The sequence below is a fragment of the Vipera berus genome (genome assembly GCF_964194415.1).
Source record: "Vipera berus genome assembly, chromosome: 2".
Classification (NCBI taxonomy): Eukaryota; Metazoa; Chordata; class Lepidosauria; order Squamata; family Viperidae; genus Vipera; species Vipera berus.
The window spans coordinates 165,364,443-165,651,907 of record NC_138203.1 but is presented as its reverse complement, the minus strand read 5'-3'; the positions used below and the strand labels follow the sequence as shown (position 1 = coordinate 165,651,907).

At 41.0% G+C, this 287,465-nt stretch overlaps 11 protein-coding genes and 1 long non-coding RNA gene across 26 annotated transcripts; 8 read left to right on the top strand and 4 right to left on the bottom strand.

Moving 5' to 3' along the window:
- The first annotated feature begins 8,555 nt into the window (after window positions 1-8,555).
- On the top strand, window positions 8,556-22,144 carry MAFG (MAF bZIP transcription factor G). Of its 3 annotated transcripts, none has more exons than XM_081318570.1 (3): window positions 8,556-8,644; window positions 15,299-15,360; window positions 15,441-22,144. In XM_081318570.1, the coding sequence occupies exons 2-3, from the start codon at window positions 15,325-15,327 to the stop codon at window positions 15,891-15,893; spliced, it is 489 nt and encodes a 162-aa protein (XP_081174696.1). In that variant the 5' UTR covers window positions 8,556-8,644; window positions 15,299-15,324; the 3' UTR covers window positions 15,894-22,144. The 3 variants fall into 3 exon arrangements, with proteins under 3 accessions (XP_081174696.1, XP_081174697.1, XP_081174698.1); XM_081318571.1 differs by lacking the exon at window positions 8,556-8,644 and adding an exon at window positions 9,316-9,426; XM_081318572.1 differs by lacking the exon at window positions 8,556-8,644 and adding an exon at window positions 13,859-13,918.
- A 2,783-nt stretch (window positions 22,145-24,927) lies between these two features.
- SIRT7 (sirtuin 7) lies at window positions 24,928-49,868 on the top strand. The gene is made up of 10 exons (XM_081317986.1): window positions 24,928-25,164; window positions 25,269-25,406; window positions 34,178-34,282; window positions 35,519-35,589; window positions 35,674-35,746; window positions 43,210-43,308; window positions 43,396-43,632; window positions 46,620-46,700; window positions 49,029-49,135; window positions 49,403-49,868. Exons 1-10 carry the CDS (start codon window positions 25,069-25,071, stop codon window positions 49,602-49,604), a joined length of 1,209 nt encoding a protein of 402 aa, XP_081174112.1. The 5' UTR covers window positions 24,928-25,068; the 3' UTR covers window positions 49,605-49,868.
- A 1,087-nt stretch (window positions 49,869-50,955) lies between these two features.
- On the top strand, window positions 50,956-95,335 carry PCYT2 (phosphate cytidylyltransferase 2, ethanolamine). Of its 3 annotated transcripts, XR_014025383.1 has the most exons (14): window positions 50,956-51,084; window positions 60,642-60,730; window positions 74,399-74,560; window positions 75,043-75,109; window positions 75,583-75,667; window positions 76,869-76,913; window positions 82,202-82,340; window positions 83,191-83,273; window positions 83,381-83,458; window positions 85,140-85,205; window positions 87,907-87,972; window positions 88,681-88,769; window positions 89,668-92,911; window positions 94,140-95,335. XR_014025383.1 is itself a non-coding variant. In XM_081319709.1 (13 exons), exons 1-13 carry the CDS (start codon window positions 51,005-51,007, stop codon window positions 89,786-89,788), a joined length of 1,170 nt encoding a protein of 389 aa, XP_081175835.1. In that variant the 5' UTR covers window positions 50,956-51,004; the 3' UTR covers window positions 89,789-93,088. The 3 variants fall into 3 exon arrangements, 2 of the variants coding, with proteins under 2 accessions (XP_081175835.1, XP_081175836.1); XM_081319709.1 differs by lacking the exon at window positions 94,140-95,335 and having other exon boundaries at window positions 89,668-93,088; XM_081319710.1 differs by lacking the exons at window positions 89,668-92,911; window positions 94,140-95,335 and adding an exon at window positions 89,382-89,584.
- Window positions 95,336-106,217: 10,882 nt separating this feature from the next.
- Window positions 106,218-194,177, bottom strand: LOC308661986. Its single transcript, XR_014025067.1, has 3 exons — window positions 193,496-194,177; window positions 106,907-107,050; window positions 106,218-106,584 (listed from the first exon to the last, which is right to left on the bottom strand). It is a non-coding gene; the product is annotated as an uncharacterized lncRNA (long non-coding RNA).
- On the bottom strand, window positions 109,189-112,494 carry NPB (neuropeptide B). Its single transcript, XM_081316222.1, has 3 exons — window positions 111,725-112,494; window positions 110,153-110,217; window positions 109,189-109,695 (listed from the first exon to the last, which is right to left on the bottom strand). Exons 1-3 carry the CDS (start codon window positions 111,995-111,997, stop codon window positions 109,362-109,364), a joined length of 672 nt encoding a protein of 223 aa, XP_081172348.1. The 5' UTR covers window positions 111,998-112,494; the 3' UTR covers window positions 109,189-109,361.
- On the bottom strand, window positions 116,844-120,064 carry ANAPC11 (anaphase promoting complex subunit 11). Of its 7 annotated transcripts, none has more exons than XM_081315847.1 (3): window positions 120,025-120,064; window positions 117,518-117,657; window positions 116,844-117,436 (listed from the first exon to the last, which is right to left on the bottom strand). In XM_081315847.1, exons 2-3 carry the CDS (start codon window positions 117,624-117,626, stop codon window positions 117,291-117,293), a joined length of 255 nt encoding a protein of 84 aa, XP_081171973.1. In that variant the 5' UTR covers window positions 117,627-117,657; window positions 120,025-120,064; the 3' UTR covers window positions 116,844-117,290. The 7 variants fall into 7 exon arrangements, with proteins under 7 accessions (XP_081171973.1, XP_081171972.1, XP_081171970.1 ...); XM_081315846.1 differs by having other exon boundaries at window positions 119,968-120,055; XM_081315844.1 differs by having other exon boundaries at window positions 119,905-120,041.
- ALYREF (Aly/REF export factor) lies at window positions 120,053-124,758 on the top strand. Its single transcript, XM_081315843.1, has 6 exons — window positions 120,053-120,358; window positions 120,632-120,763; window positions 122,000-122,147; window positions 122,495-122,558; window positions 123,462-123,633; window positions 124,454-124,758. Exons 1-6 carry the CDS (start codon window positions 120,128-120,130, stop codon window positions 124,466-124,468), a joined length of 762 nt encoding a protein of 253 aa, XP_081171969.1. The 5' UTR covers window positions 120,053-120,127; the 3' UTR covers window positions 124,469-124,758.
- ARHGDIA (Rho GDP dissociation inhibitor alpha) lies at window positions 127,636-145,905 on the top strand. 3 transcript variants are annotated; one of them, XM_081319935.1, is made up of 6 exons: window positions 127,636-127,750; window positions 141,469-141,679; window positions 142,597-142,680; window positions 143,446-143,522; window positions 143,655-143,718; window positions 144,326-145,905. In XM_081319935.1, exons 2-6 carry the CDS (start codon window positions 141,490-141,492, stop codon window positions 144,523-144,525), a joined length of 615 nt encoding a protein of 204 aa, XP_081176061.1. In that variant the 5' UTR covers window positions 127,636-127,750; window positions 141,469-141,489; the 3' UTR covers window positions 144,526-145,905. The 3 variants fall into 3 exon arrangements, with proteins under 3 accessions (XP_081176061.1, XP_081176062.1, XP_081176063.1); XM_081319936.1 differs by having other exon boundaries at window positions 127,657-127,739; XM_081319937.1 differs by lacking the exon at window positions 127,636-127,750 and adding an exon at window positions 139,058-139,290.
- P4HB (prolyl 4-hydroxylase subunit beta) lies at window positions 178,598-195,205 on the top strand. The gene is made up of 11 exons (XM_081317312.1): window positions 178,598-178,861; window positions 180,270-180,476; window positions 183,900-184,033; window positions 184,409-184,546; window positions 187,622-187,726; window positions 187,912-188,037; window positions 188,843-189,043; window positions 190,824-190,944; window positions 191,112-191,293; window positions 191,598-191,684; window positions 194,184-195,205. Exons 1-11 carry the CDS (start codon window positions 178,702-178,704, stop codon window positions 194,268-194,270), a joined length of 1,548 nt encoding a protein of 515 aa, XP_081173438.1. The 5' UTR covers window positions 178,598-178,701; the 3' UTR covers window positions 194,271-195,205.
- A 3,047-nt stretch (window positions 195,206-198,252) lies between these two features.
- PPP1R27 (protein phosphatase 1 regulatory subunit 27) lies at window positions 198,253-203,630 on the top strand. Its single transcript, XM_081320403.1, has 3 exons — window positions 198,253-201,363; window positions 202,401-202,551; window positions 203,289-203,630. Exons 1-3 carry the CDS (start codon window positions 201,186-201,188, stop codon window positions 203,410-203,412), a joined length of 453 nt encoding a protein of 150 aa, XP_081176529.1. The 5' UTR covers window positions 198,253-201,185; the 3' UTR covers window positions 203,413-203,630.
- A 5,593-nt stretch (window positions 203,631-209,223) lies between these two features.
- On the top strand, window positions 209,224-228,961 carry MCRIP1 (MAPK regulated corepressor interacting protein 1). 3 transcript variants are annotated; one of them, XM_081318298.1, is made up of 6 exons: window positions 209,224-209,433; window positions 209,994-210,054; window positions 210,552-210,670; window positions 211,102-211,203; window positions 213,299-213,408; window positions 223,967-228,961. In XM_081318298.1, the coding sequence occupies exons 2-5, from the start codon at window positions 210,047-210,049 to the stop codon at window positions 213,361-213,363; spliced, it is 294 nt and encodes a 97-aa protein (XP_081174424.1). In that variant the 5' UTR covers window positions 209,224-209,433; window positions 209,994-210,046; the 3' UTR covers window positions 213,364-213,408; window positions 223,967-228,961. The 3 variants fall into 3 exon arrangements, with proteins under 3 accessions (XP_081174424.1, XP_081174423.1, XP_081174425.1); XM_081318297.1 differs by lacking the exon at window positions 223,967-228,961 and having other exon boundaries at window positions 209,230-209,433; window positions 213,299-214,292; XM_081318299.1 differs by lacking the exon at window positions 223,967-228,961 and having other exon boundaries at window positions 209,266-209,311; window positions 213,299-214,292.
- Window positions 228,962-250,372: 21,411 nt separating this feature from the next.
- Window positions 250,373-263,778, bottom strand: GCGR (glucagon receptor). The gene is made up of 13 exons (XM_081317063.1): window positions 263,395-263,778; window positions 263,187-263,295; window positions 262,322-262,429; window positions 261,307-261,422; window positions 261,078-261,184; window positions 260,014-260,167; window positions 258,532-258,691; window positions 256,798-256,858; window positions 256,529-256,598; window positions 253,836-253,924; window positions 253,197-253,335; window positions 253,029-253,070; window positions 250,373-252,521 (listed from the first exon to the last, which is right to left on the bottom strand). The coding sequence occupies exons 1-13, from the start codon at window positions 263,446-263,448 to the stop codon at window positions 252,222-252,224; spliced, it is 1,509 nt and encodes a 502-aa protein (XP_081173189.1). The 5' UTR covers window positions 263,449-263,778; the 3' UTR covers window positions 250,373-252,221.
- Between the last annotated feature and the right edge of the window lie 23,687 nt (window positions 263,779-287,465).

The following is a 287,465-nucleotide window of genomic DNA, read 5'->3' as shown; positions in this document are numbered from 1 at the left end:
AGGGGGAGAGAACCGACCCCTCAGGCATCCCACGTGAGGGGCCTCAGGGTAGATCTCTGTCCCCCTGCCAATACAAACTGCGAGCGGCCCGAGAGGTAGGAGGAGAACCACCGTAAAACAGTGCCTCCCACTCCCAACCCCTCGAGCCGTTGCAGCAGGATACCATGGTCGATGGTATCAAAAGCCGCTGAGAGGTCAAGTAGAACCAGGACAGAGGAACAGCCCCTGTCCCGGGCCTGCCAGAGATCATCCACCAGTGCGACCAATGCCGTTTCCGTGCTGTAGCCGGGTCTGAAACCAGACTGGTACGGGTCCAGATAGTCCACTTCATCCAGGAATTGCGGGAGCTGACGCACCACAACACTCTCAACAACATTCACTACAAAGCGAAGGTTGGAGACAGGATGGTAGTTATTCAATGTGGCCAGGTCCAAAGAAAAACTTATAGCACACTTTATGTGCTTTATTAGGTCTTAATAACCAGCAACTGCTAACATATAATTATCAGAAATGGAAAACAAAATTGTTTCCTATCACATTTTCACTAGAGGAAGGGTTTATGTTAATTTCTAGATTTTATATAAATTTGCTGGTGACTGAAGAAAATCACAATATAATCCTATTTATCAGATTAGCCTCTGTTAATAATGGAAGCAGGATAGCAATTCATATTCCCACTCTACTTTCTTAAAACTCCTCTAGTAGCATGGAAGAAAATATAACATTAAAGATCAACAGTATAGAAACCTGTTTTTACAATAGACATTTACCCTTACTAAACTACATAAAAATCATTGTCAAATGAAATGATTGTAAGACTGAGATCTATGATTAAAGCTTACTTAGAGCTTAGAGCTGTCCTTACTGATCAGACTGTCACCAATGATGTTGATATAAAACTTGTAGCGAGGGAATGGACAAATAAAGAATTGTGTATTTTTGCTAAAGCTTTATTCCAAAACTTGTCACTTCTAAATAAAATCAGGGAACAATTTTAATCAACTGTATTTTGGAGTGCTTAACCTTGCAGCCTTGAATAATGCTGACAGTGAAAGTCAGGTGTCTGAAACCTGCACAAATTTTTCAACAGATTTCTTTATATTATCTGAAACTGCAAAAACTTTCCCCTGACTTAGGACGTCTTGCTGAACTTTCATGTCCTCATTCTGAACTATGAATTGATATATGACTCTTGCATATGGAGCAGTATGAGAACAGAATATTTTCTAACAGTACTTGTTGGTTACCTTGGTTATAGAACAATTTTCATGTGATTTGTGTAACTGTAAAATGTACACAATAATTTTATGCACATAAAATATGAGTAGTTGTTTTCATCCTAGGACCCTCCAGATATGGATTACTATTTTCATAGTCCATAGTACACGAAAAGAAAATTATTGATACAAAGAAAAATGTGTGTCTGTCTCTCTGTGTGTTTATCTTTGTGTATAACTAAAGAAAAATTGAAGTGTGTGTATAGGTCTCCAGTATGAGAAAGAATGGAAAATAATATTGTTCAAAATTTTCTTTAAAAATACTTTAAATATTTTTAAAATATTAAATAGTAGAAGTAATAGGGCTGTGCAACTACCTGAATTTGAGGGGAAAATGTGATTTGGACATTTAACCTACCAGGAATGTCTTAGACCAGGGATGGCAAACTGCCAGACGTGGACCGGTTGCATCATACAGAGGCCCCGGGTCCAGCAATGCAAAAAAAGTCACAATACGTTGCAACACATCACGTGACGTGGTGAGTTTGACAGCCGTGTCTTAGACTAAATATCTTTTTCTGGGATGGTATGCCAGTAGAGGGCAGTCATATAAAACCTGGAAAAGACACAGCTGCTTTGAAGATGTTCTCAACAGAGGCTCTGCATATAGCCATTATACTGTGACTTTTTATGCTTTGAATCCAGGTTTCTACACAACCATATAAAAGAACAAAATTTAGCATATTTAGCTTCTTAAGACATAGGATACAGATTGCACTAAATAGAATTAGCAACACGGCATATATTCACCGAATGCAGCCTATAAGCAATTTTTTTTAAAAAAATCCCATTTATATCCTGCCCTTCTCCGAAGACTCAGGGCAGCTTACAATTTTAAGCACAAACCAATGTGCTTAGCAAATTACTTCGCTAAACTTTAATCAAGGAACCCAGTATTTTCTGATATAGTTTTCCCATTCACATATTTTTGGCACAGTGTGTATTCTCCAGAATGCCATTCAGCTTCTAACCAATAGCTCAGAGCATTTACCCCTTTGACAGGCTAACAAATTCTTCCCATACATATTTTTAGATATGGCTTTCAAAAGAGAAATTACTAAGAGTGATTTGCAAAGAAAATGTATTCATGTTGGACCAGTTTGTCTTGACTGCTACAATATTTGTTTCTCCAGAGAATGCACTTTATTGTAAATACAAGACTGAGTGCTAACTGAACTCCATGTCATAGTTAAAGATTTTGCATTAGGAACATATGGTGCTTTCTGTCATTCTTTCCAGTTACTTTTCTGCCTGCAGTGTATGTGTCTATTTTACTTCCTATTGCCCTTTCCATGGTTTTTATAGATTGCAAGTTCTAAGAGACAGAAATTCTGACCCATCCCATTCTAGCCACATGCTATTCCAATTATGGATAAATATGTAATTTGTCTGTAGATGCTTTCCATCAGACATGTCAAACACAAGGCCCGGGGGCCGGATCCGGCCCGCGAAGTGGTTTCATGTGGCCCACGAAGCCATCCTGGAAACAGTGAGGGAACGGCCCCCACTGCCTTGGCCCTGGCCCAGAGACCCTCCCTCTGCCAGAGACCCTCAGATCTCTCCCACTCCTGCCCAGGCCCCCATAGGCACCCTTGATGCGAACGATGTAGAGCTGGCCACGCCCACCCGGTAGGCCATTCACACTCTAGCCATGCCCACGCAGTAGGCCACGCCCACCCTGGTCATATCCACCCGGCCCCGAGGGCAACCACAATGCTGATGCGGCCCTCAATGAAATTGAGTTTGACACCCCTGCTTTCCATTGTTGGTTTCCTGCTTGCTTTATATGTTTCTAATATTGTTTTGAACATATTATATATTTAACATTTTGTAAACATGTTTGGGAAATGTTTTTTTTTATAAAAACTAGTAAAAATATATCCAACAAAGAATTTCTTTTTGTTTCAAAAAGGAACAAGTAGGTCAAGTTGATACAGCAATAATAGAATAACATTAACTTTCTATTAGAGGACTAATCTACCGTATGCACATACGGTATATAATAAATCACAAAATGTATATCAATTCCAGGTATTGGCTTTCTGATTGAAGTATTTATGTAACATTTAATTATATTATTGAAAAAGGCAAGAGATATATCTCTGTCTTCATAACTTTAAATTTGATAAAATAAATTTGATAAGGAAAAATTATCCATCTTGATGAAGAATTGAGATTATAATTAAAATAAATTAAACCATTTCTTTATCACCCTGTATTTAGAAAAAACAGGTTAAGCAACTAAGATTAGCTATTCTAGGAATGCTTTCGGACAAAACTATAGGAACAGATAGTTCTTGACTCTTAAATTTTTAAATGAAAGAGAAGCCCATCAAGAGGTGAGTTTCTTTACTTTTTCCCTTTCTGCTAATTGGAGAAATTTTATTATGACAAGAGTTACCTGTTCTTCCAGAAAAAAAGAAGCAGTTTGGAATTAAAGGGTTTACCAGTCTCTGGTTTCTCCAACTCCCACCTGTTACTTCATCTGATGGCTGCTTTTGGTATAAAATACAAACTACAAGGAAAGCAGACACAGATACCTGTATATCTAATGTGACCTTTAGTGGTAAGCTTCAATCATAATACAGATTCTGGTTTCATTTTTTTAATTGCATAAAGGTTATTAGCATTTTTCAAGAGGCTTTTAATCTACAACCCATTGAAATACTGTCCTTCACCATTATGTAGAAAAGGAAAAAATGAAAAACAATGCAGAACAATAGAGACAAAAAGGCCCATTTTTCAGGGGTTGTGTATTCAGAACTCGTTCGTGATTGGAGCATGATAAAGACTAAGCAAAACCTGTGTACCAGAGACAATTCAGTTTTGAGCTAACATACATTTAGAATGATAAAATGGGACATGGGCTACCATAATATGGTTCTTGAGGAGGGATGACAAAAGGACAAACCCATTTTTTTTCCAAAAGGCAAACTGGTGCACTTGTTCTGCCCCCACTTCCCAAGGCTTTCTATTATCATTCCTGCCTTCACCCCCAGCCCTGAAGGAGGTGGGCACATTTCCAGATGAAGCACTGTCTCTCTCTACTCCTATTCTATCCTCTAAGAATTCCTATGAACTTCATGTAGATACAACTGCATATTTGGAAATAAAGATGGTGATGAGTGTTGGTACTTTGCTTTGCAGCAATCATCAACCAATTGTATTATTATAAATAAAATAATAATTTTGAAAGATGAGGTAAGACACTAAGCAAACATTAAGAGAGTACCTGCAGGCACATTGGTGTCCACTTCAATGTTATCATAATGTGTCTGTGTATCCAAAACATTCGAGAAAAACAGGCCACATTTATAAAAAGAAATGAATTCTTATCTAGAAAATTACAATCTATTCATACTTTGCTAGATCTAAAAAATGTGGTATCAGAGAAACTGGCTATATCAGATATTAATACTAGAACATTATATTTAATGCTGGAATCAATGGTGACCCAGAAACACTATATGAATTGTTTCCTCACATTGAAAGTTAAATTAGCATCTTTGGTAGGCTTCATAGTTTCAGCAAGGAAGCAGGTCTGTTGTTTTTCCCCATTTATTGTACTCTGGATGTATTAGACCCTGTTTCTCCATTGTTGACAAACATTGGTAATCTTGACACATCTGGAGGTAACAACTTGTGATGGAACCTGTCTCAAAGCTACAGTCCTACAGTAGCTTTGTTTAACATGGGCCAGTGTTTCATATATTCAGCCAATACCTTTTTTACACCTGATCATCAGTTCTTTCCGACTTTTCAACCTGAATAGCCATAATTTTTTATTTTTTTATTTTAATTCCATTTATATCCCGCCCTTCTCCGAAGACTCAGGGCGACTTACAAGCTTAGCAGTAGCCTTCATTCTATGTATATGCCTGCTTATTAGGGCTTTCACACACACCCCAAGCGGCATTATTACAAAGTCAGCTTAATTGCCCCCAACAATCTGGGTCCTCATTTTACCTACCTCGGAAGGATGGAAGGCTGAGTCAACCTTGAGCCTGGTGGGATGCGAACCTGCACTAATTGCAGGCAGCTGGTGTTACTTAAGGAGGCATTAGCCCACTGCTCCACCAAGGCTTTCAGTTCTCCTGATTTTGCTACACTAACCATTAACAGCTTAGTGTATTTATGCAGAAGCAATTTTGGAGGATAAAGCTTATCAAGTTACAGATTGTATCACCACAATTTTGTTCTCGATCTACTTAAATTTGGCTTCTACTAACTTTTGCAAGAGATTATTTTTACAGGGACGCGGTGGCTCAGTGGGTTAGGACGCTGAGCTTGTTGATCAGAAGGTCGGCAGTTTGGCGGGTCAAATCCCGAGTGCCGCGTAACAGTGAGCGCCTGTTACTCGTCCCAGCTTCTGCCAACCTAGCAGTTCGAAAGCACGTAAAAAATGCAAGTAGAAAAATAGGGACCACTACGGTGGGAAGGTAACAGAGTTCCGTGTGCCTTTGGCGTCTAGTCATGCCGGCCACATGACCACGGAGACGTCCTCGGACAAGCGCTGGCTCTTCGGCTTTGAAACGGAGATGAGCACCGGCCCCTAGAGTCGGAAACGACTAGCACGCATGTGCGGGGGAACCTTTACCTTTTATTTTTACAGTATGTATGAAACTCAAAGGAAACAAGTTTCTTTTCCACTGCAGGTTTGGAAGATGAAATCAATCTGATCCAGGGTCTATTGAGACTTTTTACTAAATACCGTAGTTTATACTAACTATGCCTTATCTTTAGCTTTGAACTGTGCTGCAGTATTCCTCTTCCCAGGCACCTAAGCAAGAAACAGCTGTGAGTGCAACTTTCCTGCATCAGCATTTTCAGCCCAGACCTCACTGCTCTTTACAATTTCCGCAGTTTTGAGAAAGTGTAGAGACAGCAAAGACTTAACACAAATGTGGGGAGGGGAGGGAGGTATTTCTTAAAGGGGAGGGACAGCACCAGAAGATGGGCATCAAGAAATACTGGCTCGTTGTTAATGAAACAAAAAAGAGACTTATACTGTATCTGCAATTCCCATATTATGTATAAACTAGGTAAATTAGTGATTCAACTATGACCAGTTCCATTTTCTGGGTGGTTGGCAGGTACCTAAAGGCATTTCACCCACATAATAGTTTTTGTTTTATTAATGAAGAGAAATTAAAAGCTGTTAGAATTTATGTTGCTTGAGCATACCTGACTCTCTGGGGGATGCAGATAAATGGCAAAGGCTATTCTTAGATATTTATTTTATTTTATTTATTTTAATCCCATTTATATCCCGCCCTTCTCCGAAGACTCAGGGCGGCTTACAATCTAAGCACAAATCAAATGTGCTTAGCAATAGCCTTCATTCTATGTATATGCCTGCTTAGTAGGGCTTTCGCCCCCCCCCCAAGCGGCATTATTACAAAGTCAGCTTATTGCCCCCAACAATCTGGGTCCTCATTTTACCTACCTCGGAAGGATGGAAGGCTGAGTCAACCTTGAGCCTGGTGGGATGCGAACCTGCAATATGCCTGATCCTAAGCCATAGTAAGTTCTAGGAATAATATATTGTCCAAAGTCTGTATGTGACTGAATATCTATGTGAGATATGAGGAACTGTCTGACATGTTAGGAATTGGAGTATGGATAGGAAGCAAAAGCATCTTGACAGTTTAGGTAAACACCTACAGACTAAAAAGACACAATACACAAATACGGCTGCATGCTAATTTTTTCTCTCTCTTGCTTCTCTTTTAACACCACAAGACTGGATCTATAAATCTCTGATACGTGGGGACAGCTGCAGAACTATTAATTGATTGATTTCTTTGCTGATGATAAAGCAAGCACTATTGAGGAAAATATGTGAGGGAAAGGTCTGAAAACTTTCTAGTAAGCAAGTCTTGTCTAGAAAAAATGAAAGTGCTGGCTTAGACAGCTTATTTACAATGAAATTGTGGATCAGATGCCACATTTTACTATTATTGGCTAGATAATAAAAACGGTGACATTCCATACAGTATCTAAAAGGATATTATAAGGCCATTTTCTCTCAAGTCATTTATAGTATCTTATAGCCTCATTCAAACCTTGCTGTGCTAATAACAGTAATGAAGCTTTATATTGCCACAACATTGGCTGATGTTGCTATAAAATGCTATAAAACACTAATGAAGAAATGGTCTAAGTCTTGCAAATTTGGATGCATCAGCTAGAAGACTTGCTCTCTGGAACCTTCCAGGACTCTTGGCACCAAAGTATCCCGTTGGATCTCTCTCCCTAATGACTTTATAAGCAACCAGCACTTGTCTTTCCCCCCTTTTCTAAGGATCTAGTTGAGAAATAGCGGACCCTGAACCTGCGGGAAAACGCTAGGATAATGATGAGCGTAGTAGAGAAATACTGAAGCCGCCCTGAGTCTTCGGAGAAGGGCGGGATATAAATGGAATTTAAATAAATACTCTGGAATATGCAGACTAACATTAGACAGCAGTTACCTCCGCGCGTAGACAATATTTTTTTTGCCCTAGCTGCGGGGAAATCAATCTCAAAGAGGAAAGCATTCGTGCCGCTTTTTTTTTTTAAAAGAGATTTATTCTTCAGCAGGGATATTGTAATAGCTGAATTTAGTACCGTGTAATTCTTTTCCACCAACTGGGTGATCATGTTTTTAAAATCAAAAAGTTTTCAAATATATTTTTCCTTCAGTCTCGTTTTGGTTGCGCTCGGGAAAACGGAAGGGTCAGGGATACGTAACTAGACTTTTTTTAAAAAAAACTACAGACCGCACCAGGGGCACTTTCTGCTTTCTCCAGCTATCCTTTCGCCAAACCGGCTTCTTTCAGGAAACAGCTGTTTGTAGCTTCCCCCACCACCACCAAAAAAAAAAAAAAAGGAAACCCTGAGTTGTAAAGCCCGGCTAGTCGAGGACGACTGAATCACAGTCCCCCCCCCCCCACAGTACCAAAAGCCTCACAATAAGGGCCTACGCGTGGAACGCGGCTCCGTCTCGCACCACCTCGGCCCTTCAAGGTTCAGCCTCGACGTTCTAGATCCGCCCCGGGCGCGCGCGGGCGGGCGGGCGCGCGGGCGGGCGCGCGCTCCTGGGCACGTGAGCCACTTGTTTTTCCCACCAGCGGCGCTCCCGCCCCGCTATTATTGTTCTGAGGAGGAGGGAGAGCCGGGCGAGAGAGAACCTTTGGGCGCCGCCCCTTTAAGGCTCGGGGCGGCTGCACCGAAACGGCTTCATGAATGGAGGCACGTGACCCAAACATCACGTGACGCGTCCGCGAGCGGCGGCAGCGGCGGAACCCGGGCTCTCAGTCCCTGTGTGCGTGGCGGCCTCCCCCTCCCCGCCCCGGACCCCCCCCTCCGGAGGCAGCGAGCGGAGGGTGAGAGATTGCACGGGCAGTCCAGGGGCCCGGTTCCCTTTGGAGGGTGGGTAGGAAGGCTAGTGACACCCCCCCCCGCCTTCCCGCAAGAGCGGGAAGAAGAAAGAAAGGAAGGGGAGGTGGAGAGCGAGGAGGAGAAGGAAAAGGAATTAAGGGGGGGGCTGGGGAGGGGGTTCCTTAAGGAAAACCGCTCCTTTCCCGGACGATCGGGGATTCTGGAGTTGCATTTCTCCCCGCGGTGTTTTATTTTTTGGAAAAAGCGCCTCTGGACGCGGGGACACAGGCTGCCTGCCGGGAGCGCGATCCGCGGTTCTCCCCCCCCCCCTCCCGGCTGTTTCCACCCGGGAATGTTCTGGCGGGCTCGGAGGAGGGTGCGCGTGTCAGAGTGGGGAGGCTGAGAGGGCGAGGTGAGCCTGGTCTTTCACCCGTCGAGATTCGTTTCTCCCGTGTCTTTTCCTCCGCTCGCCGACTTCCTTTTCCGTGGCTGACAGGTGGGTGGGTTTCCCTCCTCCTCCTCCTCCTCCTCCTCCTCCTCTCCCTGCCCGTTTCCTTTCGAGTGGGTCTGCGGCGTGGGTGGCCGTCCTGATCGCCCGCGGCTGCAGGTCGCGGGAGAGAAATGCCGTCGCTCCCCGGCTCCTCTCTCTTTCCGAGATCGCCGTGATGGTTTGAGTTTTTTCTTCGCAAGAGGTGGGGTTGAAAGAAGAAGTCGGGGCCCTTCCCCGCTTGTTCTCGGGCTGCCTAGCTTGAGTGCGCTCTCACGATCTGAGAAAGTAAGCAGGGAGGTAAGCTGTTTCCCCGCACGCGGAAGTCTCTGTGCGCGGCTCCGACGACGTGCAGCCATGTCTGCGAGTGGGAAAAGGGCTTGCCGTGCTGACTCATCAGGTGTCTGGGAACGGAGGAAAGGGCCGAATGTTTTTGGGGTGGGGCTCAGGACGGGGTGGGGGTGGGGGTGTTTCACAGAGTATACGGATGAGGTGGACTAAATTACCCTGTTGTATCTCCTGGCACAGCCTTCTGTGTGTAGAGTCCAGACACTGCTGACTCATCAACATGAGGTCACCCATAAGTATATGCTGCACAAAAAGGGATGGGGTCTAACTAGGGTTAAGGGGGCAAAAGAAAGGGGGAACCCAAATAGATAATCTGCTGATTCATCATTTTGAAGGGTAGTCAGACTTGACCTCAGATTCCCCTTTCTTTCAGCTACTTGTCTATATTTAAGTCCTTGTGACAGTTGCTGATCCTTAGCGTTACTGTAGTGCTGTATTCATTTGTAGCGAACAAGAAGGTAGGAGAGTGTGTGAATATGAACTTGGTAAATATGGTTTATGGAGCTACTGGGAATCCTTTGGGGAATGAATGAGAGGTGCTGGGATGTCCTTATACTCTCGGTGCATACAGCTACTGACTCGATTTTGTTTTGGATAGTAAAATTGTAGGTCCTGAAAACCATAGCTTTATGTATGGGAACGTTCCTTCTGTTGTAGTTCATGTTGCCTCTTAGACAAACGATGTTTTCAAGAGCTCTGGGAAAAGAATCTTGGCATATTATTTTCGCAGAAATGCAAAGGACATAGAAATGCAGTTCTGGATGGCTCATTTGTATACCAAATTACACATGTGCAACAAGTGCATCGGTTCTCTGTTGAGTCCCTTCTGGGAAATTCTCACAGCAGAGCTCTTCCATTATCACCTACAGAGGGCAGTTTGTCCTCTGTCAGTTTGATAGTGCTTCAGTATTAATGGGAGTATAAATAAATTTGAATAGTGAAGGCATACTAATTATCTGTAAACATATTGCAGGTAAAAGAGCTAGCCACTTTAGCCTGATGTCTTTTCAATTGAGATTTTTTTTCTGGTGATTCTAAAATAAAAATTTAAAAAATATGTGATGTATCTATTTTGAGAAAAATGAATAGTTACGATGTTATAAACCAGTCATATCTGATATAGAGCAAAGATAATTAGGTGAACATAATTTAAAAACTGAAATGCCTCTTACTATTTCTCTATTATCTCAAATTGGAGATAGATAGGCCAGTAAACATAAGTGCTGAAATTATTTGACTAACTCAATGTGCATTGACTATTTACAGAATTACAATTCCTTGTGTGACTTGTGGCTCACAGAAAGCAAACTAAGAATGTTTTATTCAGAAAAAGAAATCCATAGATATGAAGGGAGCTTTGTTTTTGTTATAAAGAAAAGTTTCAATTATAGGAATGGTATGAGGCTGACGGTCTTCTAGATATTTAGGAAAAGTGGAATTTTGATTTCCATTCTGCTGAGTAAGAGGTACAGTGGTAGAAAGCAAGCTGAAACATTAGGTACATTTGGGAGACTGCCTGAGGCCAGTCATGTTGATTTGGAGGAGGCAATATTCCCTAGTCATGATGTCTTTTGAAAATTTTACAGGACAAGCATTTCCTTCTACATTCTTTTGCCCAGTTAAGAGCACTAAAAGTCAATTTAAGTTTAGGAAGCTAATTGGGAAGTTATTTGTAGGCAAGTTTCTGTAAATGTATGAACAGCAGAGCCATATATGTATAAATGAGAACAAGATGATGTCAACAAAGCTTTTTACACGACACTTGTGGAAAAAGCTCCCACATGGGTATACCCTTCAGCTTCTGATTCTCCCCTTGTAGCCTGTTTTCTTTTCATCTCTTAAAGCTTTTTTCCCCTTCTTCCTGTGATGGTGCTGCCTTTACTGCTGGAATGGGTGATGTCATCGTGTTTACACTAGTTTGATGGCATAGCTTGCTGAACCAGGAATGTTGAGAATGGGGCCTGTGTTGAATCATGCACTCTGCTGTCAACTCTGTTGTAAGCAAAGAATTGGCGGCACTTGTGCTGAGTGCAGGCCTTTTGGACTTCTGGCAAAATGTGTTGAGGTTGCACTTTTTCCCTTTACAGCCATCGCACTTGGCACTTTTCAGTGTGATCTTTCTTCGGGAAGCTGTCAAAAAGCTGAGAAATCAGCAGTCTAGGGAGTTAGACCAAGTTTGTCTCTGTCTGGATGCCAATTCTCTCTGGCTGTCCTTCTTGCAAGATATTCACAAGTGCAGCTTCTGTGCTGGGCTGTAGAAAGTCCTTGTATATATCCTAATTCAGGCATAATACAGAATGTGAAAATTTTCATACGGTTTTTCCACTTAGTCATCACTTTCCTTAGTGGTTTTTTTTTATGAATGATGAATGGAAGTGAATCCTTCTAGAATTGAATCTGTATGATATCTGATATTAATAACATGTTATAACACTAATAACATTAGTATAACTAATTAATGTTATACATCTTTTACTAAAAGATTCTTAATCTTTAGAAGTTTAGGATAAATGAAGTTTTTGTGTGTTTGACTCTCAGCACTACTGGACAGCAATCTTTGCTGATCACTTTTAACAATGAAGGTCAGCTCCAGTCAATTTTCAGTCCTTTTGTGTAATCTTCTCACTTCCCAAATGTTAGCTGCTTTCATAAGCATTAATCCTGATATATACTAGAAGTGCAATACTTGCCCTATGAAGAGCCTCACTAAATTATCCAGGCAGTTAATCTTGTATATTCTTCTACTAGGAAATATTTCCTTGGGATTTTTTTATTGATTGTCACTAATACTAGCATAGTGATTTTTAAGGTTCTGACCTGTATTGGATTTACTGTGTGATACCAAATCTGTTTTTGGTCATGCAGTTTTGTTGCATTGCCTATGTTCCTATTCCTCTCACACGAGCATTAGCAATGGTACTTAATATGGATATGTCATAGCGTACATAGGAAAGAAGTCTAGGATAGACTGGACTTTTCAATGAATAGGTGACTTCCTTTGCTTTGTTCACAGTTTTGTTCCTGGTTCCTATGGCTGTTTGTGGTTTTTAGATAAAGCTGGGAAATTAAAAATATAAATACATTGGTGAATATAGTTGTGTCTGCCCCAGTGTTTACTTAACCAATATTTCAAGCAGTGTTACAGTAATGGAAACATTCTTCCTCTTGTATTTTTTTTTCTAATCAGAAAACATGGCTTCTGGTTACTGACTATGTTACCCACATACTTGAGGTACTGATTCCCAAATAGTGGGTCTAAAACGTTTTGATAGTAAAAGCACAGTAAACTGTACAGTACAGTATGTGTCTTACTGTACAATTAATAACTGTTTTAAACTTGCTTCTTAGTTGCAAACGCAAAAATAAGGCAGTGGGTTCCATTAAGATAGTTGCGGCCCACTATATTAAGTATGTTAGAGGTTTAATCAGTGACTGTAGCCATGTCTTTTGGGCACAAGAATTTGGCTTGTCAGCAATTTTCAGTGCTCTAGGAGTATCTGAGTTGTTTGGCTGGCTTATTAGTGATCTTGGAAAGCGCTGAAGCCATCCCTTCTGGGGTGCTGCTGGGGGATCGTTTTTTGCTTTTGCTGACACTAGCTTGTCTTGGTTCTTTGCTATAAATGTGAACTGATGTTTTATACATTCAGCAAACAAGAACCTGATCGGTGTGGAAGAGGCATTTATTATGTAAATACTGATAATATGGTTGGGCGAGTAAAAGGTAAACTGCATCCATGCAGTTTTGGAGATATTGTTATAGAAGTGGTTTATCATTGCCTTTTTCTGAGATGTCTTTTGGCTTGATGTCTACCCCCAGATCCCTGAAATATTCTGATGGTCTCCCACATGAGCCCAGACCCTGAATAGTTTATGAGCATAAATATGGTCAGCCAGGTGCTGCCATTTGTTGAGGCACATGAGTGAGAGATAAACGTAAAAATCCTTATCCATGGTGACTTCTCTATGCTTGAGATACCTCTGGCCATTTTTTTCTTCCTTAAGAAGCGTTTTTTTTTGAGGGGTGTGGGGAGCAATTATTGAGACTTCTGAGCTGTTCCAGAGGAGTAATTAAAGGTGGTAAAGGTAATTTACAATGTCAGCTACAATGGATTGAGGGAGCTATCAGGCCTTCTTTAAGAGAAAGTAACTATTCTTGCACATAGTTGCAGGTTGAATGTTTATTTTATTTTTTATTTTAATTCCATTTATATCCCGCCCTTCTCCGAAGACTCAGGGCGGCTTACAAGCTTAGCAGTAGCCTTCATTCTATGTATATGCCTGCTTATTAGGGCTTTCATACACCCCCCAAGCGGCATTATTACAAAGTCAGCTTAATTGCCCCCAACAATCTGGGTCCTCATTTTGTTGAGAACAAAATGGAAGTATTTGATTTCCTCTGTTTAGGAAACTGGCGGGTAGTTTTGGTTTACTCAAGACAACCACAGTGAGTGACAAAATTTCTCTATGTGTGATTGTGCGTGTCTAAGATCTCTTGTGAATTCTGTTTTGAAACTGTAAGTAGTGGTTTCAGTAATGTTTCATAAATGAAAGTTATTAATACAGATTAGTTTGTATTCAAGTAATGTAAAGCTGCTAGCAAACGTCTGTGTTATATCAGAGAAGCTTTATTTCTTGTGAATATTGATATTAAAATTTCAATTCCCTCCATCCAAAACCTATACAATACATGATAAAAGCATGAATGAGGAAGCATCTTCTCATAACTTTAAAACTTCTTTAAATTTTCCACTTTTGGAAGAATTTCTGAAATAATAATAAGTTAGCAGCACACATTTCCTAAATAATGAATTATCGGGAAATTTAGAACAATGCAACATGAATACAATTGGGAATTTCATAAAAATGGGAATGATTTTTATCTGCATTTCTAAAAAAATGCTCTATCTCAGGGTTTTTTTTAGTCCTAATGTCTTGTTGGTAAAATGGCAGTGTGAGAGGAAGCAACTGGACAGGGAAATTAATGGAAATATTTAATTTCTGTATTGCTGGTCAGAATCCCACCCAGATGAATTTGTGTTTCCCCCCTCGACTTTGTGTGCCTACCACTGTTTTTCTATTAACATGCATGGGAAAAGCTAGTCAAAAGAAGACAGGTTATCAGAACCACAATAGTAGATTGTTCAGTAATGACTATTCAATTATAGTATAACCCGGAGACAGGTAATTCTCTAAGTTTCTGCATGTTTCCCATTATTCCCTTGTCTATCCTTTCCTTCCATCCTCTAATCTTGCTGTTCTGTTTTCAAGATAAAGAAACGCTTCAGGCAGAATGGATTAATTAATTAATAGACTTTTTTTTAATAGAGAGTATTCTTGAATACTTCTTCCTTCCAACTATGGGAATATAGTGTTGCTTTGAACCTTATAAAGAGAAGTCTATAAGGGTAATTCCTTGGCAACTCTCTTAGACTGCAGCTTTCTTGTTAGGCTGTACTCTATAAGGTGTGCACTGTGAGCAAGGCTGCTAATATGCTGAGTCAGCATGACTGGCTCAGCACAGCCATGCAGGACCGTGGCTGCCAGGCTATTTTTAAGTGTGGTTTCATCCTACTCCAGCTCCTCCCAAACTTCCAAATCTTCCTTTTCGTGAGCATTTGCCCTTAAGATTTATAAAAAGCTGTGGGGTTGGCAGAGACTAGGCAGAATTTGTCAAGAGCTCATGTAAATCCCACAGCTGGTTCATGCTGTATAGAGAATACCTGTATTTGGTGCTTACTTTCCTGCCTAGTCTGAGTATATATAGCTGTCTTTGAATGATGTAGAACTTGACTTTGATAACATCTATTCATTTTCTATCCTACAGAATCTGATTGTGAAGGCTTGCGTGTTATGACGACCCCCAACAAAGGAAACAAAGCCTTGAAGGTAATAAGGCAAGACATGGGGTTAGCTGAGCATGCATGCAACCAGAATTCCACTAAAACATGTTTCTATTGTCTCTGCAGGTGAAGCGAGAGCCAGGGGAGAATGGGACCAGCTTGACAGATGAAGAGCTGGTGACCATGTCTGTACGGGAGTTGAACCAGCATCTGCGGGGCTTATCTAAGGAAGAGATAATCCAACTCAAGCAACGCCGGCGGACCCTGAAGAACAGAGGCTATGCTGCCAGCTGCCGGGTCAAGAGGGTAACACAGAAGGAAGAGTTGGAGAAACAGAAGGCAGAACTTCAGCAGGAAGTAGAGAAGCTGGCTTCAGAGAATGCCAGCATGAAAATGGAACTTGATGCCCTGCGTTCCAAGTATGAGGCACTGCAGAACTTCGCCCGGACCGTTGCCCGGAGCCCTGTCACCCCTGCCCGGGGCCCACTTGCTTCCAGCATGGGGCCCCTTGTTCCTGGCAAAGTTGCCACCACCAGCGTTATCACAATAGTTAAATCCAAAACGGACGCCCGGTCTTAGTGAAACGAGCACTGCCTGGGCTTGTCTGTGCAGGGCAGTTAGGCACAAAGCTCATCCGGAATCCCCAAAGCACAACCCTCTCCCAGATGGCCTAGCCCACACAGGCACATACTGGCCTGCTTGTCACTGCAGTTGCTTTGTTTTTAGCTTGTTCTGGTTGGTGTGACTGATGGTAACGCAACCTTTCCATTGTGAACAGAACCGTCCATCTAGTGTGTTCTGAAAATGGAAGCTGAAGGACCTCAGTACTCTTGCCAAAGAGATTTTCAGCAGCATGGAATTCATTCTTGGGGAGGAATAACCCAAAGGGGAGGGAAGAGGTCATAGAGAGTTGGAAGACCTACTGTCAGTGATGACTTCAATACCGTTCTTCCAGGGTTGAGTCAGCTGTCCAGTCTGCTGCTTGTAAATTGCTTGGTATCAGGGGGATAGTTTGTGTAACCATTTTTATATTACCATCTAGTTGCACCTTTTAGGTTTGAAGATGGGATTCCTTAGGACTTTTCCTGAAGGAGAGGCAAGTGGGGAAACAGCTATTTCCTGGTGTCTGTGCTACAGAGGAAGGAAAGTAGCCAGGAATGAGCACTGTTGTATCTACCTACCAGACAAAGTGGGTTACATTGCAGTGACCACAGGCCAGTTTTGTGCCTAATGTGTTGCACTGAACAAGACCAAAATCACTAGTTGTTTTCTGTGTTTGGAGAGTATCCAGTGTCTCTAGTGTGATGGTTTACACAACTAGTTTATGTAGTTTAAATAGCCCTTTATTTAAAAGAGAAGCATTCGTTTTAAAGAGTTATTAAATGATCTAAGTTTCAAATCTACAATTCGGTGAAGCACTTCTATTTAAAAGTCTCCTTTTAGCCTGAGAAGGTGAGAGAATATTTGATTGTCATATTCTTGGAGACAGAAATGCAAATTTTAAAAGTTTCTCGTTAAGTCTTGTGGCTCTGAGGTTGGTTTTTATAAAGAGTTATTAGACTTTTATTTATAAATAACATAGGAAAAAAAACAAAAAAAGAGGCTAGTCCTGTTTGATATCTTTTTGCAATTGTACCAAAAGTGACTTATTCTTGAATTCCCCATCTGCTTCTTTTGTATTCCTGTTGTATTTAGTTGTCTGTGCTCTGAGGTCTTTTGTGGCGCTGTGATGTGATGGTGCCAGTGGCCACTTTGCTATGTGGGTGTCCTGTGAGCATTCGTACAGCTTTCCCAGGGCTGAGTGCAGGTTTTCTGGGGCATTTGCCAGTAGACCTTCTCAAAGGTTCTGTCTCATGAAAAAATTACCTGAATCTGAAGCCTGAAAAGAATGAGTTCTTTTAAGATGTTAACAAAACTGCTTAATGATAGCAGGCAGACAGTGTTGCATTATATCATGTCACTTGTATTACAATTGCCAAAATTTGGGTTTTTTGGCTGGGTGTTCCTAAAGGTTGAATCCAGAGTTGCAATGGTAATGGGATAGAAGGGATCACTCCTGTTAATGTAGGAATATGAAACAATTTACAGCATATCATACAAAGGGTCCACAAAATATATTTTCTAGGGTTGTGAAGCATTTGTGAAGATCCATTATTGCGGCAGGATTCCTTTGCTGGTAATACTACAGAGACCTCTTTGAATCTCTTGCCTGTCTCCTCCTATGTTTTAGCATGTTGAGCATTACATAGGGATCTAAGCCAGAAACTCAATAAGGTCTAAAGAGCATGTGATGGTCAACATGACCTAGGGAAGTTCAAATTGTTTTATCTTCTGGATACATAGTCATACGGGAAGCCTAGTCTAGTTTCTCTGACAGAGCCAGTCGTTACAAAAAAAGAAAGTTGATTTACCTTCTCTGTTGCTTGCCTTGTAATTAGCCTACAGGGAAAGAGTGGTGGGTGCATTACCAAGAGGAACATGTGAGTTTGTACCTTTGTATCTAGGTGGGCACTTGATCTTTTGCCCAGAAAACTGGCCATCAGAATAAGCACAATTACTAACAGCTGGTAAGCATTGAGTACTGGCATATTCAGAATACCTGAGACCACCATATTTGGCCATTTTCTAGTTAACATATACTACAACCTGTTTTAATCACACAGCTAGTGAATTCTGGAAATTTCCAAAGCTGAGACTGGGCTCAAAAACCTCTTGCATCTTTTCAAAAACTTCCAGCTACATTCTAGGCCTCGTGATTAAAAGAAAAAGCTTTAATAACTTTTAAAGCAGGGCTAATAAATTCGGATGAGCTCTAAGGCAAGTTTGTATCCAGAAACAACTATCCACAACAATCAGCTGAGAATCCATTCTCTGAAAACGATCTTCCTGATATCTATTAACTGGCAAGGTTTTGCTGCCTAGAGTATGTTGAAGGGAAAAAAGGCTTTTAATGAGGACTAGCCTTCAAAATATCTTCATCATATCTGCTGGAGCTCCCTTTTTTCTCACTATAAGACCACTGTCCTCTGCAGATTATTCACCTGAAATGGAGGGAATGGCACTAGTTCTTTACTCTCAGCTGCCCACACAGTGGATTGGAGATCTTTTTAATTATTGTTTTTTGTGCTATTCTTGGCATATGCTAAGCTTGTAAGCCGCCCTGAGTCTTCGGAGAAGGGCGGGATATAAATGGAATTAAAATAAAAATAAAAATAATAAAAAAATATATGAATGACAGAATATGGCTGAGAGGTGCACAGGCACTAAGAACAGCAAACTGCAGAGAAACAGAAAAATAAGTTGCTTTAATGTGAATATTCACTTGCCCTGGCTCCAGATTCTACCCGAAATCACCATTGCCACATTAGTGGCTACTCTTTATTTTGGATTTAGAAGGAGTGGATCACAGGTTGCTGCATACAGTAGCAGTTATTACTAAGCCTTGCCTTACTAAGGCGTTTAGGTTTCTGATCTTAAAAGCTATACCAGTGTGAAATAAATTGCTCTGAGCTGTGTTGAGGTTAGTAAAATTTGATAATTCCCCTTGGGATATGTTTTATCATTGCTGATTTGAAAGAGTTAGAAACCAATGCAGATCTATGCGGAATTACCAGAGCCAGAAACGTTCAATGTTTACTTGTACCATATCACTCTACCTCCTTGCCTCTTTCTCTCCACCCTTGAGCTGTAGATATTTTTTTCCCTTCATTGCCTTCCACTTTCTAGTCCTTGCCAAAGAAATCCAAATTCTGTAAAAACCAAACAGTTGTAACCAAAATAAGCAATATTTATGCTTTGATGTCAAACATGCAAATAAAAATATGTAATTGGGATTTTCTGACCATCAAATTTATAAACAAGAGGTGGGTTCTGGATTGAACTTTTAGGTCTCCTGGTCATAGCTTCCTTTGAGAGTTCCGTGAGAGGCATTTAGGTCACCTGGATGGATGGTTGAGGAAACAACTCTTATATCTGAGGTGCCTGCTGTTTTAACTCAAGAATTTGCCTCTCCATTGTTTGGCATGCTTCTCTGTGCCATATTTACTCATTGCCCCAAGGAAAGCAAGGTGAAGACATTGTTGATAGTTCCATACTGTTAAAATGCAGTTCTATTGGGCTGCATTTCTGAAATAGGAATTTGTTTTCAGCCAGATGAATAGTTTGAGATCTCTTCAATTCCATGGCCATATCATCCTACCCATTTCTTGATTGGCAGTCTTTATTTCTTAGAATTGGCTACATAAATTTCTTTTGATGCTTCCTCTTCCTGAATTGCTTGTTTTATGATCAAGACCTTAGATCCCAACAGAAGCCTCTGATAAAGAAGGTCTGTCCTCTAGGATTTTGCAAGGGTGGCTGGATCGGTTTTTGTAGCAAAACTAGTAGTGTCCTGGGCACTTTAAAGACTATTACATCATCTTTCATGGATTAGAAGTTACTTCATCAGATCCATGAGATGATATTAAATTGGCTCTGATATATGTGTATAAATACAACTACTCAGACACATTTTAGATATAAAAAAAGAACAGACTAATAATTTTATTAAAGCTTATACATGCACACATACATTAATACTATAGTTTCCATTTTCTGCAAAGTTGGTTACAAACATTACAAGATATCTATATTATCTGCATTAGTCTGCGGTCACTAAAAATGTTAAAATATATTTGAGCTGTAATATTGCAATCTATATTTCTTGCAGTTAGATTTTGTCTATTCTCCCTACAGTAAGTTTCCTCCATAGACAACCTGTATATGGTATTAATTGCTTAATTTGGAATAATACTTCATCCATTGAAGTTGACTTGCCCACATAAATCTATGCCATAATATGTTTGCTTGTCTTTAAGGTGCCGTAAGACTCAATCTTTCCTCTAAAGATGCCTTTCACCCTTTTCAAGGCTAGATAAGTGAAATGGTATCTTCATCTGAGTGGTTGCAAGACATTCTTATAAGCAAATGCAGTGCTTTTTTTGTAAAAGAAAAAGGTGCCGGAACTCACATGTCATACAACCCACCTTGCCTACCTTACAAGGTTCCATCCAAAAAAGGTGCCGGAACTCCGTTCTGAGTGTTCTATGAGAAAAAAAGCCCTGAGCAAATGAATATTTATTGAGCAAATCTTGCTCCAGAACTCAGTAGTATATCTTCCAACTGGAGGTGGGGGAGAAAACAAGTAACCTTTCATACTTCCTAGCTTCCTTCACTCTCAGTCTGTCTCCTAGTGTTCATGAGTTGTTTTTTTCCTGTCCTAGATTCCCCTCTCAAGCCCTTGACCCTCATTTTTTTCCTGGTATATGGCAGCCAGAGTGTGATGGTTCTTGTTTTATAGGTGACTGTTTGGTTTTCCTGCTGTGAAGGGTGGTTTTGTTTTGTTGTTTTTAATGGGGCGTTTTGCTCGATGCAACAGGTGGGCAAGTGTGCTGCTTTCTATCTGGATGCAGAACAGCTCCGTGAAGTATAATTCCACCGTCATGTGGGCTGGCTTTGGGTGGGTGGGAAAGGTAGGGTTGTTTATGTCGTGAATTATGTAAAAGTGATATTTTGGATAATGAAACAATTTTTTTTCTTTCCAGAAAAATGCAAGAAAAACTGCAGGCTAAGAGTTGAGGAATGTGACGGTCAGCAATGGGTAGAGGCTATTCAGATGTTAGGTCCTGTAGAATAGATGCAGGAGCAGGAGCAGAAGAGAATGTACTACTGTGCATAGAAGACGTTAAATATTTGTTGTTCCTTGTGTCATTGATCATGCTGTACATTGACACATCCCAAAAAAGTAGGATAGCATTTCACTATAATCCAGCAGTAAGCAGAGCTGGCATATCTGTATATTATTTTCACTCGGGCTGGTAGTGTGCTCCAGTGGTAACCCTTGTCTTCTGTGCCAGTGAAGATAGAAGCACTTTTTGACAACTTGCCTTTCACCTCTTTCTGAACTGTATTTTGTTAGTAAAATAATTAACGTGCAGGAATTTTCCTTTCTGGTTTAATAGCACTGCTGCTGTTCCCTGTAATGTAACAGTGAATAACTGTGACTGCTCATACAGAGGATTGCTCCTCCCTATGCAGAAAGGATCACACAGTGGTCTGGCTGTGAGCTTCAGGCAGGTTCTTCCAAGTAGTGAGAACTTACTTTCCTTTCCGGATCTGATATACGATATATGTGAGCTCTACATGCTTGCAGCTGACACTTGCATGAATGAGAGGCACTGCACAGTTGAGTGAGGAGTCTCCTGATTCCCAATAAAGATGTGTCACTATCTGGCTATGCAAAGATGTTTGGGATTCCCATGCAGTTTCAAGTGCTACTTGCCTTTGTCCTCACCTGCGGTTTGCTCTGAATTTATTACATCCTTTTGTCAAACTGGAATATGGAGAAACAAATATTTGGTGTACTTAATGAACTGAACTGATAACTGCTCCTCCCCACCCTCCAAATGTTGAAGATAGTCCTTAAAAATATGAATTGAAATGATTTCACTACTGCTTTAAAATATTTGTTTAAATGGTCGGGGAGGAACATTTTGATAATAAGAAATTCAGTCTCCAAAGCTGATACAGATGAATGGAGATGAATTCTATATGTTAGGGGTGTAAAAGCATACTGTCATGTCCTGGGTCTTTCCTGTACAACAGTCGAACCCAAGTAATTAATCAGTATTTATTGCTAAATTATTGTCCTTTTTCAATCTGTAGATAACTGTTGGGGATTTGTTGCCACAGCCCCAGTGGAGGTGTTGTTAATTTATTTATGTATATAGTGTATGTTTGTTGATATGAAGCATTCTTTATTTTGTATATGACCAATAAACATCTTTAAAGAGGCTGGCCCCTATGATATCACTGAGCAGGTTCGGGTTGCTAAACTTGTTCTCTGTTGCTGACAGGAACTTTTAAAATTTAACTGTTTGCATGCATTTACACAATCTGCTCCCTGCTGCTTGAAAAATCAAGTTCCTGTTTGGATTTAGAAATTTCCCAGGAATCCTATCCAGCTCAAAACATTGGTGTGATTGTTTTATTATAAACCGTCCAGATTATTTCCCTCAGGGTTGTATTTCAATTAGACATCTTCCTCCAAGAATGAATAAGTTATATTCAATATTTCATGATGGATAAATATGATTCAAATAGCATTTTCATTGGTCTTTATCTACTCTAGTACAGAAAAACACATATTGCTTTCTATTGAAATCAGGTTACTGTCCTTTGCATAAATCTCCCTGTCTTTGCATTATTTCTGTACTTTAAAATTTTTAAAGCTTGAAATTATGCATTTAAATATGCAAATCTCTGGAGTTGTGCTCTTTAGCTAGGACTGACATATCTGGGCTGCAATAATCCAAATGACCACTAGGGACCACCACATGTTTTCCTTGTTGCCTTCTGGGAAGAGGCTTCATGGTATCCGAAGCAGAACATCCAGATTCAGTCAGTTTTGTTCCATACAGTATTAAAATTGTGAACTCTCCACTTCCACTTTCCGCTTTGTATTCAAGATGGAAAGTGATTAATATTTATATGTAAGGTGTAGGTATATACATATGTTGCATATATCATGTTAATATGTGTGTTATGTATGTGTACACTTGAGAGCAGGCAACAGAATTTCATTTTTAATGTGTGCCAATGTGCCCACAGTAAAAAAAATGACAATAAAGGTTATCATCATCAAATGCCACTAAACAACGAGGTAGCTATTTGCTGCCATCTAATGATTATCTAGTTTTCTGCAACTGAAATAAGGTAGCCAGGTTAGATTTTATATAGCATATTTTAAAAATATTCAGCTTTATTAAAACAAGACTATTATTCAGGTTATTGTGGTATGTTTTGGAGCTGGACTAATACATACTGTGTAGAACTTAAGAATAAAGTGAACAAGTTTGTATTTATCGATAATAGCATAGTTAATTATAGGTATTTTTATTTATTTATTTTAATCCCATTTATATCCCGCCCTTCTCCGAAGACTCAGGGCGGCTTACAATTTAAGCACAAACCAATGTGCTTAGCAGTAGCCTTCATTCTCAACATTATTTATGTTCCTGTTTGAAAGAAACCTATAATTCCAAAAACAAACTATTAATACAAGAAAACGTTTCTGCTGAAGTTTCAGATTTCTCTTTCACCTCTGAAATAGGCAAGGTCTAAGTTTAAGATAGTGTGGCAAATAGCACTGTTCCATTTTACATCAAAATGCATAATAAGGGCATCTGAAGCAATATAAAAACAAAGTTATAAGAACCGTTGTCCATTTCTGGTAGTAAGAATGCAACATTTTTGTTCTCTACAGATCAGAAATATTTAGCCTAGTATGATGAAGAAAGAAAAAGGAATTTGGATATTATCTGGATCTATGTAGTATGGGAAGGACACACCTCTAACAAAAGAGGAAGAACTAGTAGACAGCATTTAAAAATGGATGCATTTACATGACATTTAGGCATGGTTCACTCAACCTAATTTGCTGGATTCACATGACATTGAACACAATTAACCCAAACCAACACCCTAAAGCTAAAAGTGCTGAGATAAAGCTAAAATGTAGTTGACTAACTTGTGGTTCAGTAAATTGTGCAAACATGACCACTGGCAAGCTTACTTCAAAAAATGCACTTTTTTGCCTAATACAACCAATGGAAGGTTAGCTTGTTGCTGCAAAAGCTTTAAGTTTTCATGTAACAAATCCAAGAGAACGACAATATGCAGCAATAAAACAAGCAAAATCTCCAGGTCCTTTAAACATTAAATTACAAGCTTTTGCACATTAATTCACAACACCCAAAATGGAGTAGTTGATGAAAGCTTATGCAGAACTTAAGAGGCCCAAGAGTAGTTTAAATCTTTCCCCTAATATGAGGCCTTTTTCTCACTGTGCCAATTTTTCCTTTGGTATTTTTAATACATTAAATAAGATGATATGGTTGACTTTGGCCTTTGGGTTTTGAAAGGAAAAACAAGTCTTCCACTTTTTCTTACTCAAGACCAACAAAATGTTTAATTCGCATTCTCCAATAGTTAATGCTGCGAGCAATCTGTTTCCCGTTATATTCCTATGTAACGTTCAGCAGCAGTAGAGTAGACAATAGTTTCTAGTTACGGAAATAGGCTAACCAAAATAAGTATCGTTACAGAAGACCCTGAGTGTGAAAGGACTGGATTGCCCATAATGGAATTTGGTTTGATGCGGAAAAACAGCATTAGAGTTCACGCAATAGCATTTCACACGCGGCCACCACATTCCGGCTCAGGGTAGGCAACCTTGGCTCTTTTATGACTCGTGGACTTCAACTCCCAGAATTCCTGAGCCAGCACATCTGGCTCAGGAATTCTGGGAGTTGAAGTCCACGAGTCATAAAAGAGCCAAGGTTGCCTACCTCTGGGAGAAGGAGGGACCGGAGCAGCGCAATTATCCTACGGTACACACCAGCATCGTTTTTAAACCCCCAATCCGAAAGAGAGCGCACTTTCCCAAACGAGGAGGGAGCAGGAATTCGACCCTAGTTCTCTATGGAGGTAATAAAAACGGCAGGTTTATCTACAATGGAAGACAAGTCCAACCGGAAGTAGCAGAACTGTGTCCTAAGCTTCTATCTTGAAATAGCCTGGCAACAGCAGCGAACATCATTTGCGTCCCCAGGGCAGCAAGCAGTTGCCGCCGAGCGTCGTCTGTTGCGAGCGGCCGGAAACGGAAGTAGTCGAACCCTCCGCTTCGGAAGATAGGAACCCGGAAATTAGTCAGGGAATGGCGGCCGGTCGAAGTTTAAGTCGCTCGGAGCGGAAAGCGGCGGCTCGCGCCGAATTCCTCCGCCAAGAAGAGCAGCGAGAGCGACGGAGGCAGGTACGGCGAGGTTGCCGGAAATCCAGGCGGGCGGTGCTTCTCGAGGCGTCGGCTTGGCAACACGCCCTCCCCTTCTCTTACGCTCTTTTCCTCGTTCGACCCAGGTGTCCCGAATCCTGCGCAAACCAGCGGCTGACCGGAGCGCCGACGAGGCGATGCTTCTGTCTGGATGTCAAGAGATGGTGCGAGATCTGGAGCGACTTCGCAAGAAGCGTGAAAGGCTGCGGCGCCGGCTAGAGGAGGTGGGTAGGTTCTTCGCTGTGCTGTCATTGCCCTGATCGACGTGAGGGCTTCTTCCAACTTGCCCCACGGCTCAAGCAAGCTCTAGCGTGTATTTTTTCTAAATATCCTCAGTTGACAAGTTCTATAGTGGCCTTAGCTAGACAGGAGTTAAATTGTTTTGCCAGATCTAAAATCAGCTTCAAGGTCTGTAAAATTAGCTATGCTTTATCATCTATTTAAGGATGAAAAAAAGCTAGATGTTTGGCAATGACTGGAAATATATGCCCAATTGATTATATGCCCTCAGGTTGCTATCAACTCTTAGTGACCACATAGATAGATTTTCTCCAGGAGGATCTGATCCCTGTGTGGTGCTTCAGGTTGTCCAACGGGTTCACCCATCACTGCTGTAAGTGAATCCATCTGACTTGTGGTTGGTTAACATCTTCATTTCCCCCTCCCCCCTTTCTCAGCATTATAGGGTTCTGTAGAAAAGTAGATCTTTGCATAATGTGTCCAAAGTATGATAATTTCAGCCTGGCCATTTGTGCTTCAAATTAAAATTCTGGATTGAGTTGCTTGATGATCCATTTGTTTGTTTGTTTGGCTGTCCACAGTATTCTCACAAATCTTTTCCAGTGTCAAAGTTGAAAGGTGTCAAATTTGACTTTGAAAAAACAGAATTTCCATTCTATTCCTTCAAAGTCAAATTTCCACTTCATACAGTGTCATGAAGAAAGCTATTGCCTGCACAATTCTGGTCTCTAGATGCAGGATAAGGATTGGCAATGGGGACAGTAAATTTCATGCAAGCTTAATTTTTCACCAAACAATAAATGACCCCCGGGTCATCCTTTCATAGATATTTCCTTACCAGATTCTTCAATACTTCCAACAGTGAGAATATTTATAGCTCGACTTTAAACTGTGGGGTCCTTGGTGCTCTCTGAGCTTGGTGGTTTTTTTGCAAATGTTTCATTACTAAGCTAACATCATCAGGGCTAAACAGTGCATTAGTGCTTGCACTGATGATATTACTCAGTTTGGTAATGAAATGTCTGCAAGAAGACCACCGAGCTCATGGAGCACTAAGGACCCCCATGCTTTCAGCAGTGACAGAGCTTCTAATGGCTTCTAAAGTACAGTCTTCACTGAAAAAGCCAGGATACATCCAGAGATGTATCTGCCTTGAAACTAGCCCATGCTAAACTGTATAGCACAGTCAAACATTAGCACAAGGAATGTTTTGTGACATAATACAAAATCATTTTGTTTTACATCATAAACTGTTTTATGATCATTTTATGTCATAAAATGTTTTATAAAATTTGCCAAATTTCAATTCCACAGGAGTCATGGGTCCTTGATTTTGGATGCATGTTAGCCCACTTGAGGTACCTTGGTTACCTCAACCAGTTAAAAGTTACAAGAATCAGAATTTTAAGTAGTATACAGTAATATATTCAAGAATTGCTGGAGAGTATTTTAATTAGCAGGAAAAAAGCATGTAACACAATAAATCTGTCACATCTGTAAGACTTCTGTGTTTGGAAGGTAAGATAAATAACAGCACATCTATATTTTTATATAAATTAAAGTTAACTACTACTGGAAAGTAGTAGTAATGTATTTATATTCCACTAGTACGTATTCGGTTGAATTTAAAAAGTAGGAGTATTTAACTATCTAATTTTTTTGTAAATAAATATGCACAGCTTTTTATACTGTCCAAAATTTGTGATAAAATTTTTATCATTCAACTGATTTTCTGCATCTTAAAAACTTCTGATTGCATTTTTATTTTTGTTAAAGGTCTGCTTGGAAACCTTTTCCATTATTACAATTTTTAGATGTTTGGCTTTTTAATGATCAACAAGTTTATGTATATATGGATATACAAAAAACTTCAAATATAAATTGATCTTTACATGTTTAGTATAAACATCACCTGCCACAGAGAATGAATCACTGCGTGATGTTTGCACTCATGGTTAAAGAGAATACAATTTGTTCCATTTCCCTGAACGATTTTCCTGAAGTTTTGTTTAGCATTTAAAAGCTATTCATGAGGTAAGTGTCAGCGAGGAAAACTATTGTAAATTAAGAAACTGTCAGAATCCATTTATATCACATTTCATAATTGTATAGGTAGAACAACGTGCTATTTCTGGGGATTCTGCCATCTCTCCGAGGGGGGGGAGAGGATGGTTACTAAAGCGATTTTCAAACAACAGGGGATGTTTTACTGGGGAAGGGAGGGGGGACAGACAGGTCTGGATTGTATCTTCATTTACAACTGAAAAGGAAAGCAATAACCATAAAACCAAGGAGAGTTCCCTTTCCCATGGAAGGACCTGACACCTAGCAACTGACGACAGCCTGACCAAATGGATGAGGGGAGGGGCTGGAATGGGAATGGTTTATATAGGATTGAAATGTAACTTTTCTCAGATTCCGTCTTGTATTCCCACAATCGATTCCATCCTAGTAAACATTTTCCTTTTGGACTAAACTTGCATCCAAGAGTTCTTATTTCCTAAGATGTGGATTGAGGTGGGTCCTGACAGTAGACGGAATCTGCTTTAAGAGTCAACCTAGAAGGGAAAACCTTACTGGGGGACTTTGCAACAAATAAAATGTCTGGCGACGAAGCAAGAGAGGAGGGAAGCCCCATGGAGGGGGAGTCTTCCCCCCAAATGGAATCCCAGAGACAATGGGAAGCTGAAGCAGCATATTCCCCCGGGGAAGAAGTGGTGGAGCAGTACGACCGAAAACCCCGGTGGTCGATGGGCGTTGGAAGGAGAAGTGAGTGGGAAAAGGCTTTGGGAGAAACGACCCTGAGGCGTAGTAACCACCAACCGGAATGGAGGCAAGAGATGGAGAGTTCCCTGCACGCCAGCGAGGAGGAGCGGATCCTGGAAAAGGCCATTGATCTGATGAAAGCAACCCTGAGTTCACTGAGGGAGGAGAGAGCTGAAAATCGCAACCGAGGCAGCGCCTGGGGACGCAACTGGAAAGGTAACGGAGGGGATCCAACACCTGAAACCCCGGGGCCATCCAATGGAACAGGAATTGCTGCCTCAGCAGTACCCACCCCCCCCAGAACCACAGATGGGGACCAGGATGAGGAGCGATACCGGCCACGGCGCAGACAACGCTCCAGCCAAAGACTCCCGCCCCTGGAAGTCAAATTCAAGGGGGAGCCATCACGACTGGGATTTTTCCTAACCCAAGTCCTCAGCTACATGGAAGAGTACAGACGGGACATCCCCAGTGACAAAACACGCATCCGAATTGTGCAATCTGCCCTGGACGGGACGGCTGCAGACTGGGTGGTGAACTTGCATGACTCCAACGCCCCAGAACTCAACGACTTCAACCGATTCATGTCATCTTTGAGGCGACGGTTCGAGGATCCTTTGGCTGACCGTAAGGCCCGGGAGAGAATCAAAACGGTGAGGCAGGGCAGGCGAGCAGTGGCTGATTATACCCAAGAATTCCGAGCCATTGCCAGCAAGCTGAACTGGCCAGAAGACATCCTCCTTAGCCACTTCAAAGACGGTCTGAACTACGACCTGTATGATGCTTGCCTGCCTCGAGGAGACCCACCCCACCTCGACGACTGGTACATCCTGGCGGAGGAAGTGGAAATAGACCTACTGAAGAGACACCGCAGTGGAAAACCATGGGGCCGCCTGCCACCCGAGCAAACGCGAGGGGGAAAAACCACCAGCCACAGCCAAAAAATCAACAAGTTGCTTCAACTGCGGGAGAGAGGGCCACCGTGCTGCAGAATGTCGTTCAAAAGCCCCCCCACGAAAACCAGAGGCATCATCCTCCAAGAAGCCAGGGAAGCCCCAAGGCAACACAAAAGAATCTTCCATGAAGGGGACAGAGGCTGTAGAGTCCACAATTCCTGCCAGGAACTGGGACTGGACTCCGGCCTGCACCGCAGGGACGGTGGACAACTCGGAAGACAGCTCAGAGGGAGAACCATTGGCAAGTGGACCCCTTCCACCCATACTTAAGACAGTGACTATATTAGCTTCCCCTATGCCTGAAGCAGCCAAAATAAAAGCTCTGATAGACTCTGGGTGCATCCGCTGCCTTATCAGCCCAACGCTGGTGGAGAGATTGAGCATCCCAGTGAGGAGGCTAAAACAACCAATCTCTTTTAGTCAATTAGATGGGACAATAGCAGGGGGAGGACCAGCCACCCTAGCCACTTTACCAATCCACCTATCACTGGGGCCCCATGAGGAGGACATAACGTTTATAGTGGCCCCAGGCATGGAATGCCCAATGATCCTAGGACTGGAATGGCTGAAGAAATGGAACCCTGGGATAAACTGGAGGACAGCAGAACTCAATTTCCCAAAGGGGGGGCAGAAGAACTTAGACTCCAAAAGCACCCCCCCAACCCAGAGGGAGGAGACAGCAGCAGTGGGGAAAGAGAAGGGATTACCAGAGATACCGGAGGAATACAGGGACCTGACTGAGGTTTTCAGTGAGGAAAGAGCAGATGAGCTTCCCCCCCACCGCCCCACAGACTGCACCATAGAATTCAAACCTGGGGCAAAACTCCCAAAACCCAGGATGTATGCCATGAGCCCAAGGGAAATGGCAGAAATGGAGAGATTCATAAAGAAAAACTTAGAAAGAGGATTTATTGAGCCTGCCAAACCCAAAGTGGCCGCCCCGGTTCTGTTCAGGGAGAAGAAGGATGGGTCCTTTCGTTTGGTTGTGGACTATAGAAATTTGAACACAATTAGTGAATGTAATCTGTACCCCCTTCCCCTAATGAAGGATATGTTATCCCACCTATCGAAAGGAAAGATTTTTACCAAACTAGACCTGAGGGAAGCATACTACCGTATTAGGATTAAGGAAGGAGACGAATGGAAGACTGCATTCAACTGCCCAATGGGGTGCTATCAATTCAAAGTATTGCCATTCGGACTGCAAGGGGCCCCCGCAGTCTTTATGCAATTAATTAATGACGTGCTGAGAGAGCACCTATATAAGGGGGTCCTGGTTTACCTCGATGACATCCTTATCTTCACAGAAACCAAAGAGGAACATATCAAACTAGTCAGAGCAGTCCTGAAGAAGTTGCGAGCTGCCCACTTATATGCTAAATTATCGAAGTGTGAATTCCATCAGGAAAAAATTGACTACCTGGGATATCGCATATCTCCAGAGGGCATCGAAATGGACCCTGAGAAGGTCAGGGCAGTACTAGAGTGGGCACCCCCCCCGCACACGGAAGCAATTGCAAAGTTTCCTGGGGTTTGCAAACTTCTACCGCCAATTCATCCCCGCATTTGGCCAAATAGCCATGCCCCTCACAAATTTGTTGAAAACGAAGGGGGGGTCACCCGTGAAACCCAGCCAGCCTCTGAAATGGTCAATGGAATGTCAAGCAGCATTTGAGAGGCTAAAGAGACTTTTTTCTGCTGAACCTGTCCTAAAACACCCAGATCCCGACAAACCTTTTGTAATACAGGCAGATGCGAGTGATGTAGCGGTAGGAGCCGTACTATTACAAGAAAATGATGGGGGGACATTGCAACCATGCGCATACACATCCAGAAAACTCACAGAAACAGAACAACGCTGGCCAATATGGGAAAAAGAGGCATTCTCGTTGAGGTGGGCATTACTAACATGGCGCCAATTTTTAGAAGGAAATAAAATACCTTTCCAGGTCTGGACAGACCACAAAAATTTGGAAGCACTAAAAACGCCCAGGAAGCTCACTCCTAAGCAAGCCCGCTGGTCCCAACATTTTCACCGATTCAATTTCACTCTCAAACACTTACCGGGGGGAAAAAACTTCCTGGCAGATGCATTATCCCGCATGCCCCAATATAACAGCACAAGAGTTACTGACTTTAAACCACTTGTACCGGAACAACAACTGGCAGCACCAGTCACCACCAGGGCACAAGAAAAAATGAAGCCGAAGGTAGATAGCCAAACTGGAATAGAATTCAGGAAATCTTTGGAAAGTGATGAATGGTTCCAGAAAAATAAACATGTGTGCACAATTAAAGATGGACTGCCGTGGGTGGGGGAGAAGCTATATATACCTGCCACACAGAGAATCAATTTCATGCAACTGTGCCATGATACAAAATCAGCAGGACACTTTGGCTTTGTAAAAACCTTACACTTAACTAAAAGGCAATTTTGGTGGCCATCTATGAAAAAGGACATAGAAAGCTATGTGGGTAGCTGTCAAATTTGCGCGATGGCCAAAAGACTGCAAGGGAAACCGCCAGGTCTGTTACAACCAGTGGCAAACCCCTCAGCCCCATGGAAAGAAATAGCCATGGATTTTATCGTAGAACTGCCAGAAAGTAATGGAAACACCGTAGTCTGGACTGTCACAGATCTGTTCTCTAAGCAAGTACATTTCATACCTTGCCAAAAAATCCCGACTGCAAAAGCATTAGCAAAACTTTTTGTACAGCATATTTACAGATTGCACGGGGTACCACAACGCATCATATCTGACAGAGGGGTGCAATTTACGTCGGCATTTTGGAAAGAATTTTTATCCCTCTTAGGAACCACCCAAGGACTGTCATCTAGTCACCATCCTCAGACAGATGGAGCTTCTGAAAGACTTAATAATATACTTGAACAATATCTGAGATGCTATATTAATTTTCAGCAGTCCGACTGGACGGACCTACTGCCTTTTGCAGAAGTAGCATATAATAATGCAGTCCACTCAAGCACAGGTTACACTCCTTTTCAAGTAGCTACAGGCCAGAGTTTCAACCCAATACCAGAACTAACCCCAAAAGAACCGGTTATCCCTGATCTGAAGGAATGGATTGCTCAATTACAAAATACATGGCCAATCGTTAGGAAAGCGTTGGAAGATGCCAGAAAAGCATACAAGACACAGGCAGACAAAAAAAGAACCGATCCCACACCATTTAGGGTAGGAGAGATGGTATATTTATCCACAAAATACCTGAAATCACTCCAACCCTGTAAAAAACTAGGACCAAAATATATTGGACCTTTTCCAATTAAAAGAATCATAAACCCAGTAACAGTTGAATTAGAACTACCCAAAAATCTTAGACGAATACACCCAACCTTCCACTGCAGTCTATTAAAGAGAGAACAACAATCACCACTACGAGAAAAAATCCCACCACCACCACCCCCCATCATGGTGGAAGGAGAACAACATTTTGAAGTGAAAGAAATCTTAGATTCCAGAAAACACCATGGAACGATACAATATTTAGAAAATGAGTGGGTTAACAAACTCCATGTTAAAGCACCTAAGTTGCTTAAGAGGTTTCATACAGAATATCCAAACAAACCAGGCTAACATTTATATGTTTTCTTTCCCCACAGATGGACTCATCTTTTTTCTGAAAGGAGAGCCGAATGTCAGAATCCATTTATATCACATTTCATAATTGTATAGGTAGAACAACGTGCTATTTCTGGGGATTCTGCCATCTCTCCGAGGGGGGGGGAGAGAGGATGGTTACTAAAGCGATTTTCAAACAACAGGGGATGTTTTACTGGGGAAGGGGGGGGGACAGACAGGTCTGGATTGTATCTTCATTTACAACTGAAAAGGAAAGCAATAACCATAAAACCAAGGAGAGTTCCCTTTCCCATGGAAGGACCTGACACCTAGCAACTGACGACAGCCTGACCAAATGGATGAGGGGAGGGGCTGGAATGGGAATGGTTTATATAGGATTGAAATGTAACTTTTCTCAGATTCCGTCTTGTATTCCCACAATCGATTCCATCCTAGTAAACATTTTCCTTTTGGACTAAACTTGCATCCAAGAGTTCTTATTTCCTAAGATGTGGATTGAGGTGGGTCCTGACAGAAACAAACAAACAATGGAAGTTTCTTCTATAGTTTTTTTCAGGAATGTTTTTCACTGAATTTCATTTCCAGCTGTGAACTGAAGGCCTTTTGTTTCTGGAAAGGCAGATCTGGATCTAACCCTCTGTAATTAAGCTGGTTGCCCTTCATAGGCTTAAAGTTAAACAACCTAATTGTCTTTTGAACTGGCTTTGCTTGTCGAGAATTTTGTGGTTTTCCTTGCTGACAGACAAAACTAAATAATGATTTCTGCTAAATTTACAGAAAAGGAACCAGTTAGTTTATCTGTATCTCTTTTTGGGAAATTATTTTTTTTCTTCTACTTTGAAGAAGAAATATAATAGTTAAAGGCAGAGATAATAGTGATAAATATACTGTATTAATGAACAGTTCCTGCATGTTTCATTGAGGCTCCAAGTAGATTTATAAGTACATGGTAGGAGAGCCAGTGCTTATTCAGAACAGTATGTAATTTCTACTTCGGCTTCTTGATATTGTAAAATTCAGTATCTGCTTGAAATAATATAAATTATTTTTAAAAGCTTTCCAAATAAATTAGTTATGGTGATGGAATGCATAGGAGACCTCGAGGAAAGAGGACAAGAGATCCTGCCTAGGAAACAATGAGGCGAGAGGGGCAGGAGCCCTCAGTCACTTAATAATTGTAGAAGAAAACTAAGGAAGGATTCATCCTAATGGAACAAGCAGTTAAAAGTGGAGGGCAGGAAGTTTCTGCTTTTCGACTTGCAAGGTTAATGTGGCCTCCCCTGATGAACCAGGCACGAAACACAACTAGATGAGCTAAGTCTGTTTTATTGTAAAGGGTACAATTACAGGATGGACAAAAGCAAGAAAAGAAATGTGTGGATTTTATCATTTTGGAAAATATGGGATTTTTATTCTTTTTTTTTTTAGGTGTGTGATGAGCCTGACGAATTGAAGAGAAAAGTCAGCAAGCTATCTGCTGTTGTCCGAGGAGCTAAACATCTTATTGTGTATACCGGAGCTGGCATAAGTACGGTAAGGTTGTATCAGTGTTCCTTCTTTTGTATCAGCAACAAAAGATTCTTGTAACTGAATTACCTGCCTTGCTTATCATGTGAGAGCAGCATTGTTTTGGGGTTTGAAAATTCTTAAGGCTCCCAAGTCATACAACATAAGAAGTAATTCAACAACTTCTGTAAAAACACAACTTGAGAGCATTTTGGCATATGAAATTTTGACTTTTATGTTGTATATTAACACTCGCACTGTGAAAGTCTGGAAAAATTGGGGAAAAAATCAGAAAAACTTCATTTTTCTTCCCAATTTCTTTAGGAAAAAAGCTACATTTTTTGCAACATCTTTCCTAAAAAAGGTCAGAAAAGTGGGTGTTCATTGTACTCCTGATAGGTAGCATTCCAAAGTAGTGCATTGTAAACTGTTTAGGTATTCTTCAAGACTGGTAGAAACAAACAGGATTCTGTATACCAATCTTCATCTAAATTGTGAGTAAAAAGCTGTATATTGAGCTGCTCAAGGAGCCAACTCCTGTTTAGAATGCAAAATGTATCTCTGGAAGTAATCCTCTGTGAGAAAGAATGCTGGAGAGGTGTAAAATATGTGAAGATTTCACACTTTTTGTGCTTTGGGAAAGAAAAGAACTGTGACAAATAGCTAAATACTCATTGAAAGTGGAATTGAGTTCCCTGGCTAGCTGATAAATTTCTTATCCTAGTATTTTACATAACTATTTTATTTAAAAAAATTGGGATGTGGAAGAGAAAGATAAACTATATCCTTACCATGTAAAACTTGCTTTGAGTCAAGCTCATTGTGAAGGTCATATCTATACAGTTTCCTTGGCAACAGTATCAAAGTGTTTTGTCAAAACTGGCACAACACAACAGTGCCTGCCCTTGCTGGGCTTAAGCAGCATGTTATATAGCTGTAACTTTAGAATAAACTAGAAATTGTTTTGATTAGGGTAAACATTTAAGGGATTGAGATTGAGCTGATGGATAGATACACTATGAATGGCTTTGATCTTTGGGTGATGGCAGCATGTTTGGTACAAAAATGTAATTTAGGATTTTTATTTTTATTAATCAAATTTGTAGAGCCACCTAACTCACAAAAAGTGACTCTGGGGTGTTTATAACAATCCAGTAATTTCATGGCATGGAAGTAATAGGTAGAGATGCTTATAAATACAGGCAAGACTGTATTCTTGAAATGAAACCAGTAGAGTTTCTTTTTCTTTGTGACTCCTTACAGGCAGCTTCAATTCCTGACTACAGAGGACCAAATGGGGTGTGGACAATGCTGCAAAAAGGGAGAAGTATCAGGTAATCGGTTCAAAAGCATTTCTTGTGTTACACTGGAGTCCTGGGTGTCGCTTTTCACACTTCTTTTTCCCCCCCCTGTATCAGGGCTACCGATCTGAGTGAAGCAGAGCCTACACTCACCCACATGAGCATTGCTTGTTTGCACAAGAACAAACTGGTAAGCTCTTTGATTTTCAGTCCTGCACTTCTGAGGCCATATTCTTACAGTGACTTTTAGGCTTGCTGCATGTTGATACCACTGTCTAAATCAGACATGTCAAACACAAGGCCCGGGGGCCAGATCCGGCCCGCAAAGTGGTTTCATGCGGCCCGCGAAACCATCCTGGAAACAGTGAGGGAACGGCCCCCTCTGCCTTGGCCCTGGCCCAGAGACCCTCCTTCTGCCAGAGACCTTCAGATCTGTCCCACTCCTGCCCAGGCCCCCATAGGCACCCTTGATGGCGATGTAGAGCTGGCTATGCCCACCCAGTAGGCCATACGCACTCCATCTGCGCCCACCCAGTAGGCCGCGCCCACCCTGGCCATACCCACCCGGCCCCCTGAGGGCAACCGCAGTGCTAATGCGGCCCTCAATGAAATTGAGTTTGACACCCCTGGACAATTTTAAAATGTATGGACTTCCACACCCAGAATTCACCAGGTTGTAATGCTTGCTGGGGAATTATAGAGGTTGATATCCGTACATCTTAAGGTCACTAAGGTTGAGAAACACTGGTCTAAATCATAAATGTGCAGACTGACATGCAGAGAGGATCTGGCATTCCCAGCATTTTACACTGCTTTTCTTGTTTTCTTTCCCTGCTTCATCCCTCTTCTGTTTCCACTTCTACATGCCTGCTCTTTCTGCTGTTGGCCTTCCTTTTTTCTGGTTCCAAAATTTAATTAGTTTATAGTATACGATACAAAGAAAATACAAAAGTAAATAATGGGAAGGATAGGGAAGGGGAAAGGGAATGGAAAAGTGGGGGAAGGGAAGGGGAAAAAAGAAAAAAAAAGGCATTGACTTCCAACTTCCTTTGGTGCAGTAAAATAGAATATCAACATCCAACCTCAATTTTTTACTTTTACAAAATAGTATAAACTAGCCATTTCGATAACAACAAATCTATCGGTAAAGCCCAAAATCAAAATTTCATTTTTTTCCACCTCAAGCACAAAGTCCAGAAGCGGTTTCCATGTAACAGTAAAGGTATTTGTATTTTTTTCTTTAATCAAAACAGTCGATTTAACCATCTCTGCTAGCTCCATCAGTTTTTGCAACCATTCCTCCGTTGTGGGGATCGATGTGATCTTCCATTTCTGAGCATAGAGTAATCTTGCTGCTGTCAACATATACTGCATAACATCAAGTTTCCAATTTCCCCCCCCCCCCATCTTTGTCCATTAGCCTCAAGATAAAAGTATCTGGTTTTCTTTCTATATCCACTTGTAAGAATTTTCTGTATTAACATATGAATCCTACTCACTATTTTTTTGCTTTAATCACATGTCCACCATAAATGATAAAAGGTCCCTTCTTTACCTTTACATTTCCAGCATTCATTTAAAATGCCTTTATACATTCTTGATAACTTATCTGGTGTTAAATAGCAATGATACATCATCTTGTAAAAATTTTCTTTTAACTTATAGTTTAATGTAAATTTTAATCCTTTATTCTGCATATTCTCCCATTGTTTAAGCATTACATTATACCCAAAGTTCCTTGCCCACTGAATCATGCAGTGCTTTACTTGTTCATTTTCCAGATTTAAATTCAATAAGATTTTATAAACTTTAGCAATAATATGTTCATCACTGCCACGCAGTAGGATTTCCAATTCATTCTTAACAAAGCTAAACTCTTGTTGATTCTTGTTGTCTAATTTAAATATTTCAGTTGTATATATGTAAACCAATGGCAGACATGACCTCCTGACTTTAACTCCTCCTTGGAATTGAAGTAGGCTCATTCATTTTAAAATATTTTGCCATAGGTCCACCAGTTCGGCCTCATCACTATCTTTTTTCTAACAAAAGGAGTCTTGTTGGGAAACCCAAAGCGGCACCTTTGTGGAGAACCATGTTTTACATTTGTTCCAAACTTTCAAAATGGCATGTCTAATAAAATGATTGTTAAAATCAACATTTACTTTAACTTTATCACACCACAAGTAACTGTGCCAGCCAAACCTTAATTCATGACCTTCTAGATCCAATAACCTCTTATTCTGAAAGTTCACCCATTCTTTTAGCCAAACCAAACAACAAGCATTAAAGTACCGTTTCAAATCAGGTAGGCCCAACCCCCCTCGTTCCTTACCATCTTGCAATAAACTATATCTTATTCTCGAGTTTGAAATATCCCTCTGCCATTGTTTAAATGGAATATCGGTTGTGAATATTGGTAGTATTTGAAACAGGAAAAGCATCTTTGGTAAAACATTCATCTTTTTTTCTTTTAAAACAAGTTTATTGGTTTTCCAATTTAAAGACTATATATTTAGAAAGCATCATGGTACCTGGGTAATCATCAATTAAATAACAGAGTTTTCAATACATAGTTCGGGTTACATTGTCATAGCATCCTTCTCTATTTCCCTTAACATTCAATGCAACGTATTTAAACTAACAAATTTTTAAGAATAGCATGGTCAATTAAAGAAAAATTATCAGTCCAGTTTCAATAAAATATATCTGTGTCCTGTTATTAAATTTTATCTAGTTTTGATATTAATTATAGTATTCAAATTTAACCTTTAACATCCCAAATGGTATTCACAACCCAAATTTCCCTTATTTTATTACACCAAAGATTGTAACGTCTAACATACACAGGATAGTTAAGTGGCTAAACTATACCTAATAAACATTGTCTATTTCATATCCTAATACATCACAAGTTACCAATAGGAGAACCTATATTTATCAATCTACTTCTACTTATACATAACCAAAATTTTAACCTCACCGTAGGATCCATAAGCCAAATTTCCATTATGTCAATGTATAAATTATAATGTTTAAAATAAGCCTAATAAGTACTTAACCACATTCTAATTCTATCTCATAAACATTTTCTATTTCAGATCCTAATAGGTCACTAATTACTAACAAAATGGCCTATAATAATTCTCTAGGCACTCATTTTTTAAATCTAACTCTAGGTTTCTTTTTTTGCCAATCGGGTTTCCAGACCAAAGCCTTTAGATTGCCAAATAGGTCTTCCTTCGCTCTCATGCATATTATTTGCACCAGAGGAGGCCATCCAACCATCAGTAATGCACAAAAATTAAACCATTTATAGTCATTATATTGTTGCCCTGTTGATTCGACTCTCTTTATTTGCTCTAATATCTCTGCAATTCGGTCTGGATTCTTCTTCCATCTAGGTTTGTCTGTTTTGAGTAGAAAGTCTTATCCAATTTTATAGTTAGTAGTTGACGGCCCAGGGTTTCCACAGGCTGTCTTTGTTGGACTTTGGCGTCCTCTATGTTGGCATCGCTGTCTTGCGTGTAGTATACTTCTGAAATTGTAAGCACTTTAGAAAAGGTCAGAAGTTGAGTATTAAGTTTTTCCATAGTTTGTTGTTGGTCTTTAGGGTTGTCTGTCTTAGTAATAGTTCCTTGTACTTTTAAGATTGTAGGTTCTTTGAGTGGAGCCAATTTTTGGATATTAATTTTTCCAGTACCTTGTTGTTGTTGCTTATATTCCTCTGTCTCAATAGTGGTTCCTCTGTCTCCAATTTTGTTATATCCTGAATTGTGAATTCTTTGGTTGGAGTCTGGGTTTCAGTTTGTGAATTAGAGTTGGCACTTAAACTTTTGAGTTTGGAGATAGACATCTCAGTGACTTTGTAGATTGTTTCGAGTATAAGCTTATAATCAAGCGAGGTTTGTGGCTGATCAGTCTCCATTTTGTAGTAATTAAAGATAGTCCCTAGTGGAGGCTAATTTTCAAACAAAAGTCAGTAAGTGTCCACCTCCACAGGTCTAGGCTAAATTCATCTCCAGCTGTTTCAGGTTTTTATCTTAATGCCAAGGTCAGTTCCAAGATATAATAAACAAGTTTGTTTGCCAACAATATTCACTTGCTGTATCAGGCCTGGCCACTAGATGTCCCCAGAGTACTTAAAATACTTTTCAGACAGAGTAGATATTATCAATTTTGAATCTTTTTTATTTATTTTTTCTTTTTTGTCCCCTTTTTTAATCAAATAGGTAGAATAGTCCATTTCTGTGAGTTTAGGAATTTTGGGCCAAAAATAGAAAAGCAGTAAGTTCAATTAATTAGTATTATTTAATTCAAAGCTTTTTTTTCTCTCCCGATGTAGACAGACGCTGCTATTAAGGAGGGTGGGAGAAAAAAGATCCCTTCCCTCTCTCCTCGCAAGGGGAAACAAATTCAAGAAGCTTTTAGCAGGAAAAGGTAGACAGGAAAGGAAGAAGGCAATTCTCACCCAGTTTTCAAGTGCTTTGTTGTAATTTTGGCTTCGGCAGGAAACGGCTGAAACGATGCGCCATGGGAGTGGCCGATCCTTTCTTCGTTGGTTTGGAGAGTTGCTCCAAGCCGGCGGGAGGGCCTCCACCCTTCTACTGCCGACCAGAGAGTCCTCTCTCCCGCTCTCCCCCAGGGTGACTTTCAACCCCTATACAGGGGCCCCCCGGCGAAGAAATCCAGACGATGTGGGGAGCATTTCCCACATGCGTCTGGCCATGCCGTGATCCGGAACCGGAACCCTGGTAAAACATTCATCTTGATTACAGAGATTCTACCCAGTAATGATAAATGCAATTTGTCCCATATTGGTAATTTTTTAATGCCATTCCAGAGAGGCACATAATTATTTTTGAACAATTTTGTGCTTGTGTTTGTTAACATAACCCCCAAATATTTCACCTTTTTCTCAACCCTAAAATCAGACTTTTTAGTCAGTATATCACCATCCTGTGAAGTCCTATTCTTAATTAACGTCGTTGTTTTCTGTTTCTTTATTTTAAAACCAGCCAAAGACCCAAACTGGTTTAATTTCCTCATCAAATGTTCTACATTATTTTTTGGGTCTTATAGAAATATCGCCAAATCATCAGCAAAGTCCCTCAATTTATAAACTTCCTTCTTAACATTTATACCTCTTATTTTCCCATCTTCTCTGATATCTCTATTCAAAACTTCCAGCACCAGGATAAAGAGCAATGGATACAACGGACATCCTTGTCTTGTATGCTTTCAAATTTCACGTGACTTAGTTAGATCACCGTTAATAACAATTTTTGCTTGCTGTGATGTACTGTATAAACAGCTTTGACCCCTTGAATACAATTCCCACCAAAGTCCATTTCTTCCAGGATTTTAAACATAAAGACCCAATTTAAGTTGTCAAAGGCCTTCTCAGCATCTAAGAATATTAAAGCTGCCTGTTGTTCATTATGATATTGTAAATATTCAATAATATACAAAACAGTTCTCACGTTATTTCTTAACTGTCTTTTTGGCAGAAAGCCAGCTTGATTGTCATAGGTATGTAAAACTTTAGTCTTTCTGCCAAAACTGCAGCAAATAATTTATAATCCTCATTTAATAATGAGATTGGTCTACAATTCTTTATTATCATAGCATCCTGATGCTCCTTCATAAGTAACAAGAGTATTAGCTTCTGTCTAAGTTGAGGGTATCTTTCCCCCTGTAATAGATCATTCATTACATCCTTTAATGGCTGAAGAAGTTCACCTTCAAAACATTTATAATATTGACTTGTAAATCCGTCTGGGCTAGGGGCTTTGTCTGATTTCATTTTTCTTATAGCTTCTGATATTTCAAAGGTAGTTATTGGGTCATTCATAAATTGTCTCTGAATTTGTGAGTTTCAACAAGTTTTGTCTTAGCAAGTATTCATCTATTTTGACCTATCTAGCTCCTACATCTTATACAAATTAGAATGAAAATTGTGAAAAGATTTTTTAATCTGTTCGTTATCAGTTATTACTTTCCTTTTGAATCTTATTTTTTATATCAATCTTCTCCTGACAGAAAGTATGATTTTTCTTCATTTTTTTCCATGCATAGGAATCTCAGCACTTAAAGATTGTGTGCTTAGCTCAGAATCTCAGTGCCAAAGCAATTTCTGTTAACAGTGAAGTAAGCTACACTGTAATTTTTCATATACTTCACACATACAATTTTAAAATGCTTTTTAAACTTGAATAGAAGTGAAATGAAAGCTTTCAAGATGTGGAAGAGAAGTACATTAAACTTTGTAACTATAGAATTTAAAATTCAGTAGCCTTATCCACTTTTGGAGGGCAGTCCATGGCCCAGCAGTACTTGCATTCCCTGTAATGCATACTATCTTTGTTTAAGACAGGGGTCTTCAAACTTGGCCCTTTTATGACTTGTGGAGTTCAACTCCCAGACTTCCTCAGCTGGCGTGCCTGGCTGAGGAATTCTGGGAGTTGAAGTCCACAAGTCATTAAAAAGCCACGTTTGAAGACCCCTGCTTTAAGACATGCTAATAGCTTTATCTATTTTCAGAAAATTAGTTTCTAGTCCTTGGAATTCTTCAGGAGGCAACATTCTGCATCTCATATTCTTGCACAGGGAGTCCAAATAGCATAGTCACTAAATCTTCCATTTCTCTTGTCTCAGACCGGAAATGGGCTTAAGGCCCTGATGCTGAAACTTGATCAGGGAGGATTGATTAGCCATCGGGCAGCCATCTTTACCATTGTCTGCAAGCTACTTCCAAACTGGTAGTTAGTGAGTTTAAAACAATTTTACTGTCTCTGCCAATCAACAGAACACATAAAGGCCATCCTTGACCTACGATCATTCATTCAGCGATCATTTGCAATTATGATTGTACTGAATGAATGGAGATTACAACCAGTTCTTGACTTCACAGTCATGATATCATGACCTGTGTGCTTGGCAATCCATTCACAATTACAACTGGTTGCCAACTTCCCTTTGATCACATAATTGCCATTTGCAGTCTTCCCTGCTGACTTCCCCCAGAAAATCAGTGAGTTCTATTTTTTGAAAATTAAGGTTGCAGGTCACGGGTAAATCTCCCCAATCGGGACATCCTTCTCCAGCCTCTCTGCACTTGTGCAACCCCTCTCACACACTCAACCCACATGGTTCCTCTCATGCACACATTTCTGCACTGTCCCTGACTCACTCTCACACACCTCCTTGTGCACCCTTCCTGTGCACACCCTCCTCTGCATGCCTGTGCCTCCTTTTTCCTCCATCTAATAGCAACAACTTACCTGTCTGTGGGTTTGAGATTTGCTAATTTCTGCTGGCTTCCCCATTGACTTTGGTCATGAGAAGCTGGCAGGAAGTTGCCTTGCCTAATGACCATGGAATTCAGTTAATGACAACCAGGACTGAAGGGATTGCTGTCACTAAGTGATGTGGTCACAGTTTACAACTGTACTGCTTAGCAATGAAAATTTCAGTCCTAGTTGCTGTCATGTCAAGGACTACTGTAGTGAGAAAAAGAGGATATTTTTTGTGTACATTATAAGAATTTTGTTACTGTATCTTGAATGTGATTGGGCAAGGAAAAGAGGAAAACAACTTCTCTTACTGTCTATGATACTATTTCTGTTTCACCCCATTTTTTTTTCTTTTTAGGTGAAGCATGTTGTGTCTCAAAACTGTGATGGGCTTCACTTGCGCAGTGGACTTCCTCGAGAAGCCCTGTCTGAGCTGCATGGAAACATGTATATAGAGGTGAGTGCTTGGAGAGAGTGAGATTTGGTGCATTGTGCTAGATAGAAGAAAAATGCTAATAAATTCTGTGATTCCATCCCAAACTAGGTTTGCACATCTTGCACACCCAATCGTGAATATGTACGGATATTTGATGTGACAGAGCGCACAGCCTTGCATAGGCACCAGACTGGGAGATTATGCCATAAATGTGGAGCACAGCTGAGAGATACAATTGTACACTTTGGAGAGAAGGGTATTTTACAGCAGCCCTTGAACTGGGAGGCAGCAACAGAAGCTGCTAGCAAAGCAGATGTGATCCTTTGCTTGGGGTCTAGCTTGAAGGTAGAAATATCTTCTTTGCACATTAGTGTTAATGGTTTAAGATGTATTATTTGCACTATGTATAGGAAGCTTTTGGAAAAATACTGAAAATTAATGATGAACTAATTGAGATTTTAGTTTGTAGTTTTCAAAATTTAGCTTGCGAAAATAGAAGTTGCTGAAACCACATACATACCAGTAGTCCTCGACTTACGACCACAACTGAGCTCAAAATTTCTGCTGCTAAGCAAGGCAGTTAAGTAAGTTTTGCCCCATTTTACAACCTCTCTTGGCACAGTTGTTAAGTGAAACACTGCAGGTGTTACGTTAGTAACACGGTTGTTAAGTGAATCTGCTTCCCCATTGGCTTTGCTTGTCAGAAGGTGGCAAAAGGGGATCACATGACACTGGGACACTGAAACTGTCATAAATATGAGCCAGCAGCCAAGCATCTGAATTTTGATCACATTACCGTGGGGATGCTGCAGCGGTCGTCAGTGTGTGTAAAACAATCATAAGGGTTTTTTTGCCGTTGTAACTTTGAACGGTCACTGAGCAAACTGTTGTAAGTCAAGGACTACCTGCATTTGCCTTCCTATTATCCCATCAATATAATCTTGCAGATTCTTTTTAGTACAGTAGCAATCAGTTCATGTGCGAAGCTTTTTCCTTTTATAAGTGATAACATATTTCTGTAGATATGCTGAAAGTTAATGAATACAGGTTTGTGAAATAGCTGGACTGGGCAAGAAATGAAGCTCCTAAAATTATATCTGAAAAGGAAAAGATAGTATTTTCCCTGATAATTAAAAAAAAATCAGTAATTTAGTACAGGTAGTCCTCAACTTACAACAGTTTGTTTAGTGACCATTCAAAGTTACATAAAAGTGTAGTAAAGTGAATTAAGATGACTTTTCACACTTAACAACCTTTGCAGCATCCCCATGTTTATGTGATCAAAATTCAGGTGCTTGGCAACTGGCTCATATTTATGACATATTGCCGTGTCCTGGGGTCACCTGATCACCTTTTGCCACCTTCCCCACCTGGATTCAGTGGGGAAGCCAGATCCACTTAACAACTGTGTTAGTAACTTAACAACTGCAGGGATTCATTTGCCAAATGGGGCAAAATACTTAACTAAATGCCTCGCTTAGCAATAGAAATTTTGGACTCAATTGTGGTCGTAGGTCAAAGACTACCTGTAGTTTCCAAGTAAAATAATATGCCTTAACTGCTGGTTTGTTATTTATTATTCCGGGAAATAAAATGTCAGGCAATGGGTACTGCTAAAAAGAAATCAAGAAAAGGGATTCTCAAATTGTTCCCTTATAAGTGTTGAGAAAGCAGATTTGATTAAAACCAGTAGAAAAGGACAGGTTTGGTTTTTTTCTTGTCTTAGTACAATACTATTCTGAGATCACTTGCTCCCTTTTTCACAAAGAAAGTAGCCAAGAGCATCAAGTAAATATGCTCTTTGTGAAACATTCTGAGCAGACTGTATAGTTCATTACAAGACCAGAAAGGTCTTTAAGAATTGCCTACTCTTGTAGTTAAAATTCCTATTAAAGTAGGTATAGTCTACTTCAATAAATGCCCAATTGGACACTAATTTATTACTTTTTTCAAAGCTAAAGTGCATGTTTAGAAGCTTCTACACATAAGGTTTGATTTATAAATTATAGACTTTAAGAATATTTCTGTGTTTAAGAACATAAAAGCGATACTGAATCACCCTAAGATCACTTTCCTCCAACCCAATACTTTCCCAAGATAACTCTCAAAATATGTGGGGATTCTTATCTCCAGAATTTTAATATATTAAATATGAATCCAAAGTTCTTCATAAGAATCTCAATAACTGTGATCTGTTCCTTCTCTCAGTTTCTTTGTCACCTTTAAACATGATGCACCTTGGTATATCATATTTAAAGAGAAGAGTCCCTGATACCTTGGGCAGCATTTTAGTTTTCCATTAACTGAGGCTGTAGTTCTACACATATTTTCCTACCAGTAATCTCTGTTAAACATTAGCAGATATCTTTTAAAATAAACTTATATAGACTTACCTTTGTTAGCTATAGTTGTAATGGTAGGAACTGGAATTAGTAAGAACATTTCTTTCAGGTATTCTGATTTTAAAATTTTCCCCTTGAATCTGAGATAATAACATTTGGGTTCTAGCATAAGATTGTACGTTGTCCACCTGTTCTTGGAATATTGCACGGGTGCACGTTACTTAGTCCAGAAGTAATTTTTTCTAGAAAAAAGAAAAAAGTCCTATGGATGTCTTAGTAACCCCGAATCCCAAAATAAGAGGCTAATTAAGGTACTAGATTCAAGGTACTAGTAATGGTGTTTAAAGCCCTACATGGCAGGGGTCCGGAGTACCTTAGGGAACACCTGCTGCCGGCATCAACTTCCCTCCGCCCTGTGCGTTCCCACAGAGAGGGCCTCCTCAGGGTGCCACCGGTCAGAGAATGTAGATTGGTGGCCCCCAGGGGGAGATCTTTCTCTGTGGGCGCCCCAGAATTATGGAACCAGCTACCAGTTGAGCTCCGGACGGCGCCCGATCTCCGCTCCTTCCGCCGCGACCTAAAAACATACTTGTTCGAACAAGCCGGCCTGGCCTGAGGGGGGATTGGGGGGGTTATTATTATTTTATTGGGGTTATTTATTATGTATTAATTGTTCTTTTAATGGGCATATATTTAATTACTTTTAACTTTTGTAATTTTGTATTTTACTCTTGCCCTGTACACCGCCCTGAGTCCTTCGGGAGAAGGGCGGTATAGAAATATTAATAAATTAAATTAAATTAAATTAATTAGCAGGTGATTGTTCTTATTGCCCCACTTTCCTTTTGCTTTCTGAGAAATCTGCAAATATGCATTGCAGGCAGTCTCCTATAAATTTAGATATATCATAGTGTCATGTATCTGAAAACTAGGAGGTACGTTCACCTTTTAGCAGTAACATATGCTGTGTTATTGTCCTTTTTCCAACAGGTTTTGAAAAAGTATCCACATTTATGGTGCATGAGTAAACCACCCAGACATCGCCCTAAACTCTATATTGTAAATCTCCAGGTGAGTTCAGTTTTATCATTTTTGGGTAGAGCATAATATACAGGTGCATATGCTTACATCATTTGCTTTTATATACTTTTGAAAGGACCAATATATGCAGAAGGTCATAGAGTGTTCCCACTACTGTATACCAAGAATAAATAAATTGTTCTTGAGCAAAAAGCATGTGTGGACCTTTGGAGTTTTGTCAATTAAAATAAATGGAATATATTGGAGCAATTGTTTGAATATGTGGAGCAAATGTTTGCTTAGTTTTGTCTTTTCTTGGGCTAAGATTTCCATGATAATGACACTTAACATAATGTGAATAGAATCTAAATGGCATTCAGCTATACTCAGAAATTTATTTATTTATTTATTTGATTGATTGATTGATTTATAAACCGCCCTTCTCCCGAGGGACTCAGGGCGGTGTACAGGGCAATTAAAATATACAAAAGTTAAAAATAGATTAAATTAAATTTAGCCCCAAACAAAATAAATTAAATTATGAAATTTAAAACCCCAATCCCTCAGTCCAGGCCGGCAAGCTCGAATAACCAGGTTTTCAGGTCATGGCGAAAAGAGCGAAGGTCGGGAGCCATCCGGAGCTCCACAGGCAGCTGATTCCAGAGGGCAGGCGCGCCCACAGAAAATGCTCTCCCCCTGGGGGCCGCCAGCCGGCACTCCCTGACCGACAGCACCCTGAGGAGACCCTCTCTGTGGGAGCACACGGGGCGATGGGAAGTTGACGCCGGCAGTAGGTGCTCCCGTAAATAATCCGGACCCATGCTATTTAGGGCTTTATAGGTCATCACCAGCTCCTTGAATCTCACCCGGGGGACAACTGGGAGCCAATGCAGCTCACGGAGAAGAGGTGTTACATGGGAGTATTGGGAGACCCCCATCACAACTCGCGCGGCCGCATTCTGCACCAGTTGAAGCCTCAGAATGGTCCTCAAGGGCAGCCCCATGTAGAGAGCATTGCAGTAGTCTATTCGAGAGGTCACAAGCATATGAGTGACTGTACGTAGGGCATCTCGGTCCAGATAGGGCCGCAACTGGCGCACCAGGCGAACCTGGGCAAAAGCCCCCCTGGCCACACCTCCTATGTGATCTTCCAAACTCAGCTGTGAGTCAAGGAGGACACCCAAGTTGCGAGCCCTATCTACGGGGGGTAACACCTCACCCCCCATAGTTAAAAATGGAATAGGCTAGATTGCCTGAGATGCCGGTATGTACAACCACTCAGTCTTGTCGGGATTAAGTCGAAGCCTTAATGTATGTCCTAGCTCAGGGGTCGGCAACCTAAAAAAGGAAAAGAGCCACCGGGAACCGGTTCCATCACAAATTAAAAGAACTGGGAGCCGCGTGCGTGTGTCCATGCACGCGCATGCGCAAAAAAAAGTTTTTGCGCATGCACAAAATGGTTTTTTGCGCATGCGCGGACGCATGCGGTTGCCATTTTTTTAAAAAGTGAGATGGAACCGGTTCCCAGTTGCCCGACGGCGACGGCCCGTATGCAAAGCTGCCGCTTTCGGCAGCTTTGCAGACGGGCCGCGGCAGCTTCCTCAAAGAGCAGCACCGCTGCCCGTTCGCCCGGAGGTATGCGCGCACCTCTCCAAAGGTTTGGGGAGGTGCGCGCGCAGCTCCGCCCATTCGGGGAGGTGCACGCGCACCTCTCGGAATGGGCCGCGGCGTCGCTCTTTGAGGAAGCTGCCGTGGCCCATCTGCAAAGCTGCCGCTTTCGGCAGCTTTGCAGACGGGCCGCGGCAGCTTCTTCAAAGAGCGACGCCGCGGCCCGTTCGCACGGAGGTACGCGCGCACCTCTCCAAAGGTTTGGGGAGGTGCGCGCGCAGCTCCGCCCATTCGGGGAGGTGCGCGCGCACCTCTCGGAACGGGCCGCGGCGTCGCTCTTTGAGGAAGCTGCCGTGGCCCATCTGGCGGCTGGGAGCCGCGGGTTGCCGACCCGTGTCCTAGCTTGATAACCTTCAAACACTTGTTTCCTCTTAAATGCTGGGTTGGCTTCTCTATTTCTATCCAGTGATAATGCAGTGATGGTTGGAATGTGAGCTAATTATGCCTCTTAGTATTCCAAAAGTTTCCCATTGTATTACACTTTGAAAGATAATTTTATTAGATGCCACATATTCAAACTAAAGAGAAAGTATTTTTTTCTTATCTAACTATTGGAATGTCATTTCTTTATAAGGGCTGAAAGTATTTTACCAGCCCTACAATAAAAAAATAAAACTTATGTCTGTCTGAATCTGAAGAGTAGCAATGTTATATGACTCCCAAACTGTTTGTCTTTGAGGAAACTAATCCAACCTTAATCTGTATTTGCAGTGGACACCAAAGGATGATCTCGCAGTCCTAAAACTTCATGGAAGATGTGATGATGTGATGAAGTTGTTGATGGATGAGTTGGGACTTCCCATTCTTTCCTATGATAGGTTAGTGAGAACCAAACTTGTTCAGTGTCACTTTTGTTCAGTGTCAGACTTGGTTAGTGTCATGAACTGTCAAATGCCCTTAATAATATGACTTACTTTTGATTTTTTTGGAGGCAGAATTTGTCATCCGAAGTTGTAAGGAAGATGGTGTGGTCCAAATCCTACTGCAGTTGAATATATTTGGCATAGTAGTTCAAAATGTAAGCTGCTACTTTGGTTCAAGTAGCTGTGTAAATTAACATTACATATTATCATGTTTGTTTGTAGAATTAAAGATCCCATCTTTTCTCTGGCTGTTCCTTTGCAACCTGAAGAAGAAAGCAGTCATAGCCGAAAACCCGTGGCTCCACCAGCAAGTCTTCATGAAGTACAACTGGGAGAGGAACAACAGATGCATCCAGATCCTCCCTCTGGTGGCTGGTTTGGCAGAGGCTGTGCAAAAGGCACAAAGAGGAAAAAGAACTCTTGATAACAATTAAAAATAATAATCTTGAGGACCAACTATAGTTGCTAAAATCAGGGCAAGAAATGACATCTGCACTAGAATTCATCAGGATTACTGGGCTAACTGGAAAAAACACAGCTGCTATTTTCATAGAGATTTTTTTATAATTACCTGACAAGGACCAAAGCCTAGCTTGGGTTTCTGCTGTCTAAGGGGAGGTTGGCATTTAATACTCAGGGCTGCCCAATTAACAATTATTAATAAAATTATTATAAATGGCTGCTGGCAGTTATTTGAACATGGCTCTTTTGGTTTTGCTGTAGATACCGTACAGGTAGTCCTTGAGTTATGACCACAATTGAGCCCAAACTTTATGTTGCTAAGTGAAACATTTGTTAAGTGAGTTTTGCCCCATTTTATGAATTTTCTTACCACAGTTGTTAAGTGAACCATTGATTTAAGTTAGTAACGTGGTTGTTTTATCTGGACTCCCCATTGACTTTGCTTGTCAGAAAGCCACAAAAGCTGATCACATGATCCCAGCACACTGCAACCGTCATAAATATGAACCAGTTGCCAAGCATCTGAATGTTGATCATGTGACCACAGGGATGCCGCAACAGTCATAAGTGAAAAGTGATTGTTAAGTCACTCTTTTCAGTGGTGTTGTAACTTTGACCGGTGACTAAATGAACTTGTTTTAAGTTGAGAACTACCCATATTCCAGCACTCATTTAGGTCAGCAATTTCTATGTTTAAAAGCTGCCTTGAGCAGCACTCTTATTACTAAATTAGAACCGGAAATAACACATCAGTTGTAGATCTGCAACCCTGCTGACTTTTTCATTTTAGAATGTGTTATGCACCGTATGGAAAGGTTTCAACTATCACCGAAACACGAATGGTTGCTAGGTGTAATAACTGTGCCAAAAAAAAGAAAGAAGTTACGTGTCTTCAAAAGGCCACATGCAGAAAAGAAGAGTGAAATAGGGTTGACGGAAACCCCCCATCCTCCAATAAGTTGCGGCCCGGACGGCAGAAACGCGCGAATTTCTCCAGGCCGGCCGATCGCTCCAGCCCAGAGGTCTTCAAACTTGGCCCTTTTATGACTTGTGGACTTCAACTCCCAGAATTCCTCAGCCAGGCATGCTGGCTGAGGAATTCTGGGAGTTGAAGTCCACAAGTCATAAAAGGGCCAAGTTTGAAGACCCCCTGCTCCAGCCAATCGCCTCCTTTCAACCCGAGCGGCTTTTCCAAGGGGCGGTCCTTCGAGGGTGGGTGGGGGGGGAACGTAAGGAGCGCGCCGATACTTTCGGCAGCTCCGGCTCCTCCTTCCCTGGTCACGTGGCGGGGGAGGTCTTTTGACTTCGTGACAGCGGCGGGGGCTGGACGGCCGCTGACGGCCCGGCACTCGCCTGCTCGAGATGCTGCGGAACGGAGCTGCCGGAGGCGTCTCCCCTTTCAGCGCCACCGGCCGGCCTGTGCGCGTCTGGTGCGACGGATGGTGAGTGTCGGTCCGGAGAGATGGACTTTGTGGTCGGGAAGCTTGTCTCGGCATTCCTATGGCAACCGCTGCCCAGGCGTCTCTCCTCCACGGCGTCGACTTCACTGCTGCGCCGAAATGGGTCCCCATGGCAACACCCCTCAACGCTTCCGCTTCTGTTGAGCGGCTGCTCTTCGAAGGTTTCTCCTCAGCCCCGTGCCCGGCTACTGGGCTTACTCCCCGCCAGCCTCGCTGGTCTGGAGCATTTCCTTTCCGTCTAAGCGCTGGTTTATGCACCCCTGGGTTTCTTTCGCTCTCAGGATTCATCTGGGGCAGGGGTAGGCAACCTCGGCTCTTTTATGACTCGTGGACTTCAACTCCCAGAATTCCTGAGCCAGCCGTGCTGGCTCAGGAATTCTGGGAGTTGAAGTCCACGAGTCATAAAAGAGCCGAGGTTGCCTACCCCTGATCTGGGGCTATGGTCAAAATTGGTGCGTCTAGATTTTTTGGAGACTCGTTGTTGTTGTTGTTAGTTGCGAAGTCGTGTCCGACCCATCGCGACCCTATGGACAATGTTCCTCCAGGCCTTCCTGTCCTCTACCATCTTCTGGAGTCCATTTAAGTTCACTCCTACTGCTTCAGTGACTCCATCCAGCCACCTCATTCTCTGTCGTCCCCTTCTTCTCTTGCCCTCGATCTTTCCCAGCATTAGGCTCTTCTCCAGTGAGTCCTTCCTTCTCATTAGGTGGCCAAAGTATTTGAGTTTGAGCTTCAGGATCTGGCCTTCTAAAGAGCAGTCAGGGTTGATCTCCTCTAGGACTGACCGGTTTGATCGCCTTGCAGTCCAAGGGACTCGCAGGAGTCTTCTCCAGCACCATAGTTCAAAGGCTTCAATTCTTTGGCGCTCAGCCTTTCTTATGGTCCAACTTTCACTGCCATACATTGCAACTGGGAAGACCATAGCCTTGACTATACGCACTTTTGTTGACAGGGTGATGTCTCTGCTTTTTAGTGTGCTGTCTAGATTTGGAAACTCAACCAGAGCTAAATTTACTGTAAAGCTATGATGGGAGGGGGGGAGGGGGTTGTGAAGTATACTGTTGAATCACGGAAGCGTTTGCTGTAGTGTAGCTCATCTGAAATTGTGTCTTTTGGCAAGAGTCCCTTGACGTCTTCAGCATTTTTGGTGGAGTCTTTTGGCACCACTTCATTTGGGGGGGGGAATGCTTGAAGTTTTTATCTGCCAGGTGTGATTAGGACAGAATTTGTAATGTGCCTGAGCATGTGTATACAAGCAATAGAAATTAATAGGCAGGCCATTTGCATCAACTGAATTTTTGAGATGAGCTGACTTCAAGGCTACCAATCCCATGCCAAGCATTTGGCAGGAGCTTCAGTAGTAGGTTGGTAGCTGTGTTTAATATCTTTGTGCGGATATCTCTTTATCTTCTGATTGTCTTGTTTCTGAAACAGTCAGGTTTTAATAAACAAATTAACCCATGTGAAAGGACTGGGTGTACTCTTCTCTGTACTGTCAAAAGGACTTTGGAGTTTAGATAGGCTTATAAACACAAAAGCTTACTTTGAGATTATTAAACATTCTGGGAAGGTACCATGTTTAGCCACACAAGTATTTGGTTTTATCTACTCATGATTTTTATCACTGGCCTAAATTAACTTTTATTGGCATGGGTAAAATTGGCCTAAATTGTATTTGTAAATGGGTAGGGATGTTATTTTCTGTCAACATATATAAAATCAACTACATGACTCTTGGAATTCAACATTTTATATTATTGCAGTTTCTATGGCTATCTTTATAACATGAAGACTGTGAGCCAGTTTCAAAATGATTCTCTTTTATTTCTGTTGTCTTCCCAATTGATATTTAAATTCTAAATCAACAGACAAAATCTAGCTTAGTTAAATACTGTTGGAATAGAATTATTTGCATTTGTACAGCAATTGTTTAAACAAACTATTCGTTGTAGTCTTCAGTTACTGATCATATTTGTAGTCTGCTTTATGACCAGATAATTCAGCAGTTTCACCAGTTTAGTGCCATATAAAGTGGTACATAAGTTCTATTATACTAAAGTGATAATTCAGTGTGGAGACTACCTCATGGAATTATTCTGTAGTTACCTACAGTTAACTAGAGAAATGGTTTTTTGTGTTAAGTTCACCCATTCAATTTTATCTCCATAATCACATTGGATTCTAGAACTGCTTCCACCATAATTGTTATCTCTGAAAGTAATATTTTAATATACATTATTACTTTTTTATATACATTATTACTACAAAAAATCTGGCATAAACAAATTTACTCCTCATTATACCACTTTTTGAAGTTATGGTAATTTATGCAGTTTTTTTTCCCTTTGTAATAGTTTATAATACAATCCTAGCAATGTAAGATCAGTTTACATTCCAATTCCAAAGAAAGGCAGTGCCAAAGAATGTTCAAACTATCGCACCATTGCACTCATTTCTCATGCTAGTAAAGTTATGCTTAAAATTCTACAAGCTAGACTCCAGCAGTATGTGGATCGAGAACTACCAGAAGTACAGGCAGGATTTCGAAGAGGAAGAGGAACTAGAGATCAAATTGCTAACATACGCTGGATCATGGAGAAAGCTAGAGAGTTCCAGAAAAACATCTACTTCTGCTTCATTGACTATGCTAAAGCCTTTGATTGTGTGGATCATAACAAACTCTGCCAAATCCTTAAAGAGATGGGCATACCAGACCATCTTATTTGTCTCTTGAGAAACCTATATGCAGGCCAAGAAGCAACAGTGAGAACTGGACACGGAACCACTGATTGGTTCAAAATTGGGAAAGGAGTCCGGCAAGGCTGTATACTGTCGCCTTGCCTATTTAACTTATATGCAGAGCACATCATGAGAAAGGCAGGGCTAGATGAATCAAAAGTTGGAATTAAGATTGCCGGAAGAAACATCAACAACCTAAGATATGCAGATGATACCACTCTAATGGCAGAAAGTGAAGAGGAACTAAAGAGCCTCTTGTTGCGAGTGAAGAAGGAGAGTGCAAAACTTGGGTTGAAACTAAACATTAAGAAAACCAAGATCATGGCATCTGGCCCTCTCAATTCCTGGCAAATCGATGGGGAAGAAATGGAGGTAGTGACAGATTTTATTTTCCTGGGCTCCAAGATCACTGCAGATGGGGACTGTAGCCAAGAAATTAAAAGACGCTTGCTCCTTGGGAGGAAAGCCATGGCAAATCTAGACAGCACACTAAAAAGCAGAGACATCACCCTGTCAACAAAAGTGCGTATAGTCAAGGCTATGGTCTTCCCAGTTGCAATGTATGGCAGTGAAAGCTGGACCATAAGAAAGGCTGAGCGCCAAAGAATTGAAGCCTTTGAACTATGGTGCTGGAGAAGACTCCTGCGAGTCCCTTGGACTGCAAGGCGATCAAACCGGTCAGTCCTAGAGGAGATCAACCCTGACTGCTCTTTAGAAGGCCAGATCCTGAAGCTAAAACTCAAATACTTTGGCCATCTAATGAGAAGGAAGGACTCACTGGAGAAGAGCCTAATGCTGGGAAAGATTGAGGGCAATAGAAGAAGGGGACGACAGAGAATGAGGTGGCTGGATGGAGTCACTGAAGCAGTAGGCGTGAGCTTAAATGGACTCCAGAAGATGGTAGAGGACAGGAAGGCCTGGAGGAACATTGTCCATAGGGTCGCGATGGGTCGGACACGACTTCGCAACTAACAACAACAAGCAATGTAGACTTCTTGGCATCTTTATAAACTCCTTGGTGGAAAAGCATTCAATGTTCCCTAAAGCTATTAACAACCGTGGAATTTCTTAACAGCAGCATCATGACAATTTCCTGTTTGTTTTTTTAAAGGAATAATATAAACCATTCAGTATTTATTGCCTGAATACATCATAAAGGAAATATTGAAAATTATAAAGTCAAGAGTAGAGTGCCATTAGAAAAAAAAGATATACTAGATCTACTAACAAGTTGAAATCATAATGGTAAATGTAGGGATATTCAGGCAGGTTACCTATGTTTCAGTGAAGTATTCTATGGAGTTTCCAGATGAAGTGAAAATCTATAGCAAAAAATTATTGAGCTAGACAAATGTCTAAGGGACCTTTTAGTATTGGTAAAAAAAAGTTAGAAAGGAAACTACCTGGAAGAATGTCACACGGTGAACAAAATGGAATCAAACAATGGGAAGTAATCAACATATTCATGGTATCAAGAACATGAAAGAATATATATTTGGCAATGAGGTCATCATAGAAAATGTATTATAAACATGTGCAAGTATTAACATCCTGTAATACTTGTCTTGGTAGATTTTTAAATTGCAAATGCTGCCAATATCAGCAATATTCCAGTTGAGTTACAGAGGAAGGGGACAAATGGACATGGAATTGTTCCAGAAGTTGTTATGGAAACTGGATTTAAAGTCATATGACTCCTGGAAGATAACTCATGGGAATGCTGGCACTAATTTTGAATTGTTATATGATAGGTGTGGGCCCCATTAGAAACTGCTTGGCATTTGCTAACATCTGGGTTACAGCCAAATTAAACGTGAAGGATTGAAGTTCTCCTGAAACTATTCTTATTTTATTAATATGTAATCCATCTTTCCACTCATACACTTTTGTTTTTAGTTTGGAAAAAAATAATCTGTTATCTTAGCAAAATAAGCTGCGCTAAATGAGAAATGTAATTATGGAAACTCAGATTTTATTTGAGCTGAATTTTAAGCTAACCGAAAGTGTGAGCAAACCTAATTTCAATAACTTTCATTAGCGAAGTTTTAAAAACAACAGAAAAATGTATAGGGGATATAAATGTGACAGGATTCAAGATGCATTGTAGAAAGAAAAATCAGGTCCACTTCCAAGCTGGGAATAAAATGGAGGTTGTTTGGAAAGGATTTTAGTGGAAAAATAGAACCAACAGCAGCATGAGATTCTGGGAGAGCTGACAAAATGGAGTTCGGAGTTTTTATGCCTTCTTTTTTGCTTTGTATTTGAGGTTGTTCCTGTTTCTGTGCAATGTTTTTTGACCTGACCTTGAGTGTGCCCTTTTGGTATTCTAAGGATGATGGGTTAATCCTATTATGTCCTAAAGGTCATGTTCCTTGCAGTCTTTGTTTTTCTAATCCCCTCAGCTCCAGCTTTCCTGCACCAGTTTCCCTGGATGAATTACCAGATCTGCATTTCTAAAAGCTGGTCTGCTTGGGGGAAGGAGATGGGGGGTTGGTTTCTGCCTAAGATTTTTTTTCCATTATTCCTTTGGGGACATATAATATTCTGCCTTTTTTAAAATTCCCCAAAATATTTCCTTCTCTAGGAGGGTGGGTGGGTGCTGACTTCCAACAATCCCCCCTTTGTGCCATATAGGTGTGGGTGACACACTTTTACTGGCACAAGATTAAGAATTGATCTGATCAGGGAGACTTGATGAGTGCTTCTATAGTGGAGGGTTTCCAGGATGCGGGGAAACAAGCTTTTAAACTATTAATGTAAAGGGGAAGACACTGATACAAGCAGCAGAAAAGGATCCCTGCAGTGGCTCCCAAAAGGGGAGCCTTCATCCCATGAAGTTCTAGAAGCCAGGGCAAAAGTTATGTTAGGTGGGAAAGAAATTTATGGCGTCCAGTATTCTGTGCCAATCCTTTTTAGCTGATTAATGTCACTTCCTGTGAGCTTCCAATCAGGGTTTTGAAGCACATGCCTCCAAAATTCTTCACAGCCATGTTTTGCCTTAGTAAATAATTACTGGCTGCCCATTTCCAAGGGTTGTTTCCTGCCTTAGCTCTTAGTTTAGTGCAGGGGTCAGCAACCTGAAACAGTGAAAGAGCCACTCGGAACCGGTTCCCTCACAAAAGGAAAAACTGGGAGCCGCAAAAAATGTGTGCGCATGTGCGTACATGCGCGCATGCGCAGAACAGGGTTTGACTGAAGAGTGGAGCCAAGGCGAGATATGCACCTACCCTGCATATTTGAATTGATTGGTTGAACTTTTTTAGTCCCACTTTTTTTTTTTTTGGACTGCACATGGCAGAGGACTGGGAGCCGCAGGAGTCGGCTGATAGAGCCGCATGCGGCTCCGGAGCCGCGGGTTGCAGACCTGTGGTTTAGTGCATCCAAGTTTGTGATGTCAAGTTGAGGTTAGCCAGTGTGCAAGCCAGGCTATTAATATTTCTTAAATTGCACATAGTGATCCCTAGGACTCACACTATGAGTCCACCAGTGCAACATATTCAGATCTTGGGTTTGGAGATCTCTTTCCTGCTACCTCCTCAGTAAGAGCATAGAATTGTAAATCTCCTGTGGGGCATGGTTTCCCCCTCCCATGGAATTTGCAGGAAGGTATGCATTCAAAGGCCTAAGTGCCACAGAGCAAGAACCAGCCTGGGGAACCTTACATGGGGATAACCTCAGTGTGATTATGAATGGTGTGTGTGTGTGTGTGTGTGTGTTTGTGCAGCTACTAATACAAAACAGGTAATACAAACATCTTGGACAAATTTCCTTCCCACCAGGCAGAAGTCCAAGGTGTTCAGTACTTGCTATGCCAACCATTCCCAAATACCATCCCTCCATAAATCCATTCAACTGGCTTATTACAACATAAAGGGGGCAAGAAAGAAAACCTTACAATGAGTTTCTGCCCTCTCCCATAGTCTTTCCAGTTCTCTTCTGAGGCTTTATGTGGGGGCCAATGGATCCAGGAGTCCTTCTTTACTCTGCAGCTTTCACTGGCATCTGGGTGATGTAGGACCTGGGAAGATCTGTTCCACTCTGCTTGCATGGTGACTTTCTAGTGGATGGCTGGATCCAAAACCGATTCTCTGACTCAAATGAATGGAGGGTCTCCTCTGGAGGCAGTGTCTGGGTCAGTGTGCTCTGCTTCCAAAGATTGTGGGAATCATCTGTGCAGGGCTGAAAGATAAGAGAACAGGGCCCCTTCCCCACTTTGTGAGTGACTCTCCCAGAAGGGGCATTGCTGGTCACACATGAGGAATGGAGAACAGAGGATAAGAAATGGAGATGTGGAATGGGGTGGGTGGGGGGTGGATAGCTTGCTGACAGGGTTTGAAAAGACATTAAGGTTAAGATTGCAGATGTTAAGTAGACAGATGAAACCCATTTAAAAACATACAATAAATGCAAGAGTGAAACATTTCCTGCAAATTAATCTAAAAGATTCTCTCCTGATAACTTTGGGCTATTCTTAAAACCATACAGAGGGAAGGAGGAAAAAAAGGAAACACAGTTCTCTTCACCCTCATTTGCTGGTCAGGCAGACTAAAGTGAAGGTATTTTTCTTTGCTTTGCTTATTTTAACATTATTTTCTCACAATTTTAAATTCTCTTTGAATTAGAGACATTTAACAGTTATATTTAGCTAGCACACAAAGACTTGACACGCATACATACACAAAGACAAGGGAAAGAGAACAAAGGGAAACAGAACTCTTAGATTTTCATATCCTGGTCATTCCCACTGTAAATCTCAAATTAGAGAGGGCAAAAATCTTAACATATCACATGGTTACATAGAAGACAGACAGGAGAAAAAAAGCCACCAATGTTCTTTTCTTTTAAGTACCTTTATTTAGCAAAAAAAAAATGTCCTGCTTCATCCCTGAGAAGAATCCATTTCCTATATAACTTCTGCATGTGCCTCTTACTCATTCCTGCCTGGACAGGCAATTACGTAGTCCTGGCTCCAGGCATCCATTCGCCTCCCTAAAGGAGACCTCGGTGGGATCCTTGATCTTGAGCCTCCCATGCTTTTTCCCACTGTCTGCAATAAGACTTCAAGGCTTTCTCTTGGGTTCCTCGCAATCTGCAGTACTTGCACCGCCCTGTGGTACTACACCACCCCCAACAGTGGAGATACCTTCCAACCTGTGGTCTGCCATCTTACAGTTTTCAGGCAAATGGCCTGTGAGGACTCTGTCTGCCAAAATTAATCAGAATATGGGCACCTCTTCCCAGGATAGGGCTCTCCTCAGCAATCCTTAGCTAGTTGCCCATGAGTGAATCTGTTGTGTAGTGGGTTCTGGAGAGCAGGAAGGACGCCGAGACGATGAGTACAGCATAGCAGCTCTTTATTAGGTGGAAGGAACTGTACTGGGGAATAGGGGCTACCTGCACTCTTATATATACCTGGCCAGCACCTGGCCAGATACTCAACCAACCAATCAGTTTGAACCTCTGTTTCCCGCCGAAATGCTTCCCGCCAAAACAGTTACAGTTCAACGCCTCCTGGTGGTGATTCTTATACACAGCTTTAGGTGTTGCAATAAAGCTTAATACATAACAGAATCTCTTATTTCCCTTCAATCACTTCCTACACACTTTCTCTTCTCTTTCTCAAAAGCTCCTGTACTCTGGCCAAACCCCCTTGCTTTCCAGGGTTTGTTGGTTGAATTGATCCTTTTTGTGGTTAGGAAAGGAGAGTGAGAGCAGGATCCAGTTGTGGCAGAGAGAGATTCCACCTACACATGTACACACACACACACACACTCGTACACACAGCATCTTTTATCTCCTGCACTTTTAAAGTTAAATCAAGGTAGAATTGCCAGAATGTTATGAACATACAATTACCAGTACAAGGAATGAGTCCAATGTGTATTGAGTTTGAAAAGTTCTTCTCAAAGAAATACATTTAATATATTAAGTACTTTGTGAATACAAAATATGAAGTATTTTGAGTTTTTTTTTTATTTTATTTTCTCAGAGTTCCTGATAGCTAAAAAGATGATTGGCCATTCCCCATTCACTCTACTCTTTCTTTACTAATCTTTTATCCTGGAATAAGAAGACAAACACCCCCTCTCTAATGCCTCTAATGCTTCAGTTCAATATATTACTGATGCAGCAGAGATAATGAGAATTTTTGCATTTATCACACTTTTAATTTTCCTTTCCCGTCAGAAAAATATTTTCAAATTCTAAATATATTCAGATTTTTGCTTGTGGCTCTTTGGGAATACTGTAAAAGTGTATCTAAATTTATTGATAATATACATACTTTCCATTTATTAGAAGTCTAGAAATAATAATAATAATAATAATAATAATAATAATAATAATAATAATAATAATAATAATAATAATAATAATAATAATAATTGATGTTATGGATACCTGAAGTCAAAATTTGAAGTGCAGAGGAATGAAAATAACAGGGAAAAAACAGTAATAATGGATAAATGTCCAGTAACATAATTGGAAACATATTTACAATTTGCTGCTTGTGAGTAGTCATGTGAAGTAAAGGAACAAAAGAAGGGAATGATGAAAGAGCTTCACTATTGCAATGCAAGCTCCACTCTTCTTGATACTGTACAAAAGGGGCAGATACTAAAAGCTTCCAATTCTGTAGGCACCACTAAAAAGCAATATTGATGGTACAGCTGAGTAAATTCTTTGTTTGGTGGGACTGCGATGTTCTATGTATGCTAATGATGGAATCTTATGAAAACAAGCATTAACATGCCTTTATAGAAGTTCCTTTGTAACTTTTTCTTTTGTTTGTTTCTTTGTAGCTATGACATGGTACATTATGGACACTCCAACCAGTTGCGACAAGCTCGTGCAATGGGAGATTATCTGATTGTGGGAGTCCACACAGATGGTACGAAAACTGCATTACTATGCTTTCTAAAATTATGATTTGTTTGTTTATTCCAGTTTTATTGTTTTTATAAATAACTCAAGGTGGTGGACATGCACAATACTCCTTCCTCCTCCTATTTTCCCCACAATAACAACCTTTTGAAGTGACTTGAGCTGAGAGAGAGGTCTGGGCCAAAGTCATCCAGACAAATTTCATGACTAAGGTGGTACTAGAACGTACAATCTCTTGGCTTCTAGCCTGGTGCCCTACCCTTTAGGCCTAACTGGCTCTTATATTCACTTCAGGCAGTTTGGACTCTAGACCAGGGGTAGGCAACCTCGGCTCTTTTATGACTCATGGACTTCAACTCTGTGAAACATAAACACAAAGCTTTTGCTGTGTCCCTGCACAACAGATACAGTGCCCTTTCTGACCTTAATAGGGACATTAAGGAGACAGGTAAAGGTATCTGTGATAATAACTCAAATAAGCAGGGGATCGTGGTCCAAGATGAAAAACTTGTTTTCGACAGGGAGAAGTGTGAATCTGGTATTACACACCAGTCGTGCAAGAACAGAAAGGCATGCAAAAAGAGAAGCCACCTTCTGGTTGGTGATTCAATTATAAGGGATGTAAATTTAGGAAAGGACACAGAGGTTTTGAAAGAGGTCAGGTGTCTTCCAGGTGCTACTGCCAGTAGGGACAAGAAGCGTATTTCTAAAATAATCAAGAATGCCAGCAAGGACTGTGATGTGGAGGCTACTGTACATCTTGGCACTAATGATCTGTCCCAAAAAGATGTACTCTCTGTGCAGAATGATTTCCAGAGCTTGGGGCAGGAACTTAGCAGAATAGGCTGTAGGCTTACTTTTTCAGAGGTTTTACCAGTGTATAAGGAGCAAAATGGAAAAGGCCAGCGTATAGCAGAATTTAATATGTGGCTAAAGGAGTGGTGTAAAGGAGAAGGCTTTGGTTATATTAGTCACAATGTCTGTAGCTGGTCCAATGAAAAAATGTATAAAAGAGATGGTCTGCATCCATCCAAGAAAGGGACTGAGTTACTTGGCAATAAAATCACAGCTTTTTTAGAGGAACATTTAAACTAAATAATGGGGATAGTGAGATAATTGATACAGAACATCACTGTCCCCGGCAATCTAAGAAAATAGGGGAAGCCAGGCACCACACAAGTTATGCAGCAAGTGAACACAGGGTCAGTCATAAAGGACTCAAATGTCTATACACTAATGCACAGAGTATGAACAGTAAGCAGGGTGAACTAGAAATTCAGGTACATGAGGGCAGATATGATATTGTTGCCATTACAGAAACATGGTGGGACGAAACCTACAAATGGAACACACAGCTAGAGGGATTTAAACTATTTAAAAGAAACAGACTAAACAAAAGAGGAGGTGGAGTTGCTCTATATATAAGAAATAACTTTATCTCTACAGAAATAGAGCACAACAATGACGAAAACTGTAAACTTGAATGCATTTGGGTCAATATAAAAGGGGGGAAAATGACATTGCCATAGGTGTATACTATAGGCCGCCCAACCAAGCAGAGGAAATAGATGAACTTTTTGCTAGTCAGCTAACTAAGGTATGTAAGAAGCACATCACAATAGTAATGGGGGACTTTAATTACCCTGATATCAACTGGGAGACAAACTCTGCACCAAGTGGAATATCAAACAGATTCCTGTCAAACCTAGCAGACAACTTTCTCTCTCAAAAAGTAGAGAAGGGAACTAGGGGATTAGCCATATTGGATTTAATTCTCACAAACAGAGATGAAATGATAGAAGGTGTCGAAGCCACAGGAACCTTGGGGGGAAGTGATCATGCAATATTGGAATTCAACATTCTGGAGGCACAAGCAATAGAACACAGCCAAACAAGAGTCTTGGACTTTAAAGGAGCTAATTTCAATAAACTTAGAGAGACCATGGGAAGAATTCCATGGATGAGAATCCTAAAGGGGAAAACAACTCAAGAAGCTTGGGAAATTTTGAAAAGTGAGATAATAAAGGCCCAGTCTAGTACAATACCAACAAAGAAGAAAAATAACAGCTCTCAAAAGAAACCAGCATGGCTGCATAAAGAACTCTCTGATAAATTGAAAGATAAAAAGGACAAGTATAAGAATTGGAAAAAGGGGCACATAACTAAGTCAGAATATCAGCAAATAGCCCGTGCCTGCAAAGATGAAGTGAGGAAAGCTAAGGCTCAAAATGAACTAAGGCTTGCGACAAAAGTCAAAAATAACAAAAAAAATGCTTCTTTCGACATATAAAAAACAAGAAAAAAGTTAAGGAAATGATTGGTCTATTAGTGGGGGAAAGTGGCAGGAAGGTGACAAGCAATAGGGAGAAAGCAGAACTATTTAACTCTTTTTTGCATCTGTCTTTACACAAAGGGAAAAAACAGTCCAACCTACCAAAACCAGTGCCATAAAAAACAGAATAGAAACGCAAGTTAAGATAGGCAAAAAAATGGTAAGTGAACACCTGTCCAGCCTAGACGAGTTCAAATCACCAGGACCAGATGGATTACATCCAAAAGTTCTCAAGGAACTGGCAGACGTGATCTCAGAACCACTGAACTATATTTTTCATAGATCCTGGAGCACTGGGGAACTACCAGAGGACTGGAAGAGAGCTGATGTAGTTCCCATATTCAAAAAAGGGGAAAAAATAGATCCAGGAAACTACAGACCTATCAGCCTGACCTCAATACCTGGGAAGATTCTGGAAAAGATAATCAAACAACAAATCAGCGAACACCTTGATGCAAACAAAGTCATCACTAAAAGTCAACATGGGTTTGTCAAAAACAGATCATGCCAGACAAATCTTATTACATTCTTTGACCAAGTGACAAAACTAGTGGACCAGAGGAATGCTGTAGATATAATTTACTTGAACTTCAGTAAGGCATTTGATAAAGTAGATCACAACCTACTACTTGATAAGATAGAAAAATGTGGGTTAGACAGCATCACCACCAGATGGATTCGTAGCTGGCTGACAGGCCATACTCAGTGTGTGGTCCTCAATGGAACTGCATCTACATGGAAGGAAGTGTGTAGTGGGGTGCCCCAGGGCTCTGTTCTGGGCCCAGTGCTCTTCAATATCTTCATTAATGACTTGGATGAGGGGATAGATGGGGAACTCATCAAATTTGCAGACGACACCAAGCTGGCAGGAATAGCCAATACTCCAGAAGATAGGCTTAAGATACAGAAGGATCTGGACAGACTCGAACACGGCACTAACAAAATGAAATTCAATGGTGAAAAAAGTAAGGTTCTACATTTAGGCAGGAAAAATCAAATGCACAGGTATAGTATAGGTGGGACCTTGCTCAATAGTAGTAACTGTGAGAGGGATCTCGGAGTCCTAGTAGACAATCACTTAAATATGAGCCAGCAGTGTGCTGCAGCTGCCAAAAAAGCCAACACAGTGCTAGGCTGCATTAACAGAGGGATAGAATCAAGATCAAGTGAAGTACTAATACCACTTTACAATGCTTTGGTAAGGCCACACCTGGAATACTGCATCCAGTTTTGGTCACCACGATGTAAAAAAGATGTCGAGATTCTAGAAAGAGTACAGAGAAGAGCAACAAAGATGATAAGGGGGCTGGAGGCCAAAACATATAGGGAACGGTTGCTGGAATTGGGTATGTGTAGTTTAATGAAGAGAAGGGTGAGGGGTGACATGATAGCAGTGTTCCAATATCTCAGGGGCTGCCACAAAGAAGAGGGAGTCAAGCTATTCTCCAAAGCACCTGAAAGCAGGACAAGAAGCAACGGATGGAAACTAGTCAAGGAGAGAAGCAACCTAGAACTAAGGAGAAACTTCCTGACAGTTAGAACAACTAACCAGTGGAACAACCTGCCTCCAGAAGTGGTGAATGCTCCAACACTGGAAGTTTTTAAGAAGAGACTGGACAGCCATTTGTCTGAAATGGTATAGGGTTTCCTGCCTTAGCAGGGGGTTGGACTAGATGACCTCCAAGGTCCCTTCCAACTTATTATTATTATTATTACTTCGAATTCCTGAGTCAGCATAGCTGACTCAGGAATTCTGGGAGTTGAAGTCCATGAGTCATAAAAGAGCCGAGGTTGCCTACCCCTGGTCTAGTGGGTAAGGCACCAGGCATAGAAATCAGGTGGGGTGACTTTGAGTCAGTCATTCACTCTCTTTTAGCCCATGATACGAGGCTTAGGAGGCAAGCTGGTTGGTCATATCCTGTCCTGTCTTTTTAAAAAAAGAAAAGGGGGGGAAAACAGACTCTGCACTTGTGGGAAAATGCTAGGAAGAAAAAAAAATCCCTTCAACCAACATATTTATTAATCTAACCTCAAACTGTCATCTGTGATCTACAAGACTCTATCAATTCTGGGGCTTTATTTAGATTTTGGCCTATATTACAAGAATTCAAGTGGCATGGTCAAACTTCAGTTTGAGATAAGTTGATGGTGTAAAACCTGCAGTCTTCATAAAATCTTGGGTACATCCCCAAAGATCTCTCCAAAATTTTGAGATGGATTATATTTTTAATATGGTGGAAATAAAAAATATTAAACACACCAAGACTAATCATAATAACCAGTTTAGTTTAAATTAATTTTTAAAATTGTCATATTATTTTTTTCTATTTTTTGTCCACTTTTCAGAAATTGGTTATGGTAGATCAGTCAAAGATCATGTGCAATCCTTGGTCTGCCAGAGTTGTTCTTTCATGTTCTTAATATTTGTTTTCTTTACTTTTTTATTAGAACTTATAAGGACTTTACAATTGATAGCATGTGATAACCAATCAGAATAGGGCTGGAAGGTACCTTCGAGGTCATCTAGTCCAACACCCTGCTCAAGCAGGAGACCCTATACCATTTCAGACAAGTGACTGTCCAGTCTCTTCTTAAAAACCTCCAGTGATGGAGCAGCTACAACTTCTGAAGGCAAGCTGTTCCATTGGTTAATTGTTCTCACTGTTAGGAAGCTTTTCCTTAATTCTAGGTTGCTTCTCTCCTTGATTAGTTTCCATCCATTGTTACTTGTCCTGCCCGCTGATGCTTTGGAAAATAAATTGATCCCCTCCTCCTTACATATAAACTATAATTCTGTATAACACTATTATAGGAAATCCTTCATAAATGAAAGAAAAAGACTAATGAACTAAGTGGGTGAAAAAAGGAGATTAAAAAAAGCAAAAGAAGAAATATATAGAAGAAATCAAATGTTAAAAGCAGAGTGAAAAGAACTCCAAAATTTTGAGGTTCTACTTCTTTTCTACTCAAGAGTCTTAATAATGCGTTGATGCAAATCAGTAAAATTTAAAGGTAAGCATAGACCATATAGAATCATCTGATCTGATCTTGTCTCTGTTGAAACAAAACTAGTTCAAGGGCTGAGTTTGACATATTACAGGCCAACCAACCAACCAGAAGAAATACATGAACTCTCCCAACCAGTTAACAAATGTATGTAGGAAGCATACCACAATAGTAATGGGAGACTTCAACTATCCAGATATCAACTGGGAGACAAACTCTGCAGTGAGTGAAAGATCAAACAGATTCTTAGCTGCCAACTTTATCATCCAAAAGGTGGAGGAGGGAATTAGAAGTAAAGCTATACTAGACCTAATCCTTACTAATCAAGAAGAAGTGATAGAGGGAGTTGAAGTTGCCGGCACCTTGGGTGAAAGTGACCATGTAATGCTGAAATTCAATATAATGCAAACACAAGCAATAGAAAACAATCCAACCAGAGGCTTAAACTTCAAAAGAGCTAATTTTAACAAACTCAGAGAGAACCTAGGAAAGATTCCATAGATGAAAATCCTAAAGGGGAAAACAACGCAAGAAGTGTGGGAAACTGAAAAATATGATCCTAAAAGCTCAGTCCAGCACAATACCACTGAAAAAGAAAAACAAGAAATTCAGGAAGAAACCAGCATGGTTGCACAAAGCTCTCTTTCTCTCTGCACAAAGCTCTCTCTGAAAGACAAAAAGGACAAGTACAAAAAATGGAAAGAGGGACACATAACTAAGGCTGATTATCAGCAGACAGCCATGCAAAGATGAAGTCAGGAAAGAAAGGCTCAGAATGAATGAAGACTTGCAACAGAAATCAAGGACAATAAAAAAAGTTTCAACATATTAATAATAAGAAAAAAGTCAAGGAAACTGTAGGTCCACTAAAGGGGGAAGATGACAAGGAAGTAACAGGCAGTAGGGAGAAAGCAGAACTGCTTAACTCATTCTTTGCATCAGTCTTCACACAAGAAGAAATTATAGACCAACATATCAAAAAAAAACTACTGCAAAAGACAAACTAGAAACAAAAATTAAAGTAAGCAAGAAAATGGTAAGAGAACACCTATCCGACCTTGATGAATATAAATCACCGGGTCTGACAGATTACATCCCAGAGTTCTGAAGGAGCTGGCAGATGTTATCTCAGAACCATTGCACCATATCTTTCAAAAATTCTGGAGCACCGGGGAAGTACCTGAGGATTGGAAAAGGGCTGATGTGGTTCCCATCTTCAAGAAAGGGGGGAAAAAACAGACCTAGAAAACTACAGATTAAACAGTCTAACATCAATACCTGGGAAGATCCTGGAAAAGATAATGAAAAAACAGATCTGCAAACAACAAGAAGCAAACAAAGTTGTAACTAGTAGCCAATAAGGGTTTGTTAAAAATAGATCATGCCAAACCAATCTTATTTCATTATTTGATAAAGTGACTAAATTAGTAGACCAGTGAAACGCTGTGGACATAGTACACTTAGATTTCAGTAAGGCATTTGACAAAGTAGACCACAACCTGCTGCTTAATAAGTTAAAAAAGGCGGGATAGACAACACCACCATCAGATGGATCTGTAGCTGGCTGACAAACCGTACTCGGCAAGAAGTCCTCAATGGCACTACATCCACATGGAGAGAAGTAAGCAGTGGGGGTACCACAAGGCTCCGTCTTAGTCCCAGTACTCTTCAATATCTTTATTAATGACTTAGATGAGGGAATATAAGGGGAATTCATCAAATTTACAGATGACACTAAAGCCCTACATGGCCTAGGCCCGGGATATTTGCAGGACCGTCTGCTGCCGGGGACGACTTCCCATCGCCCAGTGCGCTCCCACAGAGAAGGCCCTCCCCCTGGGGGTCGCCAGCCGACATTGTCTAGCCAACGGCACCCTGAGGAGGCCCTCTCTGTGTGAGCGCACTGGGCGATGGGAAGTCGTCCCCGGCAGCAGACGGTCCTGCAAATATCCCGGGCCTAGGCCATGTAGGGCTTTAAAGGTAAGTACCAGCACCTTAAATTTGAAATTACAACGGCCCTAAAAAAAATGACTTATTTCCATTTTTCACACTTATGACCGTTGTAGCATCCCCATGATCACATTATCAAATTTCAGGTGTTTGGCAACTGGCATGTATTTATGAAAGTTGCAATTTCCTGGGACCATCATTTGTAACCTTCCCAGCCATCTTCTGACAAGCAAAATCAATGGAGAAGCTGGATTCACTTAACACTGCTGTGATTTACTTAACAACTGTGTCAAAGAAGGTCATAAAATGGGACAAAACTCACTTTACAACTTCCTTGTTTAACAGTGGACATGATGGTTGTAAGTTGAGGACTACATATAGCGGACATGAATACAATGTATGTATTAAAATAACTTCAAAGGTATTGCATCTCTAGTATAAAATGGATAACAGCTAAGCTTTTTTAGCAACTTTTGGGGAGTCCAATAAGCCTGACATATTATTTTTGCAGAATTAAATTAATTTTTAAATTGTGTATAACATATTTAAAACTATTGCAACTCTCTGCCATATTTCTTGCATGTTATCCAAATGCATTTTTATTAACATTTGCTAATAATAAATTGTTGATTAAATCTCTATAAATGCTTTTTTCCAATATATATTGGAATTTTAGAATCTGCTGAGGCATCAGGGTCAAACAATGAAACCAAAAGTGTTTGTGTATACAGCTGCTCTTCACTTAACCACCTGTTCAATGACCATTCAGATTTGAGATGGCTTGAATGAGTAGTACTTACTAGCAGTGGTGGAATTTAAATATATGAACAACCGGTTCTCTGTGTAGATGCCGCTTCCAGAAATCCATTCTGGGCCTGGGCAGCTACTGGTTCTGCCGAAGTGGTGCGAACCGGCTGAATCCCACCACTGCTTACTGGTCCTTGGAGCTTTGACCAGTGCAGTGTCCTTGCAGTCAAATGATTGAGGTCTGGGTGCTTGGCACCTGGCTCACAATTACAATATTGCAGCATCCTACAGCCTCGTGGTCCCCATCTACAGTCTTCTTTGCCAGCTTTTGACAAGCAAAATCAGTGGGGAAGCAGCAGGAGGTTGCAGATAGTCACCACACAACATCCTCACTTAATGACCTATAGTGATTCACTTAATTATGAGAATAATTATGGGAATGCTGGAATTGCCATCACTAAGCAGTGTAGTCATGTGACACTTCATGCTTTACTGCATCATTTAATGGTAATTCGGGTCCCAATTGCCATCACTAACCAAGATCTACCTGCATTGTTTTTTGGCCGTATTAGGTAAGTTACATTCCTTTTGTAATTTGTCATGTTTTTATCATATGCTAGATAATAAATAATACATTTCTTTTGTAAAACTTCAAGGGTTTTTTTAATCGTTTACTTGCTTGCTAGTAATCTTATTCTCAGCCCAAGCTCTTACACACACACACACACACACACACCCAAAAAAATCTTTTCCCAGAATTTTTAAATAGGGATAATAATAATTGGAATCAGACTTTATTTTTTCCCCAGCAGAACCCAAATATTTTTAATCACCTTATGAACTGGAAAAAATAAAATCAATAGCAAACTCATATAATACAATAGCTGGAACAGAATTGTAAGAAGACCAAATAATAGCTTCCACGTTCAGTCCATTCTTTTCATCCCAATGTGTTACTGAAGTATGCCCAATTATATTATTTAAAATCAGGTAGGAAAAGCGGAAAAACTGGCTACAGCTAAAATTAAAAAAAAAAAGCCTTCATTAACTCCCAGCTGAAGGATGACAAGGACACAGAGATCCCATTTTAAGAGGAAAGAGAAAAAAGAACAAAGGTGCATTAAAAAGATGATGGGGTGGCGGGAGAGATATATTTTCCCTACCTTAAATGTATTTAAACCAACATACTCAGTATATAAATTCAATAAAGTTAAACTTAAACTTAAGCATACTCAGTAATGCTCCAAACCAATTCCTATTGTGGGAGATGGCTGGATTCATATATCTAGTTAAGCTATGAATTTTGACTACTGTTTATTGAGTTGATTGGGTTCACACATTGTACTAATTTGAAGCAGGAATAGTCATCCTGTTTGGATCCAAGAGCCATGCTTTCCTTTTCATTTTTCTTTGCAGCTGCTGAGGGTCATGGACCTTGATACTGACATGGTGGCATCATCAGAGGGTTAGGGTTAGTAATTTTCAATCCTTTTTGTTTTTAAAATTTTTTGGCAGTTTGGCATTTTTTAAGTGAAACTGATATGTTAAAAACTATTTTCCAATGTAGAAAATCACATTACTGATTGTCTTCAACGTGCCACCAAATTTTAGTGGCATGTTTTTTGGGGTGTTCTGTGAACCTGCAAAAGATTGCCATCAACTATACTTTTCAAATTATGGAGCATTGTAGTGCATACCCAATACACTGAACAAAATCAAAACAAACTACATTATATCCTAGAACAACATGGTTACATATTGGATTGATTTTGCTTTAGTGTGATTCATCTCTCTTGTAATTATTTAATTTAATACCCTAGGAACCTTAGTTCTTAGTAACCCTCTAGTTCAGACATGTCAAACACAAGGCCCAGGGGCCGGATCCGGCCCGTGAAGTGGTTTCATGTGGCCCGCGAAGCCATCCTGGAAACAGTGAGGGAACGGCCCCCACTGCCTTGGCCCTGGCCCAGAGACTCTCCTTCTGCCAGAGACCCTCAGATCTCTCCCACTCCTGCCCAGGCTCCCATAGGCACCCTTGATGCGAACGATGTAGAGCTGGCCACGCCCACCCAGTAGGCCATACGCACTCTAGCCACGCCCACCCAGTAGGCCACGCTCACCCTGGCCATACCCACCTGGCCCCCTGAGGGCAACTGCAATGCTGATGCGGCCCTCAATGAAATTGAGTTTGACACCCCTGTTCATTCTTAATATTATTAAACTTAAATAATAGATAGCACAACAGCTGACCCTGTAAGACAGATACTGGAGATCTCAACACTTCTTTTCTTGAAGCTGTATAGGTCTTCATATCCTGGCCCTATGTTTAGCTTTCAGGTGGAAACTTGGTAATTCCCAGTGCCACAGCCTACTTTCCGGAGGCACCTCACTAGCATTCACCCCCTCATCTCAGTGTGTGACATAGGGCTCTGACAGCATGTGCTCTCTTTCATGTTCATGAAACATGAATAATTCTTAAATACAAAAAAATTGAATAATTTGAGTATTGCATTTCCTTTCCATGTAGCTTAAAGACGTGTGACAAGAAAATTCACCCCTTGATCTCTCTCACCCTTAGGAGATGGACCAATCTTATAAAATATAAACAAAATCAAACTTTATTAAAGAAAGGAAAGATATGTTATAATAGCTATAACAAGCTATTCAAATTTAAATGTCCCAAAACACCAGAGTTTAGTAATGAAGAGATCAGTTATAAAGCTGTTCACATTATGGAAAAATAGCAGTCTTATTAAAAAGAACATTTACATAAGAATTCTAATACTCCCAGCAGATCATAGGATTTACAAACAAGCATTTTACTACAATTACAAGCATGCTGCTGGAAGCTGCAAATTAATCATTAACAATCAGAAAAGATTCTAAAATTATTGTCTCATGCACAAACTGAGGATATTCATGAAGGCTTCAGTACACATAATTAACAAACTTGTACAAAGTAAAATTAAAAACCAGGACACTAAAGTTACATCTTAACTCTCTTCCGTCTATAATCTATCCTAGCTAATAATAAAAGCCTAAATCATAGGGGTTTTTTTTTCTTTTTCTTTTGGCAAAAAGTCCATAAGGGATTTCCAGGCACCAATAAATATAAATATTGTCTTTTCTGTAATCAAACAAGTCAACTTAGCCCTTTCAACAAGTTCTGTCGTCTTCATCAATTATTTCCTCCATTTACAGGTATTGCCAGAGCTTTCAGTCTTTGTGCATACAATAAACTCACTGCAAAACAGTGTTCCATGGCTCTTTTCCATCAGTCAGGGAGGAAAAATTTAGTCTTTAAAATCCTTTGAATCGCTATATATATTTGAGCCCAAGGTTTTCTAGCTTTTTTGCACGTCCATTAAGCATGATAAAAACAAATTGTTCACATTTCCAGCATAAATTTGAAGAATGTTTGTACATTCTGAATATTTTTTCTGGTGCGATATACCAACAATACATCATTTAATACAGTTTCTTAAATTGTAACACAATGTAAATTTCAGTCCTTTAAACCAGGGGTCCCCCAACTCCCGGTCAGTCAACCAGCACCGGTCCACAGCATGCCAGTAACTAGGCCACGCAAACAAGTGAAGCCTCATCCACCGGATGCAGGCAGCACACAAAACCACACCCCCTCTGGTCCGCAGAAAAACCTCTCCCCATGGAACCGGTCCCTGGTGCTCAAACGTTGGTGGCCGCTGCTTTAGACCACATATTTCCCCACTATTAGATCTGTATATTATAACCAAATTTTATCCTAAGTTCTTTGAGAGTCTTCTGTTGCAAATTTCATTAAAAGTTTATACATTTTAGCTAAATGATGATATTCATCATTTATACACAATTCCCTTTTAATTTCTGTCTTACATTTTTCAATACCATTAATTATGTTATCTACTTTAAATCTGATAACTATAAATAAGAAAACCATTGACAACTTTGTCCCTCTGTCATTAGTTGTTCTTGAATGGACTTCCTTGCTTCCTAAGTACTTCAGTAAGTTAATTCTGAGGCTGCTTGAGGAGTTAGACAGAATCCCAGCTTCCCGTCTTGGTCTATAACTTTTTCCCGCCTCCAGTTCTTTCTTTGTGTTTTAAAAGAATTCAGAATTTGTATCCCCAGAATATAAGAAAAGGCTGGGATATTTCTGCATCTCTATGTCAGAAAACCGTGACACCTTATTGAAATATGGATTGACAGTCTGACATATACATTGGCATTCAGAACGTGTTTGAAATATTTTGCATTTTTGGATGGTATTTCTAATAAATAAATAAATAAATAAATAAATAAATAAATAAATAAATAAATAAATAAATAAATAATTTATTTTATTTGTATACCGCCCTTCTCCCGAAGGACTCAGGGCGGTGAACAGGGCAAACATATAAAAATAAAAAATACAAAAATTAAAAAGGAATTAAACAAGATGCCCAAGTTAACAATAGATTAAAATACATTTAAAACAACAATAAAATCCAAACCCCATCCCCCATCAGGCCAGGCCGGCTTGTTCGAACAAATAAGTCTTCAGATCGCGCCAGAAGGAGCGAAGGTCGGGCGCCATCCGGAGCTCAACTGGCAAACGGTTCCACAATTCCGGCGCGCCCACAGAGAAGGACCTCCCCCTGGGGGCCACCAGGTGACATTCTCTGACCGGTGGCACCCTGAGGAGGCCCCCTCCCCCCACAGGGCGGAGGGAAGTTGACGCCGGCAGCAAGTGATCCCTAAGGTACTCTGGACCCATGCCATGTAGGGCCTTGAAAACCATTACCAGAACCTTGAATCTTACCCGGAAGACAACTGGTAACCAATGCAGCTCACGGAGCAGAAGTGTAACATGGGAGTATCGGGAGAATCCCAACACAACTCTCGCGGCTGCATTCTGTACCAGTTGGAGCCTCTGAGTGGTCCTCAAGGGCAGCCCCATGTAGAGAGCGTTGCAGTAGTCTAAACGAGAGGTCACGAGCGCATGAGTGACCGTAGGGCATCCCGGTCTACATAGGGCCACAACTGGCGCACCAGGCGAACCTGGGCGAAGGCCCCCCTAGTCACAGCTACTATGTGATCTTCTAAAGAGAGCTGTGAATCTAGGAGGACTCCCAAGTTGCGAGCCCTACTAATAGTAAGCTATTAGTAAGTTATTTTTCCCAGAATAATCAATATTTAAGTTCTGTACTTGAAATATTCATATTCATTGTCAAGAAAATTGATTCTGTAGCCTACTCAAGCTTCTTTCTGAATGAGCAATATAATTAAACCAGCATGAATATATATGTGCCTCATAAAATAGTATTTTTTTAAAAAAAATAAACTAAATTATTATAAATAAGGTGTCATGGCACTCTTTCCAGCAATTGGCAATTAGAAGTATCCTGTCTAATCAGGAGAAGAACAATCCAGCTACAAAGTCTTTACTATCTTGTAGTATTGTAGAGTCAGAGATTGCTTCCTGGGGCAAGCTAAATGTGAGCCTTAATTGAAGCTCAATATTGAATATTTAAAGGCTACACAGTTTTTTTTAAAATCTTTTTCCTTCTGTAAGAGTTTTTGGGAAATTAACAGAGGCATGGGATATATACACAGGCCTGATAATCACCTCTTTTTCTCTCCCTTTTTTATACTGAACCATAGATGAAATATCCAAACATAAAGGCCCCCCTGTCTTTACTCAAGAAGAAAGATACAAAATAGTGAAGGCCATCAAGTGGGTAGATGAAATTGTTCAAGGAGCTCCTTATGTCACAACATTGGAAACTCTGGATAAATACAACTGTGACTTCTGTGTACATGGGGGTGAGTACTGGAGCTTGATGCACTCTCATCTCTCTCTTGCTATGTACCTACCTACCTACCTACTAGAAGTCTGCTTTACTGGTTAAAATAAATGGTAAATTTATTTTGCTATCTTTGCTAATATTCTTCATCCTCATTTTCTGTACTACTTTCTATCAGTTGTGCAACTGCTATAACGTAGTAAAGCTATACAAGTACGGACTGATTAACAGTAAAATGTGTCTTGTTTTTGAGAACAGAAAATGGAGATCAGTACTGCTTCAATTCTGCAAGTCTGGTTGTGCAGTCTTCCTACAGCATTGCCTGATTGTAATGATTATCTTCAAGACTGAGAAAGATAACTAGCAAAAATCTTTCTTCGTTATTAGAGAAAACAGCTTGCATACCTGTTTACTATAAGTCAAATGCTTACTGCAGGAATTTGCTGATTAGACTACCTAAGCAGCTCCTCCAATTTATCAGCAGTGTTTTTTTTTAAATAGATGACATCACACTTACTGCAGATGGCAAGGATACTTATGAGGAAGTGAAGAAAGCTGGGAGATATAGGTAAAGACCTATTTATGTTATTCTGCTCAGAGGTCCTGAAATGCTCTGTTAATTTTTTTCCATCCCTAGCTTGCTTCTCCTCTAAAAGTTTTGAATGTTATATTAGATTAATATTTTATTGATCTGGTTTTGTCCTTAGCTCTTATTCAGCTATGAATGTATCAGATGAATAAGTGAAGATTGCAGATCCCTTTAATCCAAAAGCCATGGAACTTATTAGTATCCCCAGAAAGAGTTGAGGAAGGAAACGTGGGAAATAGTGGTTTAGTGTTCTGTATCATTAATCCCACAATTAGGAATGAAAGAAGGGTTATTTTCTTGTTAAAAACTCAAAGCATTTTTTTAAAAAGTAAAGAAAAGGGTATGCCAAGATACTCTCAGACAATCAAAAAGATTTAGAGGGAAGACTTCGCTAACACTGTGAAGAGGGGATGGCAAAATTCCCATCTTATCTGAATCTTGTCTTGTTGCAGGGAATGTAAACGCACCCAGGGAGTGTCCACTACAGATCTGGTTGGCCGGATGCTGCTTATGACCAAGGCCCATCACAGCAACATTGTAAGTGAAAAATAGCTTAGCAAGTTCCACGATGCTCTGCTTCCTTCAGTACTTTGAACCACTGATGTAAGAATGCTTTTGGAGCAGAGGGCAGTAATACTTTTGAGTTTCTCAAATCAATCTTGGGGAAATTTGTAAGCTCTCTGATTATTCTTTAATGTGATTCCAGGATTATTGCTGTTTGATACAGCCTTGCAGGCAGCAGACGCCTAAACTAAGTAAAAGTATATGTTTAAGGAAGTGCTATTTAAAGTGGATACGATGCACCTCAGATGTGCTGCCAAGAAGGAAAGAAAATAACTTAACCAACGAAAGGTTATTACGTATGTGGGTCATCAGATAAGGGTGGGATTTGGAAAGAGGAGGTCAGGTTGCCTTACTTGGCAAAGGGATCAAGATTTAATTTAGGTCAGGGGCATTTATGTACATTTATAAAATAGTTATGGGAATGTACTAAATGGGCAACTGGGCTAAGAATATATTTAGTTTGTGTGTCTCTGGCTGAAGCTGGAAGGCCATACTGTGCTTCTGAGCTATTGCTGAGCTAGTTTCTAGAAGTATGTAAGGCATCTGTCCTTTACACAGCCAGACACTTCATGCTATGAGGTCAACACATTTCACCTCATTGAAGCACGGAGGCAACATAATTCACTTTGCTGAGGCACTCTGTGTCTCCTCAGGCTTCATTTGGCAGTTCTAGTAGCCCTAAGAGGGCTTGGAGTAATATGGATAAAAGTAACATGGCAGTTTTGCTTTCTTTTAGGCATGGGGACAAAGGACACATTGTCTCGTAAAGCTCAAGGTGTGTTAGAACAAAGCATGTTTTTAAAGCTTTGCATAACTGTACCTTTTTCAGTTGAGCAATTTTCTTTACATGGGTATAAAATGTTTAATGAGAACTGGTTTAGTGTAGATCCTGGGTAACTAAGTTCTAGTCCTGCCTCAAATACAGAAACCAGCTGGGTGTCTTTCTCTCTCAGCCTTCAGAAAGAAGGCAGTGGCAACACACATCTAAAAAAATGCTGCCAAGAAAACTTCATGGACTTGTCCAGGTAGTCACCAAGAATCAGCACTGATCTCAAGCAGGAAAAAGTGAGCAAAGTTGAGGAATGGCAGGCCTTCTGTACTAATTTAGAGTTCCATATGTTCTTTTCATTTGTTGAAATTTCTTTACCATTAATATGTTTCTTTTCTCTTTTAGGCTGAAGATACAGATTATCGGAAGCATGCAGATAACCTAGGAAAGGTAAGAATTGGCACCAGAGGCACATCACAAATGTCCTGCACTCTATGTAGTTTATGCGTAATCAAATATAATATTCCAGCGGAACTATTCCAAATGTGAAAGATTGGAGTTATCTGAAATTGATGATTTATTCATTTAAACTACTTCTATTTCCCCATTTTTTATACTGTAAAACTGACATCAGAGATTGTCTGATTATTATTATTATGGTTGATTGCACAGTCGGCCAGATGTTTAGACTGGATTTGGCATTTTTACCCACCTGTTAATTCCTTCCCAAGGTTCTGGAAACTGCAGATGTTATTTGTTTGGTGGTGTTGAGGGTATCATCGCAGGATGTAAGGTGTTCCAAGAAAAGCTGTTTTTTGCAGTTGACTGATGGTGATTTTGTGAATGATGATGGTGTTCAAATAGTGCTCCAGATGATTTAGGATTGCACTCAAGGAACAATTCTAAAGGTGTTGATGGTACTATCTTTACTTTCTTTTGCCACAGTCATTCTACTTCTATTTGCAAGTCATTGTATTTTGTGATTTCTTCTTCTCTCCTCTCTTTCATGCAAAAAAGGTTCAATCTGAAAAAAGTGGAATTTGCACAGCAGTGATGCAACACTTGTTTTGTCCTTTGCTCTTCTGCAGATGCTAATCTATGGAAATATTTTTATGGTATCAGTATGTGGAAATATATTTGCAGAAATATCTGAATCAAACAAAAATCACTTTATTTTCCACTTTTATTTAGGGGTGTCAAACTCAATTTCATTGAGGGCCGCATCAGCATTGCGGTTGCCCTCAGGGGGCCAGGTGGGTATGGCCTGGGTGGGCGTGGCCTACTGGGTGGGCGTGGCTAGAGTGCGTACGGCCTACTGGGTGGGCGTGGCCAGCTCTACATCGTTTGCATCGAGGGTGCCTATGGGGACCTGGGCAGGAGTGGGACAGATCTGGGGGTCTCTGGAGGAAGGAGGGTCTCTGGGCCAGAGCCAAGGCAGTGGGGGCCGTTCCCTCACTGTTTCCAGGATGGCGTCGCGGGCCGCATGAAACCACTTTGCGGGCCGCATCCGGCCCCCGGGCCTTGTGTTTGACATGTCTGATTTAGAGGCTCATAAAAAATTTTAGAATAGTTTTGTAATCAAGGAGTTTGTTTGGAGGTCATTATAGCTAGTTTCAAGCTTTGCAAAGGTCTCAAGAAATAATATGCCCCAGGGCTCTGTTCTGGGCCCAGTGCTCTTCAACATCTTCATCAACAATTTGGATGGGATAGATGGGGAACTCATCAAATTTGCAGACGACACCAAGCTGGCAGGAATAGCCAATACTCCAGAAGATAGGCTTAAGATACAGAAGGATCTGGACAGACTCGAACACTGGGCACTATCTAACAAAATGAAATTCAATGGTGAAAAAAGTAAGGTTCTACATTTAGGCAGGAAAAATCAAATGCACAGGTATAGTATAGGTGGTACCTTGCTCAGTAGTATTAACTGTGAGAGAGATCTCGGAGCCCTAGTGGACAATCACTTAAATATGAGCCAGCAGTGTGCTGCAGCTGCCAGAAAAGCCAACACAGTACTAGGCTGCATTAACAGAGGAATAGAATCAAGATCACGTGAAGTACTAATACCACTTTACAATGCCTTGGTAAGGCCACACCTGGAATACTGAGACTAGAAAGAGTACAGAGAAGAGCAACAAAGATGATTTGGGGACTGGAGGCTAAAACATATAGGGAACGGTTGCTGGAATTGGGTATGTCTAGTTTAATGAAGAGAAGGGTGAGGGGTTACATGATAGCAGTGTTCCAATATCTCAGGGGCTGCCACAAAGAAGAGGGAGTCAAGCTATTCTCCAAAGCACCTGAAAGCAGGACAAGAAGCAACGGATGGAAACTAGTCAAGGAGAGAAGCAACCTAGAAGTAAGGAGAAACTTCCTGAGAGTTAGAACAACTAACCAGTGGAACAACCTGCCTACAGAAGTGGTGAATGCTCCAGCCATTTGTCTGAAATTTATTTATTTATTTATTTATTTGATTTGTATACCGCCCTTCTCCCTTCTCCCTAAGGACTCAGGGCGGTGAACAGTGACATAAATGTCAAAATGCACAAATACAGAAAATTGAGAATAAATTAAGCCCTACTGCCCAAATGTAGAAGGTAAGTTAAAACCACAATTAAAATTAAACCCGTCAGACCAGACCGGATTGCTTAAATAGATATGTTTTTAGATCGCGTCGGAAGGATGGTATGGGGTTTCCTGCCTTAGCAGGGGGTTGGACTAGATGACCTCCAAGGTCCCTTCCAACTTATTATTATTATTTATTATTTAATATATCCAGGGCTTTTTTTCTCATTGAACACTCAGAACGGAGTTCCGGCACTTTTTTTGGATGGAACCTTGTAGGGTAGGCAAGGCGGGTTGTGTGACGTGTGATTTCCAGCACCTTTTTCTTTTACAAAAAAAGCACTGAATATATCTATATAGGACATCTGGATATACTTGAAAACACTTTTATACTTGGCTGCTTCTTTATGATGCAGACCTGCTACAGTATGTAAGAAATTTATTTTTATTTATTTTATTTTATTTATTTATTTGTTTTTTTATACCGCCCTTCTCCCGAGGGACTCGGGGCGGTGTACAGAGCAAGGTAGGTATACAGTTAAACAATAGTAAAAAACAATAGTAAAAATAAATGAAACCCCTATTAAGAGCTATCAGGCCAGGCCGGACTGCTGGAACAGGTAAGTTTTTAAGTCGCGCCGGAAGGTGCGAAGGTCGGGGGCCATCCGGATTTCGGTAGGCAAGCAGTTCCAGAGGGTTGGCGCACCCACTGAGAATGCCCTCCCCCTGGGGGCCACCAGCCGGCATTCTTTGAGCGGTGGCACCCTGAGGAGGCCCTCTCTGTGGGAGCGCACAGGACGGAGGGGTGTTGACGTTGGCAGAAGGTGCTCCCGTAGGTAATCCGGACCCATGCCATGTAGGGCTTTATATGTCATTGTTAGCACCTTGAATTTTACTCGGAAGGCAACCGGAAGCCAGTGCAGCTCACGGAGGAGAGGTGTGATATGGGAGTATCGGGAGGCCCCCAAAAGTGTTCGTGCAGCTGCACTCTGCACCAGCTGAAGCTTCCGAGTGGCTCTCAAGGGCAGCCCCATGTAGAGAGCGTTACAATAGTCAAGGCGAGAGGTCACAAGTGCATGGGTGACTGTACGTAAGGCATCCAGGTCCAGATAAGGTCGTAGTTGGCGCACCAGTCGAACCCGAGTGAAGGCCCCCTTGGTCACAGCTCCTATGTGATCTTCCAAGGATAGCTGTGAGTCTAGGAGGACACCCAGGTTGCGGGCCCTATCAACAGGGGGTAATAACTCACCCCCGATGTTAAGGGATGGAATGTTCTGAGTATCCTGGCATGCCGGTATGTACAGCCATTCAGTCTTGTCCGGGTTAAGTTGAAGCCTGTTCCTCCCCATCCATTCCCAAACCGCTTCCAGGCAACGGGACATCACGTCGAGGGTATCACTGATGTTGTTTGGAGTTGAGATGAAAAGCTGGGTGTCATCAGCATACTGATGGTACCCTACTCCAAAACCACGAATGATCTCACCTAGCGGTTTCATGTAGATGTTGAACAGGAGAGGCGAGAGGACCGACCCCTGAGGGACTCCACAAACGAGAGGCCTCGGAGTCGATCTCTGTCCTCCTGCCAACACCGACTGCGAGCGTCCCAGGAGAAAGGAGGAGAACCACCGCAGAACCGTGCCTCCCACTCCCAATCCCCTGAGGCGCCGTAGCAAGATACCATGGTCGATGGTATCGAAAGCCGCCGAAAGGTCTAATAAGACTAGGACAGAGGAATGGCCCCTGTCCCGGGCCCTCCAGAGATCATTCATCAGAGCGACCAATGCCGTCTCCGTGCTGTAGCCCGGCCTGAAGCCCGATTGGCACGGGTCTAGATAAATTACTACTATGCCTTGAAGAATTGTACAGCTTTATATGTCCTACAGCAAATAAGTTCTAATACAACAACTTATTTACAAAACAAATAAGTTTGGCATTAGAGTTGTAATATGCATACAGTACATGAAATCATTCTACTGAGTTGTAGAAGCAGTCCCAAAGAATGCCACCTGGAGGAGCTAATCTTCCTTTCCATTCTGAACAGTTTCTAGCACTTATACATATGTTAAATATATAAGTTAGAACAAAAGAAGAGAGAAGTATAGATGGGTGTCTAAAATCTTCTAAAATTTAGGCTATAAAATAATAAATATTAAAATAACAAAACAAAATGCAGAATCAGAGACATGGGGATTCTCCCAAGCTGAGTTCTTTTATTGTTTCGTCTTTGTAAACAAAATCTTGCCAGACTGAGCAATCCACTATCTGCATTTAAATATGCTCTGTGAACTATTAGGAAGGGGATGTCTTCCCTCTCTTTCTCTCTCACATAATATTTGGGCTAAGTTGCCTCTTACCTCTCTGGAATGCACCCTTGTGATCAGTCCTTTTGCACAATATTTCCGTCAATAAGCATAATTCTGATTCTATGAAATTCTCTCCCTTCTCCCAGTACTGAATAATGTTATTGTCATGCTTGAAGAGGATAATCATGGTACAGAAGTAGAGAGATTAGCAGCTAACTCCTTTTTACATCTTCTATAGGGTTAAAGTATCAATGCAGCAATACATATTGATCTCTTTGTGTCAAAAATAAATGATATTCCCATAGTGATAAGTGCTTGTCCAGTTTGAATTCATAGTTTCAACTGCAAAGCATAAAAATGGACAATGGAATTTGAAATAAAAGTAGAAATGTAGGGAAAAACTGTCATATTGACTATATTTATTTTTTGGTGATAATAAAAAATATCATGATTTCAGGTTTATCGTAATCTTGCTGTAAAGAGTATTTATATTCCTTTAACTCAGACATGTCAAACTCACGACGTCATGTATTGGGACAATTTTGCCATTGCCGGCAATGAGGTGGGCATGGCTTCCGGATGATGCGTCCAGCCCGGGGGCCGGCAGTTTGACACCCCTGCTTCAACTGGTGTCAGTTCTTTGTGATTATGACCTCTATCTACATTTATGTATCTACTTGGACTGCTCTGTTAACATTTTGTAGCAATTACTTGGCCTTTATCAGTGTTGGCCGATATACAGTATATGTCGATTTATTAGAATTAATTTTTTAACGCTACTATTTAATTCAAATTCCATTCATTATGTTGGAAGAGAACTAATTCCAATAGCTGCAAAAATATTAAAGTTGTTCTTTTTTTCTCCAGTGCCCTAAAGGTCACAGTCCCTGGACTGGAGTTTCTCAGTTTCTGCAAACATCTCAGAAGATCATCCAGTTTGCATCTGGCAAGGAGCCGCAACCTGGAGATACCATAATCTATGTGGCTGGCGCCTTTGATCTCTTTCGTATCCTAGATTTGTTTTCTTTGGGGAAGAATGAAATTAAGAGTTTCTTGCAGCAAATTAGGAAGTCCTGATACCTGTTTTTGGAACTGCTTATACTTCACATCTTAATCAGTTGTTCAGGTTGTTTTGACTTAGAAATGCTAAATCAAGTTCTTCCAGTTAGGAACTTAGGCTAATGTAACTTTATCTAATAGTAAAGTGTACTTTTAGCTAAGAATTCTTAGTGGTTTGTCCAAACTTCAAAAGAATTGTAATACAAGCATGTTCACTATCTCTGTAAAAACCTTGTGTGATGAGGGATTTTATTTTAATCTAGGAAAGTAATGTGAAAAAAGGTGATACATATATAGCAGTTTACTTTAAGAAAATGGAATGCTCTTTTTTCAAGCTGTATTATGTCCTCATCCCAAATAATATCCTCTTAATCTGAATTTGCCACATCTCCCCTGCCCGCCCACCCCCCAGTATAAATCTGGCTCTCTCTCTCTGACTTAACTATTTTGTAATAGTTATTTTACTCAGCCACTATTTTGTGTCTTACCAATCAAGCTTTAGAGCATGCTGGATGAATGGCCATTAATTTTAAATATAAGCATAGCTTTAAAAAAAACACTAGGATGTAGATGCTAAAGGTCGCAGTACAACAAGCACTTGCCAATAGTTCCTGTAATCAATTTCAGAACTTTTTCTGAGCATGAGCCTTGACTAGTTGTTGTAAGACTTGTAGTCTACAACTATTGTGAGCTACTAGGAAAAGAAATAAGAGGGCTTGTGAAAAGGACAAAAACCTATCTATGACTCATTAGCTTCATTCGGTGACCGAGGTTTGCTTTCTTAATGAATATATTAGATGTGGGTCATGTGGATTTTCTGGAGAGAGCACACCAAATAGCAAAGCGTCCTTATATAATTGTTGGGCTGCACTTTGACCAAGTGAGTATCAGTTCTGTAGTGGCTTGGTTGGGAGACTACTTAATCATTTTCACGTACTGGGGAGATGAATGTGGTACCTGATGCTAATTGCTATAATTTAATTACAGGAAGTGAATCTCTATAAGGGCAAGAACTATCCCATAATGAATGTGCATGAACGAACTCTCAGTGTTTTGGCCTGCAGAGTGAGTATTTGGCTAGAATCAATCTTTTCTGATTAGGACATAAAGTGAAAATAAAGCAAATAAAACCAACCATTCTGAAGTGAAACAGGTCTGGCTTAGTTGATGATCTAGTGAGCCAAGAATATTGCCTTAAATTCCATGGAATAACTGTAGAGTAAAAACAAATACATTTTTAAAAACTGTGTTTCTCCAGAAAAGAAATTACACAGTCCTCGACTTACAACAATACATTTAGTGATTGTTCAAAGTTACAGTGGCATTGAAAAAAGTGACTTATGGCCATTTTTCACACTTACGACTTTAGTAGAATGCCCATGATCATGTGATCGAAATTCAGATGCTTGGTAACTGAGTCCTACTTATGACCATTGCTGTGTTCCAAGGTCTTGTTATCAGCTTTTGCAAGCAAAATCAGTGGGGAAGCCAAATTCACTTAACAATCATGTTACTAACTTATCAAGTGGCGATTCACTTAACAATTGTGGGAAGAAGGGTCACGAAATGAGGAAAAACTCACTTAACAAATGTCTCATTTAGCAACAGAAATTTTGGGATCATTTGTGGTCGTAAGTCGAGGATTACTTGTATGTTCTTCAAAGTTTTCCACATTCACTAATTTTTTTTAAAACAAGTTATGAATTAATAATAAGGGATTCATGATATTAAGATAGCTATTACTTAAGACAGGGTAATGGGGATTAGAATGGTATACAGGTCGTCCTTGACTTATGACCACAATTGAGCCCACAATTTCTGTTGCTAAGCGAGACAGTTGTTAAGTGAATTTTGCCCCATTTTACAACCTTTCTTGCCACAATTGTTACAGTGTTACTAACTTAACAACGGCAGTGATTTACTTATCACTGCAGTTGTTAAGTTAGTAACTCTGTTGTTAAGTGAATCTGGCTTCCCCATTGACTTTGCTTGTCACAAAAGGTGATCACTGCAACCGTCATAAATACGGGTCAGTTGCCAAGGGTCTGAATTTTGATCATGTGACCATGGGGATGCTGTAACACAGACATATCAAACTGAAGGCCCGCAGGCCAGATGCAGCCCGCAACGTGGTTAGACCTGGCCCGCTGGGCCTCCCTAGGAATTTTGTAAAAGAGAGACTATTTTTCTTTCATGGAACTTCTAGAACAGGGATCCCCAATCCCTGGCCTGAGGCCCAACCCATTGGGAACCAGGCCGCACAAGCAGCAGGCGAGTGCACAAGCATGCGAAGCTGCATCTGCAAGTGGCTCAGGTGCATAAAACTGTGTCCTCTCCCCTCCACCACCTCCCCCACTGGTCCACAGAGCTGGAAAGACTGGGGACCGCTGTTATAGGAAATACAGATTTCAATTACTACTTCTCTGAACTATAGCCCTATTAGCACATGCCACAAAAGTAAGCCTCATCTAATGCAGGGGTGTCAAACTGCTGGCCTGCGGGCCGGATGCATCATGCCGAAACTGCGCCCACCCCATTGCCGGCAATGGAAAAAAAGTTGTGATACCTCGCAACACATCACATGACATTGCGAGTTTGACACCCCTGATCTAATGGAATCTCTCAATGCTCTATTTGCCTCCTAAAACCTTGCTTTTCAAAATTCACTAATTAAAACAAAAATTGATAAATACGTGAACTGTGTAGTTACGGCTGGCTTTCCCCCCCCCCTTTCCTCTCTTTTTAGTATGTTTCTGAAGTAGTGATTGGAGCTCCCTATTCAGTCACTGCCGATCTGCTCGATCATTTCAAGGTGAGGATGTCTGCCTTCTTTCTTTCTCTCTGTCTCTCTATATTATTAAAATTCTTAAGTCTGACTGATTGTAAACCTTCAAACTGGGCAAAATGATGCATCATAGGGCAACAATTTTTGAATCAACGTACAGTCAACGGGCTTATAGAGTGCATCTGGGAACCATGACTCCCATGGAATCGAAATTTAGCAAAGTTATGACTGCTTCAGTGCTGCTACAGTCAACAGCAATCACATGACTGTCACTCCAGCACTCCTTGCCAGCCTCCTGCTAGGAAAGTCAGTGGGGAAGCTGGCAGCAGGTCGGAAATCACTCCTGCTCCCACAGTTTTTGCCCACCCACAGTCCTTCTGTTTCTCTGTTTAGGTGAGGAAATATCTCTGAAACGACCTAATGGTAATCCTCAACTTACGACCACAATTGAGCCCAGAATTTTGGTCGTAAGTCATTGTAGTAATCAGTCAAGTCACCACAGGTTTGGATTTGATTTTACAACAGTCATTAAGCAAATCGTTAAAGAGATGTGGTTGCTAAGCAAATCGTGTGATTATAAATCCAAATCCAACTTATCTCCTGGCTGGTTTTTTGTTTTTGCTGGAAAATGGCAAAAAAAAGTCACAAAATATAATCACATAACCAGGGGAGTGGGGCAGCAGCCATAACTTTGAGGATGGGTGATAAATAACTTCTTTCAAGTCTATCATAACTTTGAACTATATATACACAGGTATGCACAAAGTTTTAGAAACAGAGATCATAACGTTGGTGAAATGAAAATGGAATTTCGGGTGCTGTTAGGCAGAACGAGGAAATAATCTTTTCGTTTTCAGTGTCTTATTTACTTGTAATTTTGTTCTACCAACAAGAGCTGTGAGGTGTGCAGCAGTGGTGCAGTGATATCATAAGAGGGTGCAAGGCAGAATTTCTGAGTGTACTTTTTCCCATTGTTTTAAGGTTCAGTTAAAAAAATGGTATTTTGTTGCTCATTTTTCTTTCAAATGTGAAAAATAAACAGCTGTTATTTAATTGTCTACCATCAGATTTGGGTGACATATGACTGGGGACTCAAGGGAATACTATCAAGAAAAAGAACTAAGAGTTTGTCCTCTGACAACAATAACTTGTATTTTATCTTATCTTTTTTTTTGAGACTTTACCCCTAACCTCAGATTAGTAATTTTGCAAAGCACAAGTACAAGGAAGAGGTAAAATCATAAACCATGTACCTTTCTGTATACTCCAAAATAAAGCTTTGTGATTTATAAATATGAAAATTAGGAATATTTAGGAACAGTATACAACCATTCATAACCTGCTTGTAGAACAGAGAGGTAAGTGTTCAGAGTAACAGAATAACAGAGTTAAAAGGAACCTTGGAGGTCTTCTAGTCCAGCTCCCTGCTCAGGCAAGAAGCCCCATACCAGGGGTAGGCAACCTCGGCTCTTTTATGACTCATGGACTTCAACTCCCAGAATTCCTGAGAATTCCCTATGCTGGCTCAGGAATTCTGGGAGTTGAAGTCCATGAGTCATAAAAGAGCTGAGGCTGCCTACCCCTGCCCTATACCATTTCAGACAAATGGTTGTCCAATCTCTTTTTAAAAACTTCCAATGCTGGAGCATCCACAACTTCTGGAGGCAGGTTGTTCCACTGGTTAATTGTTCTAACTGTCAGGAAATGTTTCCTTAATTCTAGGCAGTGGCGTAGCGTGGGGGGTGCAGGGGGGGCCGGCCGCACCGGGTGCAACATCTGGGGGGGCGCGCTCGCACTCGCAGCTCTCTGCCCCTGCCTGGCTCACTCACTCTCTCTCACTGCAGTGCTGGCTGTGCGAATCCGATCCGAGCCGCCGGGTCGCCGCCCACTGTGGAGGGGGGGTGCAAATTACTTGCCTTGCCCCGGGTGCTGACAACCCACGCTACGCCACTGATTCTAGGTTGTTTCTCTCCTTGATCAGTTTCCATCTATTGCTTCTTGTCCTGCTTTCAAGTGCTTTGGAGAATAGGTTGACTCCTTCTTTGTGGCAGCCCCTGAGATATTGGAACACTGCTATCATGTCACTCCTAGTCCTTTTCTTCATTAAACTAGACATACCCAATTCCAGCAGCCTTATCATCAGTTCCTTATCACGTATATCATGCTAGCTTTTCCAATCATCACATCAACAATCTTAGACATGTGTATCATAGCAGTTCCAATTGAGATTTTGGCATCCAGTTTTCACTTAGCTTGGAAACTAAAGAAACATATTAATTAATTTAACAATTGATTTCCTGGACAGAATCAAAAATAAAAACATGGCAACCACTGATAGTTCTACAGTATCTTTTCCCAACCTTGTAGTCTCTATATGTGCTGGTCTACAGAAATAGCAGCTAATTGTAGATCAAGCCACCTGGTTATTCTGTTAATCCAACATCTGGAGGGCAGCAAATTGGAGAAGGCTATCTGAAGCATTTCCTCCAATGCTCTGAAAATTGATAACCTGAACATAGCTTGAAGTGGATATGAGGTGAGGCTACAGTATCTGGAAGACGGTTGGGAAGATACACACTTACGAGCATTTGCCAATAGATAGGGACTTCAGTAAGGGACATATTGCCTATATATCATATAGGTGAGTTGTGCCTGCTATATTGTGATGAATCAGCCTCCAGACAAAGAAAGACTAAAGGAGATGGACACAGTTTTTCTTTTTGTGTAGGTGGATCTTGTGTGCCATGGGATGACCGAGGTGGTACCTGACAAGGATGGATCAAATCCATATGAGGTAAGAATGATGAAAACCTTTTTTTTCTTAACTCTGTGTCCAAATGAACAGTAAGAATATAGCTTATAGTCTATGAACTTTGAGTTATCAGCTTTGGGGCCAGTTGTGAATTGTCTCATTGCTGTGTTAAATTGCAGAGTTCCTTTTTTTCTCCAATTCTAGTTGTTTTGTTGACTCTTTCTTTCTGCACTGCCATATACAGGTATGCATTCATGGAATTTTTCCAGCCTACTGTATTTAATAAGAATTAATGCTGCCTTCCTGAGAATGTCTGAAAAGCAGGGGTGGTACCAAAAAGTATTAAGATTATACTTGGCTCTTAAACATCCTTGATTTGGATGGGGTTTTCTGGAATAATGCCTTATCGCTGTTCCTGAAAATTGATGGGATAATTTCCTCCATGTTTAGATAGCATAACACAAGTCCTATAAAGTATTTAAGTAGTTGGGAAAGAAAAAAAAGACAAGAAAAGAAGACACCCCCACCAAACCAAGAGAATTCTCCTAAACCCACCACTGAACAATATTGCTCTATCAAATTTGGCCCCATTGCCTATGTTGAGTGGGACCCTGACCATCACTTCTGCTGTAAGAGATTTTGTTTTCTCTTCTCTTCTCTTCTCTTCTCTTCTCTTCTCTTCTCTTCTCTTCTCTTCTCTTCTCTTCTCTTCTCTTCTCTTCTCTTCTCTTCTCTTCTCTGTATCTATAGGAACCCAAGAGACGTGGTATATTTCGGCTGATAGACAGCGGCAACAATCTCACCACTGACCTGATAGTGAAAAGAATAATTAAGAACAGGTTAGCTGCTTGTAACTGAGTAATTTTGTATGTTGCATGATAGGACTTTGATTCTGCTGTTATAAACTCTTCATTCATTGAACTTATTTTTTAATGACCCGCACTAAGCTGGTTATCTTTCCCACAAAATGATAATTTACATAAGAAAGAAGGAAGAACCTACACAGAATTATTCTGTATGGTTTGGGGGTATATTTTGATTTCTCAGTACTCAGAGCTGCAGTGAAGGTTGTTACATTGTTCTAGTTGTCCTTGCACTTAGGGTCAGATTGTGGGCATCTTTAAACAGTTACCTAAAACATTAAAGTGTATTAAATTAATCCTTATACAGTAGAACATCATGCAGCTACCTCTGAATATTTTGCAACTGCAATTTGGCAGCTTAATTCTGAGGGCTGCAAAAATGTTTTGGAGGTCATATGTAGTCCACAAACCATAAATTGCCCAGCCCATGTATAGTTAGATAATTGTGGTTCTGAAGTTACATTTTTTACAATACCATGATTGCTCAAAATATTCTGAGTTTCTTAAAAATAACCAATATTGCAACTAATTAGGAAAAAGACATGGTAATTTTCTTGACTTAATTGCTCGGTGTCTGGATTTAAACAGAAAAGGGTCTTTTGGATCAGCATGAGCACTCACTCTCCTTGTACCGATGATCACTGCTTCTTAAAGAACCACACTTTTCCTGGGGCCGCTGTCCCACCCAGGACTTTGCTGGATCCGAAACACCCTTGCCTGCTCTCTGAATACTGTACCCCTGATTTGTAGAAGAAAATGCTCAGAAACAGCTCAGAGCACACATAAGAAAAACAGAGTTCCCAGCCATTTGAAAAAAGTGCAGTGGGGAAAAAAAGTTGTCCTTGCACAACTATGGATCTCTTGGTTGTTGTAGGCTGGAATTCGAAGCTCGGAATCAGAAGAAAGAAGCAAAGGAACTGGCTGTCCTGGAGGTCATGAAAAGAAAGGAGGAAGCGGCCCAACAGGAGACAGGTTTAAGGGACCAAGAGAGTTAGCACGGTGGGGAAGAGTGCTGCAGAATCCTCTTCCTCTGGACCTGCAAACTGCCCTGGAGAATAGGACGCCGCTGAATTAGGCTCGCGGCCACAATTTTCCTGCTTTAAGAACATCGGTTGTCCATAGGGAAGAACCAGGTGGATGCTGCTATCTAATTGATCGAGAAGTTTTAAGCAATGCCTTTCCAATAACCAGTTTTAATTCGGATGAAAATTAGCACACTTCTGCGGGTTTTGTCTTCTGGCATTTTTGACCTATTGGAACTAGGGGAATTGGGAATTCTGTCAGATCATCTTCTGAAATTTGAACATCTCACAGCAACTCTTTAATCTGTGCCTGCCAGGTATACTTGTCAGATCTATCAAACCATCCTTTCTGGATTCAGAGTCCTTTCTGAACAGCAGTGGTTGCTGAATGCCATTAGAGGTTGTTCCTTTTTCAGGAAACAAGATGCAGCAAAACCTGCCAGTATATTTCCCAGCTAAGCACACCTGGAAAGAAAGAATAGTAATTGCATACACTGCCTTACATCTGGTACATTCAGAATCTTTCCATATTGTTATTGTGGAAGGAGTTCAGTGGAGTTCTATCATTTCAGATAACGGTCTCCTTACTTGCTGTACAGATAAGTCTGTTAAGGCCCATTGCTAAGCAGGAGAGCTGCATGCTAATTGCGACCATAGCACAAAAGTACAGTGTAATTGTTAGAAATCTCACTGTGGCCAAAGTTAATTTTCAGAAGCTCCATATTGACCACAAATTACATCCTGGGGAGGCATATTGTCCCTTATATATAAATGCTTTGTACTGCTAATGTTGGATGCTTAGTGATGAAGCTTACTACTTAAAGTTTCTTTCTTACACGTGATGGGGAACACAGGAGGGCCACATAAGAGGCTGGGCTTCATTCTCACCCAAACAAGCTCTTTTCACTCTTTACCTTGTATATTTTCAGCCATGGTTATTAATAAAATCTTAATGACTTGCATTTACAGTTGAAGTCTGAAATTAAGGCTAAAAGGACTGGAAAAAACAGTGGAAACTTAACCAAGCATAGGTTTATTACCTACTAAGCAAGTCAGTGCTTGAGGAACTTATTTCATTTGCAGTGTAAGATATTTCTGTATAATGATTAGGAAACACATGATCATTTATCCCTATCCTGCCTTTTCATACATTCTCTAGAGCACTAGATGACCCCTCCATACAATGTTAGCGGTTAACTGATAACAGTAAAATTTACACATCAAAATTCAGAATATTAACATATAAAGTGAAGACGGGAATTTCCAAGGGCAACCTTTTATTACCGTATATTAATAATGATTACGCAAAAATAGCTAGAATTTGTTCTACTATGGGAACAGGGTACGAGATAAACTTCACAGCTGCAGTTGCTGTGAACTACATAGAATGAGGCAAACGTATCCTGCAAAAGATTTTTTTTCTTTTACTGAAATGCAGGTTGAGGGACTACATTTGATCACAGCAGGAACAGAGACATGTAATTCCTTCTTAACTATTTCTCCATTCCTTTACATGTGAGGGGAAACTCAAATGTAAAATCTTTTGATTAGACAAGTTCTGCAATTATCCTTGAGTTTATGTGCAGATTTGCCAAGGTAACCTCTATCTGCTATGAAAACATCTTTAATTAAATAGGATCTTATTTTTGTTGTGCTGGGCACTGTGTATTAATAGAGTTTCACAACTGACATTTTGAAGGAGACATGATGCAGGACTTCCTATATTAAATTATCCCTAAAATCTAGAGCTCCAGTAAAAGCAATAAAAGATTGCATAGCATAACAGGATGTTTGTGTCCTGTTTTACACATAGGAACATATAGAGGTAAATAATTAGTATAATTTAAATAGAAATATTTCTATTTCCCCATAGTAAGAAAAAATTGACAAGAGATTTGGGTGCTCGTTTAATCTGTTCTCCAGATAACATTGATAGATAACTTCAAAATCTTTGTTCTTTTGCTTCTTTATCATGTTGTCTAGCAGTTCTTCAGCATGACATGCTTTTAAATGGATTTTTTTCCTTTGTGAAATAAGACACTAGGCCATCTATTTAATATCAGACTCTTGCTGTCCATCTGTACAAGAGAATTGACCCAATCCAGACTCCTGTTCGCCTTTCCTGTACCAATATCCTGCTTTCCTGTACCAATATCCATTGGCTGCTTTCTTTTAGACCAGGCATGTCCAACCCGTGGGCCACCTGTGGCCCTGGACAATAAGTAATGCAGTCCCACAAGATTATAATAAAAAATAGAAAAAAATTAAGGAAGTTTGTTATTTGTATACATTCACTATATTATATATTTTATCTATGGCCCAAGACAATTCCTCTTCATTCAATGTGGCCCAGGCATGCCAAAATATTGGACACCTTTCTTCAGACCCTTCTTTCCCTTTAAATTAGCAAAATAGCTTGTCTGCCCAGAAACTTCTGTCCTTCTGTCTCATATTTGTTTTTAATCTTGAGCTTGTTACCATTTTTGAATTAATTTTTGTGAAATATGAGTCTCCTTGAGGCTTTTGCCATAGTGAGAATTTTTGAAAGGATTTGTCATTAAATGCAAATAGTGTAATGCAAAAATGTTAAATCTACCTCAGGCTGCACATTTCCATGGGAAGAAGTTGCCCCTGGCAGCCAGTTGCTTGAAATTATTAAAAATGTCAAACTTATTTAATTTCTGTCTTCTCTGCTGCTCAGAGTCTGAATCTGGAATTTCAGTTTAGCTCAATCAGAGGCAATGAGCAGTGGCTGGCAGAGCTAGAGTTATTCACAACACCTTATTGCTGTTTTATAGCCCAGAATCTTTTGCATTTTACATTTCGTTGCTCTCAAAGTGCCAGGAGTCCCTTCTTTTTATGTTGATGTTTGCTGATAGGTTGTTTCTGCCCTGGGGAATGAGAACAGAGGGTAATAAATTATGGGAATGCTTTATGAATTTCAAATTTCAAGGCTGTTTACTGCTTCCTGACTCAATAAACTTTTGGAACCTGACACCCCTTGCTCAGTTTTAGGAGCAATCTTCTTCCATTGTAGCTAGAAATATGGGGATTTGCTGGCCCCTTCTCATCTGGTCTGTAGGTGCCCTTTTTGAGGTTTCTCCCTTGTCCCAAGGCTGCACCCTTTCAGAGACTTGTCCCGTGTCTGTCCCCTTGAACTGACAAGTAGCAGCTTCATTCCACTCTCTGTTCATGTTTTCTAAGATGAGAAGGGCAAGTGAGGCTCACTCAGCTTCAGAATACGAATAGAACATGGGTGTTGTGTACCTTGAGGGCCAGGAAAATAGTTGAGGAATGGGAGGAACATGTTACTCTTACCATGCTTCCGGGAAACAATATTACTATCAGACATAAGGAATATGAATATATATATATATTCCTTGATACAATTAAGATTAAAAATGTGAATCCCAGGCATATTAAAATTAACAAGAAAAACTAAAACAGTTTTAGTTTTTCTTATTCCATCCCAGTGTTCGCTTAGTTTATTTATATATGTGTCTGTGTGTGTCTGTGTCTGTGTCTGTGTGTGTGTATGCTCCAACATAGCTTCAGTTCATTCTTAAGCTTTCAGTGGTCTGTGAAATGTTCTGGGATCCGCATTAAAATTGTCCATAATCCCACATATCAGTAAAGAACACATAATTCTGTTAAGCTTTTTGACATGGCACAAATCTAAACTCATCTTTCCAAAGCTGTGCCGTTTGGGAACTGTGGAAGTCAAATCCAGTGCACCAGGCAGAAATTTAAAGAAAACTGGTCTAAATTACTGAAGATTTCCAATTCATTATTTTATCCCTCTAATTGTAGAGAAACAGATCATCCCTTTAAGTATTGTTATACCAAGGGGTGAAAAGTTGAGCAATAGAGTTCAGTTTTCTGCACTACCATTCTTGTATCACAAGCTTTAGATTAGCTCAAAAATGTCCAAGGAATCAAAATGTGCAGGATGGTGGCATATAAAATGGATATAAAATGGGTGGGGTTGGATCACAATGCTGCACTCGCCACCATCTTGTAAACTTTGGTTCCCTCATAGAAGCTACTGGGTTAGGATTACTAGGAATATCCCTTAGCCACATATTAAGAAGTGTTAGGAAAAAATGTGTTCCTTCTTCTCATCACACACAAAAAGCACATACAGTTCTAACTATTTTCAATATCAGTAGCCAAATCTTCATAAAGACATCTTGACAAACTGATCTCTCTTCTTTATAAAATGACCTGAGACTTTCATCTAAACATCAATAACTTTGTAACAAAATTATATAAACTTTGAAATACTGGCGAATATCTGTAGCTCAGGTGAAGGATGAGGGTGGAGGTTCGTTCTCAGAGCTTAGGGAATGTCAGTGTTGGTGTTCTGCTTATAAGTGCTTCGTGTGGTCAGTAGATCTTGTGATAGGGAGGTTACGTCAGGTAAGGGTCACTTCAGATCAGGGTCTTGTGATGGGTCAGGTGTGGGTCATGTCAGGTGAGGGTCTTGTAATGGGTCTTGTGAAAGGAAGATCATGTCAGGTGAGAGACATTGGGAGGTAAAATGCTGGTTGCGGGTGTTGAATGAGTTGGTTGAGGGTCAGTGCCGTTGCTGGTTGGCTGTGCAGTTGATTTGAATTCTGAGAGGTTTGTAGATTGGTTGTAGGTCGATATGTCTTGATGGAATTGCTTGTGGAGTGACATAAGAGCCAGGACACATTGCAGCACCACAGCACTAAGAAAAGCGAAAGAGAAATGGCTGCTTGATGTCTTTCTCCACAACAGCTATCTGAAAAACTGAAACACAGCACCCAAACCACAACGCACCACACAGCCAACCACCAGGCAAAAACTAACCTTACCATACACAAAAGGGGTGTCAGAAATGACAGCCAGATTTCTCCAATCTTTAGGAATAGCAGTAGCCCACAAACCCACAGCCACACTCCGCCAAGAATTATCCAGAACCAAAGACAACATACAGAAAGATGAAAGAAACAATGTAATGGGACAAACATCAGTTGGAAACCAGAATCCATGAACACCAGCCGGCAATCAAACACCACAATCCCAAATCCCTAAACTTTACCCACAGTGACAGACCAAGGCAGGCTAATGGCCTTATTGTTGCTTCTTTTGGACAAGGAGAAAACGACCTTCCAAGGAGGCATTGATTTCCTTAACCATGTCCTATTCTGAGAAATTTAATCAACCAGAAGGGACAAAGCATGAGAAAGCAGATGGCAGTGTTCATTTCCGCACAAGTTACCCACATTCTGAGTTTCTACATTCCCTTTTACAAGGCAAAACATAATGAACAATGTAATGCTTGTTTATTGTTTTAATTATTAAACTGGGAATGTTGCTGTTCTTGTAACAAAGCAGAAGTTTTATTACAGAGAATCCAAGAATCCAGAATTATTGCAGTACTGCGCTGAGAGCAAATGGGATTATTAGTACAATGGCAATGTCTGAGCAAGTGCTTTTTGAAAGGAGTTCCACAGTTATGATATACTGTCATCTTGGAAGATTTGTTGGGAATAAATTTATGAGCATTGTCTCCCTGACTCAGTTTTTATGTGCATCTAATGTTATATGGGTTGAAAGGTTTAAACATGATTCAAATAAATGATTTTTGTCAGATAGAATGGGAGTTATACAAAATAAGAGCAGGGGAAGGTAACTGTGATGCATTAAAGAAGAGACTATATGGGAAATGATAGCTTCCAAATGCAGAATTACAACCTCAGTAAGTTAATACCAAAAGTATCTGGAACTTTTTATCCTGCTCCTTCTGCTTTGATTATTTTTTATTAAATCAGTTTGAAATTCTCAGTGTTAGACGCAAAAGATTTATAACTTTCAGGCTAAGAGTTCTCTCTGAATAAGGTGGAGGCAGAGAGCACTGTGACATGGGGTAAATAAATTGAACACTCCATCCCATTGAACAGTGTCCAGCTGAAAGCATGCATAGCAGAGGGTTTCTTCCTCTTCTCTTACTTACTGATGACCTTTGATAGTCTAGAAGTGGGAACTGACACCTCTCTTCTACTTTCTTTTAGAAACAGGTTACTTGTTAAAAGTCCCACCATATCATCAAATAATGAAAAAGCAGATGATTTAAACAAACAATCTGTACTGTAAATAGTTCATACTGTAAGCTGGATGTATGTGTCTGGTCCTGTGTTTCGTTTCTTTCTTGTTCATGTGAAAAGAGTGTAAACATATTGCCAAAATAGTCCCATCATTAGGGACTAGCTGGTATACTATAATTGCATCTGCATGACATCTTGAATGCAAACGAGTGAATCGTATTTTATTCTAATATGTTAGGTAAGTCTATGAGATTAATTTACTGGTGTGTCATGATTCCCTAAACATTGGATTAGTTGAATAATTCATACGCTCCACATAGCTGGCAAAATCATAGAAACAACCCGACATTGATTTAAGGAAGGTATCTTTAATGCTAGTCGGTGGTAAAAATAGACTCTTGAAAATGGCAAGAACAGAATTGCAGCCTTAATGCTTCAAAGTGCATTTTTCCCATGCCCCTCACATTTGAACTGAATTGCCCTTCCTGAGATAAACCTTTAAACATCTCATGTCTCATTCTCACAACCTCTTACAGTAACCATGGTTCGGTTAATTGAACCATGTATCATGTGAAGTTAAGAATATCATGTGAAGGTGGCCTGTGGGTGATATAGAGGCCTGCCCTCTTCCTCTCCACAAACTAGGTCATTGCCCTCAGAATCAGCACAAGATGCTATCCCCATCATTGTTGAAATAAGATTCAACTGCCACCTAGTTACTTCTGTAGGTGGAAATAAAGAGGATTATATCATGACTTCATCTCAGGAGGAAAATATCTTCAATAAATCAGCAAAGCTCATAGCTGCCTATTTCAGGCTCAAAAGGTCCTCAAAGTCATTTGAAACTGTCTACTGCTTTTTAACCATTTATAATTTTAATTCTTGGATAAATGATTGATAATTATAATTCTCTTTGCCCAAGCTATCTCTGAGGAAAGCTGTGCAGATGTAATTTTACTTCTTAATTAATGAGATGGTGATTGACTTGGAGAAAGAGTGGAAAAGCAATCAGGGATATGTAAATTGCTTAATCTAGTGTTATTTATGGCAGTTTATAGTTAGGGACAAAATGTGGGATTCAGAAGCAATTTACATATGGCTACCGATGGAACCTCCTCTACATTTATCCACAAAGCAACAACTGTGTGAAATAAACTGAGCTCAGAGAGAGAATTGACCCAGTGAACTTTGCATCCTGGTGGATAATTGAACGTGGATCTCCCTAATCCAAGGACTCTTCAAAATCCCTTCAAGAGGACCACAAATTAAGTAAACTGCTGTTCAGTCTCTTTCCTCCTCCTGATCCCCCTTTTGCTTGCTGGATAGATGAAGAGGTCTGCATAGCTGAAGAGATCTGCATAGTTTTTAGAAAGCTGCCTTCTATCAAGACTGACCATTAATCAATTTAGCCCAGTAGCCTCTACCAAGGTTGTAAGTAGAGGATTTGTCCCAGCTTTCCTAGACATGTTGGTAACTAAATCTCTGATCTTTCTATTTATTGGGCCTTTCTGGCAATTTTAACAGTTGATGGAATATATGGTAAGTACACCTTAGTAGCTTCATTGTTGCACTATAGCCTGGATAAACACGTCCACTCCCTGCAGTGTCACTCTTCAATCCTTGGGCAGACAGGTGGTCAGGACTTGTGTATGTGTGTGTGTGGGGGATGTTTGGCATGGAAATGGGAGCACACATAAAGGAAGCCCGTTATTGCTTCCCAAGGTCTCCTGGTGTGCCAGGCAGTCTGCAGAAAGCAAAGAATGCAAAAGCCATTAAAAATGGACAGTAACCGGGTACTGATGAGATAGCAGTAAAGTAACAGAAAGAACAAACAGTAGGACTAGCATCAGCCTGGTGACTATTTTCATACCCGGTGAAGACTTCTTTGTTTCCCTAGCCATTTTTTTAAAGAGGTAAAAACATTTAGGGTTGAACTGTGAGGTTCTCTTGACAACAGAACAAAAGTGGTTTGCAGTTGATTTTTTTTTCCTCAGATACTTTTTGATTTCTTGCTTAGAACTATCTGTCTGTGATGGAGAAAACAGATGTAAAAAAAATAACTGGAGACTGCAGCCCTTTCCTCCCTCTCTTTCAGATGTGACTAGGGTTACCCCTAGCTCCTCTCTTTGCCTAATCCTATCAACTGACCCTGCTTGCCTACAGATAAAGCCCCCTGCAATCCCAAAGAATAGAAACCAAAGACTAGAAACCTCATTTACCTGTTCCCAATGCAGCCTGAGTACAGTCCTAATAATGGAATTGCAACATAATAAGGCGAGAAACCACAAGATTCCACTCTTAACTGAGAACAACTCACCTGATTACCTCAACATTCCCTCTCCTTAGCAATGGATTTTCCCCAGCTCGGTTATCCCTCGTGAAATGGCAGTTTTGACTAGCAAAATAATCTCATGTACATGAGCAAGGACTTGCCTAGCTTTTCCCCACATTTCTAATAAATCAGGTCCCTAGAGTTTCTCCCCCTGCAGCTCTCAACTTCTACAAAAATATTTCTTTTCCCATTGTTCTGGATTCCTCATTCTTGTAAAACTGGAACCTAATTATTGTTGAATAAATGGTTCTTTTTCCCCCTCTGGTATTATGCTCAGTTCTTCTGAATTTTCCATACAAGACTGAAAAGGCTCTCACTGAAGTAGTAACTAGAACTAATTAAGCTTGTTTTTTAAGCCTAGAGTCCAGAGTCAAGTGATCCTGGCTTTAAACTGGCTAGTTTTACCTGTTTTTATTGCCTTTTCATTAAAAAAATATAGTTATTTTACTGAATACAATATAGTTATTTTACTGAATACTGTGTCAGTGTAAAATAACAATTTTGGGTTATGTTATTATTCAACCTAGTGAAAGATTTTTTTTGTAATAACTATACTAAATAGAGAACAAAAGTGGGCTCTTTATACTTTTAATTTCTTCTAGCAAGGATAGGCCATGAACTTTAAAATGAGGTGCCGGGGTCACCCTCCAAAAAAGAACAGGTGGACTTGAGAAGGTCATAAATGTGAGAATTTCTCAAAATGTTACTTTTTCATCACCACCATAACTGTAAATGGTCACTAAATGAGGCAGTTGTGAAACAAGGATTACCTGTTCTGAAAGCCTTAGCTATTTGTCTTGAGGATATGGATTTTTACACAGGTAGTCCTCAACTTATGACAATTGAGCTCAAAATTTCTGTTGAGAAGCGAGGCAGTTGTTAAGTGAGTCTTGTCCCATTTATAACCTTCCTTGCTGTTAATTGAATCACTGTAGTTGATGAGTTAGTAACCTGATTATTCTGGCAGTCATGTCACTTTTTCCAGTGCCGTTGTAACTTTGAACAGTCACTAAATGAACTGTTGTAAGTTGAGAACTACCTGTATTATCTTTTACATTTATATTTATATGCAGGTTAAATGTAAGATATGGAATTTATTAATACTCCAGTAGAAGTGGCTGCTCCATTAATGGGTATTGACAGTTTTTCTTCCAGTTCTCAGCTGAACTGCTGCACATAAAGCTCCCCAAAACTGCTTACATTTTTCTTAGAAACTCATTACAAAAATTATGAGGACCAGATAATTAATACTGAAAAAGCTTCTGTACTTTTCTTTTTGTAGACGGTGATTTCCTCAGCTCCATTGCTATAGCAAACTGTGTAGCTCCTATTGTTTTTCACATCAGTAGTAATAAAATCTTAGAATAACACACTGGTTCAAATTGAGAAACAAGTGTGCAAAGGTTGTATACTGACATCCTTTCCATTTAACTTATATGCAAAACATATAAATGAAACATATTGGATTGGAAGAAGTTGGGATTAACATTACAGCAAGAAATGTTAACTTCATCTATGCTGAAAAAATCACTTTGGTGACTGGAAGCAAGGAAGGCTTTGGAAAATATCTTGCCCAAAGTGACAGAGGACATGGCAGAAGCCCTTTTGCTCAATTTTTTTAAAGTAGTCTGCTAGTGAGAGTTCATCATGGAAGAAACAGTAGTGGAAGAATAGCAAACTTTGTCTTCCTGAGCACAAAAATCCACAGGGATAAATAAAATCCCTGCTTTTTGCAAGAGAGCTATGGCAAATTAGATAAAACATTGAAGTATAGACATCACGCTGTCAAGGAAAGTATATCTTGTCAAGGTCATGGTTTCTTTAGCCATAACATAGCTGTAAAAGCTGGACCATCAGATAGGCTGAACAAAGAAAAATTGGTGCGTCTGAGTAGTAGTGCTGGAGAAATCCTATAGAGTATCATGGACAGCAAGAACAAATCTCGATGAAGTAACTTTTAGATGAAGTCAAACTAGCTTACTTGAAGCACTAATCATGAATTTAAACCTTAAAGATATTGGACACAGAATGCACAAGCAAGAACGTCTGGGGAAGTCTGTGCTTGTAAAAAACCAAAGTGTCAAGATGGCTTGACACTAGCACCAATAGCTAGCATGATCTACAACAGGGGTGTCAAACTCAATTTCTTTGAGGGCCCCATCAGCATTGCAGTTGCCCTCAGGGGGCCGGGTGGGTATGGCCTGGGTGGGCGTGGCCTACTGGGTGGGCGTGGCTAGAGTGCGTATGGCCTACTGGGTGGGCGTGGCCAGCTCTACATTGTTCGCATCAAGGGTGCCTATGGGGGCCTGGGCAGGAGTGGGACAGATTTGAGGGTCTCTGGCAGAAGGAGGGTCTCGGCCAGGGCCAAGGCAGTGGGGGCCGTTCCCTCACTGTTTCCAGGATGGCTTCGCGGGCCACATGAAACCACTTCGCGGGCCGGATCTGGCCCCCCGGGCCTTGTGTTTGACACGTCTGATCTACAAAATCTGAAAGCAGCAATTACTGAGAGTCAGAAGAGACTCTGGAGACACCTGGAGAGTCAGAAGCAGCTGAACAAGAGACCGATTATCAACACCAAACCAGTTTGCAACTGAACAATGGGAGGAGATGGTTGTAAGGAGGAAAAGTGTGAAACTTTTTTCCCTCTTTCATACATTTTTTTAGGTAAGGCTGCTTTTCTGCTGCTTTTTACTGGCAGCAAGGAAAGAATAGTTTCCTTGGTGTGCATTATTATCTTATCTAAATTCTCTTATCTACTGGGCAGTGATGTGAATAGAGATTTCTATGAACTGTGGAAGTGGATTCAATTATAAATGAAGATGTTCCTCTTGGGGATTGTGTTGAAGACTCTTCAAAGCTAGGGCAAGCTGTTAATTTCAATCTCTGCTTGTCTTCTCCCTAATAGTTTTAAAAGCCTCTCCATACAAGGATCTTGGGCCAGTTCAAAAGCAACGCTAGATCCACATGGTTTGTCAGAGAAGGGAACTAATATGTGGTATATTCAAAACTAATCCTTCTTTTAACTACCCGGATACTTCAATCTTTGAGGTCCTTTTCCCATTTGAAAGAATTCTGATCTCACACATCTCCTGACTTCTGAGTTGCAACTGCCTCAAAGAAAAGATAGCTTAACCTCTCTCTTTTAATCTCCCCCGCATAGGAACTGCTGGGATTTTGAATTTGCATACCAGACAAATGCATGCAACATGAAGCCAGGACTTAGGGTGGGATGCAGATTTTTTATTGGGAACGTATTTTTATAATTATGGGACCTGTGGCAATTTGAGCTAGAACAATTACTTTTGCTGCTTGTTCCTGGTATTGTGAGATCTATAGGACTGAATTCAATCAAGGGTCTTCAGCTGTTTTTGAGGGTGTTTTTTTTCTCTTGTGCCTTCAAATCAGTCTTAATTCCTGATGACTGCCTGGGCAGCTCTTTATAGTTTTGTTGACAAGATTTTTTTTCCCGTTTGTTATACCCTTTCTAGGGTTGAGAGGGAATAACTGACCCAAGGTCACTCAGCTGGCTTTTATGCCTAAGGTAGGAATAGAACTCCTGGTTTCTAGACTAGTGTCTTAATCATTATATCAACCTAACATTTTTTGAGGCTTTAATGAATGGAATCTATGGAGGTATGGAAATACCTTAAATATTTTTTTTCCTCTTATTTTTTGAGTCCATTTTAATCAATGGGTAAAAGAATGGGAGTGTATGGAGAAATCCAAAATACTACAAATAACTATGGAAGTTATACTTATTAATTAGTTTTATTGGGTCAAATACAAAGTATCCACCTGAGCATTTCAAGTACTGAATTATATTTTAGATGGGGCTCCCTTCATGAGTGGAGTCAGAACACCTCCTGCTAAAAAGACCCTGTTCTCTCTTTCATATCGGTCTCTACATTTTATTTATTTATTTATTTATTTATTTATTTATTTATTTATTTATTTATTTATTTATTTATTTATTAATGGGATTTATATCCCGCCCTATCTCCCTAGGGACTCAGGGCGGCTAACATCAAAACTTAAAGGTACAGTAAATTAAAAAATAAAATTTGAAATAAATTAAAATAAATTAAAGAGTAAAGTTAGAATTGTAAATATAATTAAAATCCCTGTCAGTCTAGGTCAGCCAGGTGGAAAAGGAGTGTTTTGAGGCCGCGGCGAAAGGACTGGAGATCTTGGGCCATCCGAAGCTCAGGGGGGAGCTGGTTCCATAGGGCTGGCGCTCCCACAGAGAAGGCTCCTCCCCTGGGGGTCACAAGCTGTCTAGCCGACGGTACCCTGAGGAGGCCTTCTCTGTGTGAGCGTACTGGGCGATGGGAATTCGTTCCCGGCAGCAGATGATCCTGCAAGTATCCTGGGCCTAAGCCATGTAGGGCTTTAAAGGTAAGAACTAGCACCTTAAATCTCACCCGGAGGGCAACCGGTAGCCAATGCAGCTCACGCAAGAGAGGTGTAATATGGGAGTATCGGGGTGCTCTCATCACTACCCGTGCAGCTGCACTCTGCACCAGTTGAAGTAAACAGTAAACAGAAAGAATCCGAGAGGGGGAATGAGGTATATTAGATCCTCTCCCATCACCTTCTTATTTCAACTCATATTCCCACCTGACCACCACTTTCTTCTCTGGAAACTGCTAAATAAATAATCGGTTCAGATGCAGGAAAGCCCCTGGCGGTAAACTAATTTCCTTGAATTGCTGAAAAGAAATTACGGGTTTATGATTCCCCCTCTGGCTTCCAATATTACCACATTGGAATTAATCCATTCTAGATATCTACAAATTAAAATGGTACTAATACTGTCCTTTCTGCAGTGGAATGAGTCTTGAACATATAAAAGCAAATGTGATATAATTCTAGAAAAGCCTCTTGGAAATTATGAGAATGAATCCCTTGAAATAGATTCTAGATAGCAGTCTTGATGCAATTATCTAGATCAGTGTTGTTACGAGAACCTACATCTGTTGTTTCAGATGGATGTCTACCTAGGAGTGTACTCATAAGAATTTAATCTCAAGGACAGAGGGCTAATTTCAAGGATAGGTAGGTGAGCACAAGGGAAAGATTAAGTGGTAAGTTTCAGCTCTTGCAAAATAAATTTCATAGTGGAAAAATATCAAAATAAAACCAGTATAGTGTGAAGCTGTTTATGAATTTGATTCAGCAATCTCTAATCATAAACGGTAAGTGACATCAAGAGATTAAGATCTAGTTTGGAATAGAAGGAACCTACACAATAGCAAGTGTCCTGGGGGCAACTCTTGCTCTCTATATAGTGACTTGAAAAAGAGAGAAAGAAATCCTTAAACTGAGCTCAAATTCTAGTCCCCTGGGGGAGGATGGGGGGGGGGGTTGGCAGCATTACATAATTTGCCATTGCCTTCTCCCAAAATAAAAGGTAAAGGTAAAGGTTCCCCCGCACATGTGTGCTAGTCGTTTCCGACTCTAGGGGCCGGTGCTCATCTCCGTTTCATAGCCGAAGAGCCAGCGTTTGTCCGAGGACGTCTCCGTGGTCATGTGGCCGGCATGACTAGACGCCAAAGGCGCACGGAACGCTGTTACCTTCCCACCATAGTGGTTCCTATTTTTCTACTTGCATTTTTTACGTGCTTTCGAACTGCTAGGTGGGCAGAAGCTGGGACGAGTAACAGGCGCTCACTCTGTTACGCGGCACTCGGGATTCGACCCGCCAAACTGCCGACCTTCTGATCGACAAGCTCAGCGTCCTAACCCACTGAGCCACCGCGTCCCTTCTCTCCCAAAATATTAAGTACTTAAAACTATTTTCTAAATTATAACTATTTTTATTTCTTGGGACCTTGGTACATTATTGATAAACCTCACCTACTTTATATATTGGGTCCCAAGGTCTACAGACACAGGTTTATAAACACACTGATGTTGAAAAAGGACTGCGCTCTCATACCATCACTGCCATCATTTATACAGTTTTACTTTATATAGTTAGTATCAATATGCTTCTATTTGCTTTTTTCTAGGAATCATTCAGGATGAACTTAATTAACTTCTTTTTGGGATCCTATTTTACCACCCATTATGAGAAATCAGCAAAGGCATAGAAATAATATGTCCCTAACTAATGTTGAAGGAAAAGTCTTCATTGTGGTTCAGTCCAAGCTGGGGATAAACAACATGGCGACTGCTTTAGAAAGAAGGTTGCAGTCTATTGAAGAGGAGAGCCAGACAGTAAGATGGCTCTGGAAGAAAGGAAGGGGAGAGCATATGTAGGGTGTGGGTTTTTATACCCTCTTGAGCCTTTTGTTTGGAGTTGTTTCCTGTTCCTGTTTAAGGCTATTTCCTGTGTCACGTATTCTGACCTGAGTCTTGGGTGTGCCCTTTGGCATCTGTGGGTTAATCCTATTATGTCCTGTCTTAAGAGTTTTGGTGGGGTATGTACATTTTAGGTGTCTTTGCCTTCTTAATTTTCTAGCTGAGGGCTTCCTGGATGGTTTACATCTGCATTTCTATAGAGCTGGTTTCTGCTTGGGGGAGGGAGACTTGGGGCTATTAAGAAAAACTGGGCATGCTTTTCTGCTTCTTTAAGATCCTTTGAGGAAATATATTTTTCTGCCCTTTTAATATTTCCTTCTCTGGGGGGGGGTCTGACTTCCCACACTACTCAGTACTACTCAGTGTATTTGTACTACAGATCCATTTTTTTCCTCTTAAGTGTTTGGGTGGTTGGACAGCAAAGGAGAAGAGATCATTGCATCACAGAATGATACATAAATGAAGTTATAACATGGACCTTGATTTCTTTTCTGTGTGTAAGAATGGAGTGTATCTCTAGCAGCATTTCCCTTGTTATTAAAGAAATGCATTGTTTTAAAACACAGAAAAAGAACCCCTTTCTCCAAAAAAAACCCCAAGTTAGCTCCTGGGCTAGAAGCTTCCTTTACAGCAGGGGTGTCAAACTCGCCACGTCACGTGACGTGTTGCGACGTATCACGACTTTTTCCCCATTGCCAGAGCTGGGGTGGATGCGGGTTAGGCATGACACATCTGGTCTGCGGGCTGGCAGTTTGACACCCCTGCTTTACAGGTTTTACTTAGATTTTTCTTATAGTTAGTTCAGTGCTTAAGCAATCACTTAATTTAATTTCTACCCCTCACCATTCACTCTATTCCTTTCAAAAGTAATATTGGGTTAACTACTGAGTGTTGCTTTTGAAATGCTGGGGGAAAAGCTCTTTGGTTTTCTCATCTTCTTGCTGACTTCCATTCCTGGCAATGGCTCTTCTCTAAGCAGGTCTGCCACTTCTAAATATTGTGCAGATACTTCTGGTTCTGCTTGACAGCATTCCTTAAGCCATAGAATTCATCCTTCTCACTAGTTTATTTCAACATATGGTAATAATTAAACTGTTGATTAAATCAGATAATCTATTTTATGTGCCTATTATTTCAGGGAGTGCTATATTTTAAGCGCAAGCAACTCCACTTTATATGGCAAACACTAGCTGAGGGTACATCCATAACAAACTCATTTGTAGTGTGGATATCTTTAACAAACATCTGAAAAATTGCTAATTCATGTTAGCAATAGCACTTAGACATGTATTGCCCCTTTACAGCGCTCTCTGAGCAGTTTACAGTCAGCCTATTGCCCCCAACAGTGTGTGTTCTCATTTTACCGAACTTGGAAAGATGGAAGGCTGAGTCAACCTTGAGCCGGTGAAAATCGAACTGATGAACTGCTATCGGTTGGCAGTCAGCAGATGTAGCCTGCAGTTCTGCATTCTAACCGCTGCGCCCACCACGGCTCTTTAAAACTATAGTTGAATTAATTAGACTTTAGAGATTTGCTGTACAAATCCTGGTGTATTTGGAGCAGCTGCTTTTGTCCCACAGAGAGCAGAGTTGCCCTGTAACTCTGAAAATTGCAAAAATGATTGAGATTTTTGCTAAGTTTAGGTAAACCTGGGGATATGATTACATCTATAAAGCCTGGATGAATGATTAACAAAGTAATCAATGAGGACAATATCCTTTAATCAAAACAAAACTCATGGAAGACTGGTTCAGAGCAAACCTTACTTCCCTCCAAAATGAGTTGTGTGTCTCTTAATGGTTCTCATGCAAGTAAGGTTCTTGTGACCTCAATTGTAATATTTCATATATTTTTCCTTGGATTGTCATGGAGTCTTCCCTTCCTTCAGCTGGTTCTTTTGGTGTTGGACTTTGATTCACATAACTTCTCTACTACCACAGTCTTGCCAGACTAAGGTTCATGGCAGTTGTCTTGAATCTGGTTGGAGACGATAGTGCTTTGCCTGAGGTACCAAGAGTCAGGCTATTTCTTTGGGACCGGTCTTCTTAATGGCATCAGTCATCTTCTTGGAAATGCCATATTTGCCAGATGAGAAGAAGAGGGGGTTAGTGAATGGTTAGGGGACCGAGGTCATCTTAAATTTGTGGTCATTAGAAAAGTAGCCAAGAGCCAGTTTGCTGAAGTAGATAAGGCATCAAACGAGAAACCAGATGCCTCAAGTACAAAGTCAGCTAGATAACCTTGGGCTCTGGGAGCCGCATGCGGCTCTTTCAGCCGTCTCCTGCGGCTCCCAGTCTTCTGCCATGTGCAGTCCCCCCCAAAAAAGTGGGAGTAAAAAAGTTCAACCAATCAATTCAAATATGCAGGGTAGGTGCATATCTCACCTTGGCTCCACTCTTCAGTCAAACCCTGTTCTGCGCATGCGCGCATGTATGTGCATGTGCACACATTTTTTGCGGCTCCCAGTTTTTCCTTTTGTGAGGGAACCGGTTCCGAGTGGCTCTTTCACTGTTTCAGGTTGCTGACCCCTGGGCTAGTCATTATTTCTCAGTCCTAGGAAGGATATAGCAAACCATTTCTGAAAAAAACTTGCAAGGAAAACTGCAGGGACTTATCCAGGCAATTTCTGAGAATGGGGAAGGTGGAAGAATGGACGGAACAGAACTGCAGGGGATGAGAGGCAAATATTGGACAGAAGAAAAGAGAGACTTTCTTAAGCAGCAGTTTAATCTTCCGCCAAGCTTCAAAGGAACCTAGCTTTTTTTCTGCACTTCAATGCATCTCAGTCCCTTTCTGCATCTCATTGCCTTTCTCTTCAGCAGCTTTTTATTTTTATTTTTTTCTGTCTATATGGTCGCTAATTAGTGACACCAGCTTGATGGCATAGCATAAATCAGTGAATTATAATTTTCTGTTGACTGTACTACTGTGTAAATATTTTGCACTATATTTGTATAGTACTGTGCTAGTTTCTGTTTATTTAGGAAGTGTGTTTCAATGTGTTCTTTCTAGCAAGGCTTACCCCTAAATTAATATATGCCTAAGATTTCAACCTAAATTGCTTTCACATTCTCGGAGAAACTGGAAACTATTTCACACGGTGAAACAGTGAGAAAATTCAACATCTCTTGGTTTTTTTTAATATAGTCTAGTCCTGGAATGGAATGTGAGAATGAGGAGAGGCTTTGGTGCTCTCTGAGCTTGATTGTTTTCTTGCATATGTTTCATTAGCCAAATTAGGCAGCATTATCAGAGAGTGGGGTATGCTGTCAATTTATATTCTAGTGGCTTGCCCTGTCAGTGTTGGTGGGAGCGATCTAGGTGTTTTTAGTTGTTTGTTGTTGACCTCTTTACTGTTTGGCAGTTCTTTGATTGGGGTATTGTTCACTGTTGATCTGATAGTAAACTTGGTGTTAATTGCTGGTGGGGAGATGTTTTGATTTTTTTTGTTCCCTTTTTGGCTTGTTGATTGTCTCTTTTACACAGTATGTAGATGAAGTTTGTATCTATGGATCTATTCTGTGAGAATGACCGTGTGTGCGTGCCTGCGTGTGTGTGTGTGTGTGTGTGTGTGTGTGTGTGTGTGTGTGTGTGTTGCCCAGGAAATGCTCAGATAAAAGGGGGAGGCGCTTGCAAATGAGTAATGGGCAGAGAAAGAAACTTAAAAAGCATCTGCTCTAACTAATCAAGCAGTATAAATCTGTCCTTTCAGACTTGCAAGATTCTGTTAATGTAGCCTTACAATAAAGTAGAAATAGTTCATCTTGTTATGTTTCTTGTCTGCTCTACCTGGGACACTGACAAGTCCCCAGGTTTCACAGTAAAAATCTTCATAATTAATGTAACAAACTACCGGTATTTTCAGAGCTTTTAGCAATCAGAGGCTCAGTCACTGTGCCTCCAAAGAGGCCAGCGACTGTAGAATTCTGTAGGACCAGTAGGATAAAGATGGAGAACCCATCCACCCGCTTTCTCCAATTAGGAGAGCAAGAGTGAGAATCAAAGCTCATTACAGAATATTTACTTTGCTGCAGGATGCCGTTTGATTTGCTTCTCCCACTGAAAAGAATCCGTTCACAAGTATTGTGGGAAAGGACCTTCTGTGTCAGACAGCCTGGAGAACAGTCGTAGATTGTGGACACTGCAAATGTCAATTGGGTTCCCGTATCAGGCTGCTGTCAATAGAAATACGTGGAAATAATCTTTTTATAGAAAGGTTTCCTTTAAAATCAAGAATACATCTACATCCTGGTAGGGAATTACTGGGCAGTTTTTAAATTTCATACGTTTCTTTAGATTGAAGAGAAAGCCTTTCTGCTCTGGCTAAATTCCAACAAATAATTCTCCATTCTTCAATGAACGAAGGAGTGGTTAAGGGAAAGCTATGATTATTGCCTATATTATTATTCAAGTGTTAGTGTCTGGCAGAGAAAGTGGGGATAGTCAATAGAGAACATGACACCTTACTGTAGCCAGGCTGTTGTGAATTTGTTTGCTAGGATATAAGCTGCACAGACTGCAACTGGGCAAATACGCATATGGATTTTAGCCTCAAAATGAACTTCTCTGTTTTCTGAGATCCATTGTGCTTGCAGATGCTTTGGATTCCTGCAGCAGTTGTGTTGAGCTTTTAAAATTATAATAAAAGACATAGGTGGTCACTGGAGCCTTTTAAAACACATTTATTAACAGATGCAGAAAAAATAAAAATAAAACCATATTCCTCACCACCCCCAAATCCAACCACTTTTCACACAGAGAGTAAATCCATCTCTTGCCTGCTTGTCCCACCTCCCGGTGCCTCCATAGAAGTTACAGGGAAGGCCACCGGCTCAAGGCTCATGGGATAGTACAGTCAGTGGGGTCCAAAGATACGGTGACATCCGCCTTGCACTGAATGATGCTGGGCACCCCTGGCAGTAGCTGGCAGCTTTGCAGTTCTGGAGCCACTTCCTTCACACACACTGCCTGCAGAAAAGACAAGACAGAAAAGAAAGACAAGTGCAACACAGCTGGCACCGACCTGAGCCTCCTGTGTCCTGGGCATGTACTTACTTGGGAGTATGCCCTATGGATCTCTTGTGTAATAAGGTTCTTGGAGAGAAGCAGCTTCTGAAGATGGGATTGCTGGTCTCCCTGGGCTTTTAGCAATTCTATGATACTCCGAGAGCCACTTTAACTAAATGTAACCCACATTGCAATGCACTGAATTTATTTCTGAAGAAATACATCTTGCATGGTGGTGCAATATGAATAATACTGTGTATGGTTGATACAAGGGACACGGTGGCTCAGTGGGTTAGGACGCCGAGATTGTCGATCAGATGGTCGGCAGTTTGGCGGGTCAAATCCCTAGTGCCGCGTAACAGAGTGAGCGCCTGTTACTCGTCCCAGCTTCTGCCAACCTAGCAGTTTGAAAGCACATAAAAATGCAAGTAGAAAAATAGGGACCACTACGGTGGGAAGGTAACAGTGTTCCGTGCGCCTTTGGCATCTAGTCATGCCGGCCACATGACCACGGAGACGTCCTTGGACAAGCGCTGGCTCTTCGGCTTTGAAACGGAGATGAGCACCGGCCCCTAGAGTTGGAAACGACTAGCACGCATGTGCAGGGGAACCTTTACCTTTACCTTTTACCTATGGTTGATACAGCTACATTTTTTTCTTGCTCATAATTTCCATTGCTACCGATTTTCTATCCGTAAGGTGATTTTTCCAAAAGGCAACTGGACTTTGTTTTTCCTTGAAGACATTTCTCATCCAAGATGTTTTTTTTTCCAGTTCCGACAGAAGAAGCTTCTTGGACAAGAAGCAAAATGTCTTCAAGGATAAAACGAAGTCCAGTTGCCTTTTGGAAAAGTACCTTTGGAACAACCATGACCTGAAGGACTGAGAGTCTCCACAGATGGATTTCCTATGTTGTTTTCACTTTTGGTTGGTTCTCCAAGGAATTAGGAATGGAGCAGCTATAGTACATATTACAATACAATAAAATGCAATACAGTACAGGGCTAACATAAACCAATGAACATAAAGTAGATGCATCAAGTTTGTTTGTTACAACAAATGCAATATTCAATGCACTAAGTGCATCAGAAGATTCACTGCACATATAAATGGGTGGAATTCCCACAAAAGAAATACCTTACATAAATTGTCTTCCTCATTCCAAGCAACTTTCACAAAAATAGAGGAAAAATTCTTTGATTTAATTGCCTTGGCCTGGAAAGCTACTTGGTAAAGGAAGAAAGCTAGAGTCAGACTTAAAAAACAGAAGATTTGACTTACCAGAGGGGACATTACATGAATAAATATTTATTTGAATGTGATTAAAAGAATGGATAATCCTTAGATATAATTAGACTTTTATAATAAGAAAGACATGATTTATAATTAGAAAAGCACCTTTTTTGTTATGGGAAATATGAACATACGAGGATGGCTTGTATAAATGAAATTCTTAGCTACACAGATGTAAGTAATCTTGAGAAAACCACAACTGACAAAGAAATTCTGAATATTGGTGGGAAAATAAACTTAAATAAGAACATGAAAAAGGATACTGATTTAATAAGGAGATTTTAATTGCAAATACATTTGAAATACAAATTGGTTAGAAAAGAGTTTATAAACTGATATTGTTATTTGTGTAACACTAGAAAATATGAGGATGTTTATATTCAATTCTGTATGCATTAATAGTATCAAGAATTGTATTTGCATAGTGTTGGGAAAATGAAAACAATTTGGAAAGAAAGGAGGCTCGGGAAAAAACACTGGATTGTGCAGTATTGAACAGGTTTATATTGAAGAAGTTAAATATGTGAACACACACACACACACACACACACATACAATTAACCAGTGGAACAACCTGCCTCCAGAAGTGGTGAATGCTCCAACACTGGAAGTTTTTAAGAAGAAACTGGACAGCCATTTGCCTGAAATGGTTTAGGGTTTCCTGCCTGAGCAGGGGGTTGGACTAGATGACCTCCAAGATGCCTTCCAACTTATTTATTATTATTATTATTATTATTATTATTATTATTATTATTATTATTATTATTATTATTATGATTATGATTATGATTATTATTCGGCGCACTCTTCCCCGACGGGCGCTCCTAAGCATCCTCCCTCCTCTTCCCTCCCCCCCCCGAGTTTACTCTTCGTCCCGTTCCCGGAGCCCTGCTACTTCTTACCATGTTGCGCAGCCCGCCGAGGTTCTGCCGCGACTCGGACATGGCGAGAGAGGAGGCGGCGGGGCCGTCCTCGGCACTACTGTCCGCGACGCTGTTGTCGTCGGAGCGGCGCATGTAAGGCGAGCGGCGGACGCCAGAGAGAAGCCCCGACGCTCTGCCCACGGAGTAGTAGCTGGGGCCGGCCGCCTGCTTGTACCACGCCTCGGCGGGCGGGCTGAGCAGCAGGGCCAGGGTGAGGCAGAGCAGCGCCAGGGTCGGTGGTCCGCCCCCCATGCTGCGAGAGGCTGGCGACGGCTGGGCTGGGGGTCGCCATCGGCGCCTCCTTTTATAGCGCCGGGGAGGCAGGAGAGGAGCGGGGAGCAGCCAGGCGGCTCCCAGGCCCCGCAGCGGGCGGTGGAGGCGAGCGCCGCGCCGAGCACGTGACCCGGCGGTCTCTTCGGGAGGAGGAAGGCCCCTGCTCCGCCCGGCGGGAGGCTCTTTCGGTCAGGGCGGGCGGCTCTCTATCGCGGCTTGCTTTAACCCTCTGCCCGCGTTCGCTCCGCCGGCCTCTCTCACGCGTTGAAGCTCCACAAGTCCGTCTCCCGTTTCTCCTTTGGCCGGAAGAAACGGACTCGGAACAGCGACGCGATGGAGTCGCTCCTCCGTCGAGAGAGGACGAGACCCAGAGTTAAGGGTGGCAGAAAGCGCGGGCGAGCTCCCTCAACGACTAAAGCAAGGGGTCTTCAAACTTGGTCCTTTTATGACTTGTGGACTTCAACTCCCAGAATTCCTCAGGCAGGCAGGCTGGCTGAGGAATTCTGGGAGTTGAAGTCCACAAGTCATAAAAGGGCCAAGTTTGAAGAGCCTTGGACTAAAGCTGCAGCAAACACCCGCGGCTAACCGAACCCCGTGGGTCACGGAAGCCCATTTTCTTTTCTGCCCTTGTAGGTACACCGAAACATCACATAACGAGGAAGACTTGCAGCTGGATAGTTTCTGGCTCGGTGGGTCGTGGGAACATGGTCGATATTCCTGCCGCGTCCTTCCCTAATACTGCACTGCAACGAAATCTGACTTTGGCACATTAGTCTAAAGATAAGCTCAGTGGTCTTGGGTTTTTCTGGGTTTGCTTTATTTCTCGAATCTCCCATCTGTAAACAATTTAAAATCTATTTTTACAAGAGGCTCTGATAGTTAACAAGGGGTTAACTGGGCTGCTGGCAAGCCCTTTCCGGCATTGTATTTATCTGCAATGCAAATATCTACATTTTTGGCTGTCTGTTGTAAAGGTAGTACTCAACCACCACAATTGAGCCCAAAATTTATATTGCTAAATGAGACATTTGTTGAGTGAGTTTAGCCCTATTTTACGACTTTCTTGCCACAGTTGTCCAGTGAGTCATTGCAGTTAAGTTAGTAACATGGTTGTTAAATGAATCTGGGTTCCCCATTGACTTTGCTTGTCAGGTCCAAAAAGCTATTGACTTGACCCCGGAGCGCTGCAATCATGATAAAATATGAACCAGTTGCAAAGCATCTGAATTTTGATCACATGACCGTGGAGATGCTGCAAGGGTTGTAAAAGGGAGAAAAACAGTCACAAGTCACTTTTTTCAGTGCCGTTTTAACTTTGAATCATCACTAACAAGCAGTTGTAAGTCAAGGACTACCTGTAACTGTATGAGATCCTTGATTCTGGGATGGAAGATTGTTTCTTGCTAAAACAGGATGGTGAGAATGATGTTTTTAATTTTAACAGAATAAAGGTTTGTTCTTTCAAGTAGACCGTTCGCAGCTATAGTAAAATGCTGATCAATTACCAAGGAGAATATAAATCAGGAGCCCTGGGAGCACCTTCTCCAGCTAATAAATTTTATTAAAAGTCATAATCTTTTATGAATTGCAGCTCACTTCATCATTTCAGTCCATGAAAATATTTTTTGCCTTAAAAGAATAGCTTAAAAAGAATTGCTAGTTGGAAAACCAGATTCCTGATTTATATTTTTTACTCTTCTACAAACAAGATACAGTGTTTGTTGCTGCCCTCTTATGGTATCTGGCTCATCTAAAAAAATACTAATCCAGTTTACTTTTATTGCGATAACTCATGTATCAGTGATATGGTATACAGTATGCCTATTGTTGTTGTATAACAAAATGTATACAGTTTATAAAGTAAAGCCCCAACAGCAGTCCAAAATAATAAATTGTAAAAAGAGTATTTTAAGAAGTTACATTGTGTTTCATTCTCCAAAGAAGATAAAAATCACTGCCAGTTTTCAGCTATTTCAAATTCCAGAAATTTCAAAAGCCACACATACACAAACAGCCACTACAATTCGTGACTTAGCTAAGATCCTGCAAAACTCCAGATTCTGTCATCATAATTTGGTAACAAAACCCTCAATTTAGAAACATGACTTTTTTGTCAATACTTAGCCATCAAAAGATGTAGAGTAATGGTGTTAAGCTTCAGTGAAACTTCACACCTACTGTTCCTTTATCTCAACACTCAAATTTTTTTCTACAAAAGGAAACATGCCCTCAGTTGCCCTTCCTCCAAATTGTAGTCCCATAAGAAAAAAATATTTTCCTTAAATTTAGTGTTGTGTGAATACTAGTCAATTAAAGTTTATTTAACATTGATCAAAACATGGCTTGATAGAACTATAGACTATAGAAAACAGAAAATCAGCTAAACCAAAATTAGGTACTGCAGCTAAAAATAAAATAGAGCAGGCACAAGAATACAATTTTTGTTTTAATTAAAATTTGCTCAGGGGAACAAACTTTGGGGAACTTTGAGGAAGAGCATATTTTTAAACTATAGTTAATTGTAGTGTTCTGTTGCGTCTAGCAATACCATGGTGTCATGTTTTGTGGCAAAAAAACACAATTCTCTATGCTTGGGAAGATTCCAGAGATCACCAAAAGAGGTAGGTAATTCTTTTAAACAGAATTTTTCCTTGATGGCTATTTAGTTAGCATCACCTTTCATTTGAATAGCATAAAGAGCTTCAATTGCACACTGAAGGCAGGGGTGGCATCTCCAGCAGATTGCACCATTAGGATGAAACATTGGAAACAGCTAATTTGTAGCTACGAAACTAAGCTAGTGCTGGAATCTTTTGCCATAAATAAACATTTGACTGAAAAAAGATCATGAATATTGCTTCCTTTCCCATAAGTTTTATTCCATCATCTCTGTTTAATCGTCAAAAGCATTGACAACAATGTGGGTTGAAACATGCCAGGAGCATTGTAAGGAATGAATCAAAGAATTCATTGGAACCATCCTGTACAAGTGATCTCATTTATTACTTGGGAATAAAAAAGATCTGATAAGTCTTTTAAGAACAAACGCAGCCAGTTTGGTGTAGTGGTTAATCAGGAGATTAAGTTCTAATGTCACCTTAGGCGTGAAAGTCAGATGAGAGACCTTGGATGAAATAATTCTTTCAGTCCAACTGATCTCATAGGGTTGCTGTTGTGGGGAAAATAGGAGAAAAGTATATATTAAGTAGGGACGCAGTGGCTCAGTGGGTTAGGACGCTGAGCTTGTCGATCAGAAGGTCGGCAGTTTGGCAGGTCAAATCCTGAGTGCCGCGTAACAGAGTGAGCACCTGTTACTCGTCCCAGCTTCTGCCAACCTAGCAGTTCGAAAGCACGTAAAAATGCAAGTAGAAAAATAGGGACCACTACGGTGGGAAGATAACAGCGTTCCGTGTGCCTTTGGCGTCTAGTCGTGCCGGCCACATGACCACAGAGACGTCCTCGGACAAGCGCTGGCTCTTCGGCTTTGAAATGGAGATGAGCACCGGCCCCTAGAGTTGGAAACAATTAGCATGCATGTGCGGGGGAACCTTTACCTTTACCTATATATTAAGTGTGTTTGCCATCTTGACCTATTTATAAAATAATAAAGATGGGGTAATTATTTAGTGTATGGCATGTCATACATGGACTAGCAATGTAAATTAACATTTCAACTAGATTAGTACAACACAATGAAATATAAATGTAAAAAAAAATCTATGTTCAAATATCAATGACTGGACCAGACATGTCAAACTCACGATGTCACATGACGTCGCACAACATATTGGAACTTTTTCCCCATTACTAGCAATGGGTTGGGCACGATTTCCTTGTGACGCATCCAGCCTGTGGGCTGGAGGTTTGACACCTCTGGTCTACACCATTTAACCATTGAAGTGCAGCATTGTTTATATTTTTTTAAAAAAGATAATGGACCAGTATATGCCCTCACCTTACAGCCGGTCATGATTTAGTTTGACATGGGATCCTGCAGTCACATTTGAGGGGAGGATACTATGCCCCATTTATAGAGTCCCGGCAGATGGCGTGTGAGGTACGAATCCTATTCAGGGTTGTCCATTGCTGACATGATAGTTCAAAGCCTGGCACTTTTATGAGGGTCATTTATATGTTTTCCTATAACTGGGTGTTTAGTGATTCATTTGGCTTTCCATTGGGAATTGATGCTAAAACTGTTGGGCAGATGTTGTACAAGTGCCAGTGGAGGGTTCCTTGATTTGAGTCTTCTTGCTGATAAATGAGGAAGGTCAGCATTGGTAGGACTGAGTTGTTGATAATTTTTCTGTATTCTCACTACTGCATCTTGCCTTCGTAAGGCTGGCAGTGCTATATGGCTCAGAGCAGGAAGCCAGCAAGTTGGTTTTAATATATCCGCTTATAATCCTCATGGTGTTATTGAGACTCGCAGAATAAACAATTAACAATTATGGTACTGTGCGCCAAGTGTGCAGCAAAATGCTGGCAGAAGCCTGAGCTATGGACTGGTCAATTTTAGATCTAAATCAAAAATCTATTAGTAGAACTACTGCATGGGTGTCAAACTCACTGGGTCACGTGACGTGTTGCGACGTATCGTGACTTTTCGCATTGTTGGAGCTGGGGTGGGCACGGCCTCCACATGATGCAACTGGCCCGCAGGCCAGCAGTTTGACACCTCTGAATTACTGTTTTCTCTGTTTTGAACAAGTCAATGTCATATTATGAAGTTAAAATTGAGGCCTAAAACTACAAAGGGTCAGGAAATTAAGAAATTTTTTTGTATATTAAAGCACGGCATCAATAATACGTATCACGAGAAAAGTGAGATTTGGGTGTTTTATGTTGAAGTTGAAAGTACACATTTTACAACAGTATTTAAAACAATAGTCTTAATAAAAATACAGCTGAGATACCTCTCTTACACAAATCAATCTTATTGCATTTCAATTACTAAAATTGAAACTGGAGGTTTACTTGCTTGTAGCCTTCATACCGACAGTCATCACTCTTCGCATTTTATAGACTTTGAGAGCTGAGCTGATGTCATACCATATGTTGGGACATCTGTATATAGGATGATGGCATTGAGAAAATATTGTAATATACAATAACAGTTTTCTTCTCCTGGATTCTAGAGTGATACTAGCAATTCTGGCAACTCAGAATGTATGTACATTCAGGGGACACAAAGGGATGAATCTCAACAAGCTTTGTGAATTCATGAGATTCAAAGGAAGCTGGGGAAGGAGAGGGAGAAATCTTGTCAGAGTCACTCTTTAAACTTCCATTCCTGTCGGCACATTGGACAATGCTGTTGAACTTGTTGAGAATTAAGCCACTTCAGTATGCAGTGCATGTGGAAGCAGTGTGAACACTGTCCCCACACAAGAGGACAATCATCTCCAGGTACTTTACCTGTAAAACATAAATGTTAACAGGGCAAAATCAAAGGAATACTCAGCTCAAGAAGACAAAAAAAAAAAGATTAATATTTACAGTCAGGGCAGCATCCATTAAAAGCCATTCGACAAATGCCGCAGTTCTCATCATTAGCAACCCAGAGCCAGGAAGCAACTCCATGCCAGCTCTTGATTTTCACCTTCATTGTATCCAGACTAGTAAGGTCAGAATAGTATCTGAAGGGGAGAAAGAAAAAAAAGGTTAATTGCAACTTTTTTGTTGTTTTTTATATAGCTTAAATATGAAAAATTGTGTTGTTTAAAATAGCATATTTTCCATACAGCTTCATAGCTTTTAACAGTTCTGTGTCATCATTTTTGCTAAAAGTTAAAACTTGGTACTCCTTGGTTGCTTTCTTGTAGAAACTTCATTACTCAACTAGGGAACATTTTCAGTGCTAAAAGGGATGGCATTAGTTTGCCTTATCAGTGGGAGTGGTATCTTCTTGCTAGTTAGTGGTTTACTGTTTATAGCTTGATTGTTGGTCTGCTATTAATCCTGGTGTTAATCTCTGTTTATCTGGATGTTGATTGCTGGTGAGAAGGTGTTTTGGTCTTTATGTTTCCTTTTTTAACTGTCTCTTTTGAATGGTAAGTAAAGGTTCATGTAAATTATGAATGTATGATAAATGTAATCTATTGCATTTACCAAATAAAAGATGGCATGAAGAAGATATGGATTGGCTCTCACTTGGCAGAAGTCCTTGGGGACAATTCTTAGATTCCATAAAACACCACTTCTTTTAGAGGTACAGGAGAAAAATATCTTAAAAGGTTGCTGAATAAAATGCAACGGCAGCTTGATTCCCAACATGCCTTCTATGAATATTTTGGGGGAAGAATTAAAATAGAAAATCTACCTTGCAAAATGTTTTAAAGTTCACCTCTCTTTTGCTTGAAACTGGATGTTTAATTAAGAAAATAGCATAGGTGAACAAAAAAAATAAAGTTGCTTTAGGTATTAAATTCTTTAAAATTGTATTAAGAATTTTAGAAAAGACTATAAACCATGAAACATGAAATTCATATAAGAATAAAAGCATAAAAAAGAACAAAAATAATCATAGAATCTAAAATGTAATAGAGGTTAGTTTTTCACTATGTAGTTATAATTAATTATAACTTTATAATTAATGACACATCATTTACTTTCTTATACAATTAGCATATACAACATTAGTTCTGCACACTTGGAAGAAATATACGGTTTAGTAAAATTTAATAAAAATGTGTCTGGTTGCAAAGAGAAGTCAATTTTCAAAATTTGTCTCATTGTAATATTATTTTCCAAAACCATTGAGCTTTACTGAATTGCCATTACATAGGACAAAAAATTATCCACCTTGCTCATTGCACTTCCAACAGTTTCTAGAAAATCATTTACTAACTGTAGCAATTAGGACACGCTACAGTGGAGTAATACAGCAATGATAAAACATCTTGTCACAATTTTCTCTTGAGAACAATATTTGGAGTAAATTTATTCTTGTTTCTGCTATTGAAATTTCCATCCTTACATCTCTATTACAGTATTCAAATTTGGCACCCATTCAATCATGCAATCTTTGACCTATTCCAAGTCCTATTTCCAATAAGTTCTAAGTTGCAATTTTTGAAGGTATTAATTAAAATCTAACTTGCCTTTTCACCAAAACTAATATAATGGAAAAACCTCTTCTACAATTTATACCGGCAAAACTCAATTGCTGTAATTGTACTGCATGCAAACACAGCCAAATGCTAAAATAAATCACATCATAAACTCTATAAAAAAACTGTTTTGACTCTCCAATACTAACCCTCAGGAAAAATGTGGCAGGTTTCTCATTAATTACTAGCTTCGCCATTACATTTTTCTTTACTTGCTCTAGCACTGCAAATTTATAACAATATTGTTTAATTAAGCCCCACCTTCGGAGAAAGGGGCAGAATTCATTTTTGCCTTCGCTTTCTATTATTTAGTCAGATAAAACATTCCGCGCAATTCCAAAATTGGATTAATACTTCCGAGGCATTTCCTTGCTATTACTATGCTATTGTCTTGATTGTTTATAACACTTTTATTACGGCACTAGGAAAAATAGGGAGGCAAGGGATGAACAACAAAAAAATGCAGTTCTGCCATTGTGTTGAGAGAAAAGGCTCGGAAAGTGAAAACACGTCACACTAGCTGACTTCGCACAACACACTCATTCCGGGGTTTACCTAAAAAATTGTTAAGTTCGCAAACATAAGGCTAACACGTCACTAGGGTGACAGTACTTCAGAGGCCCCTGTGAACGCCGTCTGCGTTTCTTTCTCTTCCCCCCCCCCGAAAAAGCCAAAGGCTAAAAGAAAGCTCCACCCACCAACAGCCGCCGCTGCCCCTCCCTTTTTGTCTCCCCTCCGCCCCCCCCCGCGCCAACCTTCGCGCCCAAACTCAACTCTTCCCAGCCACCACATAGGAAGGTCCCCGCCCTCTCTCAGGCCCCCGTTCCTATATAAAACCTCGCCAAGGGAAGGCAGCCTCTTCTTTCTTTCACGAAACCAAGCTTGTACGCTTACGCTCTTTTCACCCCTCCATTTCTTAATCCAGCCTTATCCGTTTCCGGTCCCCGGTATAGCGCGGCCGGAAGTGTAGGCCCAGGAGCCGGAGGGAGCCGCCATCATGGGCGACAAAATGGATATGTCTTTGGACGACATTATCAAGCTGAACAGGAGTCAGCGAGGCGGAGGTGGCCGAGCCGGCGGTGGTCGAGGCCGGGGAAGAGGAGCTACAGGTCGAGGCGGCGGAGCTGGGCGAGGCGGAGCTGGGCGCGCAGGCGGTGGCGGCCCCGTCCGGAACAGAGCCGCTCTGTCCCGGGGAGGCGGCAGGAACAGGCCCGCGCCGTATAGCCGGGTAAGGCCTCTCTTAGGAGGTTCTTCCATCCAATATTGGGCATGGTCGAGACGGAGTAGCGGCATTTTAAGTTTATCGGGGAAGCAGAGTGGGGCGAAATTCTCCGGCGTCTTTAAGGAGGGACGCGCTCTGTTGGAATTTGCGGTCTGGTTCGGTATCCTGGTGTACTTGGCTTTCGTTTAGACCATAAATTTGGGAAACAAAAGGAAATTAAAATGTTGAGCCGAATAAAGAAGATGGGGTTACACTAATCGGAACTCGTTCTCTTCACAGCCAAAACAGCTCCCTGAAAAGTGGCAACATGATTTGTTCGAGAGTTGCTTTGGCCCTGGTGCTGGCGTGGAAACGGGTGGAAAGCTCCTTGTCTCTAATCTGGATTTTGGTGTTTCAGATGCAGACATACAGGTATGTTTGTTCTTAATAAAGGATCCTGGATAGTGCGTAAATGGAATAAACTATGGCATTTATCATAGCTTTCGTTTATTTTCTGACAATACTACATTAGTATTGATTAAAACATTTTAGTCTGGTAAAATCTTTCTGAAATGAATTTATGACAGAATTGATTCTAGCATCAGCCTGTAGCATATATTAGTCATAATATTCAACATTGATTTGCTATATTTTGAAAGTAATAGCATATATTGTTTTGTTATAAAATATTTGAGCAATTCTGCTTTATTGCAAACCAACTTTCGGGTACTTTTGAACATTCTGGTAGTACAAATGTTTCATCTGTTAAAGGAACTTTTATTCTGGGTGGCCCATTTATATTGTTGAACAAATCTTTTGGCTTGTTCTTGAAACTGCAAAAAAAAGTTTATCTAATTCAAATGCAGCTTCAGTTCTTTATTGAAAAACTATTGATGAAATGTTACTGCTATCTCTAGACCAAATCCTAGGATAAAGAAGCTAGGAGACAGGTAATAGTGTAGTGATTAGAATGTTTCCCAACCTTGACAATTTTGAGGATGCTGGCTGAGGAATTCTGGGAGTTGAAGTCCATACATCTCAGAGTTAGCAAGGTTGAGAAACACTATTAGAATATTGGCTGGGGAAGGTTCAGGTTCAAATCCACATTAGACTGTTAGGCTCACAAGAGGATGTTGGTCAGCTGTTATAGCTCGGTCCATTCTCAGAACTGAAACATTTACAAAACAGATTTTGTATATAAGCTGTTTTTATTTCCTTTGGAGGAACGCTGATATAAATGGAAAAATCAGTAAACATTTTGATGTGAATATTATGAGCAGTTTTTTAATATTCTAAAAATACTAGCCTCACTGGTTATAAATATACTGATTTATTGGAGGACTTTTGCGTTTATATTACAATTTTCTCAGCCAGTACATATTTTGTACTGGTTTTAATTGCTTTAGAATTGTTGCTGCCCAGAGTTACTTGATTGAGGTGGGCAGGTATAGAAAATAGATTGATTGGGAGATTATAAAGTATAAATCTTTAAATATCAGTTGAAGCAGGAAAAAGGCAACCTTAACATGTGGACTATTTTATAGACATAAGAGCAAAATTACATGTGTAGGGATATACTGTCCTCTATTACACATTTCTAGGCTTTCTGAATAAACTTAAAGAACCTGTTACATTCTCAGATACATTGTTACTTTTCCATTTTTTCAGGAGCTTTTTGCAGAATTTGGGACACTGAAGAAGGCAGCAGTACACTATGATCGTTCTGGACGTAGTCTAGGTACTGCAGATGTCCATTTTGAGAGGAAAGCTGATGCTCTGAAGGCTATGAAGCAATACAATTGCGTTCCTTTGGATGGTATGTATCTACTTGCTAATCATATTGTGGGTTACACAAGGATGATCTGACATGGTTTTGGTAATTAACCAGATACTTGTATATAAGCATTCTCCTTAGGTGACAAGGACCTACATTTAGGGCAAGTGTATGGAATACAATGTAATGGAGTAGTGGATTGGTAGAAGAGTGTTCAGTGCTCCATTCTCCCTCTATGTGCCCAGCATAGAAATCAATGCTAGAAGAGGGAGATCCATCTTTTCTGAATGGATCTTTTCCTGACCATTTTCTATTGGCATTTTTGACTGCTAGATTTATTTTAAGTTGTTATGATAATCATGGACATTGATTCTTTTTATTATTCTTAGGACGTCCCATGAACATTCAGCTGGTTACATCACAGATAGATACACAGAGGAGACCAATACAGAGGTTAAAAAACTTACCTTAATGTTCATTTCTTTAATTAAGATTGATTATGCTGTAGCCTACAGTTTTCAGGATTTTGTGGTAGCATCAGTATATTATTACTACAGACAGTAGTGGAGTCTGCTGTATTCTTACAGAAAACTTGAAGTTGAATTTTTAACTTAAAAATGTGGTGTAATCATACTTAAGCAGAGCTCGCTCAACAGATTGGGGTAGCTAACATGTAGACCAGTCATTTGTATGTAAGGGGAAAAATAAGGGGAAAACATGTTACAATGTGGTTATTCCTCACTCAATAGACTATTCAATTCATTTTCTGTGTGTGTGTTTGTGCACACACACTAATATATATTTGTATCTTTTATTTTCTTTAAATTAGTTGTCTAACTTTAGAAAAAAATGGAAAAATAAATTTACAAAGAATAAACAGACCGAATTTCTTGGTAATTGATTAGTCATGATTGCAGAAAAAAATTAAAATGGGAATAGTGGCACTTTTATCACTTTCCAAATAATAGTTACATTGCAATTCCTCAAATAGCCAAAATTGGTATTTGATCTTATATACTTCATATTGCAACCCTGCTGTCCAGCAAAAAGATTTTCTATTTCAGAGTTTAGATTCCCTCATATTGTTAATTATTATCATAAACCAAAGTAGGCCTATTGCGTATTACTTGCCCTTGTACCTAAAATAGAGGCTAGAGAAATTTTGTATTTTTCTAAAATAATTGTACTCGGCCTCCAGTTTATAAGAGATATCAGATACAACGATTCACTTTTGTGTTTTGTTAATCATGTTCTGTCATAATGCTCACTTTTACATTAGCTTCTAAACTGATATACATTGCATTTTCGCTTATGTATGTCTGAGCACCTCTAATTTAGTATCTTTTTTGATATTAGTGTAAATAGAGGAGGTATGACAAGAAACCGTGGTGGCTCAGGTGGCTTTGGCGGTGGCAACAGACGAGGCAGTCGTGGCAATAGAGGCAGAGGCAGAGGGGTTGGCAGGAGTTCCAAACAGCAGCTCTCTGCAGAAGAATTGGATGCACAGTTGGATGCTTATAATGCTAGGGTAAGTAACGTATTGAAGAAGATGGAGGCAGAATGTTGCCCCAATGAGTAACTTTGCAGTAATGTTTAGTTGAATAACTGATTGGCATGTGTGTTTTCAGTTGCTTGTATAATCCTCCTGGGTATGAAAACCACATTAATATGAAGGCAGTCCTGACAACACTAGTTGATTATGATTCTAGTATGGTTATCTGATCATATTTATGCTCATTGAAATTAACATGGTAGAACATGTGTTGAACCACAAAAGAAATCAAGTTCTATAATGTAATAGCAGTTCTAAACTCTACATGTTTCATGAATGTAACCATATTTTGCTTTTTTAATTGCTATTCTGCTTGGGTCAGATTGGATAAACTGCATTTTATAATCAAACATTATTTGGAACTAGAATTTTATTTCTGTGTGCACAAATGTACACATGCATGGTTATCTTTAAGGCCGTGGCACTAGTGAAACATAGAATCAAAATCATGGTTTATTACATCTCCGCTGCTACTGAATGATGATCCCTGACAATTAGCATGTATTAAATCAGCAGGCCTGTATTTAAATTGACATAGGTTCAGATATTTATGCATACATATATAAGAAAAGAACTCCATCTTTTTTAAAGACTCGTGAAAATCTAGAATTTGGGGATTGTGCTCTTCCAAATACTTTAATGCTGAAATTGCAAATTGTGTTTAAAAAATCCTTTTCTGGGTGTGAATCTACCTTGAAATGATTTATTGCAAAATATGCAATACCAGAGTAGCCTGTTGCTTTCTTAAGGTTTTACTTGTTTACAGCCAAATAATTATCTTTTCCTTTCTTTGTAGATGGACACCAGTTAAATCTGATGATGCGTCACGTGCATGGAAAGGACTGCGGACATCTCATTCCATGCTCCCTAGTGGGAGGGAAAGGGTGTATAGCGGCGGCTACTAATATCAAGAATGGAATTTGTTTTACTTTTATGTTTTGAAATAGGTTTTAAACTCATGTAAAGGTTTCTTTCTTTTTTTTAAATTCTGAAACAGATCTGTTTTGTACTGAGTTATTTTTGGGAAAAATTTTACTGGTTGCCTGTTGGGCCAAAGTGGCTTTTTCACTTTGGCAGTAATAAAATAGAAATGTGTCTAGAGCTGTAAATGTCTGCTTCATGTTGCAGCTGGAGCCTAGCCTTGGGGCTGCAAAAGCAAAGATGAATAGGGGAAGCAGACTGCCTGCTAGTCCCCAGCTAAATAGTTGGTGCTGATCGCCCTTCCCATGAGGAGGGATTCTGTTCTCTCAGGTCTCCCTCCTCCACTCTGCTCCAGAAGGGGTTTGTAAACTGCATCTCACCATCTTCTGTGTGCTGACTCTTCTTCGGTTTGTGCGAAAGCCACCATTGTGACTACTGTTGCAGGGAGGTGATGTTCCCTGGTGAAGCTGACTTTGGAGGTCATGGGGAGGGAGTAAATTTCTTGTTAAAGTTGTTTTGTATTTAACACTTGATTCCAAAGTTCAGTGCTGGTCCCACCTCAGTATTTTTACTGTAAAATAGTTGCTGTGAAAATTCAGTGACACCAACATGCCAAGTAAAGATTTAGTCTTTCAACTTTTAATTCCCTATTGAATTCTTATTTTAAGTAAATCTAAAGACATTTGTAATGGTCTATGCTGTGGCGTATTATGTAATGGATTAAGACTATTTCTAGATCTTAACTGGTGTGGGATGGAGCAAATATCAGACTAATGTGAACTTACATCTTTGGTGGGTGAGATACCTAAGGGGTAATTGCAGTAATTGTACCCAAGACACCACCTCTCTTTTCTAGCATCCTCAACATGTTCTAAGTTCAGACTAAAAAGCATTAATGCCTGTCTAGTTATTGGTACATTGCCCCTTCAACATCAGAATATCCTAATGTTGAAACTAGAATGCATCAATAATTTGAAAAAATAGATATAGCAGGATATCAAAGTTATGCAGGAGTAACAGCTGATGGAAGTTTCTTAATATTACTTAATATATTTAACAAAAAATACTCTTACATAGCAATGAAACGTAGGTGCTAGATGTTGGGATGTTGGGAAAATAGTAATATATGACTTTCTGTAATTTACATGTGTAACAGTAAATATTTTGGAAAAAATGTTCAGATGTAAATGCCTTACATTCAATCTAATTAAGGCATATAAGGATAAAAAGCTTAACCATACACTTGAAAGATGACTTGGTATGGACAAGGAAGTGACAAAATGCATTAATATAAAGTGGAAACACTACTGCCATTTGTCCTTAATTTCAACATCCATATAATGTGTGAACTATATTCAGTTTTATATAAGGAGGCAGCATACTTTTCATAATCTTGCAGATACATTAGTAGGAAATACTGGTCTAAACAAGAGCTCTTCTAATGTATATCAAAGCTATAAAAATAGTACACAGACTTAAAACTTGGTAATTTACTATGGCATAATGTAAGAAGAAACTCCTTCAGTGTTATTGAACAGTTCTCAATAGCTAATGAAGTTATAGTTAAGCAACATCTGGAAACCCAAAAATTCCTTACTTTTGTAAAGAAACTTAATATGACAGTTTGTTCATTTTGAAATACTATTGGGATTTTTATGTTAGCCACTGTGTTTAATTTTATTTATAGATCTGCGGGTATTTTCCTAGGGCAGTGAAAAAGATATACTTCTTTGAAATTGGACATCATTATTTGGAAAAACTATGAAAAAGCAGCCCCAAATGAAGCGATTATAGAATATGTAACATGTAGAAATTGTGGAATGGTTAATGAGGAATATTGTGAAAAGTATAAAATCAACAATCGGAATGCAAATATAGTACTTTATGCTAGAATTTTTGCCACTTCTTTACCAAATGATGTTTGGCCAGCTATTGGTCATAATAAATTAAGGCAATCTCAGCGCTCAATTGCTATAGGTAGGAATTGCAGTATAACAAGAGATGGTTAGATAGTACCATCGACGCAATGAACATGAATTTGGACAAACTCCGGGAAACGGTGAAGGACGGGAGCCTGGCCTGCTATTTGTCCATGGAGTCGCAGAGTCGGAAATTATTTGGAAACAACACTATAGCACACAAACGCCATAACTTATCAAGATGGTTGGGAGGGTTTCAGGGTGATCTATCTGCCAGTCTTAGTTTAGTTGCTATTATTACAACTGGTCTTGTACAATGGTGTTTCGTAAAATTACAGCAATGAGCTAAAGCAAAACCGACCCAGGCGACCGCACAAGACGTCACTGTCTATACAGATTTACACAGTGATTCTTTGCGGCCCTCCCTCTTCTATAATCCTAATAAAATTCATAGGATTATAGCCTCAATGAATATTGGAGAACAAGTCGCTCTCCGGTTATATTGGGATTAAGCAAGACCGCTGTAGTCTTTGCTTAAATTTGGAAAGCAAAGCTGGAAGGGAACGGACTGCAGCTTCGGGTTAAATAATCAAGTGTACACACACGAACAGTAAAGGGTGTTTTGTTCAATCTGACGTACCGAAGCGAGAACCGTTAAATTAGGCAGCTGTCAAAAGAGTTATTCGTTTTGAAGTTCTTGGAAGAACTTCCCACTAATGCGAAACGTCCGGCATCAAAGTTGCAGTCAACTTATAGACCTCGCGACCTCGAGCTTTATTTGGGGACCTCCTGCTCTCTTCCCACACAATCGGAGCGCCTGATCCCTCTCGCTCCTCATCAGGAACCGAAAGTCCGCCAATACCACCCCAAGATGGCTACCGGGCGAGGTGAGAGCGATTCTTCCTCCTCCCCTACCCCACCCCGCCTTTCTCTACCCAAAAGCAGGCGTCACAAGGAGGCTCTAGCCGTAGCATACATTCTCTATGGTCTTTCCTCACGCGTTTGGTTTCCTTTCCCCGCCTTGGCTTAGGGAGCCAAGGGCGGGCTCATCGAAGGGAAGTGACGTTTCGGGAGGAAGGCGAAGAAGAGCTGCGGAAAGAAAGCCCACCGCTTGCTCTTGAAAGGAAGTGACGTTGGGTCAGTAACACGGAAGTGCGGAGGTGCGCGCGCGGGGTAGATCTGGGCGGTGGCGGGCGGCGTTTGTCACCGTGGGCGGCAGAGCACTAGGAGCGCGCAGAGGAGGCACGTGCTGGGTAGGCTGCATTTGCTTCGGTGGAGGGTTGGGCCGAGCCGGTGCCTGTTGTCCGGCGGGGGTTCCCTCCCTCGCTTCCCCAGCGGTGGTCCGTCGGCCTTCCCCGGTTGGCGCTTCCGCGGTTACCTCTTCCTGTTGGATTTTCCCTGCAGGAGATTCGCGTGCTGTCCGTAGGCTTGCGCTATAGGCGGTCCGTGTCTTCAGACGCCGTTGTCTGGTAGCTCTCGGTAGCCGTCCGAAAGATCCCTTGCTTTCACTTTGTAGAGCGCCGTGAATAGCTGAGTTTCCCCTCCGCCCGATGTGGACTTTGGATCTCTAACTTTTTTGGACCATTTTTCCCCCCAATTCATTCTCACTGCTGGGGTCGCTCATAGCTTCTCTCCTAGCATTTCGTGTGTTAGTTAAATGCTCAGTGTAGGTCACTATCAATGCTGAGGGAATATTCTACCCATTTTTATCTGCTCTTAAAAGTTATTTTCTCTGAAATCTGTTGGATAATCTCTATGGCTTTATTTGTGCAAATACTCACCCATGATTAATTGTGGTTCAGTTTTCCTGGTTTACACAAAACTGTCACATAAGTAGATGAATTAGAATTTCACAGCCTGCTGGCCTTAAATATAGTCAGTTGACTTGTAGTTCAGGTTATCATGGACACTATTTCTTTTATCTTACGGTAACCATAGGATACATAGCTCACTGTAAATGTAGTTAGAGTTTCATTACCTGAATCTACTACTGGTAGCCCTTGTTTAGCAACTATAATTGCAGCAACTTGGTTGTTAAGTGAAACAGTGGCTAAGTGAAACTGGCTGTGATTATTATCTTATTTCAGTTTTCCTTTGCCTTACAGACCTGTGAAGGTCCTAAATAAAAAAGTAACTTTGTGACCAATCCTTGCATCATTGTCACTAAATAAGGACTACCTGTAACATTGTACCACTGAACCCATATTGTACAGTGATCCTGCACTGTATTTTCCATCCCATCTAATAAGCATCACTGGAAATGATGGGGATTCTATTTACACATGTCTATGTATGTTGGGTTAAGAAAACTATTACATTAGTAGGACAAAAATGTTAATTTGACTATATTTAGGATGCGTGTGCATTTATATAATTTCTGTATTGCTACCTGCTACAATTATAAACTCAAAATAGACAACACATTTAGCTATCAAAGATTCAATATATATTGCTAGTTATAACTCTCTGGATTCATCTTTCACATTTGCTTTATTTTTGAACAGCTTCTGTAAAGCCTTCAGTAACTAGTATTATTTTGTTATGAAAAAATTGATGGTTTTTGAATGAAGTTTTCATAGTGCTTTTTGAAAGAAAATTGTCTGAAAATAAGATAGACTACATGGATTAAGCTTAGTTTGAACCAGCAGATAATATCTAAATATCAGGTTAAGAAAAGGGAACTTTGGCATGAACAGGATATCATAGCCCATATATTTTCATGTTTCTAGGTTTAAAATAAATGCATTTCAGAATGATTGCCAGTCAGACAAATAAATACCCTCTTTTAAAAAATAAAAGTATATGTGATGATTCATAATATTACAGAAACACTGGATATTTTGCTACTTTTACCTATTCTGTTTGTCATATGAAATAAACTTCTATTACCAGAAGTGGGGAAAATTAGAACTGGGTAATTATTAAATGGTTTTATTATGAAGGATAGTAATATTTTCCAGCTCTTTGGAAAAAGAGAATAAAAGGCTTATGGAAACTTAATGACCAATAAATTTTAACTATTAGTTTTATCTGGGCCCAGAACAGTAATAGTTATATTGCTGCCTGCTCAGTAACTATGTGGATCTTTTATTGAGCTTTTTATCTAGCATAATGAATAGATTTAGGTAATTTTGGCAAACGTAGAAGCCTACAGGCATCTATTATTATCGGCATACTATAGTTTATAGATTAAGGAGGAAGCTTTTCATAAAATTGTAATATTAGAATTCACTGTTACACAAGTTAAGACTGGAATATTATGCAAAACAAATGAACTAATAGTATGCTGTCCATCTATTATTCACGAAGTTTATCAAGCAATGTTTATTTAAAATTCACTAAAAAGAACAATAATAAATAGCTATTCTTCGTTTTACCATTATGACAACTAAATAAAAGTAATTATTGTCATATATTTCAGGGTTTTGGCATCTTTTGGCATCAGACTTAATGGCACAAATAAAAATCAAATCATTTTAAGGAACATGTGGTCTGTTCTGATTTCTGTGTAGAGCTAAGTTAGCAATTGGGTACTTTTACACATTGCCTACAATGATGGTGATAATTTGTTGTAAGATTTACCAGTAGCAGAGATGATGAATGTGGGTGAGATTTTCTCTTGACAAACTGCTTGTATACATTACTAACACATACACATTACTTTGACAACTTTTTAGGTTTAAAAATAAAACAAAACCCTTCCCTGAATAGGCCTGAATACAAAGCATCTGAAGGAGTGTTTTGTCTCATCATTGTGTGGCATTGTGGATGTAATGAGGATAAAAATGTTCTTCTAGGCACACAGCAACCATATCCATCCCTTCTCTGTTGATTTGGTACTCTTTGGGCAAGGCTGTTCATCCTGTGTTTATTTAAAGGAGCAGACATCTGCCCAGTCTTGATGTTGGTGAAACACTGCAGAGATAAATTTGATGGGGCAAAAGCTTGGTTCTTGACTTAACCATTCTTCCTTGAAAAAGAATGAAAATGTTGAAAAACCTCCTGATTAGAAAAAAATGCTAATGAAGAAATAGTGTTACTATTTTGTCAGGTTGTGGAAATACATTAGTGGCTGTTGGGTGTGATGTGAAGTGCAGCGCTTTCAGCCAATTTAGTGCAGGGGTCTTCAAACCCGGCCCTTTTATGACTCATGGACTTCAACTCCCAGAATTCTGGGAGTTGAAGTCCATGAGTCATAAAAGGGCCGGGTTTGAAGACCACTGGTTTAGTAGATTGCAGATACCGGTAATAGTGATTTAGATACTTTGAGAGAAAAGGATTGCACTGGTCCGATATAATAGATGGTATTGGCATTGACAACAGCCACTGTCCCAAAAGGTCATTTAGTCTACCGAATTGCCTGATTGTGATTTTCTTAATCTGCTAGTGTTGTGCCACCCTTCTGTAAAGATTCTTGTTTCCTTCCAGCATTCCATACTGCAAGCACACAACCCTTACTACTATTATTAATTTTATTTATATTGTATTATTTTTGTTGTTTGTATCATTACTTGATTTTGTATTTGTTTGATTTGCACATCTCATCTAAGCAACTCTTGAGTGGCTTATAACTTTTAGCCCAGTATTTTCTGTCTTTCTGATACTTGGAATTAGCAATGTAGTATTTCCAACCTAGCAGTTCGAAAGCACGTAAAAATGCAAGTAGAAAAATAGGGACCACTATGGTGGGAAGGTAACAGCGCTCCGTGCGCCTTTGGCGTCTAGTCATGCCAGCCACATGACCACGGAGATGTCCTCAGACAAGCGCTGGCTCTTCGGCTTTGAAATGGAGATGAGCACCGGCCCCTAGAGTCGGAAATGACTAGCACGCATGTGCGGGGGAACCTTTACCTTTACCTTTATTTCTAATAAAAGAGAAGATTCCTGAAACGACTTGTTTTTACTCTGGTCAATATTTGCTACAATGTTTCTGTTGGATAATGGAACCAGTTTGAGGTTACCAGTTGGGTAATGAAACATCTGCAAGAAAACAACCAAGCTGAGCACCAAGGATCCCCCTCATATTTCCAATTCATTGACTGAAACCCAAGTAAATTAATGGTTGAATGTTGAGAACCATTTGTGTAAAAAGCTTCTAGTTTCTCTGCTGCAGATTTTCCTGGCAGCAAAGCCCTCAGTTTTACATCACTGAATTTTTCCCTCTGAGGGTTATATAATCAGATTAAGTCAATTTCTGTTTTCTGAGAAAAGGTTTTTGAGAGTTTGCTACCATTTAGCTTCTCCTTTGTTTTAGAAGTCTCCAAAGAGTAGAAAATTTGTTTAAACAAGATTAATTAGGGCAGGGGTATCAAACTCACAATGTCACGTGACATGTCGCAACGTATCGTGACTTTTTTGCCATTGCTGGCAATGGGGTGGGCACGGTTTCGCTATGATGCATCTGGCCCTCAGGCCGGCAGTTTGACACCCTTGGATTAGGGCAAGCTATAAATAGAGTGCTCAGGTTTTCTCTATTGCCACAGTCCTCAAGGAGTGGATCCTGGGCATTGAGGACAAGAGTTAAAAGGACTGTATTTTACAATATCATTTTCCTCTATAAAAATATTTCCAATTAACAAGAGAAGCATTTATTGCTGCCCAGAATATAAAGAGATGCTCGTTTAAAATGGAGGAAAGTTCGTCTACGGGTCAACTTTCTTGTGTTTTGACTTCCTAATCTACATTTGGAGCCACCTTAAAACTTTAGATTCAGCTTCAGCTGTGAGATTCCATCGTCTACTTGGGGGTTATATCTTTAATAGCTATATTAATGTTGAAACAGCTCTTCATTTTTGGTTTTAAGGGTACACATTTCAAACTGGCTCCTCTAGCTATATTTAGGATTGTTGTTGTTAGCTGCGAAGTTGTGTCCGACCCATCGCGACCCTATGGATTCTCCTTCTTCACCCGCAACAAGAGGCTCTTTAGTTCTTCTTCACTTTCTGCCATTAGAGTGGTATCATCTGAATATCTTAGGTTGTTAATATTTCTCCCGGCAATCTTAATTCCAACTTTTGATTCATCTAGCCCTGCCTTTCTCATGATGTGCTCTGCATATAAGTTAAATAGGCAAGGCGACAGTATACAGCCTTGCCGGACTCCTTTCCCAATTTTGAACCAATCAGTGGTTCCGTGTCCAGTTCTCACTGTTGCTTCTTGGCCCGCATATAGGTTTCTCAAGAGACAAATAAGATGGTCTGGTACGCCCATCTCTTTAAGAACTTGCCACAGTTTGTTATGATCCACACAATCAAAGGCTTTAGCATAGTCAATGAAGCAAAAGTAGATGTTTTTCTGGAACTCTCTAGCTTTCTCCATGATCCAACGTATGTTGGCAATTTGATCTCTAGTTCCTCTGCCTCTTCGAAATCCTGCCTGTACTTCTGGTAGTTCTCGACCCACATACTGCTGGAGTCTAGCTTGCAGGATTTTAAGCATAACTTTACTAGCATGTGAAATGAATGCAATGGTGCGGTAGTTTGAACATTCTTTGGCACTGCCTTTCTTTGGAATTGGAATGTAAACTGATCTTTTCCAATCCTGTGGCCACTGTTGAGTTTTCCAAATTTGCTGGCAAATTGAGTGTAGCACTTTTACTGCATGTCTTTTAAGATTTTGAATAGCTCAGCTGGAATACTGTCACCTCCACTAGCTTTGTTGTTGCTCATTTTTTCTAAGGCCCACTTCACTTCACATTCTAGGATGTCTGGCTCGAGGTCAGTGACCACCTCATTGTGATTATCAGGGACGTTAAGCGTATTTTTGTATAGTTCTTCTGTGTAATTTTGCCACCTCTTCTTAATCTCTTCTGCCTCTGTTAGGTCCCTGCCATTTTGGTCCTTTATCATGCCCATTTTTGCATTAAACGTTCCCTTCATCTCTCCAATTTTCTTGAAAAGATCTCTGGTCCTCCCTATTCTATTGTTTTCTTCTATTTCTTTGCACTGTTCATTTAAGAAGGCATTCTTAGCTCTTCTAGCTATTCTCTGGAATTCTGCATTCAGTTGGGCGTATCTTTCTTTTTCTCCCTTGCCTTTCGCTTCCCTCCTTTCCTCAGCTATTTGCAAAGCTTCCTCAGACAGCCATTTTGCTTTCTTGCATTTCTTTTTCTTTGGGATGGTTTTACTTGCTACCTCTTGTACAATGTTGCAAACCTCTGTCCATAGTTCTTCAGTCACCCTGTCTATCAGATCTAATTCCTTAAATCTATTTGTCACCTCTACTGTATATTCAACAGGGATATGATTTAATTCATACCTGAGTGGCCTAGCGCTTTTCCCTACTTTCTTCAGTTTAAGCCTAAACTTTGCAATGAGAAGCTCATGGTCTGAGCCACAGTCAGCTCCTGGTCTTGTTTTTACTGACTGTATAGAGCTTCTCCATCTTTGGCTGCAGAGCATATAGTCAATCTGATTTCTGTGTTGACCGTCTGGTGATGTCCATGTGTAGAGCCGTCTCTTGGGTTGTTGGAAAAGAGTGTTTGCTATGACCATCATATTCTCTTGACAAAATTCTATCAGCCTGTGCCCTGCTTCATTTTGTACTCCAAGGCCAAACTTGCCTGTTATTCCGGTTATCTTTTGGCTTCCTACTTTAGCATTCCAATCCCCCATGATGATAAGGACATCATTTTTTGGTGTTAGTTCTATAAGGTGCTGTAGGGCTTCATAGAACCGGTCAATTTCATCCTCTTCAGCACCGGTGGTTGGGGCATAGACTTGGACTACGGTGATTTTGAATGGTTTGCCTTGGATTCGAACTGAGATCATTCTGTCATTTTGAGGATTGTATCCCAGTATTGCTTTGCCTACTCTTTTATTGACTATGAAGGCTACTCCATTTCTTCTGAGGGATTCTTGCCCGCAGTAGTATACCTGATGGTCATCTGAATTAAATTCACCCATTCCTGTCCATTTTAGTTCGCTGATACCTAAGATGTCGATGTTCAGTCTTGTCATCTGTTGTTTGACCACGTCCAGCTTTCCTTGATTCATAGATCTTACATTCCAGGTTCCTATGGAGAAAAAATCTTTACAGCATTGGACTTCCCTTTCACCACCAGATACATCCACAGCTGAGCGTCCTTTCGGCTTTGGCCCAGTCGTTTCATTCTTTCTGGCGCTACTAGTACTAGCCCTCTGCTCTTCCCCAGTAGCATATTGGACGCCTTCCAACCTGAGGGGCTCATCTTCCAGCGTCATATCGTTTTGCCTTTTGGTACTGTCCATGGGGTTTTCATGGCAAAGATACTGGAGTGGGTTGCCATTTCCTTCTCCAGTGGATCACGTTTTGTCAGAACTCTCTGCTATGACCTTTCCGTCTTGGGTGGCCCTGCACGGCATAGCTCATAGCTTCATTGAATTACGCAAGCCCCTTCGCCACGACAAGGCAGTAATCCATGAAGGGGATATTTAGGATAAGATGTTCCTAAAAAACGTGTTGGTCTATATTGGTATTTGAAGCATTCTTACTACCCCTAGAAGTTATCACAGTCATCCTTTTCTGACTCTTCTTCCTCTTCCGGTCCCCTCTCATATTCTAATACTTACCAATCAAGCCAAAAAAGAAACATAGTATTAGACAACTTGGTTGTGCTTTGGAGGATCTGAAACTACTGTATAGGCATTTAGCCATTCCATTGTTTTATCAAGGATTGCAAATTCAAGTTAACTGTGAAAGCTTTTCTCTTTAAAATATCTTGGTTTTTAATAAACATTATTTTTGGGAAGATTCTTTGTGCAATGTAATACCCCTTCTGCATTTGACTTATTTAAGATGATGCCCTCTTAAATAAGCCAACAAAGCTAAATAAATATCTCAGTTGGCATATTTACCAAGATTGTATCCATCTTGGTACACCTGTTGTGTTAATGCCAGCCAGATTTATTTTTTCCCCTTCCCTCAATTTTAAATTTGTTTTTTTTAATCTGGTTACTTGGCAGTAATTTTTTGGAAATTCAGAGATTCGCAAATCATATTGTATAATTTGTTGGCTTAATAAAAGTATAGCAATATATTTATGTAAAACGTCATTCTTTTTGCCAAATTCATTTTAGCTTAAAGTTCTCATATGCAAAAATCAGATGTATTAAGAATACTGTCATATATTGTTGTGATTTATACTTGCCATAGATACATACCTGCAAACTGGATATGCTCCATAAGGGTGCTGCTGCATGTGTCTATCATGATACTTTAGCCTTTTTCAGTGCTGCAGTACAGCAATTTCCCTTACTGAATAGATAACAATATTTGTCCGAAATGGTATAGGGTTTCCTGCCTGAGCAGGGGGTTGGACTAGATGACCTCCAAGGACCCTTCAAACATCAATAATAATAATAATAATAATAATAATAATAATAATAATAATAATAATAATAATAATAATAATAATAATAATAATAATAATAATAATAATAAAATCATCGCACAGTCAGCCAGATGTTCAGACTGGATTTGGCATTTTTGTCTACCTATCAAGTCCTTACCAAGGACCTGGGATAGGCAGATGTGGATGTTTGATGGTGGTATTATTATTATCATCATCATCATCATCATCATCATTATTATTATTATTATGGAATATCTACTGGGTTTTCCAATCTGAGGCTTTTTTCTGTGTAAACACCCTACTTTGTTTGATTTTAGGGCTTCTTAAAAGCCTTGAACCATGGGATATAACTTCTTTCAGTTCTTTTCTCTTGCCATAATATCTACTTTGTACTCAATCAGAATCGAGCTGGAAGGGACCTTGGAGGTCTTCTAGTCCAGCCCCCTGCTCAAGCAGGAGACCCTATATCATTTCAGACAAGTGGCTGTCCAGTCTCTTCTTAAAAACCTTGAATGATGAAGCATCCACAATGCCTGGAGGCAAGCTGTTCCACTGGTTAATTGTCCTCACTGGTAGGAAGTTTCTCCTTAATTCCAGGTTGCTTCTCTTCTTGATTAGTTTCCATCCATAGTTTCTTGTCTTGCCTTCTGGTGCTTTGGAAAATAAGTTGATCCTCTCTTCTTTATGGCAGCCCCTCAAATACTGAAATACTGCTATCATGTCTCCCCTAGTCCTTTATTCTAGACCAAGGGTCCCCAACCCCCAGTCCGTGGACCAGTACTGGGCTGGGGCATGCCAGCAACCGGGCCGCACAAACAAGCAAAGCCCCATCCATGGGATGCAGGAAACACTCAAAACCACGGCCCCTCCGATCCGCAGAAAAACCTCTCTCCACGTAATCAGTCCCTGGTGCCCCAAAAGGTTGGGGGCCTCTGCTCTAGACTGTCCATTTCCAAATCCTGCAATCGTTCTTCATATGTTTTAGTCTCCAGGCCTTTAATCTTATTTTCACTTTTTCCAAAGTCTCTACATCTTTTTTGTAATGTGGTGAGCAAAACTGGATCACTATTTTACTACTTTAAAGATATTGGGACTTCAATTTTGCAAAAGTTGGCAGCTTTATTCTCTATTTACTTTTTCTAATTTTAAAGAGATGAAAAGTTAAAGTAATCGTGGAGTACTTTCCTAGCTGTTCCTTAGTACCTCTCTCCTTGTGAGTTTTCTGGGCAGGGCATCCGAGAATGTAATTTAAATGAATCTGGAGGTATTTGGCTACACCTGGAAATTACAGATAAAAGGCTTTTGTTCCTTGTAGGCATTTTTATTCCACTGAGCCTAGCAAACTGTTAGGAGGGGGAGGAGGAGGAAGTTCAGATGTTCTGGCAAACTACAGCCTTCCTCTGTTAAGGTGGGCGTGGTATCTATGATCTGATGGTCCAAGAGGCAGTACCTGACCCCTGGAGTCACAGTGCCTCGCTTTATGGATTGTGCACAGATCCCTGGGCCTCTTTGCTTATTCCTGACACTATTAAGGCAATATTGGTTCCTGCAAACAAACATCCATATGTTTCTAGAAGAAAAGCAGCTGTAAATCCCTCTAGGATAGTTCTTTTTCCTGTGTTGAGGAGTCAGGCTCTGCCTGGGAAGCTTGGCCATCAAAACAGCTTGTTGCATTTCAGCAGTCTTTAGAGGATTAGCTTTTGGGCCTAAGGAATGTCAGAAGAAAACATTCTGATTTTCTGACAGTGCTGCTAGGAAGCCATTGCCTATTTATAAATAGTTCCTCTTACACTTACTATTTTGACCCTTACTGCGTGCGGCTCGTGTTTTGACATACTAAGCTCCTAGGATGTCTTACAAGTTGTAAGATTTTCATCCTGAAGTGATTTTTTTTAAAGCATAATTCGCATATGGATCCCAGGATGGGGCTCAGAGATAGGTGATTACTCTCTGTGTGTGTGTGTATCATACGTAAATATATGAAATTTTCACAATGCCGTGGGTCTTCAAAAATCCTTGATAGCTTTTAGAAAGGTTGGTGGAGAAAGAGCATTGGTGAATTTTGCAGCACAAACTTGAGTATCAAAGCACAATATATTTGGAGTAAGAACTACATTATCTTTTGGCCAGCTTAGGCTTCCTTTCCCCTTGACTGAGTTGAAAATGGAACAGGAACTGGAAGGCTTCAGCCTAGCTTAGACGGGAAAGCAGCTGAGTTGTGCCACTTGTAGCAAGTCTTCAGTAATGTTAAAGGCATGTGGACCCACCCTTGGGATAGGAGCCAACTTCCTGACTTGAAGGGAGGGTGTGCTGCTTGCAGTGATGTAATGGTCAGCTACATCGTTTTATACCCATCGTCTTGAAAGCCGTCCGCTCTGCTTAGCAATGCTACCGTCTTTCTGGAGCTTTTCTTCAGGGTGCCCTGCACACTGGCGAAGGCTTGAGAAGATGGAGCAGCTGAGGATTTTGAGTAGCCTTTCGGATAGCAGAGGTGCTTCCTTGATACCGTGTCAAACTTTCCGTCTCCAAAACCATAGATTCTGTAGTTCTTCATTTAGTCTTTCCCGTTGCTGCTCCAAAGACGGAAGATACCGCTCATAGCACAGTCTTTACAGGATACAGTGCTCTAAGTCTAAGATAAATGGGGTTTCCTTGGCTTGGATACAAAAAACATTCAAGAGTAGAATATACTGTATCCGGTTTTCCTTGGAATGGACATATACTTTGGCTGAAATGATTAATCGAAGGAAGTGGTTTTAAATCTACCGGCTTTCTTTCCCCACAGGAAAGAAGCTGTTCCTTTCCATTGTCTGAGAAACCCCTTCTTTTGTTTATTTTCCTCATTCTCTGTCCTCCTCCTGTAAATGAAAGGTGAGAGGGCCTAACGTATCCCAGCGTTTTTGCTTAACATAAAATTGTAGTGGTATATTATGCATGCCTGATGCTCATAGAGGGTGACCAGCGTATGGTTTGCACATAACTAATCCTGTCAGAGAACACGAAGAAGAATAAATGGCTGAAATAATCTTGAAAGATGTATTTGTGAAAAACTGGGACCTAGGTGCCCTCTTTAAAAAGCCAGGTGTAAAAGATGTGGAGATGGTTGGTTGCCATATTGTACGTAGGCATATGTGATGAGAGAGTGGGGTACTGCTCTCAAGGCCCCATTTTGGCTTCTGTGTCACTTGCCTGTCTGTTCTACTTTCAGGAAGCTCAACTGCTCTTTGGTGGAAACTACAGATTTGTTCCCTGTGGCTAATTGCATTTTCCCATTTATAGATGACGCAGTGCTTCATATTTGAGTACACATATTTCTTCTTTTCACTAAAAAAAAAATGGTTCCGTGCTGTGTTCAGGAGTGGCATTTGCTATTTCTGTTCTAAAGAAGTATTTAAACAAGCAGTTCAATTTACTGACTGAGTCCATAATGCGGTGCATTTCTATCTCGGACTCTACCCGAAGGTAAATTGTTACATTTGCCACATTTGAGAACTGTTGAATTGTACATCCAAGTATAACACGTGCAATTGCTGCCTTTTCCTATGAGCTTCCTGTGTTAAGCCAATTCGGGCGAAACACTGATTCGTGATTAGTCTGCTATAGATGTTCCCAGGACATCAGAGCTTTACATACAGAAGAACATCTATGGACTGTAGCTGTAATAAAGTACCTGTTTTGAAGGCCTAGATTCAGCCTTCAGCACCTCTAGTTTATCACCTGAAACCTTAGAGAGCTGGTCTTCCCCAGTTTGCAGCTGCATTCCTGAGGATGTATCCTTTGGCCTTGTTCCCATAGTTTTCATACTTTTCAACATGACCATTTTGGGCTGGGAATTGTAATATTTTGAAATAAATGCATCGGTAGACTGAGTTGATAGTTTACTATCCCTGCTCCTATGAATACAGGAATGGAGCCCTTCCGATGCCTGGAAAAAAACCCTCTTTTACTGCTTTTTTAAAATGTAAGTTGGCTGTATCCCGCATAGGCCCCCTAAGCTCTCTTGAAAGATTAAAAAAAGTGGATACTGTAACTACAGTTTTGTGCTAGGTTGGAAGCATGTCTGCCTGCTTGGGGAAGAATAGGATTGAAATAAGTAGAGATGATAAAGAACATTTTGGGGAGAATGATAATGAAATGTACCTTCACTAGTTTTGGTATTTGGTATTTAGGGACTTCCATATATGCTCTGGCAGCCATATTGTGAACAGACAAGTTCCTCATGACAGCCATTTTGTGGAATCGCACACAACTAGCTCTCAAAATTTTACCTTTGCTCCTAAGAGCAGAGAAGTTGCTTCCCCCTAGTTTAAGAGAATTGTTTTAGCATCCCTTCATTACTTTCTCTTTGTAAAGTTCTGGGGCAAAGCAACTTGTGGGTCCACTCTGCCTCATCCTCCTGTCTTTACTGTGCGATGCAAATAAGTGTGTACTTTAGGAGCAGCAGGTTCACATCTAGGCAGTTCAGTGCATCACAGATGTAAATTACTCTGACCGGGTTCCAGTATCTGCTAAGTGTTGGATGACATAACTTTTTTTTTCTGATCTTTGCATGCTTGTCAGATGGAGTCTGAGAAAGATGCAAAAGGAAGTAGTGAAAGCTCTTCTTGCAGCTTTATGCAGTTAACAGGAGACTTGAGAATGTGTGAAATAACTCCCTCAGATTATAAGCATTATCTATGGTTACTTTTGCCACCTGCTTTGTTGCTTTTTATTAATTGTTTAGAAAGTTCTTGGAAATTTATTTACTGCTCCTTCCCACAAATGAAAGAGCTATTTAAGCTGGTCTTGGCAATCTGCAATTGACTTCATTTGACATCTCCATCTCCCCCCACCACCAAAGGCAGCTGCTGACTCTGCAGTTTTGTGGGGTGATCAACTTATATGGGGTACTACTTGCCAGCAATAAACTAATGTATTTCATTGGAGGCTAGAAGACAGCAGTGGACATTGTGTCATGGTTCCGACAGATGAAACCCTTCAAAAGAACTTCGAGGCATTGTTTTCCTTAAAGAATCTTTTATTTAGGAAACAAAGTATTGGCACTACATAGTCGAAACCAAAAACTAAATTCCCCTCCCCTGGATACAAAGTAACAAAGCACAATTCCCTTCTCCAATAAACAGTCATAAATCACATTCCCCAATTAGCTTGAAGCACGGGAGATCTCCAGCCGGCCAAAACTCTTATCAACTCTGGGCCCAATGACCTTGGGTTCCCACGGCTGAGTTGTTATTATGACTAGCTGGACTCTCATCCACATTCCGCCTCCCAGCATCAACTAACTCTAAAAGCAATAGAGAAAAATGGCTGCATTTCCATCTGTTGTCAAAGCAACAACATCTGATGTTAGCAGCGTTGACACATTGCTTAATTGGGCTTCCCTTGAAGGGCAGAATCTATATCCTACATGAAAATCTTACTGATGGAGGGCACAGTGCAAATGCTATGCTCTCTGTCTGTTGAAGGCAGTGCTTTGGGTAGGAATCTACTGTTTTCTGCTTCTCAAAGAGGAATCTGAACCTTGTCTATCAGTGTGGCCAGTTTTTTAAACTTTTAAGCCAATATTTTTCCAGATGAGAAGCAGACAAAACTGTTGCAGTCCCCAAGGTACTAATGAATGTCCTTGTGTACCTCCCTCAGACATAGGACATCGTTGCAGAGATGGCTGAGCAAGAGCCCACCCCTGAGCAGCTGGCCCAGATTGCAGCTGAAAATGAGGAGGATGAGCACTCCGTCAACTACAAGCCCCCGGCCCAAAAGAGCATCCAGGAAATCCAGGAACTGGACAAAGATGATGAAAGTCTACGCAAGTATAAGGAAGCCCTACTGGGAAATGTTGCCATTACTGCTGGTGAGTTCCTGAGAAACACATTCTTTCATTGAGGAGTGTGTGGGAGCATTAAAAGGGACAACTTTGGACACCTCTCTTAGCCTCAGAAACCAGAATGTTCCATCATCTGGCCTATGCCAAGTATTGGATAGTTTTATGTTCCTATCTTTGGGTTCATATACTACTCTTAGCTGCAATATGGTGTGTAGCTCATCAAATTATGTCAACCTAGCATATAATTTATATATGCCGTGGTGAGCTCACAATTTGAGGTTGTAGAATAAACCACAATCGAGGAAATTTTGGCTTGCCATAGTGGCTTCAAACTTGTGGGCTGCATGAAGCCCTCATTTTATATGATCTTGCAACAATACTTAGAAGAAAGAGTTAACCCTGCGGGTCAAGTCTTTTCTGTTGGCTGAGAGAGCCTTGTCAATTTCAGAAAGTGTAGCAAGTGGAGGTCACTTATGACTCCGGGAAGGTTTCAGAGTGCCTGGCTAAGATCAGCCATCTGCTTTCCTACTGTGGGCTTGTCACTCTGCTGCAGTATGAAACCAGTGAGGCATTTTCTGTCGCTCTGCTCTTTGTGCAAGCTGGCACCCTTGTTTTCCCATCATTCTTATCTCCGTCTCTTTCATATGCTTTGCCAGATGACTGGAAAAGTTCCGAAAGGCTGGCATTCACCAGTTACATTGCAAATCCTAAAACCAGCAATGTCAGGTTAAGAAAAAACAACAACACATAACTAATACATTTTCAAACATCTGGCGAGTATCAGATTGGGGGAGATTTGTATAAGTGTTTGTAGTTGTAGTGCTGAGGACTAGAAAGCTCTTAAAAGAAGACCAAAGTTTCTAGGCATACACTTCCGTTACACTGCAGGAATGGCAGACAAGTTTTGATGTTTTATCTGAGATATATTTTCTCTTCTATTGCAGACCCTTCTAGTCCGAATGTGGTGGTAACAAAACTGACTTTGATTTGTCCAACTGCTCCTGGCCCCTTGGAGTTGGATCTGACAGGTAAAGTGGGTTGGATCAAAAAATAGGATAAACACTTGGGGCATCTTAAAGACAAATACATGTATTATATACAGGTTTCTGGATAACTTTAGTAGATGCATAAAACAAACTTTAGTCCATGAAGTCTGATTTATCAATAAATTGGTAAATCATGAGGATGCCCCAAGGTGCTTAACCTGTTGCAGCAACACACCCCCCCCCCCCCAAATAATGGTGGCTATTCTTCTGGAAGTCACATTTTATCTATTCTGTAAAGCTTAAGCAAAGGCCTTAGCTTAGTCCCACCAGATGGACCTTCCGTAGCAGAGGGGACCTGTACTACTTTCTGCCTCCCTGCTTTAATTGGGAAAAATCAGTCCTTGAGATAACCTGGTTTCAAGCCATGTAGGGCTTTGAAGGTGAGAACCAGCATCTTGGATTGGACCGGGAAGCAAATCGGCAGCCAATGCAGTTCCCACAGGAGCAGAAGGGACTAATAGGATGCTGTCTTACTTTCCAGTGCCAGCTTTGCGGGAACAAAAAGTGCTGTTGCAAATAAGTATAACACAGGCAAATATTTTGCTTTGTTGCAATGTAAGCTTTCTATTTAGTGTCCTGTCTGGTTCATATTGGTGCCCATGAACAGTGTGTTCCTGACTTAAAGGTTCACTTCCATGGCGACTACAACCAGGCTTTTAAGCTCATATTGCACATACAAGTGACTGCACAGGTTGCTTGTCAGATTTGGATCTTCTGGGAGAAATAATTCCTATTTCCTCCTTTCAGGTGATTTGGAGAGTTTCAAGAAGCAGGCATTTGTTCTGAAGGAAGGTGTAGAGTACCGGATAAAAATCTCTTTTCGGGTAAGATCTCGTTTTGAATTATTGTAGTGCCTGTCAGAATGGTCAGTCTGTGAATAATTCAGCATATATTTTTGAGGGAAGGCATTTGGCTAAAAAGCGTGTATTGATTTTATATATTCTTGCTCATTATAGGTAACGAAAGAGATTGTTTCAGGGCTCAAGTACATTCAGCACACATCCAGGAAAGGAGTAAAAAGTAAGTGTCCATTCTGTTGTTTTTGCTGTACTTGGAGAGAAGTAGCTTTGTGTTTTCCCCAAAATAGTGTCTAGCCTACGTTGAAAAGAGCTGCAAAGTAGAGTTGAAACTTGGTACCTGCCTAATGGAGAGGAAATTAATTCATATTTGAATGGCGGCCAAAAACATGTGGAATAGAAAAAGAACTCATAGCCCTCAACTACTCCTGGGTGGCTTTTGGTTTTTCTTCAATTGATCCTTCAATTAAAGATGCATTGACACCTTTACCTTTTCTTCAATGTGAAGATCCATTGATATTTGCTATTCTCTCTCAGCTGAATTTGCTTCACCCAATTAGAAGAAGACAAAGGAATTGTCACTGTAAAAGGAAGGAAAGCATGGGCCATAGCCAAAAATGGGTATTAGATTTCAGAATAAAGCTGGATTTGCAAGAAATCGGGACGCTTGAGCACGTACAAAATAAAGCTCAATTCTGCTGCTGTTCTTATTATAGGTAGCATGGATTCATTTATAACCCAGCTGTCAGTTGCATTTTGACCTCCTGTCTACAGCTCACACTGCATACCTTCCAATGACTCGTGCCTTACAGCTGTTTTTCTCTTTCCAGTTGACAAGACTGACTATATGGTTGGAAGCTATGGGCCACGGGCTGAGGAATATGAGTTTTTAACCCCCCTAGAGGAAGCCCCTAAGGGCATGCTGGCCCGGGGCACTTACAACATCCGATCTAAATTTACAGATGATGATAAGACGGACCACCTTTCCTGGGAGTGGAACCTGACTATCAAGAAGGAATGGAAAGATTAGCCCTTTCAATGCCAAGTCTCAAGAGTTGTTCAGACAGTGGCTACAGTAGAAACCCCTCCCTGTACCAAAGTGCTGGCATTGGACAACCTTCCCTTCCCAATTTTAGCTCACCAGGAAGACCTTTTGGCTCAATGCCTTGTATGTATTTCCTCCCAAGAATCAGTAACCATGACCAAACCTGCCTTGTGCCTCCCAAGTGTAGAGGCAGAAGTGCTTCTTATCTCTCTCTGGCCTTGAGTAAGAGGTCTGCTGCTGTCCCATTTCAATACATTTCAGGCAGGTGGCAAAGGGGAAGCAAGCAACATTTCTGTCTGTAGGGGAAAGGATTGGGAGACACACACCCCTTGCCGTCTCCGAGCAAGGGGCGAGGTGCCGAGGAGTCATCATCATTCCATGCAGGTTGGAAACAGTTGGGGTGGCAGGCACTTGCCAGGCTTAGTCATGTTCACGGCCTACATTTTCTCTTTGGGGGATGTGGGTTGCCTTTCCATTTGTGATATGTTTCCTGTAACCATGATGCCTTAATGTTTGTAACATAACATGCATCCTCCAGGGAGGGGCCCAAACTTCTTACCCTTTTTTTTGTATGTTTCCTGGTCCCATTCATGTATCCCCCTCCTCCCAGTTTGCATCTTCTAGGCAGATAAACCTCCTCCTGAAATGAGGACTTGCAAGAGCTTAAAGATGGCTCAGAATAATATCCTTCTAGGCTCCCTGTGCCCAGAGAAGCCCATGCATCTGATTTAGGGAGAGGTGACCTGTTGGTAGGTATAGACGTTACTAGTACCGTTGCCATTTCTCTGTTCTGTCACTCCAAATGGGTGCAGAGCACTAAAGTCCCAGGGTAATTTCCGGTTTTTAGGGCATTTTCCTAGCTGAGCTGCTCCTCACCTGATCTGAAGAAAGAGCTTGTTATGGACAAATATTCAAGAGCAGAGAATGCCTTATGTGTCTGGTCTGCCTTTGAAATCATGTGCCTGGCCTGTCAGTATTTATTATTGCCTTGATTAGATTATTTTTCTTCATGGCGCCCAAACAGTCCAACTGTCCCCAGCAAAATCCCATTAATCTGGCAGTCAGAACTAGAAAGTCTGCAGAGCGTCTCCTCTGCTTGTCAGGTGGGCATGTTCCAGCTTGACCACCTTGTCGCTCAGCTGGCTATTGTGAGTTCCAAAGTTATACTAGAACTGGGACCAAGTGTGTGTGTGTGTGTGTGTGAGTGTGGTTCCTTCACTGCTCGCTCTGCCCCAATTCCTTCCCCTAAGCCTTCCTTAGAGAAGATTTTTGTTAAATTGATTTATCTATATATCTTATATCTGGATTAACAGATTTGAAATCATTGGCTTCCCCTTTTCTGACTGTAAAATAAAATCATGAAACTGATGGGTGTTTTGCTGTGTCCTTTTTCGATTCCTTGCAATCCTGCTATGAAATAAGAGGGCTTATGAATTTATTTTAAAATATTTAGAGAATAAATGATTACATAGAAGAAAGAAGAAAATGAGAAAAGACAGTGGATGGGAAGTAGAAAAATCAGCAGTTAAACTATATTTTTACAGTTGATTTAAAATTTATTATTTCATTAATTAAATATATAAAAGTAAACTTACATCATCTTGAGAAACAATTGCAAATCACTACAAACCCTAACATTTGTACAGATATCACCATTATTTGTTGTTATGTAAAATACATATCTTATTTACAAAATAAATAATACAAATTAATACTAAAAGCAATCAGTAAAAAAATATATTACGTTCTAGTTTCCCTCTCATTGTACCAAGATGGTGGTTATATTGGTTTATAAACATTAAAATTGATTCTGGTTGCTAGCTTTACATTAAGATAAAAACTAATCTCAAGTATTTGAGCGTGCCTTGTGTAAATAAAATATATGGGGAACCCATTCTTGCTTATATTTAATCAAACTTCAATTCTGTATGTGTACTGTGAATTTGCCATTGCTGCATGTTCCCCAGGTTTGGTTTTCCAATCTGATATTGTTGGCAAAGGGAACTGGGTTTCATGGAGGAAGAAAGGCATTTTAGCTACTTGGAGTGGGAAAGATGCCTCCAGATTTTTGGGACTCCAAACTCCATAATGAGCAATATGCCACTGGGTGGCTGGGATTGATGGAAGCTGTGATTTAGTACAGTACCTATGGAGACACTTATGGGTGGGCCCGTCTGATGTAGCAAGCTTCCAAAGCATTCCTGGGATGTAGAATTTTTCCATTCAGAAGAAATCATCCTTACAGTTACTGCCTGGAAGCAATATGTTAAGTTCTTGATGACAGGGTGGGAGGCGCAGCAATCTTATTGTGTGCCAACACACCACATTGCCTCTGAATTTCCTAAATGACTGTAGCCGTGGAGAAGCAAACAACCAAGCTCAGAGAGCGCCGACTTTGCAGTTCCTAAATGACTGCTAAATAATAGCCCTCTTCTCATTTTGCACAATTTGCTTATCTGGGGCCTGTGACATTAAAAGGCATTTGGCTTGAGCAGCTATTTGCCAGTGCTGCCTCTTCGGATGTGTAAAATAGCATCTGATTATCACCTTTAGCGTTAATGCCCAGTGATGGTGTTGTCATCTATGAGTACTGGCATATTAAAGAAATAGCCTGGGAGAGCATAATTCTTTTCATGGGTCATCATTTTTGAGACGGAGTCCTTGGCTAGATGCTGAATTGGTCCATAAGGTTTTGTAATAAAGCCTTGTCAATGATTTATTTTTTGGAGGCAGTTATGCAGAGCAGTCTTCAGTTTGCAAGCCCTCAGTGCAAAGTCTATTCCTGTTCCAACATAAAGTAGCATAGGGAAAATCCATATGCGTTATTTTACTGGCAAACAGGGTTTTAAGAAGCTGTCGGTGAAGCGTCCAGGAGGCAAGAGTAAGTAGGAAGTTGCCCAACTGCTGGTTTGGGTTCTAGAGCTTTATAAGATTTAGAACTCAAAACTAGTGGTTTTTTGATCTCCCAGCCTTTTCAGCCCGTGTTAAGCTGAAGCAAGAAAATTTGGAAGAAAGGATTTGTAGAAAAGGGTGAAGGGTAGAACAGTAGAAGAAAGAGACATTTTTAAAGGGGAAAGAAAAGTGCAAAAAAAAAGTGTCGTGGGAGAGATTTCAGATTTTTTTAGTTGATACCCTTGTGAACATTAAGGCTGTTTGATTAAAAAAATAATGGAACACAAATTATGGAATTGTGCCCTTAAAAGGCATAAAATAGATGTTAAAAGAGAATTATTTAAACAAGCTTTTCAAATAATATGCCTTAGGCATAGATATCAGAGCTGCAAAATCCATTGTTCTTCAATGTATATATTTTTTTCACTAATCCTGATTTCACAGAAGAGAAATCAGCTGGACTAACCACACTTGGCCAAAACATTGTCCTCCATAATTCTATAAAAAATAAGTAAGTGTCACACTCCAAAAAGGAAATAGCAGCAGTTGCACAGACTGCCAATGGAAAAAAAAATCCATGCATGAGGACCAGATGATCTTTTGCTAATTAGTCTCTCTGCATTGGAGTTTTTGGATATGCGCTGAATTCCAGTTTATTCAAAGGAGGTAAATATCTAAATTAGTTAGTCTAGCTGTACTGATTTAATTTAGAATTCTCTGTGTTTATTATTTTGCTTTCCATTGTTTTTCATTTCTCAATAAATTTGCTCATCTGTAGATTGGGCTTCATCGATTTCATATCGGAATTTCACATTAACCTGTAGAGAAGCTATACCCTGCTACGTAGCCATTCCTTGTATTTTGGGAGTGGCATAAAATTGGTTAAGTTCCATATCTCTGGGCTTTGGGCAGGAAGAGCCAGAACCCCTTCCTTATACTATAGTTGTGTAGAGCTGGGTCAGACAGAGGATCGAAGGGCCAAGATATCTCCACTGAAAGGCTAAAGGGGATCTAGAGACCCAGCCTGCTTGCTGGCAGCTACGGAAAGGATTTTTCATTGGGGAATCCTTGGAGGAATTTTAAATTGCACTCAAACGCAGCTGTTTGTAAGGAGGGACTCTAGGCAGCAGTCACATGTCGAAACCGTTCACTGTTATATTTTAATATCTGCAAAAAGAAACGACTTGTGAGTATCTTTTTTAACTTTCTATAAAGGCTTCTCTGGGACAGGTTTGAGTCTCTTGTATTCAAGATGACCAGCAGAGGCCGCTGAAGAGCTATGTTGGAAGTGATGCCAGAACACATTGCCTTTTGCCAAAGAATAGGTCAGCATAGGAACCATTATGTTTGCTCTTAGCAAATATTTTAAAAAGGCAGGCTGGAGGAATAATATGTGGAGTTTTGTTATGCCTTCATTTTTATTTATTTGTTTATTCTTTTTCTTTCGCTGACAACAAATGTTTCCCCACATGTGGGGGTCCTTTGAGCTCGGTTATTTGCTTGCAAACTTTTCACTACCAAACTAGGTAACATCATCAGTGCTAGAAGAGAGCATGGATTGCTCTTTTTATATACCAGTGGTTTTCCCTAACAGTGTGGATATGAGGGTTCTTGGTGGTTCCTTGATGGGGCTCTTGTTTATTGTTAGCTTGTCTGTCTGAGTTGCTAGTTTCTTGATTGGGATAATGTTTGCTCCTTGATTGTTGGTCTAGTGCAGGGGTGGGGAAACTTGGCTCTTTTATGACTTGTGGACTTCAACTCCCAGAATTCCTGAGCCAGCATGGCTGGCTCAGGAATTCCGGGAGTTGAAGTTCACAAGTCATAAAAGCCAAGTTTCCCCACCCCTGATCTAGTGTTTATCTTGGCATTAATCTTGCTCATTTGGGTGTTGATAACTAGTGAAGTGGTGTTTAGGTCTTTTTCTTTCCTTTTACGCTTTGTGAATGGTAGGCAGATGTTGTTTATGCCTATTGATAGCTGATTTGTCTGAGTGTCAGGATTCCAGAATTCTCTATACGTTTGGACTTGGCTTGGTCTAGGATGCTCATAGATTCCCAGTTGAAACTAGGGTTAAGTCTGATGTGCTCTGCTAGTCCATGAACACGAACTAGCAGTCAGAAGACATGATGAAAACGCCTTCATTCCACAATACAAGGACAGACTAACAGACTTACCCTGGTATATAACATAAGAGAAAATCCAACTCCCTTTTAGCCCTGATGTTACTAGTTTGATGTTGAAATGTCTGCAGGAAAACAAATGTTCTCTTCTATAATTTTTCTCATATATCACATAGTTGCCTCTCTTTGTTCATTTACAAACATGCCGCTTTCAGTGACATTGAAGCCATTAAATTGCAGCAACATTTTATACATTGTGCAGGAAAAATCCATTATCCAAAGGTGATCCAATCTTTACAGGAAAGGCAAACGGTGGGGAAGGAAGTGGAGAACAGCAGCTCTTCAGCCACTTGGTGGGCCTAGCAAAACCAGCACCAAGAAAGCCGCTTCTCCTGGTTTTTCCCTTCTTTTTCTGCCATTGGGGGATGGATGACAGGAGAGAAGGGATGGAGAGAAGCTGGGGAAGGATCCTGTGCTATTATCTCTGTGATCCCACTCAAGGAGAAAAGTGACAGAAGACTGCTCTCCCTATTTTCTATGGAAGGACGTGGAACCTGGACATCCTGGATCTTCTCTTTCTCTCCCCACTTCTTCTGTCACCTGTGAGTTGGCGAGAGTGAAGAGATGGCACTGGGAGAGCTGAAACAGCCTGAAAATCAGTAGGCATATCTGCAGCCAAGACACATGGAGCCAGTTCTGTTGTGCTTCAGGCAGACTGGATGGGGAAAGACCACTTTCAAACTAGAACAGAAAAAAAACATGACTTCATTATGGGGCAAGGACGAGCTGAACACAGCATTGTCTGTTTCAGTTGCAAGAATCCTTTTACCAGCCTGAGGTTAATAGTTGTGAGGAGGAACGCTTTGATCTGCATTCGAGAGCAGTCACGCTGAGTCTTCATGTAGGTGCTATCTACCCTCCTGCATGTGAAACGCATCCTGTGGGCAAATCATCTATTACTGCCTTAACAGGTGGGCTACCAGAGAAAGGCTGCAAAAACCTGAGCCAGATGACAGGCAAGAGACCCAGACGTAGCTAGCATTTGGAAGGTCACATTAAAAGCTATGTCATACAGTCTGTGTTTGTGTAATACTCTGAACTGAAAAATTAGATTTTCGTTTAGTACTGTGTGAGCCAAGCAACTGTAATCAATTTATAATTCAGGGGATTGTGTGAAGCCAGAAAACTGATGATAAATTGAGTTAAGGAGGATCTGTGTGTGATTGGAACAGGCACAAGAGGGCTAGAGAGAATGCCCACATTGCCAACTTATTCGTGAAGCCATCTAATTCCTCAGTGATAGCCAAATCTGGCCCTAGTTTCTGCCTCGCTTTACCTTTCCAATAAGCAACCAAGTCGGAAGATCATTTAAAAGCAGTTTATTAGGATACCGTGATAAAATGGGATCTCCCAAGGAAAAAAAGAGAACCCCGAGACACATCTGACATTCCTTTTTATAGTTAACACAACAAAGAAAATACAAGAGGGAAATTAAATGGACAGGACAAAAGTAACCTCTCCCTTGCATAGGAAATCAGTTACATGTAGTCAAACATGTTACATGTTTGCATCCCATATTATCCCACATTCATTAAAATGAGGTCTGACGTCAAAAGGGGTGTAAATTGTAAGGAAAAGGGTTGTTTAGAGTGCACAAAAGAGATAACCCAGACCCCAATTTGTACAAACTAACTTTTTCTTATCTGGAGATAAGTCTCCAGCCAGTTTATCTTGTCAATTTAGGGATGTTAAAAGCTATTTCTACATTCCAGTTTGTAATGAGCCTAAATATCATTTTAAAAGAGAGACAATAACTCAAATTAAAATACAAAATATCTATGTTAGTTAAAACAAATTACAAAATCCATGTCACCTGCCCCTCATCAGTCAGGATCAAATGTGAGTGGCTGCCCTTTGGGTATCCTGAGTGCTAAAGCTCAGTGTTGAGGGACGCGGTGGCTCAGGACACTGAGCTTGTCGATCAGAAGGTCAGCAGTTTGGCAGGTCGAATCCTGAGTGCCACGTAACAGAGAGAGTGCCTGTTACTCGTCCCAGCTTCTGCCAACCTAGCAGTTCGAAAGCACGTAAAAATGCAAGTAGAAAAATAGGGACCACTACGGTGGAAAGGTAACAGTGTTCCGTGCACCTTTGGCGTCTAGTCATGCCGGCCACATGACCACGGAGACGTCCTCAGACAAGCGCTGGCTCTTTGGCTTTGAAACGGAGATGAGCACCGGCCCCTAGAGTTGGAAACGACTAGCACGTATGTGCGGGGGAACCTTTACCTTTTTAAGGCTCAGTGTTCAGGCATGCCCTGTATACCTGTATACCACAGGGTCTTGCACTATCTGCTACATTCCTGACTTCCTGCTCTGTATGCCCTCTCTGGAATGGACTTTCACCTCTAAGCCTATTGGAAAATCAAGCAGCAATGAAGTGAAAGCAAGCTCAGTATCAGCTGCCTGAATACGGTGACTTGTTGCTCCCTGTGTGGGACTTTCTCATCCCAGGCTCTCTTTGGTATACCGTGTGAATTCCATCTTTAGGTAAGGGGAAGTTTTTTAAAACAATAGTTCCACACCTCAAGCAGAGTTTGTCATGTAGTTACAGTCTCTAACAATAGGCAATTTCGAGAAGCTGCAGCCCCAGAGAGAATATATATCAGAGATTTGTCTTTCTCTTTCCTTTTCTCTTTTTTTTCTCCATCTCATACAGCCACCTATTTAATCTTAGATGAATCACGGCAAAACCCATAAAACTATTGTACACCCTTACACAGGAACATCACTCTTCCCAACATAGCTCCATAATATCCCATCAACTCTGTATTCACTGATTCATCTCCATCCTAGCCCAGTGCTTGGAGGAAGACTCACCCTTCCAGAAAACCAAGTAGGAGCCCTCAAGGTCTCAGGTGGAAAGTTGTTCCAAAGGGCCAGGAGAGTTTCAAACAATCCTACCAGATGACAACATTTAAGGGAAGGGATCTGGAGTACATGTATCCTATACAGTTCGGAGGGACAGGGAGAGGTGGCCCCGCAGATAACCTGGGCCTAGGCTATTAATAGCTTTAAAAGTGAAAACCCACATCTTAAATTATACCAGAAAGAGAATGGGAGCTAGTTACACAACAGTGGTGTAAAATGGGCAAACTCCTGGATGCCCTGAAGTGCACATGTTGCTACTGAGGGAAGTCAGCTCCCCAGAAAAGGAAATATTAAAAGGGCAGGAAAATACATTTCCTAAAAAGATATTTTGGAACCAGGAAAGCAGGCCCAGTTTTCTTAATAGCCTCTGGTCTCCTCCCCAGGAGGAGAAAACCAGTTCTATAGACATGCAAATGTGAGCCATCAAGAAGGTTGGAGCCAGGAGCTTAGGAAGACAAAGCCCTAACAACTAAATACTCCAGCCCCAGGAAAGCAGGATATAACCTTTGGACATAATAGGATTGAAACACAACCATCAAGAATACCAGAAAGGCACACCAGACTCAGGTCAGAATATGTGACACAGGAAATACAAAGCCTGAAACAGGAAATAACCAAACAATAGAGTCCAGGGGGTATAAAAACCCACTCCCCACATGTGCTCAGTCCTTTTTCTGCTGGATCCATCTTTCTGTCTGGCTTTCCCCTGCAATAAAACTGTAACCTTCTTCCTAAAGCAGTCGCTATGTTGTTTATCCCTGGCTTGGATGGAACCATGATGAAGACTTTTCTTCCAACACTATATTGTGGATCAGTTATAGCTTCCAAGTGGTCTTCGAAGCTCCATGAATCTCTCTGATAGGATGAAAAAGTTTTAAAACTGACTTCTGCAGTAACTTTTATACACCTGTAATTACTGTTGTATCTTAGCTTTTTATTTTTTCTTTCAATGTTAAAAGGCAGATACAGCATCTTGGAAATGAGGAATTTCCAACCCCCATTTATTAGCAAATTCAAGACTATCAGGTTTGAATCATTTTCTTTCCAGGTTTCTTGTCACCTAGACCAATTTGCGTTTTATGAAACAAGCCACCAATGGACGTACCTCCCATCTCTTGATTGTTTATGTTGAATATTCCTCCTATTACCCCACCCCCCCAGCCATCCCCTCATTTCTCACAGATAGTTTCTCGAGAACTATGCACGGTAGCCTGTGCAGAGGTTTTATTTATTTTATTTATTTTATTTTAATCCCATTTATATCCCGCCCTTCTCCGAAGACTCAGGGCGGCTTACAATTTAAGCACAAACCAATGTGCTTAGCAATAGCCTTCATTCTATGTATATGCCTGCTTATTAGGGTTTTCACCACCCCCCCAAGCGGCATTATTACAAAGTCAGCTTAATTGCCCCCAACAATCTGGGTCCTCATTTTACCTACCTCGGAAGGATGGAAGGCTGAGTCAACCTTGAGCCTGGTGGGATGCGAACCTGCACTAATTGCAGGCAGCTGGTGTTACTTTAAGGAGGCATTAGCCCACTGCTCCACCAAGGCTCCTTAATGATGGGATTGACTGGGGTTGAGGATAAATCATGTTCAGAAAGTAAAAAAAAAGTGCATTGAATTAGAGCAACTTCTTTTGCAGACGTGAACTCAAAGACTGTGACAAATTATGACTTTTTTGAGTGAAACATAAAATTAAGGTGTGTGTGTGTGTGTGCATGTGTGTTTGCACGCGCCTTTGAGTCAGTGCTAACTCCTGGCAACTGCCTGGACAGGTTCCTGCAGTTTTCTTAGTAAGATTTTCAAAAGTGATTCGTCATTGCCTGCTTCCTAGGGTTAAGAAAGAACAACTTGCCAATGGTCACCTGGTGGGCTTTGTGTCTAAGGCAGGACTAGAACTCATGGTTTCGCAGTTTCTACCACCACATGAAAATGACTCTAAAAAAGATATAAGATACATCAAATTACCAATAGTCAGGTCAAAAGCATAATCCTTTCCAATTTCATAATGCTACAACTTGGATACATTGATAACATTTGTCCATTTCTCTCTGAATGTTTAATTCTGGTGCTAAAGGGTAAGAGTTTAGTGTTGTAGAAGTGGGAAGCTTGTTTTTTTCAGATTCCCATCTTTTAAATTTACTCAGGAGATTTGGAGAATCGTCCGGAGTATTACATTAAGGTAAAACACAAACAAGGTCTAATTGAAATTGCCTTCATTCCTTGGCTCACAGCCATAGTCTAAAAGGGTTAAGAAAAGTCACAGTGTGCCAGCTGCTCCTCCTTGTTGCTAATCTGTGGAGAAATTGTGTATACAAAATGCCCTCAGGCATTAAGGTCTGCCTAACCTTAATGCTCCACCCCTATTAGAGCAAACACCAATAGTGCAAATAAAGTTCTGCAGACTAATAAGTAGTTTTATGTCTCTGATTGGACATAGAGTCATCTGTGTGGACAGTTTCTCGTATTTCCAAACTATAAGCACGATCTCTAAGGAAACACTTGGTAGAAATATATGCAAGATAACCTTTTTAGTCTTCGACTTGTTGAACAAGTAGTAGGTTGCTTCACTCAGTGCTGCAGGAGTCCACCTGTCTACCTAGTATAGATTGCACTCCTACTGTAACTTATGAACTTTCTAACACTTTTTCCTGCATTAGTACAATTTCTGTTCTCATGTGATGGAACAAAGTGAGGAGATAGATCCCCAGAAGAGAGAGGGTGCATTCTGGAGGGCTAAGAGGCATCTTAGCCCAGATATTATGTGTGAGAAAAAGAGGAGGAAGACAGCCCCTCCCTAACAGAGTATATTGTAGATATTGTAGATCAGAGGTCCCCAACCCCTGGTCCGTGGCATGCCAGAAACCAGGCTGCGCAAACAAACGAAGCCCCATCCATGGGATGCAGGGAGCACACGAAACCACGCCCCCTCCGGTCCACGGAAAAACGTCTCCCCACAGAACCGGTCCCTGGTGCCTAAAAGGTTGGGGGCCTCTGTTGTAGACGCAGATAGTAGACTGCTCAGTCTGGCAAGATTTTGCCTAAAGGGATGAAACAATCAAAAACTCAGCTTGGAAAAATCACCACGTCATTCTTGGTTTTGGGCCTGACATCTCACTATAAAAGTTTAATAAGAGTGGATCTGTGCTAGATTATGCACTATGTAACTGTTTTTCTTCCTAGTGAGTTTTCACAAATGCAGGATCCGCTTTTGGTTTTGGATCAATCAAGTGTTGATCCGTTGGTTGTGACAAGAGCTGACCAACCAATTTGTTACTCAAGCCTGACATTGAGGGCTGAGAGAGAGTGACTGACCCAAAGTCACCCTGTCAACTTTCGTACCTAAAATGGGATTAGAACTCACAACCTCCTGGTTTCTAACGTGGTGCCTTAATCATTACACCAAAAGACTTTCTAGGAATGTTAATAATGTTAGCCAAGCTGGCTTTCTACAGGATGTTAGTAGCAATTACCTTCTTGAAGTCATAGTATGGGGGAGGGGGAGGGCAAATTGATCTTATTGCTATTTCTGAAACCTGGTGGGATGGAACTTATCATTGGAATATTTTTAAAAGAAACAGACTCAACAAAAGGGAAGAGGGGAATCACATTATATATTGAAAATGACTGCACTTCAATAGAAATTCATGACCCCACGGGTAAAAACTCTGCTGAAAGCATCTGGCTGAATATTAAGTGAAAAAGAATCTGTAATGACACTATTATGGGTCTATATTAAATGTTGCCGAACCTTTCATTGGATATAGAAATAGATGAAATCTTCACAAATCAGAAACAGAGCAGGGGGGGGAAATGCCCCTGTGATAATGTCCTGACATCATTGGGGAATCAAACCCTTGGGCAAGTGCAAAAGATCCAACTCTTGGCATGCCTTGCAGAAACCTTGTTGTTGTTAGTTGCGAAGTCGTGTCCAACCCATCGCAACCCCATAGACAACGTTCTTCTAGGCCTTCCTGTCCTTTACCATCTTCTGGGGTCCATTTAGGCTCATGCCTACTGCTTCAGTGACTCCATCCAGCCACCTCAATCTTTCCCAGCATTAGGTTCTTCTCCGGTGAGTCCTTCCTTCTCATTAGGTGGCCAAAGTATTTGAGTTTCAACTTCAGGATCTGGCCTTCTAAAGAGCAGGCAGGGTTGATCTCCTCTAGGACTGACCGGTTTGATCGCCTTGCAGTCCAAGGGACTCGCAGGAGTCTTCTCCAGCACCATAGTTCAAAGGCCTCAATTCTTTGGCGCTCAGCCTTTCTTATGGTCCAAGTTTCACAGCCATACATTGCAACTGGGAAGACCATAGCCTTGACTTTACGCACTTTTGTTGGCAGGGTGATGTCTCTGCTTTTTAGTGTGCTGTCTAGTTTTGCCATGGCTTTTCTCCCGAGGTGCAAGCGTCTTTTAATTTCTTGGCTGCAGTCCCCATCTGTGGTGATCTTGGAGCCCAGGAAAATAAAATCTGTCACTACCTCCATTTCTTCCCCATCTATTTGCCAGGAATTGAGAGGGCCGGATGCCATGATCTGACTCAGGAATTCTGAGAGTTGAAGTCCATGAGACATAAAAGAACCGAGGTTGCCTATCCCTGGAGCCCAAACATTACACTAATTTTCAAATCCCTCTGTTATTGTATTTAACACGTAGAAAGTCCCTTCCAACTCCACGATTCTTCCTCCCCACCCCTTATGAATGCTTTGATGAGTTGTGCATTTCTTGGAAGTACCACAGTGCCATTTCAGAATGTCCAGCAGCATTTACTATTTTGACAAGTCATGCCAGAGAAAAAGAAGTGGCTAATCCAGTAGAGCACATTGTGAGTCTGAATTTTAGGTGCATCAGAAAGGCTATCGATGCAATTATGTACACCTTGGAGTGACTACACCTTGAAGAAATCCAGGAAGCGGACATATGAAATACAGCAACGCTAACTGCGGTAACATTTGTTTTAATCCTGGAATACAAACCATTAAAAACCATTTACTAGGAAAGGTAAGCCCCCTCCCCCCCCCAAAAAAAAAACCCTCTGGGAAAATAAGGATAGTGGTTGTAGAATATATTGAATTTTGCCATGGGAGCAAAAAAGAGCAGTGGAGTAATTTGAGGTTGCATTAAACAACTTTAGTTATAAATTATCTCAAATGCCACTTTGTAGTATCTTTAGTGCTGATCATCTGACCAAAATTATAGCTACTGGAATCTTCAGTAATGGGGATCGGCAAGGATGATACTAATCCCTAGAGACAAAATTCTCTTTCACTTTAGATGGCAACAAAATCCTGCAAATTGGCTAGTAAAACGTGTTATTCTGTGAGCCAACTGTTTCTTTTCATTATTGCTTGCCCAATCTATTTTTCTCTTCTCTTCTTACTTGTACTATATGCAATTTTAAAACTATTGGACAGTAATAATGCAACTATTAGGAAAGATACAATAAATCCAATGGCTGTAAAAAGGAGTCAAGCGTGAATCCCAATGAGCAGTTCTGTTGTGCAACCCTATTACTATGACTAGCCTGATACCTGTACATTCCAAAGAGGAAATATTTGTACTTGGGATAATGGGGTGGTGATAATACTGTACAGGTAGTCCTTGACTTATAACAGTTCATTTAGTGACCATTTGAAGTTACGACGACACTGAAAAAAGCGACATGATAATTTTTTGCACTTATGACCATTGCAGCATCCCCATGATCACATGATCAAAATTCAGACACTCGGGAACTGGTTCATATTAATGATGGTCACAGTGTCCTAGGGTCATGTGATCCCCTTTCGTAATCTTTTGACAAGCAAAGTTAATGGGAAGCCAAATTCACTTTACAACCGTGTTAATAACTTAACCACTGCAGTGATTCGCTCAAAAACTGTAGGAAGAAAGGTTGTAAAATGGGACAAAACTCACTTAATAAATGTCTCACTTAGCAACAGAAATTTTGGGCTCAATTGTAGTCATAAATCGAGGATCACCTGTACCATGTACTGTACTGATACAATGATGAACAAGTTTTGCAGGTCAAAGAGCACTTCCTAGTGTGAACTTGTTTTGGCTTAAGGCCTGCGTTGGATTCTTCTGATTTTATCCTCTGAAACCAGATGAAACTAATTTTTATCATATTTCATTTAAACTTTTTTTATTATTTATTTTTGAAAGGATAGATGGCGTGTAGAGCCCAGAGTTCAAAATAAATAGGGTTGGTAGTATAGAAAATATTAAACTAACTGCTCCATGCAGATGCCTCAGATTTGATTCAGCTGCCGTACCTACAATTTCTTTATGCTTCTCTGCAATATCAATATCCGTTCTAACCCAGAGATGGCAGAGGAGGTTTACCAAAGAAGTAATGCTGGTTATGCTTCATGGGTCTTTTTTTTAGTTAAAGTACAAAGTTGCATCAAGCTGCTGTGCACAATTAATTGAGAGTAAGTACCATTAAACTGAACAGTGTATGTGTGCATACTTTGAAGTATGTACAAACAAGGAATGAACCATTACACCTCAGAAAAACAAAGTGCAACCTGTGTTTGCCTGACAGACTGAACAATAAAGTACAGCTCTACAAAGTACCACGAAGTACCACTCTGCAGAGCTTTAGTAAGACCACACCTGGAATACTGCATCCAGTTTTCGTCACCCCACGATAAAAAAAGATGTTGAGACTGTGGAAAAAGTGCAGAGAAGAGCAACAAAGATGATTAGGGGCCTAGAAATTAAAACATATGAGAAATAGTTGCAAGAATTGGGTACGACTAGTCTAGTGAAAAGAAGGGCTAGGAGTGACACGATTGTTGTTGTTGTTAGTTGCGAAGTCGTGTCCGACCCATCGCGACCCTATGGACAACGTTCCTCCAGGCCTTCCTGTCCTCTACCATCTTCTGGAGTCCATTTAAGCTCACGCCTACTGCTTCAGTGACTCCATCCAGCCACCTCATTCTCTGTCGTCCCCTTCTTCTATTGCCCTCAATCTTTCCCAGCATTAGGCTCTTCTCCAGTGAGTCCTTCCTTCTCATTAGGTGGCCAAAGTATTTGAGTTTTAGCTTCAGGATCTGGCCTTCTAAAGAGCAGTTAGGGTTGATCTCCTCTAGGACTGACCGGTTTGATCGCCTTGCAGTCCAAGGGACTCGCAGGAGTCTTCTCCAGCACCAGAGTTCAAAGGCTTCAATTCTTTGGCGCTCAGCCTTTCTTATGGTCCAGCTTTCACTGCCATACATTGCAACTGGGAAGACCATAGCCTTGACTATACGCACTTTTGTTGACAGGGTGATGTCTCTGCTTTTTAGTGTGCTGTCTAGATTTGCCATGGCTTTCCTCCCCAGGAGCAAGCGTCTTTTAATTTCTTGGCTACAGTCCCCATCTGCAGTGATCTTGGAGCCCAGGAAAATAAAATCTGTCACTACCTCCATTTCTTCCCCATCTATTTGTCAGGAATTGAGAGGGCCAGATGCCATGATCTTGGTTTTCTTAATGTTTAGTTTCAACCCAAGTTTTGCACTCTCCTTCTTCACTCGCAACAAGAGGCTCTTTAGTTCCTCTTCACTTTCTGCCATTAGAGTGGTATCATCTGCATATCTTAGGTTGTTGATGTTTCTTCCGGCAATCTTAATTCCAACTTTTGATTCATCTAGCCCTGCCTTTCTCATGATGTGCTCTGCATATAAGTTAAATAGGCAAGGCGACAGTATACAGCCTTGCCGGACTCCTTTCCCAATTTTGAACCAATCAGTGGTTCCGTGTCCAGTTCTCACTGTTGCTTCTTGGCCCGCATATAGGTTTCTCAAGAGACAAATAAGATGGTCTGGTATGCCCATCTCTTTAAGGACTTGCCACAGTTTGTTATGATCCACACAATCAAAGGCTTTAGCATAGTCAATGAAGCAGAAGTAGATGTTTTTCTGGAACTCTCTAGCTTTCTCCATGATCCAGCGTATGTTAGCAATTTGATCTCTAGTTCCTCTGCCTCTTCGAAATCCTGCCTGTACTTCTGGTAGTTCTCGATCCACATACTGCTGGAGTCTAGCTTGTAGAATTTTAAGCATAACTTTACTAGCATGTGAAATGAGTGCTATGGTGCGATAGTTTGAACATTCTTTGGCACTGCCTTTCTTTGGAATTGGAATGTAAACTGATCTTTTCCAATCCTGTGGCCACTGTTGAGTTTTCCAAATTTGCTGGCAAATTGAGTGTAGCACTTTTACTGCATGTCTTTTAAGATTTTGAATAGCTCAGCTGGAATACTGTCACCTCCACTAGCTTTGTTGTTGCTCAGCTTTTCTAAGGCCCACTTCACTTCACATTCTAGGATGTCTGGCTCGAGGTCAGTGACCACCTCATTGCGATTGTCAGGGACGTTAAGCTCATTCTTGTATAGTTCTTCTGTGTAATTTTGCCATCTCTTCTTAATGTCTTCTGCCTCTGTTAGGTCCCTGCCATTTTGGTCCTTTATCATGCCCATTTTTGCATGAAACGTTCCTTTCATCTCTCCAATTTTCTTGAAAAGATCTCTGGTCCTCCCTATTCTATTGTTTTCTTCTATTTCTTTGCACTGTTCATTTAAGAAGGCATTCTTATCTCTTCTAGCTATTCTTTGGAATTCTGCATTTAATTGGGCATATCTTTCTTTTTCTCCCTTGCCTTTCGCTTCCCTCCTTTCCTCAGCTATTTGCAAAGCTTCCTCAGACAGCCATTTTGCTTTCTTGCATTTCTTTTTCTTTGGGATGGTTTTGGTTGCTACCTGTTGTACAATGTTGCGAACCTCTGTCCATAGTTCTTCAGGCACTCTGTCTATCAGATCTAATTCCTTAAATCTATTTGTCACCTCTACTGTATATTGAGCAGGGATATGATTTAATTCATACCTGACTGGCCTAGCGCTTTTCCCTACTTTCTTTAATTTAAGCCTAAACTTTGCAACAAGAAGCTCATGGTCTGAGCCACAGTCAGCTCCTGGTCTTGTTTTTACTGACTGTATAGAGCTTCTCCATCTTTGGCTGCAGAGCATATAGTCAATCTGATTTCTGTGTTGTCCGTCTGGTGATGTCCATGTGTAAAGCCGTCTCTTGGGTTGTTGGAAAAGAGTGTTTGTTATGACCATCGTATTCTCTTGACAAAATTCTATCAGCCTGTGCCCTGCTTCATTTTGTACTCCAAGGCCAAACTTGCCTGTTATTCCAGTTATCTTTTGGCTTCCTACTTTAGCATTCCAATCCCCCATGACGATAAGGACATCATTTTTGGGTGTTAGTTCTATAAGGTGCTGTAGGGCTTCATAGAACCGGTCAATTTCATCCTCTTCAGCACCGGTGGTTGGGGCATAGACTTGGACTACTGTGATATTGAATGGTTTGCCTTGGATTCGAACTGAGATCATTCTGTCATTTTGAGGATTGTATCCCAGTATTGCTTTTCCTACTTTTTTATTGACTATGAAGGCTACTCCATTTCTTCTGAGGGATTCTTGTCCGCAGTAGTATACCTGATGGTCATCTGAATTAAATTCACCCATTCCTGTCCATTTTAGTTCGCTGATACCTAAGATGTCGATGTTTAGTCTTGTCATCTCTTGTTTGACCACGTCCAGCTTTCCTTGATTCATGGATCTTACATTCCAGGTTCCTATGGAGAAAAAATCTTTACAGCATCGGACTTTCCTTTCACCACCAGACATATCCACAGCTGAGCGTCCTTTCGGCTTTGGCCCAGTCGCTTCATTCTTTCTGGCGCTACTAGTACTAGCCCTCTGCTCTTCCCCAGTAGCATATTGGACGCCTTCCGACCTGAGGGGCTCATCTTTCAGCGTCATATCGTTTTGCCTTTTGGTACTGTCCATAGGGTTTTCATGGCAAAGATACTGGAGTGGTTTGCCATTTCCTTCTCCAGTGGATCACGTTTTGTCAGAACTCTCTGCTATGACCTTTCCGTCTTGGGTGGCCCTGCACGGCATAGCTCATAGCTTCATTGAATTACGCAAGCCCCTTCGCCACGACAAGGCAGTAATCCATGAAGGGGAGTGACACGATAGTGTTCCAATATTTGAGGATCTGCCACAAAGAAGAGGGGATTAACCTATTTTCCAAAGCACCAGAAGACAAGAAACAGTGGGTGGAAACTAATTAAGGAGAGAAGCAACTTAGGAGTAAAGAGAAATGTCCTGACAGTGAGAACAATCAACCAGTGGAACAACTTGCCTTCAGAGGTTGTGGGTGCTCCATCACTGAAGGCTTTTAAGAAGAGAATGGACAGCTACTTACCAAAAATGGTATAGGAATTCCTGCTTTAGCAGGGGGTTAGGCTAGAAGACCTCCAAGGTCCCTTCCAACTCTGTTACTTTGTTATTCAACCACTTTACAGGTAGTCCTTGATTTATGACCACAATTGGGATCAGAATTTCTGTTGCTAAGTAAGACAGTTGTTGAGTCATGCCTGATTTTATGACCTTTTTGCCACGATTGTTAAGCAAATCTTTCCAGTTGTTAAGTGAATCACATGGTCATTAACATCAGAAAAGGAAACAGATCATGTATGAAACATCTTTCAACAAAATAGATACCCATGCAACTTTATCAAAAAGTGCCTGACCACTATAGCACAACCAACATGATGAGAGCAGGACACCCCCCTCCTCACCCCAAAGAGTAAATACCTTGGTAAATACAGGAAGAACCCAATACAAACTAGTCTGAGTTGGTGGCAGCGGAGGCTAAATAAACAAACACTTAACACACACTGGCTACAAAGCATCAAGTCTAAACCACAGGAATGCAGAACAGGCTAACAGCAGTTAGGATAGACAGGATTAGAATAGATACACTAAAAGGTACAAAATAAAACAATCAGACTGAATTCCTCCTGGAGCGAAAATTAACACTTTTTAGACAGAATTGATAAAGGAATTAATCCAACGATAGACACTGACCAACAAATCAGAAACGACAAATTTTAAACTGACAAATCAGAAATGACCATTTTGGAAATCATGAAAGGGTATAAGAACTCACGCTTGAGGACCATTCTGTCTAGCTAACCGGGGATTCGTGCTGAGTTGTCGCTCAACTTTAATCTCTGTGATTAAACCTCTCTTTCTAGTAGTTGGCTTCATGTTCTATTTGTTCTCCTCTGCGCTGCTTGTGAGAATCCCGGCTGGAAGAGCCTGAATGGGGGAATTCCTCCCAACATTACCTGGCAACCAACCAAGGGACTTCCAGCTCACCCAGCCACTGGATCGGGTCCGGAAGAGCCATCACCCAGCCAGCAGTGGACGCCTTGTTCCACAGGGAAGTCTCCACGGACCCTGCCTGGTCGGCAATGGGTATTAAAGGGAGTTTTTGAGTCTTGTGCTCAAACAGCTACCTGGAAAGAGGGTGCCGCCAAATTTAAATTCCTAGATTCAAAGGGTCTGAAGAACGAAAGGAAGAGTGTGGGGATGTATGTGTCGGGCACCCTCCTCTGAAAATCAGCTGTATCTCACCCCCTCTGTATGCCCTCCAGTCGCACCCCAGGAGCGTGAGACCTTCTGAGAAAGGCAGAGCCGAGTGGGCAGTAAAAGTGTGGTAAAAACTTTTGTACTGGTAGACGGGTCCCCTTTTGGAAATTTTTTTACATTGGTAGACCAGGACCCCTTCTGGAAAATCCTTTTGCATTGATCGACCAGACCCCTTTCGGAAACCTTTTTTATATTGGCAGACCAGGACCCCTTCCGCCAGTAAGTTGTAAGCAAAGCCCGAAGTTAGCCCCAGGGTAGGAGCGTTCCTTAACCTCTGGGAAGCAAGCAGAGTTCCTCTCGGACATTTGAAGTCCTCAAACAGTGGTGGTGAAAAGTGAAGGTAAAGCTGATAAGAGAGCGTCCTGTACCTTCTGCAGGGGAGCAGAAGAGTCCTCGACAGACCCCTTTTTGGTCTTAAACCATGGTGCATCCAGTACTCTGTGAGGGATCCAGAGTCCTCCATGGGTCCCTTTTTGACCCGAATCTGTGGTGGTAGGCGGAAGTCTCACTAGGAGGCTTCAGTGTACCAGACCCGATAGAACCAAAGTGAACCCCTGCATCAGGAATAAGTGAATCATGGGGTATTCTAGTTCAAGGGTCGAGATAGGCTCCCCGGTAAAAGCTCTCTTGAGGCCTGGGACAGGAATCAGCTACCCGTTCCAGACAGGTATGAAAAAGAGATAGGTAGAGAAAACTATAAAAAAATGGACTTTGCTCAGGGTTTTTGCTGGAAACCAATTTGGCTAAATGAATTTACTTAAAGGGAAAATAAGAAATAGTGATTCTCTCTCTCTCTTTCTCTGCAACCACATGGTAGGTATAAGATTTGTGCCTTCCCTAATTTGAGTTAACTGAGATTTATGGTGGGAATGACTAGGATGTATAAAACTAAGACTTCTGTTTCCCTTTTCTGTTCTTTTTCTTGTCTTTGTGTATATATGTGTGTCAAAGTCTTTGTGTGTGAGGTAAATGTGACTGTTAACTGTCTTTAATCCAAAGACAAAAGAATTTTAAAATTCTGCTAGAAATTCTGCTTAAAATAAGCCACCAAAAGGAAAATACCCTCACTCTGAAGAAAAATGTTTTTCTTCTTCTCTCTTTCTCTCTGTACTCTTAAGAACAGCCCAAAGTTAGCAGGAGGGAATGTTTTAACTTCATCTGCTGGAAAAATTTCACTCTTGCATTTACTGTATGTGTTGTAAATGGGTTTTATCTATCTATCCTTTTCCTGAAACATGACCAGCATTTTTCAAGTTGCAACTCTTTAGTCCTCTTTAATATGTTACAAATGTTCATTTCAGAAATGAGACCTTTCATTTTGTTGTTCTCTTACCAGAATCCAGCCTCTCTTTTGTCCTCATCTGTGTTGTCCCCATCTTATCTGTTTCTTTAACCACTGCAGTATTAATGCCTTTTCAAACTCTGTCTGCAAGCTACCACCCTTTCCCCAATTCTGCTTCTCCTTTTCTTATCCTCTGTTCTCCATGCCTTTGTTTGCCTCTCCTGGGAGAGTCCACCCAGAAAGGGGGGAGGAGATCCTGCTCTCATGTCTTTCAGCTCTACACAGATGACCCCACCCATCCAACCTTTGGAAGCAGAGCACACTGACCCTGACGCTGCCTCCATCCATTTGAGCCATGGAATTGGGTTTTGAATCCAGCCATCGCTAAAAAGCCACCATGCAACCAAAGTGGAACAGATCTTCCCAATTCCTACCATTTTCCCAGATGCCTGTGAAAGCTGCAGAGGAAGGAAGGAATCCTGGAGCCATTGGTCCCCACATGAAGCCTCAGAAGAAAATTAGGAAGACTATGTGGGGGAGGGTGGAAACTCATTGTAAGGTTTTCTTTCTTGCCCCATTTGTATTGTAATAAGCCAGTTGAATATATTTATGGAGAGATGGCATTTGGGAAGAGACACAGCAAGTCCTGAACATCTTGGATTTCTGTCTGGTGGGAGGAAAATTTATCCAGAATGTTTGTACTGCTTGTTTTGTATTAGTAGCTGCACTCACACACAGACACACACACACCATTCATAATCACACTGAGTCTATCTTTCACCTACCTTCAGTAAAGCTCCAGCCTGATTCTTGCCCTGTGTCATTAAAATTTTCTAGGAACAACTTCCAGCAAAGTCCAAGGGGGAGGGAACCAGGCCCCCTCAGGTGATTTGCAATTCATATGCCCTGACTAGGGAAGTAGCAGGAAAGAGATCTCCAAAACTGAGCCTGAATATCTTGCATACCGGCTAACCTCAATTGGACATTACAAACCTGGATGCACTGAACTAAGAGCTAAGGCAGGAAACAACCCTTGAAAATGGGCAGCCAATGGTTATGTACTGATGAAGACCATGGCTGTGAAGAATTTTGAGGGGCTTGTGCTTCAAAACCTGACTGGAAGCTCAAAGTGACATCCAACATTTGAAAATAATTGGCACAGAATATTGGACATTATAAATTTCTTTTCCATCTAAAGAACTTTTGCCCTGACTTTTATACCTTTATGGGTTGGAAGCTCCCCTTTTGGGAGCCACTGCAGGGATCTTTTTTCTGCTGCCTCCATTAGTGTCTCCCCCCCCCTTTTTTGGCTTAATGGTTTAAAGCTTGTTTACCAAGTCTCCCTGACACAGATCAATTTTAATCTTGTGTCAGTAAGTGTGTCATCCACACACTTAGGGCACAAAAGGGGGGATTTGTGGGAAGTCAGCCCCCACCCTCAGAGAAGGAAATATTAAAAGGGCAGAAAAATATATTTCTTCAAAGGATCTTAAAGAGGCAGAAAAGCATGCCCAGTGTTTTTTTTTATATATCCCCAAATCTCCCTCCCCCAAGCAGAAACCAGCTGTGTAGAAATGCACATGTAAACCATTCAGGATGTTTGAAGCTAGAAGATTAAGAAGACAAAGACACCTAAAATCTACACAACCCACCCAAACTCTAAGACAGGACATAATAGGATTAACCCACAGATGCCAAAGGGGCACATTCATGACACAGGAAATACAAAGCCTCAAACAGGAACAGGAAACAACCTCAAGAGCCCCAGAGGGTATAAAAACCCACTCCCTACAGGTGCTCTCTCTTTTTTATTCCAGAGCCATCTTTCTGTCTGGCTCTTCTCTTCAATAAACTGCAACTTTCTTTCTAAAGCAGTCGCCATGTTGATTATTCCCGGCTTGGACTGAACCACGATGAAGACTTCAGAAATCATTAACAGACTATTACAACCACATGGCATCACCACAGCACAAAAACCAACCAAAGCCCTCCAAAATATCCTAAGGAAATCAAAATACGCCAGAAAAACAAAAACAAAGAGTTATTTACAACATAAGGACTAACAGCCACCTGTAAAATGAACAGGCAGAAGACTAGCAGAGCGCACCCATGAACACTAGCTAGCAATCAGAAGACATGATGAAAATTCCCTAATTTCACAATACATGAACAGACTTAACCAGTGTTTCACCTAGGAAACTGACCATCCAATATTACGGCAAATGCTAGAGAATTTCTGGAAACTCAAGACAAATCAGCTGACAACAGGCACATAGAGATAAATAACATCTGTGTACCATTTAAAAGAGACAATAAAAAAGCCAAAAAGGAAACAAAAAGACTAAAACTGAGAATTTTTTTAATTTTAATTTTAACTGGGTTTTTATTTTTCTCAGGGTTTTATTTAATCTTTTTAAATTTGTTTTAACGTTTGTATTGACTTTCTTTTAAATGCCCTGTAAACCGCCCTGAGTCCTTCGGGAAAGGGCGGTATATAAATCTAAATAAATAAATAAATAAATAAAACACTTCCTCACTGGCAATCAACAGTCAGATTAGCAGAGATTAATACCATGATTAACACTAGACCAATAACCAAGAAGTAAACATTACTCCACTCAAGGAGCTAACAACTTAGACCAGGAGTCTTCAAACTTGGTTCTTTTATGACTTGTGGACTTCAACTCTCAGAATTCCTTAGCAAGGCATGCTGTCTGAGGAATTCTGGGAGTTGAAGTCCACAAGTCATAAAAAGGCCAAGTTTGAAGATCCCTGACTTAGACAAACAAGCTAACAGTAAACAGCCCAAACAAAGAACTTCCAAGACCACTCCGACCAACACTGACAGGGCAGGCCATTAGGATATGAAATGAGAGCAAACCGCACTGCCTACTACTGTAGCACTGACGTGGATTATCTACCGATAGTTTAGGTAATGAAACGCCTGCAAGAAAACCACCAAGCTCAGACAACACCAAGGACTCCACAGTTCAACTATGAGCTACAAATATATATTTTTTCTATTGGTACACATGTTTTTCCTGGCAGGAGGAAAACTAGAACTGATGGGAAAAACTTCACCTGTTAGTTTTGACATATTAAGCCTAGGGAACAAAGATAAATTTCTAGGTCAGGAAATGGCTGATTTCACACAGCATTACTTTAATGCGTTTGGCTAATTTGTGACTTAGTATACTTTGGACCCACTGTTCAGTACCGGTATTACTATGGCACTGAATGAGGGGGATTTATCAACAGTCCTCCTGGTTGTAGCCATTGCAGTGTCCCTGTGATTGCAATTTGGGTGCTAAGCAACCAGCTTGCACTTACAACGGCTGCAGCGTCCCACAGTCAGGTGATTACTATTTGTAACCTTCCCTGACGACTTTCAGCAAAGTCAGTGGGGAAGCCAGCAGGGAGGATCGCTCTGCTAAGTTGCTCCTGCTTCTGCCACTTTTTCTCCTGAGGAACCAGCCAGGCAAGTGACTCCCAGCCACACTCACAATGCTTGCCACACCAATCAATGCTGCACATCCTCCAGTCTTGCTGCATTTGTGCTGTGCCGCAGCACCTCTTTTCCCTGTCTCTATATATGAATAGACTCCACAGGGTTCACACATGGACTGGCCTGCTTGTGGGCCATCTAAGGAATGGCTTGTAATGACCGGCACTTGCAATTTCCTTTCAGATTCTCCACTGATTTAGCTCGTGAGTCAGCAGGAACTTGCAACCCCCAGTCACGTGAGGTTCTCACCTAATGAACACAATCCTCACTTAATGAAGGCAATGGAGGCTGCCAGGATTGCCATTGCTAAGCAACGCAGTCCTGTGACGGCGCTTTGTGACTGCATTACTATGCGATGGAAATTCTAATCCCTATTATCAACATTAAGCAAAAACTCTATGTATGATGTATTGTTTGAGAACCAGTTTGATGTATTGTTAAAGTCAGTTTGGTCTAGCGCTTAAGGTACCAGGCTATAAAGCAGGAGCCTGAGTTCAAGTCCCCCCTTAGCCGTGAAAGCCAGCTGGGTGACCTTTTGCCAGTCACTCTCTCTCAGCCCAACCCATAAGGTTATTGTTGAGGGGAAAATGGGAGGAGGAATTTATGATGGATATGTTCACGGCCTTGAATTAATTGTAAAAATAATAAAGGTGGGGTGCAAACAAAAATACATTTGTGTTTTATGAACTGAGGCAATTAAAAATGTTAAACAATGATTTGGCTAATGATAGATAATATATCATGAGCATGGTATCTCTGTTCTCTACCTTAAGATCCACATCTAAGAGTGTCTACATTAAGGTTGTAGACCTTCTCTGGGGGTTGGGGTGGGGCTGACTTCCCACAGTTGTTCTCTTAACTAGAAAATAAGTAGATGTCAGCAAAGAGATACAGAAAACACTTCTCTCTTTTCTGTTAACTTGTGGTCGCCCAGATGCAAACACCCCATGTTTGCAGCCCAGATATAAGAAGCTTACACAACGCATTCATTCAGGTCTGGATGAACCTTAGAGCCCCTACTTGCCTAACCAACTGTACTGTACTGAATGAGAAAATTGAGGAAAACCTCCGTTTGCTAGGGGACAGATATATCTGACAGTATTTAAACAGCTTTGTGATCAACTGGTTTCCACTTCCTCTTTGTGTATGATTCCTGCCTTAGAATGAAGCTGAAAGCAGAACACAATCTGCAGTGGAAATGTGTGAAAAAACTAGGTTGGTGGGAAATAAACTTAAAGGGAAAAGTACAATATTCTTTTGCAAATAGGAAAGTGCAGTGAGGAAGGAGCTACCCAAGCAAAGTTTACTATTTTGTCTGTCTAAGTTGTCCCTTCAGCTAGGCTGAAGAGCTAATCTGATCTATTCTGGGCTTCCTTTTATGGGATCTGCTTGATCCCCAGGAGCAATTAAGCCAGGAAATCTAGTTTTCCTCCTCCTTTTGTGTCATAACACAGACCGAAGAAAAGGGAAGGATATTTTAACCAATTGCAGGGAGCCAACTCAGACATTTTTGATGTGTGGTTTTTTTCTCCACAACTCCAAGCTGTAACCTAACAAGTTTGAGCACGTCTACCTAGAAAGGAGGAAGTAGCAGCTTGAGGAACAACTGGTTTGGATTTTCACAACCAGGAAAAAAGTCCTGGGAATGGTAGCACTCTTGGAAGAACAAGTTTGCTTTGCAAATGCTTGTTGATCGTAAATATTTGTCTGCCCCAAGGAAGAATTCTGATTAATTTTTTGAAGCTGAATATTTTTTCCTAATATTGGGGGAACTTATTAAAGTACAGTACAGTAAAATAACCTGCACATTTATCTTTTCATGAGCAGCAGTCTAAACAAGCCCCAAATGAATCAAACACGAGAACTTGAAGCCCAGGTCAATTGGGTTAGAGACTCTTAATTAGGCAGTGGCGTAGCGTGGGGGGTGCAGGGGGGGCAGGCCGCACCGGGCGCAACATCTGGGGGGGCGCGCTCGCACTGAGCTGCTCAGGGAGCCCCAAGGGCTGCACAGAGTCGGCTTGGCTCCGCTCTCGAGCTGCTCTTTCTTGCAAAGCGAAACGAGTCCGGCAGGTGAGATGGGCGGCCACATAAACTGAATAAAATAAATAGAAGCGCCCAACTCTCCGCCCAGGCTCAGGCCAACCGCAAGCGCCCCGCAGGCGCCCCGGCAGGCTTGGCCGAGCAAAGACAGACCCGCCGGCCGGCTGGCCTAGCTTCGTGCGCATGCGTGGCTTTATTTAGCGGGGCTCACGTGCGAGCTTGAATGCAACGGCTCTTGCAGGTCGGAGCCCCGCCCAGCCGCCCTCGAGAGGGACCCGGAAGCATCCCGCATGCGCGCGACTCTTCTTGGAAAGTCTACGCCGCTGCGGGGCGCGTCTTTTCGGCGGTGCCATGACGTCACCAGGTTAGGGGGCGCAAATTGCCCCGGGTGCTGACAACCCACGCTACGCCACTGTAATTAGGCTCTAATTTCATTCATATTGTTGCACTGACATTTTGAGGCTCAGACACCACTTTTCTTGTTAATTAGTAACTTCTAAGCCAAGGCTTGCCCTAACTTCAGTATCAAGCAAAATCAGAAAGGATAGTTGCTAAAGCACTGTTCCTTAGGTGATCTGTTGTGGCCAAGATGGAGAAGGACTTTGAGCTGAATTCCTTTTGGCTGTTATCTACAGAAAGGGCATCTGGTAACTTTACTGTTTGTGATGATGTGTTCTATAGTACCAAGTCTAACAGGTTTTCCTTCTACCGCCATTGCTCCAAACATAAGGAATGGACTAGAATAAAATGGAATAGTTCCAGAAACTGCACTTATATCTGTGGATCGTATTAGAAATATATTAGAGCATTGGAGGAATTTAACATCATGCAATTCAAAGTGAGCCCATTTAATTCTAATTCACTTGATAGCAAAGCTTGCTAGGCAATTCACCACAGTGCCTTTACCTTTCACTCAGTTTAGCTTATGGGAACAGGATTTATCTGCACATCTACAATTGCCAAATCTAACAGAATAATGTTTTTAATGGGAACAGCAAAGATATTATGTAGTTTCTGCTAAAATACTTTTCACTCATGTCTTATAATGTAGTTTTGTGATATACAAATTGCAATGCTACTGTTAATTGCAAATGTCTTGTATTACTTTTCTCTTATTTCATCAATTTTATCACTGAACATCAAGAAGCAATCCTCTCTCTATTTAATACAGGTAGTCCTCGACTTACGGCCACAATTGAGCCCAAAATTTCTGTTGCTAAGCAAGGCAGTTAAGTGAGTTTTGCCCATTTAACAACCTTTCTGGCTACAGTTGTTAAATGAATCACTGCAGCTAGTAACACGGTTAATTGAATTTGGCTTCCCCATTGACTTTCCTTGTCAGAAAGTCGCAAAAGATGATTACATGACCCTGGGATAATGCAACAGTGATAAATATGAGTCAGTTGCCAAGCGTCTGAATTTTGATTATATGACCATGGGTTCATAAGTGTGAAAAACGATCATAAGTCACTTTTTCAGTGCTGTTATAACTCTGGTCAGTAAATGAACTTTAAGTCAAAGACTGCCTATAGTGAAAGTTTTAAAAATTAAGGTATAAATGAATACAAACTAATATAGAGTAAGGAAGGAAAAAGAAATCAAAGAAATCAAAGAGTTAAAAGTGCAAGAAAGAAAAATAGAAAAGTAAGAAAATGATTTGAAGTAGCTTCTGATAATTCTTAAGTGGTTGTAAGTATAAATTTACTTCTTTTCCTAAAGTTATATCATAACTCTCTTCTTTCTGTAATCTATCCTGTCTAATCATCAAAATCATAATTCACAAGCTTTATGTTCTATAAGCATACTGTCTTTTCTCTAATCAGAAAAGTCGAAGTTCTATCATCTTCACCAATCATTGTAGTTATTGCTAGATCTATCTCTTTGTGCATACTGTAATCTTCCTGTGGTTATCATATACAAAATAAAATTTCATGATTTTTTTCTAAATATCCATCAATCCTAAGAAGAGGAGTCCTGGTCTCAATTGTATCTTAATCTTTAAAATCCTCTGCTTTGGGTATTTGAATCCAAAATTTTCCAGCTTTTTACACATCCCCCAAGCATGTTAAAATGACCTTTCCTGTGCTTCATATAAACATAAATTTTAAGTGCTTTTATAATTTTACATAATTTTTCTAGTGTCATATACCAACAGTACATGATTTTATAAAAATATTTAAAAATAAAACATAGTGTAAATTTCAGGTCCTTTAACCACATATTTTCCATTGTTTGATCTATATAATTGTAATCAAAAAAATTTAACCCACTTTATTATACATTCTTTCCCTTGTTCTTCTGCTTCAAATTTCAGTACAGTAAAAGCTCATACATTTTAGCAATCATGTTTATTAAAATCAGTCATACAATGTTCAATACCATAAACACTTTTGTCTATTTTAAATCTTTTGATAACAGTACATAAGAAAACCATTGGCAACTATGTCGGCCATCAGCCTCTTGATTTTATTTTGTATTCCCCTTGACAAAATTCTAGTATCTCACAATAAGTTAAGTCATTTTGTTTGCTATTATTTCTTGTCTGTAAAATGCTTCGTGTTGAAAGCCACAAACTCTTCAGATACTACTCAGATATGTATCTATTCCATGATCCCAATATAGCACATCTAACATAATTTTTAAAATCCAAATTGATTTTATCTTGCCAAAATATCTATGCCACCCAAACCTCAAATCATTTCCTTCTAACTCCAAAGGCCTTGTATTTTTCAGCAGCACCCATTCTTTCATCCAAATGAAAAAGCAAGCTTCAAAGTACAAACTCAAATTTGGAGAGATGGGAGTGGATTTTAGGAGGAGCCCTTCTATTCTGCCACCTCTTATTATATTAGGCGGCACAGTAACAATAGAAGAGTCCTTCAGATTTTTGGGTTCTATAATCTCCAGGACTTGAAATTGACACTTAATATTAGAACCATAATTAAAAAGGCACAACAAAGAATGTTCTTCCTGCGTCAACTCAGGAAGTTGAGACTGCCCCACGAGCTGCTTGATAGTTCTGCAGAGGAATTATTGAGTCTGTCATTTGTACTTCTATAATTGTCTGGTTTGGTGCAGCAACCAAATAGGACAGGTGCAGAGTCCAACGGATATTTAAGACTGCAGAAAAAACAATTGCAACCAGTCTGCCTTCCACTGAGAACTTTTATATTGCACAGGTTGGAAGGAGGGCTGACAGACCTCTCATATCCTGGACATAAACTGTTTCAACTCCTTCCCTCGGGATGGTGCTACGTTTCATGCCAAAATAACTAGACATAGGGATAATTTTTTCTCCTCATGCCATCAATTGGCTGAGCACCTATTCACATAGCATCCTTCTTGGGATGATGATGATGACAATGATCATTATTCTGTTGTTTTGCATATACACTGAAAGCTTCAAGGACAGCCACGTCATTGATTTTCTAGCTTTTTGGAAATAATGTTATCTGGGCAATTAAGTTAAGCGAGTTTGTCCCATTTTATGACTTTTCTTGCCACGTTAAGTTAGTAACATGATTGTTAAGTGAATCTGGCCTTCCCATTGACTTTGCTTGTCAGAAGGTCGCAAAAGGTGATCACATGACCTTGGGACACTGAAACCGTCATAAATATGAACCAGTTGCCAAGCGTCTGAATTTTGATCATGTGACCATGGGGATGCGGCAACAGTTGTTAAATGTGAAAAACGGACATAAGTCACTTTTCCAGTGCCACTATAACTTTGAACAGTCATTAAATGAACCATTGTAAGTAGAGGACTACCTATATATACTGTTAGTTCTGCCATTGTTCCATATTTTACAAGTTTAATTTCTCAGATAGTGGGAATTGTATCCTTCTTCCAATGTTGAACAAAATTTATTCTCACTTCTGTAAACTTATATTTTATTATTTTTTCCCCTGAGATTATATCTAATAGGAAAAGTTATGGTTTCATTTCAAATTTAAATTCCAAGATTTTCTGCATTACACTATGTAAGTCTTTCCAGTACTTTTTGAGGTTTTTTTTTTTACATTGGCCACATGTGGTAAAACGTTGTTTCTGTTACACAATCTAACATTGATTAGTGTAAGATTCTGTTAGTATGGTTTGAACCTTATGTTCAAAGCTTTCTATGGAAATGTTTGTTTAAAATTCAACAATCATTTAAAGACAACACCCACATTAGCACTATATTCAATAAGCCAGATGCCTTAACCAACATATACCCCACGTTTACTCATCATAACCTTGGGATTCATGTTAGAAAAATCTAAGAATGTTAATCTGAAATTTAGGAAACCTAAAGTATATGCAAACTGTGCTGCTCCAATTACATTTTTTTCCTTATTCTTCATCGATGCATGGAAGAATATTATACAGACCCAAAAAACACAGGGAAAGACTGTTTTCTCCCCCCACCCACCCATTTTCAGGGCCTTTGATCCTAAATGGGCCAGTTTTAATTTATCATTACAGTCATAACTATTGATACTAGGCTACTGAAGCACCAACCAAAATAGCTCTGCTGCTTGCTGGTACTGACACAGACTTCAATTCCCTGAGTTGAGTGGCATCAAACTAAATGGTTATATACACCTTACCCATAGGTGCTATCAGATTAATTGATTATTTATGTAATTCTGTCAATCAGCATATATTTCTTTCATGGTTTTTAAGCAAAAGAAAAAAAAATCACCAAAAACTGTAGCACACTAAAATAGATTATTCATTTGAATGGAACACACTTCCCAAGTTCAGGAGGCCATCACATTTTCCACTTTCACTCTGTAGCTTTGCATGCTCTACTTTTATTAGTTCTGTGTTAGACTCAAACAATTTTGATTTAGAATGGTTTTAATCACTTTTGCTTTAATAAAAGGCTAATGATATTGTGCCTATGGGAAAAGGCAAATTCTTGCACTTTCATTTTTTTATTAATGTAATTTCATTAATTAGTGGACTGGTGGTGAGGGAAATTCTACCATGGCTTGTAGAATATTGCTTGCTTACAACAGCCTGGCTGTGAGGTGAGTTTACACCTGAATCTCCTGTTTAAAAATACAGCACTGCAGTTTCTCAATTATTAGTTAAAACTAGAAATATTTTTTCAATAGAATATGAACTATTCACATTGCTTCAAAACATACCTGTATGCAAATTATGGCTGATAGCTTTTTCCTGTTACAAACTTTGGTTTGTTGACATAACAGCATGAATAAGTTATAAAAAGATTCATTTATACCTATATGTTAGTAAAACATACTCTTTTTTCAGTATAGGATCTCCTAATTGACTAAAAAAATCCCAGACTTAATTGGACTATCCATTTTCTTATATTTTTAGTTACAAAGAAAGGTTATAGGTCTTATGATTAAACTGTATAGTACTGAAGTCAGTCACTCTGAGTGTAGATTAACATCAGCTTTACCTCAACATTAAAAGGATTTTTACTGTAAAATTAATTATTCCAGCCACAAATTATACATTTAAACAAGCCAGAGAAAATCATGATTCAAATAACTGAATTCAATCAAGCTTCCTACTGTAGTTATTACTACTGCACACATTTCTGTACAAATAACAGTACAAATCAAGTTACTATAACATATTAATTTATAATTTAATATAAAAGTTAATACTAAAAAATACTAAAAAAGGCTGTCTTTCCTATGATAAAAATGATGAAATGATAAAAAATAGCGTAGCTGGCCAAATTTAAAAGCATTTGTGTTCCTATATATTGCACAAATGTTTCATATCTGTGGTTGTTGCAATCTTCAGAATTGTCAGTTGACCAACTGTTTGTGTAAAAAAAAGTTTTATTAACGGTGATTGCAATACTACATACATAGCTGTTAATTTCACCATTTCATGAACCAATAAGTATTGAATTATTTTATATAGTTGTGTCTGGTATATGTTACAGGAACAGAATTTGAAAAAAGCATTTATAATTATCCTGAACAGACTATTCTCCTGAAACAAAAAGCTAAACTACACCTATGTTTGGTAAAGTAATTTAGTGCCTGAATTCACAAAACTCTTTTGGTTTTTTTTAATTAGTATAATGAATGAATCAACTCTCATGGCTTAATAGTAAATATTCACAAACTATGATTATTTTTTTACATTTAAGTACCAAATAATTATGTTTAGAATACAATATGCAATGTTAGCCAACATGTGCACAATGTGACAAAATTAGCTACCAAATTTTATGAATGCATACTGCATCATTGGGGTACATTTCTATATGCAATAAAAAAGAGTATCTTGGGGCTTTAGATTGGGAAGAACATTCTTGAAGAAGGCAATGCCAAACTACTTCTATTTATTGCCCCCAAAGTATTATTTCTGCAATTTAAAGGTCACTTCATTTTACTAAGGCAGGAACTAAACAGCATTCAAGATAGTTTCTGCATTTATATGAGGGCCTATTTCTTATATTGGGGGTGGCTCAGGGGTTAAGACTCTAGGCTTGTCAGCTGGAAAAGCTGGCCCCCAACAGCTGGAAAAGCTGGCCCCCAAAGCATCATGCAATGGGGCGAGTTCCTGTCCTCACCTCAGCTCCTGACAATCTATCAGTAAAATCCACAGACTCCTTTACCTTTTTCTTATATTATTCACATTGGTTAACATATGCCACAAATGTAGCACAACACCCCACTCTCACATATTCATTTTTATGCAAGATAGAAAAGGATTGTACCGACATGAAAAGTGCTCCAATTTTCATAAAAACAAGCCAAATCACACTGCTTCTTCTTACTTCTTTTATTAGTTTTGTAATCATTTCTTTCTGCAGTTTTGTTCTGTGTGTGTTTTAAAAATATATAAACCCATGCATAAACGGTTTGGAGAATATTAATTCTTTTTTAAGCCACCTAGTAATGCAGGGGTCTTCAAACTTGGCCCTTTTATGACTTGTGGACTTCAACTCCCAGAATTCCTCAGCCAGCAAAGCTGGCTGAGGAATTCTGGGAGTTGAAGTCCACAAGTCATAAAAGGGCCAAGTTTGAAGACCCCTGCAGTAATGGAAGGCAAGACTTTTGAAGACTTTACCTCAGAAGCAGCGAAAGACCACTTCAGCCTACATTCCTTGTCCCAGGCAAGTGCATTACTAAGTATCCTCGGCCCTCCCACCAGTCATTTTGCAATCAGCCCAGTTCCCACTCATACATTATCTCACCCATTCTTTAGAGGCAATTTGACGTGCTACACAGATTCATCCACACATTTCATATTTCCCACCACTATTTTCCTCTCTTCTCCCCCACCAACGATATCTCAAACAGAAAACGCCTACATGTGTTTGATTTCTTCTGACCGGAAATACTTGTCGCTTATTATTCCGGGTGTCTTATAAAACGCGGCCCAGTCAGAATCAAACACGAACGAGCCCTCTCCAATGCGCATGCGCATTACAAAACGGGCAGGCTTCCTAGATGCCACGTTCCAAAGGCGAGAGGTGAAATGTAATGGGAGGAAGTGATAGACTCTTGTTTAAGCTTTCGCCGAGCAACCAATCAAAGGCGGCTGGACCACTGAACGAGAACGGCGCTGTTATCCAATCGCAGCCCACCAAGAAGTCTGACAAACCAATCCTAGTTGACGGAACGCAGAAAAAACTCTCCGGTTTGTTCGGAGGGGGGGGAAGGAAAGATGACGTTGAGTTTCTCAGCGACCAATCAACGAACGAGGGCGGCCCCGGGCTTGGCGCCCATTCAACGAGCGGTGACTTGGAGGAGGCCGGAAGTGTCCAATAGGCGGTAGCCTCGGCGGGGCAAGGGCGGGTTTATAAATGGGAGGCGGGGCTCGACGGTTCTTTTTAGCGTTGCTTTTTTGTTGCTCGGTCTCTTTGCCTGGAGATCCCGTCGCCGCCGCCGCCGCCCCGCCGCCTTCGTTGCTGCCATGAAGCTCCTCCGTTTTTTCGCTCCGGTGCTGTGTTTGCTGTGGCTGGGTCAGGTCTGCCTTGCCGCCGACATCGAGGAAGAGGAGGGCGTGCTGGTGCTGAAGGCGGCCAACTTCGACCAGGCGCTGGAGCAATACCCGAATATTCTGGTGGAGTTCTGTGAGTGGAGAAAGGGCGGGCGGGGTGGCGAGACGCGCGGGGTCCCTCGGCCAGCCTTCCGCAGCTTTGTGGTGCGGCCGTAGGCGGCGACCCTCTGCCTCTCCTGGACGCGGCCCCTGGAGGCTTTCCGCGGGCCTTCGCTTCCGACACGGAGCGACTCTCGGCCACCATCAGCTGCGACAAGATTTGCGCTGATTCTGGCTTGTCACTGGCCCGGGCGCCGGCGGAGTGTTTTAGCGTGCAAAATATCCCGGCAACCTTGGCTCTGGGCGACGTAACAAAAGCTGTGCAGGAAAGCAAGCGTAAAATGATAAATGTTGCTTTCCGGACCCGAGAAATAGCGAGGCCTCCTGCGCGAAATATGAGGAAATTGCATCGCATCTCGAAAGAGGGGTGTGTTGTGCGGCTTAAATGAAGGCGTTGGATAAAGTGTCAGGCGCGCCCGGGGAGGTCCCCAACCTTGGCAACTTTAAGACTTGTGGACTTCAACTCCCAGAATTCCTCAACCAGCTTGGCTGGCTGAGGAATTCTGGGAGTTGAAGTCCACAAGTCTTAAAGTTGCCAAGGTTGGGGACCTCTGCTCTATGCTATTCACGGATAGACATTTTTTAAATAATAATAATAATAATAGAGCGAAATATTGTACAACGGGGGAGTACCTTTTATCAAGAGACTTGTAAATTCTGGCTTAAAGTAATCTAGAAAGGTACCAAACTTTTTCTAAAATACTGCCTTAGTTGTAAGAAAACTGCCCCCCCTTTTTTTTGCTGCTCTACGTACACGTCTTAAATTTTGTGAGACGTGACTCTCCACACGTGGAAGGCATGAGGGATGGTGCAATTCCTAATATATTCCTGCTAATTTCCTTAATAAAATAGTTGCACTTTCTGCTGCTCAGCTTTGAAAGGAAAGTTAAAGCAGTCTGCTTTTTCTCTCTCAGCATTAACTTTTAAATACAGTGTTAAAAGCCTAGTAGTTTTATCAAATATTTGTCACAGTCAAGGATTTCTGGAGTAATTTTGGCACACTATGCTTTGCACTAATGCAAGAATTGCTTATAAGGTGAGAGCTATACCAAGCATTTTTTTATTAAGGGTCTATTGTGGCATTCTAAAGCTGAATGATGTACCTCAAACATTTTTAGGCACTTTTTAAAGTGAAATTTTCTTGTAGGAGAATAATGCACTTTTACTGTGAAAATTCATGGGGCTAGATAAGTTTATAGATAGTATTATAAATTAAAGGTGAAATGTTTTGAATAAAGTTTCTGTTATAATTCTATTGGAGGATAATTCTTGAGAAATGTTTTGCAATGCTAGTGGCATTTTTATGAATGGAAGGTATCGGTAGAAAATACACAATTCATTTGATGCTGTGTTTTCTAGATGTTCAGTTTTTTTCCCCACAGATGCACCATGGTGTGGTCACTGTAAAGCTCTGGCACCTGAATATGTGAAAGCAGCAGCAAAATTGTTGTCTGAAAACTCTGAAATCAGATTGGCTAAGGTAGATGCTACAGAAGAATCAGAACTCGCCCAACAATTTGGTGTTCGAGGTTATCCAACTATCAAATTCTTCAAGAATGGAGACAAATCTTCTCCCAAAGAATACACAGGTGAGAGCACTGTGAAGCTGTTAAAGAATTGTAATTTTCCTTAGAAAACTAACACTGGACAATAGAACCAAAGATTAACTGGGTTTTTTTACAGGAGAACAACTAATAAACATTTGTTACATCAGAAAGGCTGTGGAGTGATTTAGATTTGAAGGGAAAGGGTGCATCTTTTTCCAGGATCTTTAGCTCACTCCTGGGAAAAGAAACATCAAGTATAAAGAGTTGTAGATATTCTGTTTATTCCAAAGAACATATTTATTATTGAATCTGAAGAATTAGTGCTATAGTTTGAAACGGTAAAATATTTGCTTTTAGTTTTTTTTCATATCAGACTTTAATCAGAATGCCCCATCAAAAACATGCTACTGGTAATTTTTATGCCCTTTGTCCTTGCATGTTAAGCTGTCAAATATTTTGCCAATTAGTCATTTTTACCATGATTAGGTCTATAATTACTATCTCTTGTAGATTGCTGTAGGGTACTTATGCAGCTGTATTGGGCTTCTTGTTATATTTCTGCTACGTTAACAAGCTGGGTTGCTATTGACAACATAACAGAGTTTTGCTTTAAAATGTTTTATCTTTTTTGGCTTTGTGTAATTAAAGCATAGTCCTTTATGTATAATTACACTTAATTAGTAAGTCTCCCTGTTGAATGTGATGGTGACATACCTGAAAGATGTGATCTGTTACACTTAACTATATTGCAGTGTGATCTGTTGAATTTAATAGGCCTCTGAAAAGAATACAGGTTTTGAATTTTGGGTCTTATAGGCAGCAAATACTGTATTCATTTAACTAGAGTTATATGCTGTTCCAATTGTCAACCAACCCTGACTGACTTGAACGAGATTAAATCATTTGAAACAGCAAGACATATTGTTTAAAAGAGCACAGAAATGTTTACAATTCAGGTCACCTGTACTCGATTTACAACCACAATTGAGCCCAAGTTTTCTGTTAAGTGAGACATTTGTTAGCTGAATTTTGCCCCATTTTATGACCTTTCTTGCCACTGTTGTTAAGTGAATCACTGAAATTAAATTAGTAAAATGGTTGTTTACTGAATGTGGCTTCCCCATTGACTTTGCTTGTCAGAAGGTAGCAAAAGATGGATCACATGACTGGGATACTGCAACCGTCATAACTTAGTTGCGAAGCACCTGAATTTTGATCATGTAACCATGGGGATGCTACAACGGTTGTAAATATGAGTTGCTTTTTTCAGTGCTGTTGTAACTTTGAATAGTCACTAAGCAAACTGTTGAGGACTATAAATAAAGTATTTCTGTGTTGACATTTTTACAGGTGTTGCAAGCCTGGTAAATAAATTAATCTCAACTTTGTATTACTTTCATAAATCTTGTGGAATACTGATAGTTGTGAATCATTACTGTAGGTGTGATACAAGCACACATTACAACTGTAAAGGGAGGAGAAGGCTGTAGGGAGTTTGATCACCCATTTTTCTGAGCTGTTCTAAGAGTACTAGACAAAAGAAATGTCATAACTTTAACAATATGAACAATAATTTGAGCTTGCCTTGCCCTTGGGCTTTGAGCTTGCTTTTTCAGCTTGGAACTGGAATGGTGTAAATGAGCTTATGAAATGCAGAAAGACTGGATATAATTGCTATTCCTTCTGTGAAGTTAAGAACAAGGCACCTCTTACTGTTTGAAGATGCTTCCAGTTATGAAAGCTGTCATATTTTTGGCTGTCAAGGTCTGAATTGAAAGTATAGCACAAACAAACGATCCGGGGAAAACTTTATTTCCTTCTACTGTGGTATACAGTGTTGGCACATCACTGTGAGTCATTTACACACTGCAGTTCCACAAGACAGTAAGACAAAGCCAGTCATTGCTTGACATATAATTTATGATTTAGTTGTAGATTCATGTGTACATGCACCTGATTTTGACTGCAAGGTTGCACTAACTGAATTAAGAGTGTTGGCCTTATGCATTTTATATCCATGCATTGGTGGGAAAATCCTTAAAATCTCAGAATCCTGACATTTGAAAAGGAGCTCTTTTAGTCACCATGTCCTCAGTGCAGGAATACAAATCAAAGTATTCCCACTAGAGGGTGTCAAGCCTTTGCTTAAACACATCTAGTGTTGGAGAACCCACTTTCCAGGTGACTTGTTTCCCTGTTACCCTTAATGATTGCATGTTTTTCCTAGCACTGCACTGGAATCTTCCTTCCTGTGGTTAAATCTTCTAAGCCCTGCAGTGATAGAGAACACATTTTAGTTTTCTTCTGCGTTGCATTCTCCATGTAGATTTTTGTTTCTGATGTAGAGTACAGATACCAACCTCTGCCGTCTATGTAAAATCTCCAACCCAATGCTTTTGGGAGAAGTAGAGTGGTTGATGCTTGTAAACATGTTAAGAATAGATTAAGGGGGAATAGATAGAAAATGGTGTAGAAAATAAGAACCTAGTTGTTCCACCCAATTTTGGCTTTAGGTCAGACTGTACATAGAATGATCGAGAACGAAGCACATTGGTGGCCAGAAGCCACCTGGAGGAGGGGAGTGAAGGTTGAGCTGACAAGTTGTATCGCAGACCAGTGATTGAAGGGAGGGAGTATTTGTAGCTCAGGGTTGAACTGTGGGGTCCTGAATGTTCTCAAGCTCCAAGAGCACCAAGTGCCCCAGTGACTAGCTGGATGTAGGGGTTTTTGTTTTGCTTTGTTGTCTCAAAAAAAAAATGGGCAGAAATTCTGATCCAGACTTGGCATATGGGTTTTACTATATTCCAGCATTTTAAAAATGATATATATTTTTAATATCCCACCTTTATTATTTGTACAAGTAAGTCAATGTAGCTAACATATCTAACACACCTTTTTCCTCCTATTTCGTCCTAAACTTGAATGGATGTTCCTTGCTAGTTTTCAAAGATTTGGTCATATCAATGAGGAAGAGCACTCCCAATCTCAGGTAGAATGCCCATCGCAAACAAGACAAGGTAGCATCAAATGGTGGTAGTAGTACCTACTAGACAGACAACCCCATGCCTCAATAGCTGGGACAGTGTCCAGTCTTCCAGCTTGTTTAATGATAAAGTTACTACTGTGCTATTCTTATTGAGTCGAGAAAGTAGATGAAGTGTTTTCTCCATAGTATCTCCTAATTCTTATCTTCCTTTAAAAAAGTGGCACTATACCACTTTAAATGTTTCAATAATAAGGATTCTGCCGCAACTATAGTAATCAGTTGATGTTACAGTACCCTAGTATAGAAACTTTAATTGTTTCTGTTTTAGCCTGCTTAGGATTTGGTTTAAGATAAGTGAAGATTGCACACAAGTAGAAATCAGCTTGTTAGCCTTGGGAGTGAAGCTTTATTATTTATATAGTCTTAAAAGACAAAAGAAAGTACGATGCCTGATAAGTTAAGTTTTTCCTCTAATCTAGCTGGCAGAGAAGCAGATGACATTCTAAATTGGTTAAAGAAACGCACAGGACCTGCAGCCACTACCCTGGCAGATGTAGCTGCTGCGGAGGAGCTAGTGGAATCCAATGAAGTTGCTGTGATTGGATTCTTTAAGGTATTTTTTCCATTCATAAATTAAGGTGAAGGATTTTTTTAAAGACACGGCAGAATTCCTGGGATGGAGGAGGAGAATGGCCTGGTCATCAGTTTAACAGAAATACAAACTAATCAATTGCAGAGCTATTAGGCAGTAAACAACTTGGATTTTGGCCCCTTGTCAAGTCTGCACATGCAGCGGTTGCTTCTGCTTAGGTTTTCTTGTAAGCTTGTTTGCTTTAATAGGGGAAAATGTGGTGCCTAACTACTACTTTTTTGGCTGCTTGTAATTTTGAGACGATAGGATTTGCAGTATGCACTAAATCTTGAAATAATGGGCAACCATAATGGAAATAATGACGCAGGGTTTTTTATTTGTTTGTTTTAAATGTAGGATGTAGAATCTGACATGGCCAAAGAGTTTCTGTTGGCAGCAGAGGCCATCGACGACATTCCTTTTGGGATTACTTCCAAAAGTGATATATTTGCCAAATATCAGCTGAAAAAAGATGGAGTTGCTCTTTTTAAGAAGGTGAGTGGCTATGAGAAAAAAGAAATCCTGATTGGTTGGTGTGTTAGTCTGCCTGGTGGCACTCTGAAATTAATGGGTTTTTTTCTATTTTAGTATGTTTCATCCAAGGTGTAGGTGTTTCAGGTAGTAGTTACCACAACTCGTACTTACAGCTGTCACAATGTCCCATAGTCGCATGATTACAATTTATTATCTTTCCTCTCGGCTTTCTACAATCAAAGTCAATAGGAAAGCTGTAAGCAAGTTGGAAGTTATGGTCACATGATATTATTCACTTGACTGGCATAGTTCCCATTTAACAAGGGTGACCAGGCTTGTCAGAACTGCTGTAGCTATACAACCTAGCTACAACCTTTACAACTGTGTCAATTAATGACAGTTTCCATTCTCAATAAATGTTATTAAACAGGAGCCAAATGTATAGTAGAGAAATATAAATGTATAAACTATGGACAAAATCCAATGCTTCAGACACGTTTTTTTCTTTCAGGTGCCCAGCATGCTTATCACTCGTCACATCTGTGATACCTGTTTGAAGTTTAACAATACTTTTAAACACTAAGCATAGAATACAGAGAGAGGAGAAGCTATGTTTATGATTTACTTAGATTACTTGGATTATTGTTAATCTAATTAGTCTAGCAAGGGATGCGGTGGCTCAGTGGGTTAGGACGCTGAGCTTGTCGATCAGAAGGTCGGCAGTTTGGCGGGTCGAATCCCGAGTGCCGCGTAACAGAGTGAGCGCCTGTTACTTGTCCCAGCTTCTGCCAACCTAGCAGTTCGAAAGCACGTAAAAATGCAAGTAGAAAAATAGGGACCACTACGGTGGGAAGGTAACAGCGTTCCATGCGCCTTTGGCATCTAGTCATGCCGGCCACATGACCACGGAGACGTCCTTGGACAAGCGCTGGCTCTTCGGCTTTGAAACAGAGATGAGCACCGACCCCTAGAGTCGGAAACGACTAGCACGCATGTGCGGGGGAACTTTTACCTTTACCTAATTAGTCTAGCAATAATTAGTCTACTCAATCTCAAAGTCCAGCCTGCTTATTCAATGTCTTATTCCTCATTTGTGGTTTGAGTTTTAAGAGTGCTTCTAAGCATTAAGCATAAAATGCAGATAAAAGGAAAAGTTATATTTATGGCTGGCTTAGATTAGTTAAATTACTGTTTCTTCTCAGTCTTCACCTTTACTCTAATACAGCAAGGAGACTTCATTTGGATGTTTGCCTTTCTCCGATGACATAAGGCTAAATAAAAGTTGGTTATGTTAAATATCTAATATTGAAAATAAAATATTGGAAGTTTTGTATGCAAGTATTGGGCCGTTTGTTACATTCATCTTGGCAGCTGGAAGTTATATGTTTTAAAGAGTTCAATCTAATCTCCTTATCAGTCCTTGATTTTTTAAAAAGGTTTTCAGCCTGTCAATAGTGAGACAAATATCATTCAGGTACCAGTTTCCCACTGCTTTAAAAATAAGCAAAAAGTCCTGCTGGTCACAGCACTTATTGGACAAATTTTTGCATAATCTGTTTTGCCTGTTGACTTCGTTTATTAATTCACTAAATGTATATGCCACCAAATTCTTCCATTTTGAGTCCAAGTGGTTTGAAATTAATAAGGCTTCAGCAAAACCTTTGTGAAGAAGCTTGATTATAATGGCTCTAAAAATCTTTTTGCCACGTCCCGCTGTAATGGTTACAGATTCTTCAGTTACATGGCATTTTTTTTCTGTCATGGGTTAATTGCAAAATAACATTTCCCTCTCGGTAGAGAATCAGTAGGACTAGTAGAGACTAGGAACCAAAATGAAATTATTCCCAATTCATATTTTTAAAATCATCATAATTGTAAAATGCTCCATTCTTCTTCAGCCTGGTCCTCTCCCAGCGTGTTGAAATGCATCTCAAAGAGGTGGCCAGTGGTTTTATACCCTGGGAGTTTTAGTGTAATACTTCAGAACAACACCAAGTTGGGGAAGGCCTCCTTGCTTATTCATGTTCAAATCTCTTGATTCCTCATCCCTGGTTTTTAGAGAGTTTATATAATCCAACGGGGGTATGCAAACCTTGACTCTAGGGGAAATAAAAGCAGAATCTTCCAGCCTTTGAAGGGAAAACATCTATCCCCTAATAAGGTTGTAATCCTCTTCCCCTCACAAGTGGCAGGAAAGGTTCTGAGAAAAAAGGTCAGTCGTGGTTGTTACTCTGCAATAAGAGTCTTCCTGATGCTAGAGCTCTACATCTGTTCCTTTGTAGGCAACAATAGCCCTGCAGGGGTGCATTGTCTCTGAATAAGCTGTTCCCTGTTTAGGGACTTAATAGTGTACAATTCTGCCTCTTAATGGCTCTTTGGATTGGAGACATTTGTCCAATTCAAACAAGCCCTATAATTTCACCTTTTCTAAAACAGGAGTATCAAACATCTAAGGTGCTGAGATCTAAAATATTTTTCAGTTACCTTTTTAAAAAAAAATCAGGAAGAATGATGGGATGGACAGACCATTTTCAGAAATATTACGTTGAGAATCTGGCTTCTGAAGGTGCCCAAGTTTCCCTTGGCTTGCTGCTTGAATGCACTTAGGTGGTAAGATGAGAACTTGGGTTGAGTTTCTACCCTGGGCATTCAGCATTTTGTGTCTCGCTTGCAATGTGAAATGTGCTACCTTAGGTTTGTAAATGAGTTAGGGGGTTGGAGCTTTTCAATATCTGTATACTGTTTACAATTTTAAAATAATCCTCTGCCAGCGCAGTGAATTATTGGGCACTTTCACGTTTACTGCATAATTTGGCCGAGCAAAGATGAAGGAAGCACACACTATTATATTGCCCTTGTCCCTTCCTCAAGCTTTCGGCAGTTGTATTCTGCCACCTTCCACTGCACATATGTTTGCAGCGTCACGTAGTTTGGAAACCTCAATGAATGCTTTGGGAACAGGAACTATATTCCTGTATCACTATGGCAGATAGGTAGATCTACTCCTGCTTTATTGTTTTACTAAGTTCTCGCTAGCTATGTATTTTGTCCATTTACTTGGATGGATGTAAACTGAATTCTCTTATATTTTTCCAGTTTGATGAAGGTCGTAACAATTTTGATGGGGAAATAACAAAAGACAACCTTCTGAATTTCATCAAATCAAACCAGTTGCCCTTGGTGATTGAATTTACCGAACAGGTAAAGAAATAAATCACACGTTTTACATGTTCTGGATGATATGTAGTATTTATTTGGTCTGCAGCTTGGATCTATGGCAGTGAATCCAACAGGCTAGAGGGAGGAGGTGGAATGGTCAGGATAATTAATCTTGGGGGTTCCACATAATGTAATTGCCTTCAGTAATGCAACTGTTTCTCTTCCAGACTGCACCTAAAATTTTTGGCGGAGAGATTAAAACACACATCCTGTTGTTCTTGCCTAAGAGTGTTGAGGAATACCAGGGTAAACTGGATAATTTCAAAAAAGCAGCTGAAGACTTCAAAGGAAAGGTAAATAAAAGAAAGTAACTAAATAATTACTTTGCCCCTTTGTACAGTTTATTATACATTCATTTCTCATATGGTTACACATCACCAAGAATTAAAATCGTAAGATCTCTCTCATAAAGGCGGAAGTAGAACCAAGAAAAAAAACCAACAACCCAGGGTTTTCCTCTAAAGCCTAGATTCTCTTATTGGGGGTTTCCCTGAGTCCCCTGACCCTCGAAAAAGCACAATTACAATTGGCATGTGTGAGCTGTGGCTTCTCATCGTTACTTCTATTCTTTAAAGGTTGACTCTTTATATAAATCTCAAGAGAATTTATGATAGTAGTATAAACCCATTGTAATAAAATAAATGCAGTTTGTATCTGGACAAAGCCAACAACAAGTGTGTTTTAAAAGTATTTAAAATAAGGACTTGCTAGGCCTGACATTGTGTAAGGAAATCTTTCCACAGGAATGTTTTCCCTCTATAGGTAAAAGTCCATTCTGCTTTGTTTTGCATTGTTTATAATATCACCTTAATGACCATTTGAGAATTCTGGCTTCTGCGTGTTGGGTGTAGGCAGCCTGGCCATTGGCAAGCTGTTTGTAGGACCTCTGCTCCAAAACAGCTAGAGATTACAAGGGTGCTTATTCCAGATTTAAGATTACTAATAATGTTTAGAATTTGTGTATGAAGTGTAAGAGGAATTAGAAAGATGGGGTAGAGCTTGAAAATCTTAATTCAGGGTATTCTGCTGTCCCAAATGCTTTTGTCTCTCATACAGCCATTGTCCTGTTTTCCCTCCTCCCCCCTCCCCCCCCCAAAGATCTTGTTCATTTACATTGACAGCGACCACAGTGACAACCAGAGGATCTTGGAGTTTTTTGGCCTCAAAAAGGAGGAATGCCCCGCCATACGCCTTATTACTCTGGAGGAAGAAATGACCAAGTACAAACCAGAATCTAATGAGCTGACTCCAGAGAACATCAAGGACTTCTGCCACAAGTTCTTGGAGGGAAAAGTTAAGGTAATAGTTTGTTTTTTTCCTAATGGGGTTTTTGGAGCAGGTAGCCATGTGGGGAAGTCCTAGTAGTACAAATGGCAGGGAAATTGAGAATTCATATGGCACGAACTCTTAAGTTCTCATGGCAGAGTAGTTTGACATTATACTATGTAAAGCTTTTGCTGGGAAATCCAAAGGGCAGAGTCAGTGGAGCGGGTCTCGGGATATACTATGGTCCCACCGTGCTAGTAAAGTGAGCTGCATGAATTTGGGAACTGCTTTAGAATGGGTGGTGCAGATCCAAGAATTAACCTTCTCAGCATGACAGAAAGAACGTCCCGTTGCATGACTCCTTAGAGGATGTCTATTTTAATCTGGAAAGGGAAGCCTGTTACCAAGATCCAGCTGCTGTTCGATGTTTCTTACACAGCACATGTTATTCAGGGCTTTCCTTGAATCACCTCTTCTGCTCTGTCTCACTGTCATGTCTTTTTACTTCCACTTTCCCCCCCCCTTCCCTTCACCAGTCGAGGAGGGTTCATAACAATGTAGTGGATCTGATTGCCTGAAAAAAAATATTAGGAACTGCTAATGGAGCCAAAAGTTTAAGAATGTTTTTTAATCAATAAAACCCAGTTTATGATAGGGAAGGACATCTAAATGAAACGTCTTTTGCTTTAGGTGTGCTATTGAGACTTCTGGCAGTCGGTTTCAAAAGACAAGATACAGGGATAATTATTTGGCTTAAAATGTAGCTGTTTTCTATCTATGTTAAGTATAGATACTAGAGATAAACTAAAGATATATCTAGAATTAGGCAGTCATAATGAAGTTTAAGATCAAGTAACACATGGAAGAGTAACTTTAAAAACATGCTTAATCTGTGTTAAATATAAGGCTTGAAAATTTTGACATGGTCATTTTAAGAGCTTTTCCAACATAGTTGCCTGGAGTCCCTCGGGAGAAGGGCGGTATATAAAAACAAACAAACAAATAAATAAATAATCTATATCTTCCATCAGCTCTAAATAGTGTGGACAGTGATCAAGAAAAATGGAAACAGAGATCAAAAACAATGAGGAAGGCTGAATCTCTGAAGTATACTGTAAAGAAACCTTACCTTGAAATCAGCTAGACCAGGGGTGTCAAACTCAATTTCATTGAGGGCCGCATCAGCATTGCGGTTGCCCTCAAGGGGCCGGGTGGGTATGGCCAGGGTGGGCGTGGCCTACTGGGTGGGCGTGGCTAGAGTGCATATGGCCTACTGGGTGGGCATGGCCACCTCTACATCATTCGCATCAATGGTGCCTATGGGGGCCTGGGCAGGAGTGGGACAGATCTGGGGGTCTCCGGCAGAAGGAGGGTCTCTGGGCCAGGGCCAAGGCAGTGGGGGCCATTCCCTCACTGTTTCCAGGATGGCTTCGCGGGCCACATGAAACCACTTCGCGGGCCGGATCTGGCCCCCGGGCCTTGTGTTTGACACATCTGAGCTAGACCATCATAATCATTCCATTTTTATTTCTATGTGCTATGCACTTAACTATATTTTATAACCTCAGAGTGTCAATTTGGCAATAACAGTTTAATATAGATAGACCTACTCTGTGTAGAATTATCTGCATCCTTCATGCAAGAACTCAGATGTGTTTGGGTCGTGGGATGGGGACGTGACCTTGAAGGAGCAAATCTATATTAGCCTGCCTTTTTATAGTTTGGATTGTCACTTGCTTTGCCCTTGGGGTGTGGGGATTTCCTATTGACACATTCCATGCAGTTGCTGTCATGTTGCTTTTGTATATTTCAGCCCCACCTGATGAGCCAAGAGATTTCTGATGACTGGGACAAGCATCCTGTCAAAGTTCTGGTTGGAAACAACTTTGAGGAGGTGGCTTTTGATGAAAATAAGAATGTCTTTGTGGAATTCTGTAAGTATTTTATTGATAGCAATGTATGTGTACACATACACATTTATCTCGTTTAAATTTATATATGGTTAATGAAAGTTTCTCGGCAGCCGAATTAAAAAAGGAGAGGGATGTTTTGGATGCTGGACAACTGTTAAAATAATTTATCATCATCTTTTGGTTTACAGATGCTCCTTGGTGTGGCCATTGCAAACAGTTAGCTCCCATTTGGGATAAACTTGGAGAAACTTATAAGGACCATGAAAACATCATTATTGCTAAGATGGATGCCACAGTGAATGAAGTTGAGGCTGTGAAGGTTCACAGTTTCCCTACCCTCAAGTATTTCCCTGCTGGTCCTGACAGAACGGTGAGTCAATTGTACATTGAAACTTGACAGAGGGGAAAATGGTTCCCTCAGCCTGCTTTGGGGTATGCTTGGGTGCATGTGTGGCCTTGATGTGTGAGAAAAATAGCTTAATGGAAGATAGTGCTCTTATTTTTTCCTTGCAGCATTCATGGGGATCTAGTGGCTGGCTCCTCTTCGACTCGTATGGGTGGTGAATTTTCTAACCACCTCTCTTTTATTTTTTGGCTGTTCAGAAGTGAATTCTTCATCCACCAAGATCCTAGATTTGTCTCTGGGTAATAATTCTTATTTCTTGGTTTTCTAGGTTGTAGATTACAATGGAGACAGGACGTTGGAAGGTTTTAAGAAGTTCCTGGAAAGCGGTGGAAAAGATGGTGGTGTAGATGAGAATGTGAGTATCTTAGGATTATGATATTCTGCTCTGATATATATCTTCTGGACACGTCATATCCCTAAGGAAGTGGCAGTTCTGTCCTGTAAGTCTACTTATGGCTTATTGTGGCAGCAGAGAATGTTAGTTCCATAGCAACCTCTAAACAAAACACAGCTGGTTATATCCAGAATGAGCTGGGATAGCACTAAGGGTGTTCAGAATACCAGCAATTCCATGTAGACTCAGGCCATGTAAAATGCAGGAGCCTATAAAAACATTTCTGTGCTCAGAAAAGTGCTGAAAAAAACATTGTTTGCATTCTCCTCAGCCTTGGCCCAACAAACCCATAGGTGTCGTGAGATGAATCTTCAGTGGGCAGAAAAATGCCTATCAGCAGGTGTGGACATCCTCTTCTTTCAGCCACAGAGTTGTTGCTTTTAGCATGCAAAACTATTCTCTGCTTCATTGACAGAGATACTACTAGCTCTGCTATTATGCTGCTATACTTTTGAGCTTTATTTAAAGGGTAAATATGAAAGGACGAAATTAGAATTGCTATGGAATTTCCATTTATATTGGCAAGTGAGAATGTAGCAATTCATTCTTGGCATATCATATCTTACATAGAATTCCTGTACATAGTGGATCCTATGTGGTGACTTCAAGTTGCTTACTAGGGCTGGGGATGTAGGTATCTATAGTTATTGTTGATGGCAGACATTAGGGCACATCCTTTACCATTATTATGGAACCTGTCATGATTTGGTTTGTTATCCACCTTTTTGAGCTCTTTCCTCCGTTACATGTTAAAAGAGTGGATGTGGAAATACTCAGTTCAACAGTTTGATTGCTGTATGATTTTGGGGCACTATTCCTGCATAGTGCCTAGATAAGATAAAGCAAATTACTCTGTGTTGAATTTCAGTTTAACTTAACTGACCCAATGAATTTCAGAAAATTATAAATTATTATAATTTTATACATTTATTATGTTTTATTTAATCTGATAGATACCAACATTTCTGAAGGCATATAATTCTTAACCTTTGTTTTGTGAGACTTAATTCAAAGTAATTAGAAGTGCTATTTAGTTAAGTAGATCTAAGATGCTGATGATCAGTGGTTTAGAATAGATCAAAAAGTACTGACTACCAATTTTATTTTTTCTGAATGGCTTGACTAAACAAAGAACGGGTAGGATCAAAATTAGAAACAATTCTGGGTGTGAAAAAGACCACAATCTCTGTTCTATTTTAATACAGAAGAATCTTGTGATTCGGATATATTCAGAGGAACTCTGCTTCAAACATAAGTGAACATTTGTTTTTTTTTCTGAATTAACATTTTGTACCATATTCTAGTTGGTGACAGGTACTCATTAGATTCTGCCCCATTTTATAGACTTCACTGTTACAATGGAGACGAAGAAATAACTTTATGACCAATTTTTGCATTTTAAACCTTCAAGGTCTGTAAAGTAAATGAAAGCTGAAGTAAGATAAGCCATCATGGTTGCTCTTTGACAAAACCCGTAAGAAATAAATGAGGGAGTTATAATTAATATAGTCCTTTGAACACATCCTGTGAACAGGATTTTGTGTGTGTGTGTGTGTGTGTGTGTGTGCGCGTGCATCTTCAAGTCATTGTTGACTCCTGACGACTGCCTGGACAAGTCCTTGTAGTTTTCTTGGAAAGATTTCAGAATGACTTGCGATTGCCTCCTTCTTATGGCTGAGGGAAAAGTGGCTGGCCCTTCATGGCTGAGGTGGGAATATAACCCAGACTTCCTACTTCTAGCCTAGTCTTCTTAAGCACCATTCCAGATTGACTCTGTCTAGTATTTAAAATGTTTTAACTATTGATTATTATATAAAAGATATAAAAGACTTGAATAGTGCAGCATTATTGACTGGGTCAGATGTTTTAATCTAGTTTTTACTTCCCTTACCATAGCTGGTGGGTTACATTCTTGAGTTTCGATGCAACAAGCTGAACCTTTTTCTTTTCTGCCTGTAATATCTGTTTGGAGATCCTCTGTTTATTGACAGAACCTCACATAACATCTGAAGGATGACGGTTTGGTTATGTTTGGTATCTGAACTGAGACATGGGGTACTTTAAAATTGGAAGTTACATTATGTGTAATAAAATTATTACCCCTGTGTTATTTTTATTCATTAAAAAGATTGTAACTTTACAAAAGATGTTGGAAACCTAACGGTACCCCACTGCCTTGAAATCCCTTCTGTCAGCTGTATTGGAAATGCTTGTGGACAATGTGCTTTTGGCATTTTGCTGCCCATTGGTTTGGTTTTATGTGGCTTCTTGGAATGCATGGGATTTTCCTGGTCTTGCATGTTGTTAGCAGAGGATTTATTGAGCTAGTTACAGCTCAAGCATAAAGGCAGATCCTGAGCAACTGCTCTCACAACACTCTAGCTCTGCATTGTCTAGAGAATCTAACTAGAGACGGCATGCCTCTCCAAAAAATTAACTCTCCTTTCTTCATTGAAATAGGATCTGGAAGATCTAGAGGACGCAGAAGTGGAACCAGATGTTGAAGAAGAGGATGAAGAAACTGGAGCTAAAAAAGATGAACTGTAAACAGAAGTCCAATCTGCATATCCCCAGACACTATGCTATGGCTGCCAACTCAAGCAAGTCAGCAAACAAATGCTAACCAGAAGACAAACTGGCTGGGAATCCAGGGAAATTAACCCATTTCTCTAACCTATCAAACAAATCTAGTTTTATTCTATGCTGAAGAAGTATCTGACTTGTTGGCAAGCTGATGGGTCTTTTTTCTTTTCTCTCTTCTTTCAATTGCAAACGATGATGTACATTTCCTTAGATATTGCGACCTGGGTAGAAGCAGATTCAAGTAATATGTCCCATTGCCTAAGTAACTTGGGAATTTCATGAATAAGGCACCCTTAAACATTAACCACACTGTCTAAATGACATAAGCTGCTGTCGACCCAGCAGAGGCTCTTGGTTATTGTCCCAGCTTTTTTCCTTACACTTTACTGTTGTTTTTCCCCCTCTCACCCCGGATTATTCCAGTGTGGAAGAAATCACTAGGCTGACCATTGATGCTACTGGTAAAGGTAATAAGTGGGGTATAGTAGGTCCTCTTAATTCATTGCGTAGTCTCATTTTCTCTTTATATTGTACAATTGATCTCTGTCATTCAAAGATCTGGAAGGGTAGGAAATCATTGCTGAGGAATGAGAATCCAATTGCCTCCTTACCTAAAGTGAAATCTATCTTGAGTTGCTATCTCATCTGCAATGAAACAAAAGCCTTGCTGTCTACACATTATTTTGCAAATGGTTTTTCTGGGGACTGTTGGAAAATAACTTCTCTGAATGCAACAAAAAAGGACACTTGATAAGTAGGAGTTTTGTGGGGATACTTGAGAGCCATGGAAAGTCTGTATTAACAAAGAGGATGATATGTTTCAATGGAATTCATTTTAAGCATCCATGATGCTCAAGGAATGGAACTCATTGGCCAAATAAAAATTAATTTTAATACTCTTCTGAATCTTGCTGTTTTCTTTAAATTTGGGAGTTAGTTTAAGAAGGACTATAAATGAGGCAGACTGGAAAGGCTGAATTTAGGAATTTTTGCTTGCATTTGTTTGCATCATAATTTCTACCCAGACAGAAACTTTAACCATCCTACATTACAGAGAAGCAATTTACATAGAGGAAAACTATGTACAGATATTCAAATTTAAGCAAATGCTTATTATTTGAACAGCATGGACTTTAGTGATGTATCTGAATCAAACTCTGGTAAAGTCAGTGCTTGGAAAACAGGAAATACAAAAAGAGCAATACATTACACAAGTTGGCATCTTCGACATCAGGAATCCATACTAATTGCTCTAGTCTAGGCTATCTCCACCAAATTCTGTTTTGTGATAATGTCTTAGATTAGAAGAGTAATTGTCCAGATTAAACTAGATGAAGTGTTTCAACTAATGCATAAAAATATAGAACGAAAGGTGCATCAATTCTGACTTTCCATCCAATGTACTATAATTCTGTATTTAAGCTTAGTCTATCATAGTAATAAAGTAGTATGCTGGGCTTTACTATACTACTATCCTTGCTGCTTCATTGTTCTTGAATCAAAGAGCCCCTACAGTCTTTAAGATGAAAGAAAGGATAACTCAGCTGGATCCAACTGAGTCTTATTTTAACTATCAGTTAATGAAATTCAGGTAAAACACACTAAAAATACCAACAGACAAATGGATGTACAATTATTTTGGGGGGAGATTGGTTTATAAGAAGTGTGGGGTCTGAGGATTGAGCTTAGTATGCAAGTACTACAAATTTTCTTTGTCATGACCAATATTTTGAATTGCATAGAGGATAGGAATGTTTCTGGTGTATTAGCTCCCTGTGAGTTGAACATTTCTGCTTTAATATTCTGGGAAGGAGTATAAGGGAGAATCTTTGGCTGCTGGAAACATTCTCATTTTTGAGATCTCATCAGATATTGTCCTTCGGCTTTTTTTGCTTACTGCTCGGAGCATTGAGAATCTGGGGAAATTTAATTGCATTAGTGGATTACTTCATATAGTTTTATCTGATGATGTGATTATGGTAGACCAGTACTAGCGAGACTTGAGTTCCTATTTCCCTTTTTCTTTAGCTCACTGTAATTGTGGATAATTCACAATACTTCAAAAGCTGAAAGGAAAGGAAATGGGAGGGATTTACCATCTTCACACCTTAGAAACTATTGGGGAAAATTATAACATGCATTTACTCAGGCCCCTGTTGCATGTGTGCCAATAACTGTAATCCTTAGGTCTGAAAGGGACAATAAAATCAACCAGTGAGAAGGCGTAATTTAAAACAAAAAGCTAGTGCCTCTGAATGTGATGGCTGGATAAAAAACAGGATGAGCAGCTTTTTATTAAGTAAAGCTGGGAATGAATTTTTAGTAGAGTATCTGAAGTCAATTCAAGCCAAACTGAGCTGGAAAATTATGAGCTGGAAAAAAAATTGTAATCAGCAAAATGCCATTGAGATTTTAGATTTATAAAAACATGTAACTCTTTTTAAAAATATGTGGATCTATTTGGTATTCCTCAGCTATGGTACTTCGATGAAACTAGTGGCATGCAATAGAGGTTTGAAGGACTCCATCAAACTAGGGCAGGAGTCTTAAGGAACACTTTGTATCCTCTGGCTTTCATGTATTCATAGACCTCACTTGAAATATAATGATTTGCTTTTATTTCTTAGATTTGAAACTGGTTGTTAATGGGAGGGGGGGAAAATCCCATGTTCACATTTGAAATAGGATCTTGCAGTGTTTGGCTTGAATCTAGCATATATAGATCTTTCTTGGATAGAATTTTGAACTCCAGTGTATTTGGAAACTTTCAGTTGGCTGCAGCCTATATTTTTGTCTTGTGTTTTTTGAATCAGAGTAGATTGTTTTTAATCCTGTACATTATCCCAGCATCTTTATTCCAAAATTTGTGGTAAGGTATTTCAGATACAATTTTAGCTTTATTCTAAGTATCACTTAAAGGACAACTCTGTGTGTGTCAGAGAGAGAAATCTTTGCCATCCCAAAGTGTAGAGCTATTATGTTTAGGATCACCAAGGTACAAATTGTTTCTAAAGGTCGTCAATTCCTTCTAATTCAAAGAAACGTCTAGAGAAGTATGTCATGTGCAACTATTACCTGCTTTATGGATGAGGTCTGGACTGTTGGCTACCTCAATTGAACAATATTTTTGTAAGCAATTATGTCATTCTATCATATGATGAGAGCGAACGTGCCTCATTACTTGTAGCCCAGGAAAACAAGCTGCTGTGTGTTGAAGAGCAGGAGAGATTGCTGACAATTTATTTTCCAGTGTGGCAGAAAAGGAGGATGTCAGGCAATTTCTGAAGCAGTTTTTGTTGCCTAGTTTATTTTAAATAGCATTTTACTATCAAAACTATTCACGCCTGTACATATAAACTTCTTAGAATTTCCAGAGCAATAACCCTGCATTATGCATATATGCTGTTTTGATATTAATAATAATAATAAGTTGGAAGGTAACTTGGAGGTCATCTAGTCCAACCCCCTGCTAAGGCAGGAAACCCTATACCATTTCAGACAAATGGCTGTCCAGTCTCTTCTTAAAAACCTCCAGTGTTGGAGCATTCACCACTTCTGGAGGCAGGTTGTTCCACTGGTTAGTTGTTCTGTCAGGAAGTTTCTCCTTAGTTCTAGGTTGCTTCTTGACTAGTTTCCATCCGTTGCTTCTTGTCCTGCTTTCAGGTGCTTTGGAGAATAGCTTGACTCCCTCTTCTTTGTGGCGGCCCCTGAGATATTGGAACACTGCTATCATGTCACCCCTCACCCTTCTCTTCATTAAACTACACATACCCAATTCCAGCAACCGTTCCCTATGTGTTTTAGCCTCCAGTCCCCCAATCATCTTTGTTGCTCTTCTCTGTACTCTTTCTAGAGTCTCGACATCTTTTTTACATCGTGGTGACCAAAACTGGATGCAGTATTCCAGGTGTGGCCTTACCAAGGCATTGTAAAGTGGTATTAGTACTTCACGTGATCTTGATTCTATCCCTCTGTTAATGCAGCCTAGCACTGTGTTGGCTTTTTTGGCAGCTGCAGCACACCGCTGGCTCATATGCCTCTCCTGGCAACCATGGAACCTTCTTTTTTTTCCACGGATCTACGCTGTGACTTTCTTGCTCATATAAGTATGTAAGGTGGAAAGATTCCTGGTGGTTGCATGGCTGTTTAAGTTCACTTTTCCTTCTATGAAGATTATAGGAGAGAGCATTTTTCCCCCCTGTGGGTCTATGATGTTTCGCAGTAAGGGCCAGACAGTACCTAATACGCAGATTATCTTCTCATACCTACAGCTGGACAACCTGTGACTCTTGTTCGCTTGGTAGTGTGAGTCCTGAAAAAGAAGTCTTTGAGAAAGAACTTAGGGTGGGGAACGTATGGCCCTCCTAATATTGCTGAACTTTTAACTTAGCAACTCTTTTAATTGGATGTGATGGTTGGGGCTGAGGAGAGCTATAGTAATTGCAGCAGGAGTAAGTCACTTGCTTTTCCTTCAGAGGTTTTAGTCTTTCTTTCCCATAGCTTGTACCACACACAGGTGAGGGATTGTTTACCTTTTGCTAAAAACCTACAGGTCCATTTCCTGCCTTGTGCGTTGTTGATGTCCGGATTCTTAACTTGAGATAACAAGTGAAATGTCCCTAGCCTCCAGATGTTTAAGACTAGAGCTCATTTGAATAGTCACTATCCGTCCAAGCATCTTTCCGGAACCAGGATGGGAAGGCAATCTGCGGCCAGCAGCACTGTCTAATTTCAATAGTCTGGCACTTGATAGTGGTATCAAAAGTTAGAACAGATGCCGTATTTCTTGTTCCAAGCAGGAGATGCCTTCATGCTGCAAAACCCAGATTGATTCACAGTTGAAAGCTGTGGGAAGTATCAGAGTCTCTTGTTGCTGCACTTGTTTACTCTATAGGGCCAGCTGAGATACCCCGAGAAAAGCTGATGACACAGTTTCCTTTTACAGACGTTGTTTTCACGAGAAGAATGAAAGCTAATGTGCATCTCATCAAGTACCTCTGCTGAAGGGGTGCTGAGTTGCGGATGCTATTCAACAGTTAAAAGTAAGAAGGTATGTCAGTGGGAACTATTAAAATTATTCTTCATTGATTTAACAGTCTGATAGAAAAAAGCCAACGAAGACTCCATGAGCTGAATGTGATTTTGATGTTTACAGAGATTCAGTTCTATAACAAGAAGGTGAAATGAATGGCACTCTTATGCAATTTTAAAATTAGATACGCAGATTAGAACTTTCAGTGGAAAATATAACTAAAAACTGGTTTAGTTGCTTTCAAAATCTGATCATATAAAATCAAGAAGTGGTTGTATTATTTCAGTATTCTGAAAACCTCTGTTTATTTGGCTAGCTAAACTTGATTTTGAGCCATTCTGAATTTCTTTTTAAAAATACAGTTTTCTTAATCAAAGTAGTAAAATTAGTAATATGAAATTTTAACTCCTTGAATACACTAAAAATACCAATGCAAAGAACAAATGAATATGGCTGTTATCAGTGTCTAAAATATCTCTAGAGTTGCAAATACAAGGCCCTTGCTTAGAACTTTATTGGATATGTAACAAGATCAATAGAACCTTTGGTGTGGATCATACATGTTATAGCTCAGGTGGTGCATGAGATTTTAGATATAGCTGTAGACTAGAAAAATGAATCAACTACCATTAGAATTTCTCTTCACATGTTTTGGGAAACTCTGGTCAAAGAACCCACTTAGCGGAAGCTTCCGTGAATTTACATGGATTCTCCTATTGCTCACCAAAATTTGAGGGCTTTTCTTTTATTCTTGATACTCTGTTTTGGCAACACAACTTTCCCAAGTCAAATTTTGCAACCAGGCACCCTCTGTGTGGAACAGGCAGCTGGCCATTATTTCCAGTTTCAATTCTTCCTCAAAATGAATACCTTGCAACTCTAACTTGCAGTCATATAGTGGAACTTAGATTCATTTTCCTTCTTATTTCATACAAGATGTGTATAAATGCTTAAATTGGATAAAGTTCATTTCCATTCATATACAGAAATGATTTCTGAATTCACATGGCTGTACAGAATTTATATGTTGCAGCACTTAACAACTGAAGAATTGATAACAAGGATGACTCCTTGATTTCCTTCCCTTAACCACTTCTATCCATATCTTTTGGAAATATTTTTTGGATTTCCAAATTACACGCAGCAAATTAAAAGCATAAACTCTTAAGAAAATGCCTAGCTGCCTTAAAGATAGCAAAATATTGTTTGCTATTCATGTAATAAAACTATTCATTGTAAAAGCTTTTCACTTCTATAATTGTTGTTTTTGAATCTTTCCCTCTTAATGATAGCCATGAACCAGTTTTGGGAAAAGTATAAATGGCTGCCAACAAATTCCAGAAAGTAATGTAGAGTATTGCAAATGGTGGCTTGCAAAATCTGAGGCTGCTGGTTGTAGATTGCAGTCCAAGATGGACCTGCTGACTACCACTCATCGACAGGTGGGCCGTAAGCTGAGATTCTAATTTATGTTCAAAAGGGGGAAGCTGCGGACAAGGCATCTCAGTTACAAGATCTCATGGCAACAAGTATGAGCTGAGTGCCCTCAAAATAGCCATAGGGAGGCTATATAACAAGAAACTCTGCGGGAAACCCTCAGTCCTCTACAGATCTTCACTCACAGGTTGTGCCGTCCAAGAAAAACCTTGAAAGGAACAGAAAATCACTGCTGGGTACCTCTTCACATTTTCATTGCAAGATTTTGGGAGGAGATACTCCTTTGGATCTCAAGACATTATTGTAGTTTGGCACCTCAACGTTTGTGGGGTAGCTGTGGTCTCTGCTACTTTCTAAGTCTGGTCATTTTCCTTACCTCATCTGTTGGGCTTCCTTTGCCCTCTGTGACCATGAAATACTACTACCCAGGCTCACTTCCTAGGTACAGGCGATATGCAAGGCACCTCAAGACTGTGCGTTTCTCCAATGACGTCGTCTTCCAGGACCACATTCGACAAGGTGACTTGGAGCAAGTGGGACGTTTCATTCGGGCCAGGAAAGTCTCCTTGGATACCATCTATCCCTCTGGTACGTGGGAGAGAGGAAGACTGATTGGAGGGTGGCTGAGTAAGAAGCCGTTTAATCCCAGGGAAAAATATGGCTTGCATGTTAGGCTGCATTTTCAGTGGGATTTAAGGAAACAACAGGGAGCTTCCTTCCTGTCTCTCAGTTGCCATATAGCCCACATTATTTTAGTAGAATCATTCAAGAAGGGTATAAACCTAAAATTCTATAAACCCTTACAGTACTTATTTCCTTAAAGTAACCAAGTATTTTGATTCAGTATAGCAAGCAACAACAGCAACAACAACAACAAAAACTAGGATGAGAAATAAAATACTATCTGCTTCTCAGAAATATCTTGAAGGGTTATGCCCAACTCTAAGGTTAATGTAGTGTGTCTTTGAGGCATTACCTCTGGTTATTATTTCAGGGCATGGAAAGCTGTACAAGAAAAAATTGCAAGAGCAAGTGTGTGAAAAGCATAGAAATGATGACAATTACAGATTGCAAAATCCCAAATCAAATTATGATAGGATGAGCTTAATCTTTCTGAAAGGTATTATTTAGTTTAATCTCCCTAGTTAGGCACAATTTAGGTTTTGTTGGGATTGTAACTGCCAGAATTTCCCAGTAGGTTTTAGCCATGCTAGGAATGCCATGGGGCTGCAGCCCTGATTCATGTGGAAGGTGGCAAGTTGGAGAACTTAGGTTATTTTAGCCCAGCATTGTAGGACTATAGGATTCTCTTTGGGGATCATTTTGCTGTTAAGGAGACTGGCCTTCATTCTTTTTGTAAATCAAATAGTTCCCAAAGAAGCTTAGAAAACATATCCAGGAACTTTGACTGAACTTCTATTTCCCTTTTGCCTCAGGTGAACAATCTTAAAAACATCAACAGATCTATGTGGATGCATGTTAACTGAACAGTTTTAGTTATGTTTCTTTACTTGAAAGACTTTTCATGTGCTAAGATGAAAAATGTGGTAGGATCCCACTCAGTTTATAGAAACCATCTGAAGGGTTCACAGACTAGAGTTTGATATATTGTCTTTTTCAATTAGGAATGGCTGCCATCCATGAAGCTGTGCTTGCTGGAAACCTTGATTGCGTCAAGCTCTTGATAAAATACGGCGCTGACATAAATCAGAAAGATGATGAAGGCTGGACACCTCTGCATGTGGCCTGTAGTGATGGCTATGCTGACATTGCAAGGTCAGAGATGCTAGTCTGTTTACCTCATTCCCTCTTAACCAGCTGTGCCACTCTCTCAAGTGGGAATTATATGGCCAAGGAAAACAAGAAGGGCAGTGATTTCACTGTTGGATTACTGGGTAGTGAACTTTAAAGTGACAAGAAATAAGTCTCTCTTGGCTTATTCCAAGAGATGGATGAATCCTCTCTTATCTACAGTGCTCTCATCCTGACACCAGCAGTGCTGAGAGTATTTGTTGGCAGATTAACTGTGGTATTGCTGAAATGCCAAGCAAAAAAAAAACATTTAAATGGAATCCTATGTTATTTAAAAGGTGATTGTCTTTGTGGAAACAAAAAATATCTTTTGAGACACTTTGTAATGTCATAAAGTCCTCCACATTGCCTTAAATATTGGTATATGTCAGTTGGACAATGCTCGTGGGGAAACCAATTTATTTGATTCAGGCTGTAGTTCTAATTCTTCTGCTACAGCAAAAATAGCTCTAGGTTTTTGTGTACCACTGCATTCTCCAGGTGTGAATAGTATAAAGAGGTGAGCCTGCCTTAGGGAAATTTGAGAATACAGATGATTGTAATGCAAATTCTTACTGCAATTATTAAAAGTGACTAAAAGATACTTAAACCATATTATACAATGAACTACTTAAATGGACTATTTTTTAAACAGATGTAGTTAATCCAGACTGTTTTGACCTCTGCTGCATTTCATGATTTTGTCTTTTCTGATCTTCCAGGTACCTCATCTCTCTTGGGGCCCAGTGTGATGCCACCAACAATGAGGGAGAGAAGCCATCTGACCTTATTGACCCAGAAAACAAGGATCTTGTGGAGCTCTTTAAAGCAGCCCATGTAAACTAAGACTGTATCTCTTAACTTTTTTCCATGTGAAATCCAGTTTCCATGGCAGATAGTATAATCTGTTGTACGAAGCAAAGTTGCCCCAATGAAGTTGGTAACGGAGTGTGATTATCTCCTACAGGAGGCCATACTATAGCTGCAATAGGTATATATGAGACTGACTATTTGGGGATTTCTCAGAGACGTGCTTGGGGTGGTCCATCCAAAAAGAAATGAAACATTCTTTATTGTGGTTCATTGTCCAATTCAATAGATGACATAAACTGCTTCTGATGGTGTGACTGTGTAGGCAGTTTACATATACTGTATGTTTGTGATCTAGATTGGACCGGATACCAAGTTTTGTAAGCATATATCTTCTGTTTCTCATTTTGCAATTATTAATTTTGAACAATGACCTCAGCAACATTCATGTCATTTTCCTAAAGAATCCTCACAAAATAACCAGGAAAACATCTACCTTCAAAATGACATCTTTATGTACATATGGATTATTCTAAAACATAGTGTATAATGTCCTATTTTTAATGTGTTGCTTTTATACTGTATTTTTTAAGTGATTCCAAAACAGCTTTTTATTTTTTCAATAAAGGAATTCCCAAATCTGGAGTATTTTTCTTCCTTCACTTCTCACATCAAAGATAGCCAAGCTTCTGTTGAATCATTTGGTTTTGGCTATAATACAATAAAACTCTTCTTGTAGAAGCAAAATCCATATGGGGAGAAGAGCATTTGGATCTGGAATAAGCAAATTCCAGTGTCCAAAGAAACTTGGATTGTCTAAAAAGCAAAACGAAAAATGAAAATGAAACTTCATCAAAGCTTGAACTGTATGCATTCTACTAGTTAAACCTCTGGACCTGGTTGTAATATCTGATAAAGCATTTTTACATTGCATCCAGTTAACTAAAATTCATTGAAATTATGTTAATTGGATATTTTCATAGCATCAAAAATATGTCACATATAACCCGGTATGCAGGGTCATGATGTAATGTAACAGCATGCGGCATGTTGCTTGAAGTGATCGCAACTTTTCTGTGATGAAATCGGAAGAGCTTCCAAATAACTAACTGAATCCTCAATTACAAGTTTCTCATTTTTTTCTCTGAAACCCTTCTAATCAGTCCCAAAATACTATGCAAAATCATGAGGGAGAATTAAACATGCACTGCATTCAATGGGACATTACAGCCTAAACCCCTGGTGGAGGATGTTCCTATTATATTATGATTGGTCCCACAGTCAGCCCAGTATTTAGACTGGATTTGGCAGTTTATCCACCTAGCAAATCTTTCCCAAGGATCTGGGATAGGCAGATGGTGTTAAGTGTATATTGCAGGATGCAAGTTATTGAAATAAAGCTGCCTTTTGTAGCTAATGATTTTATCAATACCAATGATATTCAAATACGATCGGTTCACATCACAGCTGTCAGTTTTCTAGCTGATATTGGTCTTCATACACCATCGGAGTCTTCCCCAAACCTAGGATGCTGTAATGTGTCAATTAGTATATGGGAGGATCCAAACAGTGTGGCCTTTTGTAACTGATAGGTGGAAATTCTATCAATATGCAGATTTTCTAAGTGTTGTCCAAGCCTTTTTGGTATGACACCCACTGATAATGACTGGGATCACCATGGCTAGTCTGTGTCATAATTTTTCAACTTTAATTTTCAGATCTTGATACTTTCTGATCGCCAGTTTGTGAAATCAGTTCTTTAGTTGGTGCTGACCTTCATTCATACTGAGTTCTTTCCAAGAGCCTAGGATGTCATAATGTATTGGCATATTATATGTGAAGATGCAAGCAGCGTGGCTTTTTGTAACTGACAGATGGAAAAATTGTCAATAAGCAGATTTATGTGTTGTCCATGGCTTTTTGCTATGGCACCCATCAATAACCAATGGGACTATCATGGCTGGTTTATGGAATAATCTTTCAATTTTGATTTTCAAATTTTGATATTTTGTGACTTTCTCCAATTCTTTGTCTTCTATTCTACTATTGCCTGGTATTGCCACATCAATTATCCACAATTTCTTTTCAATCAGTTAAATCAAGTATGTCAAGATTTTATTAGTTTGTACTTGGAAATCCCAAAATATTTTAATCTGTTCATTTTCAACTATATTTTCAATTATATATTCCCACCAATTTTTCATTATTGGCACAGAATAATTTTAGAGATGTTCCAGTGAATCATTTTGGCAACTGTGTTGTGTCTTTGTTTTTAATCAGTTTGTGCAATCTTTTTCCATGAATTGAGTATATGATCTGTTTCTTCTGCTTCTTTGCATCATCTGCACTTTGAATCATTTGATAATTTTTTAAACTTCTGGCCTTGATTCCATTAGTTCAAACAGCTTACCTTTGAGCAGCCAGATCAAACATTCACTCCCCCTTTTAATGTTCCATTTGAAAGCCAGTCAGGTTTTATTATTATCCACTTTCCTTTTCACCTTTTGTGGAAATTGACCGTGTAATGCTTTTCCTTGCTAGCATTCTATTTGGGTTTTTATTACATTTTTTTCAATATTCATGTTATGTTTCCTATATATTTAATAAATTGTGATTTTTATCTTACATCAGTACTTCTTAGCTGTTTTTTACATAATCAACCAATGCACACTTTTTACTTCAGCTCTGACCAGAAGTAAACCTTTGCCTCCATTTCTGCAGGGCAGGTATTTATTTATTTATTTATTTATTTATTTGATTTGTATACCGCCCTTCTCCCTAAGGACTCAGGGCGGTGAACAATGACATAAATATCAGAATGCACAAATACAGATATTGAAAACAAATTAAACCCTAATTTTGCCCAAATGCAGAAGATAGTTACCTTAAAACAATAATTACAACAGAACCTGTCAGACCAGACCGGATTGCTCAAACAGATATGTTTTTAGGTCACGTCGGAAGGAGCGAAGTTTGGGAGCCATCCGGAGCTCAACCGGTAAATGGTTCCATAGGTCAGGCGCGCCCACAGAGAACGCCCTCCCTCTGGAAGCCACCAGACAGCATTCTCCAAACAGTGGAACCCTTAGGAGGCCCTCTCTGTGGGAGCGCACTGGACGGAGGGACGTTGACGCTGGCAGCAGGTGATTCCTAAGGTACTCCAGACCCATGCCATGTAGGGCTTTGAAAACCATTACCAGCACCTTGAATCTTACCCGGAGGACAACTGGGAGCCAATGCAGCTCACGGAGTAGAGGTGTAACATGGGAGTATCGGAAGACTCCCAACAAAACTCTCGCGGCTGCATTCTGTACCAGTTGGAGCCTCCGAGTGGTCCTCAAGGGCAGCCCCATGTAAAGAGCATTGCAGTAGTCTAAACGAGAGGTCACGAGTGCATGAGTGACCGTACGTAGGGCATCCCGGTCTAGATAGGGCTGTAATTGGCACACCAGGCGAACCTGGGCAAAGGCTCCCCTAGTCATAGCTATTATGTGGTCTTCCAAGGAAAGCTGTGAATCTAGGAGGACTCCCAAGTTGCGAGCCCTATCTGTGGGGGGTAATAACTCACCCCCTATAGAAAGAGATGGAATGTTCTGAATATCCCGAGATGCCGGTACGTACAGCCACTCAGTCTTGTCAGGGTTGAGTTGAAGCCTGTTCCTCCCCATCCAGACCCGAACTGCTTCCAGGCAACGGGACATCACATCAAGGGCATCACTGAGGTGGTTTGGGGTCGAAATAAAAAGCTGGGTATCATCAGCATACTGGTGATACCCGACTCCAAAACCACGAATGATCTCACCTAGCGGTTTCATGTAGATGTTGAATAGGAGAGGCGAGAGGACCGATCCTTGAGGGACTCCACAAGTGAGAGGCCTCGAGCTCGATCTCTGCCCTCCTGTTAATACCGACTGCGAACGTCCCATGAGATAGGAGGAGAACCACTGGAGAACCGTGCCTCCCACTCCCAATCCCCTGAGACGCTGCAGCAAGATACCATGGTCGATGGTATCAAAAGCCGCTGAGAGATCTAGAAGGACTAGGACAGAGGAACAGCCTCTGTCCCGAGCTCTCCAGAGATCATTTATTAGTGCGACCAATGCCCTCTCTGTGCTGTGTCCGGGCCTGAAACCCGATTGGTACGGGTCCAGATAGTCAGTTTCCTCCAGAACCGAAGGGAGCTGATGTGCCACCACACTCTCAACAACCTTAGCAAGAAAGCGAAGGTTGGAGACCGGACGAAAGTTGTTTAATATAGTTGGGTCCAAGGTAGGTTTCTTGAGGAGGGGTCTCACCACCGCTTCTATAATCTATTAATATCAGTACAGGAATGTAATGCGTAGTGAATACTCATGTTTTCTTGTTTTTTGGTCCAAACTGTCCAGTTCAGCTTGTGTTCAGTTAATAATTCCTGTAGTGTATCGTACCAAAGGTATGGCCCAGGTACTGATGGCTTTGATGGTGTTTTCACTGTTCAAATTTGTTTTTAACAATTTTCTCACTGCTACTACTATTATATATTTTACATATAACTCAAGGCAGCAAAACATACCTAATACTCCTGACTCCTATTTTCCCCAACACAATTTTGAGTTCCGGCCGAAAGAGTTATGTACATGTGGACACTCACCTCTCATCCTCTTGATACCTTAATCACCACTAAGGTCGATCACCTACCAGAAATCCCACCAAAGCCAGCAGCGAACTATGTTTATATAGTTCCAACTTCCCTCCGCCCCGTGCGTTCCCACAGAGAGGGCCTCCTCAGGGTGCCTCCTTTCAGAGAATGTCGGCTGGCGGCCCCCAGGGGCAGGGCCTTCTCTGTGGGAGCTCCGGCTTTATGGAATCAGCTGCCGGTCGAGCTCCGGACGGCACCAGACCTTCGCTCCTTCCGACGCGGTCTGAAGACCCACTTATTCGAACAAGCTGGCCTGGCCTGATGGGGGGATTTTAGGGTTTTTAATGGGTTTTTATACTGTATTGTTTTATTGGGCGATTATTTAATTCTCTTTTTTAATTTTTGTATTTGTTATTTATATGTGCCCTGTTCACCGCCCTGAGTCCCTCGGGAGAAGGGCGGTATATAAATTTAAATAATAATAATAATAATAATAATAATAATAATAATAATAATAATAATAATAATAATAATAATAATAATAATAATAATAATAATAATATCAAACTTTACCTGCATCCACAAACTCCTCTAGAGACAAGCTAAAAAGATGAGACAGCTTAACAGAGGGGTCTTCAAACTTGGCCCTTTTATGACTCGTGGACTTCAACTCCCAAAATCCCTCAGCCAGACACGCTGGCTGAGGAATTCTGGGAGTTGAAGTCCACGAGTCATAAAAGGGCCAAGTTTGAAGACCCTGAAGGCTTCCTTATCCCATACGGCCCTAGTGAATTGATATGCCTTATAGGGCTGTGCAAATAGGAAAGCAGGATGACCCAAAGAACCTCGCTTTGGTCCCAAAACAGACACAAAGTCAAAAGCAAAAAAAAGTCGCCCGCCCCCCCCCCCCCCCCACCACCACCAGCGCTGCCCTGAACTGCTCTCTCACTCTCCGCCTGGTAACATCCGCACCCCACCCACCCACGACGCCTCCTCGGTTTGCCTCTGGGCACCCGGAGCGCTACTTAAACCAAAATGTCCCTCCGCCCCCCCGCCCCCGCTCGCCCGACTCCCCATTTCCAGATCCGCTCTCTTTCCCCAGAGCTTGCCTCGGACTCCCGTTTCCATGGCTACCCCTCCCCGCGCCCTGCCCCGCCGCTCCGTTTCCATGGCAATTCTCTCCCGCGGCTACGCGGGGCAGGGGCTCTTCGGACCCACTCGCCCACAGTGCGCAGGCGCAGCCCGGCCTAGGCGCTCTCTTCCGCCCGGGCCTGGCATCAGCGAGCGAAGTCAGGGCCGGGATCTCCCCGGGCCCAGGTGAAGGAGTTGGGAGGGTGGGGCAAAAAAAATAAAATAAAAAAAAGCAAAACAAGGGAGGCGCTCTGACCGCCCCGTCCTCGCTGCCGACCCCGCTGCGGTGCTGAACTGACCCCGCACAGGTATTCGCTTCTGGGGCAAGTGGGCCTAGCGCCGGGCCAGCTCCCCATCGGACTGGCAATTGGTAGGCGACGGGGAGAGGCAGAAAGTCGGCTTCCAGAGCTTCCTCCCTTCCCTTCTGTGCAGTGCTGGCATCCCATTCCCAAGGCTAGATTTCTTTTCTGGGGTCCGGTGGGCGAAGCTAAGGATGGTCGTGCAGAGATATGTATAGAGAGCCGCAGAACTCTTTCCTATCTGGGAGAGTTCTCGCACTGGGAAGCACTGGGAAGAGAGAGCGGGAGGATGGTTATGGGTGACCTGGGAGTCTTCGGGGCTTTGCACCATGAGGGGCTTGAGGGACGGTGTAATAATATTAATGTGATGAAACAGCGGCTGAAATGGCCCTCTGGTCTTTAAAGCAGTTCACGAAATCCAGTCTGCCTTAGAATGACAAGGCTGAGCACGATTTTTATCCCTGCTCGGTTGCTAAAGTAATTTGCTCCCTCATGTGTAGCTAATGGGACACCATCCTCAGTCAGCTCAGCCTTTGTTCTAGCCTTTTGTCTTTTGTCTTTTTTTATAGCATCACCAACCTATCCTTCCAATACCTGGGCCAGGGCTGGGCAAGAGGCAGCCATGACAAGGTGAGAAAGATGACAATTGAATTTGTACTGGTACCAAATACATTAGTAGAATATATTATTACTTTTTTAGGACTTCCAGCCAGCTGTTCTGTCTTGGTGAAGGCAGGCCAATTGTTTAGCTAGAGGTGTCCTGTGTAAGTTGTCTGATGGTGATGGATGATTGTTTGAATCTTGGATGGATTATTAACTTAGATTTGGTAATCCTGTATTCCCACAGCACACTGAAAATGAGAAAGTGACATGTGACCGACAGTCAAGAAAATAATATGTCGCTTACAACTGGTATTTTTTAATTCGAAAAGACCTGAACATACTGAATGATCGTAACTTTTGGAACCTAACGCCTCAATTACAATTCCTGTCAATCCAGAGCATTGGCCATAGGGACTGATGGGAATTGTAATCAGGTTTGGAGAAAAGTGGCTGAAGTTACAATGCCCTGCTTTTTAAATTTTGCCAAAGATCAGAATTTTCTCACCTATCTCCTTCTTTTCTAGCTCCCCTGTTTCCAGAGTAGTTTACAATGGCAAGAGAAACAGCAGTCCCCGCTCCCCAAGCAACAGCAGTGAGATCTTCACTCCTGCACATGAGGAGAATGTGCGCTTCATCTATGAAGGTGCCAAGTGGGAAGCATTTGCTGCATTTCTGCTAGATCATGGCATATTATGTCGCCTTTTATCATGTATATTACTTTTGTACCACATACCATTTAACAAGTACTGGTGTCATTTCCCCCCCCCCCCATATCTATGTGTTTTTTTTAAACATAGGCATGAGTAAGTGGAGAAAATTTACTGAAAATGAGACACTTTAAAAGTCAGAACATTTATACATGAATCTAATGTTTGGGATTGACAGACCAACATTGAAAGTTCTGTATATGAGGTCCTCCTCTAATTGCAAACAGTATACTTTCTTGGTGTTTTTTTAAAAAAAAAATTAGCGTAAAATCACTGTTAGTGTTTAGGTGGCAGATTCAGTCAGAAAGTGCTTCCTTAGTCTGCATATGAAATATTTTCCTATCTTAATATTCTCCCTTTTCTGCAGCCTGGCAATCTGTGGAGCGGGATCTCCGGAGTCAAATGGCGGGTGGTGAACGGGTTCTTGTAGAGGAATATGTGGAGAAGGTACCAAATCCAAGTTTGAAGGGTGAGTTTCATACTGTCAGATGCTTTCTTTTTCAATGACAAACTTACTGACATCCAGTATGAATTACATATTGTTTTATGTGGGTATGCATTTGAAGATAATTCAGACGTTTCAATGTGTTCTGCAAGTTTATTGCTTATACTATATAATTTCAGTACTTTGTCAAATTAATTGGCTTCTACTTACTGGGTTTAATTTTGTGTGTGCTAGTTGTCTTTCAAATGTACAGATAGTCCAGAGTCATGATACTTTGGCATCTTATCTTTTTCTGTTTCAGCTAGCCCCTTCCATGAATTATATGCTCCATATTCTTTCAACTACATCCAGCTCAAAGTTCTTCTAGTAATTAACATTAGTAGCATTAGCATTAGTAATGAGGCAGATGGATACATAAAACAACATCTTTTATATAATTGGCCCTAGACTTTGAAATTTCCTTCTGTCTTAACTTTGGACTTTGGCACATTGTTCACGATGATACTTGAAAATTAATTTATCTCTTGCTGGTCATTGGTCATAGTTTCATATTATATAATCTAGTATCTGGTCTCACTAATTAGCTGGGTTGGATGTCTTAGTAATAGAATGGTGGAATAGAAGTGTTTTAAAAAAATAAATAACTTTTGGAGGAACAGTTCTGTGCAAATATACTTATGCAAAAATTGGAGATTCTTTTAAGATCTTAAAATCAATTTATTGAATACAAGATATTGATACTTCTTTTTCTAACAATAAATAGACTGCTATATGCAAATATGTGAGCCCCTAGACAAAATATACTCTACAGAACCTGGAGATTGCCAGTTTACCTTTCCTTTTGACAAGGTCCTGCTGTCTTCCACTAAAAATGTATTCATGTATTGTGGTTTTCAATATTTTTCACCATCAGCAAAATACTGCACAAAGTTTCCAGGGAAATGGAGAGTAAAGGTAAAGGTAAAGGTTCCCCCGCACATGCGTGCTAGTCGTTTCCGACTCTAGGGGCCGGTGCTCATCTCTGTTTCAAGGCCGAAGAGCCAGCGCTTGTCCGAGGACATCTCCGTGGTCATGTGGCCGGCATGACTAGACACCAAAGGCGCACGGTGGTGGTCCCTATTTTTCTACTTGCATTTTTACGTGCTTTTGAACTGCTAGGTTGGCAGAAGCTTGGACGAGTAACAGGCGCTCACTCTGCTACGCGGCACTCGGGATTCGACCCGCCAAACTGCTGACCTTCTGATCGACAAGCTCAGCGTCCTAACCCACTGAGCCACCGCGTCCCTAAACTCTATTTAAAAACATACACTATGATAACATAGTGACTTATAGATCAAGAAAATTCTACCTAGGAATCATAATCTAAACTGTGCAAGTAGAAAATCTCTAACATAAAAGTGAGCAAAATTAAATGCATTGTCTTTCAAATGCATATTTGAATTTATGCAATCATCAAATTCATAGAGGTTAGAATTAATGGCTATTGATCATAAGCAAGAACAAATAACTATACCTGTCATGGGAGTTTTAGTTTAAACTCCTGTACAGAGTAGAAAGTTAGACTTGATGGCCTAACTAGTATTATCTAAGATCCCAGTATTATGATTCTAGTCCAACATTTTATTTATAGTAATGATCAAATGAATGCACTTAGGAAGTTCAGAGGAAAAGCATAAAGAATGGCATTTTTCTATATAAACTCTTACTGAACATTATTTTTTCTTGCTTATGATTAATAGCCATTAATTCTAACCTTTGTGAATTTGATGATTGCATAAATTCAAATATGCATTTGAAAGACTGCATTTAACCTTGCTCGGTTTTATGTTACGAGATTTTCTAGTTGCACAGTTTAGATTATGATTCCTAGGTAGAAATTTCAACTCTTTAAATATATATCGTTGGTTGCATTCTTGTGAAGATAGCTATGGATACAAATCTTTTAATTAGATGTCTCAGTTATCTATAGTCCATATTAGAATTTAAAGTATTATTAATTAGGTGACGGTGGAGAATCTAGCAATTTTCTTCTTGCTAAAGTCAGTAGGAATGTTGAAGAAAGTAAGTTGGGGAAATCTGGAGTTTTATCCTAATTTTTTTTCCTTTATTTTTTTGACAGCATTCAAACCTGTTGACTTGAGCGACCTAAAGCGACGGAACACACAGGACTCTAAGAAATCCTAAAGTGACTTGGGCTGGCCCAGCCCCATTGTTGGCATGTGGCCACTGGTACATGAATTTGATAACTTTGTGTTGGTTTGCTCCTTAGGTCTGGATTGTGCCTGGGGCTGGCTCTGAATTTCCTAAGAAGGATTGGCTTTCTGCCTTTTCTTCTCAGCATTCCCTGGCCTGGGCTGCCTTTCTTCATTCTAGAATTGAGCCCAGGAGTTCTTTTTCCTTAGTAAATGACATTTTAATCTGACGATAGCCGAGTGGCTGGCATGTGTCCTGTCTGTCTACATGTGAAATAAGACAGAAGCATTGGGAACCACCAGACCTAGCCTCTCCCTAAAGTCCTCTCAAAACCCAGCTCTTCTTAGGGAAAATCTGAGAGGCTGATGGGAAAGAAGCAGCAATGGTTATGTAGTCTATTCTGCCAATACAAACCAGGAGATTTTAGACTGTTAATGCTTGAGCTTTTTGTCTGAAGAATGAAACAATATTGCTCAGCCCGTTGGTACAGTGATGAAGAAGAACTGAACAATAGAAGCTTCAAGCCCAGGACAGTTTCCCAAGTGCAAACGTTTTGAGATTCAACTGTACCTGGATAAATCTGCCTGGTCTCCCTTACCATGTGGTGAAAAGATGCGCCAGATTCTGTGGTTTTTATACCTTGCTGACTAGCATCCCCAGCCAGGGGGGAGGTGGCATTTCTGAGCTAGCCCCAGAGCCCAGCCCCTGTGCCCCAGCAGGGCTGGGGACAGCCTTAGTGTGTGCTGTTCACCAGCAAGTGGCAGAAGTACCCATGCTTGTGTCTAGCCCAGGCATTGGTATTGGGGATCCTACCTAAAATAGGTAGGAAAGGGCATGGTGGCTGTTTCTTTCCCTTTGTTATGTCCCCCTTTGAATTGTGTCTGTCTTTAAGGGGTGTTGTAAATAAAACTGTTTAGTCATTTTGACATTCTGTTATGTGAGCTTATCTTGCATTCTTAAAGTGGAAGTCACTTAGTTATCTACTTCTATATTCTTTTTGTGGCCAGTAATAAGCCTCTCCTGACCTAGTATTGCCTTTCTTGGAAGAATATCTTTATTTCTTTTCTAGTTACTGCAGTGATAATACTTCTATTCGTCTTCCTAATCATTATTTTGTGTTGACACTGGCTAGTGGCAAACGAAGTCACTATTAGCTTGGTCTGCAGCTAACCAGTTCACCCTCACCTTGTTTGTTACATCTTTGGTTCTAATGTGGCATATCCCTGAAAGAATATTAAGCATCTTCGTTCAAACTTCTATAGTTGGATAAAGGAACCTAGCAAATATCTGTTTTGCAGGAAGAGGCTTCAGAAGTGTTTCCTGATGCTTCCAAAGTGGAAACAACTTTATTCTGTACTGTTCTTCATATTTTGTATACCTGAGAATAGTGTTTATATCTTGAAATGAAAAAGTGAGATTATTGAGAATCAAATGCTTATAGGTGCTAATGTGAAGCAAAGGCTCTTACACAGAGAATATATTATTTCAGCATATATTATTTCCTATACCCCATATGAAGATAGTCTTCACTTATTAGGAATTGGGACTGGCAGTCCTATCAAACAGTGTGATCATAAAGTATGACATCACCAATTTATAACAGCAGTTGTGACAGTTCAGGTTGTCATTAACAAATTCTGCATGGTCATTACAGTAATTGCAGAGTCACATGATTGCCATTTGTGACCGCCTCATGGCTTCCCCATTGACTTTGCTTGTCAGAATCTGGCAGTGATGATGACTATGGGATGCTACAATCATCGTATTTGTGAGCTGGATGTCAAATGTCCAAACCACCATGAGGTGACTAGGGACCTGCAGCAGCTGCAACTACGAGGACCAGTCATCTTAGTGCTGTGGTAACTGAAAGGTCGCTGAACAAGTGATCATTAAACGAGGACTACAGTACCTGTATCGTACTGGCTGAGTGTTCAAATTGAGGGATCCTAGCTGGCATTTTAAGGGAGTGAATTGTGTACAAATTCTGTGGATTAAAATCATACATGCTTTGTAGCAAAATGGTGTAAACATGCATAAGTTTTTGAGAAGGCATTTTTTAACAGCCTTGACAGTTACAAGTCAACATATTGTTGTCCTAAATGGAAGAATGTTTCATTGTATAATCTCAATCCAGGGGACTTTTTTTGTTTTATTGATATTAGTAAAGTTTTTCCTTCGTCCACAAACTGAATCAGATTATTAGAATAAGCTGGAGCAATCATTTGCTATAGTGTAGATTTTTTCTGCTCGCTCCATTTTCCTGTTGGTATCTTCCTAGGAAGTTTGATATTTTATTTTGTTTACTAAGCCTTTTATGTTTGCTTTAGTTGGGCAATAATTGCCTTAATCAAATAACATAGTGGGATGGATGAGAAACCTGAATATGTTTTAGCAAGCAATAAATCATATGTATAAAAGCAGCATGAAGAATTCTAGATCAGAATGCCATACAGATGTTTGAAAACATGAATTGTGGATAATTAAATGAACAATTTTCATTTTCTCAATAGTAAATATGATCTCTATATAGGCCCTTGAAAATCAATTGGTGGTAATGGTTTTGCACTATTGGGGAGAGTATTATATGGTGATTGCCATGTGCCTTCTTCCATCTCTCTCTTCAAAGATCCTTTAGACAGGATAGTTGTCAATAAAGGCCTTGGTGGAAAAAGGGAGCAGCTCAACAGACTTCCAGAATGATCTTTCTGTGCTCTCTCCCTTCAGGGAGTCTTTTTCCAGGACATTATGTAATTATTTTTCTGAAGTGAAATTTACATCTTACATTGAATCCAAATAATGAATGCTCCAAGAACACAATACTGCTTGTATTATGTTGTATCATACTGCAGCCTCTGATTTGAATAATTTTATGTGTGGAACAGACTAGAATGGTGCGATTTTGGGGAAGTTTTTTAAAATTTAGGTTAAATCACAATGATGAAAAATCTAAAATCACACAAAAAAAGCTTTTGATTTTTCATAGTAAGTGTTAGTTACGTGAATGGGTTCTGAATGGAATTTAACCAAGGACTGTTGAATTGTATGGAAATACCCATACTATTTGCCTTAAAGAAAACCCTTAGTGTTCGGAAGAAATTGTACAACAGAGAAAGAAGTATAAATAATTAAAGTAGAAGGAGCCAGTTTGGTGTGTAGTGGTTAATAAGGCATCAGAATAGGAGACTGGGAGACCTGAGTTCCAGTGTGCCTTAGGCTAGAAACCAGCTGGGCTACCTAAAGCCAGTCAAAAAACTGCAAGGGAAAAAAAATCACTGCAGCCCACTCTGTACATTCATGGCCCACATAAATATAGAAATAAAATTAGGGTAGAGCACATACACAGAGCTACCCCACCTTATTTTGTTACACACACTAAAAAGATAATGCCTCCGATGGAAGCATTATCTTGTGGAAAAGGGGATTGAACAAATTTTCAGAAGCTGTGCTATGCATGTTTTCTATGTTTTAAATACAAGTCAAAGTGAGCAAGAATGAAACCTGTCAGTGGCTGATCAAAATTTATGTGCATCTTTTAAGTTTCAGCAATGGAAATCTTCCAACACAAGCTGATTACAAGTGATTTATATTTCAAAGTGTCTGACAAATTTATCTCAGAAAGCCACAAGTGGGCTGCTTCCATTAGAGTTACTAACAATCGGAAGTATTAACTTGATCTCTGTTGGGTGTGTCACAGGCATTTTAATAGCACACATGAGAGTGATTCTACCACTGAGCCTTAACAAAAACAAGTTCAGCTTCCATATGGGACACTAATATACCTACCAGGTCTTCCCTAATAGGTAGTGTTTAAGCCAAAGTAAAGTCTCCTTTGTGGAGCATATAAGATATAGAAATATGATAGGGAGACGCGGGAGAAAAAGGGATTGTGCTTTAAAAGGATATATTAAAAAAATGTTGGTTCTATGATTTTGCATACCTAGATCCCAAATCTTCTGCTTTAGTTCAGCCAAGATTTGATCAAGTCCCAAAGCAGATAGTGCTGAAAAGGTAAGACTGCAGTATTCCAAATTACTAGTCTGGTTGGAGGAGAACCTGCCCTGTCAGGTGAGAAGAACTAAGGTAGTTCCCCAGTAGACTTGCTTCAGCCAATGATGAAGTTTTAATTAGGCCCCTAAGATTTGCAAGAAATTGGCTTGGATTGCTTCCAAACCTAAAGGCCTCTTATTAATACAAAAATGAGTAACATTTGCAGTGATGGGATTCAAATATGTGAACAACCGGTTCTCTGTGTGGATGCCGCTTCCGGAAGTCCATTCAGGGCCTGGGCAACAAAAAATTAGCTACCAGTCTTGCCGAACTGGTGTGAACTGGCTGAATCCCACACTGACCATATTGTGTCAAACCCAGAACTTTGGCTTTAAATAACTTAAAAACGGATGAGATATAATTGTTTCCAAATTGATCTGTACATTTCAGGGGATAATTTTGAGGTTCTGCTCGAAGTCTTGTTTGAGTAGACCAGCAGGTAAAAGACTGAACATAAAGACAGATATTTAAAGGAATTTACCTCCTCCATGAGTTTGCTGTTAATTGTCCTTCTAACTGGGTTCTTAAAGCTTTTCCTGGAGAATAGCAGTATTTTTGTTTTGGAGTAATTTATTTTGAAGTGTTACCTACAGCTGTAAAATGATAGAGTTTTAAGTCATCTTTAAAGGCTTACTTGGGTTACAGATTGGCTGGCTGCATCATCGGCAAAAAGAAGGGGATGATGGGCATGGGAGAAAGGATGGAATTTTAACTTTGCAGACATTTCAATAATATTGTTAATGTAAATATTCAATAATAGTTTGGGGAGGATAGTTTTATTTTATGCTGTTGTTACTAAAAGGGAGTTCAGTTAATCAGGGGTCTTCAAACTTGGCCCTTTTATGACTTGTGGACTTCAACTCCCAGAATTCCTCAGCCAGCATGCCTGGCTGAGGAATTCTGGGAGTTGAAGTCCACAAGTCATAAAAGGGCCAAGTTTGAAGACCCCCTGAGTTAAATCATCAGGAAATATTAACCACTTAGTGGTTGTGGCTTGGTGTAATAGTATTATTAGCCTAAGAAGACAACTGTCTAGTGTTGTAATGCCTAATTTCCTTCAGAGTCGTTCTCGCAGAATAGAATCAAAGGCTGCCAAAAAATGCTTTAAATGGACTTAGTACATTCGCTCCTAGCCATTCTGGGAAGGTGATTCAGATTTAAATAGATATTGGCGGACCATATTTTGCACTTCTATAACAAGCTTTTGAGGGTTGAGTTATAATTCCCTTTGAGAGAGAGAATTAATAAATCTTTTTCAACCAAAGACTTAACAGTCTTGCTATCTGTATTTCCACAGAGCATTATGATAAAGTGTTCTTTTCTATGTAGAATTGGATCTTGTGTGTTTTCCTCTGGCTGCATTCTAGCTATAATATGCTAAGCTTCATTACTTTTATCTCCAATGTCTCAAGCAGCTAATCTGGCTCTGCTAAGCAGCCAGTCTCAATTGCATGACCCATGGTGTTGCAAGAAAACCAGTCATAAACATTTCATTGGCCTCTGGTGGTGGGTTATTTAATACTCCCACTCCTGTAGAAATAAAAAAAAATCTTAGCAGTTAACATTAATCCTGAGATGACAGGGAAATGTTCATTACCATCATCATCTTTAACAAGCCACATCCAGAGTATAAGTTGCTACCTTATGACATTTTGGGATGGTTCCATTTTGGCATGGTATCCAAAAAATCAGAGACACACCAGTGGCATGTTGAGCCATCCACACGGTTGACTCTTAGGATCACTGATCAGAGGCTCTTCAACATCAAGTCCAAAAACACATATGCTAGCACAGGTAAGAAGACTTTTGCATCAGAGGGAGCAATATACCTGCAGAATCCTAAACATATCCCAAATGCAAAGATTTAGAATCAGCACTCTGGTGCACTGGAAATCTGAAGAGAAAGGTGTAGTTCTTACTGATCATTGCAACCTTCCTCTCCCCCACCATTGAATCTTTGTCAATGTTATATACAATTAACCAGACAGGATAGTGACTAAAACGCAGCTCCCTTGCCATCTCAATGGTCCCCTCATCCAAATTTAGATGATGGATGAGTGAGATCTAATTTTGGACTTCCTGGGGTTTAGCAGTAGCATGACAAGGTCAAATTAATAAAACACTGAGAAAATGGGACAGAAAAGGGCAGAAGGTCTAAAGTGTCTGATCTCAGCTGGCATGTTAATAGCAAAATGCATATTTTCACAGAGTGTGTACTGATACTTCTCAGAGAAAAAACATAAAAAACAAAACGGTTGTGCTACTTGGCATTCCAGAGTTCTGGATTGTTCTGATCCCCAAAAGATCGGTTTTGCACTTACTTACATCCTACCATTATTTTGCTGAAGGGCACAGGAAGTACACAAAAAATTGTGCTGACGTTTGACCAATTAATTGACCATTTTTCAATTATTTATTTTAAACAGCTCAGTTAGCCTTATGGATGCCTAGAGAGGCACTCACAAACAGTAGATTAGTCACCCCATTTATTGCAGAAGGGATGTAGCCCCACCCCCGTCTTGTTTTATATTGCCTCATAGCATGCATGTAGAGGATCATGGAGGTCATCCTAATAGCTCTAGCAGTCTTTACAAGGAGTGGTTTCTACATGATGTGATAGCACAATCCTGTGAGGAAGCATAACGCCTTCTTGGTATGTGGGGAAATGGAGGGAGTGGAGGATTTAAAGGCTACCTCTATTAATATACTCAGATCTGTTTTCCTCCTTTGACCCTGAGGGCTTAACGCCATCTAAAGTTAAACTTGCTAGAGACATTCTTCCTCTTTTTTACTTTGCCAAGACTAAACCCAGTTACCTCTCAATCTTTGAAAGCCTTCCCAATTTTCCAATATGAACTGCTTAGTTTGACTTTTTTCTTCCATGCATTTTAGCAGTCTAAATTTTTACAGTGCACTGTTCTTCAATTTTGACAAAACAATTATTCCTAAGTGAAAAGTTTTTTTTTTAAAAAAACAACCAATACATATCATGAGATGTTTACCCAGATGAATAAATATTTCTGCATTTTTATTTTGCATGCTGCATTGTTGTTGATATATTAATCAGTTGACTTGATATCCTGTCCCGTTACAGGAAATACTTTTTTTTAAAAAAATGGTGGCCTTTTTTCTTTTAAAGGATGTGGGAAATGGAAGTGGAAAAATATTTAAAAGAATGAAATTAAGAAAATAAACAAATGCTGCTGAAAAAGGAAGTTATGTAAACAAGAAGGAGTAGACTTGTTTGACAGATGTTTAGGAATCTAAAAGGTTTTTTTGTTTTTTTTTACTGTCTCTATAATTGTCACCATGGCTGAAGCTCTTCTTTGATTTATATCCTGCTTTTTCACCATGAGTCTAGGGCAGAATAGGCAGCACTTCCTTCTCCAATGATTTCTCCAAAAGCTTCCCTGACTGGGAGTGAACTAAACCTGGGTCTCCCTGTTCTTAATTCAATATATTTAACCACTATACTATGTTATAGTGGCTCTCTTGATGACAGATTATATTACCAACTCAAATATAATGTTCCTGCCCGCCTAACAAAAACGTACACTGTAATACGTTCTTAGAATTGTCCTTTCTATAAAAGAACTTGAAAGTGAACACTATTTTTAAATGGATCCAGGAAATTATAACCCAAATGGCTGAATGATTTTCTTCTAGATAAGCTGGTGCAACAACACTATCTTAAATTGCCAAGCCTTGAGCTTCAAGGACAACTCTGACTGAAAAATTAAGATAACTCTCTGCAAGGGGAAAGCTTAACGTGCTGGCTATTTAGTGATATGATAATGTTGACAAGCATACTGATAGGATGATCTAATGCAGATGATTAGAACTTTCAACAGCAGACAGTAGGATACACACAGTGGGTTCCCTTAAGGATTTGTGTTTTCCAACGTCTTCATCAATGTTCTGAAGTTAGAAATGAACACTGAGATGGCCACGCTTCTTAATGTGGCACCAAACTGTTTTAAGGGTTAAAACAGAAATAACAAAGAACTTTTATTGTGGGCTTTCCAAAGGCATCTGATTGAACTCTGTAGGAACAGCAGTCTGGACTATGTGATTCTGTTTTGGTCTAACAAGCTTATTTTAAATCAACATTCCAAAATAAGATGGGCTAGAGAAAATACATGCCTCTGTTGATAGGATAGGCCCTGTCTGGAGAGTGCCTTTTCTGGAGCCATATTTTAAACCAATTTCAGTGGAATAGCTGAACCCAAAGGGTGGGATGCTGGAGGGTTGCTGCCGTTTTTTAGATTCCCCTTCCTGTCTCTGCCTTCTGCTTTGGGCAGGTGCTTCACTAGCTCCTGATGCCACCACTATCTTCCAAAGTGTGCCAATGTATTTGTGTGTCTGTGTCTTTGTGAGAGAGGACTTTTACAACCCTATGCTTTTGGGTTGTGGTGAAAATGGAAATAAATAAATACATGAAAATAAATAAAAGGGCACCATTTTTGGCCGCATAGCAAGAAGGCATGCAACTATAGGTTCAGCTCTCCTCTCCCCACCCTCTTGAGCAGTGGTTCAGAAGAGAGCAATTTTTTTTAAAAAAAGTGATAAATATACCTTTTTACCAATAAAAATTAAAATAGGAACTACCAATGTTGGCAAATATAAATGGCAAATAAAAATGGCACCAATGTATGACAATATGAGTTGGGTTCCACCAGAACTTCAGAAGAGATTGACAGAAAGGCTGTAACTTCACGCACACAGCCTGAAAGGATGGATGCAGACAACCATTTCTAATACTTGTTACAGAGAAATAAAGACAAGTAGCACCCCACAGAAAACAATCTATTGCAAAATTCTCGCAAAATGTAAATTCTAGCAAAATGTTTTTACTGATTTGCTACAGAAATAAAGAACTGTGAGAACAGTTATCCTCTCAGAAAGATAATCAAATCTGGGAAAAGCGTCCAGAATAAAAGCAGAGGCCAGTCACCCAAGTCAATAGATTACAATCCAGAATTTTTTTTTTAAAAAAGTCAGCCTTTAAATAAACCTAACCTGGAAGTATTTTCTGGTAGATTTTGAGTGAAGGTTGCTAGATGTATAAAATAGATCCAGAAAGAGTTCTGTATCATATTGTGAGATGTGAATAAAGCAAAGTTGAAAAACAGGAAAGGGAAGAATGCAAGGAAGAATTTTCTTCCATCTATGGATCAGCAGCCAAGATCCTGTAGCAACAGGATGCATGAAAGATAGCTAGGCAAAAATGTATATTCCACTTTAAGGTCTGCTTGAAAAGTAGCAACTGATGTGTTGTGATGCAGTTTAAAATTGTCGAGCCCTTTCAAAATATTGTATTGGACTGGCCCTGCCTAAAAGTTCTCCTTTCAAAAATGTGTGGCTATCCCTTTATTCCTTTTTTGTCTTTCATAGAGTTTGCTGAAATTAAAATACTGAAAAGTTGGTTCTATCATTTGACAAGGATGAGAGAAGAGATAGCATGTTGTATTCAAAATGTGATGCAGGTTTTTTTCTCCCGTCATAGAACTGAATTCTATGCCTCAGTTGGCAAAATATTTTGGATAATGAGATGTGTTTGAATATTAGTAGCTCAGGTTGGTAGTTGGGCTGTCAGTTTGATCTCCGAGCTTGGCAATTTGGCTGCAAATGTTTTGTCTCCATTCTGGGGGGAGGGGGGGAGGGGAACAACTCCAGTGTACTTTGAATTGTGCTTGTCGATCAGAGCACTGGCCTTTAACATTTTTGATAATGTTAGTGAGATATTCCACTTTCAGCCAGAAGATGGTGATGTTGATACAAACTAAACAATGATAGCTGGGTATGGTTAATTTTCGTTTGGAAATGATTGGATAACTAAATAAGAAGCATTCAAAGAAACACAAATCATGCCAGACCTTGTTGGCCTGTTGGCCTATCTGTCTCAGACGCTCCTATATGTATGAATGGAAAAGGCAGGTGAGAGTCCAGGGAGGTATTCCCAACTCTTACAAAAGTTAGGGGTTATTTGAGAATGAAGGTACTTCCTTTTGAAGCTAAAGTGGATAGCTTGTGCTGGGGAAACACATAAACCCAATATCTCAAGAGCACAGTTTACTGTAGATCTGCATTTAGACTGGTTATTTGCCCATCATTAACTTGTGGTTAATGCACTGGCTTAGCTTTCAAAACCAACACCAAATCAGGCCAAATCGCTTTGCACCTGGTGTGGATGGGTGTTGATGACGTCTGGTTTTGACATTCCCCACTTTAGTAATTTTGTGTATCAGTACCTTCAATACTGAGTATTCTTGATCATGGTTTATTATCATGGGAAGAGAACATTGGTCCAGGACGGCCTAATTCTTCTTCCTAATTTACTATAGCTTGATGCTCAGCAGTCATGTTCTGTACACATTTTCCATCTATGGAGAAATCTAATGATACAGCTATTTAAAAGTCAAGAAAATGCACAATATGCCATCAGAATTGCACCTAGGATATGTCAGATTTGTTGGCTTTTGACCTTTCTTTACCAATTATAGGGAATTCTTGTTCTTCACTGTCCCATTATTTCCTCCGATATCAGGTATCGTTGCCAAGATTTATGTCAGGAGATTCTATTATACTCACCTATGTCTTCCAGTAGTCATGGATTTCCTTCAGTGGACAGCTACTGTTGTTGGCTACTTTTCTGTGGTAATCTTCCATCTCAACACTGAGGTCAAATGTTTCATCCCAGGTAATTCAGTTTCTGGTTAATTACTCTCTTTTTGTTACAGTTATTAGAAGCCTCCTGAAGTCTCCAGCATTTATTCCTACAAGTCCAAATGTAAAGCTTGCTGTCACTTGGCTACTGATCTTTTATCTTGTTCAGTCCATCTTGTTCCCCACAGGTTTTCTGGCTGCTATTTCTAAGATTTTTACTTTATTGGATCTTCAGTTTTCTTGCACACAATAATGTGAAAGTTTATATTAAGTATAAAATGTTGCAAATGCTGCATAGCAGTTTCATGGACTATTTCAGTAGTATTGCCTCAATTTTTGACTAAAATCTATGAACTGATGACTTCCTGCATCATTTTACCCCGTGAAGACAGCAGTGCTGGTGGAAATCACATCAAGACATTAAATTACCCTTTACAAGTTGACGTTTTCTTCCTGGGAGTCTGCAATGCTTGAAAATTACCTGCAGCATAGTATTTACAAAAACTAAGCTATTTTTCAAGTCTACAAAATTCAAGGCTCTTACTCAGGTCTCAGCGATGTGCTTCCTTTCTATCCTCATAACAGGAGGAAAGTGGGAAAATGCTGTTCCTGCAATGGTCCATCTTCTGTGCTTTGAAAGCAAGGTCAACCAACTTGCTGCTCTCGCATGATGAGAGAGGGGACAGAAGTTCCTGCTCCTGCTATGGGAGGAGTGAGGAGCAGGGAATGAAATCTGTCCCTTCTCTGCTGTCTTCCTCTCCCCCCAGCTCTCTGCAACAGTACAAGATCCCTCACCACCTTCTAGCATGGTGATTTCCATCTTTAACAACTGTTCATAAGAGCCACTTGATGTAAAACTAACTGAGAATCCCCACTCCTCTCTCAAAATTTCTCTTGGCTGATGAATAGACTCTGGTTTTGCAAGGTATAGTGGAAAATATTATTAACAGGGTTGGATATAGTAATTAAAATTTGTAGGAGGATCAGTATATCAGGGGCTTTGCTAAGATGTCTAGGCTTTATGTGCTATATTTAAAAATATAAGACTAAGCTGGCAGTGATGATCAGGGGAAATATTTGAAGCTACTTGATAGTACCTGGAATTGGTTATTCTTGGCAATGTGGCTCATTGGTCTGACTCAGTTCTGGTGACACACTTGGCCAAAGTCCACATTAAAAAAACATCTCTTAAACTCATCTTCATATTAAGTGGTTGTGATTCAGTTTTTTAAAAAGCTGTACTAGATGTCATATCCTTGGATGTATGCCCTACCTTGAAGGATCTGGCAATTTCAGTAGGGACAGATAGGATCTACAATGGTTTAAACTGTCTTGCTTGTAACAGAGGCAGATTTATTTGGTTTAACCTACTTGGGTCAATCCCGGGATTGAATCTTCATTGCGTGAGCAAATGTCATAGTAACCCTTCCTCCTTTTTCCTTTTTGTTCTGTTTTGTGTGTTCCTGCACATATTGTAAGGAATCAATTTGTAATGATGAGATCATTACAGAAGCAATTTTTGCCTGTACTTTTCTAGGGTCAACAAATGAGCCTTGGTGGAGCAGTGGGCTAATGCCTCCTTAAGTAACACCAGCTGCCTGCAATTAGTGCAGGTTCGCATCCCACCAGGCTCAAGGTTGACTCAGCCTTCCATCCTTCCGAGGTAGGTAAAATGAGGACCCAGATTGTTGGGGGCAATAAGCTGACTTTGTAATATTGCCGCTTGGGGGGGGGGTGAAAGCCCTAACAAGCAGGCATATACATAGAATGAAGGCTACTGCTAAGCTTGTAAGCCGCCCTGAGTCTTCGGAGAAGGGCGGGATATAAATGTAATAAAAATAAAATAAATAAATAAAATATAAATGTAATAAAAATAAAATAAAATAAATAAATGAGCTGTATAACCTAAGGGAGGGGAGAAAAGGCAAAAAGCAAAAATAAAACCAGATTTGTATTCACTGAAAGGCAAATGCATTGTAATAAAAGTGAGTTCCATAGTGCTAAAACTATTGGATAGCGAGATGGGCAGCGTATAAATTTAATTAATAAATACCAAAATAATCTATCTGTATTGGAGATATTCTAAAACTTGTTTTCCTAACTTTAACAGTTAACTAACTTTAACAGTTAAAATATGGAGGGAAAACATTAACTCTGTGGGATTAGAAGCAGTTTAGGGTGTTCATCAGTACTTTTAACCAATGGTGAAATAATGGAATGAGCTAAATATGTATCTGCATCACTTTCTTCTTAGACTGCTTTAATAATCTTTAATGACCTTAAAAAAGAATCAGGGCCTTATTAACTTATTAAACAGTATTTATCCTGACTCCATCATCAATTACTCAGAGATCAGAGGATGCACATAAAAGGAATGATACTGTTAACTGTGGGTTTAACCAGTAATCTGCTTTGGAAAAAATCATGTGGTTTTTTTTGTGGAGAACTATTGTAGTGTAATAGAGTTACAGTAGATGTGGGAGCAGGCAATCCAGGTCCCCATTTGACCACAGGTTCAATGGGTAACTTTGGGCTAGTCACATTGTCTTCACATAGCTTACCTTGCAGAATTGTTGCTGCATTAGGGAGACTCCGGTATATGTCACCTTAGGGCATGGGTCTGCAACCTTGACAACTTTAAGACTTGTGGACTTCAGCAGACCCCTGCCTTAGAGGGGGGGGGGGGAAGTCATCTTTGAGTAAAGACCAGTTACCTTTTTCTGTTTTGTTTTTCAGTTTTTCAGTTTTCCAGTCTAGCCTATAATTCTGGTATCCCAAGAAATGTAATTGAAGAAGTAGCCAAGCCTGACAAGTTCCTAAGTATACACAAGGGACCTTTACCACTATCAAATGATAATGAGAGCCAACTGTTTTTGAGTCAACAGAACACTGTGCCAGCATGAAATTGGTTGCTTTCATTGCCAGTCCTATTTTGCCTCTATTGTGTCTGCTCCAAGTCCCTGTTGGACAGCATTGATCTCATTATGGGTGTGCAATGTGTGATAGGCAAAGCTCTTTTTTGTGCCCATGCCTTTGCTGCCCTTTATCATCAGCTGGGAAAGATTGAGGGCAATAGAAGAAGGGGATGACAGAGAATGAGGTGGCTGGATGGAGTCACTGAAGCAGTAGGCGTGAGCTTAAATGGACTCCAGAAGATGGTAGAGGACAGGAAGGCCTGGAGGAATGTTGTCCATAGGGTCGCGATGGGTCGGACACGACTTCGCAGCTAACAACAACATCATCAGCTGGTGAGGAAAGCACTCACCAATCATGACTCTACAGAAGGAATGGGATAAATTCTATTCTATTCTATTCTATTCTATTCTATTCTATTCTATTCTATTCTATTCTATTCTATTCCATTCCATTCCATTCCATCCCATCCCATCCCATCCCATCCCATCCCATCCCATCCCATCCCATCCCATTCCATTCCATTCCATTCCATTCCATTCTATTCTATTCTATTCTATTCTATTCTATTCTATTCTATTCTATTCTATTCTATTCTATTCTATTCTATTCTATTCTATTCTATTCTATTCTAGCTTCCCCATTGACTTTGCTTGTCAAAATATTGCCAAAGATGATCACATGACCCCAGGACATTGCAACCATCATAAATATGAGCCAGTTGCCAAGTTTCTGAATTTTGATCACGTGGCTGCAAAGGTTGGAAGTGTGAAAAACGCTCATAAGTCATTTTTTCCCAGTGCTGTTGTAACTTCGAATGGTCACTAAACAAATGTTTGTAAGTTGAGGACTATGTATAGTTGGGGCCATATGTTTTATCTTTCTAGTACTGAAGAATAAATCTTTTCACTATAGCACAGCACTGAGAATTTGCTTTCTTTGCCTAGATGTTGACTTCCAAAAACATGATTTACGCAAGACTTTTCTATATAAACACAAGTCCAGTACATCTAAGGTGGAAATATTTGGAAATTGCATATCAGATTGATTAATGGCCAGCAAAATGTTCGAAAGAATGCTTGTAGATTTCTTTCTGTGTCATAACATTTAATAATCCCTTGTAAATTAGGTGTTTCCAAAGCTTAAAATGTTGCAGGTCCAAACTGGAATATCAATAGATCCTTTAATCATAAATACTGCCACTGAACTATGCTAGGCAAATATTTGTTCTTTAAAATGGAAAGTTATAAAGAGAATGTTTAATTGTATTTACTAAGTATAAATCCTAGCTTCCATCCAAATGCTCTATAGGATATTTTTTTAATTAATTCTGAAATCTAGATTAGTCCATAGTACAGATAGTCCTCAACTTACAATGGTTCATTTAGTGACTGTTCAAAGTTACAACAGCACTGGAAAAAGAGACCTATGACCATTTTTCACACATGCCGTGTTTTCCCCAAAATAAGACCTAACCGGAAAATAAGCCCTTGCATGACTTTTCAGGATGTTCATAATATAAGCCCTACCCCTCCAAAATAACCCCCAGTTAAGATTGTCAGCCATATGGACACATTTAGTACTGTATTTCCCCCCAAATAAGACCTAACTGGAAAATAAGACCTAATGCGTCTTTTGGAGCAAAAATTAATATAAGACCCAGTCTTATTTTCAGGGAAACACAGTACAACTGTTGCAGTATCCCCATGGTCACATTGTTAAAATTCAGATGCTTGGCAACTGATGGTCGCAGTGTCCCAGAGTCACGTGATCATCTTTTGCGACCTTCTGACAAGTCAAGACAACAGGGAAACCAGATCCACTTAACAACCTGTTAGCAACTGCAGTGATTCACTTAACAACTGTGGTAAGAAAGTTTATTTTAAGTTTATTTACTAATAAGAGGGCCTGTTTTAAAATATATTTTAATCCCCACACAATCCAGTTATTAAAGATGAAATATACGTAACATCTCAGTGCAGCGTCATTTTTCGTACTTGCCTACAGACAGTGGCCCAAGCAGTTTCTCACAATAAACTACAAACCACAGAACAATAGAGGATATTGCGTAATGTATACAATATATTACCTACATTATAATCTATGCAATGTATAATCTATTTGTAGAATAGATGTAGCTAAGGTTGAACTGTAGAGTCCTTGGCGCTCTCTGTACCTAGCCCATGTGTTGTGAAATTAAGGAATTTTCATTATGTCTTCTGTCTGCAGCTAGTTGGTATTCATAGATGCATTCTGCTATCTGGTGTGTTGTAGATAACTCCTGTTCTTTTCTCCTTGGGCTTCCAGATCTTTTGGTTTACTTAAAAAAATCAAAGTAAACCAAGTAAACCAAAAGACTCGCTAACTGAAGAAGAAAAATATCTATGACATACAACATAAGGACTGTAAATAGCTACTATGTAAGTCAGGCAGAAGACCGGCAGGGAGAATTCATGAACACTAACTACCGTGTTTTCCCCAAAATAAGACCCACCCTGAAAATAAACCCTAGCCTGATTTGTTTTGGGTGGGCCTAGTATAAGCCCTACCCCCCAAAAAGCCCGGGGGTGGGTGGGCGTGGCCAGCACAAGTAGCAGTGAGTTCACAGGGGCCAATGGTGAACTGCATCCAGCCCCTTGGCGCAATGCAGGTAAGTCCGAATGAGGAGGCAGAGGTGGAAGGGGGGAGGCAGGCAATCCGGACATGCTGTGCACTTTTTGCCCAGAGGGAGACTGGAAGTTTTGTCTGCTTGAAAATCGGGTGCTTGGGAATGAAGCTAATTACTCTGTTCCCAAGCGCCCCATTTGGAAGCAGATGAAGCTTCCAGTTTCCCTCTGGGCGAAAAGTGTTTCTGCACCTATGGGGCACTTGAGACAGCTCCACCCCCTCCCCCACCAGCCTTGCCTTGTGGCAGCAGCATGGCACGGCATGGCGGGCCATTCGGTCTCCTGATGCGAGCCGCTGCAAGCGGCCGCAGAAGTGGGCCAGCAGCCACAAGGGCTCCTGCTGGACAGGGTTGTTGGTGCCACTGTCACAAGGCGAGACAGGTGTCAGAGAAAAAACAAGACATGCCCCGAAAATAAGATCTACTGCCTCTTTTGGAGGCAAAAAATATATAAGACCGGGTCTTATTTTCGGGAAAACACGGTAGCATTCTGAAGACATGATCTCACAACACCTGAACAAACCCAACTATAGTTTCAACTGGGAAATTGTAAGCATCCTAGACCAGACTAAATTCCTGGAAGGTTGGCATCCTAAGGAATTCCTGGAAGGTTGGCATTCAGACAAATCAGTCATCAATACATATGTAAAGATAAACCACATTTATACAACATTCAAAAGAGACAATAAAAATGCTAAAAAGAAAACAAAAAGACCAGAGTACATCCCCTCCAGCAGCCAACATCCGGATAAGCAAAGATTAACACCAACCAATCAGTAATTAATACCCATCAAGGAAATTTCACCCCTACTGACACTGGCAGGGCAAACTACTGCATATAAACTGGGAGTAAATCCCACTCACCAGCACTGACTATGTCAGGGGTCTCCAACCCCCGGTCCATGGACTGGCACCAGTCTGTGGCATACCAGCAACCGGGCCACGCAAACAAGTGAAGCCCCATCCGTGGATGCAGGCAGCACACAAAACCACGCCCCCTCTGGTCCACAGAAAAAACCTATCTCCACAGAACTGGTCCTTGGTGCCCAAAAAGTTGGGGGCCTCTGGACTATGTCACTTAGATAATGAAACATCTGCAAACAAACCACCAAGGACTCCACATCAATAGAACATATATGTGTTCTGTACCAGCCTGCTACCGGCCTTGCAGAAAAGGCAACCCCTTTATAAACGGCAAGAGGCTGGAATACGTCTGCCAAATTTATTACAAAAACAAACAAAACACATACCAAGATACAGGAACTTTGAAACACTATCGGAGCGGTTGCTTTCAGCAAACCAGCCCTCCCCAAACATTCCCTTTATAAAGAGTTCAGGGCGTGGCCTCTCTTTGCCTCCTTCCGAGAAGCCCCACAGCCTTCCTCTGCTTGCTCCTACTTGACTGCCTCCTGCATCCGGCGTCCTTGAACAGGGCCAGCTGTGGGTCATCTTCATCCACACTGTCAGGCTCACACAGGTGGGTCTCCATGGTGACCAAGTGGGAGGGGCCTGCCTGAGGGCTATCATCAGCAAGATCTTCAACACCCCCCTCCTCCTCTGAGTCGTCGTCCGACCCAACTGCCGAACCCACAGGCTGACCCTGAATCACAACACTATCCCGCACCGCAGGGCCCTTCCCCCGGGGCTGCCGATCCGGATGCGGTCGGGATGGGAATTGTTCATGAAAAGCAGTCACCAACGCAGGGGCATGAACGGCGGTCGCGTCTTCCCAGGTGAAGTCCTCTGGTCCATAACCTTTCCATTCAATTAGGTACTGGAAACGACCTTTCAGCCAACGGGAATCCCTGATGCTGGCGACCTCGTACTCAGGGGTGCTGCCTCCATCACGAGGTCCTGATGGGGGAGGTTCCGCTTGGCGGAGTGGACAAGCCGGTTGCTCGGGGACCAACAGAGACCGATGAAAGACTGGGTGCACGCGCAGGGAACGTGGCAGAGTTAAGCGATAGGCGACCGGATTGATGACAGCCTCGACTGGGAACGGTCCTAAATATCGGTGATCTAACTTTCTCACCGGCCGTGTTGACGGTAGGTTCCTGGTGGACAACCAGACCCGATCCCCCACCGATAGTGGAGGCGTATCCCGTCTTGACCGATCAGCAAACCTTTTTTAATCGGCCTTGGCCTTCTCTAACTGACGTCGCACCAATCGATGGATCGCCTGTAACTCTGCCATGAAGTCGTTCGCTGCCGGCTCCGGTGAGTCCACGGGAGAAAGGGGGAAAAACCGGGGGTGATATCCCACATTGGCCAAGAACGGTGTCATCTGTGTGGAGGTGTGCTGCGAATTGTTGAATGCAAACTCAGCTATGGCCAGGTAGTCCACCCAACTGTTCTGCTGCAGATTGACGTAGCAGCGCAGATATTGTTCCAGAATACCGATGACCTTCTCGGTTCCCCCGTCAGTTTGAGGATGATGCGTGGACGAGAGGCAAATCTTGATATCCAACGCATGCATCAACTCCTCCCAGAAGCGTGCTGTAAACTGGGCCCCCCTATCAGAGACGACTCTATCAGGGAGGCCGTGCAGCCGAAACACCTGCTGAATGAACATACGACTAGTGGCACGGGCTGACGGTAAGCCGCGACAGGGGATGAAGTGCGCCATCTTGGTCAGCATGTCCACCACCACATACACTGTCGTAAAACCAGAGGATGGGGGTAAATCCGTCAGAAAGTCCATGGACACAGCCCCCCAGGGTCTTTTGGGTGTTGGCAAGGGCTGCAGTAATCCAGGCGGGGCCCCTGTCGCTGACTTGGCCTGCCTGCATGGGATGCAGGAGGTGACATAGGACTGGACGTCGTGTCGGACTCGGGGCCACCAGAAGGTACGGGAGACCAGGTTCAGGGTCTTGAACAGGCCAAAATGCCCCGCTGCCGGGTTATCGTGACACTGGCTGAGGATGAGTCCCCTGAGTGGCCCTCCTGGAACGTAGAGCCGGTCACGATAATACAAGAGTCCATCCGTGACCGTCCAAGGAGAATCTGGCCCCACCTCCTCCTTCCGCTGAGCCACCCACACCTCCTGCTGCTGTGCCTCCCGGATCCGAGCCCGTATATCAACCGGCTCCCGCACCGCAGCAAATGACTCGACGGGGATCACTGTCCTGGGCAGAAGCTTGTCTTCCACTCGGGAATATTCGGGCTTCCTGGACAGAGCATCCGCTCTTTGATTGTGCCCGCTAGGTATGTACCGAACCCGGAAGTCAAACCTCGCAAAGAAAAGAGACCACCGGATCTGGCGTTGGTTCAAATTCCGAGCGGTCTGCAGGCTTTCCAGATTCTTATGGTCCGTCCGGACCTCGATTTGATGCCGCGCTCCCTCCAGATGATGCCTCCAGGCCTCGAACGCCGCTTTGATGGCCAGCAGCTCCTTCTCCCAGATTGTATAATTGCGCTCCGAAGGGTTCGGTTTTCGTGAATGGTACGCGCAAGGGAAGAGGGTACCGCTGGGCGTCGTTGCCTGGAGTAGCACCGCCCCAATGGCAATGTCGGAGGCGTCCGCCTCCACAACAAACGGCCGTTGCGGGTCAGGATGCTTCAAGATGGGCTCCTTCATGAAGGCTTCCTTCAAAGTCTGGAAAGCCTGTTGTTCTGGTGCATTCCACTGGAACCGAGTCTTCTTCTGCAGCAGCCGGGTGAGGGGGGCTGTCAAGGCAGCAAACCCAGGGATGAAAGTTCGGTAATAGTTGGCAAATCCAAGAAGTCGCTGAACATCCTTCACGCGACGCGGGGGTTGCCAACTCTGCAAAGACTCAACCTTACTCGGCTCCATGGCGATGCCCTCAGGAGAAATGCGGTGACCCAGGAAATCGATGGTCACCCGGTAGAACTGGCACTTCTCCAACTTGGCAAACAGCCGATGTTCTCAGAGTCGCTGCAGGACCTGATGGAGATGCTGATGGTGCACCTCACGTGACGGGGAGTAGATCAGGATGTCGTCCAAGTAGATCACGACAAACTGATCCAACAAATCCCGGAAAATGTCATTCATGAAATGCTGAAACACAGCGGGGGCGTTGGTCAGGCCAAACGGCATCACCGTGTACTCAAAATGTCCATAGCGAGTACCAAACGCCGTCTTCCACTCATCACCCGGCCGAACCCTGACGAGGTTGTAAGCTCCACGCAGGTCCAGTTTCGTGAAGATCTTAGCCTCCCGGAGTCGGTCCAAGAGTTCGGGGATGAGGGGCAGCGGGTAACGGTTGCACACCGTGATGGCGTTGAGTTTTCTGTAATCGCAGCAAAGCCGTAATTCGCCCGACTTCTTTTTGACGAAGAGCACGGGTGCAGACACTGGCGAGGACGAGGGCCGGATGAAACCGCGAGCCAAATTCTTCTCCAGAAAGTCCCGCAATGCAGCCAACTCGGGGTCCGACATGGAGTACAAACGCCCCACTGGGAGAGGCGCATCAGGGACTAAATCAATGGGGCAGTCATAGGGCCTGTGCGGGGGTAATTGATCCGCCTCTGTCTCGCTGAACACATCAGCAAAGTTGGACAGTTCAGGAGGCAAGGAAACCCCTGGGAAACCCTCCACCTGGCCGGCACAGATATGGCGGGAGTGGTCCACGCACTGCAAGCTTGGGAAGGTGACCAAGTTCTGTGACCAATAGATCTGTGGGTCATGCGCCCGGAGCCACGCCAGTCCCAAGACCACGGGGAAGTGCAGGTCTGAGGTGATATAGAACTGGATGGCCTCCACATGGGAACTGATGGCCATACATAATGGTTGCGTGGCGGCCGTAATTGGCCCAGACAGGAGCACTCGACCATCGATAGTCTCCACTAACATGGGCGGATCCACCGGGCACTGGGGAACAGCCCATTTGGCCACAAATGCTGAGTCCATAAAATTTGTGGTGGCCCCAGAGTCAATTAAGGCATGGACTGGAATCCCCTCTGGCTTGCCAGGAAGGATCAGACATGCCTCCAATATCAGATGCCGTGGAGGTCCACAGGCAGCATCGGAAAGACGTCGCTCAGTGTTGTTGTGGGACGCCCGATCTATCACACCGTCTAGATCGGGCTCGGGGCGTTTCCCGACAGAAAAGTAGGGGACTTTCTCGGGGAAGACTCGATCACTGATGCCCGCTGTCGCTTCTTTGGGCAAAAAGCAGCCAAATGTCCAGGGTCCCCACAGTAAAAACACAACCCCCCCGATCGTCGTCTGTTCATTTCAGTCACCGATAGACGAGACCTGGCGGCACCCAGCTCCATTGGCTCCTCCCTTTGAACTGGGGGCTCACGCACAACAGGGGCGGCAGGGGTCTGTGGGGTGGCACGGCGACTCCTTCGCTGCTGCAACCGAGCATCGATCCGCAGGCAGAGATGGATCAGCTCATTCAGGTCTGAGGGAATATCCACACGGGCCAGCTCATCCAACATCTCCTCCGACAATCCATCCTGGAAGGCACCCACGAGCGCAGCCTCATTCCAGGCGGAATCCTGGCTAAGCAGCCGGAAATCGCTGATATAGCCCTGTAGGGGGCGTTGACCCTGCCTCAGAGCTTTCAGACGTCGAGTAGCAGTCTGCATCTTAATAGGGTCCTCATACATCAGACGCATATGATCACAAAACCCCACAAAGTTGTCCAACAATGGGCTAGGTTGAGCCAGCAGAGGCGTGCCCCAACGAGCTGCATCACCCGAAAGAAGGCTTAACACAAACCCCACCTTATCCCGGTCAGTGGGGAAATCAGCTGCTCTCACGCTGATAAAGAGCTGGCATTGTCCCAGGAAAGCAGGAAACAGTTCTGGAGTGCCTGTAAATTTATCTGGCATTGCAACTTGGCATTTTCTCCTGGGTGGGGGTGCAGCATGAACCTGAGCTTGCAGTTGAGCCACCTGAGCTGCCAGCAAAGTGAGTTGCTGGGTGAGCTGGGCATTCTCAGCACGTAGCTGCTCCATAATATTAGTAAGGGGTGGGTGGCTGAAAGCAAACTGTTCTGTACCAGCCTGCTACCGGCCTTGCAGAAAAGGCAACCCCTTTATAAACGGCAAGAGGCTGGAATACGTCTGCCAAATTTATTACAAAAACAAACAAAACACATACCAAGATACAGGAACTTTGAAACACTATCGGAGCGGTTGCTTTCAGCAAACCAGCCCTCCCCAAACATTCCCTTTATAAAGAGTTCAGGGCGTGGCCTCTCTTTGCCTCCTTCCGAGAAGCCCCACAGCCTTCCTCTGCTTGCTCCTACTTGACTGCCTCCTGCGTCGGGCGTCCTCGAACAGGGCCAGCTGTGGGTCATCTTCATCCACACTGTCAGGCTCACACAGCTGGGTCTCCATGGTGACCAAGTGGGAGGGGCCTGCCTGAGGGCTATCATCAGCAAGATCTTCAACACCCCCCTCCTCCTCTGAGTCGTCGTCCGACCCAACTGCCGAACCCACAGGCTGACCCTGAATCACAACACTATGTTAGTATGAGAACCTGCAATAAACCCAGCTTGCCCCCACTTTTACACCAACAGCCTAACTATAGGCACCAACAACCACACAAACACGATTAGTGGTTTCTTTACTTATTCTTTCTCTAATGTGAGATATGACATCATCTGCCAGCAATGTCCCTATGGATTCTGCAAAGGACAAACAATCCAATTTGCAAAATATACAGTATATATATATAAATTACACAAGCTTAACATCAATATTCAAGGACAAAGTAAGAGCATTTAAATCTCTCAGGACATCCATTGCAGATCTCAGATGGACTATTTTGGAAAAATGAGACATAACTAATATGTTAATTATTCAGTAAGAGATTGCTGAACTCAAATACATCAAAGTATTTTAGAGATCTCAAAGGGTCTCAACAAACACAATGGATTTTTAACACATTATCATTCTTAATTGATAAGGCGCTTGTAATCAGTCTTACCCCTTCATGGATTACTGCCTTGTCGTGGCAAAGGGGCTTGCGTAATTCAGTGAAGCTATGAGCTATGCCGTGCAGGGCCACCCAAGACGGAAAGGTCATAGCAGAGAGTTCTGACAAAACGTGAGCCACTGGAGAAGGAAATGGCAACCCACTCCAGTATCTTTGCCATGAAAACCCCATGGACAGTACCAAAAGGCAAAAAGATATGACGCTGGAAGATGAGCCCCTCAGGTCGGAAGGCATCCAATATGCTACTGGGGAAGAGCAGAGGGCTAGTAGTAGTAGCGCCAGAAAGAATGAAGCGACTGGGCCAAAGCCGAAAGGACGCTCAGCTGTGGATGTATCTGGTGGTGAAAGGAAAGTCCGATGCTGTAAAGATTTTTTCTCCATAGGAACCTGGAATGTAAGATCCATGAATCAAGGAAAGCTGGATGTGGTGAAACAAGAGATGACAAGACTGAACATCGACATCTTAGGAATCAGTGAACTAAAATGGACAGGAATGTGTGAATTTAATTCAGATGACCATCAGGTATACTACTGCGGGCAAGAATCCCTCAGAAGAAATGGAGTAGCCTTCATAGTCAATAAAAGAGTAGGAAAAGCAATATTGGGATACAATCCCCAAAATGACAGAATGATCTCAGTTTGAATCCAAGGCAAACCATTCAATGTCACAGTAGTCGAAGTCTATGCCCCAACCACCAGTGCTGAAGAGGATGAAATTGACCAGTTCTATGAAGCCCTACAGCACCTTATAGAACTAAAACCAAAAAATGATGTCCTTATCATCATGGGGGATTGGAATGCTAAAGTAGGAAGCCAAAAGATAACCGGAATAACAGGCAAGTTTGGCCTTGGAGTACAAAATGAAGCAGGGCACAGGCTGATAGAATTTTGTCAAGAGAATACGATGGTCATAGCAAACACTCTTTTCCAACAACCCAAGAGACGGCTTTACACATGGACATCACCAGACGGTCAACACAGAAATCAGATTGACTATATGCTCTGCAGCCAAAGATGGAGAAGCTCTATACAGTCAGTAAAAACAAGACCAGGAGCTGACTGTGGCTCAGACCATGAGCTTCTCGTTGCAAAGTTTAGGCTTAAACTGAAGAAAGTAGAGAAAAGCACTAGGCCACTCAGGTATGAATTAAATCACATCCCTGTTGAATATACAGTAGAGGTGACAAATAGATTTAAGGAATTAGATCTGATAGAGTGCCTGAAGAACTATGGACAGAGGTTCGCAACGGTGTACAACAGGTAGCAACTAAAACCATCCCAAAGAAAAAGAAATGCAAGAAAGCAAAATGGCTATCTGAGGAAGCTTTGAAAATAGCTGAGGAAAGGAAGGAAGCGAAAAGCAGATTTGCAGCTTGTCAGGGGCGCTCAGAGGCTGCCCAACTTTACTCCAGAATTTTGGGGTTGAAAAGCAGAGGGGCAGCCCCACGTTTGCAGGCCTGGTGGCACCTGCTGGAAAACCTCCTGCTCCCTCCCCCCCTGCAGCTACCTCCTTCGGAGCCTTCCTGATCCCAACAGGCCTGCTGGCCTGGTGGCAGGCAAGAGCGCAAGGTGAGCTGTGCTTTGCAGGACAACACTGGCAGATCTATGCTGGCAGGCCCGTTGGAATCAGGACAGCTCCAAAGGAGGCAGCTGGGGGGGGGGGAGAAGCAAGAGGGGCACAGTGGCTGGGCTGCCTTCTGGCCTGCTGGATTGGCTTTTTCCTTTGCTTGGGGGCATATGGCCTGACCCTGGCTGAAATGCAAATCTCTCTCTAAGCTGAATGCCTCTACCTTTGTGGCCATGCAGTTCTGAAATCGATGGGCTGCTGCTGGGGAGGAGAATCAGAACAAGACAAAACAAGCGTAGTCCATCATGGTTTATTGATTGCAAAGTTTTCCTTAGGTTTTCCTATCCCTTCCTGGGCTCTTAAAATCACATTGGCAAGGTCTGTACTGAACAGCTGGCTGCGAACAACTCAACTGGATTTTAACCTAGCCCAGGGGTCAGCAACCCAAAACAGCAAAGGAGCCACTCAGAACCGGTTCTGTCATACACACAAAAAAGTGGGAGCCGCAAAATGTGCACGCGCATGTGGGCATGCATGTGGGCACGCATGCGCATGCGCAGAACAAGCAAAAACATACACCACCCCTACACCCACACCGCATCCTGAGCCGCACGCACCTGTCGCTGCCCAGTGCCGCCAGCTTACACGGGGGGGGAGGGACGGACTCGCAGGCGACGGGCACTGGGTTGCTGCGGCGCCTTCTGCCTGGGCGCTGCCAGAGCCACCTGAATGCCCTGCCCCTCTCCCGGGACCTCCAAACCTCTGCGTTTGATGAATGCAGCAGCTCTTCAAACCGCCGCTGCCCCATTTGCAGAGCTGTTGCATTCCTCCGTGTTTGAAAGAAAGTAAAAGAAACACGGACGAACGCAGCAGCTGTGCAAAGAGGATGGTAGCAGTTTGGAGAGTGCGCGCGCACTCTCTCTCTCTTCCCGTCAGCCGGCTCTGGTGGGGCTGCCTGCCATCCTCTCTTTGCTCGGCTCTGCTCTGCCCAGCTCGCCTCCGCCTCCCTCGCCCACCATTACCTCAGGCAACATCCTCGCTAGTCTGGAGGAGGCCACTGGAGCGGGGGTTTTAACGCCTCGCCCCCTCCCTTATCCTTCTCTCTCTCTTCCCCGCCGCCGCCAAAGAGAGAAAGAGAGAGAGAGAGAACTTCAATCTGCGCGTGCCACTTCTTCCCCGTCCCGCCAAAAGCGCCCGAGCAGAGCGACGGCGCTCCGTCCCAACCACCCCAGGACTAGCACCGGCGGAGATTCCCGCAGCGCCTCGCTCCTCCGCAGACTGAGGAGGGCCTGACTAGGCACTCCCTGCCCAGAGTGGAGCGGAGGCGGCCATGGCGGGGATTTTAGCGCACGGGTCCAAGCAGTCCCACGCTGGTCCAAACAGCAAAGGGAGAGGCGAGATGTAGCAGCAGCAGCCCCGGCGAGCTCCTGCCGCCTCCCCTCATAGGAAGGGGAGGGCATATCGCCCCTTCTCCCTGCCGGGGCTGCTAGCCACGACAGGGAGAAGGAAGGGGGGACACGCCTTCTCCCTCGCCGGGGCTGCTAGCCTCGGCGAGGAGAAGGAAGGGGGGGGAAACGAGCCTTCTCCCCCTCGGAGCTGCTAGCCTCAGCGAGGAGAAGGAAGGGGGGGAAACGAGCCTTCTCCCCATCGGAGCTGCTAGCCTCAGCGAGGAGAAGGAAGGGGGGGGGGAAACGAGCCTTCTCCCCATCGGGGCTGCTAGCCTCAGCGAGGAGAAGGAAGGGGGGGGAAACGAGCCTTCTCCCCATCGGGGCTGCTAGCCTCAGCGAGGAGAAGGAAGGGGGGGGGAATGAGCCTTCTCTCCACCGGGGCTGCTAGCCTCGGCGAGGAGAAGGAAGGGGGGGGAAACGAGCCTTCTCCCCATCGGGGCTGCTATCCTCGGTGAGGAGAAGGAAGGGGGGGAAACGAGCCTTCTCGTCGGAGCTTCTAGCCATGGCGAGGAGAAGGGGAGGCAACCCTAACCCTACCCCCACACCACAAACGAAGAGGTGGCGAAGGCAGCAGATATGCAAGCCTCCGCCACCCCACCCTACTCACCTTTTTAGTTCTCCCGTCTCTTCCTCCACTCTGCCAAGTGCAGTTAAAAAAACAAAGAGGTTTGTGGGCGGACCCACAAACGGTTTGTGGGCAGTCCCACAAACCAACCAATCAATTTAAACTTTTCAAGTTTTTTTGTGAGAAGTTTAAATTGATTAAATTTTTTTAGTGCCACTTTTTCCCCCCAAAAGTAAACATGGCAGAGGGAGGAGGCCTGGGAGCCGCATGGGACGGCTCAAAGAGCCGCATGTGGCTCCAGAGCCGCGGGTTGCCGACCTGTGGCCTAGCCCCTTGTGCAATCCCAGGCCACATTCTGGAGGTAACAGGATGTAGTAACAGGAGAGAGCTGCAAAATGGATTATTTATTGTTGCCTTTAGTAACAATAACTATCTGCAGGCTATGAACTTTCCTTTCCCCCTTGGGAAAAGAATTCAGGAGTGCTAGATTTATTTTTCCTGCTTACAGTATACCTTGTGGGTTTTTAAGGAGCTTATGAGAAAAAGATGTGTCTGAAAATTAAAGGATGTATGGACTGAGTTGTGAGACAGGGAAGGGAAGTACATGGACTTATGCACTTCCAGTTGCTGACAGGTGTGCTACTAATATTCTGACTGGACACCTGCATGCTCTCAGGGCCCAAAGATCATTCTTCATAGGGTGGTATTGTGGATTAACTAAATTTTTCTGGGTTCTGATTTTAAGGTGAGTATCCTGAGCTATGGAGGCCTTTGATCTTCCTCTTAAATACATAATAATAAAGTAATGAGAACTAAAGGCTGAAAGGGAAGGCAGATTAGAAAGAACAAGACCTTTTGGGGTTTTCAATTCCCTTCCCTTAATAAGGTTTGCTTTTCCTTCCTAACATCAATAAAGATGGTTTTCCCAGAAAATATGTGAAGCGCTGTAATTAGTGGTTTAACTATGTTTTCTTTTTGGCTGTGTTTTAATTTATATATAATGTACAGTATGTTTAACTGAAGAGGGCTTGGAGAGGTAGAAGTGGCCAATATGGAGGCTGCACCTTGTTCTCCAGATCTCTGTCTCCCCTGCAGATCTCTGGAGAAGAGGAGAGGGTGGCGGGAGAGCTGCGTGAGGGAAGGCTTTCCCCAACAAGCCAGCATCCTTACCACCCACAATTGGAAGTGGGAAGGACCGGCCTCCCTTGTGCAGGACCCGGGAGTGCTGCTCTCCTGCCACCTCCTCTTGCTCTCCAGAGGTCTGTCAAGATAGAAGTTGGAGGATGAAACTGTAGGCAACTATTTTTCAAGATGTCTTAATGAATCTTACAAATGAGGTATAGGCATTGTTGTGTAGTGGGTTCTGGAGAGCAGGAAGGACGCCGAGACGATGAGTACAACATAACAGCTCTTTATTTGGTGGAAGTGACTGTACTGGGGAATAGGGGCTAACAGCACTCTTATATATATCTGGCCAGTACCTGGCCAGGTACTCAACCAACCAATCGGATTTAACCTCTGTTTCCCGCCAAAAATGCTTCCCGCCAAAACAGTTACAGTTCAACGCCGCCTGGTGGTGACTCTTATACAAGCTTTAGGTGTTCCAATAAAGCCTAATACATAACAGGCATGATGCTAAGGTCTCTAATTCTCCTGTATCTCCTTTCAAGATTTCCACAAGCAGACACTTTGCCCAGTTTTCTGGAAAAAAGAGAAACCCAGTTCATCTGTAGCAAGTACACTATCTGCCAGAACTCCAGCTCTCATCACAAAGCCTCGTCTGCAGTGTGGAAAAGAAAACAAAGATAGATGGATGATGATAGATAGGGAATGATAGATGTAGATGTAGATATAGATAGATAGATAGATAGATAGATAGATAGATAGATAGATAGATAGATAGATAGATAGATAGATAGATAGATAGATAGATATTTAGATAGATAGATAGATAGATAGATAGATAGATAGATAGATAGATAGATAGATAGATAGATAGATAGATAGATATAGATATTTAGATAGATAGATAGATAGATAGATAGATAGATAGATAGATAGATAGATAGATAGATGATAGATAGATAGGTAGATGATAGATAGATAGATAGATAGATATTTAGATAGATAGATAGATAGATAGATAGATAGATAGATAGATAGATAGATAGATAGATATTTAGATAGATAGATAGATAGATAGATAGATAGATAGATAGATAGATAGATAGATAGGTAGATGATAGATAGATAGATAGATAGATAGATAGATAGATAGATAGATATTTAGATAGATAGATAGATAGATAGATGATAGATAGATATGGATAGATAGATAGATAGATAGATAGATAGATAGATATTTAGATAGATAGATAGATAGATAGATAGATAGATAGATAGATAGATAGATGATAGATAGATAGATAGATAGATAGATGATAGATAGATAGATAGATAGATAGATAGATAGATAGATAGATAGATAGATAGATTTCTTACGTTTTGCATTCAGGTTTCTGGTTTAAACTGGTCAGATGACTTCTGCTACAACTGATGACTTCTTCCCTGTTCCCAGAAAACACCGAAAATATATAAATTGCTTTTCTATATGTCAAATTCTGAGCCATCAGCTTGAGTACATTACATAATATTCAACTTCATTGTTACTCCCCTCCCATTACTTTACATTCTGTTTATTCCTTTGTTTCCTGTCTTTTAAACTGAACCATACTTGAACTAGTTTCTAACATCTTTTGACAAGGAAGTATAGATATAGACATTACGACAGTTGCGGTCTGTATTACAGAATAAAGGATTTTAAAATATGCTTAGGTGATGTTTAGTTTTTAAATATTTTATTAGTTGTTAAATGATTCATTTGAGTTTGGCACTTTTGATTCCATTTTACTGACTCATTTCCTACTGCAAAGGGCAGAAAAATATTTGCTACCATTAGGGGCTACTGATATAATAGCCTCACAATGGTAGAAAGTCCTAGAGAAAAAAGCTGAAAGTCAGAAACAGCAGACTTTTAAATGCAGAACTCATTATATATAATATTTTTCATATACAATTTCAAGATTCACTTATTTAAGACTGTGAAAACCAAACAGTGATATGTTAGCGAGCATAAGAAGAAGTCTTAACTCACATTTTGCATGAAAAAAGAAAAAGTCCCAAGATTTCTGCAATACAATGTTCAAACTATCTTAATGTATATCTTACTGCTGAAAATGCCAGTCTGCTGACCAAAAAGATGGTCCCATCGTCATGATCCTGAAGGACCATTGCCACATTTTCATTGCCATCAAAGAAATGCAGAGATTACTATATTGAAGTCCTTAGCTAAGTAATGTGTTCAGGGATATTGGTAGCATGGTTTGCTCACCTGATATGACCAATGTGTCCCAAAATGATGTTCTCAAATTGTACTGGATTAAGTAACTTGATGACCTCCAAATAATTTGGATTGGATAACAACTACCATAGTCCCAAACAGGATGTCTGTGTTCATTGTACAGTGGAGGACAGTGAAAATCAGGCAGAATATAAGAATTTTTGATGTTCTCATTTTTTTTAAAAAAATGTATTAAAGATTGTAATTGCAATCCATACATACACATGTGTGTATTGTTGCTGCTATTGCTCAGTCGCTAAGTCATGTCTGCCTCTTCACAACTCCATGGATCAAAGCATGTCAGGCCCCCCATCCTCCACTGTCTCCCTAAGTCTGCCCAAACTCATACCCGCTGCCTTGATAACACTATCTGTCTCATCCTCTGCTGTCCCCTTCTCCTTTTGCCTTCAATCTTTCCCAACATCAGGATCTTTCCTAATGAGTTCTCTCTTCTCATTAGGTGGCCAGATTATTTGACAGGAAACGTGATTAGATGAACTAGTTCTACTTTATTATAAGGCTACATTAACAAAATCTTGCAAAATCTTGTTTCAGACCGGGGCACAGCACGGAGACGGCATTGGTCGCGCTGGTGAATGATCTCTGGCGGGCCCGAGATAGAGGTTATTCTTCTGTCCTGGTCCTATTAGATCTATCAGCGGCTTTTGATACCATCGACCATGGTATCTTACTGCGTCGTCTTGAGGGGCTGGGAGTGGGAGGCACCGTTCTGCGTTGGTTCTCCTCCTACCTCTCGGACCGTTCGCAGACGGTGTTGGCAGGAGGGCAGAGGTCAAGCCCTAGGCCTCTTAATTGTGGAGTGCCTCAGGGTTCGGTGCTCTCGCCCCTCCTGTTCAACATCTATATGAAGCCGCTGGGAGAGATCATCCGTAGCTTCGGGGTGAAATATCATCAATATGCTGATGATACCCAGCTATTCATCTCCACCCCGAACCAACCCAGTGATGCCCTCGATGTGATGTCCCGTTGTCTGGAAGCGGTACAGATTTGGATGGGAGAAAACAGGCTTCGACTCAACCCGGCCAAGACTGAGTGGCTGTACATACCGTCATCTCGTTTAGTCCAAGAGGTTCCATCTCTGACTATAGGAGGAGAGATGTTACCTCCCATTGATAAAGCACGCAATCTGGGCGTCCTCCTAGATTCACGACTCAGTTTTGAAGATCACATGGGAACCGTGGCTAGGGGGGCATTTGCCCAGATTCGTCTTATATACCAATTACGCCCCTTTTTGGACCGAGATGCCCTACGTACAGTCACCCACGCACTCGTTACCTCCCGTATTGATTACTGTAATGCTCTCTACATGGGGCTGCCCTTAAAGACCACCCGGAGGCTTCAGCTGGTGCAGAATGCAGCTGCGCGGGTTGTGATGGGAGCTTCCCGATACTCCCATATTACACCCCTCCTGCGGGAGCTGCATTGGCTACCAGTTGCCCTCCGGGTGAGATTTAAGGTGCTGGTACTTACCTTTAAAGCCCTACATGGCTTAGGTCCGGGATACTTGCAGGACCATCTGCTGCCGGGAACAAATTCCCATCGTCCAGTACGCTCACACAGAGAAGGCCTCCTCAGGGTACCGTCAGCTAGGCAATGTCGGCTGGCGACCCCCAGGGGGAGGGCCTTCTCTGTGGGAGCACCAACCCTATGGAATCAGCTCCCCCCTGAGCTTCGGATAGCCCAAAACCTCCAATCCTTTCGCCGCGGCCTCAAAACACACCTGTTCCACCAAGCTGACCTAGACTGACAGGCATCTTAATTAATTTATATTTAGTATTTTTAATTCATTTTTAAATTCTCTAATTTTTTATTGCACTGATGTTCTCAATTTCATTTATCTTGATTTATGCACTTATTATATGTTTTATTGTGAGCCGCCCTGAGTCCTTCAGGAGATAGGGCGGGATATAAATCCCATCAATAAATAAATAAATAAATAAGTCTGAAAGTACAAAGTTCCATCCGTAGAAGCAAACATTGCTACAGACATTGTTGAAATTAACTTCTGATTCCATGTTTTGAAAGAATCCTTCAGTATTTCCAATGTAATAATATTTTGTGTCATCCTGTAATTGTTAACCAAACTTCCCTCTAGTGTCCTATTTTTGCAATTGACTTCCCTACTTGTTCAAAATAAGTAGACATTTCCATGGGAAGAATTGTTATACTTAATTCCAAAACCTAAATATCTAATTTATGGGGACCCTTAATCAGTTTATAACTTTCTAAAATAAAAATTTTAATTAGTTTTGTGCTGCTTGTTTCAATCTTTTTAAGTTCTTAAGCTTGTAGGTAAAATTTTATTTCATTGAAAACTGAAAGTAGACTCATCTAGACTTATTGATCCGAAGATTTCTAATAGCCATAAAGTGTAATAAGCAATTTGGGAATGTGATTAGAAAAGGAAGTATGTGAACTCAGTGTCCTTTTAAAAGCTTCACCTGCAGTTTGAGCAAGACAGCTATTCCCTCTTCTCCCAGTGGTCAAAAACGGTTGGAGACTTCTATTTTGTGGTCATCTCATGAGGAGAAACTGTCTGGAGCACTTGTGGGAAATCTCCCATTCTCTTTTTGTTTGGAGCAATTCAAAGAGCTGATCTACTTACTGGCTTCTTCACTGCTGTTGTCAGCCGCATTTTTTTTTTGCAGACCCATCTTCAGTCTGCCATTTCTTCCTCCAGAAATAAAGTGTGTTGGGTGTTCCAGTAAACATTATAGGTCTAACCCAAGGCTAGGAAACTATTCTTCTCAGTGTACATTTTTGGTGTCAAAGGGAGGCAATGGGTAGAGATGTTATGCTACCCAAGGTTTGGGGGGGTTACATGTATATGTGCTTTATATATTTGTAAATATATTGGGATTAATCAATAGTTTATACAGCTTTACAAAAATATTACAAAATGGGCAAGAAGCCACATATTTATTAGCTGATGCTTTGCTACCAAAATCTTGATATCTGAAGGAACCACGTGTGGGCCTTACAGGTTGTCCAGCCTTGGATTAGCCAATAGCCAGGTGGGTAAGATTCAGGGGAGCTAATGTAAAAAACAGAGTGCCATTGTCTATGGCTGATCTTTAGATCCTTAACCCTGTGGTAGCCATTCCAGTTTGGCAGTGATCATGCATCCAGGGCTCATATCGTCTCACCCCTTTGCTATGTTGCTTGAACCATTTTAAGGAAAGGACATGATATGTAGTTTTAATCAAAATATCATGATTGTGACTCAAAAGTTCTTTAAGAAAGGATGGAAGCTGGGGTCACTTTCTATACCCCATAAACTGCTGGGTGCAAAGAATCAGGACATGATAAGCTCCAGTTAAACAGATTTATTACTCATGCCTATATGTAAGAATTTAGTCAACTAAAGTCAACGCTAAAATGGTGCTAGATAAGAGTTAACAGGATTCAAGAATGGTTGAACTTAAACTGCTTGTGAGAATGTAATGACTCCAGGCTGATTCCTCTGTTGACTCTGTCCTCCAGGTTCGTTCTCTTCTTCTCTTACAACAAGTCAGAGTACCCATTTTAACTACTTTACCCCATCATCCTGGTTCTACTGTGCCATGGTGGTGAATTGGTTAGAATGCAGTATTGCAGGCTAACTTTGCACACGCACCAGGAATTTGATCCTGACCAACTCAAGGTTGACTCAGCCTTCCATCCTTCCGAGGTCAGTAAAATGAGGAGCCAGATTGTTGGGGGCAATTATGATGACATTGTAAACCGCCGAGAGAGTGCTGTAAAGCACTATGGGGCAATATATAAGTCTAAATGTTATTGCTATTGCTATTCTGGCCTTATCGCCAACATTCAAAATCTGCACAAATTAATTGTGAATAAGCATAGGTGAGCAGTCTGTGATCTTGGAGGGGAAGCATTCAGATGCATCATTATGTGGTTGCACACACACCCACACCCCAGCACATGAGTAATCGACTCTGGAGGTAATAGAGTGCTCCCTGTGGAGATGGGCTTGTAAGTGACAGTGATGGTATGAGGTGATGTGATCATTTATTTGCCAAATAGGCAATTACTGATCAGCGGGTTTCTGCTCACGTAGGAGTGAACATTTATAACCACAAGTCCCCAGTACTAGCCCCATGCACCAACAGAGGCAATCTTTGGTTACAAGTTACAAAAATGACTGGATTTGTGACAGTGGCATAGCTCATGGAAGGTAGGCAGGCAGATGGATTGGACAAGACAGGCAAATTTCATGTCTTAAGTTTATATGAACACAGAACACTTTTTAAGATAATCATATGGAAAAACAAATGATTCCAAGGATCTGAGTTTTTTCTAATCTACCTTCTTCATTAGATTTAATGATTCATCGATGTCTGTAAGTTGAATAGAGCTGGAACATTAAACAACAGCTATTATTTTTGATACATACAGATTCTGAGCACCATCATGTTCCTTAAGGCCACTGACATGAGGAATGTTAACTTTCCAAAGACATAGACCTGTAACTAGTAAGGAATGAAGGCTGAAACTAGGGTTTATTTTAGTTTGATGGGAGGATTTGGGGAGGGGGGGGACACAGTAAATGGAATAGAGTACCAGGGTAGTGAGAAGAGCAAAATCTCTTTCAGAGGACAGGTGCACGTGTGTATTTTGCTACCGAGAAATAAAAAGAGAGAGGTATGTGTTGGAAAGACACACGTCATATGCATGCGTGGCTCATCAACCATATTTACCTTCTCATAAAGTGCCTTTGTGTTCCAGCAATTTGCTTCGATTAGGCTCATTATCTCTGCCCCCCCAGGCGTCTGGTGAAGGCAGCAGCTCCCTTGGGGGAGAGGAATACACAGCAGCTCTGACTGTGCACCTACTTATCAAAGGCTGCTGTGGTCTCTGAGCTCACCTTTCATTGCCCTTGACGTTAAAGGGTGTTAGCAGGTAGGGAAACAATAACTTTCTGGTAAACAGCCCTGCTTTGTTTTTTCCCTTCCTTATTTTGCATTAAGCTTTCTTTCCCTTTTAGTCTCTAGACTTGTAGTCTCCATCTCTTATATAGTTGGGAAAAAAGACATTGTTAGAAGAGGCTTTACTAAGCAGAAAGGTCACAGCTGGAAGTGTAGCCTCAGAATTGATTTTAGCCTAAGGGTAGTTTATTCAAGAAGCAATGCTGAACTCAAAACAACAGCCTCTGGCTACATATTGAGACAGAAGCTGAAATCAAATGAAATCAAGCTAATGACCTGTTACAGTCCTGAAGGGAAAACTGGAGATGACCTTCAGCTACCTCTTTTTCACTTCTCTTTCCTCAGCCTGCTAATGTTTTCTTTGAGGCAATTACCTCCAATCTGGTAACCTCAAAATATTCTGGATTTGCAACTGTCATAGTTTCAGCTGTCACAGGGATGGTGCTTGCTAGAGATGATGGAAATTCTGGGTAGCACGTCTGGAATGCTGGGAAAAATTTACTGACGGTGTGGGGACCGAGCAGGTAAAGGGTCTACAAGAAAACCATGGGGAACTGAGACAGGCTTGACCACTTCGCACATGGACAAGTGCAATATGAACCAACCAACCTATATGATCATCTGATGCTTTAGATTGCAGATCCTACTCTTGAGCATTTCCAGCATGATTGGGTCACATTTATATAACAGCACAGTGGCCTCTGCAAAACTGGTGCATTTGCTAGATAAGCTTTTCCTCCTGGTTCAAGTATTAAAACTCTTCGTTGCATTCCTAAAACAATCATTGGATGAGAATTATAGACTCAGGCAGAAAAATTATTTGACTGCCAAGTGTCAAAGTGACGTAAGGAGATTGGATGCTGTGTAAAGGTTGATCGCTTAATCTTTTCCCTTTTTCATTAATTTTCTGTAGCTTCATGATAATGTTTGCCAATTAATGAGTTCAATTGTGCTTCCATGAAACCACATGCAACGTAAAGTGTTTTCTCTAGGTTCAACCAATTGTTTTTCTTTTGCAGAACCTACATCTATCTTTCAAAGAACTGAAACAGCTCTGCAAGCATTCATGTTATTCTCAACATAGGTGAGAAACAGAAGCTGGAAGTAATTTTGCCAAAGTCAGACAGTACATGTATGACCTGGAATGGAACACAGCCCTTCCTTTCCAAGATAATTCCATGTATGTAGATGTGATTCACCTTTTCCTTGTTGCTCCAATGCTTCCCTTGTTTTTCCTAATAATTTTCTTCCACTGCTGTGAGAAGACTTGTAGATAAGAAGAGATACAAAGTCCCATTTGGTTCAATGTTCCTGTCAGGTGCAACTGGGGATTCCACAAATAGAAAATTAGCACAGTGGCATTTCCCATTCATGTCCTCCAGCAATGAGCATCACAAGTCCCACTGCTTCCATTACTGAAAGTCTTGCATAGCTAATAATTGGAAGCCTTCCCCTGTATGAAACTGCTACTTCTGCTAACATGGGTTTAATAATGTCTGTAATGGAGATTGCTGGAACTATTTACTAGCAACAGAGAGAATTGCTTTTCCTAAGAATGACCAGCAAGTCTGTGACAGGAAACTATTCGGTACATCCAGGGCATGAGATTTTGGGTCAGGTGAATACCGTAAAAAAAACAGGTGGGAGTAATAGGAAGAAAAGTAAGTGATGGAAAGTTTGAGGTATCATTTGAATTTAAACAACACATTCAGCCATGGTTAAGTTAGCTATGATTTATGGAATTATCCCAACACCGTAGAGTCACACAACACACTGAACCTTAAACTACTTGAGCTGGTTTTCCCCTCTACACAGAGTCACTAAATAGTTTGGTGAGCTGTGGCAACTCAGCTACAGAAACTTCTGTTTTATTTATTCTGTGTTACAGTCAAAGGATTTTAAGGGAACATCATAAGAATAGGCATGCATGAAGTTATTCTGTGGCTGTTTATGCTCAGAAGTAACATTTTATGCACATATCAATTTTAAAAATAAGAACATATTGAGAGAGAGAGAGAGAGAGACTGTGGAGAAGTGCTCCATGACTAATGCAGATAATCTCTGTACGTCTTCTTAGAGATGTCTGGATCAGAATGTTTCAGTGCCCCTGGAAATGCCAGACGAGTTCTTCCAAGCCTATTCTGGGGAGGACAGAATCTTATGCTTTGAAAGAGACATTGCATAATCATAGAGGGCAATAATTACCTGTCTGTTGCAATGGTTCTAATTTAGCTTTACTATGAAATTTAATACTTCTGATGAATGTGGCCAGTGCAGGACATCTGTTCCTGTCCATGTTAGTAACTGTAGTGTAGCTCAGTCCTTAGGTAAGATGAGCTGTGATGTGCATCAGGAGGAACTGTCCAAATTGCCAAGAGACGTAACACCGTTTATTGAGGGTTTGATCTCCAGAACATTGGCACTGGCATCACAGACTTCAGCAAAAATCAATTGACAGAATCATTCAGGACAGAGTCATCCTGGGAACAAATGGAGTAAGTGTTTCCACAGCACAGATGTAACGGCACAGCCATAAAGATGGTTAATAACATCTTCACTCTGGAGTGAGCACTACTTTTGCTGCACACTTAAGATCACAGGCAGCATTTTTGGTACTATACGGTCACCTAACACAAAGCAATGTGCAAGTTACCTGATAACCCAAGTGGGCAGCTCACAGCAAAATGGACAAATTTATGATCAGGCAGTTTTGGACTGTGGTTGTGGTTAAGTGTAGGATGACAGCATGTTATTGCCCAGAATCCTCCAACTCTCATTTCTAACCTCCAATTAAGGGAGATATTACAGCATTACAAAGTGGCTTCCTGAAGTCACCCAGATGCTCAGGAGGACACGTTATGCCCCTAATTCTCCAGATGGACACCACCTGTGTTGAATACCATACCTTCTTCAAAAAGCATGACCCTTATTAACTAAGTTACTACCATTCCAGAGGCAAAAAGATCTTTAAGAAGGAATCTGGAAATCTTGTGCTTAAACCCAAATTTTGCAATTACTAAACTTGGAAATAAAATATTTAGCTATATTGAACAATTATATAACTTTATATGTTTTGCTGATGACTTGGTTTCAAGAGCTTTTTGGCAGAATTTTCCATCAGGATATAGCAGGTTAGGGAATAGGCAATAACTCTGCATATACACTCCCTTATGACTATTTTTTTAAAAATTGCACAGCCCCTTCTGCTCCATTTGTTTCTCTTTTAGCAAATACTGCTGGTGCATTTTCAGCTTGTTCTTTATAAAAGCCAAGAGCCAGAAAGGTTTCTGAGAGTCTCAGTTTGATCAGCACTAATCAGTGTGCATTCCTAAACTATAGACTTTCAGACCTCCTAGCTGATTCTCTTTCCATCCAAAATCTACTTAATGTCACCTCCAACCTTTAGCCTATAACTCTCCCAGACACATAACTGGGCTATCACTGGCTTGTTCCTTTCTGCTCACCTACAGTGGAGTTCACCCATGGAATACTATGAATGCAGACGAGAAGGACATGAGTCTCATCAGGATATGCCAACCTATCTCAGAGAGAGCACAATCAGACACTGAGGTATCAGTTCAGGCAGCTAGTCAATTTCCAACCACACACCCCACTCAGTGTCTCCTGGGCTTTCAGCTCTGCCATCCTTGCTCTGCAATATGGCTGTCTTACGAATCAATGGGCCCAGTCTGCTGGAGGCAATGGACTGAACTGCTTCAGAAGTTGCTCTCTCCCCTGATGTCAGGAAATTCATAGCCAGGAGGTAGTTCATTCACAGCTAGATTTTCACTGATGCTGCAGTGGGTCCTCTCCAGATATTGAGTGCTAGTATGTACAGTTGCTTGACTGCAGCTCAGACCATTGAGGTAGTTGCCAACCAGTTTGTGCTTCTCACAGGTGCTGCTGCTCCTCCCATTACGTGCATTGGGGGTGTGGCTGTATGTGTGTTTATACTCTTCTTCTATGTCCCGACCAAGTTTCCAGCGTGTCCATTTTTTGGTGAGTTCCGAATGTACCTATAGGGAGGACACATGAGCAAAAAGTTGACTTTGTTGCCTTTTTGGTACCATTATTTGTAGCATCCTGATTTCCTTGTACAGCCCCACTCCTCTGCCTGCAGCATATGACAGAGTATGGAAGTGTAAAAGGGGAAAAGGACACTGGATCTTGCAAATGAAAAAAATGACTTCAAATAATTTGATGTGTAAGGCACCTACAACTACAGCTAGTATTTTAAATCCAAACACTATATTAGATTTACCCAAATCTAGTAATATTGCAGCTACATTTGTACCAAAAAGTGTAGGTATGCTTTGACTACTAAAATACAGTTCTGTGGATTGTGAACTGAAAGTTATAGTTATGGCTGCCCTTTTAATTGCTTCTCAATGAATAGACCACTGAAACTCAAAAGGACATTGTACTTAGCTCCGCCACCATTCAAACGATTGCAGCTTGAAATTTTGGACCTCTCATAATTTAGCCACAAGGGGCAAAGCCTGTGTCCCATATTGAAGACTCACCTCTTTGTTCACAAAGCAGTAGAGAATGGCCACCAGCATTCCCTAGGGATACAGAAGGGAAATTACCAACATTGTAATAATAATTTCCAATAATAAAATGATATGGAAGGTATGGCCCTACTATAGGTTTTGGAAGAGCCTAGTATTAGTACAGTTCATGTGTCTCACCTGAAAAGAGCCAAGAAAGAGGTCAAAGAACAGCTTGACGAAGCGCAGTGTGCCCTGGGCTTGCTCATCAATGACGAAGGCAAAAACCATCTCATGGATGCCCAGCAAGGGAATCAGAGTCAGGGTTGATTTTGCCAGCCTAAATGAACAGCAGGTGATTAGGCCTCATCACAAGGAAAAACAATCAGATATGTAGGGAAGAGGCCCATCTTTTGGTGTGGGAGACAAGCACTACACTCAGTCTTATTGAAGTGCATCAGGAACTGCACTCCAGAAACTAGGCAGATCCAAAACGGAATTTGAATTTGACATGATGTGAATTTAGTACAATTATTGTGATTGCTTCTCATGCATTTAATAGTTTCTTCTTTTTGTCACATTAAACATTTTCACATGCAAGTTTACACTCAGAGTAAACTTTTATGGGGAGTCACACCAAAAGTTGGCAAGGGCTATAATCTTTTAATGTATTGATGACTATTTTAGAAACCTATAGATCATGGTGCTGACCCCACATCCTACCCAGTAGAGGGGACTGCCCTGACGTAGAAAGCCAAGGAGGTCATAGGGAGGGTGAAAGAGAATGTTCTTTTGCCAAGAAGAATATGGCCATTTGGGGAAATTGCCAAGAGCCAATACCGAAACTTGTAGTCTGTGTATCGCATCTGGTGGGCACGGAGCTTAGAGACCAAGATCTGAATTATACGGATGAAAATGAAGAAATTAATCTGAAAGAAAGAAAAAGAAGCAAAGTGACTGAGTGGCAGGAAGGGATAGCATTACATGAGTCGGCCAGAGAACCACACACAGTAAAAATCTAGAGGATTCTTGAATAGTGTTATCGTTTTGGTTTAATTTCTCCCTCAAATTTCTCAAATTTCCAGTGACTGTTTTGTAGCTTCTGTCCTGATACTGACCAATTCTAGCCTAAGTTAGTGCTATAAGATTTCCCAGAGAAAATATTTCAAATGACCACTGGCCATTTATAGGTCGACAGAATGGCAGGCAGAAGTATTTTATTAATCATATGTTGGGACTTAAGCATTTAAGAAAAGTGCTATGGAAACACTGAATTCTGCTACTCACAAGAAAATGTATGCTCATTACTGGAGAACCTCTGGTATTTTTTTCAAAAATAAGTTGTGTGCTAGTGTAGCTCTTCATACGATGATAATAACTCTTAGTTAACTCTTGTTATGTTATCACTTCAGTCAAGGCAAAATCTTCAGCTGCTACACGCAAATGGTCACTCAAATGTGAATAAGGACTGGTGCTCAGACCACAGTCTAGTTCCAGGAGCATGGATTGTGTTTTCTAACTGGTTTCAGTTAGGGTTCTATAGCATTTTGGAGTGTGCAGAGCTGCTCTCTTCTTAAACCAAAGTATCTTTAAACACTATCTTTTTGCAGGATCACACTGCAGCCATGGAGGGCAGTTGGGTTATTCATCCATTCAACAGAATAGCTGACAGGCCTTTATATGAGCACTTCCCCTCCAAAGCATTCTTCCATTCTAATCCAAAATGTTATACAGCCCTCATTCTATCCTCTTTACTAGTAAACAATTGGGATCAAGTAATTCCCCACCCCACCACCAAATATACATCCTTATGTGTACACCGGGCACAGAAAATAAAGAGAGAAAAAGCCTGCTTCACATGAAAATTGATTTGATTGCAACTGAACATTCAAAGACTATATGATCAAAATGAATAGAATAAAACCCACAAATCCAGTATACAATATATAAATGGGGGGGGGGGAAATGCAGAGGTTACTTGAAGGACTGCCTTTATGCAAATCATTCTGCTGGCATGAGGAATACTGCCAATTCGGCTTTGGAATTTTGCAACCATGAGATGTGCAGGTGGCCATCACCTGGGCTGGTTTCAAATAAGTATTGGACCGATTCGTGGAAGTGAGGGGAACGATGGCTATTAGCCCTGATGGCCCTGTGGCTCCCTCGGAAGGCCATCTGCTGCAAAATAAGTGAGCTTCCTTGTGCAGAAAAATCTGTGAGAAGAGACTGTAGAACTACAGATAGTCCTCAACTCAATTTCCATTGCTAAGCAAGCCGATTGTTAAATGAATCACGTCTGATTTTGCGTTGATTATTAAGCAAATCACTGCAGTTTGAAAGTGAAACCATGCAGTCATTAAGCAAATCTGGCCTCCCCCATTGACTTTGCTTGTTGGAAGCTGGCTGGGAAGGATGCAAACGGTGATCACACGGTCCCGGGATGCTTCAACCAGCTTAAGTATGTGATGGTTGCCAAGTGCCGGAATTATGATTACATGATTGTGGAGAAGCTGCAATGGTCCTGACACCAATAACAATAACACATAGATTTATAAAGTGCTCCATAGTGCTTTACGGCACTCCTGGTTTACAAATGTCAGCATATTGCCCCCGACAATCATAAGCATGAAGACCAGTTGCAAGTCAGTTTTTTCAGTACTCCTGTGACTTTGGAAGGTTGCTAAATGAATGGCTATAAGTTGAGGACTATAGATGGGCCAGGGGTTCATTCCATCAGGATACTGCTTATGTTTTCTTCTTTACTGAGCAACCTTATTATACACAGATATTAAGGTCAATGTGGGCCACACCCGTATGGCAGACTATGGCTCATCTTACCCCTCCCTTAGAGAAATTATGGCACAAGATAGGGGATATTTTTTTAGATAGGTTTTTTCCCCACCCTGTGAAAGAAGAGTTTTAGAATATAATAGGATTTTAAGGCCTATACTGGCTTTTTGGAATATTTGAAATTTCGGCTGTCTATTTGTAATAAACAGTGACTTTTTTTTAAAATTCCATTTATATCCCGCCCTTCTCCGAAGACTCAGGGCGGCTTACAAGCTTAGCAGTAGCCTTCATTCTATGTATATGCCTGCTTATTAGGGCTTTCACACACACACCCCAAGCGGCATTATTACAAAGTCAGCTTAATTGCCCCCAACAATCTGGGTCCTCATTTTACCTACCTCGGAAGGATGGAAGGCTGAGTCAACCTTGAGCCTGGTGGGACTCGAACCTGCACTAATTGCAGGCAGCTGGTGACTTGAGCTTCACAATATTGTATTTGTTGATTGATTGATTATTGGAAGCCATCCTGAGATGCTTAATTTTAAAAAAGTAAATAAAGATAGGAGGGATATGTGAAACTTCTTCATAGTTGAGAACTAAGTACTGTACACGGTTTTATATGTTGAAAGAACATATGAAAACTGAAAAGAAGAAAATGATGCAGTTTTGAACAGTGCATTGAGCTCCCAAGGCCCAAGGCATCGACAACAACAAAAAAAGAAAATAAAGAGGGGTGGGCTTACCAAAATGGCTAAGAATACAGGGAAACGCAGGATCCACCAGAAGCCCATATTATTATTGGTACTCCAACAACTGGAAGAGTGATGAAGAAAGAAAGAAAATGGGTACAGATTGTTATTCTTCAGCAAACTTTCCTGCTACTCATACATTGTACGGTACTTCCTAAGGCACCTGGTAACACTGAGACTACAGAAAAACTGCAGCCAGCTTGTGGACAGTCTACAAGTGTGGACATTGCATTTTTGTGGCATTTTTGTTGTATGTAACTTACTGAATATTTTCGTAAAGATATTTCACCACCACCCACGGCACAATGAAGAGGATTGGGGTTCCTGGAGGAAGAAAAGGAACAGAATTATGCCAGAAAGGATCATCTTTTCATCTCAGCCAGAAAAATCAGTGCAGGAGAAGTCAATGTAATACATTCCACCCAATATAGATATCCTGTAATTTCTAAAATATAGACACGAGGGAGGCAAGTTATCAAATTTTGGGGTTTTCTCATTCAATTTGTTTGAAGTCTTGCAGATACTTACCTGTTTCAGTGGAATTTGTCACAGTACAAATAACATCTGGACTGGAATCTTTATAGGTAGATAGTGCTCAAGCTCCCTAGCCTTTGTTTCCTAAACCTGATCTGACTTAGCCTTCATGCCTGTAATTTACATGTTAAAAGCCAATGCAAAATTTCTGCTTGTGTGATTAGGATCACAATTAGTTTGTCCTCATGTTTCCTAGATCCTATCTATATTGAGACCATCCAACTTCTCATGACTTGCTCATTAAATATGCTTTAATTCAGGTATTGGCAATGTATGGTTCTCCAAGTATCACAGAACTCCAATTCTCATTAGTCATAGTTGGCATGATCAATAATGAGGGATGATGGCACTGTAAAAGCACAAGTGGTTTAGGTAAGACTTTGGAGGACAGAAGCAAAAGTTAGAATTTAAGGCAGGATGTCAATAATTCAATATGTGTATTTTTTTTAAAATTAGGCAATAGCTATTCAATTGCTTTTAAAACATCTCTGCTACACACCTAGATATTTTGGTCTTTTGGAAAGTTTGCAAAGAGCACCAATTCTTCATTTACAGAGCAGTGACAGCATTTTCCCCCATTTGCAGGTAAAATGACTGAGCTGAACTGAACCTACAAAAGACATCCAGCCTTGGATTCAGAGATTTTATTTATTTATTAATTCAATTTGTATACCGCCCTATTCCCGAAGGACTCAGGGCGGTTTACAGGGCAAAATTTAAAAACAATACAGTATAAAATTAGGTTAAAATAAAATAAAATTAAATATGGCCCCAAGAATTTCCCACAAAAGGAAGACACAGGAAGAGATTTTCCACAATGCTTCGTTCCCTCAAAGAAATGCTTTGGAGAGTAACTGGATCCTCCTGAACAGTGTGGGAAATGGTAAGTGGGAGACTGCAATGAGAAGGCAATGTGTGAACTTCTAGAGGTTGCCAACTTCAGCTGCTATTGTCAATAGAAATCCCCTCCCCTTATGTTAGAAAATTTATATATAGCACCACAGAACAAACAAAGAGTACAATCACCATGTGCTTTACTGCTCAACTGGAAACATGAAACTCTGCTTAGAACAAAAGAGCACAGAGTATATACCATATAGATCCATACTTGCAAACATTGCCATCTACTGGTTGAATAGTTGTTGCATAGAAATACATTCCAACAATGAATTCCAACACTTTGTTTCTCAAGAGGAAGATACCACTGGTTCTAAACCTAATTGCCAGTGAAACCAAAGAAGCAGTCTTGGTCAAATCCACACATCCTGGCATTCTCATAAACCTAACTGTTGCATTTGCCCTATGCCAGAGATAAGGAATGTGATCACATGCTCTAGTTCCACCTTCACTTATATTGTTTCCTGTTCTGATATTACAGCTGACTCCCTTGTGTTCTTCTCCTATAGATGCGGTTATCAGTGTCCTGGTGATTACTGACACTCAACTCCCCATCCTGTACTCACCCCAGCCGATGCAGAGGTAGAGGGTGAAATAGCTGCGTTCAGAGAAGACAGTCAATACCAGCAAGTTGTACAGATAAATCCCCTCGACAAGCAGCCAGCAGTAGTTGGCCACAATACCATACTGCATGAACACTGTGGCTGCCTGGCACCCTGCTGCTGCCTAGAGAAAGGAAAGGAGTCAGGATAGTCCCAAGAACATGTTGTTGTAAATGACAGATTTCTGGGTTAGGGAACGTTTTGTCCAAATCATGTAGCTTTCATGTTGATGCCTTATTACAGCGTTTCTCAACCTTGGCAATTTTATAATGTATGGACTTCATACATGTGGGGTGAGGAATTTTAAAGCTGCTAAGATTGAAAAACATTGGTTTATGATTAAAAACTAGCAGTGGGGCAGCCTGGAGAGTTTTGGAGGAAAAACTCTTTTGTCACTTTCAAAGTTTCAGAGCTGTACCAGCAGCCTTTCCTTGAATTGTGGATTGCAGTTGTTAGTTGTTAGAAACTGCTTGATGGGAGCAAACAATGCTACTTCCCATATCCAGGATTAGAAAATGTCTAATGTGTGACTTTCCAGATGTTGCCAAAGCAGAATTATTGACTGGAGCTGCTGGGAAATGTAGTTCAGAAACTTCTAGAGGAACAGATGTTCCTCACTAAATAAATGTAGGAAATACAAGCAATGAATCATTGAACAGAGTTGTTATAGCACAATCATGGCTCACTTTGAATCAAAGTCTAGCTCCAGGATGAGCTTTCACAGGTATCCTATCATGAGCAGTTACATATATGAAGAACAATAGAACATCCTTATGTGAAGGTTATTGACATGTAGAACTATGCTGTAATCTAATTGAATATAGGTTTCAGCTGACCTAAAAATGCTTTTTCCCATAAGTCATTTTAAACCATCCCCAAACTTTTCAATGGTCCTTGGTTGTTTGGCCATGGGAACAGAAGAGCTGGGACTGTAGAATAGCAGAATGATGGGCTTCTTAGACTGGAGGTTGAGACCTCTCAGAGAGGTACAAGGATTTTCAAGAGGTGTGGATGGGAGGTACAGTGTCACAATTTATTTAAAAATTGAGGGGACAGAAGCAGTGTAAAAACTCAGTCAGGCTTTTATTCCCCATTATGACTATGTGAGCCTGCAGTGGTCCACCACAGTACTTGAAACCTGAGAACTTCTAGTGATATGGAGGAACCCACCAAGCCTAAATATAAAAGCACATAATTATTTATATGTACATAAATTATTTAGACATATTAATTATTAGTCCATCCTAATTCATGATGGCAAGGGAAAGTTCTTTTGTCACTTGAGGGGACTGCATTATCATAATGTTTAGAAACTCCTGACATGAGATTTACTGGATCTGTACATATATGGGTGTGCATTGCATGGTTGGAAGCCTTATAATGTAGCTGGAAACAGGAGAAAATAGAATAAAATAAATGAGGGACTATAAAAGAGGGTGCTGTTACCTTGTCACTCTGCCAAAGGCTCACATTGTAGTCATCAACCTTCTCACTGTAGCGAGTGTGGAGCAGCGTGTCGATGGTGAGCACTGAGATGCCCTTCAGGATGAAGGAGGCGAAGAGGTTCATGTGGATGTAGTTGCGCATGCAGTGCAGCTTGCTGGGGAGCAGGGAGCTTGTCAAAAATGCCTGTCTATCTGGATCATGTCACACAGTATCACTCTGCCTAAATCTTTACCCCACTGGGCCACTGTTCCTCCCTTTCTCTGTCTTTTGATCCCAGCCCTCATCCCATTCATCAGCTTTTCAGTTCTTGCAATTTCATCACTCTCTACAACTCTCTAAAGCAGGGGTGGCAAACTTGCCACGTCACGTGATGTGTCACCACATATCGCAACTTTTCCCCCATTGCTGGAGCTGGGGTGGGTGCAATTTTGACATGATGCATCCGGCCCGTGGGCCGGCAGTTTGACACTCCTGCTCTAAAATGATCCCTCACTTTAACAGTTCTGAAGAAAACCCAGTCTCTCCAGACTGGCTAGATGTGTTTACTCCAGTGCATCTTCCCCCGGGTAGTGCCCAAAGTGGGATGAGATGGAATAGGGTTAAACGTCCTTTTAATCCAGTCTTTCTCAGCCTTGGCAATTTTAAGATGTCTGGACCTCAATTCCCAGTTGAAGTCCAGACATCTTAAAGTTCTCAAAGCTGAGAAAGATTGTTCTAATCAGTCCAGATGAAGTCAGTTAACTTTAGAAGTTGGACATGAAGATAAGGGTTTCCCTCCGTAGAGGATAATGTGTATTTCAGAGTAAGATAATCCATACCTGTTTTGCTTGAGGACCCCTTTTTCTTATTTTGCTGAGTGGGACCCTGGATGTGACTCTGAGGACACTAATAGTAAATCTATGACCAGCTCTACTAATTCCCCCCCCTCTTTCTTTTCTCGTCCCACTTTGAAGGAATCCATCTCATTCCAACCCAATCCATTTTCATTTTTCTTCATTTTTCCTCCACTGTTGCAAGGGTCAACCACCCCACCATCTCCAGTCCCAATCCAGTTTCCAAATCACCTGAAGCCTAGCAACACCGCCAAGGCCAGGAGCAAAGCGCAGAGGGACACTGAGTAGCCCACCGTGTACATCACTCTGAAGCTTCCATAGATTCTATCAAACCACTCCTGGAAAGAAAAAGAGGAAAAGAGTTCATCTGATGCATGAAATCCATTCAGATCCTTTATCTATTCGAAGCCAGAAAAAGATGATCTTGTAGAAATTAGCAGAAGTTTAGTTCTCTGCTAACCTGGTCTTTCTTGTTGTCTATCATACATTGATCAGCATTGCGCAGTGACTTCCCTCCAGGACCAGTCACCCACTGTCCATCTGGACCACATTTCTTGAATACATAGCCATGCTTCACTACAGAAATAAAGAAGAATATGATCATAAATATATCTGACTCCATGGTGGATGTCTATCTGTTCTGAGCTTTAATCCTCTATTGTTGATTCTAATGTCTGTTCTAAATTTAGATTCTAGCACCCTCTGACTTTTATCTCACCTTTCCCCAGAAAATTAGGCTATTTTATGCATTCTCTTACCATTTCTGATTTTATATTAGTTTTATGTCCTTTTTCCCTTAAGAACCTAAACACAGTGCATGTAAGCTTTTAAATTATATTATCAAACTGATAGAATACATTAAATCTACTTTAATTGAAGTATCTCAAATAATAGGTAACAAAAACTAAATAAACAAAATAAGTAAAAACTAGAAAAAACACTTTCTATACCTTTAAATAATAATGGCATAGTATATCATTCATTTTTTTCCACTGTGAATTAAACATAGACCATATGTAAGCATATTGACTAATACAGGACCATCTCTAAGGCTGAAAGTTGACATATATCATTGAAATTTTTACTAACTTTCAGGCCTGTATAATAAAAGAATACAGTACATTATATCTTTTTATAGGATTTCCCTGTGTTAGGCAGCGTAGGATAGTAGTTTGTTTATCCCAATTACCCTGGCTGAAGATGGAAGTGAAAGGGTCTCCCCAGTTTTCCAACATTAGAATCACCACACACATTGTCTAGACCAGGGGTAGGCAACCTTAGCTATTTTATGACTTGTGGACTTCAATTCCCAGAATTCCTGAGCCAGCCATGCTGGCTCAGGAATTCTGGGAGTCGAAGTCCACAAGTCATAAAAGAGCCAAGGTTGCCTACCCCTGGTCTAGACAACCAAGGTCCCTTTTCCCTCCTAAAGATATGGTACAATGTCAGTCATCTCCCCAGTGTTAATACTGTACCTTGATCATACCAGGGCAGGAACCAGGGGCAGGAAACACTGACAGTGCTGTTGAGTTGTGCATCAGGCCAGCACGAATACTTATCGAAAGTTCGGTTACAAACCAACTCTAGAAAAGAGAGTACAAAGATGGATACAGCACTTATATGTATGGGGGTTCTTGTTTTTACTATTTTATTCTATTTCCATGATTGTATCTCTTGTCTTACATCAACTGGACCTAAAATGTTTTATCCAGTAAACTTTATTGGGGACTTCACTTGACTTGACTCAAATAAGCTGCACTGAAATATATCTCTGAGATCCTTCCTCCTGCTTTACTCATGTGTGCATACCTATATGACTGCCTAGTAGTTCCTGCCTTGTACTTCATTCATACACTTCAGCCTTGAAACCATTTGTGTGTGTCTGTACCATGCATGCATCACTCTCAAGGAAAAAAGTGACATCTATCAATTTACATTCTACTATTTCTGTGATGTCTTTCTCCATTTGTCCAATGCCACCGTTTCCAAAATTCTTACACACTAGTCCTCATGATGCTACCAAAAAGAATAGGATCCCAGCTTGCATGCATCACTCTCAAGGAAAAAAGTGACATCTATCAATTTACATTCTACTATTTCTGTGATGTCTTTCTCCATTCGTCCAATGCCACCGTTTCCAAAATTCTTACATACTAGTCCTCATGATGCTACCAAAAAGAATAGGATCCCAGCTTCCAAAAGCATAAGATTCCAGCAGAATAAGCTGGAAGAAAACGAGTAAACATTCTGCCAAACTGTCAATGCTTGTCCCCTGCCTCACTTTCCTTGTTCAGCTAAATTGTCAGCTGATACTCAATCTCCAGGGGGATCTTGTCTCACCAGTAGATGGTGGCCAAAGGCTCATATTGCGGTGACATTCTTCACTGTAGGCCTTCCAACTTTCATACACATATTCATAGACGTATTCCAGAACCTGGGCAGAAGCTCCCTGAGGAAAAGAAGAAAGAAAAACAAGTGGATTGGCCTGTCCAGTATTTATGTATTTGATTTGAAACAGCCAGACAAGGAAAAGGACCAAGCCCCTTACCTGGAGGCAGAGCACCAGTGCAAACAGGATTCCAAGAAGGTGTGACTGGGACATCTCTCCAGAGGTCTGCAAAACTGCATAGGGATACTCCTGGAGCTGTTGGTATCCTACAAGATGTGTTGTTTTATCGGGTGTCCTGCAAAGAATTAGGAAGGGGGAAAGCAAAGTTACTTATGCTTACACGCTCCTCACTGCTCAACTGTTAGTTCCAAGCTTCAGGAGCAAGTCTCCAAGGTTGATGACGCAGGCGGAGACAGGGCTTGCTGGGCTACATCCAGATAGTCAGTCTAATGCCAGCAAATCATGGACTGGGAGGGACCTGTCAGGAATAAACATGGCTGCTGAGCCTCCTCCCAGGTCAGGTGTTAAGGACTTAGTAGTGTTTTGACTCTCTCTGGTTGGTTCTTGGGCCTCCCTCACTGAAGCCAGGGGGAGTGGAGGACACCCAACTTAGGGGGCTGCTTCAGATGCCAGCCATTGTAACTGGAGCCTGTTGGGGGAAGGGGAGTTATTTCTGGGCTGGATTTGGTTCCACTGCTGAGTGCTTAGAGATGTAAGCACAAGGACTATCTTGCCTCCTCGCCTCAGAACCACAGTGTGGTCTCACCTTGCAGAGACTTACATACCTCACTCACAGACAAGCGCACGTTTACCAGAGTAATATGCAGGCAAATAAAAGAGTGCATATAAAAAAAATAAATCTTGGAAGTTTTCTTTACAGAGGATCTAGCAATCGACCCCACGACTAAGCTCATCTGGAAGCAGGAAGGCCACCTCATTGTCCTGGAAAGGCACCTTGGCTCACTGTATTGACTGACACACTCCCCTTGCCAGGGAATGGAAGAATTGCAGTGCTCTGGATGGTAAGTTAGTTGTGTGATGTGTGCATGGTAAATTGAGTGTCTGCGGACAGAGGGCGTAGAAAATAAACTACATTAAATGTGTTTAAAAAGTAAGTCATGTGAGGGATATACAGAGGTTATGCTGCTTGGGGGGAACCAGCAGAGGGTAGCATAGCTACCGGTATGCAATCTTGGTACACTACCGGTAGCAGTAACGGGATGACATCCAAAGCCAAAAGCCCATGTGCGTGCGTGCATGTTAGTAAGGTCAAAAGCAGCAGCATGCATGGGAAAGCAAGGAAGGCTATGTTCCTTGGGCTACCAAGGCGGAGGGGCTGAGGTTTGCTGAGCACAGGGGACGGGATGCCTTTTGGTCCTGATCTCATGGACACTGTTCTTTGCATTCCATCCCACTGACAGGGCTTGTGTTCAAGCCAGCAGCAACGCTCTCCTACTGATTCAGCCAGCAACTCTCCCCCACCCTCCCCTTCCCCCCAGTCCCTGTCCAGGAAAATAGGGAGGGATGAGGGAGAATGTGCCAGCACTGCTCTGGCTTGTTTACAGCACCTGGCACAGTCCAGTTAGGACTAAAAAGGCAGCTAATCATTAACACCCTCCAGGGATGCCTGGCTCTTCAGGCCTTGTTGTCTCCTAACCCAGGAGCCCCCTTCCCGTGGCTGACAAAATCCCCCATGTGCCCAGAGTCAGAATTCCTGGCTGGAAAGCTATGCTGAGTTCCCATGGGCAGTTGAGCAATGCCCTGTGTTCATCCAGAATAAACTCCAAGGCACCCATGAACTAATGCCTTCGATCCTTCTCTAATCTGGTTAAAGGGCTTTTGAATGGGACTGCGGTGCTCCGGACAAACAAGCTATTCTTTGCTGGGTACTTTGCAACAACAGGCCAAGCTTTTGGCACCAGATACTGCCAGAGCTCTGCTGGGATTAAGAGGGGGCTGCTCCAGTTACCCCAAGAAGTAAAAAGCCCTTGGCTTGGATTGCTAGAGTTTAACTGTGGCGGGAGGGAGCAACTTCCCGCCAGACATCAGAACTTCCCATGCTCCAGGATTCTCTGAGCAATGGAAAAGGGAAACCAGAAAGCCGGGAGCACGCAAAAGATCCTCTTTCGCTAGAAGGGCAACTGCAGCTTTCCGAAATTGTCAGGATGTGATTAATCTAGAGCAGACACTTCAGATTTAGCAAAAGGAGTACCTGCGGCTGATAATTTTTGCTCCTTCCCCTTCATAGCACATGGAAACAACACACTCATCTGGTAAATTAATTTGTTTAAGGCATTTGTAGACCACCTATTGATCATAACGAATCCACAAAGTAGGTCACAGTAATTGGAACCTATAGTAGTCAAACCAGCACCCACTGATACAGGCAAGAATAGCAGCTGGTGATCCTTCGGTCAGTATAGAAATAATTGGGCCTTTACTGATATGATTAAATGGCAATGCATAAGCAGAGTTTTTTTCCAGCCATAGGAAGTCTAACTCATGGGTCTGGCACTGAGAATTCAGAGCGTGAATACCGGCTCTTCTGCCACAGAAGCGTGGCCATTCCACAATCCAACTTCCAAACCACAAAGTCCTTTCAGCCTGTAATGTAATACTGTCTATATACCATGATGCATTTTTCTCGCGCGAGCATGAAAGCTGCTGATCTGCCTTTGCCCTTAAGCTCCAACCCAAAGTGAGTTAAAACTCAAGGCCCTGCTCTAGGGCCATTCTATATTTGATTGGAGGATGCCAGAGACTTCTTAGTAGTTGCACCACAGGCTCAGCTTTTCCTCTTTGATGACATGGATCTTCTACAGGGATTTCTGCGTTTACACCTGCTTTTAAATCTAGCGTGCTCTGGTTTGATATGCAGTATTCTATAGATAAGCTGCCTACTGCTTTCAGGCGTCAATCCAAGCACAGCATGCCATGTTGCTAGGCTCTGTGCAGCCGTGTTGAACCTTCCCCAGATAATGACTTCTGGCTCATGATTAGCATTCAACTGTAAGGTCTGGCACCATAGAACATTTTATGGCCTGGCAGGTTATGAACATTTAATTTATTTTCTTTGTGATGTCATCTTTTAGGCCTTGTACACTTTTTATATCCTTTATGCTCGTACACCCTTCTTTTATTAATCATATTACCTTGCCAATCCTTATGTTGGTTTATTAGCATAATAAAGTTTGACTTGATTTGATTTTTGTAATTATATCATTCATTACAATCCACTTTCACAGGTAGTGTCAAAGCAAGACATAATTGTTTAAAATAAAAACAGCTGTGCTGATTTTAGACTCATGGATTAGGAGAGAGATGATGTGTGAATTAGTTGTCATTTTTAGTAACTCAGAGTAGTTCTTCTATTTAATGTTTACTGTTTGTTGAAAATCAGAGCGCTGCATATATAACATCCTCTAAATTTTTGCAATGTCCAGGATATTAGAGCAGTATTATCCAAGATGAGGTTTAAATCAAGGGCTTTCCATATTATGTAGAAATATGCATATCAAATGTGGTTGTTTTTCCCAAGGAAAAGCAATTACAGCATGGCACTTGGCTACTTTCCTATTGGCTGTTTCTCTACTTTGGAGTGTTCCATAACTCACAAGTGTCTCCCCTCCACTCCATTTTCATAGGAATAAGGAAATTCCACTTCAATTAGATAACAGTTTTAACAAACACACAAATAATGTTGTGCAAGAATAACAGCAAGAATATCTTTTTAGGAATGTAACAGAGACATGTAACATATAAATGCATATAGGTACATGTTATTTAAAGCAGGGGTCCCCAAACCCCGGTCTGTGGACTGGTAGCGGGCCGTGGCATGCCAGCAACCAGTCCACACAAACAAGCAAAGCCCTATCCGCAGTATGCGGGCAACACATAAAACCACACCCCCTCCGGTCTGTAGAAAAGCCTCTCTCCATGTAACTGGTCCCTGGTGCCCAAAAGGTTGGGGACCTCTGATTTAAAGAATATCGTAAGTCATGTAAACATAAGATTTGTTGCAAATAAGTGAAATGGTTATTTTAAAAGCTATGAAAACTGTTTCTTGGGGATTAAGATAAAGGTTCTTTGGAATATTTTTAAAGAGGTAAATAGATTCACAAGTGGAAGATAGTGAGATTTTAATGTTTGGTATTATTAGCTAAAAGCTTTGGGGAACGAAACGGATGTGAAGCCTTGGGTTATGCTCCCTTGTTTCGGGACTGCCATTACAATAGCAGAGCAAAGCGTTTAGGGATGCAATGACATAAATTTATTGTCTTTTCTAGTTTGGAAGTGGCATGAAGCTCCAGTGGGATCCCTGCCTTTCTGCCATATAATGCCATGCTGTTTACTTCTTCTCCCATATCCACAAGTGATTTTGATCAAGCTGTTTCTAATTTTCATATCTTCAAGAAAGAAATCTTCTCGGATGAACTGCAGGGAAACATGTATGCCTCTGAAGGTGTTTTATAAGTAATTAGCCCTCCTACATTATGTGCAGAAGATCTCTGCATAGTATTTCTGCTAAGACAGAGATAGCAAGTGAAATCCATATTATTTATCAAATTTATATAATTGCCCATCTCACCCAAGGCAACTCTGAGTTACGTACAACATATTTATTGGTGTCCCATTTGAATCAGGCCAGCAATCACAAAATGATTAGGGTTTTTTTTTTAAGCTGGGAGGCATCAGAAAAAGGGATAATTATCATTTTACCAGAAAAGAATGATGTACTACCAGCAGGAAAAAAAATAGCATTTCCTGCCCTAAAATAAGCCCTGATATTTTGATATACCCGTTACTGAGTTTCTAGATATACTGTCAATGTCTGCTCTAGATGAAGTTGCCCTGCTTGGCTCAGCCCTGAAAGTACAGCCTTGGACTCCCTCATTTGATGCTCTACATCTCAACACAATAAATACACGGAAGGCAGAAACAGTGTCTTTCTGATCAGAACTGTGGTCCAGCTCTCGTTCTCTAGAGAGTATTTTAAAATTCTCTACTAAAACCACAGCAAAAGTGCCCCCCCGCCACCCCTAGTTCTATCCCGCTCCCAGGATTGATTGATCGATTGATTGATCTATCTATCTATCTATCTATCTATCTATCTATCTATCTATCTATCTATCTATCTATCTATCTATTTATCAATCAATCAATCAATCAATCAAATCAAATTGTTCTTATCCTTGGGAAAATCGTGTTTCCCCCCAGTAGCGTCTTAACTGCTGCTGTCTGAGAGCTATAAAGCTCATTCATCAGAGAGGCTGGAGGAAGCTTAGCAGCATCAAGAGCTGTCCATCCTGTCGGGATGAGTTCTCTCCATATTAAAATAAGACAGACAAGTATGTGTGTCTTTGCTGCCCAGAATGTAATTAGAAAGAGCCTGTCCAGCCTCTGCTCCTCTTGGATCGGGTTCCTTGGGACAGTGATCTCCACAGGCAAATTTCTCCCTCCAGCAATTATATCTCCAAAGCCAGAATGATAAGAGAGAGCCACCTCCTTCACCAGTGGAAACTGCCCCTTTGGCCCTGCTATCAAACTTCAACGCAGACTTCCTCGTTGTGAAGGAAGCAGCCCTTTTTCTTTTTTTTGATATTTTTTTATTGGTTTTATAGGCAGTGCTTTTTTTTGTAAAAGAAAAAGGTGCGGGAAGTCACACATGTCATACAACCCGCCTTGCCTACCCTACAAGGTTCCATCCAAAAAAGGTGCCGGAACTCCGTTCTGAGCGTTCTATGAGGAAAAAAAGCCCTGTTTATAGGGTTAAAAAGGAAGGTAGGGAAATGGGGATTTGGAATAGGCTAGAGGAAAGGTTAAGGGTAGGGGCTGGGGTATATACATATATTTGTGAAGCAATATGGTGGTTGGGTAGTCAAAAGTAACAAATACCAAGTTGTTTGTAGCTAGTTCAGGTTGCATCAATAAAAATTCCCTCTCTGATTCCCTTAATTTTCTCATAGTCAAAGTAATTAGGTTAATACATTTCTAGTTATGAGCTAGTCAATTAACAAAGTTTTCAATATAGTTAGACTAACACATATCAAAATCCTGTTTTTAAGTTTTACCTAATTGCAATAAAAATACTCTAAGGTAGCCTATAATTATGCAGAAAAGAGTTCTGTAGACAAGAGAATTATTCTTTACTGAAATAGGGAATTGTAGGTTGCCCCAAAAAAGCAGCCCTTTTTCAACTTGCAACATCTGGAGATGATCTCAAACTCCACACCAGGAGAATGTAAGAGCTCTCAGATTGCTGGAATTTGCAGAGATATTGGTATATACCGGTACATGCATTTAGAAGACACAGTAATTTTATTCTTCAACAGCTGTTTACCTTTCCACTGGAAGACGTTTTGTTTTTTTATTGCATTGCTGGCAGAAAAGCACCCTCCCTTTCTCCAAGGAAGCCCAGTCACATGCTCTCCTGGGAGCTGCAGATTCTTCCAGCAAATGAAAACCTCTGCTCTAAATCTGCCCTTCCTAGAAATAATTCAGTTTGTGCTCCTTGATGTCCCTTAACCCAGCTGGGCATGTTATTTTCCTGGCCCAGTCCCCTGAACTAAAAGGGCCTCTTCCTGCTTCAGCCCAGTTCTGTTGGGCAGGGATTTTCTGGCCAGAAGCCAGTTTCTTTGTACCAGGCACATCCAAGTAGTCTAGCCCAGAAGTCCCCAACCTTTTGGGCACCATGGACCGGTTCCGTGGAGAAAGGTTTTTCCACGGACCGGAGAGTGCATGGTTTTGTGTGCTGCCTCCACAGATGGGGCTTTGCTTGTTTGTGCGGACTGGGTTGCTAGCATACCACAGCCCAGTACCGGTCCACAAACCAGGAGCTGGGGACCCCTGGCTAACCCAGGCTGCATTACTGCTCAGGCCCTCCTAATGGTTTTTGGAGTCTGCCTTGAGAAGAGGGCAAAGAAGATACATGGTTGATTGTGCTCAACTCAATCACAATAATTGGAAATGTGTTTTCCCTGCTGGAGTGGCCTCTCTTCTCCATGCTTGGTGAACGTGCTCTAATGACTAATGGCCTTGTTGTGCAGGCTAACAACCCTGGCCTCTGGCAAGAAAGTATCAAGGACTTCCTAAAAGGGATTCTCTACACAGCACCAAAATTTATTGATTGATGACAAAAGCTCCGTGGGTTAGGAAAGGAAAACTCACATTATCACAGTTCAATCTATCTTGCACGTTTATAAGACACAATTGTAAGAATACAATTACTTTTTGCCTATCAATTAAAATGGGAAAGAACCCTCAAGGAGAAAAAAAAACCCTGCATTACTCCATAAATGCTGGAAACTTCCACTGAAAAGAGACTCTCAACAAATTGAAGTGCACTAGATAAGTGTATTCCAATATCATCCTTAATAAGCAAAACATTTAACAGATTAAAGCCACTTAAATTCTTTAGTGCAAAATAATGATTCATTATCATAATGTATCCACCTATATATAATGTGAAACACAAAGGCTTCCTTTCCATCTCTTTCAATCTTTTCTATGTATTTGTTTCAGCAAATTAGCCAATTATTGGGTTTTATTTCCCCCCCCCTTGGATCTTAAATTCTTAATGTTTTAAATTAGGCCTTTCCCTTCCTTCAGCTAATATTCTGTAAACTGCAGGAGTGGAGCAAAATCTTGATATTCCAGACGAACCTTTAATGGCAGTAACTGAAGTATAAAGAGTATAATTTAAATGAAGGCACAATAATAGCTAATAATTCCTAATAGGATTTCTCCTTCCAGATCAGGTTTTGTATAAGTTCGTGATGAAGCTGCTAATATTTGACAATCACAAGTACGTTCCTGCCTAAATGAGATATTTGGAGACAGGAAACTTCATGTAAGATCTCAAGTTATCCAGTGTAACTTTCCAGCAAAGATTGCTAGTGAGTAGCAAGTTGGGTTATTGCTCCTCATAGAATTATTCTGGCCATCAAATACAGTCCCCTGCTCTATGCAGAAATCCAGATTAGTGCATCCCTAACAGATGGTTCTCTTCCCTCTGTTTGAACCTATCCAGAGAATTATAGATAGCTCTGCTGCCCTATTGCAACAAACAAGAACAACAAAAAGTCTTATGGGCCCTTGTAGACTGACACATTTAGGGCATAATGTTTAATGGACGAGAGTCCACTGCCTCAGTTTCATTTGATAAAGTGAAAGCCAGTCCGTGAAAGTTTCTGTCACGACAAGCTTGGAATGACAGAATTACAGAGTTGGAAGACACCACTTAGCCCATCAAGTCCGATCTCCTACTGAGCACAAGAGTCCTAATTACAATTTCTCGACAGATGGCTATCTATTCTCTACTTCAGGGGTGTCAAACTCAATTTCATTGAGGGCCGCATCAGCATTGCGGTTGCCCTCAGGGGGCCGGGTGGGTGTGGCCTACTGGGTGGGCGTGGCTAGAGTGTGTATGGCCTACTGGGTGGGCATGGCCAGCTATACATCGTTCACATCAAGGGTGCCTATGGGGACCTGGGCAGGAGTGGGACAGATCTGAGGGTCCCTGGCAGAAGGAGGGTCTCTGGGCCAGGGCCAAGGCAGTGGGGGCCGTTCCCTCACTGTTTCCAGGATGGCTTCACAGGCCACATGAAACCACTTCGTGGGCCGGATCCGGCCCCCGGGCCTTGTGTTTGACATGTCTGCTCTACTTGAGTACATCCAGTGAATGAGTGCCACAACCTCTCTGGGTAACCGGTTCCACTGGTTAAATATTCTTATGAATTTTATCCCCTTAACCCTTAAACAGGATCTATCTGTCTGTCTGGAAGGCCATTGCATTGTTTTGTACCTTAAATAGGTCTCAACCCTTTTTTCGTTATGACATCCTTTAAGGTGTATGAAGAGTGCTATCACTTGGGTTACCCCTATTTGGGCTGCAAAAATGCAGACAATCAATACATCAATCACCGCAAATGCACTTGTATATTTCTCTTGGTGTTTTTTTTTTCTATAGACAAGCCGCAAAGAGCCATTGAGGATTGTAATTAATGATGGGGAGGGAGGGAGGGAGGGAGGGAGAGAGGAATGCACCTCAGCAGCCTCAAACAGCCAAGAGGAACGCAGCAGATGCTAGTCCCTATCTTCTCATTGGTGGTAGCAATAGCACTTGGACTTATATACCCCTCCATAGTGCTTTACACAGCACTCTCTGAGCAGTTTACAAATGTCAGCCTATTGCTCCCAGAGATCACGAATGAGAGGTCATAAATCACTGTATGCCAGAATTTGTGCCAGGCAAAGACAAAAAGCACTACTTTAAAACGGGAACAAATACTGACAAAAGGACTACCTCCACAGTGGTCTGGGAATAAGCCAATGCTGCATCTTTTTTTTTAAATCCCATTTATATCCTGCCCTTCTCCGAAGACTCAGGGCGGCTTACAATCTAAGAAGCACAAACCAATGTGCTTAGCGATAGCCTTCATTCTATGTATATGCCTGCTTATTAAGGCTTTCGCCCCGCTCCCAAGTGGCATTATTACAAAGTCAGCTTATTGCCCCCAACCATCTGGGTCCTCATTTTACCTACCTCGGAAGGATGGAAGGCTGAGTCAACCTTGAGACATCTCAAAATAGTGGGGCATCTTCGAACTGTGATCATGTGGAAGAGCCTAAAGACGCTAATTGGGGATGGGGGAGTTATTGCCAAATGAAGGAACCCCCTAAATCAGGGGTGTCAAACTCAATTTCATTGAGGGCCACATCAGCATTGCAGTTGCCCTCAGGGGGCCTGGGTGGGTGTGGCCTACTGGGTGGGCGTGGCTAGAGTGCGTATGGCCTACTGGGTGGGCATGGCCAGCTCTACATTGTTTGCATCAAGGGTGCCTATGGGGGCCTGGGCAGGAGTGGGACAGATCTGGGGGTCTCTGGCAGAAGGAAGGTCTCTGGGCCAGGGCCAAGGCAGCGGGGGCCGTTCCCTCACTGTTTCCAGGATGGCTTCGTGGGCCGCATGAAACCACTTTGTGGGCCGGATTTGGCCCCCGGGCCTTGTGTTTGACATGTCTGCCCTAAATAAATGGTCATGTAGCTTGAAATGGATCGGTGCCATTCTACAGCTTTACTGAAAGGGAGGAAGGGAGAGCAGAAGGGTAACGTTTAGGGGAGAAAAATAAAAAGGTTACTGAAACGAAATTTATTTTAGGAGCATCCTCAACTCTTTCCTGCGTATTTGTCAGAACTCTTTGCAAGGTTCCGAATTACAAGGGCCCATATCAGATCCAGAGAATTGCAGAGTTCAAGAAAGAGCCCTGCACGTATATCTTTGGGATTACTTCACATTCCAAATTTAAATGTGCGACTATCCTGCAACAGAGTTTCAGTTACCTTTGCTTCTCACGTCTTCACTTTTAGCCTCATTTAATTTGATGAACCATCTGGAGGGCGGCTTGACCTACATGTCTGGTTCCTATCAGACAGAGAGTTCTGGAATCTATCCATTCAAGAGACCAGAGAGAGACTGGAGATAGGTTGGTTGCAATGTTATTTTTAGGTACAGAGTTCAGTAAAATGTATCACTATAAAGCTGCCTTTGCAGGTAGAAAACGCCTTAATTCATACTTCCTCTACTTAATTTGAATATAGATCCACCAATTTTTGACTCACTTTTCCAAGGTAAATCAGTCTGTTGGTACTGGGTAAGTGGGTGGGTAACTGAGAAGCCTATTGTTGAAACTCCTAATAGTTAATAAAAGTCAATGGTATTTAGTAGTTTTCCAAGAACTATAGACATAAACATGTGCACAGATCATAGCACAGGGCTAAATGATCTTGACAAGGTTTTTGTTTCATAGTTCTAGGTAGCTATGGCAGTGAATAAAGAATGAAGGAAAGGACAGGAATAGCACTGCTCATTACATCAAACATCTGGATAATGTATAACAAAAGCAGGCAACCTTCATGGCCAGAGGCTCTAATTTTACTTTTCAAAATTTGGAGATGGAGTGGAATCCATAGCTTACAGGGTCTATGATTCCTGAAGCCAGAACTGAAATTTTTAGACCTTTTTAAAGGGACGCTAGGTGATTAATGGACAAAATCAGTGCACTAAATTTGGACAGTACAGCTCAATTTTTTCCCTTAACAAAAATTTAAGCTGTTCCTGTTGAAAGTCTTCTCTACCAATTTTGGTGTGGTACGGATGGACCTCTTGGGGGCATTAAAAATTGATGCTATCCATGGCCTGTGTTATACAGTTTTCCCATCTCTTGATAGTCAAATATGCAACCAAATAAATCACTACACTTCTGAAATATTGATGTCATGTTGGCCACATGACCATGGAAACGTCTTCAGACAGTGCTGGCTCCATGGCTCTTGAAACAGATGAGTATTGACTAGTGGAATAAAATCCGCAGGGACTCCCTTTTTAATCCTTCTGAAATGTATGGGGAAAGTTTTACAATAGAATAGCAGTGATTGGTAATACCAATAGATCTCCATTTGAGAGCATCCTTTGTTAATTCCTTTTTCCATAAATTATGAAATCATAGAATGGAATTGCTAGGAGAGACATTCCAGGCAGTTTGCCCTGACCTACTGCCCATGGCAGGAATTCATTATTAGAGGATCCCAAAGAGATGCCATTTGGTGATGATTATATAAGGAATATATTATTAGCCCCATTGTACATTTTAGCAATGTATCACAAGACAGGACAAAGATTAGAGACCAAAAACATGATCACGAGAGCTCTGGGTGAAAGCTCATCATCCAGGATGATCATGAAAAAATTTGTTTTTCAATAGTAACAATAAAGCTGAGTTAGAACTTAACTGTAAAAATAGAACCTTTCTGTTAATCCTAGCCAGGATAAAATTTCTTGGCCTCTTACAATAAAGCCTACTAAATCTGACCTCTGCTGCCATTGACTCAGAGGAAGGGGGCAGGTGGATCCAATACTCAAAAGAAAATGATTAAAAGAAGAATAAAGTGCTACTTTTTGTGTCAGAAGGAGCTAGGATAAACCCAGCAGGAGATCTTAGGTCTTACTTTAGGGAAATAATACGGTTCTGCAGAAGGAATGGGATGTTACTAATATAGAATTATTCCTGGTTCTACCACTACACAGCTACTTATATCAAGTTCTACCTCAGACCCTCTAGGATGTCTCTCAATTCCCATCTTTGCCTGGAACCATTTACAGTTCCAAAAGTAAGTCCCCGGAATCAAACTTAATAGGGGCACCAAGCAGGAATCCCTGTACAATTTCCCAGCTGTGGCATTTACACAGAGTTGGTGGCAAGAAAGAAAGAAAGGAACGTTAGGCAGCATTCCTCTCTCCTAGAGGAGATTCTGTCTACCAAAAGTATATTTTGGGGTAGCTGAAATAACTAGCTCTAAGCTGCTGGATTTCTCATTCTTGGCTTAGCAGAACATTTCAAACCCACACAAATGGAGCATGATGTATCCCAATTTGTACTCCTCAGAGTGTCACCAAATTACCCTGGTCAAAATTTGACATCAGAGCCATTGGTTTTTGGTGGTGCTATCGAAGTTTTAATTGGAAGGGGAGCACAATAAGGGCAATATACTGTAAGCATGTTAGGCTATTTTTCCATCTTAATATCTTCTTGGGGAAAAATGGCCTTATTGCAGCATCTCTATGACCCCCTCCTGCAATTCTCAGGACTCCAGAGATTTTGAAGATACTAAAGTGCAGTTCTGTCCCTGAAAATGGCAGTCCAGTCCTGGCTTAAAACATTTTGTGCACAAATATATGGTGTTATTATTGCTGTACATGGAAGTTCCATTTTAGTTAGCTGGTTTAATAGCCAAGGAGAGACCTTTTCTCCATTAATAGCCATATGATGCTTCTCAGAACATCTGTAGTAATGCAGAAATAAGGCTAGAGCAAGAAATGGTAATTTGTGGCTATTTTATATGTTATGTACTGGGCTTGTGGTGAGGTGGCAAGAGTGGGTTCAAACCTATTGGCTGCTGCCTAGGGGCTAGACCAGGGGTAGGCAACCTCAGCTCTTTTATGACTCATGGACTTCAACTCCCAGAATTCCTGAGTCAGCTATGCTCACTATGACTCAGGAATTCTGGGACTCAGGAATTCTGGGAGTTGAAGTCCATGAGTCATAAAAGAGCCGAGGTTGCCTACCCCTGGGCTAGACTATATATTGTGGCTGGCTGCAGCCAAGTTTCAGTACAATTCTAGCAAGAATAAAGTATGTGTTATCCTGTACTCAGCCTCATGTCTTCCTTCCTGTACCAAAGAGCTCACGACTTAACATTATACATCTTCTTTCACTGCCCCATAACCTTTTGGTAATACAAGAATGGCATAATGGTATACTGTCATCAGACTCAACTTTTTCTATTCTCACTCTATTGGCTGCTGCCTGCTAGAGGGATACAACCTGAAATGTGAATTAGTATCATTATTTAATATACTTTGTATTATTAGATTTTTCTATGGATGTCCACTACAATGGTAAAAATGTAACCTCTGCCACTTCTTTGGACAGAAAATGAATTCTGGGACTCACAACAGAAGAAGACTTGAGGATCCTGGGGGAAAACAGTTATTTTAAAAAATGATAACAAAGAAGAAATGAAGGAAGTAAAAACTCCAAATTAACTCCATGCTCATTAGCAATAGAACAGACATGTCAAACACAAGGCCCGGGGGCCGGATCCGGCCCATGAAGTGGTTTCATGCGGCCCGCGAAGCCATCCTGGAAACAGTGAGGGAACGGCCCCCACTGCCTTGGCCCAGAGACCCTCCTTCTGCCAGAGACCCTCAGATCTGTCCCACTCCTGCCCAGGCCCCCATAGGCACCCTAGATGCGAACGATGTAGAGCTGGCCACGCCCACCCAGTAGGCCATATGCACTCTAGCCACGCCCACCCAGTAGGCCACGCCCACCCTGGCCATGCCCACCCGGCCCCTTGAGGGCAACCGCAATGCTGATGCGGCCCTCAATGAAATTGAGTTTGACACCCCTGCAATAGAATATAGAATGGCAATCAGAAACGGTGCGTGAGCAGTACAGCCCTACACACGACTTCCCAGAAGTAACATTTTTACTTAAAAGTTTAAGAGTTTATCACTGATTTAATGCTGCTCCTGTAATTTTTTCTGTAATTTCATAATTTGTGCTTTAATAAGTTTTTCCTTTTGTCCCAAAATGTTATGCCATTGCTATTATTTAGGTAGTGGGGGTTTCACATCCTATAGGAACTTTCTACAAATTTGTTATACTGGTTATTCATCTTATGATTGTGAGAAATGCCGCTTTTAAAACAGGCAATGTGGCACCACTTACTACAGCAAAAGCTGATTTGCACCATGCTGTAATAAGAACAGCAAAGCAGGCCTATAGTCAGAAAATACAGCATTTTTTCCCCCAAGATCCTATGGACCCTAGATGCAGGTGGCAAGGTATCTGGGTTATCAATGATGGTTTGGATGGTTTGAAGCCTCAAATAAATGTTCCATCAAGAAAGGCTGTTCCCCTTCTTAATGAACAGGTGCTTAGGTTTGATACAACTGCTGTTTGGAAGATCTTGCGGAAAGTCAACACACGAAAGGCTACGGGGTCCTGATAATATCCCTGGGCAAGTACTTATGGAGTGTGCTGACCAGCTGGCCTCTGTTCTTACAGACGTCTTCAATCTTTTAACAGGCCATGGTTCCATCATGTTTTCAGACTGGAATCATTGTACCAGTCCCCCCAAAATCTATAATTACATGCCTTAATGATTATCATCCAGTTTCACTCACTTCCATTATGATGAAGTGTTTTGAGAGATTGGTAAAGGACTATGTTATTTCATGCCTTCACCCTACACTGGACTCATTACAGTTTGCTTATCGGAAGAACCGCTCTATAGATGATGCACCTTCTTGTGTGCTTCATCTTAGTCTGGTGCACCTGGAGGAGAAGAATACTCACGTGCGAATGCTGTTTGTTGATTTTAGTTTGGCATTCAACACAACCATTCCTCAGCATTTGGTGAACAAACTGGGCCTATTAGGTTTTAATACTTCTTTATGTAACTGGATATTTGACTTCCTTATTGATAGGCTCCAGTTTGTGTGAATTGGAAGAAAAGTTTCCAATTCCATCTTTTTGAGTACGGGTTCCCCACAGGGCTGTGTTTTGTTCAGCTTGATGACCCATGACTGCTGTGCCAAGTCTGCTACAAATCATATTGTGAAGTATGCGGATGACACGGCAATGGTGGTTCTTATCCGGGATGATAACGAAGATTCTTACAAGAAAGAGGTGAAGGCTTTGGTGGATTGGTGAAATAAAAATAACCTGGCTTTGAATGTTAATAAAGAAAGGAGATCATCGTTGATTTTAGAAAGAGCCGGCATACTTCACTTTCTATCAAGGCTGCAGCTGTGGAGGTGGTGAATTCCTGGGGTGCAGATAACTAACAATCTGATTTGGTCTCTTCATATGTTACCTTTGGTGAAGCGTGCAAATCAGAGTTTGCATTTCTTCAGTCACATGAGGAAAGCACATCTTTCTCCTTCTTCCTGGCCACTTTTTACAGGGGCATGTTTGAGAGTGTTTTAACAAACTGTATCATTGTTTGGTTTGGTGGTAGCAGAGCCTCAGATAGAAGGCCCATGCAGAGAGTGGTAAGGACAGCTGAGAAGATGATAGGAAGTTCACTTCCCGTTATTCAGGACACTGCTTATAAGCGCTATGTGCTTAGAGCGCGAATGATTGTTAGAGACCCCACACACCCACTTCACGGTCTGCTTCTGTTGCTCGACTCTGGGAAGAGGTTTCAAAGTATTTCTGTCAAAACTACTAGATTCTGTAACAGCTTTGTTCCTTATGCCATCTGTCTTGTAAATTCGCAGAATTTTTTTCTGCCATGTATATGTATACATTCGAACTAGACTGTGATGTTTCTCTGTGTCATATATGTGTGTATGTGGGTATATGCATAATGATATTTTTTTGAGAGCTGAATGCACAAAAATTTCATTTTAATGTATGTTGATTAGTGTACATTTAAAGTGACAGTAAAGATTCTATTCTATTCTATTCTATTCTATTCCATTCCATTCCATTCCATTCCATTCCATTCCATTCCATTCCATTCCATTCCATTCCATTCTTCTATTCATTACAATTATCTTAAATATCAGCAGCTTCTCGTTTGGGTTTTTGAAGAACTCTCCAGTAAATGCCATCTGGTTCTGGTGACTTACTTTGCCAGTTGAATTAAGCTTCTCATGTTTTGTCACCTTTGCATGACATACAGAATTGGTAGATAAAAAAATATATACAATAGATAGAATAGATAGAATAGATGGATAGATAGATAGAATAGATAGAATAGATGGATAGATGGATAGATGGATGGATAGATAGATAGATAGATAGATAGATAGATAGATAGATAGATAGATAGATAGATGATAGATAGATAGAGTCAAACAGACAGGATATAAAGATCAGTATCCTCTTTGCTGGATGCTTTAATTTCAGGGTCAGCTCTCTTTGATGTCTGTAGGTTCATATTTGTTTTACTAGAAAGTGTGGTCTTGATTTCACAGGGTATCACTCTCCCCTTTTCCAGTAACACAAGTACAGCTTGAGCCCATGCATGTTTACTCTAAATGTCAATGTTGCTTACTTAAACATAGGTGCACACAGAACAGCAGTTCTAGTCAATTCTTTTGGAACAGACCTTTGCAAAGAGATAACAGAGAAATAGAGATTTTCATCCTATAGCCCAACTCTGAAAGCATGTTTATTGACTTGATTTCTATAAATTCCCATCTAAATAAGAAACTCAGGCCAGCATACATCATAAGACATAAAAACAATTTAAACTATCAAAACAGTACAAAATAGATATCCATGGCACCAAGTAAAACTGTTACTACGGATGTTAAGTCAGGAAATGGGCCTCTTAACATACTTGGGGCCCCAGATCTGGGCACACAACCAAGTCTTCATGTCCTTATAAAAGGCCAACAGGATTGGGATCGCCCTGATATCTTTTGCAACTGGACCACGTGGGGCCTTTCTTGAGTGCTGGAACAAATTACTGAAAGGGCCCTTTTTCATGTGAAAAAGGGAAGAAAGAAAAGAAGCTCCGTAAATATCTGTAACTGCACCCACTAAAAGCGAAGCTCTCCTGCTTTGTCAATGAGAGATGTACAAGTAGTCCTCGACCTTCCACCATAACTGAGCCCAACATTTCTGTTGCTAAGTGAGACAGTTGTTAAGTGAATTTTGCCCCAATTTATGACTTTTCTTGCCACAGTTGTTAAATGAATCACTGCAGTTGCTAAGTTAGTAATGCGGTTAAGTGAGTCTGGCTTCCCCATTGATTTTGCTTGTTGGAAGGTCTCAAAAGGTGTGCATGTGACCCTGCAACCATCATTAGTATGAGTCAGTTTCAAGTGTCTAAATTTTGATTACATGACTGTGGGGATGCTGCAATGGATGCAAGTGTGAAAAACAGTCATAAGACACTTTTTTCTATGCCGTTGTAACTTTGAATGGTCACTAAATGAACTGTTGTAAGTTGAGGACTACCTGTACCGCACCATCCACCATTGCCCATGCTAGGTGCAGCACTTGCAGGCAAGCAAAATCAGAACTGCTTCCCGCTCTGATTCTTCTTTTTCTCAATTATACACAAAGGCACGTATATTGACACACAAGCGCCAACATTTCACTAGCACTTAATCTTCAGCGCTCAAGATAAAGTTTGTAGTAATAGGAGGGGGGGGTGAGACTCCTCTCTTGTTAAGTTGCTAAGGGATTAGCCCCTAGTGCGTTAATGGCAGATACTCTGTGGCTGGATTGGCATGGAAGCTACAATCCAACCCAGCAGGGGCTTCCTTGCTTGGCTGGGAGCAAAGGGAAGCCCCGGGGAGAAACTGATGCGATGGAGTGTGTGGGGCTGGCTTTTCCCCAATAGTAGAGGGCCAATAACTTTAGTTAACCTCCTTAAGGGGAAGCTCCTTAGATCCATCGTTGGCAGGCATTCAACAGCTGCCCTCTCTGCTCTTCTCATTTGCTTTTCCACCTCAACTCTTGCTCCTTAATTCTGATTCTCCTTCACTAATCTTGCTGGCAGGTTGCTGGAGAAAAGCAACAGACTGCAAAAAATGACGAACGGATCTTTTGAGACAGCTCTACTATTCCATGTCCAGATGGGTAATCTCCTTGACTCAGTCCTTTTCCTATCCTCCTTGTGTAAAATGGCAACAGAAAATCTGATGATTTAATTTTTTGGCATTACCCAGTTGTCAGCATGCGGGAATGATGAGACCAAAGGAGATAGACACTACTAGGCAATCTTTTTTGCAATAATTTTTACCATAATGCTTCTGGCATTTCATAGGTTTCACAGGAGCTTTTTAGGGTTGGCTGAAATTTTCTGATTTTAACAGCTCATTCCAGTGGCCTCTGTTATTTGGAAGGTGATGTAGGAGGAGGAGCTTCTTCATAATAACTTATCAGTCCCTACCTTATATTGTAATACAATGATGGAAAACTGCCTGACTGTGGAAGATAGGAAAAGCTGGCACGCAACTGGAAGCAGAATAGGATAAAACAAAAAAGACAGTCTGGGCAGATAGCAAATGCAGATGGGTAATAGTATCTATTTTGGGATGGAGGAACAAACTTCTCATAGGCCTGTATCTTTTTAAAATGCTAATACAAATGGCTGATGTTGCATTAGAACTACAGTGGATAGGAACACACTGAAAAAGTGATACTGAGATATTGTGCAGAAGAGATGCTCTTCCAAGAGTCTAACTCTTCTGCTCTGCTATTTTATCCCGCCTATGCAAACCAAGAGTACATTTCTGGGACATATGATGGAGCCTAAGAATGAGAATTAATTGATCCTCTGAGGAAAAGGAGCCAGGAAAAATGGAATTATACAAATGGAATGACACGAAATTCAGGTGAGCTTGAAATGCACATAAGTCGCCTACAAACATACTTCTCCTTTCAAGTTAGACTAACTCACTTCCTTTTTTTCTGCCATCTCTAACTAGGACTACAGAGGTTAGATTAATTGTGGTGGCATTGGAGGAGGAGAAAAAAGTAACCATCTTTGGAAATTGCCCACATTGATCACTATAATGAACAATCAGAGGGGAAATCCTGTATACTGTTTACAATCTGGGAGTATTCTCCAATTCAGGCCTCCTCCAGGGCTTCAACTTCCTGGATTCACAGTACTAGCCATTTGGATGGAAGAATCCTATGAATTGAAGTCCGTGCATATGGAAGGCATTCAAATGCGGAAAGGCTAACAGTAACTTCTCATCTGAATGGTACTTGGTGCTACCACAGTTTTCATCTCCAGTTCCAGTTCTATTCACCTGTCTTATAGCACAAAGAACATGTCTTCTGATCTTAGATACTGTGGGAATCTTGTCTCTAAACCAATTCAGGAGGGAAAGCAAAGTCTGGTCCACATTTAAGATCAAGATTTGGAACATCACTAAAGGCTTGCCGATTCTGATCAGGTTTTTTAGGACCTTCCAATTCTGTGAGTTTAGGATCAATGACTGATTCTGCTGCTGAAAAACCAGCTGCACCTTTCCAACAAAACAGCTTGCTGAGACTGAAGAATACGGGTAGAGTGGCCAGCACAGCTGGTGAAGAGCTGGTTAATGAGAGTTCGCGTGCCAAGGCTTGGCCAGCTATCCCAGCCAGGTATCCTGTAGTGAGCACTGGCTCCAACGTCATGAGTTGCAGAAGGATGCCTGGATGGCGCACATCTTGGCAGTACCCTGAGCTCATGGGTCACATAACTTTTGTCTGAATATTATATTGCACTCCAGTTCCCTTTGCTTTGCTCTTTCTTCTCAAATTGAACAACTCAGTGGCATGGAAAGAAGGTCCATTGCTATTTTGCCTAGGGAAGACAGTACTACGGGGAAGAAGATCACCAGCACTCATGAGGGTGGGGTAGGGAGGTGACACCATTTGCATGGGGTTATGTTCAGACAAAGACTCCTGCCGAATCTTTTCCTAAACCAAAACTGTCATCTTACAGCCCTCACTGTCATCTTTTAAGATGGGAGGGAACCATCAGAGATGGAAAGGGGAAGTCACAGTTCTATCATTCCAATGTAAAACCAGTCCCCTCGGTTTGACTTTATTGGAGGAAGTGCTGATGATGGCTCCCATCCAATCAGAGATTGGTGACACAGCAAGAGTTGTTATTCTGAGGCTGCTTTCCAAGCTGCAAAGTCTCATGGTGAGTAAGGCCTGTTCAAACAGAAGCCTTTGCAATCACTCTGTTGACACAACCCAGCCTGGAACTGAGGCACAAAGGGCACTGTGAAGAGGATGAGATGGGATCCAAAGGACCCTGCTTGGGGCCTCCCATCCCTGCAAGTCTTTCCAGGGAATCATGTAGCCCTGTGGCAGTGGCTCAGCAATCAATCCTTGGGCCTTGGACAAAGAAAGGGCTAGCAATCAAAAGTAACCAGTCGGCTATCCCCACCAATGAATAAGTATGCATCCAGAGCAGGTGTGCCACTAGGTCGGGTAGGTTCTTCTTCAGTTCTGACTGAAGAAGCTTCTTGGATGAGAAGCAAAATGTCTTCAAGGAAAAACAAAAGTCCAGTTGCCTTTTGAAAAAGCACCTTTGGGACAACCATGACGTGGATGGCTGAATATCTCCATAGGCATGTAACCACAACTGTGCTTATGAACTTACTTCAGCTTTCCTTTGATTTACAGACCTGGGAAGATCATAAATGTGAGGATTGATACAAGGTTATATTTCTATCGCCACTGTAATTGCAAATGGCTGCTAAATAAGGCAATCACTAAACAAGGATTACTTGCAGTTTGCATCACCGGGGTTTTTTATATAAACAAACAGAGATGAATCATATGTTCTGTACTTCTTAGTTCTACTTGAAGAAGTAGAAATGTAAAAAAATAAATACTTGCCAATATTAATTCATTTGTACCTTCTGTCAAAGGAAAAAAAACGATACTAGTGAGAGAGTGGGCCATTTGGTGACTTCAAATTTTGTGTGACCCTTGGCCCTAAGCAAACAAATGAAACCTCTGATAAAATCAGCCTCTTCTAGTCTGCTACATAAAACAGATTGAATGAGACAGGTACACAGACAGATAGACAGACAGACAGACAGGAAGCTAAAACTGGGCAGCCACATCTATTTTTTAAGCCCAGACCACTCTGGCACACAGCCAAGCTTTTCAGAAGCTGCACTGGGACAGAATGTTCATTGGACTTTTTCTCCATCCCTTTCCAAATTTCTTCTTGCTGCATCCCATGTCAGTGTAATTTGGGAAGAGTGTGATTTTTTTTTCTTGTGCTACATTGAAAGCAACAACTCCCTAACCACATTTTGTGAGAAGCTCCAAATAACACTTAGGATTAATTGTATTGGTTAGTATTACTGCCCTGAATGAAAAGCATTGATCAGGCTGATCATTGCAAGTACTAAACTGTATCTTGGATGGGACTCCTCTTTTGTAGGGCAATTTTCTGCAGGTGAATCTCAAAGGAAATTGGACCTCAGCAGTAAAAAGTTCGCTTCCCCAAATTTTGGAACATTTTCCAGAAACAATTACTAATTAAATGCCTTCCTCAAATGATGCCCTGTAGGACTAACACTGTTTTAAGCATTTCTCTGAAGGAGAGGGGAGTTGAAGTCATAATTCCCTTCCCAATCACTGCAGGACCCCTTTGCTTCTCTGACAAACAGGCTGTGATATCTGTGCAGGCATCAGCATTCAAGGAAGATCAGGGACAAGCTTGGATCTGTAAGTATGATAACATTTCCATTCTCATGAAATACTCCCTAATTAAGGGTAATGATTCTGCCAACCTTGCAGTTCGAAAGCACGTAAAAAATGCAAGTAGAAAAATAAGGACCACTACGGTGGGAAGGTAACAGCGTTCTGTGCGCCTTTGGCGTCTAGTCATGCCGGCCACATGACCACGGAGACGTCCTCGGACAAGCGCTGGCTCTTCGGCTTTGAAACGGAGATGAGCACCGGCCCCTAGAGTTGGAAACGACTAGCACGCATGTGTGGGGGAACCTTTACCTTTACCTTTACTTTAAGGGTAATGAATGCCAACTTTGGAACTGATGTACTGTATAGATATCTCTTTATTTGAGTGTAAAGATAAAATAAACATAAAATTGTGACGGAAGAACACCCCTCCTTCCTCCCTTCCACGATTATCTTTGGATCTCCATAGGATCTCCATATACAAAACACAAAGGTAGGATTGCTCTCTGTTTTTGGTGCCTGGAGTACTGAACACTCCTTCTCTGCTTAACTAGAGTTGTTATAATCACAGCCAACCCAACCAAAGAAGTAAGTTAGGACTTTAGTGCTGTTCTCAGGGGCATAGGGTACGTTGTTTCTATTCTCAATTTCATAGGGGAAACTAATATCTCTCCTACTCCCACCTAGACTTCATAGCTGGCTGTCCTGAGGTTAGGAAATCATGACCTTAGTATAGTAGGGGTCCAGAATGCACAAAACAGGCTTTGGTTAGGGACACAGCCAAAGACCTCTGACCTGTCACAATGTGCCAAACCAAATGAAACTTTTTTCTGGAGGGAAAACAGCAACAGGAAAGATACAAGAAGGACGTCCCTTGATGTTCCTATTACACTTATTATGTTCTGCAGGTGTGCAAGCAAAGGAGTCACTGTGCTTTTTCTAGTGGTAGGACCGCAAAATACTCTGAATGGAATATAGGATTGCTCTGCTCCAATGGTGGGATTCAAATATGTGCACAACCGGTTCTCTGTGTGGATGCTGCTTCCGGAAGTCCATTCTGGGCCTGGGCAACAAAAAAATTAGTTACCGGTTCACTGGTGCGAACTGGCTGAATCCCACCACTGGCCTACTCAACTGGAATCACAGGCAGGGTTTGCTGGAAGCCGCACTGCACTGCACTGCACTGCACTGCACAAAGGGTTACTTTGTAAATAAATAAAGTAAATATATAAAAGATTGTTTAGTACTTCATTTGAGTTGAAACTTGTTCTGATCAGGCCACAGATTCTAATGCAATGTTGGGAAGTATGCCTGTTTCTGAATTGAATGAACCCGTTTCTTGTTTTCAGCATGTAATGGAAAAGTGACGCAGACAGATAACTATGCTTTTAATTTAAACTAAGTCAAAGTTTTCCAGCACAAGCTAAGACTGCATTATGGTAGTGTAAGACCAATGATCAAGCATTTTTGATGACATGGTAAAATATCAGGAGTACTGTGAAAATATTAGGGGTTTAATAATCTTGATTTGGCCACACAGTGGAGCAGCTGCACAACCATTTAACTATCTCTAAAACTCGGCACACATGCAATAAACGCCCTGTAATAAGCAGGACTACAGTATTGTATCTCATGTATACTTCAATAGATGCGGTTCACATTTTTTTTCAATGCTGGTTATCTAAAGAAAACTTTATCACCAAGCATATACGGAAAGAATCAGTGAAAGAACCTTTCAAATCTGATTAAATTCATTATTTAATTTAAAAAAAATAAATGCAATTGATTATAAATTAAATACCAGGAAAGAGTCAGGCAAAGAACAGAAAAGCTAATTCTGCTTCATCCTTAATTCCCAGGGTGCAGCCTCAGGTTCATGCTAATTGGGACATGAGGAAGTACCATATGAACAATGTTCCAATATGAGTTCAGTTACATTAGATGAGAACATGGATGACCTCATGATGTACAACCTTTCTCTATTACAACCAGGATCACTCAGTACGTGCACAGAACAAATTCTTCGCTATGTTTGCAAGAAAACAGTGGTGTTCTCTTCCAAGTCATGGAGGTTTTAATGAATTATACTCAAGATAAAGGGTACAAAGATTATGGGAAATTTACAAACCATATTAGACATCTTTCAGTAAAAAGAAACATGTAAAGCAGAGATAGAACAGTTCAAGTTAGAGAAGAGATATGTCTCTGGAAATGTTTATAATTTCAGTGGCAACGTGCAGCTTAGAATCTGTTAACAGTCTTCTGCATCCTGTTTTTCTACAGATTTGATACATGCTTCTCCCCTTGTCCATTTAAAGCTATGATGTACAGAGAGCTATAATGCAAAACTGGCTATGGAGAATGGGAGTTGTAGTCTAATGTACTGGCAAGGCACCAGACTGGAAAGACTGGTCCCTTCTGTGGGATGTTACTACAGTACAGATATATTCTTTGGGCTATTAGGGCTATTGATGTGGCTGC

What these genes read in the sequence shown, in the direction of transcription:
- MCRIP1 (XM_081318298.1), top strand. An exon ending in TGTGCGCTTCATCTATGAAG is followed by an intron (nt 210,671 to 211,101) that starts GTGCCAAGTGGG and finishes CCTTTTCTGCAG; the next exon opens with CCTGGCAATCTGTGGAGCGG. An exon ending in ACCAAATCCAAGTTTGAAGG is followed by an intron (nt 211,204 to 213,298) that starts GTGAGTTTCATA and finishes TTTTTTTGACAG; the next exon opens with CATTCAAACCTGTTGACTTG.
- MAFG (XM_081318570.1), top strand. Translation starts at nt 15,325, where the DNA reads ATGACGACCCCCAACAAAGGAAACAAAGCCTTGAAG. An exon ending in AAGGAAACAAAGCCTTGAAG is followed by an intron (nt 15,361 to 15,440) that starts GTAATAAGGCAA and finishes TTGTCTCTGCAG; the next exon opens with GTGAAGCGAGAGCCAGGGGA.
- ARHGDIA (XM_081319935.1), top strand. Translation starts at nt 141,490, where the DNA reads ATGGCTGAGCAAGAGCCCACCCCTGAGCAGCTGGCCCAGATTGCAGCT. An exon ending in CTTGGAGTTGGATCTGACAG is followed by an intron (nt 142,681 to 143,445) that starts GTAAAGTGGGTT and finishes TCCTCCTTTCAG; the next exon opens with GTGATTTGGAGAGTTTCAAG. An exon ending in GGATAAAAATCTCTTTTCGG is followed by an intron (nt 143,523 to 143,654) that starts GTAAGATCTCGT and finishes TGCTCATTATAG; the next exon opens with GTAACGAAAGAGATTGTTTC.
- PCYT2 (XM_081319709.1), top strand. Translation starts at nt 51,005, where the DNA reads ATGCTGCGGAACGGAGCTGCCGGAGGCGTCTCCCCTTTCAGCGCCACC. An exon ending in ATGCAGATAACCTAGGAAAG is followed by an intron (nt 76,914 to 82,201) that starts GTAAGAATTGGC and finishes TTTTTTCTCCAG; the next exon opens with TGCCCTAAAGGTCACAGTCC. An exon ending in TGGCGCCTTTGATCTCTTTC is followed by an intron (nt 82,341 to 83,190) that starts GTATCCTAGATT and finishes TGAATATATTAG; the next exon opens with ATGTGGGTCATGTGGATTTT.
- GCGR (XM_081317063.1), bottom strand. Translation starts at nt 263,448, where the DNA reads ATGTCCCAGTCACACCTTCTTGGAATCCTGTTTGCACTGGTGCTCTGC. An exon ending in CCTTTGGCCACCATCTACTG is followed by an intron (nt 262,430 to 263,186) that starts GTGAGACAAGAT and finishes TCTCTTTTCTAG; the next exon opens with AGTTGGTTTGTAACCGAACT. An exon ending in TACACAGACTACAAGTTTCG is followed by an intron (nt 253,336 to 253,835) that starts GTATTGGCTCTT and finishes CTGTTCATTTAG; the next exon opens with GCTGGCAAAATCAACCCTGA.
- ANAPC11 (XM_081315847.1), bottom strand. Translation starts at nt 117,626, where the DNA reads ATGAAGGTGAAAATCAAGAGCTGGCATGGAGTTGCTTCCTGGCTCTGG. An exon ending in TAATGGATGCTGCCCTGACT is followed by an intron (nt 117,437 to 117,517) that starts GTAAATATTAAT and finishes TATGTTTTACAG; the next exon opens with GTAAAGTACCTGGAGATGAT.
- P4HB (XM_081317312.1), top strand. Translation starts at nt 178,702, where the DNA reads ATGAAGCTCCTCCGTTTTTTCGCTCCGGTGCTGTGTTTGCTGTGGCTG. An exon ending in GAATATTCTGGTGGAGTTCT is followed by an intron (nt 178,862 to 180,269) that starts GTGAGTGGAGAA and finishes TTTTCCCCACAG; the next exon opens with ATGCACCATGGTGTGGTCAC. An exon ending in TTCTCCCAAAGAATACACAG is followed by an intron (nt 180,477 to 183,899) that starts GTGAGAGCACTG and finishes CCTCTAATCTAG; the next exon opens with CTGGCAGAGAAGCAGATGAC.
- ALYREF (XM_081315843.1), top strand. Translation starts at nt 120,128, where the DNA reads ATGGGCGACAAAATGGATATGTCTTTGGACGACATTATCAAGCTGAAC. An exon ending in GGCCCGCGCCGTATAGCCGG is followed by an intron (nt 120,359 to 120,631) that starts GTAAGGCCTCTC and finishes TTCTCTTCACAG; the next exon opens with CCAAAACAGCTCCCTGAAAA. An exon ending in TTTCAGATGCAGACATACAG is followed by an intron (nt 120,764 to 121,999) that starts GTATGTTTGTTC and finishes CCATTTTTTCAG; the next exon opens with GAGCTTTTTGCAGAATTTGG.
- PPP1R27 (XM_081320403.1), top strand. Translation starts at nt 201,186, where the DNA reads ATGAAATACTACTACCCAGGCTCACTTCCTAGGTACAGGCGATATGCA. An exon ending in GGATACCATCTATCCCTCTG is followed by an intron (nt 201,364 to 202,400) that starts GTACGTGGGAGA and finishes TTTTTCAATTAG; the next exon opens with GAATGGCTGCCATCCATGAA. An exon ending in GGCTATGCTGACATTGCAAG is followed by an intron (nt 202,552 to 203,288) that starts GTCAGAGATGCT and finishes CTGATCTTCCAG; the next exon opens with GTACCTCATCTCTCTTGGGG.
- NPB (XM_081316222.1), bottom strand. Translation starts at nt 111,997, where the DNA reads ATGGGGGGCGGACCACCGACCCTGGCGCTGCTCTGCCTCACCCTGGCC. An exon ending in TCGGCGGGCTGCGCAACATG is followed by an intron (nt 110,218 to 111,724) that starts GTAAGAAGTAGC and finishes CCTTACGGATAG; the next exon opens with AAAATCGGTAGCAATGGAAA. An exon ending in GTATCAACCATAGGTAAAAG is followed by an intron (nt 109,696 to 110,152) that starts GTAAAGGTAAAG and finishes ATTTAGTTAAAG; the next exon opens with TGGCTCTCGGAGTATCATAG.
- SIRT7 (XM_081317986.1), top strand. Translation starts at nt 25,069, where the DNA reads ATGGCGGCCGGTCGAAGTTTAAGTCGCTCGGAGCGGAAAGCGGCGGCT. An exon ending in CAAAAAGGGAGAAGTATCAG is followed by an intron (nt 35,590 to 35,673) that starts GTAATCGGTTCA and finishes CCCCTGTATCAG; the next exon opens with GGCTACCGATCTGAGTGAAG. An exon ending in ATGGAAACATGTATATAGAG is followed by an intron (nt 43,309 to 43,395) that starts GTGAGTGCTTGG and finishes ATCCCAAACTAG; the next exon opens with GTTTGCACATCTTGCACACC.